We start from the raw sequence: 288,358 nt of genomic DNA, 5'->3' as shown, positions 1-288,358 counted from the left end.
ACCGACTGTTAACTTTTCTTGAAATCTAAGGTGTTTCAAGTGTTAGTATTACACGGAAGACACAGAGCTGAATTTACTCGCAGCCTAGAGGGTCGTACCGCAAAAATTTTGAAATAGAGAAGGTCTTTCTCTTAATGACATCACGAATACGGTCTTATAAACTTAGAAGATGTAGACATCATTATTTCGTACGAATTTATTCGACTGTTTCAGTAGACAGCTAACTATGAATTAAGCCAGCATTTACCGTTCCCTCACGTCAAAATGCCGATGGATCCCGGTGAGACAAGTGACAGTACCGTTAAGAGATTTAAAGGACCGATGAACAGAGATTTTGGTAGCGTGAAATGAGTTCGCAGAAAGCCGTTTTCTTGCAAACCCACTTTACCCACAACATTCTTTACTTTTTGTAGCCCAGTACGAATTCTTGGCCTTTGAAGCTGAGGAAAGCCAGTTTGGGATTACTTTATTCGTTAATGAGATATTCTGACAAATATCCGAGATGCCTTAAGATCCGTAGCGTCTGACAATGACTCAGTGTTTCATAACGTCAAAGCAGAGTTTCCCGAGCACTGTGACCTTTTTGCGGGAAATGTAAAATTCAGACAAACAAATTCGTTGAAAAAATTGTATTTTCTTAAACTTGGTTTTCATAGTAATCGTTATCATACAACTAATTTGAAACAGCCCCAAATATCTGTCAACATACCTAAAACAGCATTATGATGGCTGTACCCGTCACAGTAGAGCAATACCAACCCAAATGCTGTGCCACCAAGGCAGATCATTGCAGGTGACTGACAACTAGGTAACATAACATAAGAGCTGTTACGATAATACAGGGTGTTTCAAAAATGACCGGTATATTTGAAACGGCAATAAAAACTAAACGAGCAGCGATAGAAATACACCGTTTGTTGCAATATGCTTGGGACAACAGTACATTTTCAGGCGGACAAACTTTCGAAATTACAGTAGTTACAATTTTCAACAACAGATGGCGCTGCAAGTGATGTGAAAGATATAGAAGACAACGCAGTCTGTGGGTGCGCCATTCTGTACGTCGTCTTTCTGCTGTAAGCGTGTGCTGTTCACAACGTGCAAGTGTGCTGTAGACAACATGGTTTATTCCTTAGAACAGAGGATTTTTCTGGTGTTGGAATTCCACCGCATAGAACACAGTGTTGTTGCAACAAGACGAAGTTTTCAACGGAGGTTTAATGTAACCAAAGGACCGAAAAGCGATACAATAAAGGATCGGTTTGAAAAATTTCAACGGACTGGGAACGTGACGGATGAACGTGCTGGAAAGGTAGGGCAACCGCGTACGGCAACCACAGAGGGCAACGCGCAGCTAGTGCAGCAGGTGATCCAACAGCGGCCTCGGGTTTCCGTTCGCCGTGTTGCAGCTGCGTTCCAAATGACGCCAACGTCCACGTATCGTCTCATGCGCCAGAGTTTACACCTCTATCCATACAAAATTCAAACGCGGCAACCCCTCAGCGCCGCTACCATTGCTGCACGAGAGACATTCGCTAACGATATAGTGCACAGGATTGATGACGGCGATATGCATGTGGGCGGCATTTGGTTTACTGACGAAGCTTATTTTTACCTGGACGGCTTCGTCAATAAACAGAACTGGCGCATATGGGGAACCGAAAAGCCCCATGTTGCAGTCCCATCGTCCCTGCATCCTCAAAAAGTACTGGTCTCGGCCGCCATGTCTTCCAAAGGAATCATTGGCCCATTTTTCAGATCCGAAACGATTACTGCATCACGCTATCTGGACATTCTTCGTGAATTTGTGGCGGTACAAACTGCCTTAGACGACACTGCGAACACCTCGTGGTTTATGCAAGATGGTGCCCGGCCACATCGCACGGCCGACGTCTTTAATTTCCTGAATGAATATTTCGATGATCGTGTGATTGCTTTGGGCTATCCGAAACATACAGGAGGCGGCGTGGATTGGCCTCCCTATTCGCCAGACATGAACCCCTGTGACTTCTTTCTGTGGGGACACTTGAAAGACCAGGTGTACCGCCAGAATCCAGAAACAATTGAACAGCTGAAGCAGTACATCTCATCTGCATGTGAAGCCATTCCGCCAGACACGTTGTCAAAGGTTTCGGGTAATTTCATTCAGAGACTACGCCATATTATTGCTACGCATGGTGGATATGTGGAAAATATCGTACTATAGAGTTTCCCAGACCGCAGCGCCATCTGTTGTTGAAAATTGTAACTACTGTAATTTCGAAAGTTTGTCCGCCTGAAAATGTACTGTTGTCCCAAGCATATTGCAACAAACGGTGTATTTCTATCGCTGCTCGTTTAGTTTTTATTACCGTTTCAAATATACCGGTCATTTTTGAAACACCTTGTAAAACGCTTTTTTATATTTCTTCGTATAATGCAAATGGTTGAAAGAATCACCCAACTCCTTTTGCAGGTTGCGTATCTAAAGGTTTCCAAGGACAACAACAATTTGATATTCAGTATTTCATGTAATTATAGACAGACATTAAAAACTTAACATGATGTCGTAATCTGCTCAGTAAGACGTATATTCTTACTTTTAAGCTCCAACACAACAAGTCAGATATTGAAGTTCGAGGCTATGCATATATCTTTAGCAGCGTAATGCGCGTCGCACATATTACTCAGACATTATTCATCCGGTAGTTGTCAACGAGAATATTTAGCGATTTTCAATACATTTGCGCGTAATTTCAAACCTTATCTTCTTTTTCCCCTCATAGCTGAAGTACAAATAATCGTAGGTAAACTTCACAGTGCATAGCAAATGCAATTTACAACTTCTAAGAAACTTCCTGGCAGATTAAAACTTTGTGCCCGACCGAGACTCGAACTCGGGACCTTTGCCTTTCGCGGGCAAGTGCTCTACCATCTGAGCTACCGAAGCACGACTCACGCCCGGCCTCACAGCTTTACTTCTGCCAGTATCTCGTCTCCTACCTTCCAAATTTTACAGAAGCTCTCCTGCGAACCTTGCAGAACTCGCACTCCTGAAAGAAAGGATATTGCGGAGACATGGCTTAGCCACAGCCTGGGGGATGTTTCACTGTGGAAACTTCTAAGAGTTCACTAAACTACGTTCCTTGTCTAAGTCAGCCCTGGACGAGGATCTATAACCAAGTGGGTGAGAGCTGCTCTTGTATCTTCCGAGCAGGCGTGTGTCCGTTGTCGTCCGGTCATTGGCGGACTGTACTCTGCCACGAATTGGCCGAGTCGAGGTAGATATCTCCATCCTCAGCGCCGCCCCTGGCGTTGGTGGAACTCGCGCAAGTGGCGAGTTTCTATGGTACAGGCACCAGTTTCCGTCTTTGGGCATTTGGTGCTTTTTTCCCTGGCTGTGTCTTACTCAGATGACAAAACACTTAGTTAGCAGCAACCAGTCGGTTCCCGATGTTCCCTCATGAGACAGCAAGTGCAGAATTTACGTGAATTTCGTCCTTGGATGATGTCTGCTCCTCCATCGCAACTCGCAAAATACGTCGATCGTGACTTGTGTGTATACAGCACAGATGGTGAGAATATTGCGTACAGCTGTGGGAATTTTCCACAGACCACTATTGAAAGTGGTAACACAACCCTGATACGTCCATCCAACTTACCGCACGCCCACAATGCGCCCTCGATCAAATGGCTGTAGCTGTTTAACAGTCATATTCACTCATCAGCGGGGCTCAGTTGTACCCTACAATGGACGTTGTAAACACTGTTCGCTTCTAAATTCAAACAATTATTGCCCGGAGTGTCAAAAGAGCGCAGAGCTCGTGATCGATGTTTAACGTAACAGATGAATCACTAGCACTACAACCCCTCAGTATAATCACATTGTATCATGGTGCCACTCAACACAGTCTTGGAGGGTGTTCCATTGTTTTTCGGCAGTGTACATCAGAAATGCCAGTATACCACGACATTCGAGAAATTCTTTCACACTTAAACTTCATCTCATCCAAAAGATCCTGAGACGACTAATTGATAGGCTACATAGAAGAGTGCCGAACTGACTATGACGCAGATTTATCCTAACTAAGTTTCGACTCCAGAGACTGCACACACAAAACAAGGACTATGTTACGCTTCCACCTGACTTCATACAAATAGTTCCCATGTGAACATCCATTCACCAAACATGAATGTAAGCAGGCATACGGCTCCAGTCAACAGCTCGTACCTCAACACAATCGTCAAACAATATTGGGGCAGTGTCTCAACGAGTGTCTCGCCTCTCAACCTCAGTCGCCTCAAGCAACACCCAAATCAGACGTTATACAAGTGATGGTGGTCGTCGAACACTGGATGTAAGAGTTCCCCAGTATTTGAAGTCGGTTCGACTCAATCGAACATTAAACTCTTCTACTAGGCACAATCTTTATACTCCAGTTAAGGTTTTAAAACTTCTATCAATAAATCATTCTAAATTGTTGCTAACATAAGTTGCCATCTATTTTTGCCAATGCCATTGCCTAAGGCTATTCAGCTCTATGGCTAATCGGTATATTTGCTGGGTTCAAACAAGCCTTCTGATAAGAGCAGCTGCTTCGAGGATAGGAGGTTCCCTTCCTGCCAGATTCGTGTTTGACTCCAAGTGCATTTCGTAAATATAACACTAACTGGGACAATAATTCACATGATAATGTTCACTGCACAAAATTTGACGCACTCACATTTTATTAATGCTACGGACAAACTGCAATTAATACAAATCTTTAGCCTAACGCCCACACAGCACGAACAACAATGATGAACCACGAGACACTGGGTTGGTCAAAGACTACATTTTACGACTAGCCACTGTCTAAACACCTTTTGCAGCATGACTATCAACCCATCACACATCGTTATGCAGCTACAGAAAGGAATGACTTAGAAAAAAGTAGTCCAAAAACCATTAAATACCTGTGACGTGTGAGTACATAGTATCCTTTCCTTGGACCATCTTCAGCTCGTTACCCTTAATTTATTCACTCGGATCCCAAGGAAATAGTACACTATTAAAATACTAGTTGACAAACCTGGCAGTGCCCGGGTATTCATTTGGCAATTTTCTATCAGAAACGAAAAAAAATGAAATGCGTTTGTAGAGAAGAAACGAAAAGACATTTATCTTCCACGTAGTTGCAAAAACACTTTTGAAATTGTGTCGTTCAAGAAAACATGCATAATGTACCACTGTTTAAGTACGGATGCAAGACAGTTTCTTACGCTACATGCAGCTGATTCGCCTCTCAAAGCGATTTTGTAAGCGATCTATGTCAACACCTCTTCATAGTTCTATAGCGGCTATAGTTTTCGTCTACGGCAGTTTGCACTTCTGAATTAAAAGCTGTTAAATGCGCTGCCAAGTGTCACAGATTTCCGCAAGTTGACTAAAATCTAGGCATGTCTTAATAGTAAAAAAATAAATGTGTTAAACCTTCATACATGATGCGGCATTTTTTCAGATATCCTATTGTTTATGACCCCATACCTCTTTAACTATATGTGACGTACAGGGATATATTTGTGTAGATACATTCAGCGGCATATATGGGTACTGCCAGCGAAATATGTTACAAAATTAGTTAGTACAAGGAAATAACAAATTTAATCGTCATGCACAATGCGCAGGTTTTTCGTGCAACTCAATGTTTATGATTTATCTAATGAACTATGATAGGTAAGTGTTCACATCTCACAGCGAATTTTGCCTGACAGTAAAGGATATCTGCACCACGTTTGGCAGAAATCGGTGTAACGGTTTAGCAGGAGATATGGAACATACATACACACACACATATATAGGGGCCGTTCGAAAAGAAACGAGCCGGATGCATAATTACAGTACCTGTAAGAAGTACTGACCCTGACTGTTGAGAGACTTGTCCCACTGTGACACAAGGCGGTGAATGGCTGTCTCATAAAATTCCCGGGGCTGCGATGTTAACCAGCTCCGCACGTACAGCTGGACGTTGTCGTCCGAGGTGAATCGTTTGCCCCTCAGAGCCTTTTTAATGGGACCAAAAATGCCGTAATCACAGGGACATCAGTCAATGCCCAGAATTACACGCAAACCTTGACCACCCTTCGCCAAGCGATCAAACCAAAACGACCAGGCAATCACACCCGTGGAGTCATTGTGCTCCACGACAATGCAAAGCCTCATACGGCCACGACAGTCGCGGCACTCCTGCAGAAATTCAAAGGGGAGGTTCTCGGGCACCCTCCATACAGTCCAGACCTGCCTCCCTGTGATTACGGCATTTTTGGTCCCCTTGCAAAGGCTCTGAGGGTCAAACGATTCACCTCGGACGACGACGTCCAGCTGTACGTGCGGAACTGGTTCACATCGGAGCCCCAGGAATTTTATGAGAGAGCCATTCACCGCCTTGTGTCGCAGTGGGACAAGTGTCTCAACAGCCAGGCGCTGGTTTCTGTAACTATGCCTCTGGATTGTTTCTTTTTTGAACGCCCTATACACATACATCGAATTTTGTAATATGTATGTATTACGAAGGTAAGACCTACTTTATAGTCTCACTTCATCCTATTGACGAAATCGGAGCAACTGATTTACGAACACTATTCGCATAACCGAAAAAATACAGGGTATTCAGATATTCCCGTTACAGATTTCTAGAACTTTGGGAGGGGACTCAGCACAAGATATTCTGAACAGGAACGCATGGTCGGAAACATATCGTGTCTGTGCTACAGCCGTCTGGAAACATGTTTGCTAGGTAGTTATGCAATAGAACAGTCATGGGGGGAGGGGGTTGCTTCGGATCGGCTAATATCATTTGGCGTCTGTCCTGCCTCTCTGGCCTGGTTCTAGCCTCATTCACGTGCCTGTGAGTGTTAGAGCAACGTGGTTGAGCACAATTTTACAGGATATACCAACGTGATCCTTCCGAACGACAAAGCTGACGGTAATCGAGGAGCTGCTCGTCGCCTCTATCAAGATCGTTCGCCACAACATCCGACTCCATCGCATACATTTTTCGCTACAATTACGCAACAACTTCGAGAAAGGGAACCTTCACCGTCAGCAGGCGTTACTGTGGTGCTCCATGGAGACGTCGCGCTCCAGTATCGGAAGAGGCCGTACTGCATCAAGTTGAAGAGAGCTCGCCAACGAGTACACTAGCAGTTTCTTTGGCTATTAATGAATGGAACTGCAGAACAAGCGATGTGCTGGATCATGCATAATCAATTACCAACGTGAATGAGATTTTCACTCTGCAGCGGAGTGTGCGCTGATATGAAACTTTCCTGGCAGATTAAAACTGTGTGCCCGACCGAGACTCGAACTCGGGACCTTTGCCTTTCGCGGGCAAGTGCTCTACCAACTGAGCTACCGAAGCACGACTCACGCCCGGTACTCACAGCTTTACTTCTGCCAGTACCTCGTCTCCCACCTTCCAAACTTTACAGAAGCTCTCCTGCGAAACTTGCAGAACTAGCACTCCTGAAAGAAAGGATATTGCGGAGACATGGCTTAGCCACAGCCTGGGGGATGTTTCCAGAATGAGATTTTCACTCTGCAGCGGAGTGTGCGCTGATATGAAACTTTCCTGGCAGATTAAAACTGTGTGCCCGACCGAGACTCGAACTCGGGACCTTTGCCTTTCGCGGGCAAGTGCTCTACCAACTGAGCTACCGAAGCACGACTCACGCCCGGTACTCACAGCTTTACTTCTGCCAGTACCTCGTCTCCCACCTTCCAAACTTTACAGAAGCTCTCCTGCGAAACTTGCAGAACTAGCACTCCTGAAAGAAAGGATATTGCGGAGACATGGCTTAGCCACAGCCTGGGGGATGTTTCCAGAATGAGATTTTCACTCTGCAGCGGAGTGTGCGCTGATATGAAACTTTCCTGGCAGATTAAAACTGTGTGCCCGACCGAGACTCGAACTCGGGACCTTTGCCTTTCGCGGGCAAGTGCTCTACCAACTGAGCTACCGAAGCACGACTCACGCTGTGAGTACCGGGCGTGAGTCGTGCTTCGGTAGCTCAGTTGGTAGAGCACTTGCCCGCGAAAGGCAAAGGTCCCGAGTTCGAGTCTCGGTCGGGCACACAGTTTTAATCTGCCAGGAAAGTTTCATATCAGCGCACACTCCGCTGCAGAGTGAAAATCTCATTCTGGAAACATCCCCCAGGCTGTGGCTAAGCCATGTCTCCGCAATATCCTTTCTTTCAGGAGTGCTAGTTCTGCATGGTTCGCAGGAGAGCTTCTGCAAAGTTTGGAAGGTAGGAGACGAGGTACTGGCAGAAGTAAAGCTGTGAGTACCGGGCGTGAGTCGTGCTTCGGTAGCTCAGTTGGTAGAGCACTTGCCCGCGAAAGGCAAAGGTCCCGAGTTCGAGTCTCGGTCGGGCACACAGTTTTAATCTGCCAGGAAAGTTTCATATCAGCGCACACTCCGCTGCAGAGTGAAAATCTCATTCTGGAAACATCCCCCAGGCTGTGGCTAAGCCATGTCTCCGCAATATCCTTTCTTTCAGGAGTGCTAGTTCTGCATGGTTCGCAGGAGAGCTTCTGCAAAGTTTGGAAGGTAGGAGACGAGGTACTGGCAGAAGTAAAGCTGTGAGTACCGGGCGTGAGTCGTGCTTCGGTAGCTCAGTTGGTAGAGCACTTGCCCGCGAAAGGCAAAGGTCCCGAGTTCGAGTCTCGGTCGGGCACACAGTTTTAATCTGCCAGGAAAGTTTCATATCAGCGCACACTCCGCTGCAGAGTGAAAATCTCATTCTGGAAACATCCCCCAGGCTGTGGCTAAGCCATGTCTCCGCAATATCCTTTCTTTCAGGAGTGCTAGTTCTGCATGGTTCGCAGGAGAGCTTCTGCAAAGTTTGGAAGGTAGGAGACGAGGTACTGGCAGAAGTAAAGCTGTGAGTACCGGGCGTGAGTCGTGCTTCGGTAGCTCAGTTGGTAGAGCACTTGCCCGCGAAAGGCAAAGGTCCCGAGTTCGAGTCTCGGTCGGGCACACAGTTTTAATCTGCCAGGAAAGTTTCATATCAGCGCACACTCCGCTGCAGAGTGAAAATCTCATTCTGGAAACATCCCCCAGGCTGTGGCTAAGCCATGTCTCCGCAATATCCTTTCTTTCAGGAGTGCTAGTTCTGCATGGTTCGCAGGAGAGCTTCTGCAAAGTTTGGAAGGTAGGAGACGAGGTACTGGCAGAAGTAAAGCTGTGAGTACCGGGCGTGAGTCGTGCTTCGGTAGCTCAGTTGGTAGAGCACTTGCCCGCGAAAGGCAAAGGTCCCGAGTTCGAGTCTCGGTCGGGCACACAGTTTTAATCTGCCAGGAAAGTTTCATATCAGCGCACACTCCGCTGCAGAGTGAAAATCTCATTCTGGAAACATCCCCCAGGCTGTGGCTAAGCCATGTCTCCGCAATATCCTTTCTTTCAGGAGTGCTAGTTCTGCATGGTTCGCAGGAGAGCTTCTGCAAAGTTTGGAAGGTAGGAGACGAGGTACTGGCAGAAGTAAAGCTGTGAGTACCGGGCGTGAGTCGTGCTTCGGTAGCTCAGTTGGTAGAGCACTTGCCCGCGAAAGGCAAAGGTCCCGAGTTCGAGTCTCGGTCGGGCACACAGTTTTAATCTGCCAGGAAAGTTTCATATCAGCGCACACTCCGCTGCAGAGTGAAAATCTCATTCTGGAAACATCCCCCAGGCTGTGGCTAAGCCATGTCTCCGCAATATCCTTTCTTTCAGGAGTGCTAGTTCTGCATGGTTCGCAGGAGAGCTTCTGCAAAGTTTGGAAGGTAGGAGACGAGGTACTGGCAGAAGTAAAGCTGTGAGTACCGGGCGTGAGTCGTGCTTCGGTAGCTCAGTTGGTAGAGCACTTGCCCGCGAAAGGCAAAGGTCCCGAGTTCGAGTCTCGGTCGGGCACACAGTTTTAATCTGCCAGGAAAGTTTCATATCAGCGCACACTCCGCTGCAGAGTGAAAATCTCATTCTGGAAACATCCCCCAGGCTGTGGCTAAGCCATGTCTCCGCAATATCCTTTCTTTCAGGAGTGCTAGTTCTGCATGGTTCGCAGGAGAGCTTCTGCAAAGTTTGGAAGGTAGGAGACGAGGTACTGGCAGAAGTAAAGCTGTGAGTACCGGGCGTGAGTCGTGCTTCGGTAGCTCAGTTGGTAGAGCACTTGCCCGCGAAAGGCAAAGGTCCCGAGTTCGAGTCTCGGTCGGGCACACAGTTTTAATCTGCCAGGAAAGTTTCATATCAGCGCACACTCCGCTGCAGAGTGAAAATCTCATTCTGGAAACATCCCCCAGGCTGTGGCTAAGCCATGTCTCCGCAATATCCTTTCTTTCAGGAGTGCTAGTTCTGCATGGTTCGCAGGAGAGCTTCTGCAAAGTTTGGAAGGTAGGAGACGAGGTACTGGCAGAAGTAAAGCTGTGAGTACCGGGCGTGAGTCGTGCTTCGGTAGCTCAGTTGGTAGAGCACTTGCCCGCGAAAGGCAAAGGTCCCGAGTTCGAGTCTCGGTCGGGCACACAGTTTTAATCTGCCAGGAAAGTTTCATATCAGCGCACACTCCGCTGCAGAGTGAAAATCTCATTCTGGAAACATCCCCCAGGCTGTGGCTAAGCCATGTCTCCGCAATATCCTTTCTTTCAGGAGTGCTAGTTCTGCATGGTTCGCAGGAGAGCTTCTGCAAAGTTTGGAAGGTAGGAGACGAGGTACTGGCAGAAGTAAAGCTGTGAGTACCGGGCGTGAGTCGTGCTTCGGTAGCTCAGTTGGTAGAGCACTTGCCCGCGAAAGGCAAAGGTCCCGAGTTCGAGTCTCGGTCGGGCACACAGTTTTAATCTGCCAGGAAAGTTTCATATCAGCGCACACTCCGCTGCAGAGTGAAAATCTCATTCTGGAAACATCCCCCAGGCTGTGGCTAAGCCATGTCTCCGCAATATCCTTTCTTTCAGGAGTGCTAGTTCTGCATGGTTCGCAGGAGAGCTTCTGCAAAGTTTGGAAGGTAGGAGACGAGGTACTGGCAGAAGTAAAGCTGTGAGTACCGGGCGTGAGTCGTGCTTCGGTAGCTCAGTTGGTAGAGCACTTGCCCGCGAAAGGCAAAGGTCCCGAGTTCGAGTCTCGGTCGGGCACACAGTTTTAATCTGCCAGGAAAGTTTCATATCAGCGCACACTCCGCTGCAGAGTGAAAATCTCATTCTGGAAACATCCCCCAGGCTGTGGCTAAGCCATGTCTCCGCAATATCCTTTCTTTCAGGAGTGCTAGTTCTGCATGGTTCGCAGGAGAGCTTCTGCAAAGTTTGGAAGGTAGGAGACGAGGTACTGGCAGAAGTAAAGCTGTGAGTACCGGGCGTGAGTCGTGCTTCGGTAGCTCAGTTGGTAGAGCACTTGCCCGCGAAAGGCAAAGGTCCCGAGTTCGAGTCTCGGTCGGGCACACAGTTTTAATCTGCCAGGAAAGTTTCATATCAGCGCACACTCCGCTGCAGAGTGAAAATCTCATTCTGGAAACATCCCCCAGGCTGTGGCTAAGCCATGTCTCCGCAATATCCTTTCTTTCAGGAGTGCTAGTTCTGCATGGTTCGCAGGAGAGCTTCTGCAAAGTTTGGAAGGTAGGAGACGAGGTACTGGCAGAAGTAAAGCTGTGAGTACCGGGCGTGAGTCGTGCTTCGGTAGCTCAGTTGGTAGAGCACTTGCCCGCGAAAGGCAAAGGTCCCGAGTTCGAGTCTCGGTCGGGCACACAGTTTTAATCTGCCAGGAAAGTTTCATATCAGCGCACACTCCGCTGCAGAGTGAAAATCTCATTCTGGAAACATCCCCCAGGCTGTGGCTAAGCCATGTCTCCGCAATATCCTTTCTTTCAGGAGTGCTAGTTCTGCATGGTTCGCAGGAGAGCTTCTGCAAAGTTTGGAAGGTAGGAGACGAGGTACTGGCAGAAGTAAAGCTGTGAGTACCGGGCGTGAGTCGTGCTTCGGTAGCTCAGTTGGTAGAGCACTTGCCCGCGAAAGGCAAAGGTCCCGAGTTCGAGTCTCGGTCGGGCACACAGTTTTAATCTGCCAGGAAAGTTTCATATCAGCGCACACTCCGCTGCAGAGTGAAAATCTCATTCTGGAAACATCCCCCAGGCTGTGGCTAAGCCATGTCTCCGCAATATCCTTTCTTTCAGGAGTGCTAGTTCTGCATGGTTCGCAGGAGAGCTTCTGCAAAGTTTGGAAGGTAGGAGACGAGGTACTGGCAGAAGTAAAGCTGTGAGTACCGGGCGTGAGTCGTGCTTCGGTAGCTCAGTTGGTAGAGCACTTGCCCGCGAAAGGCAAAGGTCCCGAGTTCGAGTCTCGGTCGGGCACACAGTTTTAATCTGCCAGGAAAGTTTCATATCAGCGCACACTCCGCTGCAGAGTGAAAATCTCATTCTGGAAACATCCCCCAGGCTGTGGCTAAGCCATGTCTCCGCAATATCCTTTCTTTCAGGAGTGCTAGTTCTGCAAGTTTCGCAGGAGAGCTTCTGTAAAGTTTGGAAGGTGGGAGACGAGGTACTGGCAGAAGTAAAGCTGTGAGTACCGGGCGTGAGTCGTGCTTCGGTAGCTCAGTTGGTAGAGCACTTGCCCGCGAAAGGCAAAGGTCCCGAGTTCGAGTCTCGGTCGGGCACACAGTTTTAATCTGCCAGGAAAGTTTCATATCAGCGCACACTCCGCTGCAGAGTGAAAATCTCATTCTGGAAACATCCCCCAGGCTGTGGCTAAGCCATGTCTCCGCAATATCCTTTCTTTCAGGAGTGCTAGTTCTGCAAGTTTCGCAGGAGAGCTTCTGTAAAGTTTGGAAGGTGGGAGACGAGGTACTGGCAGAAGTAAAGCTGTGAGTACCGGGCGTGAGTCGTGCTTCGGTAGCTCAGTTGGTAGAGCACTTGCCCGCGAAAGGCAAAGGTCCCGAGTTCGAGTCTCGGTCGGGCACACAGTTTTAATCTGCCAGGAAAGTTTCATATCAGCGCACACTCCGCTGCAGAGTGAAAATCTCATTCTGGAAACATCCCCCAGGCTGTGGCTAAGCCATGTCTCCGCAATATCCTTTCTTTCAGGAGTGCTAGTTCTGCAAGTTTCGCAGGAGAGCTTCTGTAAAGTTTGGAAGGTGGGAGACGAGGTACTGGCAGAAGTAAAGCTGTGAGTACCGGGCGTGAGTCGTGCTTCGGTAGCTCAGTTGGTAGAGCACTTGCCCGCGAAAGGCAAAGGTCCCGAGTTCGAGTCTCGGTCGGGCACACAGTTTTAATCTGCCAGGAAAGTTTCATATCAGCGCACACTCCGCTGCAGAGTGAAAATCTCATTCTGGAAACATCCCCCAGGCTGTGGCTAAGCCATGTCTCCGCAATATCCTTTCTTTCAGGAGTGCTAGTTCTGCAAGTTTCGCAGGAGAGCTTCTGTAAAGTTTGGAAGGTGGGAGACGAGGTACTGGCAGAAGTAAAGCTGTGAGTACCGGGCGTGAGTCGTGCTTCGGTAGCTCAGTTGGTAGAGCACTTGCCCGCGAAAGGCAAAGGTCCCGAGTTCGAGTCTCGGTCGGGCACACAGTTTTAATCTGCCAGGAAAGTTTCTTAATTACCAACGTGTTTTCAAATGGCTGTAGCACGGAAACGGTACGTTTCTGGACATCGGTTCCAATTCAGACAATTCAGGGTATCACCTACTCACTCCCCTCTACAAGCCCTGGAAGATTGTAACGGGAATCTCCGAACACCCTGTACATGTCTGGTCGTGCTGACAAAATCGTTTCAGATGTGACAAGCAAACACGGCAACGAAAATCAGCTTCAAAGTCTAATTTTTATCTTCCAGAAGTTGTGTGTCTTGCAGACCTAGTGCACAAGACTCTCGAGCATGCCGCCTAACATTGGCAATGGCCTCACGCGACAGGTTTGCTGTTGGTACTGCACGAATAATCATGACGCATCCGCTTTTTCACTCCAGTTGGGATATAAGAAAAACTTCGACATTCTAATCATCGAAGAAATTGATGTTGCTCAGTTACAATTTATTGGAACATCGATGAAGGGACATGTACAGCATCCATACTGAGTAGGTGTTGCAAGAGCAGCTTGTAGATACTATGACTTTTGTTATTTGTGGGCGGTGGTAAGATTGATGAATTATTGAAGTTGTCTGCCCCCTGACTGCCAGTTAACTGGAACACTTTGTCTCACCCGCTAATATCCCATTTTCGTGACCGTGGATGTCAAATGAGTCCGTTTCATATACCTGGGGCTCCTCGTAGCAAAAAACATTTGTAGGAGACAAAAGCATTATACAGAACAGAAGACTGACCGATCTCGTAAAAATTTAAACACATTGGAATGTGAGGTAGCATGTCACAGTATATACTCTAAGACAAAAAAAAAGCGACGCCCCACAAAGGAATTTGTGCTGATATAAGCGGTAGCCTGCACACAGGTCGGGAAATGGCTCTGAGCACTATGGGACTTAACATCTGTGGTCATCAGTCCCCTAGAACTTAGAACTACTTAAACCTAACTAACCTAAGGACATCACACACATCCATGCCCGAGGCAGGATGCGAACCTGCGACCGTAACAATCGTGCGGTTCCGGACTGAGCGCCTAGAACCGCTAGACCACCGCGGCCGGCCAGGTCGGGAAAGGTGTAGCACGAAGGTCGATAGTAAACGCCGGATCAAGCGCACCCATCATGACAGAGGGCAGGCCGGCCGGAGTGGCCGAGCGGTTCTAGGCGCTTCAGTCTGGAACCGCGCGACCGCTTTACGGTCGAAGGTTCGAATCCTGCCTCGGGCATGGATGTGTGTGATGTCCTTAGGTTAGATAGGTTTAAGTAGTTCTAAGTTCTAGGGGACTGATGACCTCAGATGTTAGGTCCCATTGTGCTGAGAGCCATTTGAACCATCTGAATAGAGGGCAGAGATGCACCGACAAGCAACACGCTGCCAACACCCTCTCGACAACATGTATTTAGGCCACCGCCGCTACCAGCGGCTGACACTGACTCACTCATCCAATTGGCGTCTCTCAGTTTAGTCGTAGCATTGATGCTAAAGTTTGTAGTTACAAGATTACAAATATTGTCTGCAAGAGGACTATTAGTGATGAGCTTGTACCACAACTCATGGACTCTATTCGAGTTAAGTAGAAGTTCATGTAAATAAAGAACCGTATTAATCTACGTGTGCATTTGACTTGTAGAAAGAGGATAGCGGCTACACATAACATCCTCTCCCTTGCTTCCTCTACAGAATTATCCGAGTGGGACGGAAATCAGTAAATGTGACGTGCATGTGCATGTTCGTAGAAACAAATGATTACAAATTCATACAGATTAATGATTTATCCAAATGAAAGGGTTTCGCAAATTTAGCAAGTCAGTAACACGATGGTGCTCCCTTTGGCCCTTATGCAAGCGGGTATTCGGCTTAGCATTGACTGGTGGATTTATTGGCTGTCTTCCTGAGGCATATCGTGCCAATTTCTGTGCAATTGACATGTTTGATCGTCAAAATCCTGGTGTGATTGGAGGTCACTGCACATAATGCTTCAAACGTTTTCAACGGGAGAGATCCAATAACTTTACTGGCGAAGACAGGTGTTGGCAAGCACGAAGAAAGACAGTAGAAAGCCTCGCCGTGTGCGGTCGGATATTATCTTGCTGAAAGGTAAGCCCAGGATGGCTTGGTATCAAGGCCAACAAAACGGGGTGTAGAATATCGTAGACGCATCGCTATTCTTCAAGGGCGCCGCAGAAAAGAAATGGCACACAAGAGCATCACCCCTGGCTGTCAGGCAGTATGGTGGGTGACAGTCGTTTTGGTTCCCCAGTGCTGTCCGAAGCGCCTCCAGACACGACTTTGGCCTGGATTCTCATTGACTGAAGTAGAATCGTCTCTGTGGCGAGTCCCGCTTCGAACCGAGATCCAATGACGAGCGCAGACGGGTGTGGATGCGCCCCAGACAGTGGTCGGGACTGTCGTCCAACATACGGTCCGACGAGCATGGGTGGTGGTCTGGGATGCCGTTTCTTTTCATGGCAAGACCCCTTTGGTTGTCAGCGGCACCATATTTACCACACATCGTATGTCGGTATATTCTACGCCCCGTTTTCTTCCTCTTTGCGGTAAGCCATTCTAGGATTACATACCAGCAAGATAATGCACGCCGGCTGGCATATGGAGAGAGTTTCTATTGTTTGACTATATGCTTTCAAAACCTACCTCGGCCAGCAAGACTGCCAGCTCCGTCCCCATCTGAGAACGTTTGGAGCATTACGAAAATTCAAATGGCTCTGAGCACTATGGGACTCAACTGCTGAGGTCATAAGTCCCCTAGAACTTAGAACTACTTAAACCTAACTTACCTAAGGACAACACACACACCCATGCCCGAGGCAGGATTCGAACCTGCGACCGTAGCGGTCGCGCGGTTCTAGACTGTAGCGCCAGAACCGCTCGGCCACCAGCGGCCGGCTTGGAGCATTACGGGCAGGATCCTCCAAGCAGCTCGGAATTTTGACGATCTAACGCGCCAGTTGGGCAGATTGGGCACGATATCACTCAGGAGAGCATCCAACAACGCTGTCAGTCAGTGTCGAGCAAAATAACTACCTTCATGATGTCAGAGGTGGACCAATACGTTATTTACTTGCTCTATTTGTGAAGGTCTCTCCTTGAATAAATCATCATGTTTTTTTGAGCTGTAATCATTTGTTTATCTATTTATGCATATGACATCCGTCGATTTATACCCCATTCGGATAATTTTTCGTGGTTTGTCTTTTCTTTTCTTTCCTTAGAATGTAACATCAGCTACAAATGTGTTGCTGCAGATAAGACAAACGAAGTAAGCAACAGGAAAATAAACAAGCGTCTGTATAATATCTCCAACCGCTGTTTAAAGAGTACGTGGAAAGTTACTGAGCCGTGGCTGGCTCATGCTATGTGTTGGACTAAATCTTGGTTGCCATTCTGTGTTTAGTCTCCCACAGTTATTGCGATTAAGCTGTTATCCTCTCTTTCCGCGGGTGGCAACAGTGGTGTGTCTCGATATTCGCACCTTCGACTATCTTTGGCCTGACGCTTATAGTTTCTGGCTGGGCTGTGTGCGGGCAGTTGGTCGGTTGGCGTGGAGCAGCGAGGAAATCTCCGTGTCACGTGGTTTGGCCGGGCCTGCTGGCGGTCTCTATGCAGTGTAGGAGGGTGTGCTGCTGTTCCCATTGCTACGAGGTTCGTGGCTCAACGATCCTGGCCATGAAAGTTGAGTTTTCACTTAATCTACCAGCAAGTCACGACTGCTCACATTGTGTCGTTTGGAGTTCGTTGTCGGCTGTTGGGATATTCCCACAAACAACTACGTGTGTTTTGAAATTGGTAAATTTTAGCCACCCTCCGGTGGAGTTTAACTGTACTTGATAATTTGAAGTGCACCAGCAGAATCTTCTGCCTTGTGGCCCTTAACGTTCCGGTTACTTGCCCTGGCCGTTGACGTAAATTCAGGCAGTGTATTTTCCTCATCGTGTTGTCGCTGTCCAGTATGGTGTGTAGTTTGACAGCTCAATGTATAATTGGTTGTGGGCGCAAATACCTTCTACGTTGTTCCATTGAACTCCCAGTTGTGAGCGGATTGGGTGAAGTGGAGGTTATCTTGTCGGTGGGGCTGTTGACTGTCTATCGGTTGGGTTGTCGTCGGATCGACGATGGTTGGACTGCCTGGCTGTCTCACCTAAGCGGGCGATAGTGTTTGAATTCCAGGCCGACTCTCGGAACTTCTGAGCGCCTTTGGGTGTACTGCCTTTTCTTGTCTGTACTTGTATGGCTTCTAGACGATTGTTAGATTAAGCATGTTTTTCCCTTAAGGCGTCAGATGGTTTGGGCCTTCAGCCTAATTCCAGTATTGTTTTATGTAAAGCGTTTGGCATTTTTAAAATTAATGTTATTGAGTATTAAGTGTTGGACCTTCATCCGATTTTGAATTTAAGTGGTTTGCTCTTAAAGTGCCAGATTCTTTGGGCCTTCGGCCTAGTTAAGGACTTGTTTTAAGAGAAGGCTTTGCCTTTTAAATTGCTGATTTTGGTTGAGCTTTAAGTTATTGGCTTTCAGCCGTTTTTAAATTAAAGTGGTCTTGCCCTTAAGGCATGCGATTGTACGGTGCATTGAGCCGCTAATTAAGTTCCAAAATTAAAGCTGTGATTTTTTTTTAATTTTCTTGGATCTTGTAATGTTTGATCAAATAAAAGGTTGTATGTTCGAGTGTAACTGACGGCTGCTTATTTTGGCCCTTTCCACAACTTAAACTAGCTGTCCTGTCCTGCGGGTTTAGCAGGGCTTCTCAGTTACGTTAAAATGATTAGAAGTCAATAGAAATGAGATGACTGAAGTCCAGGCAGGGAGAGAACAAATTTAGCTGTAGCGAAAGCATCCCTAGTTTTATCACGCTTACCGGTAGGGATGTTAACGTCTGCATCAGTACCAAATGGCAACCATAATACTCGCGGCTGTATTACTGATCAAAGCTGCCGTAACACGAGCTGTGCGATCCACGGCTGCTACCAAGAAACATGACGCGTGCATATTCAGAAGAAAATGGCGGCAGCAGCCGCTGCGGTGAGGAGAACGAGCTGCTGCAGCCAACAACCCTGACTGACAGACTTGGCGAGCGCTTCCCGCGTCAGTTTTGTCAACGTGGATTCTCCACCGTAGTATGCGCGCATCAGCCGGAGGAGGAAACTCTGGTTATCCCAACCAGTGTGGCAGCCACGATTTCTTCCGGCCAGCGAAGTCACGCCTTGTGGCCCAGAGATGTGGGCACTGCAGGGGCGGCAGTTCTGCGAAGGCGTTGGCGGGCTGCCCGCCGCTTAGCCGTAATGTGGCTTCTAAAACTGAAGGTCCGGGCAGCGTTTGCATATCCCCGACATCTTGAAAACTCAGCAGTTTGTGATTGTGGGTACGCCTTGATGGGAAACACTTTTATTTTCTGTCCCAAACTAGTCTGAACCTTCATCAGCGGCTTTTTCTTTATACTAAAATATGCTAAGTTAGCATCATTATAAACACTGAATACGTTATGACGTGTGTATTTGGTTCCAGATACGGTACTGAACGAATACTTTTCCGAGGTGGTAAAAGAAAAGAATATAAAAGAAGAGGAGTAACATTGTCGTGGGCAGAGCTTGTGCAGTAAGCATTTATGTCGCTAGGCGTCATCTGCAGTCATAGTAGTTTTGCTAGCGCTGTTTTGTTCTGGTTTCGTTTTATATGATGGTTAGTTTAAGTGAACAAAGTGCAGCTGTGAAATTTTCTTTTATAAGCCTTAAAAATGCTGCTGAAACTGTATTATGTCGGAAACAGCTCACCAAGATGAAGCCATGTAAAAAACTCCAGTGTACAAGTGGATTGGTTTGATCGATTTAAAAATGGCAACATGTCGCTTGATGACAAACCTCGTTCTGGACGTCCATCAATTGCCAGAATCGACGAAAATACGGAAAAATTTGAGAGATTGTGCTCACACACAGTTCTAAGACGTTTCAAGAAGACTGCGCAAGAGTGATCATCAAAAAAGACCAATTTCTGGCAGACAGAAGACTGGTCCTTGCTCCATGACAACGCACACACAGCAATCTCTGTCAGACACTTTTAGGCTAAAAGCGAAACGGTTCCGCTGCCCCACGCACGTTGCTCGCCTGACGTGGCTCCGTGCGACTATTTCTTATTTCCACACCGATGTGGCAATACTGAAGTCATGAAGAAAGCGATGGAGAAGCTGTCGACCATTTCTGTAGAAGACTACAAAAATATTTCAAACAGTGGAAACATCGGTGGGACAAATGTATTAGTTGTAATGGACAGTCTTTGAAGGGAATAAAGTTGTGTTGTAAACAATTTGAAAAAAAAAATTTGATTTTAAAAAGTAATTCCAGTTTGCGTACCCTCTTGTATAATACACTACTGCCCATTAAAATTGCTACACCTAGAAGAAATGCAGATGATAAACGGGTATTCATTGGACAAATATATTATACTAGAACTAACATAAGATTGCGTTTTCACGCAATTTCGGTGCATAGATCCTGAGAAATCAGTACCCAGAACAACCATCTCTAGCCGTAATAACGGCCTTCATACGCCTGAGTCAAACAGAACTTGTATGGCGTGTACAGGTACTGCTGCTCATGCAGCTTCAACACGATACCACAGTTCATCAAGAGTAGTGACTGGCGTAGTGTGACGAGCCAGATGATCGGCCACCATTGACCAGACGTTATCAATTGGTGAGAGATCTGGAGAATGTGAATGTGCTGGCCAGGGCACCAGTCGAACATTTTCGGTCTCCAGAAAGGCCCGTACAGGACCTGCAACATGCGCTCGTCCGTTATCCTGCTGAAATGTAGGGTTTCGCAGGGATCGAATGAGGGGTAGCGACACGTGTCGTAACACATCTGAAATGAACGTTCAGCGTTCAAAGTGCCGTCAATGCGAACAAGAGGTGACCGAGACGTGTAACCAATGGCACCCCATACCATGACGCCGGGTGATACGCCAGTATGGCGATGACGAATACACGCTTACAATGTGCGTTCACCGCGATGACGCCAAACACGGATGCGACCATCATGATGCTGTAAACAGAACCTAGATTCATACGAAAAAATGACGTTTTGCCATTTATGCACCCAGGTTCGTCGTTGAGTACACCATCGCAGGCGCTCCTGTCTGTGATGCAGCGTCAAGGGTAACCGCAGCCATGGTCTCCGAGCTGATAATCCATGCTGCTGCAAACGTCGTCGAACTGTTCGTGCAGATGGTTGTTGTCTTGCCAACATCCACTGTGGTGTCACCGCTAGACACCACACTTGCTAGGTGGTAACTTAAATCGGCCGCGGTCCTGTAGTACATGTCGGACCCGCGTGTCGCCACTGTGTAATCGCAAACCTAGCGCCACCACATGGCAGGTCACAAGACACGGACTAGACCTCGCCCCAGTTGTACGGACGACATAGCTTGCGACCAGACGTACGAAGCTTTCCTCTCATTTGCCGAGAGACAGATTGAATAGCCTTCAGCTTAGTCCATAGCTACTACCTAGCAAGGCGCCATTTGTATCAGTGCTTATAGCTAACGAATATTCAAGAGAGATGTATTCCAAGGATTCATTAAAGTTAAGTATATGAGAAGCTCTATTCTTTTCTTTATAGTTTTCATCCAGTATCCTGTTTCAGACTTCACGCCCGTCTGCGTTAGTTTAGCGTGCACCTAGCTACCTCATTGTGTCTATGCTGTAGGAGCTAGACACAACATCCACATCTGTTGACTCAGCGATCGATACGTGGCTGCACGATCCGTTACAGCCAAGTAGATAAGATGCCTGTCATCTCGACTGCTATTGATACGAGGCCGTTTGGATCCAGCACAGCGTTCCGTATTATCCTCCTGAACCCACCGATTCCATATTCTGCTAACAGTCAATGGATCTCGACCAACGCGATCAGCAATGTCACGATACAATAAACTGGAAGTGTGATAGACTACAATCCGACCCTTATCAGAGTCGGAAACGTGATGGTAGGCATTTCTCCTCCTTACACGAGGCATCATAACAACGTTTCACCAGGCAAAGCCGGTCAACTGCTGTTGGTGTATGAGAAACCGGTTGGAAACTTTCCTCATCTGAGCACGTTGTAGGTGTCGCCACCGGCGCCAACCTTGTGTGAATGCTCTGAAAAGCTAATTATTTGCATATCACAGCATATTCTTCCCGTCCGCTAAATTTCTCGTCTGTAGCACGTCATCTTCGTGGTGTAGCAATTTTGATGGCCAGCAGTGTAGGTTACTTACTTTAAGTTACGGCACAGAGTCTACTTTCGTTGCCGTTATTTCCGATATATTTGCTTTGTTTTGTTACCGTTTCTTCTTCTAACAGCGTGTCATCTGCAACTGTATTAACAGTTCTATTAACAAATATGAAAATGTGAACTCAGATACGTCATTGTTAAACTACTGGCAGCTGCGGTAGCGTCGTGGACACCATTTTCGTCCGCAATAGATCGTTACCTAATCTGTCATGTACTCACATTCGTTGGTCGGCTTGCGGCTTCTTTGAAACACAGAAAAACCGAAACTTTTACACCCTTAAAAAAGAGTGATACAATGTTTTGTGTTTCCATTTGTTGCGTTTTTGTCTTCTAGCATAGCCTTTTATATGTAATAATTTTCTTCTACTGGAAGCCGACCAACGAATTTGAGTACGTGACAATACTTAACAACCGAGTGCACACCAAAATTTTACCCACAACGTTACCGGAATTCCCGGCACTATGACAGTGATGTACATAAGCTCACTTATACATGAAATGTAGTCCCAGGTGCAAATACGCACAGCCATCATTTGTATAAGGGAATGACGGCAATGAAAATTTGTGCCGAACCATGACTCGAATCCTATTCTCTCGCTTTACGCGAACGGTCGCCTTAATCGTTTTGGCTACCAGTGTACGACTCGCGGCCAGACTCAAATTTCGAAATGTCGTCGTTCCTGTTTGACAGCCTGTACTCTTAAACACGATATGTACCTAATTCCCGTACAGGGGACGACGTTTAAGTTGAAAGTCGCTGTGTGATGTCCTTGGACAGATACGGTGTTGCAGTGCCAGAAGTGTTCAGAAGAGTGATGCAATGTTCTTCGGACATGCAGGCATTTCAGAAGAAGCGTTGCATGTTTCTTCTAAACAGTATTGGCACTGAAACATCGTATAAGTGACATGCTGAACGCCGGGAAAAAAGTAACACAATAGAAAATATGGCGGAAATAATGGCGATAGTCGTAGAAAAGCACGCTGTGACCTAAAGTAAGTAACATATTACGGTATCTGGAATAGTACACGTGTAATAACCTTTTGTGATGATTGTAGTGATTTTAATCCTATATGTCCTAGAATAAAGAAAAACCGACGATGGCGATATATTCGCTGTAACTAATTTGAGAAAGAAAATAAAATACGTATTTTACATCAAGGGAACCCACAATCCCATATTATTGTTTTTTACTCAAACACAAGCATCATGGAAAACATCAGGAATAATTAATCCGGGTTTTGGAAAATTTTACGCACCCACACCGTAGGCTTCCTGAATCATTTAGTTTGTCTCTGTAAAGGTTTTCTTGAGTTTCACGAAGCATTTCATGCAGACGCGTTGCTCCTCTAACTCCGCCATCTCTAAATTTGCCAAATGCGATAACGCTCTACTCAATACAGTACCGAACAATAACTAACAAACGTACGACAATGATATTTGTGGAAATTATTCATTAAGCAGTGGCATGGACAGGGATGTCAACGACATTTTGCTCCCACACGCCATTCCAGAAACTTTTGAACGGACCACGTATGCCACTTATAGTGAGACATCCAGGGAGGCGAATATGGCGTCGTCACCGTCCCCTACTAAATTCAGATCCGTTCCCTCTGCAGGCAAGGTGATATTCGACGTCCGTGGTCCACTACTCATGCAAATTCCTCGAGCACGGGAAAACCATTAACAGTGACGTGTAGACTGTGTGACACTCCGGAGCCTAACCAAGTTCGTCAACAGCAAATGGCCCACTCATCTCCAAGGTCATACAAAGTGTGATGGCCAAGTTCAAGTGGGAGCAGCTTGAGCATTTGCCCCACAGCCCGTGCATGTCCACCATCAATTTCGTGGGCTACGGTGGCCGAGCGGATATAGGCGCTTCAGTCCGGAACCGCGCAAATGTTACGGTCGCAGGTTCGAATCCTGCTTTGATCATGGATGTGTGTGATGTCCTTAGGTTAGTTAGGTTTAAGTATTTCTAAGTTCTAGGGGACTGATGACCTCAGATGTTAAGTCCCATAGTGCTCAGAGCCATTTTAACGTTTTTTTTTTTTTTTTGAACCAGCGATTTCCAAGCGCTCCAACTCGGTCGACGAACTGAAGGACACAGTGGAGGACTGGCTCCTGTTACATACACAGGAGATTGGGGAACAGGCGTCTGGTAATTACTTTTCCATAGATTCAGTTATTATCCATAGTGTTATTTCGTACATTTTCTTTTAAACACCTCTCATTCATCAACTGGGAAAGTGCTTGCTCTCTCTCTCTCTCTCTCTCTCTCTCTCTCTCTCTCTCTCTCTACCAATGCTACCAATGTCCCCCTCAATTCGTTACCAAGCACACTTGATGCTTCAGGTTGTGTCCTGTCATCCTATTCCTTTCAGGCAACTTCTGCCTCTAGCTACATACCTCCCCAGTTCGATTCAGAAGTCTTCATTTGTTATCCGATGTACCCGTACAATCTTCAACATCATTCTGTAGTACCACAACTTGAAATCTTCTCTTCTCTTTCTGTCTCTTTTGCTTATACGCGAAATGTATCGCAGTTGCATACATGAAATATCTTCGCAGCTTCCATGGAATTATAACAATCGAAATATGTGCTGTACGGGCACTCGAATCCAGATTTCCCGGTGTCCGTGTACGACTCACGTCTAGACCCAAACTTAGTACTTGAATAACGAAATAACCTACAGTTGTATTTGAACCTAACGTCGTTTATTCTTTTCAAAGCATGCTACCAGTTTCGACTACACGCGGTGTCATTTTCAGGTCCCGAACGTAACCTGCCATCCACAACCGTTTTCATTTGCAGTGAACAGAATCGTATGCAGCGGGCCAAAATTAACTGCATTCCGTAACTTCCGTGGCAATAACAAGGGTCAGACGGAAACTCACAGTAACTGATCCTTCGGAAATGCATGCATGCCCGAAGTACTATTACACAGTACTTATTACCAATACTGGCACTGCAGTATCGTATATTCTTTTTATCGTCCATGTTTCAGTTTAGTATAAGAGAAATACTTTCATTCAAAATTTTCTAACATATAAATTTATATTCGTTGGTAAAGTTATTCCCGTTTTTGTTGAGAAAGGCTTTTCTTGTTACTGTCATTCTGTACTCTGGACTGCAAGAGATCGAAACTTCTATATGGCGTCGTGCATACGTCACAACGTGCGCTCTTACTCATTCTAATTCCTGGTAAGACAATTAACACAAAGTCGCTGTCTGCTGTCGGCGGACAAATACGATACTGCAGTGCCTGGGTTGTTCAGAGGTCCAAAGAAACATCGTACAGTACTCGGTAAGAACACATTCACTGCAGCGTCGTATTTATGCGCTGATGGCAGGCAACGATTTTCAGTTAAATTGTCCTCCTCCTGTACGGGAATTACACAATGTGTACGAAAGCAGGTTGCGACGGATTAAGGACGACATACGGAACTTTGGATTCGACTGAGGACAGCCGAAGCCGTTGAGGCGACCGCTCGCGATAAGCGGGAAATCCGGATACGAGTCCCCGTCCGGGACAAATTTTCGCTGTCGTCAATCCATTACATGGTTGCCCGTATTTGCAACTGCGAATACATTTCACGTATTGTATGACGGCTGCAGTCATCGCATTGCCTGATCCTCCACACATGCATGTATGTTCGAAGGAAGATTGCACAGTACTTGTCACCAGCACTGTCACTGCAAAATATCTCGTGTTCATCGTCCGCGTTTCAGTTTCGTGTAAGAGAAATACAGTATTTGAGGCACAATTTCCTAACATCTAAATTTATGTTCAAATAACTTACGGGTTTGCTGCCGGGTGACGTCGTCGACCACCGCCAATATTTTGACTGGAGCACACCCTTCCATTCTCAAGGCACAACTGCATCGAGAAAGCAATGTGCAAGGGAATTTAATACATCAATTCACAGAGGAAAAACAAGGAAGATACCACACCCATAACAAGTAACTGCAGAGTCAACACACAATCAAAGACAACCAACATCAGAAATATCGAAAGTGACTATTAATCAGCAGGTGAGGTAGCACTAATTCTGTCCCTCGGTTTTTTTATGAGAGATAGAGCCAGATTCCAAGCAGCATTTAGACAGAATAAGGTTGATAGTTTGATCCCAATAGCTGGACGTGCAAGCCAGAATCTCCGTGTTGTATTCCGTAGGATGACCGGTGTCAAGGCAATGCTCCGCAACAGCGGACTTGCTCGGCTGTTGTAAGCGTGTGTGACGCTTATCTTCAACACACCGGTCTTCCACAGTCCTGATTGTCTGACCAATATATGACATGCCACAACTGCAAGGAATACGATAGACACCAGCCTTACGCAAACCAAGATCATCTTTTACGGACGCCAACAGGGCCTTAATCTTAGAAGGTGGTCGAAAAACACATTTCACATCGATATTTCTGATATTGGTTATCTTGATTGTGTGTCGCCTCTGCGGTTACTTGTTCTGTATGTGGGATCTTCCTTGTTTCTCATCTGTGAACCGAGGTGTTAAATTCCCTTGCACATGGCTTCCTCCTTGCAGTTGTGCCTTGAGAACGGCAGGGTGTGCTCCTGACGAAATATCGGCGGTGGTCGACGACGTCACCCGGCAGCAAACCCGTAAGTTATCTGAACATTCAATAGGCCGGGAAAAGTTAAGGTCTCACATATAAATTTATGTGTGATACTAAAAATTTTCCCCTTTTTCAGAATGGCTTTCCTTGTTATTGCCATTCTGCTTTTTCTATCCCCTCTACGTCGGCGATCGTCAGTTATTTTGCTGACCAAATAGCTAAACTGATCCACTGCTTTATTGCCTCATTTCCTAACCTATTAGCATCGCCAGATCTCATTAAACTACACCCCAGTAGCCTTCCTTCAACCTCGCTGATTTTCACGTTATGACATTTTATCTAGACATTCCGTCAAATTACTCTTCCTATTGCTCTGCCGTCTCTGAATGAATAAAAACGTCATCGGTAAATCTTTAAAAGAATCTTGTCCCTGAGCTTTAATTACTTTTCGAAATTTGTCTATAGCTCCCATTGCCAGAATGAATAACATCGGGAACCGGTTGCGAGTCTGGCCCCTTTGACCTGTAAGAACCGGCATTTGAAGCTGATTGCCGAACGATTCTACTGCCACCAACATACATTGCGCGTAAGGACCACGAAGATATACGGGAAATTAGGGCTCATACGGTGACACACGGACAGTCGTTTTCCTCTACCTCTATCTGTGAGTGTAACGGGAAAGAAAATGGCAAGTAGTGGTACAAAGTACCCTCCGCCACGCACCATACGGTGACTTGCGGAGAATCTACAAGGTGTACGACTTTGCTTCCGCCGTTTGTCGGTAGGTGGCGACAACGGTAAGTAGCGAACGCGCACTGCCTGCTCCCAGCACGTTAAATTTCGACGCCGCTACGCGACTATCGTCCGCCCCTCGTGGTCTCGCGGTAGCGTTCTCGCTTCCCGAGCACAGGGTCGCGGGTTCGATTCCCGGTGGGGTCACGGATTTTTCCTGCCTCGAGATGACTCGGTGTTGTTGTGTCGTCTTCATCATTATCATTCATCCCCATTACGGTCGGAGGAAGGCAACGGCAAACCACCTCCATTAGGACCGTGCCTAGGAAGGCGGTGCGGGTCTCCCGCATCGTTCCCCTACGCTCTGTAAAGAAGCATGGGACCTCATTTCATTTTCATTTCACGCGACTATCATCAGTCGTGCCTTGCAGCAGTGACAGCGGCAGCTACCACCACCTGATGATGTCGAGCAGCTGCATCGATGTAATATTGTGCGAGTTACACAATGCCACCCGCCGGCAAACCCGAAAAGCGTATCTGCAATCGGACGATTGTTAGAACGTTCCGCCTGTCAAATTGAGACTCTGTGACTAATCTGAAAAATAGTTTTCATGTGTCTGTGTCACTTTTACGTGTTGTGTAGAATTCGATAAATGTTTTTTGCCTTGCCATAATATTGTGTAGTTTACCCCCTCCCACCAGCATGTTATCCCTTCAAACAGTGTATTCCAGTCTGCTTCGGCAAAATCTTTCTCTACATCTTCAAATACTGCAGACACAGGTTTGCTTTTCCTCACTCTATCTTCTGAGATAATTCATAAGATCAGTATTGCTTCGCGTCTTCCTACATTTCTATGGAGGCAAAACTGACGATGCTCAAAGACGGCTTCTGCCGGTCTTTTCATTATCTGTAAAGTATCTACCTGATTTGGAATTGTGACCATTACTTTCCTCTGTCTGAGGGTATTTTTAGGATTCCGTACCTCAATCAGTAAAAACGGAACTCTTATAGGATCTCTTTGTTGTCTATCTCCGTGTCCGACTGTTTAGACACCTTTTTCTCGGGAAAGGGGGAACGTATCAAGTTTTAATGTATGTCACATCCTGAGGTTTACAGTCTCTCTGCGGTGTACAAAATTCAAGCTTCTAAAAAAATTGGATCAAAAGATAGAGCTATTCATGTCACATATTTTAATACTAGAAAAACCATTCGCGTTGATATACAATCATGAAATTTGGCAAGAATCAAGGTTTTAAAATAAAAGTAAAGGAAAAAACAAAATATGTTAATTTTTTGTTATATCACACTAAGAAATGTTTTTTGCGTCTGCGCGTATCTTAAACTCCCTTTCTCTCAGGAATGCATAGTAGTATCAAGTTCAAATTTAGTCCACATACTACAGTTTACGGTCCCTTAGCGCTGTAAAAAATTTAAGCTTCTACATCTACATCGATACACAGCAAGTCAGCGTATGGTGCCTGGCAGAGGGTACCCTTCACCATTACTTCTCATTACTTTTCCTGTTCCACTCGCAAGCACAGCCAGGGAGACACGACTACCAATATGTCTCCGTATGAGCCCTAGCCTTATCTTCGTGGTCCTTGTGCGTCGTGTATCTTGGCTGCAGCAGAATCATTCGTCAATCAGCATCAAATGCCGATTCCCTAAATTTTCTCACTAGTGTTTCTCGAAAAAAAAAAAAAGAAACGTTGCCTTCGCTCCACCCTCCAGATATTCCCATTTGAGTTCCCTAATCATCTCCCTAACACTTAAGGTTTGTTCGAACCTACCGGCAAAAATCTAACAATCCGCCTCTCAATTGCTTCGGTGTCTTCCTTCAATCCGACACTCGAGCAGTACTCTGGAACAGGTCGCACCAGCGTCCTGTATGAGGCCTTCTTTACGGGTGAGCCACTCTTTCCTAAAATTCTCCCAAGAAATTGAAGTCGACCATTCGCGTTCCGTACCACAGTTCTCACATACTAGCTCCGTCTTACACTGTTTTGCAAATTTACACCCAGATATTTAAACTAATAGAAAACAAAGGGTGTCATTACGTAACACTTCAGCAGTTGGCAATCAGACATCATCTGACTGGGAAGAAATTACATGTGTTGCTCCCAAGCTTCCATACTAGGTCCACTACTGTTTCTTGTGTATATTAATGACCTGTCATCTGTTACGTTACCAGATGCCAAGTTTGTCTTATTTGCAGATGATACAAACATTGCAATAAATAGTAAATCAAAGAAAGGGCAGCTAATCAAATTTTACTGACATTAATAAGTGGTTCATAGCCAATTCACTGTCATTAAACTTTCAAAAGACCCACTATATGCAGTTCAGAACTTCCAAGAGATTTCCTTCTGGTGTGTGTATAAAATATGATGACATGGAAATGGAGAAGTTGAGAGTGTAAAATTTTTGGGATAACAACTTGATAATAAATTCATTTGAGAGCAACATACTAACGAACTGCTAAAGCGCCTAAACAAGTCGGTGTTTGCAATGCGAATGATGTCAGACATAGGAGATATAATTACAAAAAAACTGGCATATTTTGCTTATTTTCACTCCATTGTGTCATATGGTATTTGGGGTAACTCCACTAACAGAGAAAAATTTTTAGAGGACAGAAGCTTGTAATAAGAGTAAAGAGTAATGTAAATCCAAGAACATCATGTCGAAACCCATTCAAAGACTTGGGAATATTAACCACAGCTTCTCAGTATATTTATTCCTTAATGAAGTTTCTTATAAATAATACATCTCTTTTTCCAACTAACTGCTTAGTACACAGTATCCATACTAGGAATAAGAACGATATACATAAAGATTTAAAATCACTTACTCTTCCCCAGAAAGGAGTCCAGTATTCAGCAGCGCATGTTTTCAATAAGTTACCAGCAACCATTAAGAGTTTAATTTCAGACAAGGCATAATTTAAACATAATTTAAAAGAATTATTGGTGGCCAACTCCTTCCATTCTATCCATGAGTTTCTCAACCAGTGCAGTAGACCATTTTAATGAAAATTTATGATACTTTAATTTTTGACAATACTTGATTGTAACAGCCAAGTAACTTACCTACTGCGTGAATGGTGGATGTATGGAAAGCAGATGTAAGTCTTAAGTCCGTAAATAGTGGAAGTTTAATTTTAAATCTTGTGCATAATCTGACTGTTTTTAACTGAGGATCACTGAAATGAATAATTTACTTAAATTTTTGACAATACTTGGTTGTAATAGCCAAGAAACTAGCAAATGACTGAATGATGGATTTAATGAAAGCAGATGTAAGTATTAAACCTATAAATATTAGAAGTTTAAATTTAATTCATGTACATAATTTTACTTTTTATTGACTGAGGATCATTAAAATTAATGAAACTCAAGTTTTTCTAATTACATTTTTTGATGTGTTTATCTGTCATGTTCCACACCTAGGAGGATTCCCTCTTTTATGGGTCTAGGGAATGAATAATTAATCTAATCTAATATAATCTAATAACTGTGTCAAGCAGGACACTAGTGTTGCTGTATCTGAACATTACAGGTTTGATCTTTCTACGCATCCACATCAACTTCGATTTTTCCAAGTTTAGGGCTAGCCGCCATTCATCACAACACTATCTTCCTACAGCTTCTAACTGACTGCAATCAAACGATGTGGCCGTTTATGTCACATATTTTATATTCACAGATTTGTTCATGAAAACTTATATGGTTTGCAAGAAGCAGTGTTTCACAGCACAGTTAAGGGAAAAAATTCGAAAATTATCTTGGAATTGGTCTCTAAAGTTTGGAATTCTCGTGATCAGTATCGATGTCTATGACAAGCAAGAAAGATGAACTGTCTACATACATAACTAAGCTTGTACGCCATACGGCAGCATCGGTGTGCGAGTCCTGCTCGCAGTCACCAGACTTTTTTCCGTGTCGTGTGTCTCACACAGGCAGCTAGGCAACCCCTTGCCGCATCGCCACTTTTCTCTCTGTTTCTGTCCCACATCGCACGCTCCAGGTGTTCTCACATTTACATGAAGCCCTAGTACTATGACTTCTTGATGTTATATGTGTCGTGTTTCCATTGTATCACCTATAATAAACATTACTTGCCAAAATAGCCGTACCCGTGCATACATTAATATGGCGGTGAAAACGATGTCCCAGTAGACCACACTACATATAGATGATCCAAAATAACCCCTCATGTGTCCCGTGGTGCACTACCGCTCTCTACAGAATATCGCTACATCACTTGCCCTGTGACTAGCCCGCCACTCTGGTACAGCGTACACAAAATAAAAATGGGTCAAAATACTTGATGCACCTTAAAATAGGCAACCCATCTTACATTATCTGCGGATCATATGAGTTTGTCTGCGTATCTTACGCAGCATGAAGTATTTTCTCAGCTGGTTTTATTTTGCTCGCCATTTTTGCACACGTTGAAGCTCAAAGCTAGGAGTTGACCGTGACCCAAAGACGGTTTCACCTATAATGGGCCCCTGCCAACAGCGAGAACCACGTATACCGGTGTTACTTTTATTCACTCTGAAAAACACCATACTGTAGAATGTCCCTCAACCCTTCAAAACTAACTTTGGACAGGCCACCTCTTTAGGAACTAAATTTTTGTGCACAAAGTCAAATGGATAACATGAAAATAAAGGCCCTAGGCAAAGCTCTTATAGTAGGTAATTTGCACAGAACGCAGGTAGCGACTGGAAGGCCGTAGGGACGAGGAGGAAGAGGGACAAAGATGGAAGGAGGGTGTGAGGTGGTGGTTGGGTAGAAGGTAGGTCTGCACAGATTTCACCACTGGTGCGAGAGAAGCTGGATAAGGGATGAAGATCCATAGAATGCGAAGCAGTTTATTTAGACTTATGATTAGTGGATGAGGTACTGGATGCCGAGACTCGGTTTTGCGATTAATGTATTGGATATGAAGGTGTGTTAGGAAGAGAAGATGGTGTAGGAAGTGGATTAGTTTTTATATGATGCGAGTTATGAAGATAGACAGATGCCGTAGGCAAAGCGGAGAGCAGAATTTCAAAGAGCTTGCAGATTCTAGGAGAGGTGATCCTGGCAATGCTGGTGTAGGTGAAGAAGGGATGTATCAGAGGTTTACAGCTCAGTATAATGCTGGAAGGAGCAGACCACGTTTGGGCTGTTAGTAGTTCTCGTGATTCTAGTCGTTTTCGGGGTTTATGACGGATGGTAAGGAGGTATGCAACTAGTGGGCCTGTAACATTACTGGAACAGTCTGCACTGTTTTCTGATTTCCAAAGACATCATTGACGAGTCAAGCAACGTTGCCAGATTTCCTCAATCCCGTGCCACTTCACCCCCCCCCTCCCGCCCCCTCCTGACATCGTTGGTCATTTTCGATATGTATTAAATTGCGGGAAATTCAAAACTGGCGATGGTGGTACAGGGTTACCCCCCACTCCTAAGACATCACAGCTAACTTGCGCTAAAAGCTCAATTTTCGTAAGTGTCAATTAGCACAAAATTTAAAAAAATCGAAAATTGACTATTTTCCTGTAGGTGGAAACCCAAGATGGCGGGAATACGTTACTTGTGCGAAGTGCAGAATCCAAGATGGCTGACCTGAACAAACTGGTCACAGCAGAATGAATTTCAGATTTCTGGGGGTTTCCCCAGCCTTATGCTGTCAGAATTCGAGATCGCTGACCTGGGGATATTGGCCCAGCTTTCATGGTTCCCACGTCCGTTGCTCTAAGTTTTGAGTCGGATGGCAGATCTGGAGATAGTGGTCGAGCCAGATTTCGTGTGTTTTAAGTCTAGAATCATACCCTAAGCACAAAATGGCAGGACACTCGAAACTCCACTCACCCTAAGTTCAAAACTCAAACCGCTTGCATGTTTCGACAGTTTCTTCCACCCCTGTGACGTCAGTTAGTTGGCAGAATGTGTGTGTTTAAACAGTTTCCCCTACACATTTGCCAATCCACTTGCGCTGTTTCCTCCACCACTGGGCCACCACTTGGCCGAAGTTGGTTGCCCAGACGACAAGCAACTGCTGACCAGGCTCCCTCGTCATTCCATGCCATGCCAAGCAAAATCCATTGACTGTCTGGCCACAAGTGTGGGTAGTGCAACAATCTCCTACAACACCACAGAACACATCTTATTTAAAAATTACGAGAATTGAGGTCTCAAGATAGAAGTTCCGATTTCCACCACTAATACGTTGTCTGGGATGGCACTGAAATTGCCCCAAAATCCCTCTGACTTCACAGTAAACATGACGAATTAAAATAGCTGCGAAGTCTGGTTGGTTGGTTGGTTTAAAAGAGGGGGGAAGGGACCAAACTGTTAGGTCATCGGTCCTTTGTTCCGAATAAAACAATGCCACAAGGGTGAGAATTAAACAAGCAAGACTGACAAGAACGACGGAAGGGCAACAAACACTTAAATGGAAAAAGGGAAGAAGAGAACCATAGAAACGCAAGAAACAGGTAGAAGAGATTAAAGTGACAAAACAGGTTACCATGGCTGGCTGACCATGAGAATAAAAACGCGAAGTCTGAAAATGCAGGAACCACACTTAGGTTTTAGCCCATACTGATAAATCGTGCGGAATTCGAAATAAAATTATGTCAATAGTACAAAAGTCCACACATCTATTTCGTAGGGAAATCCGAAAATCATTAGATACACACTCATCTGTTGCTGAGAACTTGTGTTATGAAATATTCAGGTAATATATATTTAAAACTCACCGTAAAAATTAATTTATGAGATGAGTGGCAGGTGTTACTTAGTTACATGTTCCATGACCATTTGGAACATCCTTTTATCGAAACGATGTGGAACAACTCTGTTTACACACATACATGATTAGTGGTAACATAAACAAAGACATAACGTTTTAGTCCTACTCATCCCATTGCACTAAAGAAGTAGTTCTTTTCTTATAACACAAAAGTAGAAAAAAGCTGTAACCCACCTTGTTCATGGCTACACTGCACTCGTGTCAAAGATGCATCAGTCTTTTAATATGCATCAAGCATATTCTCCCAGCAATTGAGAATGAAACATTTATACAAAGAGATAAGTTGAGTTGTCAATATCAGAAACTGTAAAAATACACGCCATGAATAAAACAACATATTATGAGAGCAGCAGTCAGTAACCTCACTGCATTATGCGATACATTTCAAGACGGAAACACGGTCAACAGTGACAGACGCTCCATCATAGCGCATTGTACAGCTGGGACCCGGGAACAGTTGCGGAAGAGATATACTGACAGGTAATGGGGGATGATGTGCGTCGCTCTAAATGAGTCATAGGTATAGGCTTGCAAGAGAACTCAAGACTCCATGCGGCCAGAGTCCATCTCTGGTCCTGCCGCCCAGCGATGTGACTCAACAGCCATGGGATTGCTCTAAGACACAGAGCTGCCCACTATCACATTATGGGGGCTAACGGCACTGCAACATGAATCGAGGGCTGTAGCCGAAGCCTCTGTCTTAACTAGCAAGGTGCTAGGCAGCCAGCCACTGCTCATGTGCAGTAGCAACTGCTCGTGTGCACCTGAGCACATGGTCGTATGACATTCAACAAAAGGTTTCATGAGCTTCATCTGCATTCAGTAGGTGTATCGTCTAAGGATACGTGGTTCCGTTTTGAAGACAGGCAAGTATTATGAAAATAAATCGGATAGCTCTTGGCATTGATCAGATGTTTAACATGCTGCCTCTTGTACCTTATCCTCCACAGTTGTTCGCAAGGGTTCGGTGTTAGTACCAGAAGTAGGCTGTGATTCTTCTACAACTTTAGCTTTATGATCTCTTAAGAAATCCATACTTTTCACACAGATAATTATCAGCTTATAAACTACTAGGAATGGGTACCTTATTGACACTTCCCTGAAAATAATGGGGATCAAGCTTGTGTCTTGATTCATTGTTCCGCATCGCGCTCAAAATATGACAGTTTTCCTCAGGGAAAATGAGTATAGGGTTATCTTTCTTTATTTCATTAGAGAATTCCATAGACATTACACATGTCTTTACTCCTATATCTAAATATATTAGCATCGGTGCATTACATATTACAGATCTTTGTACTACTTGAACTACCTCCTCGTGTTCCTCATGTTTACCACCCATATCGTCCTTGCATGTCCGTCTTACTTTGATCTTAATGTTACCTGACAAGTCTGACAATGTGACATACTTCACTAGGCTCCCCATCTACGGCTTGGGAGCACAGCCCGACCTGATTGAGTTTTCTGACTGGGAGCAGAGTGGGAGCACTGCTGCCACTGACTTACGGCTCGCACCGCAACCCCGCCCCCCCCCCCCACCTGCCCCCTCCCAACGCGCCAGTTAGCACCTCTGCGCCGGGGTGATTCCTGGCTAACACTGCCTCCCTGGTCACCGCACTTAGGCAGTGCATTCCCATATCGAGAATTGTTTGTGTTTGGGTTATTCTACCAGCAACCGCCTGGTCCACCTGGCCAACCGCTGCCACCTCTATCCCCATTCCAACTCTGTGTCCTATTTTGATAGCCTGTGTTGTACCGTTGTCCTCTTTTTGTCTAAACCCATTTCAGCTACTATGGTAATTTCCACTCCGCGTGAGTTACCATTATTTTCGTTATTCGGAGGGGGTGAATACCACCCGTTAAAATTTCTATGACTATGATGAGCATTGTCATTACCCGTCGTTCCTAATTTTCCGTGTACGTCTCCATTCTTCTCTGGTACTTTTGGCTCCTCATGCGTAAGATCGACAAATGATAATCCACACAGTCACAAGTTCATCTCGTACATTTAGCGGTAATTTACTGACCTGAATCCTAAACATACCTGCATAGGGCATCAGTTCATCCCAGTAACGCGCCTTTTTGGTTTATTTCTCACAATGCTTTCTCAACACACCTAGATAAAATTTACTAACAAAAGCCTGCTCAACATGTGCGTATGTTGCACATTTTCCTGTTACATCTGCAACCCAAATTAAAGATTTACATTGAAAGAAACCAAAACATAATTTATCTTTTGTGTTTCTGTCCAGCTTTGTGGCAACACATTCCCGAAGGATCTTATAAACACAAATGGATGTACGTTTTCCGTCTCGTCTGGAAACAGTTGGACTTTTCGGTGTTTTAGAATACTCTCATCCAACAACGTGGTTGAAAGTGTAGGCACTACCTGCTGCATTGGCACAAATGTTACAGTCTTGTTTACTTAATCATTTATGTGATGCTTATTCTTGTTTAAGAAATGCATTTTCAGTTCGTATCCGCCCCCATACTAAGCTGCCCGCCAGGGGACAGATGCTCCGTCGTACCTACTACAGGTGGCGCTACACGAAACGCACTTCGACTCTCCGCAGCGCTCGCCTTCGCGCTTCGCGTGGTTTCCTGTACCCGGTGTCAACTCAAATGGTTCAAATGGCTCTGAGTACTATGGGACTTAACGTCTGAGGTCACCAGTCCCCTAGAACGTAGAACTAGTTAAACCTAACTAACATATGGACATCACACACATCCATGCCCGAGGCAAGATTCGACCTGCCACCGTAGCGGTCGCGCGGTTCCAGACTGTAGCGCCTAGAACCGCTCGGCCACTCAGGCCGGCGGTGTCAACTCAGTTCTCATTTTCCCCACAATAGTTTTAATATTCTCATCTACCCTCGTGATAATTTCGTTTCCTTTCTCAGTAGCAAGCATCTCAGCCGCCCATACTCGTGTACCACTTTTTGTGCTACGGTCGTATTTTGCTACGGTCGTATTTCTGTCAAAGTCACCATTGTCCGCACGTTTCTGCAACGTCTCTATATTAGCATATGCACACTGTTTATGTAACTTTTGCCGATCTTTAACCTGTTCTGGTATTACCTTACACTTCTCCACAAAATTCACTACCGCAGCTACCGAGCGAGGTGGCACAGTGGTTAGCACACTGGACTCGCATTCGGGAGGACGACGGTTCAATCCCGCGTCCGGCCATCCTGATTTAGGTTTTCCGTGATTTCCCTAAATCGCTTCAGGCAAATGCCGGGATGGTTCCTTAGAAAGGGCACGGCCGATTTCCTTCCCCATCCTTTCCTAATCCGAGCTTGTGCTCCGTCTCTAATGACCTCGTTGTCGACGGGACGTTAAACAGTAATCTCCTCCTCCATAACCGCAGATACATCTTTTTGTAGTTCGACGTGTGCTGCATTTAAGGTTTCTTGCGGTGAAGACAATTGATCCAACCTTCTTGTAGCTTTCTTCTGCTCATCAAGCACCTTGGTAAAATCATTACGCATTTTTGTGAAATCATTTTTAAAATGATCACGCAATTTTTTGTTGCTAGGCATACAGTTGAGCTTTTCATCTATACCACTGTCCATTTTTGTAATTTTATCATTCATTTGCTTCATATTATCACCCAAGAGGACATGTAGTTGTCGGACTAATGTATCATTGCTCCTGCTATCTAGCATGGTTCGCACTTTCGGCGTTTATTGTGCTCCCACTTGGGATTTTAGGACATGGACGATTCCTCCAGCATATTCTCTAAGCAAGATTGGGAATGTAACACATCATATCGTGGTGTCTGTGGTGTCACCGCCAGACACCACACTTGCTAGGTGGTAGCCTTTAAATCGGCCGCGGTCCGTTGGTATACGTCGGACCCGCGTGTCGCCACTATCAGTGATAGCAGACCGAGCGCCGCCACACCGCAGGTCTAGAGAGACTTCCTAGCACTCGCCCCAGTTGTACAACCGACTTTGCTAGCGATGGTTGAATGACAAAATACGCTTTCATTTGCCGAAACGATAGTTAGCATAGCCTTCAGCTACGTCAATTGCTACGACCTAGCAAGGCGCCATTATCAGTTGCTATTGATCTTGTTAATCATGTACCGTTAGACCGACGTTCACCTTTAACGAATTAAAGTTAAGTATTCCACCACCTACGTCCGTTTTTCTAAAGTCTAATTTCCTTTTCCTGTTCCAGACCTCACGCCAGCGCGTGAGCTGAAACGCGTGCCTTTCGGATTTCTCTAATATTCCTGGGTTGGCTCTCCTGCCAATCCACAACATTTGGCGACGAGGCCAAACCGCGTTCTTATCGATATTGCCCTGATTTACTTGTGTAATGGCTTCGCCACAATCTCCAGATGTACTGTCCGAATTTTATCGCTTACAGATTCAGCAGACGCAGGCCTTACTGGATGCCCTTGGACAGCTCGTCTAGGGTCAACGTTCAATGCAAAACGATGTGGCAGCCGCCGCTCCATCGCTACCGCAGCCACAACACAATGTTGCACCAACTTTTCGACCTTTTGATGGTGCACTGGAAAGCTGGACGGAGTGGTCACGCCAATTTGGATTCCATCTCGCCGCCTACAGAATTCAAGGTAATGAGCGGCAGCCTTTTCTCCTTTCCTCCGTAGGGGTGACCACGTACCGTGTGATAGTCAAATTATTTCCCCGACGCGACGTAGCAACTGTGTCTTACGACGAAATTTTGTCTGCATTAGATGCATATTTCAAAGAATCAGTCAATGTAGTTGCGAAAAGGTATATCTTCTTTCGTACAAAACGTACAGCAGGTCAGACTAATCGGGAGTGGGTTTCAACCTTGCAAGGCCTTACTAGGTATTGTGCTTTTGAGTGTCAATGTGGACTACCTTATTCTGATACTATGGTACGTGATGCAATTGCACAGAACGTTTCTGATGTTCGTATAAGGGAACAGATTTTGAAACTAGTCAATCCCTCCCCCCAACAAGTGATGGACATATTGGATCGGCAGGACACACTTGACTTTGCTCAGGAATCATTTGAAATTTCGCACCCGTGTGTCAGGTTAACCGGCCTGCCAGGAGCGCTGCACGGAACAGTAAACAGTCCTCGCGCCCGCCAAGCACTCAGCCACGTGTGCCGCGCAGGCAAGCAAATGCTGTCCTAAAATCATGCCCGCGGTGTGCTACTAGACATTCGCGTGAGAATTGCCCGTCATGCCAGGCTATTTGCTTTTTCTGTAATAAAAAAGGACACGTTCAGAGTGTTTGCCAAAAAAAGCTCAAATGGGACACTCACAACGATTCCAGGCCCTTTGCTTCGCGCCGAATTCGAACCAAGGATACTCAGGCTCGTCAAACTTCGCCCATGGAAATTCATGTAGTTCATTCCACTCCGCTCAGTGCTAATCTCACTAACAGTGACTGTGTTCGTCCCACGAAAAGTGTGCATCGACATCGCCAGAAATCCCGTCAAGTCGCAAGTGATTCTGTACCAGTGTCAGTTCACGTTGCATGAGGCAGTCGCTCTTGTCGTCAGCAGGACAATAAACTTTTTGTAGATTTGGACATTAACGGCAAAGTGATACCATTCCAGCTCGATACTGGAGCTTCAGTTTCACTCATCAATCAAGACACGTACAAACAGATGGGCACACCTCCGTTGCGTGCTGCAAATGTTAAGCTATCTGAATATTCAGGTCACGGGCTCCCTGTGTTAGGGCAGTGCAGCCTTCTTGCAACATACAAAGGACAAACAAAACTTGTGTCATTGTACGTCCTTCGTTCTTCTTCTGCAGTGAACTTGTTTGGTTTCGATTTATTTCAGTTGTTTAGCTTGTGTATAGTAAATCAGGTTCTATCAGTAAACCAGACTGTGCCTTCAGACAGTGTTTCTCGTCTCTGTGAGGAATTTGCAGACATTTTTGCACCGGGCCTTGGTTGCGCTAAGAACTATAGAGCACATTTGGAACTGAAAGTAAACGCGTAACCGAAATTTTTCAGAGCGCGCAATGTCCCCCACGCATTGCGTGATGAGGTCGCAAGAACATTACACGATTTGGAATCACAAGGTGTGATTGAACGTGCGCCACCACACGGCAGGTCTAGACACTTCCTAGCACTCGCCCCAGTTGCACAACCGACTTTGCTAGCGATGGTTCACTGACAAAATACGCTCTCATTTGCCGAAACGATAGTTAGCATAGCCTTCAGCTACGTCAATTGCTACGACCTAGCAAGGCGCCATTATCAGTTGCTACTGATCTTGTTAATCATGTACCGTCAGACCGACGTTCACCTTTAACGGATTAAAGTTAAGTATTCCACCAGCTACGTCCGTTTTTCTGAATTTCCTTGTCCTGTTCCAGACCTCACGCCAGCGCGTGAGCTAAAACGCGTGCCTTTCGGCTTCCTCTAATATTCCTGGGTTGGCTCTCCTGCCAGCCCACAACAGCGTCAGTGCCACATCCTCGCTTCTTGGTGACGTCACCCGGGCCCCTTCTGGCTCCCGTGATGTCACTCTCCCGTCATCCGGAACACGTATAAATTCTACGCGAGTAGTATCGGTTGTTTATGCTCAGTTATTTCACAGATTACCGAATGCGGTACCGGTTTTATGTGTTCATTAACTTCCCACTGATACACAACATTTAAATTTTTAATTGTTATTCTCGCCATTTTGATGTCTCTAATAGTGAATTTAAACAACTTGCCCAGTTGCATCTAACACAAAATAAAATATCCATTATTGTTTTTGGATTGCAATAAGATGTTTCTAACTACTTTCAACAATAGGCAAAGCACACTACACAGCGCTACTATTGCCCAAATACAATAAATTTTGAAATGTACCACAACAACGCCGGATGAGTAAAGTAAATTTTGCGGTCTTTTCCTACCTTATACGTCGTTACGCCATTCCTTACGTCCAATCATCTTAATTATTTCATGCATTCTCTGTTAATATCTCTTTGTTGCCTTATGTGACGAATGAAAAGAAAAAGAAAGACACATATTAGCACAGTGAATCCCAACAGAGCTACAGATCCTGACACTGGTAACCAGTGCAGCAAGATCCAATAAAAATGTAGTTATAAATACGAGTAATAAAGAGATAATTATGTAAATTGCAGTATGTGTTAAAATGGAAGTAGTGACACCTGTGGATACAGTCCTACGTGCCATTATTTAGTTCCCAATTGCAGAGTGATTAAACTGGATTCCTACAGCGTACTTTTTTTTTTTTTATACAGTACGGTTCTCTAGTGTTATAAGTTTAGCCAATTAGTTCTGACAGTACCCTGTGAGCCGTGCGTGGCACGTGTTCTCAACCATAATGTATTTTACACCCAGTTTTTAACGTACTGCCACCTCGTTACGTTAATTTAAATTACTAATGTCAATGAGTTGCTGTTTGCCCTGACCGTGAGCGGCGTTAGCAGCGCGTATCGATATATCCCCTCTCGTAGTGTCTTTGCTCGACTGCTGTTACTTCCCGGTCGTTGTCTGTCGTAAGCCACTTCGGGTAGTGAGTTCGGGTCTGCCAGTCAGTTGGAACGCGTCTGGAGCGCAGTCAGGACCTGCCAGTCGGGGAGTTGCAATGCGGCACTAGTGCAAGCGGGTTGGAGCAGCAGTGAGGTCTGCGTCGATATGGCTCACCCGACCATTGCCGCCACGCATCACTTGAGCCGGGCCACGGTCTTGGTGGATCGCCGGTCGGTCATCCTACCGGACGACGCGTTGGGTCGCGCCGATATGGCTCGCCCGACCATTGCCGCCACGCATCACTTGAGCCGGGCCACGGTCTTGGTGGATCGCCGGTCGGTCATCCTACCGGACGACGCGTTGGGTCGCCACTCGTTCATGAGTCGGCTCTGTGTGTGTGTGCGCATCGACTCCCGATGTTTCATCGTGTGTGCTTAGTTACTGTTGGGTATCGTTCAGGTCTTCGTGCAGTGTTTGTCAGTTTGTGTGTGTAGCTGCCGTTGTTTCTTTTGTGACGGCCTTCGTAGCGACAACACTTCACTGTAGAAACGGCCTACGAAGTCACCGCCACACTTTTAATAGCGGGCCGACCGGTCCGCTGGAACAGTGAACAGAAAGATGAAAACCCAAACACTCGAATTAAATGAAAGTCGGTACTTATCTTTATTAACGACGATACAGAACACAGTGGTGAACATGGTCTACAGAAATCTGTCTATTTCGAGTCGGAGCGGCTTGGTCAGCGTCGGCTGACGACAAACTACAACTCTGCTGCGATGAACACACAACTGTCTAGCAGGCACACAATTCGGTGGCGAGTATACAACTGAGCGGCGAATCCAGAACTGTCCTAGCGCTCGCGACTCCAGCGCTTAAGAAGCCAGAAGCCAGCGGTGGCGCGCGCAGACTTGCGGCGATTTCCTGTATCGCTGGCGCTGCTTATGCGGACGGCGTCCGGACTTTGATGCTACCAACCTTTTTGGCAGCGGGCTCGGTTGGCATTACTGGCTAGGATATAACACTCCTCCCCCCCAAATCGCCGCACCGTCGTTGAATAATGACGTGGCGAGCGTCGACGGCGGGGGAGGGGTCTGGCCGCAGACGTAGCAGAAGAGACCGGGGCGGAGACTGTTGTCGGTGGCAGTCCCCGGTCCGCACCCCAGCATTGGCTGTGCGGGGCCTCGGGAAACACCGACTGAAAACCGAGGTCAGGGTGCACGCCTGTGACCACGGGCGCAGCTTCTGGTACTGGACGCGACGGGGCGTTGGGACCCACGAAGAGAGGCAGCGTCTCCTGACGCTGCGTCGACGGCTGCCGAGTGGGCGCCGGACAAGGCGCTGCGGTGTCAGACTCCTTGGGGGTGCCCAAGGAAAGCGGCTGCAGGACAGGCTGCACAGCCACCGCTTGGGAAGGCGGCCCGGCTGAGGGGTCGACGTCCATTAGCTCCGAAGGCGGTGGCGACTGAAGAGGGACCGCAGGCGCCGGAGCGACCACCCGGGGCGCTCCCGTATGAAGCTGCGCGGGAGGCATCAACGGGACGGGCTGTCGGCGTGGTAGCGGCGACGGCTGCTGCTGCTGCCCTGGGGGCGGCAGCGAAGTCAGAAGGCGCGGCTGGAACCCGCCGCGGACCAAATCTGTGGACAAAGAACGAGCGGCAGAATCCGGGCGGCCAGCGCGGCGCAACTGGTTCTGATGCCTCCTGTGCACCCCAGTAGCACCTTGAACAGTATAAAAACCGCGACCCTGGACACTTATCACGGTACCACGTTCCCAACGACGGCGACCGTGATAAACTCTGAAAAAAACGGCGTCGTTGCGCTGAAAACGCGTGCGATGCTCAGAAGCGGCGGGTCGATCCGGGGGGTGCAACAACCGTAGTAGGGTGCGATGACGACGGCCGTGGAGAAGCTCCGCAGGCGAAGGGCCGTCGCGTGGCGTGGTCCGGTACGACGACAGGAACGTGATGAGGGCCTGCTGACGAGAATGCGTAGCACGAAGGCGGTCCATATGATCCTTGAATGTGCGTACAAAACGTTCCGCTGCACCATTCGATTGAGGGTGGAACGGCGGAGTAAGAACATGGCGAATGCCATTGGCAGAACAAAAACTTTCGAATTCAGCAGAGGTAAATTGTGGACCATTGTCAGACACTAAAACTTCTGGAAGACCCTCAATACAAAAAATTGAAGTCAACGCCTGTATAGTTTGTGCAGACGTTGTAGACTGCATGGGCACAACAAACGGAAAATTACTAAATGCATCTATCACGATGAGCCAACGAGAATTCCAATATGGACCAGCGAAATCAATATGTACTCGCTGCCAGGGACCGGCAGGGCGTGCCCACTCAAAATAGCGTTGAGGCGGAGCAGCTTGGTGTTCGGCACACGTCGAACAATCGGTAGACATCTGCGTAATCTGCTTATCAATGCCGATCCATGTACAATGACGGCGGGCAAGCTGCTTGGTGCGGACCACTCCCCAATGACCTTGATGCAACAAGTCGAGGACCTTGGATTGGAGCACTTGGGGAACCACTACACGAAGCTGGTCATTCTCGGTGCGTAACAGCAAAACTCCGTGCGAAACAGACAACAGATGACGTTGCGGATAATAGCGACGAACCACAGGATCCGATATGTCCTTTGCCTTGGACGGCCAACCACGTTGAACAAAACGTAATAGTAAACTCAGATGAGGATCCATAGCTGTCTCACGTGCCACCTGACGATAATCAATCGGAAAATCCCGGAGGGATTGATGCTCATCGGCGTCTATCTGATGGCAAGAGTCGTCAGAGGAATCGAAGACATCAGCCGCAGCAATCGGCAATCTAGAAAGCGCGTCAGCGTTTGCATGCTGAGCTGTAGGGCGATACAGTATCTCATACTGGTATTGTGATAACAAAAGAGCCCAACGTTGTAGTCTCTGAGCTGTCCGCTGAGGAACTGGTTTAGACGGATGAAACAGCGACGTCAGGGGCTTGTGATCTGTGACTAAATAGAATGGTCTACCATAGAAGTAGTGATGGAATTTTGTGACACCGAACACAATAGCCAACGCTTCCTTGTCCAATTGGCTATAATTACACTGAGCTTTGTTTAGCAATTTAGATGCGAACGCAATAGGACGTTCGGTGTTACCGACTCGGTGAGACAACACAGCACCGAGGCCGAAAGAAGAGGCATCACAAGCTAACACCAGAGGCTTGTTAGGGTCGTAATAGACCAGACAACGATCATTCAATAAAGCCTCTTTAAGCTGCTGAAAGGCTGATTGGCAATCAGCTGACCACACAAACGGAACATTCTGACGGCGGAGACGATGCAACGGTGCAGCAATCTGTGATGCATTAGGTATAAACCTAATATAATACGTCAATTTTCCAAGAACTGCTTGCAATTCATGCAGATTGCGAGGGGCGGGCAAATCACGAATAGCTGCTAAATGTGACTGGGAGGGATGAATGCCTTGAGCATTAATAACATGTCCCAGATACTCCATCTCCGTAAGGAAAAATGAACATTTATCGATGTTGCAACGTAGGCCTGCCTGAGACAACACTGTAAACAAACACTCCAAATTACGGAAATGTTCAGCAGGCGTCCGACCGGACACAACAATATCGTCTAAATAGTTGCAACACGATGGCACATTAGCCAAAAGTTGTGACAAAAAACGCTGAAAAACAGCTGGAGCTGACGCACAACCAAACGGCAAACGCAGAAAACGGAACAACCCCAACGACGTGTTTATGACAAAATACTGTTCTGATTGCTCGTCGAGGGGCAATTGCAAATATGCTTCACGGAGATCAATTTTGGAAAAGAAAAGAGCTTCCCCTAACTTATCCATCAGCTCGTCCGGTCTAGGCAAAGGAAAAGAATCAATGACAGTCTGAGGATTAACTGTCGACTTAAAATCAGCACACAAACGTAACTTGCCAGACGGTTTCTTTATAATAACTAAGGGAGAAGCCCACTGGCTCGCTGATACGGGTTGAATAACACCGTTGTTTTGCCAACGACGAAGTTCATCTTCTACAGGTGCCCGGAGGGCGTGAGGCACTGGACGAGCACGAAAAAATCGAGGCTGAGCATTATCCTTTAACGTAATATGAGCGGCAAAGTTCGCAGCACAACCGAGTTCGTCTTTAAATATGTCACTGTATCGTTTACACAAATCGGTTATGCTGTCTTGAGGAACAACAACAGAATTAAGTTGCAACACATTGTCTTCGATAGACAGGCGAAACAAGTCAAAACAGTCTAATCCGAAAATGTTTACACTGTCTGTAGCGCGGAGCACTGTAAAGGAAACTGTTTTTGTGTTGCCCCGGAATTTGGCTGGCACGCTACATACACCTAACACAGGAATGTGTTCGCCACTATAAGTAGCCAAAGAATGTTTTGCCGCTGAAAGTTTAGGGCGGCCGATAGCCGCATACGTAGCACTATTTATGAGAGTCACAGACGCACCAGTGTCTAATTGAAAATTGAAGGTCTTATCCTGGATGCGTAGCTTCACAAATAGTTTATTACACTGTCTCTGGATCGGTGCAGCGGAGGCGGAAGACACAAAATCAGCGCGTTTAGCGCGTGGTCGCTGCTTACGACAACTCGTGGGTTGGGCGGGTGGAACAACAACTCCCGCTTCACTTGCAGTCTGTACATTACTTGTTACAGCGTTTGAATTACGCTTGGGCCGCGTAGCAGAGGGCTGGGCGGGTGGCTTATTGCGAACAAGTTTATTACCCACACGAACCGTGGAAGAGTCTTTAAACGCGACCTTCTGGGCGGGCTGGCTTTGAAGAACATGAACATCCATGGGCTGGGCAGCACTAGAATTGTTCTTGCGTTTACGCAAACAAACAGACTGGATGTGTCCTTTCCTTTGACAAAAGTGACAAACCGCGTTTCTTAACGGGCAACGTTCACGAGGATGAGCAAGAACACACTTAGGGCAAGACTTAAGTCTATCATTTTGCACACGCGGCTGACGAATGTGTTTAACATGACGCGGCCGGCTAGTGTTTACAGTCTGACTCTGCCGGTGGGGCCGCGGGCGTGACATAACTTGCTTAGCACAGGCAATTTGAGAAATACACGGCTGATCTAACTCACACTCAGCATAGTCAAAAGTATCTTGGGCTTCAATAATGTTCATCACAGTCTCTAAGGACGGGTCAGGCAACTTTAAGATAGCAGCACGAATACGAGAATCTGCAATGTTTTGAGTAATAGCGTCTCGTAACATGACATCACTGTAGGAAGCTCCACACACACAATTAAACCGGCACTGACGGGTGAGGCCCCGTAAATCTGTTAACCACTGTTTATTAGATTGATGTGGCAGTTTCTTTAATCTGAAGAACTTGAATCTGGCTGCTGCCACATGAACTCGCGACTCGAAATACTCAGCAAGCTTGGTAACAACAACGTTATAGTCTAAAGCTTCTGGCTTGGATTCCGGGAACAACTTACAAAGTAGTCTATAGACTTCCACGCCTGCAGTGGAAATTAAATAAAGCTGCCGCTCATTACCTGTGATTTTGTAGACTGACATGTGCGCCTGCAACTGCGCGAAATATTCTTGCCATTCTTCTCGTGATGCCTCAAAAGCACGAAAAGGCGGTGCTGCCTGTGCTTGTTCCTTGTGTGGTGGTGGATTAGCCGCTTGTTTGGCGATTGCTTCCACCAGGCTTTGTATTTGCTGACTCTGTAACAAGATCAACTGTTGTAAATCGGCAGACATAGTGAACACAAATTAAAGCAGCCCCCAAAATTCTATCTCAAGAAACAAGTTGAACCAGCCCTGCACACGAGTTCGGAAGTCCTCGTCGCCAGTTTTGTGACGGCCTTCGTAGCGACAACACTTCACTGTAGAAACGTCCTACGAAGTCACCGCCACACTTTTAATAGCGGGCCGACCGGTCCGCTGGAACAGTGAACAGAAAGATGAAAACCCAAACACTCGGATTAAATGAAAGTCGGTACTTATCTTTATTAACGACGATACAGAACACAGTGGTGAACATGGTCTACAGAAATCTGTCTATTTCGAGTCGGAGCGGCTTGGTCAGCGTCGGCTGACGACAAACTACAACTCTGCTGCGATGAACACACAACTGCCTAGCAGGCACACAATTCGGTGGCGAGTATACAACTGAGCGGCGAATCCAGAACTGTCCTAGCGCTCGCGACTCCAGCGCTTAAGAAGCCAGAAGCCAGCGGTGGCGCGCGCAGACTTGCGGCGATTTCCTGTATCGCTGGCGCTGCTTATGCGGACGGCGTCCGGACTTTGATGCTGCCAACCTTTTTGGCAGCGGGCTCGGTTGGCATTACTGGCTAGGATATAACAGTTTCCACTGACGATTATTTTAGATGTTGTCGGCAATCTGAGGCAGCGGTCGGTTGCTGCGGACCAGGGAAGATATCTCTGCACGGTGCAGTTGGATGGGTCCGCTGGCGGTCCCTGCGAGTGTCTGAGCGTGTGTGGAGCTGTCCGATAGCTACGAGCTCCGTGGTTTACCGATCCAGGAAATGAGAGTTGAGTAGTGGTTTCAAGTACCCAAGCCCCGTCCATTCATGTTGTGTGGGTCGTTTCGGTAGTTGGCTGTTGGGGAGGTTTTCCTGTGAGCAACACCGGGTGTTTGTATTGCTGAAATTTAGCCGCCATGCGGTGGAACTAACTATATTGGTAGACTACAATTCAAGTGTATCAGCGGAATTTTCTGCCTTGTGGCCGGTTACTTGCCGTGGCTACTAACGTAATTTAAGGCAGTGTCCTTTCCTCACCTGTTGTCGCTGTCCAACACGGTGTGTAATTTTGACAGCTTAATACATATACATATTTGATTGTGGATAATCACACCCGTAACATTTGGTGCTTGAATTCTCATGTACTGATTGGTGGCAAGCAAGTCGTTTGTCGGTCGGTCCGTGGCTGTCCCTTGGTTGGGTTCCGAGGGATCAAGTGTAGTTGGGCTTACCACCTGTCTTGCCTAAGTGAACGAGGGCAGACCGACCCCCTGGAGGCTTCTGAGTGCTGATCTTTTTAGTGTCTTTCTCATCGGTGTTTAATTGTCTGTTTGTAATCTATCATAGCCAATGATAAAAAATTCTTGGTTTTACTGTTTTATGTAAGTTTGAATTCCGGCAAGTGGATATTTGCTGATAGGCTATTACCGTTGTGCTGTCTTTTCTTTTATTCAGGTTTCAGCAACTTAAAACTTAAGGCTTATGGCTATATTTTTTTAAAATTTTGGAAAATTAATTGTGGGCCTTCAGCTTTGGAACCTTATTCTTAAAATTACCTTTGAAGCTCAACATTGCGGCCTTCTACCTTTGAAAGGTTATGGTAATTTACTTTAAAATATTGAAAATTTGATTGTGAGCCTTCAGCCGTTTGTATTTCATCTTATATATATATATATATATATATATATATATATATATATATATATATATATGTGTGTGTGTGTGTGTGTGTGTGTGTGTGTGTGGATTTTTAAAATTTCTTGTTTTGAGGCCTTCAGCCGTGACAGATTTGGAGTTTGATGTGTTAATAAATTATGATAAATTACAATTTTATGGTGCAACTGACCCCAACCTTGTTTGACCCTTTCCACAATCTTAATCACTTGTTCTGCCCAGTGGGTTTAGGGAGCGTCCCACCCTGTATCTCTTATTTTGTCCAAGAGGCGATGACGTATGAATTGCTCGTCGGATCCTATGTAGAAGTACAGTCTCCGTGCACTTATGTGGACTTCATTTCGTTGTTGCAGAATTCTTTTTTTTTTTTTTTTGTAAGATTCTTTTGGGACACAGCTGGAAACAGTTTCTAATACGCATTTTCCTCGTATTTAATTCACTTATTTCACGCCGTTGACTTCAGAACAGGACGCACAATAGCAATTATGCATAACACGTGTCGACCTTGCCTCCCATCTCCATACTGCCCCGCAAACTGCCAACTGCCGGTTGACAGGCCGAGACGTCTGCCTGGGCTCAACAACAACAAGAGCTCATCTCAGAGACATTCGTACAACTATCTTATTCAAAGACTACTCGTAACTCTTTCTTAATCCGTGACAGCACGGTTTTCTCTCGCGTCACCACGTTCCAGTGGAATATATCTATACACTACTTCGGATTATTTTAATTACATTTCATTGAGAAAATAAAAGTAGTCTAAGCAAGAACTGCGTGGATAATTTATCATTCAGGTCAAGATAATTATTTCGATAGAGAAAAAATCGACGTAATTAAATGACGTCCCCTAAATCACACGCCGGCCGAAGTGGCCGTGCGGTTAAAGGCGCTGCAGTCTGGAACCGCAAGACCGCTACGGTCGCAGGTTCGAATCCTGCCTCGGGCATGGATGTTTGTGATGTCCTTAGGTTAGTTAGGTTTAACTAGTTCTAAGTTCTAGGGGACTAATGACCTCAGCAGTTGAGTCCCATAGTGCTCAGAGCCATTTGAGCCAGCCCTAAATCACACATTCGAGCACTCGCCATCAAAATATGCCTGCCAGTGTACTGTTTCTCTCGAAGTAAGACAAATTATAAAACCAGTTAAGTGTGTCTGAGGGGTTTTAATTAGTGCAGCGGGCATATTACAATATTCTTAACATTTATTGATAGTGAAGGAAAAATATTAATTGCTTTTTAATATTCTTCTGTACGTGGTAAGTGAAGTCAATAGCCATGGTCAAAGCACAACATTCTACCAATGCTCTATTGACTCTGAGTAATAACAATTTAAAAGCCCGAGAAATGACATTATGTGATTATCATTAATATAGTGGGCGTATTCTTAGTATCAATAAATGTGTTCAGCGTAAGTTCATTCATTAGATTCAGCTTTCGATTTTATTAAAAAAAATTGCAACGCTACATGACTGGTGCCCATCATAAGACATAACTTAATAATCAATCTGCTCCATAGCTACACAGCAAAATCAGCAGAGGGTTGCACCAAGGAGACACCCTTCACGCCAGATGCTGCTTAGCTCCTTCCTGTCACCACTTAGATGGCGCTCACAAACTAGAACCGTCTTATGCTGCCACCACGGGTTCTTCAGAGCGTTGGGTCTATCCGCCACTAGTGGAGGAGGAGGAAGAGGAGGAGATTAGTATTTAACGTCCCGTCGAGAACGAGGTCATTAGAGACGGAGCACAAGTTCCGATTAGGAAAAGGTGGAGAACGAAAGCGGCCACGTCCTTTCAAAGGAAAACATGGAAACCCTAAATAAGGGTGGGTGACGCAGACTCGAACCCTCGACCTCCCGAATACCAGTCCAGTGTGCTAACCAGTGCGCGATCCAGCTACGGTCACTGCTAGTGATGTCAGCCACCGAGGAGACCGCTGGTAAGGGGAACTACGCTGCGCAGTACTACTGACGGATCACGTTTTCCGACAACTTAATTGTCTCCTACTGCGACTCAGAAGTCTGAGGTTTGGGTCAAAGGTGCCCCCAATCTTCCTCTTTTGGCACCCTGCGATGTCACCTTCAGGCTGGCGATGCCTCATACAGCAAGATGCCTACAGATGCAAATAAAATATCAGAAGTTCCTGTGAGCTATAAGGTGGGTACTGGTTCCAAATTCCATCTCAGTTCTGTCTAAATCCTTGTGGATGTGTTACACCAGCACATCCCCTCTTGCCCTCGTTTCGCTCCTCCTTCCGACGTCCCTACACCAGAGTTCAGAGCCGCGACGCCCATCGTTGAACTCACGCGGGTCTCTTGCGGGTGACCGAGGAAACATCGCCGCTCAGAACTGTCACCTAAAGGGCTCAGTAGGTGGTATAAAGGTCTATATTTGAACCACCCCTTTAGTAGGTGCGTTAATTTCCTCATATTTCGTGCTCGAAAGCGACAGCATGTAGTGGCACGACGTTCTGGACACATTTTTGCAAAACTGACGTCCCTGAATGATTGAACGCTATTCTAAGGACATCGCGTGGCTGCAAACCCATCCAGTGTGATCTCATCCCTTTGGAATGAGGCGTGACCACAAGATTTGCGTTGCTATATTAAGTGGAACCACTAACGACCATTCAAAACTATTTGACGGAATTTGAACATGGTCCAAGTAGAAAAAGCTGTTATAACACCCCCCTGCTTCCTGGGATTTGCGAAATTACAAGTTGACAATGACCGTGAATTATGAATTTTGACCCGAGTCGGGATAAGGCATCCGAATACGAAGTAAATAATGATTATTCAGCGGGGAACAGGAGACGTTATAACTTGATCGTTACTGAATGAGTAATTTCATTCAATAACGATCGGTGAATGAAATAATGGAAATAATTTGGAAATAAATTTTGCCAGTGGAAATTTTGCCGAAAGAAATGATTAAGTTGTAAAAGCAATTAAAAAATCGGTCGCCAGCTCAACTGATGAGCGACAGTACTGTTAAGTACGTGAATAATTGTGTCAAAAATAAAGTTTACCTGTTTGTAGCGCAGCAGGTGGAACGGGAACTTTTACGTAAGTGCTGTGTCAGGCTCAGTAGTCATATAAAACAATGTCATAACAATCTAACTACACTTATTTTGCTCATAATTTGTCAGCTAAGTGAAATGCTGACAACACAGATAAAAATCTATCGAGATTTTGAATAATGGACTGTCATTCTGTCTTTAAAATAGGTACTTTGCACAGTTTAATCTACTGATAATGAAATATATTGCCAATAATTGATTAACTATGTTTTGACTGACAATAATTCATTAATTGGGGGATTGTCAGGTGGAATAAGCTTTATAGTTTCATGAAATATCCTTGAATTAACTTCAGCTGAATATGCATTAAAATAAATCTTAATAATGAAATTTATTACATCAGTCTATTATTAAGTTACTACGGTTGGCGTGAGCTTATTAAGTGCAACAATTAACTACGATAACCAGTCTGAAATTTCTTCATCACCGTCTATGCAAATAATTTGATAATTAACATATTTTCTGTTGATAATGGCGTGACACACTCGGTTCAATAAGGTAAGGATTGGAAGGAACCTACTTGGTGTTATTGACGGGTGAAATGTAACTGCAACACTTCGATTATAAAGTGCTTGTTAGTAATTGTTCAACTCCAGAGAAAAGCACTGTCACTGCCAAGCCTTCTACAATTTTATCCTACGAAAATTACGTAGATCTTACTTCCCTCGTTGTCGGTGGATCGACGGAAGTCCACGGCAGCGACACAATGTGGCATCGGGCTTTTACTGTAGCGATTTGGGCCCACAGTGGGCTTCACATATAAGTCCTCGTCGCTTCAGCACTATGCCCATTAATCCATAATAACTTGCCCGGCCCATGCTTCCAGATATGCCGACCATTACTTTCCCGTCGTACTTAGAACCACACACTAGCCGTTAGATGTAACACAGCTAGGACTAGCAACAGAGTGACTGTACTTCTTACTGCGAGCACTGCGTTACTGCTACTACTACCCGCTGGCGCGCTCCCGCGGCCAGAGGCGCGACAAAACAATCTCTCTGACTTCAACGTTAACTAAATATGCCCTGAATTGCCAGTGTTAAATATTACATAATTTAAACATAGTATTTACAATACATATTTACACTAGACATATCGTATACAAACAGTTTCATGTGTCAAGTAAGCGAAAAAATTCATAGCTAGGACTGCGTTGTAGCGTCACACTGTGTATGCTTTTCCGTTCCTAGTTTTAAGCGCCCTCGAGTGACGCGTACGTAAAAAGGTGCGGCATTGATACGCACGTGAATCAAATGACATAGGGTGTCTCTAAGCCTCCCCATTTCGGCAACATGTTTGGTGCCACACGAGCAATTTTGTTGGGCACTTTACAGATGTCCCTCTACAAAGATGCTCATTACCCGATCCCTACCCACAGGCGGAAGAAGCAAAGTGCTCTAAACAACTACCAGCTGGCCGGCGGGTAGAAATTGGTAGATGTGTCTCTCTCTACAGAGACGCTTCTAAAGTTTTGCATGCGACGCTAATGGTGTTGCTAAACTCCTAGAGAAAGAGGGACCCTTTCCCGTTTTATTCAAATACGTTTCAATGTCTCATATACTAAACCGTTACCTCTGTACTTGAGATTTAATATTAGATCCCTGTTGTGAACAATCACCTAGGTCAAATATCTTAATAATTGCAGAGGCGCTCAGTATCGAAAGTGTGTGAAGGGATAGGCAATTTTGAGAAATTTTCGAACACAAAAACCCACCCTTACGATTGTAAACGCGCCACACGCTGTATAGCAACGGTTATTCTGTGTTAGCAGGATCCCTTCCTGCCATCTTGCAGGTTGGGCGCAAGAGGCTTTAGTAAATATAACACAGTCCATCACCACACACACACACACATTGTATACTAAAACCGTTTAGCATTTAGTCGTTTGTTCGTGGTGTTGATTAGTAAATGCTAATGAATGGGTATGAAGCAGTGAAAACTGTTTGATGGCATGTGTCCCTCTTGCTAAGAAACCAACTTTCAGATTGGTGAGGAGGTATTCTCTTGTGTGGAACGTTTGGATGTTTATATGAGGTGACGACAGGCCTCGACATTGTCTCTCTCCACCGAACGATGCAGAAATCTTCTGTCGGACTTGTGCCATCTTTTGTTCACCTAAGCAACGCCATATGTAGTAGTAGTAGCGAAACAAGTCGGCCATTATGCTATAAATATGAAACAGATCAACGTCATTCGATAACTAAGTAGCATTTCTTGGACTCTAATGCATATTCCGCGTTCTTCTTCCTTCATTAACAGGCTAATCGTACTTGAAATCCTCTCTTAATTATCTTCGTAAATACAAAAGAATTTTCAAAGGAACTGAGCAGAGTATGTTTGGTTTGTTGTTTGCACACACGAGTCTTTGGGCAGAGAAGTTTGCGAGACGTCATTCGCTCGGCACTGGCAGTGAATGTAACTGTGGAACTCTCTCGACGGCAACCGACAAGGAGACATAGCGGCCTGCAACAGGTCGAGGGATGTACTACTTTTTTTTTTGTGAGGGAGCGCGGACGCAGTCGACACTGGCGCACCTGCTCTGATCCGTGAGAAGTTGGCAAATCTTTTGCGGGTGTCTCGCGATGTTGTCTAAATGCTTCTGTGGCACTTGGTTTCACGCGTTACAGAAGAGAATTGTAGAGTCAATTCTTCCATTTTCTTTTACTTTATTTATGTACTGACCCACCTCCTCATAGGTGAGTTAGATATGCCACAACCCGAGTAAGAATTTTCGTAGTGCTTTTGTCTCTATAAAATGCTGTACAAGCGTCTTGAACACTAATTTGTTCCAAACTGTCCGTTCAACTTTTCGTTTTCATGAAAATTTATTTCTGCATTCAACTATGCAATCGATGATCAATTACACTAGTGGTCATTAAAATTGCTACACGGAGAAGAAATGCAGATGATAAACGGGTATTCATAGGACAAATATACTAGAACTGACATGTGATTACATTTTCACGCAATTTGAGTGTATAGATCCTGAGAAATCAGTACCCAGAACAACCACTTCTGGCCGTAATAACGGCCTTGATACGCCTGGGCATTGAGTCAAACAGAGCTTGGATCGCGTGTACAGGTACAGCTGCCCATGCAGCTTCAACACGATACCACGGTTCATCAAGAGTAGTGACTGGCGTATTGTGACGAGCCAGTTGCTCGGCCACCATTGGCCACACGTTTTCAAGTGGTGAGAGATGTGGAGAATGTGCTGGCCGGGGCAGCAGTCGAACATTTTCTGTATCCAGAAAGGCCCGTACAGGACCTGCAAGATGCGGTCGTGCATTATCCTGCTGAAATGTAGGGTTTCGCAGGGATCGAATGAAGGGTAGAGCCACAGGTCAAAACACATCTGAAATGTAACGTCCACAGTTCAAAGTGCCGTCACTGCGAACAAGAGGTGACCGACACGTGTAACCAATGGCACCCCATGCCATCACGCTGGGTGATACGCCAGTATGACGATGCCGAATACGCGCTTCCAATGTGCGTTCACCGCGATGTCGCCAAACACGGATGCGACTGTCATGATGCTGTAAACACAACCTGGATTCATCAGAAAAAATTCCCTTTTGCCATTCGTGCACCCAGGTTCGTCGTGGAGTACACTATCGCAGGCGCTCCTGTATGTGCTGTATGTGCTGAAGCACCAAGATAACCGCAGCCATGGTCTCCGAGCTGCTGCAAACGTCGTCGAACTACTCCTGCAGATCGTTGTTGTCTTGCAAACGTCCCAAACTGTTGTCTCAGGGATCGAGACGTGGCTGCATGATCCGTTACAGTCATGCGATAAGATGCCTGTCATCTCGACTGCTAATGATACGAGGGCGTTGGAATCCAGCACGGCGTTCCGTATTACCCTCCTGAACCAACCGATTCCATATTCTGCTAACAGTCATTCGATCTCGTCCAACGCGAGCAGCAATGTAGCGTTACGATAAACCCCAATAGCGATAGGCTGCAATCCGACCTTTATAAAAGTCGGAAACGTGATGGTACGCATTTCTCCTCCTTACACGAGGCATCACAACAACGTTTCACCAGGCAACGCCGGTCAACTGCTGTTTGTGTATGAGAAATCGATTGGAAACTTTTCTCATGTGCTACCGGTGCGACGTGCGACCTTACGTCCCGCCTCCTATGCGCTGCTTTCGGTGTTTGCGCTTTGGGCACATGTCGTCACGGTGTGAGGCTGAGCCCCTTTGTAGCGATTGTGGACGTCCTCTTCGGAACATACGTGCACCCCACCACCACGGTGCGTCAATTGTCCTGGCATCCACTCGCCTAGATCTTTAGACTGCCCTGCGTATCAGATGGAGAAGAAGATTCAAGAATTAAAAACTTTGGATCGCCTCTCTTATTCTGAGGCCAGTAAGAAGTATGACTGCCTCCATCCCGTGACGTTGACAACTTCGTTTGCCTCAGTCGTGTCCACTCCTTCCACAGTATCCTCACCCCTATCCTGTCCCCCCTCCACCTCCTCACCCCATCCGGGGTCTATGCCTCCGCCTCCCAAATCCCTCCCTTCCAAATCCTCCTCCCTCGCGGCCCCTGCCCCCTCTGCCCCAGGGGCCACCCTTCCTCCTCCTCCCCCTCCACCGCCTGAGAGGCGATCCTCTTCTCAGGCGTCCATCGGGAAAGCGTTCCGGACCCCGGCTTCCGAGGTCCGGCGTTCCTAAACGGACCCCGCGCGTGAGGACCTTCTTCGGGTCCAGCCCACCATCCCTGTGCCTCATCGGACTTTCCAGAAGGCCTCCAAGAAGAAGTCTTTATCCCCCTCTCCACCCCGGCGCGTTTCGTCTGACGCTCCATCCGTGAGTCGCTGCTCCCGGCCGTCCTCAGTTTCGCCGGGACGCTCTGCTGCCAGGCGCTCAGCTGGCCTCTCGTCGGCGAATGATGCTGCCCCTCCTACGCAACCCGGGAAAGCGGCCGCAGCTGGCGACGACTCGATGGAACAGGATCCGCCTCCCGCCGGTTGTAGCGTTGTTCCCTCGAAACCTGGCCCTCCGCGGCCGTCGAGGTGACCCGCTCTTCACCCGTTTCGTTCCCCCTTTTTTCTGGCTAGCGATGGCTTTGTTACGTTGGAACATAAGAGGTATTCGATCTAATCGGTAGGAATTACAACTGCTCCTCCGCCTGCACTGTCCGCTCGTCCTTGGTCTCCAGGAAACCAAGTTGCGCCCAACTGACCGTATTGCTTTTACCCACTATACCTCGGAGCGGTCTGACCTCACCCCTGTGGACGGTATTCCAGCTCATGGTGGGGTCATGTTGCTCGTTCGGGACGATGTCTATTACCATCCCATCCCATTGGCCACCCCACTCCAAGCAATAGCTGTCCGTATTACTCTTTCTGCCTTTACTTTTTCAGTTTGTACCGTCTACACTCCATCGTCATCCGCAGTTAGTCGGGCTGACATGATGCAACTGATTGTTCAGCTTCCTCCGCCGTTTTTATTGTTTGGCGACTTCAATGCCCATCATCCCTTTGGGGCTCTCCTGCATCCTGTCAAAGAGGCTCCCTCTTGGCGGATGTCTTCAACCATCTCAATCTTGTCTGCCTCAATACTGGCGCCCCGACTTTCCTCTCGCACTCTGCTTGCCCGAATCTCGTGGTCGTGCGGTAGCGTTCTCGCTTCCCACGCCCGGGTTCCCGGGTTAGATTCCCGGCGGGGTCAGGGATTTTCTCTGCCTCGTGATGGCTGGGTGTTGTGTGATGTCCTTAGGTTAGTTAGGTTTAAGTAGTTCTAAGTTCTAGGGGACTGATAACCATAGATGTTAAGTCCCATAGTGCTCAGAGCCATTTGAGCCATTTGAGCACTCTGCTCATACCTACTCCCACTTGGACCTCTCGATCTGTTCTACCACTCTTGCCCGTAGGTTCGAGTGGTATGTCCTTTCTGACACCTATTCGAGCGACCACTTCCCCTGTGTCGTTCGTCTCCTGCACCACACCCCATCCCCACGTCCTTCGATCTGGAACATACCGAAAGCTGACTGGGGACTTTACTCCTCCCTGGCGATTTTTCCGGACCACGATTTTCTCAGTTGTGACAGTCAGGTCGAATACCTCACGGCTGTTATCATCAATGCTGCCGAACGTTCCATTCCTCGTACTACCTCTTCTTCACGTCGCGTTTCCGTCCCCTGGTGGAATGAGGCTTGTAGAGACGCTATCCGTGCTCGACGACGTGCTTTACGCACCTTTCGCCGCCATCCTACGTTGGCGAATTGTATTGGATACAAACGACTCCGAGCGCAATGCCGTAGAGTCATCAAAGACAGCAAAAAAGCTTGTTGGGCCTCTTTCACCAGCTCCTTTAACAGTTTTACTCCCTCTTCTGTCGTCTGGGGTGGCCTGCTCCGGCTGTCGGGCATTAAGGCCCACTCTTCGGTACCTAGCCTGACTTCAGGTAATGAGGTCCTTGTTGATCCTGTGGATGTCTCCAACGCCTTCGGCCGCTTTTTCGCGGAGGTTTCAAGCTCCGCCCATTACCACCCTGCCTTCCTTCCCAGGAAAGAGGCAGAAGAGGCTCGGCGACCTTCCTTCCACTCGCTTCCTTCCCCTTTACTATGCGGGAACTCGAACGTGCACTTGCACTGTCCCGGTCCTCTGCTCCGGGGCCAGATGCCATTCACGTTCAGATGCTGGCCCACCTTTCTCCGGCAGGCAAAAGCTTCCTTCTTCGTACCTACAATTGCGTCTGGACCGAAGGTCAAGTCCCAATGCGTTGGCGTGACGCCGTCGTTGTTGCTATACCCAAACCCGGGAAGGATAGACACCTTCCTTCTAGTTACCGCCCCATTTCTCTTACAAGCTGTGTCTGTAAGGTGATGGAGCGCATGGTTAACGCTCGGTTAGTTTGGATTCTTGAATCTCGACGGCTACTTACCAATGTTCAATGCGGCTTTCGTCGCCGCCGCTCCGCTGTTGACCACCTTGTGACCTTGTCGACATTCATCATGAACAACTTCTTGCGAAAGCGCCAAACGGTAGCCGTGTTCTTCGATTTGGAGAAGGCTTATGATACCTGTTGGAGAGGAGGTATCCTCCGCACTATGCGCAGGTGGGGTCTACGCGGTCGCCTGCCCCTTTTTATTGACTCCTTTTTAACAGATCGAAAGTTTAGGGTACGTGTGGGTTCCGTATTGTCCGACGTCTTTCTCCAGGAGAACGGAGTGCCTCAGGGCTCCGTTTTGAGCGTAGCCCTTTTTGCCATCGCGATCAATCCAATTATGGATTGCATTCCACCTAATGTCTCAGGCTCTCTCTTTGTCGATGACTTCGCGATCTACTGCAGTGCCCAGAGAACATGCCTCCTGGAGCGCTGCCTTCAGCGTTGTCTAGACAGTCTATACTCATGGAGTGTGGCAACTGGCTTCCGGTTCTCTGAAGAGAAGACGGTTTGCATCAACTTTTGGCGATATAAAGTGTTCCTTCCGCCATCCTTACATCTCGGTCCCGTTGTTCTCCCATTCGTGGAAACAACTAAATTTCTAGGGCTCACACTGGACAGGAGACTTTGTTGGTCTCCGCACGTCTCTTATTTGGCTGCCCGTTGTACACGTTCCCGTAATGTCCTCAGAGTTCTTAGTGGTTCATCTTTGGGAGCGGATCGCACTGTCCTGCTTCGCTTGTATCGGTCCATAGTCCGATCAAAGCTGGATTATGGGAGCCTCGTCTACTCGTCTGCTCGGCCATCCCTCTTACGCCATCTCACCTCCATCCACCATTGGGGGTTACGTCTTGCGACCGGAGCATTCTACACTAGTCCCGTCGAGAGTCTTTATACTGCAGCTGCCGAATTACCATTGACCTACCGGCGCGACGTACTGCTTTGTCGGTATGCCTGCCGGCTGTTGCCAATGCCCGACCACCCCTCTTATCAGTCCTTCTTCACCGATTCTCTCGACCGTCAGTATGGGTTGTATGTGTCTGCCCTGCTGCCCCCTGGAGTCCGCTTTCGTCGCCTGCTTCGACAATTGGATTTTGCCCTCCCTACCACCTTCAGAGAGGGTGAGAGCCCGACACCACCGTGGCTCCAGGCTCCGGTTCATATTTATGTCGACCTCCGCTCGCTCCCGAAGGAGGGTACTCCGGCTGCAGTGTATTGCTCACGCTTTGTCGAACTTCGTGCGCGACTTGCCGGTCACACCTTTATTTACACTGATGGCTCCAAAACTGACGATGGCGTCGGCTGTGCCTTTGTCGTCGGGGCCGCCACCTTTAAATACCGGCTCCTCGACCAATGTTCCAGCTTTACGGCCGAGCTTTTTGCTCCCCTACAGGCCGTTCAGTATGCCCGCCGCCACCGCCATTTATCGTATGTACTCTGCTCTGATTCACTCAGTGCTCTTCAGAGCCTTGGAGCTCCATATCCGGTCCATCCCTTGGTGCAACGGATCCAGCAGTCCCTCCATTCTTCTGCTGCTGATGGCTCTCCTGTCAGCTTTCTGTGGGTTCCCGGCCATGTAGGAGTGCCTGGGAATGAGGCTGCTGATGCTGCAGCCAAGGCTGCAGTCCACCTGCCTCGGCCAGCCTCCCATTGTGTCCCGTCATCTGACATTAGTGGGGTTGTTTGTAAGAGGCTTGTGTCTTAGTGGTGGGATACTTCAAGGAAACTAGCTCCGGGCAGTAAAACCGTTCCCAACTGCTTGGACAACCTCCTCCCGTCCATCTCGGCGAGAGGAGGTCCTTCTGACCAGGTTGCGGATTGGGCATTGCCGGTTTAGCCACCGCTACCTGCTTTCCGGTGGCCCAGCCCAGCCCAGCCCCGCAGTGCCCTTGTGGTCATGCATTAACAGTGCGCCATGTTTTATTGTCGTGTCCCAGTTTTAGTCACTCTCGTGTTGTCCTGTCTCTGCCATCTACTTTACAGGATATTTTAGCTGATGACGCTCGAGCAGCTCATTACTTTGACTGGCTTGTCCAAAGACATCTAACTCCTTCACTTATTTTATCTGCATCTTTGTAAGAACTTTCTGGTGTCCCCCCCCCCCCCTTGAGTTTTACTAGATTCTATGTGCTCTAACAATTGTGACTGGGCGCTAATAACCTCAGTAGTTGAGCGCCCTTAAACCCCAAACAAAAAAAAGTTATATCTACATCTACGTGGATACCCTGCAAATCAAACTTAAGATCCTACTACCACTTAAGTGCCCAGTGTCCATCGAACCACCTTCACAATAAATCTGTTATTCCACTATCGAACAGCGAACAGAAAAAATGTACCCCCATATCTCTCCGTGCGAGCTCTGATTTATCTTATTGTATTATGATGATCTTTTTTTTCTGTGTAGATCGGCGTCAGCAAAATATTTTCGCATGCGAGGGATTGGAGATTGAAATTTCGTCAGAAGATCCCGCCGCAACGAGAAACGCCTCTGTTTCAATGACGTTCACTCCAAATCCTATACCATATCCGTGACACTCTCTCCCCAATTTCTCACATTACGAAACGTGCTGCCCTTCTTTGAGCTTTCTCGATGTACTCCTATAACCCTGCCCGGTAAGGAACCCATATCGCGCAGCGGTACTCCAAAAAAGGACGGATAAGCGTAGAGTAGGCAGTCTTTTTGGTACATTTGTTGCATCTTCTAAGTGTTGTGCCAATAAAACGAAGTCTATTGTTCGCCTTCCCCATAACATTTTCTATGTGCTCTTTCCAAATTAATTGTCGTAATTGTAATTCCAATGTATTTATTTGCGGTGTGGAACGGACCGTTAAACACGCCTTAGTGTGTTCTGGTTTCGCCAGAGTGAGGGCCACAGCTTACACAAGTCGACGCCGATCCGGCCGTGAGCAAGGACAACCGAGGCAAACGGCTCACCGAATCAAGAATCAAAATGAATTAAAACTATACTTTGGAGGTGTCTCTCAAATATTTGTTTTTATCCCATGCATAGGTGGTTCATCAACTATGTTGTGAATTGGCAGGAGCCAATTCACGGGGTTTTGAGGAAGCCGAAAGGCACGCGTTTAAGCTCACGCAGGCTGGCGTGAGGTCTGGAACAGGTAAAGTAATTATACTATCAAGAAAAGTACGTAGCTGCTGGAATACTTAACTTTAATCCATAATTTGTGAACTTCGGTCTGACTGTACATGCATCCCAAAATAAATAACAAATGATAATGGCGCCTTGCTAGGTCGTAGCAAATGACGTAGCTGAAGGCTATGCTAACTATCGTCTCGGCAAATGAGAGCGTAATTTGTCAGTGAACCATCGCTAGCAAAGTCGGCTGTACAACTGGGACGAGTGCTAGGACGTCTCTCCACACCTGCCGTGTGGCGGCGCTCGGTCTGCAATCACTGATAGTGGCGACACGCGGGTCCGACGTATACTAACGGACCGCGGCCGATTTAAAGGCTACCACCTAGCAAGTGTGGTGTCTGGCGGTGACACCACATTCCTCCCCCGCAAATCGGCGGACGGTTGTGGTATAAGGCTTCCGCCCGCCGTGGAGAGGACCCCATGTTGGCTTATGCGACGAGGTGGGGAGCCTAACAACAGGCGAGGCTGTGCCACCCGCACCCTGCCATTCGGTACGAGGGGAGCTAGGAAACTCCTGAAAACCTACTCCAGGGTGCACGCCAACATGCGGGGTATGCGCCCTTAGAGAGACAGGAGGGGCCGAAGGGTCGACCTCCATCGAGCCGGGGCACTCGACGGGCGAAGACGACATATGGTCCGAAGCAGGCAAGAATTCCATGGCGGAGGACAAATGGTCACGGGAAGCGATCGGCGGCGCGTGACCCAGCGAGGTGCCCGGCGGTTGCAGCGACGCGCCCACTGCGGGCGTCGCCGGCGGGAGAACAGGCGGCGGCGGCGGCGGCGGCGGCGGCGGCGGCGCGTCGCCATGGGGCAAAATGGAAGGCAGCGTCGGTAACACCCGGGGCTGAGGCGAGCCAGTAGATGGGTCCCCAGGGTGCTGACCGGACGGCACCGTCGCTGAAAGCAGACGGGGAGCGGCAGATCCCGTGAGACGACAGAGGCGCAGCTGATTGAGATGCCGACGCACCTCACCAGACGCCCCCAAAACCAGATACATAGCGCGGCCGAGGCAGCGAAGAATGCGCCCTGCGAGCCAACGCCGTGAACCTCGATAGTTGCGGTAGTATACAACGTAGCCTAGGGCAAAAGCAGGTGGCTCCGCTGCACAGGAACCTGATGCGGCGGATGGAGCAAAGACATCAAGGTGCGATGAGGGCGACCGTGCAGCAACTCAGCCGGCGAGCGACCATGTCGGGGCTGAGAGCGATACGAGGACAAAAAGAGCAATAACGCGTCCTCCCGAGAATGCGACTCTTTCAACTTCAACGTCTGTGACTTGAAAGTCCTAACCAATCGTTCAGCGGCAGCGTTTGACTGTGGCGAAATCGGCGCGGATGTCAGATGTTGAATACCATTGGCCTTCCAGAATGACTGAAATTCTGCAGACATGACTTGTGGGCCATTGTCGGAAACAATAGTCTGCGGAAGACCTTCAATGCAAAAGATAGCAGATCACGCTTGGACGGTGGCAGATGACGTCGTTGAAGACATCCGGACAACAAAAGGAAAATTCATAATGAATCGACAACAACCAACCATCGCGCATTCCAGAACGGACCACCAAAATCTATGCGTAAGCGTTGCCAAAGGGAAGTGGCTTTTGGCCATGCAAAGAATTTCCGCAATGGTGCGGATTGTTGTTCAGCACACGCCATGCAAGAAGAGCACATATGCGTAATCGCAGCATCGATTCCGAACCAAGTACAGAGTTGACGAGCAAGTTGTTTCGTTCTCACTATACCCCAACGTCCTTGGTGGAGAAGCCGTAAGACAGAGGATTGTAACGAACGTGGGACCACGACCCTGGACTGATCATTATCAGAACGCAACAGCAAAACACCACGTCGAACAAAAAGTCTCTCCTTGTGAGCAAAAAATCGGCATGTCATCGACCGTTTCTGTCTCTCTGTATCTCCTCCATGTATGAACCATATCGTTTTGGCGGACTCCGAGACGCCTGACAGTTCCCTTGTTGAGGGCTCTTCCTGGCACAAAGCAACAATGAGGACGCGATCGAACCGCGGTGTTGCCCGTCTATGCATGGTTGAATTACAGACAACACGAGCCGCGTACCTCCTTCCTGGTGGAATGACTGAAACTGATCGGTTGTGGGAGCCCCTCCGTCTAATAGGCGCTGCTGTGATATAACATCCACAGTCAACTACTATCTTCAGGTGTTTGGGAACTGGGGTGATGCAAAACTTTTTTGATGTGTGTAGATGGCCGTATGAAGATTTGAAACGGCTTTCTCCCGCATGCTGTTACACCTTCAGTGTATGGATGAGTAAATATACTCAGGCTTAGTCAGTAAATAAGGAAAATAGCGCGGAGAATAATCTATTGGTTGATATTAATAAACATGTCACTTTTTCCCTAATGCCTGTATGTCACACCAAATTTTATCAGACGTAAGTGGCGGCACTGAATTGCTCGAAAGCTGAAATCAGAATGGCGGTGTCAGCTGCAAACTCTCCAGGTGTGTAAGACATGAGTAGTCGAGCTGGGTGGTTTCTGGGACAGCTTGCATTGTAACCATATTCATCCAAGATAGCGGATCCAAGATGGCAGTCGTAGATGTGACAATGTCACACCGATGTCATAGCGGGAGACTCAAATTTGGCAGGAAATAGAGCAATTGAGGTACCTCCACTAACCTAACTCCACCAGCCCCTTCCCCTACTCCTATGACATCACCCATTCCCCCACCACAACCCCACACCAAGGAGTGGCTGGCATCAGTCAGTCCTTGCCGGAGAGGAAGGTTAGGTCAGTACAATTTATTTATTTTTTACGGGAAAAGTGTTCTTGGTGGTATATCCTGATGGAGTTCCTACATACTCCATCAACCCCCGTATCCACATTTCGCAGCCCCCCCCACCCCCACTTAACCTGGAAGTTTGAAGATGGGCTGCCTTAATCCACAATACCGCAACCAGAAGTGTGCTCAGCACTATACTACATACATCCCCCACCTTCCGCCATCCCCACCCACCCACTTTTCGAGTTTCATTTGCTTGTTTGGAGGCACTGTCAGAGAGAAAAATTGTCTGGGTCCTACGGCTAACGTGGTGTTCATCATTTTTCTGAAACGACGAGTGAGTTGAATTTATTTTCGCTGCTTGAATCAAGGACTTTAAGGCACTAACTTTTTAGTTTCCTCACTTTTTAAAGCACAGTTCTGGAATGGGGAGCCCACACTGGTATCCAAGCACATATGGCAAAATGAGAACAATTACGTATCTAAAAGTTCATTTCATATTTCTAAACCAACAACAGATCGTGAAAGAAAAAACAGACTCACAGCGGATCTGATATCTAAAAAATTCTCTTAGAATTCGAAGCACTGTCCTACAGACGAGGAAAATGGCTGGAATTGTCGGTGAATTTTCGATGTTCTACAACTGATGGTCTCGAGATGCTCGAAAGTAAGAGTGGAGAGTGGGGCACAGAATTCCACCCGTCCAAACCAAAAGAGGCTGGCCTGCCTGGACTTGTCTCTCAACACTTGGTCGGTCATCCACCGTGTCCAACGGTCACGAGGCAACTGCCCCCCGCACGCACTGGCCTGATGTGTGGTCGCGGAGCCCTTTCGCCAGCCGGGTGCCCCGAGTCTCGGAAGGAGTACACGTTGCACCGTAAGGCCACCTGCTTCAAAAGACAGTGAAAGTTGCAGCACAGTCCCACAGACTGGAAACCAACGAAAGAAAACAGGACGGCGTCCTACTCTCGAAAAAAAGAAAAAAAAGAAACGTATAGTGATAATCATGGAAGATACCTCACTATCCAGGAGAAGCTTCGACTACTGCGTCCCGCCGCCGTGGGTGCTCTTATGAAGTGGAATGGCACCGCTGTGCACTGTGTGAGCGGTCGTCGGCGCTGTCCGCTGCTGGATAGCATACCTCGTAACAGACCACGAGTCCAACACAAAGACCTGCTGGATGGTGAGAGAGAGACACTCTGACAATCAGGTGTGACATCACGAATCACACGACCTTGCATTCGAACAAGGTATTTTACATGCCAGAAAACTACATTTGCTTCGTCAATCGCGAATTAATTTATCTATATCAGCTGCACTTACCGATTTTACACGCCAAAAATGACAATATTTTTGACACTTTTAACATGAAATCGTCGAGTAGAATACGGAAATTCTTGAAATTTCTTGTATTTTCACTATTTGCCGAATATCATATCACTTACGCAACTGTTCTTGATGTCAAACATATAGCAGTGTGCTACATGTCACCTGCTCAGTATAATTTAGAAAATAAAGTGCGGGACTTATATCCCCAGAGAGCTAAAATTTATCTCCTCTGTGAAAATTTTTACGTGAAAATTCGAACATAGAGGAAACTGGTAGTTCCACTCCTATTTTTTAATGAATACCGATATCAATGATATAACAGATTCCAGATCATCCAAATACCTTACACAGTCATCTAAGGTTTTAATACTCGTGATCGCGTGTGTTTCTTATGTCTAGATTCTAGAGAAACAGAAAATGTCTCTTCCATCTGTGTTTCACCAGCTCGATACAAACAACGGCTCAAAGTCTATGTTCTCTCAACCAAATAAAGACGGGAAATGTGTAGACCACAAGCATACCTCACAGTCGAACAAGAGACCCCTAGAACTCTCGGACATTCCGGATCAACAACACAAAGAGAGAGAGAGAGAGATGGAACGGTCTGTGTGGTGTGCGTACTTATTAAAACCTTCAGTACACAGACCATCAGATTATTTGACTTGTCGCTCTAACGAAGTAGGCGAGTGCCACCAGTATGTCTCGTGGTCTTATAGTGGCGTGTTTATCTTCTGCCGTTACGTCAGATGATAGAAATGCCACTTGCACGCTTAGAGTAGCAGATTGACGCTGACCAACTTTAAATAGAACTTGATTAATTTTCACACACATTTATTAAAATAATAACAAGCACAAAAATAACTTAACTTGGTTCTGCATGTTATTTAAAATTGACAATCTCAAGTTCCTTTGGTATTGGTATGTTAATCTTATTCTCACATATCTCTGATACTTGACAATGTGTCTACACATTTCTCTTCATGGCTGTATACAAGAATATGATAATCTTATTAGGCGCAGACTGAAACTTGACTATAGACTAATGCAGACTGATGCAGACTAATCGGAGGTCTGTACACTCTTTATAATACCTCGAGCGTTCAGGTATCACTGCGCGAGTGTGATCCGCGAGGAGAAGAGGTTCTACGTTAGCAGCAACCTCATTGGCTGCGTTACATATTAATATACGGATCGGCGGAAGCAGAATTTGGTCCGTCTTTATGACAGCGCCATCTGGTAGTGCGGAGACGGACGAGCGCTGCGCCTGCGCTGTTGTGCTTAGCGGGGCGCGCTCTGGTGGGAAAGTTGTGTACGCGCTGACCACGCGAAACTATGTACACAACAGTTTGTCAAATAAGTACGAAACTAGGTTGTAGAAAGCAGGTCAAGCCACGTTCTGTATCTATATGACATTCGAAATATCTCTTCGTGACAACTGTAGCTCTGGAACTATCAATTTCCCATGTAAACTTATATCCTCCTCATGACTGGATATAATTTTTTCCACGTAAAATCTTTCGTACATATACGGCTGGACATGCCTTGAAATAGCAGTTCAAATGGTTCAAATGGCTCTGAGCATTATGGGACTTAACTTGTCAGGTCATCAGTCCCCTAGAATTTAGAACTACTTAAACCTAACTAACCTAAGGACAATACACACATCGATGCCCACGGCAGGATTCGAACCTGCGACCGTAGCGGTCGCGCGGTTCCAGACTGTAGCGCCTAGAACCACTCGGCCACTCCGGCCGACCGAAATAGCAGTTTTCCACACCAAATCTACCGGGTGAGTCACTAACTACTGCCACCTAGAATAACTCGGAAAGTATGATGCTAGCTGAAACGTTTGTGGGACAAATGTTGCATGGGACAACAGGGGCCATAATACGACGTTGGTTTTCTGTTATTGGGTGGGGTTGCGTCACAGATATGAAGGTCAACTTTTTTTAATGAGATGCTATAGTTTGGTAGTATTATAGCGGCTATCGAGACGAATCCAATGGCGTGTAACAATAAGGTCTTTGAAGATCAACGAAAGTCACAAAGGTGGCATGAACGTCCGTTTACAGAAGGTGTTCGAAGTGATGACCATTGGTATCAATGCAGTGCTACAATCATGGATTGAGTGGTATTGCTTATGACTGTGTCACTTATCGAAGCACATGCTCTGACAATCGTCTCTCGTATATAGTGCAAATATTAAATATTCGCCGATTACGGCGTATCCATCTAACGTGCCATTGACAGGTAAACACCATTCGACGGTTTCCAATACAACACCAATAGGAACAGTAAGATTAGTAACGTCGAATCAAGCGAGTGTGGATGGTGTATTCCTTCGAAGTACAAGTCGATATGCTTTTCATTGACGCTGAATGCCAACGAAATTCAGTGAGAGCTAGAGACTTATATACTGAAAAATATACACAATGTACTCGCTCTACGTGTCGTACATTTAAATATGCGTATGATAAATTGAGAACAACTGGATGTTTAACGCATCGGAAACATATCCGGCAAAGGAAAGCTACTAACGAGGAAACGTTCGCGTCAAATCGCAAGAAAATCTGGCATCAGCGAGAGTAGTGTTGTTCGTGTTTCGCATCGCCATAAATATCATCCTTACCATATCAGTCTCCACCAAGAATTAACTGGTACGGATTGTGTACGTCGCATTGAATTCTGCCAGTGGGCTCAACTTCAGATTCAGAGGAATGACTCATTTATTAATTTGATTTTGTTTACTGACGAGGCTACATTCACGAAGCATGCAAATGTTAATTTGCGTAACATGCATTACTGCGCGACTGAAGATCCATGTTGAGTGCGGCAAGTGGCATACCAAAAACCGTAGTCGATGAACGTATGATGTAGGATTCTGAAGGACAGAATTATAGGCCACTATTTCATTGAAGGAAATCTTAATGGTAGGAAGTACACCACATTCCTGCAAGAAACATTAGATCTATTATTGGAAGAAATACCTTTAGGAACAAGGAAGAGAATGTGGTATCAACACGATGGGTGTCCGGCTCATTTTTCACTGATGGCTAGAAATGAGTTGCAGAGGCAATTACCAAATCGTTGGACTGTACGCGGATGAGATGTGTCGTGGCCGACTCGTTAGCCAGACTTGACGCCTCTGGATTTTTTCTTGTCGGGATTCATAAAAGTCATTGTTTATAAAGACGATCCAACTACACCTGAAGATATGCGAGAGAATTGTTAAGGCATGTGCTTCGATAAGTGCTACATTCATAATGAATACAACTCAATCCATGATAATAAGATTGCAGCACTGTATTGGTACCAATGGTCATCACTTCGAACACCTTCTGTAAATTGACGTTCAGGCCACCTTTGTGACCTTCGTTGACCTTCGAAGACCTTACTGTTACACATCATTGGATTCGTCTCGATAGCTGCTATCAGAAAATAAATACCAAACTATAGCATCCAATTTTTTAAAAAAAGTTGACCATCATATCTCTGAAGCGACCCCACCAAGCAACAAAAAACCAACCTCATATTATGGCCCTCGTTGTGCAATGCAACTTTGCCCCACAAACGTTTCAGCTCCTGTCATACTTTCGGATTTATTCTTGGTGGCAATAGTTAGTGGCTACCCTGTATATCTCCCTTACGACCAGAAGTAGTCTGTTCACTTCCTATCCATAGCATTTTCTTTGCACATGTCGGAACACAGACCATAATAACTTTACACTTCAACACAAACGCATCTGAGACAATCAATTTAATTATCTTTTATACTTGTATAGCGTCTGAAAAAAATTTGTTATGTCCACACTCACACCGGCTACGTGCCTCGAGTCTGCTCTGTTCTAGGAAATTATTTGACATTTAGGTCTTTCAACAATCAGAATCGAGAACAACCGTTCAGGAACGTGCCACATCCCGCCAAGACTCTCTCAAGCAAGTGTTGAAAAGCACTGGCTTTCGGCACTTTGTGATAATGGACAGCGCTCCCGCGGACGTCAGGTTTGTAAAGAAATTGCCGATATGAGCTAGCGTACTGCCATGAACGTTGCAGTCGACATTCCGACAAAGAGCATATGAGGTTCTGCTTAGGAAATCCGATTAGAGAACGTTCTGTGTGTCTATAATGTTACAGCCGTATTGCCTGCCCTGTTTGTACACTGTAGCAGATCCGGTTGAACCCCTGTTGCATTGGTATATTATACACATTTTTATGAAATGAATATATCTCCCATTACGGTCAAATATACACGTCAATGCGTTGAAATCCCAATTCCCTGCAGCAAATCTATCCTCCCCATATGGTTAGACATACACAATTTTTTACAGAAATCGTAATCTGATCACTTCCCACACACATCTGATGGTATATCGGAAGACTAACCACAGTAACTTTACGTTCCAACAGCATAACATTTCCGACAAGCGTGATTATCATTTATATGTGTAAGGGCGTCCAAAAATTTATGGTATGTCCACACTCACATCAGCTGAGTGCCATTTCGCACGGCATACCATAGTTTCCCAGTAGAAAAACCGTCCCGCCACATCGTCATCACATACTTGTCGAGGAATAAAGCAAGTAATTACAATTAAAAAGCCCTCGCGTCTTTTATTTATGTTACGTACGTTCTTGCACGATAGTCAGCGTATGCCTGAGCAGGAAGAACTGACATACTTAACGTAGGAAGTGTAACTTAGAAGGGTAGAGTCCTCCTCCCCTAACCCTAATTCTGGTTTCTCCGATGACGTCGTCCATTCTGCAGGATCAAAACACACAAATATGCACTTAACCTCACGTTTGTGTTTGTCAGTAGTGGTTTACCTTGTAGTGAAGTTGAAGTAGATACTCCATGCGAATTGGTATGGGTGGAGGCTATACTTAACAGCCGAACTAAGTTAACAATTGGCTCCTTCTACCGACCCCCAGACTCCGATGATATAGTTGCTGAACAGTTCAGAGAAAATTTGAGTCTCGTAACAAATAAATACTCCACTCATACTGTTATAGTTGGTGGGGACTTCAACCTTCCCTCGATATGTTGGCAAAAATACTTGTTCAAAACCGGTGGTAGGCAGAAAACATTTTCCGACATTGTCCTAAATGCTTTCCCCGAAAATTATTTCGAGCTGTTAGTCCACGAAACCACGCGAATTGTAAATGGTTGCGAAAACACACTTGACCTCTTAGCCACAAACAATCCAGAGGTAATAGAGAGCATCATGACTGATACAGGGATTAGTGATCACAAGGTCGTTGTAGCTAGTCTCAATACCGTTTCTTCCAAATCCACTCCAGAAACAAACGCAAAATAATTTTATTCAAAAAAGCGGATAAAGTGTCACTAGAAGCCTTCCTAAGAGACAATCTCCATTCCTTCCGAACTGACTATGCAAATGTAGACGAGATGTGGCTCAAATTCAAAGATATAGTAGGAACAGCAAATGAGAGATTCATACCTCAATGGTAAGAGATGGAACTGATCCCCCATGGTACACAAAACAGGTCCGAACGCTGTTGCAGAGGCAACGGAAAAGGCATGCGAAATTCAGAAGAACGCGAAATCCCGAAGATTGGCTAAAATTTACAGACACGCGAAATTTGGCCCGGACTTCAATGCGAGATGCCCTTAATAGGTTCCACAACGAAAAATTGTCTCGAAATTTGGTAGAAAATCCGAAGAAATTCTGGTCGTATGTAAAGTACACAAGCGGCAAGACGCAGTCAATATCTTCGCTGCACAGTGCCGATGGTACTGTTACCGACGACTGTGCCGCTAAAGCGGAGTTATTGAACGCAGTTTTCCGAAATTCCTTCACCAGGGAAGACGAATGGAATATTCCAGAATTTGAAACACGAACAGCTGCTAGCACGAGTTTCTTACAAGGGAACCTCCCCATCGCACCCCCCTCAGATTCAGTTATAAGTTAGCACAGTGGATAGTCCTTGAAAAACTGAACACAGATCAATCGAGAAAACAGGAAGAAGTTGTGTGGAACTATGAAAAAACTAAGCAAAATATACAAACTGAGTAGTCCATGTGCAAGATATGCAACATCAAGGAGAGTGTGAACTAATGGAGCCGTGGTCCCGTGGTTAGCGTGAGTAACTGTGGAACAAGAGGTGCTTGGTTCAAATCTTCCCTAGAGTGAAAAATTTACTGTCTTTACTTTTGCAAAGTTATGATCTGTCCGTTCGTTCATTGTCGTCTCTGTTCAGTGTAATAAGTTTAGTGTCTGTGTTTTTCGACCGCACCGCAAAACCGTGCGATTAGTAGCCCAAAGGACGTGCCTGTCCAATGGAAACCGAAAACATTTGATTGCAAGGTCATAGGTCAACCGATTCCTCCACAGGAAAACACGTCTGATATATTCTCTACGACACTGGCGACGGCATGTGCGTCACATGACAGGAATATGTTGTCGACCCAACTAACTTGTACACTTGATGAATGGGTAAAAAGATTCTTCTACCTTGCCCAATTTAGGTTTTCTTGTGAATGTGATAATCACTCCAAAAAAAGTGTGATAACATAAGAATTTGTCACATAAACTGCAACAAATGAATGCAACAGTTTCACAGTCGCACAGTTTTGTCTGTGCTCTGTCAAAACATATGTTTTTAAAGTTTTCAAATTTTTCCGTGTGTAGACCGTCAAATCCTGCATATGTCCAAGCAAAACTGAATATGTCCTGGAATTTTGGAGAGCGAAGTTGATAATATGTGAGTGCCTGAACTTTGATAATTGTCTGAAAATAAAAAATTAAAATTTTCCCCCTACGTAAGACTTGAACCGAGGACCTATCGTTCCGCAGCTGCACACGCTAACCACGGGACCACGGCGCTCATGGGTTTACACACACCTGTTTGTCACCTATCTTTCACATGGACTACTCAGTTTGTATATTTTGCTTATTTTTTCATAGTTCCACACAACTTCTTCCTGTTTTTTCAATTGATCTGTGTTCAGTTTTTCAAGGCCTATCCACTGTACCAACTTATAACTAATTCTGAGGGGGGTGCGATGGGGAGGTTCCCTTGTTAGCAGTAGACACCTTAGCGGTCGCGAAGCAACTCAAATCGTTTGATACGGGCAAGTCTCCAGGTCCACCGATTAGGTTCCTATCAGGTTACGCTGATAAAATAGCTCCCTACTTAGCAATCATATACAACGGCTCGCTCACCGATAGATCTGTACCTACAGATTGGAAAATTGCGCAGGTCGCACCAGTGTTTACGAAAGGTAGTAGGAGTAATCCACCGAACTACAGACCTATATCATTGACGTCGGTTTGCAGTATGGTTTTGGAGCATATACTATATTCAAACATTATGAATCACCTCGAAGGGAACGATCTATTGATATGTAATCAGCATGGTTTCAGAAAACATCGTTCTTGTGCAACGCAGCTAGCTCTTTATTTGCACGAAGTAATGCCGCTATCGACAGGGGATCTCAATTTGTTTCCGTATTTCTAGATTTCCGGAAAGCTTTTGACACCGTTCCTCACAAGCGACTTCTAATCAAGCTGCGGGCCTATGGGGTATCGTCTCAGTTGTGCGACTGGATTCGTGATTTCCTGTCAGGATGGTCGCAGTTCGTAGCAATAGACGGCAAATCATCGAGTAAAACTGAAGTGATATCAGGTGTTCCCCAGGGAAGCGTCCTGGGACCTCTGCTGTTCCTGATCTATATAAATGACCTGGGTGACAATCTGAGCAATTATCTTAGGTTGTTCGCAGATGATGCTGTAATTTACCGTCTAGTAAGGTCATCCGAAGACCAGTATCAGTTGCAAAGCGATTTAGTAAAGATTGCTGTATGGTGTGGCAGGTGCCAGTTGACGTTAAATAACGAAAAGTGTGAGGTGATCCACATGAGTTCGAAAAGAAATCCGTTGGAATTCGATTACTCGATAAATAGTACAATTCTCAAGGCTGTCAATTCAACTAAGTACCTGGGTGTTAAAATCACGAACAACTTCAGTTGGAAAGACCACATAGATAATATTGTGGGGAAGGCGAGCCAAAGGTTGCGTTTCATTGGCAGGACACTTAGAAGATGCAACAAGTCTACTAAAGAGACAGCTACACTACACTCGTTCGTCCTCTGAAATTTCGTAAATAGATCTCGCCGCGACGAAAAAGTCTTTGTTTTAATGACTTCCATCCCAACTCGCGTATCGTATCTGCCACACTCTCTCCCCTATTACGTGATAGTACAAAACGAGCTGCCCTTTTTTGCGCCCTTTCGATGTCCTCAGTCAATCCCACCTGGTAAGGATCCCACACCGCGCAGCAATATTCTAACAGTCACCAACTTTCTCTTCCGAATGCGAAAATATTTTGTTGAGCCCAACCTACATAGGTAGGAATGATCATCAAAATAAAATAAGAGAAATCAGAGCTCGAACAGAAAGGTTTAGGTGTTCGTTTTTCCCGCGCGCTGTTCGGGAGTGGAATGGTAGGGAGATAGTGTGATTGTGGTTCTATGAACTCTCTGCCAGGCACTTAAATGTGGATTGCAGAGTAATCATGTAGATGTAGATGTAGATATATAGGTGGAAGAAAGAAAACACAAGCCACCGCTGCTCTATTTCTACCTCTGTGTGTGTGTGTGTGTGTGTGTGTGTGTGTGTGTGTGTGTGTGTGCGTGCGTGCGTGCGTGCATCTGTGGTACGAGGATTGTAGCAACAAACAGTTATTCGTAGGCAAAATTCCTGTCTAGACTATCTCATGTAAGCTTTCTTGCTTGAACGAAATTCCTGAGCGCTCAGGGGAAATGCTTTCTGCAAACGGAATGTGGGAAACAACGAAAAAGGCCGCCTTTCAGTAGTGTCCCATGTTCTGGAGTTGTGTGGTTGAATCTCGAGTGTTTGTACAACGGTTTTAAAAAGAGTAAGGGTGATTGTTTGCTTTTAAACGCCCTTTCATTTATTAAGTATGGCATAGAAGCTGGAAATCGAGCAGCTAGGCGCACACCGACCAAAAAATTTCTTGTTGTCTCAACTCGACGGAAATAAGAAGAGAACTTTCTGAAACATATGATTCTGGAAAAGTTTTGGCTAACAGCGAGTGAAAACAAACAAAAATTATTTAGTTTCTATTGTGTGTTATTTAAGAAACATGAGGAAAGTGGGCTAAATTTAGAAAACGCTTCTAAATACTAAATGTTTGGCACAATTAACATTTTGCCCAGATTGATTCGGCGCATAAAATGTCAATTCAAAAACATAATCAAATAGCTATGAAGAAAAGACATATACTGTTCAAATGTTTGTGAAATCTTATGGGACTTAACTGCTAAGGTCATCAGTCCCTAAACTTACATACTACCTAACCTAAATTATCCTAAGGACAAACACACACACCCATGCTCGAGGGCGGACTTGAACCTCCGCTGGGACCAGCCGAAAGAGACTTATTGACCAGAATAACAGAGTGCTTAATGTTTTGCAGAACTCATGATTTAGTACTAAGGTCTCACAATGAAAAACGGGAGTCAGCAATCGGTGCCAACTTCTTAGATTTGTTATCTCCTCCAGGAAATCTTAACAGTCTGTTAGAAGGCCACTTAAGCAGTTCTGTTACTTCCGTACGTGAATGTGCGTCACAGATGATACAACATGAACTTTTAGGCTGTATATATAAAGCTAACATTGAAGAACTGATTAGAGACACTAATGCTGACACTTTTGTTTCTCTGCAGTCAGATGAAAAAACAAATATTACGCGCAGAAGTCAATTTGTCATCACAGTGCGGTATTTAAGGGGAAGAAACCTGTTGAAAGATAATTTTCTTTGAATATATTAAGGATAGCTTAGGGAGGTTCTAAGAAGGAGCGTGGAACGTTTCAATGTTCAAGAAAAACTGCATGCTCACGTATGCGATGGTGTCCCAGTAACGAGCGTCAGTCATGGTTGTGTAGAGACTCTAAAGCAGAGTACAGTACTGTCCCATTACGAAATAAGTCCACTGTTATGCACAACAAACGAATTTGGTTATTCAGAATGCTTGCAGTAAAAACAAAGTGTTGCGTTGTTCTTCGCAAATATTTCTTGATGTACAACATTTTGCTCTTCACTGCCTAAGCTAAGTAAAAATGGAAATGAGCGTTTGGCGTCATTGGCCCGGAGGCCCCTTACGGGGCAGGTCCGGCCGCCTTAGTGCAGGTCTTATTACATTCGACGCCACATTGGGCAACCTGAGCGCCGGATGGGGATGAAATGATGATGGAGACAACACAACACCCAGTCCCTGAGCGGAGAAAATCTCCGACCCAGCTGCGAATCGAAACCGGTCCTGTAGCACGGCAATCCGTCATGCTGACCACTCGGCTATCGGGGTGGACACCTAAGCTAAGTGATTTGTTACAGACACTCTGCAACAAGAGAATTCCTTCACTCTCTTCGACTAGATGGTACTTCCAGTCTTCCATAGTAACTGATGTGTCGGCAGCTGGGCCAACACCTTGTAAATAGAGGTGGCTTAAAGGGCACGCGAGACTAATGCAGACGGGCGTGAAGTACTGGAACAGGATACGTAATTAATGCTATGAAGAAAAGAACGGAGCTTCTCATATACTTATCTTTAATGTCTTCTTGTACATCTCTATGGTGAACACAAGTGAGACTCTAATTACAATCACTGTAAGGCTAATGGCGCCTTGCTAGTTCGTAGCCATTAACTTAGCTGAAGGCTATTCTGTCTCTCGGCTAATGAGAGAGAAAGGCTTCGTACGTCTAGTCGCTAGCTCTGTCGTCCGTGCAACTGGGCTGAGTTCGAGTCAGTCTCTCGAGACCTGCCTTGTGGTGGCGCTAGGTTTGCGATCACACAGTGGCGACACGCGGGTCCGACATGTACTACAGGACCGCGGCCGATTTAAGCTACCACCTAGCAAGTGTGGTGTCTGGCTGTGACACCACAGTAACTAATGTTCAAAAGAAATAAATGACACTTGTTGGAATGTTTTGATCAGACTGAAGAAGAAGATTCTTGTGATGATATTACAATAAAAGAAGCATCACCTTTAAGAAATTTACTTCACAATCCAGACTTTTTGTTCTTTCTAATTCTTTTCTTCTAGATTATGAAACAAGTGGTATTTTGTATAACACGGATCAGCTGCAGGGTGCAAATTCCATTACTACATCCAATGTACTAAGTCATTCTGAGTCAGCCGTTTCTGAAATACCAGAGTGTATCGAAAGGTATCGAGTTTCTGAAGATGAATGTCTTACTCCTACAAGAAAACGTTCCAAATATAGCACTCAACCTAATCTGACAGCAGATGCCAAAGAAGTGTGACATAGAGATCAGCAAACTGAAAGAAAGATTCCAAAACTCTAATGTATGCAGTAGCTTCGAAATTATTGGTCCAAAAAGCTTGCGTCTTTCAAAGAACATTGCCCAGCCGCTTTATTCAATACTTTTCCATTCAGTTACAGTCCCTTTACTTGTCAGGATAAGTTGAAAAATGAACTTCCAGTTATTTATCGCACTGGTACGTTTAAAGGCATTACATCGGCTTTTGAGCTGTTGTGAAACGTTTCTTTGAAGACTCATTCACTGAAGTGCGCAAAATATTGCAGATTGAATTAACTTCATGTGTTTCAATGGAAGAAGCAGAGCGCAGTTTCAGCTCTTAAAAAATTATTAAAATATTCCTCAGGAACAGTATGGGTCAGGAGAGGCTGAACTCACTGGCTGTTTGTTCTATTCATAAGCACGTAATCAGTGAAATTCCAAACTTCAACAACAGAGTAATTAATATGTTTGCCAGTCAGAAGTATAGACGTCCACTGCTACTGTTTAAGGACACTCTCAGGATAGATACGTCATTAGTTAACGTGGAGATTGGTAAAATACGCGTGAAACCACTCCTAACCATGGTTCCTCCCACAGTTTTGCAGGAGGGTCCTTATATTTGCTCCCTAGTGCATTTCCAATAGAAAGACGGTATGTGCTTTCTCCCACAGCTACACCATTTTCTTCTTTCACCACAATCAGACTGCAGAAACACAACTAGAACAAGTGTGAACACCAGCAAAAGGTGAGCTGGCGAACTTGAGTTTGAACAAACAGCTCCAAACCCCTACAATTATTCAATAAAATGTGTCACCACAGCATTGCTCCACACACCTATAAAAGCACACTGAAAAGCAGTGAAGCCGGTGGACCAGACCAACAACAATGTTACACACACACACACACACACACACACACACATGGCGAGTTCAGAGCTGTATTTATAATATTAATAACTACTGTATTTCGTGGATTGTGTTTATAATTGTATGTAACGTATTTACTGTCTTTAGAATAGAATTTTTAAGCAGTATGAGACAAATGAAGGTAATATAATGAACACTTCAGAACAATTCCGTTGTAAAGTTTAATAACTTTTGTCTGGGCCTCACCAACGAAAGTGAGCACGAGTCGCCACTGAATCCATATCTGTTTCTCTTTCGCTTTCTCTCTCCTGCCATCACCGTCTCCTCTCTCTTCCACCATCACTGTCTCTCTCCTAATCTCTTCCAGCACAAAAATGCGCGAATTTGTTCGCCTCCCAAAGTTATTAATGAGGAAGGCGAGATTACGATATGGGCAGCCGGTTCCACACTTTTCTGCTACAGTCTTTTGTAGAGGAGCGTATTTGCCTTTTTGTGCTCCTACAGGAGCAGTTTTCAGCTGGTTCCCTTCTATTCCCCGTGGCAGCAGGCTGTGCTGCTAGTATAAAACTAATTCTTTAGATCAGTACACTTATAGTTGTTTATTTATATACTTCGACAAATTCACGTGCTTTGATACGTATAAACAACAAATAAGTACGCACGGTAAAATGATTCAAATGGCTCTGAGCACTATCCAACTTAACTTCTGAGGTCATCAGTCCCTTAGAACTTAGAACTACTTAAACCTAACTAACCTAAGGACATCACACACATCCATGCCCGAGGCAGGATTCGAACCTGCGACCGTAGCGGTCGCGCGGTTCCAGACTGTAGCGCCTAGAACCGCTCGGCCACTTCGGCCGGCTACGCAAGGTATAAAGTTAACACAAAACCGTCTCCTATCCAACGCAAGTTCGCTTTACCCTACTTTGCATAACATTTTTAGGCTACACCTACGGTATACCAAAAGATTCGGTGTTTGATTTGCAAGTATAAAGAATTTTGTATCACAAAATAATTTTTTTGTAATATGCTCATGCCTCTACGTGACACCATCGAATAATTTCGAAGTCAGGGCAGCCTGAATAGATTTGATGTACCGATTGCAGAGACAGCTCGTCATAATGTTTTATTGTTTAAAAATGGCAACTAAAACATATTTTGGTGACCTCAGAATCCTTGCGATGACCGCAGAACCGTTTCCAAGTCTTCACTACGTGAGTTAAAACTACATTTGCCCCTCAGACCGGACATTACGAGCATATTCCACGGGCGTAGAAGTTATATAAGTGGCCATCCCTAAAACTGGGACTTTTGTTACCCAATAGTCGTGGTTTTTCGGGATTTTCTCAGGCCCCGCCCTCGAACAACTATTACTTTTATAAGCCGTCTAAGGCCCACCACAGACCACACCTAACGAAAAAGATACAGCCAATTTGTTCAGTTTTAGTGTGGAGGAGAAACTGTGTATTGATCAAATTTTGACAACCGAGCGAGGTGTCGCAGTGGTTAGCACACTAGTCTCGTATTCGGGGGACGACGGTTCAAATCTGCGTCCCGCCATCCAGATTTAGGTTTTCCGTGATTTCCCTAAGTCGCTCCAGGCTAATTCTGGGATGGTTCGTTTGAAAGGGCACTGCCGATTTCTTTCCCCATCCTTGGCACTTGCGTGCTTGTGCTCCGTTTCTAATGACCTCGATGTTGACAGGACGTTAAACCCTATCTTCCTTCCCTTCCTTCAAACTCTTACAGAGCGCTATAGGATATCTACAGTATGCTCGTTCTTCCGATGGGTATACAAATGGTCGCTATGCCAAGGGTCATCCAGAACACTTGATTATTTATCTCTGTGATCAACAGAACCCTAGAAATGACCGCTTGAAAAGTCGCTTTTTCGCGCGCGGCTTTTTGGAACACTTTCGTGCACAGACTGACAGAAAATTTCAGAAGATGAAATAAGTAAATTTGTAAAAATTTTCAAACGGGTGGTTGTTCATTTTAAATAAAATAGTGTTATATTTCAAAATAACAAATAACTTTTATAAATAAATTGAGCTCTTCACTGCACTGATTTGTAGGAATTTAGCTGCGAGCTGTTCATGAGAGTGTTTAGGAAAGAATGTGGGATGGAAGAGACAGGGAGAAGGGCCATACACTAAGCTTTTGGAAAGAAAGGAAGGAAGCTGGACGGAAAAGAAGCTTCGACATTGAGAGGAAGTGGAATAGGCTGCAAAAGCTGGAAGGACGGGTCGATCTGGGTGCGTTGGGTGGTGAGGTAGGAGTGTCAAGTTCCTTTGAAACAGAATGAGCAGAGGGTATAGATGTGTTGGAACAAGAGTGGCAGTGTAACTGGGTCGACAACCAGGGATGAATCGGAACGTTGTCATGTCTGCAGGTAATGCAGTAAACATGAAGGTGATCAGTGTTGGAAGCGAGAGGGTCTGGGTGGGGGTGGGTGGAGGGAATTAACAGCTCCATACTAGTTTGAAGTGTAGGAGGGCAAGTAGGTAGGGAACACGAGTCAGGGTTCATCGTGTTAGAGGATTTGGAGCGAGTAGTATGGATTTTCTAGTACAAAATCTGTATTAGGGCATTAATTTTTACGAGAACATTTACAACGCATAATCTGCGGCGAGAGCCATTGTGGTTATTGTATACCACATAAAACAACACAGGAGGTACATACAAAACTGAAACGAGTTTTCTATTCTTCCGCGGTTTCCCTGAATTCCACAGACAAATGCCGGAATGGTTCTATCGAACAGGTAATGGCGTGTTTTTTTCGCCGTCCCAGTTCTACTGTTTTACTTTGTCTTTAATAAAATCTCCGTTGACGTGAAAAGGAGTTCACGTATAAGTGCAACGAATACTGAAGTAATAGAGACACTGTTCATAAATAACGTAACTTCTGAGTCGTTGCATAATTTGATGAACAGACGTTTCTTTTATTTTGTCTGCTCACCGGTGATATTCTGGAGTTGCTTGCTGCCGAATACCGTTTGATATTCAGTTTGGACAAATACCGTTGAGAAGACTCCCACGCGTTTGCAACAGAGTTAAGCTGACTCTGCACTTTCGGCAGCAGCCCGTGATTACGGAGCCCAGAGAGGTTTCCCCAATTACTGGAGCGGAGGAGCGGCTGCCGCAGGATTCGGTCGAAGCATCGACCGCCTATCTTCATATCGGACCTTCCTACTCAGTCACCACCTGTGTGTCGTTATAAATATCTATTACATGTGCCCCATCTGCCAACAATATTGCTAGTACGTACTCACCAATTTGCATCCTTAGTCTATCGATGCTCTGCTTGCTTTTCCCACCTCACTGAGCTAACTTTTAGGGAATAAGAAAACGAGGGTTGGTGTGGTGTGTAGTGTACAAACCGGGGACCTTGAAACGACGGAGAGGCTTCGTCCCGCCGAAGCCCTCAGGGATTCACAACCCCACAACAGGCCTCAGAAGTCCACCCACCCACCCCACCGCCGCCCCACACCAAACACAACGTTATTGTGCGGTTCTGCCCCCAGTGGACCCCCCCCCCCTCCCCCCATCCTCTCTGTCTCCCGGGAATGTCTCATACCAGATAAGCGTAACTCCAAATATCCGCGTGGCAGAGTAAATACGGTGTACACGTACGTCGAGACAGTGTTTGCGCAGCAATCGCCGACATAGTGTAACTGAGGCAGAATGAGGGGAACCAGCCGGCATTCGCCGAGGCAGATGAAAAACCGGCTTAAAAACCATCCAAAGGCTGACCGGCGCACCGGACCTCGACACTAATCCGCCGGACGGATTCGTGCCGGGGACTGTCCCGCCTTCCCACTCGGGAAGCAGCGCGTTAGACCGCACGGCTAGCCGGGCCGGCTCACATGTCATTAGGCACGAAACACAAGACCCGGGAGGGGATGCGTGAAAGGTTACGATGTCTCGTGATACAAGTTCGAATAAATTTTGAACAAGTTTCATCCTGAACTTTATATCATTTTACAAATATGGAAGACTGGATAACACAATATGATGCGTAAAACTTATGCGCGATGCAGCCTTCGCTAGCACATCGGTGTTGTTTCTTGTAGGCCATTTGTAACCAGCGCAGATTGAATATTATCCATATTCGCTCACTAAACAAAGACCACATAAGTAATGGAACATGGCTTACAGGCACGATTCGTGCTGGGCAAATGTGCTTGCCATGCGTTGTACATACCACATCAAAATTACTAAATAGTGAGTTGTGATTGACCTGAAGTACTGTTGCTCCAGTCTGTGATACGGTGTCCTTAGCTTACTGCTGAAACATCTTACGATAGATAGAAGCTGTGTGCATTGCAAAACGAGTACATTCATTGGTAAAAAAAAATTCACAGGAAAATAGAGTTAGATGCCATGAGACCACCTCGTATCAGTTTGAGTGTACAATGTCCGGTGGCTACATGGGAGGACGAAGAAAAACCCTCTATTTCAATAAATATGTGTACGAAAATATGAGAAAATGAATGTTATGATGTTTGATAATAAATAGTACTGAAAAGATTGTCTCCCATAGGCAGTATAGACCACCAGTATATACTGATGCTTCAGTTCACAAGTCACTTAATCTGTCACAAAATCCACTGAAAAAAGTTATAAAATGTTTACAATTCCTTTCGCGAGGCAGCCAAATCGTAAGCCAGTTCTGCTCATAGCTAGCAAAGAAATAACACAGTCCCATAGCAAATCGTCAAACACGTGGTTCGAGGAATTCCTATGAACGAACGTTGTTCGCAACATACGTTTGAAACACTAGAACCGTAAATGGATATCGAATGAGTTGCATAGCTACTCTCTGCAACAAGCAGCATTTTACCCAGTTGTGCCAAACAGCGTACTGAAGCAATGAAACGCCACCACCTCCTGCCAGAACGTCTAAACAACACCGAAGCAGACCCAGGGGCAAAAGTTTAACTTCTCCCTTACAGAGTGTGCCGGTACATATAAATTTTGCTGCCTGCTTCTCATTGGGTTTTTGTTGGCCAAAATACCTGAGCTGCTTAAGATATGGCACGCCACACAGCGCTGAAATCTTTGTCACTTGCCTATCGATAACTTCACACACAAGTAACTCACACAGTTCGAAGCGCATGCTGCCACGACGTCCATCTAAACGACCTTGTGTCCTAGTTTCGACTAACACCTGCCTGGCAATTAACATGTAACCCCACCTACTGACTATTCAACAGAGCCCAAATTATTAGCCAGAAGAACGTGGAAATTTCATCACTCCACTACCCTCCAAGCCTAAAACTCTTGTTCCATTCTAGTGTCTATTATACCACTGCTGTCTGGACACCGGCTGTACCCTAGTTCTACCAACCCCTAGAAACTCGGGCTGAGATCCGCGCAGTTGAGCGCCCCTCAAACCAAACATCAAACCCTAGAAACTCCTTGACCCTATGTCCTTAGTATCTGTTTACCAAGCCCCTCTCCCCTGCCCCTCACCACCAAGTTTCTTTTACTATCTCATCAAAAAATTCCTACTACTTCACATTCACACTGAACATTTCTGATTGTCCTATGCTAACCACAAACTCGACTCGGCAACCTTATTTTTCCGTCTCTGCACTTTGACACATTCCATAGCGTATCCCAATGAAACTTGATGTCTCCCTCCCCCAGTGAATGAAATCCGTCACAATGTTTGTCCATCCTTCCGACTGCAACGTTCGCCATTCTATTCCACTTCACTTGAGGCATTCCCCTCCAATTTTATCTAACTCTTTCCTCTTCATACGACAGGCTGCTTTACATCCCATTCCCTTATTGTTTCTCTGTTTCCTATCATCCTTTCCTATAACAACTCAAACGTTTATCTCCACAGCTGCAACCCACGAGTCCTCTTTGTTTATATCTACAACAATGACATTACAGAATTATCATTTTTTGGCCGAAACTCTACTCTTTTCCGTGTTTGCTTCCTAATATGTTGAAACGTCCCCTTTTAAACAATTTTACAAGACTGTCCTTAAACTGACACACAATATTTTGTTAGCGCAACGCAATCTGACTTTCAATAATCCCTACAAAAGAATGGCCCTGACTAACATTAAACTATACCTTTCACAAATGACTTACCTCACAAAAATCTTCGCTACTCAAGCTACTGCAATACAGCGAGCGCCACTACTGCCAGCTAAATAAAAGATTCAAACTATGGAAGGCACTAACTACTGATAGGGATAGTTAGCAAATGAAAGATATTAATAGAGAACAAACAATGTATTTACCTTGATATCGTCATATATAAATATAGCAGTTCATGACAAATTTCAAAACTCCGCCATCTCTCTCCCCACATCCACCACTGCTGGCGGCTCACCCCCAACTGCGCAACGCTACGTGCTGTTCACAGCCAGCTGCCTAACACTACAATGGCGAGTATTACAACAATGCAAAGCAGCCACAGAATGCACACAGCACAGCCAGTGATTTTCATACAGAGGTGGCGTTACCAATAAAAAGACCTAAACAGCCTAAAAAAAACCTAAACAGCCTACTTACAATGTAATAAGGAAGTGTGATTCTCCCTGTTGAGTGAATACAGAGCACTATACAATCAAATCCTATTCTCAGCTCTAAAGGAAGAATCAAAAGACCAAGACACATAATACACACACACACACACACACACACACACACACACACAGAGAGAGAGAGAGAGAGAGAGAGAGAGAGAGAGACATATACAGCATACAGAAACAGCCGGCCGCTGTGTCTTAGCGGTACTAGGCACTTCAGTCCTGAACTGTGGTGTTGCTACGGTCGCAGATTGAAGATCCTGCCTCGGGCATGGGTGTGTGTGCTGTCCTTAGGTTAGTTAAGTTTAAGTAGTTCTACCTCTAGGGGACTGATGACCTCAGATGTTAAGGCCCCGTAGTGCTCAGAGCCATTTGAACATACAGACACACACAACCAAACAAGCAATAACATACACACGCAAACACACACAAACAAAAACACACCACCACAGCCTAATGTCGCTCCAAAATTCAAAATTCCCGTCTGAAAAATGTGAACACCACACAAACAGTGAAGCAGTGCGCATTAGGAATCTCCGTTCAAACATCCTGTACAAGCACGAGAGCGCAAGATGTACAAAAAGTAAGTACACACTTCTACATGCATAATCTGCTCCCCCTCCCCAATTAACATTCCACAAAGCCTTATCACAATCATCATACATTTCAACACATTTTTCGAAGAAATTGTAGTGTAAACTAGAAACCGCTATCCAAAGAGTATAACAGAGAATCCTTAATTACAAAAAAACATAAGCTAATGAAATTAGAGCAATAGAAAAAATATCGATAAAACCATATTAGGCCTAAAATTTGAGAAATTATATGATGAAACATTGATTGGCTGGTTGGTTGATTTGGGGGAGGGGACAAGACAGCGAGGTTCAAAAACGGTTCAAATGGCTCTGAGCACTATTGCACTTAACATCTGAGGTCATCAGTCCCCTAGAACTACTTAAACCTAACTAACCTAAGGACATCACAAACACCCATGCTCGAGGCGGGATTCGAACCTGCGACCGTAGCGGTTGCGCAGTTCCAGACTGAAGCGCCTAGAACAGCTCGGCCACAGCGGCCGGCAAACAGCGAGGTCATCGGTCCCAGCGGATGACGGTGTCAGTGTTGAGACAGGAATTAGTGGTCATGAAATTGTCATTACGACTATGGTTACGAAAGTTAAAAAGTTGGTGAAGAAGGCTAGAAAGAGCAGATAAGCAGTTGTTAGCATCTCACTTAGTAAATGAATCGACTTCATTTACTTTTGGTACGATGGACGTGGAAGGAATGCTCAGGAAGCAAAGGCAGATGCACTCGAGGTACAAGAAAGATCGGAAGAATGAGGACAGACAAAAGTTAGTAGAGATTCGTGCTGCTGTAAAAAGAGCGAAGCGCGAAGCGTTCAACCACTACCACCGTCATACCTTAGCAAAAGATCTTGTTGAAAACCCAAGGAAATTCTAAAATGGTTCAAATGGCTCTGAGCTCTATGGGACTTAACATCTTAGGTCATCAGTCCCCTAGAACTTAGAACTACTTAAACCTAACCAACCTAAGGACATCACACACATCTATGCCCGAGGCAGGATTCGAACCTGCGACCGTAGCAGCCCCGCGTTTCCGGACTGCAGCGCTAGAACCGCACGGCCACCGCGGCCGGCAAGGAAATTCTGGTCTAACGTAAAATTGGTAAGCGGTTCGAAGGCTTCCATCCAGTCACTCACTGATCAGTCTGGCCTCGCAACGGAAGAGAGCAAAACGAAAGCTGAAATTTTAAATTTAGCATTTGAGAAATCTTTTAAGCAGGACGATCGTACGAACATACCGCCGTTTGAGTCTCGTACAGATTCCCGTATGGAGACATCCCTGGGGTTGTGAAGCTGCTGAATGGGTTGAAAATATATAAATCGCCAGGTCCTGATGGGATTCCAATTCAGTTTTACAGAGAGTACTCTACTACATTGGCTCCTTACTTAGCTTGCATTTATCGCGAATCGCTTGCCCAACGTAAAGTCCCGAGCGACTGAAAAAAATCGCAGGTGACGCCTGTATATAAGAAGGGTAGAAGGACGGATCCTCAAAATTACAGACCATTATCCTTAACATCGGTTTGTTGCAGGATTCTCGAACATATTCTCAGTTCGAATATAATGAATTTCCTTGAGACAGAGAAGTTGCGGTCCATCCATCAGCACGGCTTTAGAAAGCATCTCCTGCGAACGCAACTCGTCCTATTTTCACATGATATCTTGCGAACCATGGATGAAGGGTATCAGACCGATGCCATATTACTTGACGTCCGGAAAGCGTTTGACTCGGTACCCCACTGCAGACTCATAACTAAGGTACGAGCATATGAGATTGGTTCCCAAGTATGTGAGTGGCTCGAAGACTTCTTAAGTAATAGAAGCCAGTACGTTGTCCTCGATGGTGAGTGTTCATCGGAGGTGAGAGTATCATCGGGAGTGCCCCAGGGAAGTGTGGTAGGTCCGCTGTTGGTTTCTATCTGCATAAATGATCTTTTGGATAGGGTGGGTAGCAATGTGCGGCTGTTTGCTGATGATGCTGTGGTGTACGGGAAGGTGGCGTCGTTGAGTGACTGTAGGAGGATACCAGATGACTTGGACAGGATTTCTGATTGGTGTAAAGAATGGCAGCTAATTCTAAATATAGATAAATGTAAATTAATGCAGATGAATAGGAAAAAGAATGCTGTAATATTTGAATACTCCATTAGTAGTGTAGCGCTTGACACAGTCACGTCGATTAAATATTTGGGCGTAACATTGCAGAGCGATATGAAGTGGGAAAATCATGTAATGTCAGTTGTGGGGAAGGCGAATAGTCGTCTTCGATTCATTGGTAGAATTTTCGGAAGATGTGGTTCATCTGTAAAGGAGACCGCTTATAAAACACTAATACGACCTATTCTTGAGTACTGCTCGAGCGTTTGGGATCCCTATCAGGTCGGATTGAGGGAGGACATAGAAGCAATTCAGAGGCGGGCTACTAGACTTGTTACTGGTAGGTTTTATCATCACGCGAGTGTTACGGAAATGCTTCAGGAACTCGCGTGGGAGTCCCTAGAGGAAAGGAGGCGTTCTTTTCGTGAATCGCTACTGAGAAAAATTAGAGAAACCAGCATTTGAGGCTGACTGCAGTACAATTTTACTGCCGCCAACTTACATTTTGCGGAAAGACCACAGAGATAAGATAAGAGAGGGTAGGGATCGTACAGAGGCATATAGGCAGTCATTTTTCCCTCGTTCTGTTTGGGAGTGGAACAGGGAGAGAACATGCTAGTTGTGGTACGAGGTACCCCCCGCCACGCACCGTATGGTGGATTGCGGAGTATGTATGTAGATGTAGATGTAGAATGACGCAGAAGTAAGTCGATCGTGTCCTTTCAAAGGAAACACCGAGGCATTAGCCGGACGCAGGTTTCAACAGTCGTCGTCCCAAATGCGAGTCGAGTGTGCTAACCACCACGCCACCTCACTCGGTGACAAAACACTGATAAACTCTTATTAACTGTAGATGAAATGCGGGGAGGCAATAAGTATAGCTGTGCTACAAATACCAAACAGACTTGTGAAACTCAATATGAAATACACTGAAAAGGAAATGATTGTATGGCGTCAGTGTCCGGGAGTTCCCAGACGCGAAGGTCGGCCTGAGAGTGACGCCACACTGGGCGCCTTGCGCGTCGGCAGCACAACATCCAGTCCCTGAGGGGAGAAAATCTCCCGCCCCAGCCGGGAATCTAACCCGGGCCCTCGTGCATGGCATTCCAACGCGCTGACCATTCAGCTAATACATTGAAATACATTTATTCTTCATATTAGTATTTCCGTCAATACTTATTGAAATGTAAATCCTAGGATACCAAAACTGGTGAATAACATAATTAACAAATTATTTGTATATTGTTCAACAGATAATAAATAAAACCCACTGGAGATGGAGAACCTTCTCCGCAACATTTCCGGGTAGTAAAAGAAGTACAATTGTGTCTGCTCAAGACAGAACAATATATCCTCATTGGACATTACAGAAGCCTAGCGTTCCCTCTCTTAACTATCAGCTTCCAGTAAAGGCTCTTCAACTTTACTGAACATGCAGTACTTCATCTGAACATTTTCTTTTTTATCTGACTGAAAACGGAGAGAGATAGAACTTTTTTAATTCTAACACCAAAAATCATATTTTTAGGAATTTTATTAATATATGATACGAGATGGCTTTATAATTATAGAGACTGGACATCTATGGTCGGAGGCGGAATTGGATTGGCAGAGGTCAAGAGGCCAGTAGTCAACCATCCTGGGCGGCACAGCAGTGGAGTGGTGAATGGACACATGGCAGTGACTGCTAAGACATTGATTAACTACAGCTACCATGATGACACTCAGAGAACCAAGTCCCCTAAACGTAAGCAGTAGAAGGCCTGCAGAGAGGAGCAGCCGTCAGCAGCGTCTTGCGGGTGATGGCAGTAGCTCGGAAAACATGCACCTCACACCAGCCGGCGGCGGCCCGCAGTGCTGACTATACGCTGCCCAGCAGCACAGGACGGGACACGCCGAGGCGTGCAGTACCACACAGTGCACCCAGCGTGGACTGAATGACTCACAGCATCAGTGTCTGTCCACACGCGCGGATGCAGGGAGCAAAGAGCTTGTCCAAACAATGCGAAGGCAGCTCAGATACTTCACGGCCCTGGACTCGAGCTGCACGCCACGCGTAGGCAGTCATACGAGTATGTAGCCCTTCAGACCAGGTGCCTGGTAGACTGCAATTCATCTTACTAAAAATGAGGAGTATTCAGATGGACTTGGACTGTCTCTGAGATGTGCTAAAGCATCAGATTCTGCCACTTGGGCCACAACAGAATCATGTCTCAGGCATGAAGTTATCATATCTCCCAGGCCGAAGTACTTCTGACTTTCTGCTGAGTCTGTTCTGTTGTGTGTCTGGTCCCTCCACTTGGCCGTAGCATGCATCTCGACACCTTGGGGACAGTAGCTGTTGTATCAAGAGGTAGCCCCTGATATAATTTCGCCTGGCCATCCCAAACCTGACCCGCTTCCGTGGCCACTTTCATTAGCCATGGAAAGTCTCTCAGTTTTACTTAGGTGTCCCCAGCTGGGACATAACATGGATCTTGTCGAGGTGGGGTGATTGGTGTCTTAGTGAAAAAGGAACCCGTATCATAGGCACAACCACAATGGAAGCGTATCTGTGCAGATGCCAGACAAACACATGGTGTCTGAGGACAGCTGTAGCCTTTTCAGTACTTTCAAGAGCAACAGTCTCCACGACACTGATCTATCCTTCTAGTAACAGCCAACATGGCCTTACTGTGCTGATATGGCAGAAAGGTGAAAGCAAGTGGAAACTAGAGCTGTGATTCATTTTTCCCTAGGTCATGCTGCTCTACTTATGATGATATCAGCCTCTTGGGTAAAGAACTCCAGAGGTTAAATAGACCTCTATTTCGATCTCTGGGTGGGGGCTGCTCAGGAGGAATTCGGCATAATGAAAATAAAAATGGTTCCAAGGGACAGAGGGTAGAATGTTAGATTCTTTAATTGGGTAGGTAGTTTAGAGAATCTGAAAAGGAAAATTGGTAGACTAAATTCAGATACAGTGAGAATTAGTGAAGTGTGGTGGCAAGAAGAGCGAGATTTTTGGTCAGGTCAGTACAAAGTTATCAACACAAAATTAGATAGGGATAACGCAGTATTAGGACTGATAACGAATACGAAAACAGGAATGCAGGTAAATTACTATGAATTCATTATTGTAGCCAAGACAGATAAGATACAGAACTCTGCAGAGATTGAAAGAATGTATGATGAAATGAAGGAACTTATACAGATTGTTAAAGGAGACAGAAATTAAATTGAAATGGGTGTCTGAAACTCGTTAGTGGAAAAAGGAAGAGAAGGAAAAATAGTAGAATAACATGGACAGAGAGAAAGAAATGAAACAGGAAATTTTGCACAGATCATCATTTAATCATCGTAATATTTGGTTTAAGAATGATGAAGAATATTTTACACATTGAAGAGACCTGGGGGCTCACGGAAAACCAGACTGATTATGCAGATTAGTCAGAAACAGACTGAAAAGTTTGTGTGTTGCAGGGGATGTTGTGTTGCAAATAATTGTTAAGAAAATATTCGATACATTGCACCGTTTCTGGGTTATCTGGCAGTAAAGTTAGCAAATTATACTGTCACATACGTACATTCAAGCAGCCTGCCAATATATCCTTCCACATTTTATGTGTATGCATGGTGTCTGTTCTTTCGGACAAGCGAGACTGGCCAATGACCCATTCAGTGGAGTAGCACACCACGCTTGAACTCTTACGGGAATCGCCGGCCGTAGTGGCCGTGCGGTTCTAGGCGCTACAGTCTGGAGCTGAGCGACCGCTACGGTCGCAAGATCGAATCCTGCCTCGGGCATGGATGTGTGTGATGTCCTTAGGTTAGTTAGGTATAATTAGTTCTAAGTTCTAGGTGACTGATGACCTCAGAAGTTAAGTCGCCTCAGAGCCATTTGGACCATCTTACGGGAATCGAGAAATGTCGCAAATAATGAGAATAATGGGCAGGGGCACTACGTCAGTAGTGTGCGGATAACTTGAGAATTTGGGTGTGACGAGTGGCGTGATCAGGTAACCCGCGCAGCTGCGATAGCCACCGTACCTGATTGGCCCAGTGGTCAGAGCATCTCCCTAGTCAGCAGAAGACCTGGGTGCAAACCCCGGTCTAGCGCAAATTTGCAGCTATCCTCACTGATGTAAATCAACGTCCACTAGCAGCTACATGTCGTTATTGCTTTGTGTGTTGACACATCTCGCGAAACGCTGCAGAGCGTGGAGCTCGCTGACAGTGGGGCGCGTCGCTGGCCGTGTGTCGCTGTAGCTTGTGAGTACAACACAGCCATACAACTATGGAAGCTCTGATTCGGAAGTCTACGTTAAGGTTTTCGTTCCCGTTCGGATGTGACAGACTGAATTTGTTTGAACTCGACGATCGTTTGTTGGAAAGGAGACGTTTAAAAGATGATAACGTTCACGGATGTCCACCTCCATAGCTGTCAGCGCTGCAGAATTCCATGCGAGGGGCCTGGGTTCCATTCCCGACCGTGTGGGAGATTTTCTCCTTTCGTGAACAGGATATTTTGTTGTCTCAATCAACTACACACAAGTTACCGAAATGGCGTCAACTAAATGGACTTGCACCAGGCAAACGGCCTACCCGACGGGAGGCCCCAGTCACGCGCATGTTCACTGATTGGCATATGATTTCCTTGTTAATGCAGTTATGTTAATGTCCGAGACGTTGAAACATGTATCCAGATTATGACAAAAACAGGCGGTTTCTCGAACTTTCTGTATTCTAATGTAGTTCAACTGCGATTAGCTTTGCTGGTTTGTGGTTGCGACCTGTGTGCATATTCAACCTTCCTTTTTATCTAGGCTCCGATTTCATCGAACAAGCGTTAACGCTTTCTGGCACGGTTTTGCATGTTGCTGGGGAGAAATGGACAGGTAAAAACCATTTCAATGTTGACAGTTGTGTGCGAAATGATTGAATTGACCTTCATAAGCATATTTCGTCGTATATTATGGTTCAAGCCTTCAAAGCCTTTGTTGTTTACGATGAGAAACAAAGAATCTGTGTGGATGCGCGGATAATCTTAAGGCTCTCTGCACCGGTGTAAAATCCTTACAAAGGGAAAACTACACACTCACCTCCACAGACGACGTGCGACATCAACAAAGACTGACATACGTGCAGACTTGTCGCCCCATTACAGCAAACGGGGCATTGTCAATGCCCTGACATATCACGTCGGGGAATCAGGATTCAACTGCACATAGCGTGCTGACGAACGAACAAAGTCCAACGATTACCCTGCCGAAATGTTCAAACAGGTCTCTCCAGGGAAGATTAATCCCCAGACCTTAAATAGTAGCAAGACACCTAGGAAAAAAATACTATGGTTCTTAAACATTGCGATGAAGCACAAGGCTGCAATCAAAATGATGTTCCAGTGCTAACAGTAGGCAGCGACATGCTAGTTGACAAGGACACAAACCACAACAACCGAACATTCAACGGCCGATCCTATCATCCAATATCAAATAAGGACAATTCAAAAAAAGTCATCTAAACAAAAGAAATGGCCCCCTAGAATACAAACTCAGGAATTAGAAAGTAAAAGGACATACACCAGAGAAATCCCTAAGAAATTTCAGACAGGAGAAATGGCAGTGGCTGATGCAAAGAGAATAATGGGTCCCATTCAGAATCGGAAATTTCAACAATGGTGACATTGTCGATGCGCTCACTTATTGCCCCATCGCGCCAGCTGCTGCGCAGACGGGAGTTTGTTGGGTGGGTCTTGCAGCAAGCGACACGTGCCCGTAGCGATTGTTGCCTTTCTTGAATTATTAAGCAGTGATCTCTGTCCATCACCGCGAAAGTGTAGCGTTTTGTCGCCTAATGGTTCAAATGGCTCTGAGCACTATGGGACTTAACTTCTAAGTTCATCAGTCCCCTAGAACTTAGAACTACTTAAACCTAACTAACCTAAGGACATCACACACATCCATGCCCAAGGCAGGATTCGAACCTGCGACCGTAGCGGTCGCGCGGTTCCAGACTGTAGCGCCTTTAACCGCTTGGCCACCACGGCCGGCTTTTCTCGCCTACTTTGTGTTGCTGTGTAATACTACTACATTGTATAGTGTTTTTTAGCCAACAGTTTTGTGGCGTAGCGTTAGTTAATAGTGCGATATGAAACCAAAAACAAGTCTTACTTGGAATTATTTCGCTGATATTAATGATTTGAGATCCAAATTCAAAATCTATGACATCATATATTCGCGAAAGGAGCGCACGACCATCCCATTGAAGAGTCATCTCAAATCATTACATGTCGAGAAATTCGCAGAGTTTGAGAAGTTAAATGAAACTATCAAGCTTTCAGAGGAGGCGAAAAAACAAAAGGTTAGTCAATATTTATATAATAATTTAGTTGATACTAATAATATAGTTCGATCGTTATAGGCCGATCTCTTTCCACTGCTGGTGCAAAGCTGTTTTATCTGAGTGATTTGCAATACGATAACATATTAAAGGGCTCACCCCAACTTTAGATCTGGTCGGGCCGTGTTGGTAGAAGTCGATAGATAATGTGCCTCTCTCGTTGCTGCCAGTACTGAATGATATAAGCATATAACAATCTGTGGACTGGAATAAATACACCATGTAGTACGTGAACTGTACACGAGTGTGTGTTGGCACTGCATGAAATTTAAACTGGTATTACGTCCTGCCCCTCATCCAATCTGAGTTGACCACTTAAAAAGTTATCGCACTCTGTATAAAAACGTTTCTAAGAATCTTATCTTCCATTTATCTATAGAAAAGTGATGGTATGCACGTAACTGTTTATAATACGAACCAATACCAATCACGTTGCATTTCCTCAGTAGAATGTAAATTTATTCATTGCATTTTATTCTCCATATTGTATATAAGGTGTCAATAGCTTCTTTACCATCATCAGGTCTGAAATAAACACTGGAGATGGCAAACAAGTTAACCAAACCTAGTATGCAATATGAAGAATAAAATCCAATATTTACAAATTAACGCCCTACTCAGAAACTGCAGCGTCACTTATAAATTGGTCCAGAAACTTTTCTGTAACAACTGTCGCTTCAGCTGGGCACACTGCGAATTATTGACGTGCTCTACTTAACAATTTGGAATTTCATTTTTATATTACATTTTATGTATTTCATTTCTTGATGTACACTCCTGGAAATTGAAATAAGAACACCGTGAATTCATAGTCCCAGGAAGGGGAAACTTTATTGACACATTCCTGGGGTCAGATACATCACATGATCACACTGACATAACCACAGGCACATAGACACAGGCAACAGAGCATGCACAATGTCGGCACTAGTACAGTGTATATCCACCTTTCGCAGCAATGCAGGCTGCTATTCTCCCATGGAGACGATCGTAGAGATGCTGGATGTAGTCCTGTGGAACGGCTTGCCATGCCATTTCCACCTGGCGCCTCAGTTGGACCAGCGTTCGTGCTGGACGTGCAGACCGCGTGAGACGACGCTTCATCCAGTCCCAAACATGCTCAATGGGGGACAGATCCGGAGATCTTGCTGGCCAGGGTAGTTGACTTACACCTTCTAGAGCACGTTGGGTGGCACGGGATACATGCGGACGTGCATTGTCCTGTTGGAACAGCAAGTTCCCTTGCCGGTCTAGGAATGGTAGAACGATGGGTTCGATGACGGTTTGGATGTACCGTGCACTATTCAGTGTCCCCTCGACGATCACCAGTGGTGTACGGCCAGTGTAGGTGATCGCTCCCCACACCATGATGCCGGGTGTTGGCCCTGTGTGCCTCGGTCGTATGCAGTCCTGATTGTGGCGCTCACCTGCACGGCGCCAAACACGCATACGACCATCAGTGGCACCAAGGCAGAAGCGACTCTCATCGCTGAAGACGACACGTCTCCATTCGTCCCTCCATTCACGCCTGTCGCGACACCACTGGAGGCGGGCTGCACGATGTTGGGGCGTGAGCGGAAGACGGCCTAACGGTGTGCGGGACCGTAGCCCAGCTTCATGGAGACGGTTGCGAATGGTCTCGCCGATACCCCAGGAGCAACAGTGTCCCTAATTTGCTGGGAAGTGGCGGTGCGGTCCCCTACGGCACTGCGTAGGATCCTACGGTCTTGGAGTGCATCCGTGCGTCGCTGCGGTCCGGTCCCAGGTCGACGGGCACGTGCACCTTCCGCCGACCACTGGCGACAACATCGATGTACTGTGGAGACCTCACGCCCCACGTGTTGAGCAATTCGGCGGTACGTCCACCCGGCCTCCCGCATGCCCACTATACGCCCTCGCTCAAAGTCCGTCAACTGCACATACGGTTCACGTCCACGCTGTCGCGGCATGCTACCAGTGTTAAAGACTGAGATGGAGCTCCGTATGCCACGGCAAACTGGCTGACACTGACGGCGGCGGTCCAAAAATGCTGCGCAGCTAGCGCCATTCGACGGCCAACACCGCGGTTCCTGGTGTGTCCGCTGTGCCGTGCGTGTGATCATTGCTTGTACAGCCCTCTCGCAGTGTCCGGAGCAAGTATGGTGGGTCTGACACACCGGTGTCAATGTGTTCTTTTTTCCATTTCCAGGAGTGTATTTCACTATTTTTGTCTTCTTATTTTTATAGGCTTCTTTTACTCCGCCCAAAGACGCTAAAAATAACTTACAAGCTACAAAGTCTGTAAGTAAATAATTACTGGGATTCCTCACACCTAAAGTGTCAACAAATGGACCGTGTGATTGCTGGAATGATTGCCCTCCAGAACTTACGTAATTTTGTCGAGGGTACCGGCTTTTGCAGAGTAATATATGCTGTTCTTCCAAAGTATAAGTTAAAAGGTCGTGACTTTTCTTATTTTGTATTTGTGTGATAAATTGTACAACAATCTAGCAAGAAAAATCAATAACTTACTTGAAGAATTTGGAAAAAATATCTTTCACAACTGATTCAATGTTTAATGTACATTGTGAAACTCCATTACTTAGTTTGACTTCTAATGGTATTTCAAAGAATTTTTACATGATGTCTATAATTCTGAAATGTGAAGTCATGATTGGGTGTCATGGAGGTGAGATAAGACCGAGCAAACTTGAAACGATACTTCAAGAGTGGGGCACAAATCACCAAGTTGTACGTAGTATTGTTCGTGATCGTATATGTAATGTGATTAAAGTGTTGCAATTGTCTGTCTTTGATGATCTAAATTGTGCAATACATCAGGTACAACTTTCTACTCGCGTTGCTGTGGAATCACAGGAGTGGCACCTACAACCTACTGCTACATTGAAAAAATGGCACTTATTTCAATCATTCCTTAGTCGCACAAATCGATCTGGCAAAAATTTAAAGGGAACGTCTTAATCTACCTGCTTTGTCTGTCATTCAGGAATGCCCAACACGATAAATATTGTCAAATATACATAAATGGGTATGGATTTGATGGTATTATTTAGTGTGAGTAGTGTATGCGTTTTATGAAAATCATATCTTTTAATGCAATTTATTTTATTTCCAGCTGGAACACGGCGTTGTATGTGATGGGACGATTTTCAAAGCTCAAGGATTCGCCAACTTTGTACTTACGTTCAAATCCAATCACGATGATCTCTACTGAGGACTGGAAAAATGTCCAAAAATTTGTAGGGGTAATTAAACAATTCGAAGAAATTGCTAGAAAATTTGGCAGTTCTCAAGCGAGCATTTCATCAGTCATACCGCTAAATCAAGTTCTTGTGAGCACTTTACAACAAGAAGAAAGAAAGACAGATACTTCAGAAGAATTCCAAAATTTAGCAAGAAAATTACTTGATGAAATAAATTCAGGCACGAGATTTGGAGAACTGAGCAAAATCGATAAGTACACAATCGCGACGTACTTAGATCCGCGATAAAAGTCAAAATTTTTCAGTACATCATCACAGAGCAAGTTGAGTCCCGAAAACTTAATTTGATGGTGATGAAAGCCAGAGATCCCAACTCATCTCAAGATGACTGCATACCTAATAGCTCTAAAAGGTGCCGATCTGAACTTGAAAATGAGCCTTCAAGAAGTTTGGCTAAGTAGCAGAATTCTCTAAAAGATGATGTGGTGGAAATCAAATGGACACAAGTACCACCGCCGCGCGTGGTAGCCGAGCGGTCCCAGGCGGGTTGCAACGGTTCGCTCGGCTTTCCCTGTAGGAGGTTTGAGTACTCCCTTGGGCATGGGTGTGTATGTTGTCCTTAGTGTAAGTTAGTTTAAGTTCGATTAAGTAGTGCGTAAGCCTAGGGACCGATTACCTCAGCAGTTTGGTCCCACAGAACTTACCACAAATTTCATTTCAAGTACCACCTGCCGCTAGCTCGCCAGCGTCTATCAGCTCCTCCCAGTAGCGTATCCAGTGAACAATTACTCGATGGAGCTGACCCCATATACGAAGAACATGGAAATAGGTTGTAGGGTGAAAAAGAGGCAAAATTACTTTTTGTTAAATATAATCTGCCATTGATAAATTTTGAGTATTGACATAATAAAAAATAGTGTCTGATAAAGAACTGTTACTTTTTTCTTGATATACACACTTCCACTTCGGCATCTGCTTCTGCTTCTATTATCACACTTCGGTCGCATCACAAGCACCATCTTCCCTGTCTGTTCCAGATCCGAGCGTGCTTTGGTCGGAAGATACTGAGCAGTAGTAAACATTTATACGAAGACTTACAAGGCGGATACAGTCAATGTCTCCCGGATAAGTTTGGCGGTAAAATTACCATGTTTGAACGATTATCTGTACGCCGCTGACATAGATGCTACTATGTTACAAGATAATAACAACGACAATAGCGCACATAATAGGTTATGGAGCCATCGTCAACACCGTAAATGAAGGAGAACCAGCAGTTTTGTTCAAAGAAGGCATCGCATGTCGAAATGAAGATATTTTAGAGACAGGCAGTGGTATAATTATCCAACTTCATTATCTCATTGTAACTAACGTATACGCGTCGTCTGGGACTAATGAGAGACGGCAGAGAAGTGACTTTTATCGGAATGGGTAATTCAACTGTTAAAGAAGGTTGGGGCGTCTGCCATACTTGCCGGAGATTTTACCATGCAGACCAGACCCCTAATTTTAATTCCTGTCGAGCGCTACAAACGTTGGTCAATGAATTCCAACAGCAAGACACGTGGACTTACTTTAATCCCCACCTTACCGGCTACACTTATGTCAGTAGCCCGTAAGGAGGCAGGACAGACAGAAGCTATGTTACCAAAGAATTTATGTGGAATATCTATGACTGTGAGATATGGCCTACAAACGTGTATGACCGTTATGCATACCACGTTTCATTCCGGTACACCCAACAAAAAACTTTTCGTGGGCGTGGGATATGGTAACTTAAAGTCGCACTATTACAGGAAGCTGAACTGAGGCAACAGATAAGACAAACTTGGCACAAATGCTTAGGCTCCGAAACTAAGTATCTGGGGCGAATAATTTGATGTATCAAACATAAAAAAACCTTCAATTCATAAGTGCATTATACAATATGCACAGGCTGAAGCATATTAGCGTAAACAAACGGCGGAATATTAATTCCCCTGTTTGTGAGACCTTTAAAAACAACCAAATGGCCTTTCGACTGACATAATAAAGCTGCGTACTTCGTTATACCACGTAATAATGGAGACACGCGGAGGAAACAGAGAATAATAACCGCGCTTGCGCACCATGAAGGAGGAGCACACAGTACTCAGACCGCCATAAAACAATATGTGGCGAGGTACTATAGGGATCTCTACGCTGAATCGGAAATGGGTAGATTGGACGGTGAAGAACTTTTAGCACACGTTACGAGAGAAAAACGAGAGAGGGACAGTGTCAGTCTAATCAAAAATATAACTCCGGAAAAAAAATTTAACGACGCTACGAGGAAGAAGTCATCTGGTCCCGATGGCTCCAGGTCGAATTTTATGTATGTTTGTGGGGCATAATAGAGAATAAACTCACGGAGATGTATGAGTTATTAGCTAACCAGACGTTATCTCCTACATTTACGGAGGGAATTATTGTACTCAGCTCCAAAACACCGAGCAGCAAGAGGCTTCATGATTAAACCCTCTCACTTTACTCAACGCTAACTTTAAAATTCTCACCCGTATTCTGAATACATGGATGAACCCACTCCTTAAAAATGTCATAGGTCCTTACCAGGCGAGTACGATAGAGAGAAGGTCAATGCTAGACACCTTATGTGAGTACAGGAACATCATTAACCTCATTTGGATAAGTGACGGTAATCTTTCCTTGTTGGTTTTAGACTTTAATAAATCCTTTGATAGGATCAATCAAGGCTTCTTACTCAGCATCATGCACAAAATGGGTTTCAACGATCACTTTATACCTCTCATACGTAAATGTATCTGTGGTGTTTTTTCAAGGATTAAAATCAATAGTAAACTGACTGAAGCGTTTCCAGTTCAACAATCATACGTCAAGATATCAGCTGGGATGCTGGTTATCTTACTCGCTATGCTCGTCTTCAACATCTACTTTGCATCCAGCATTCTCACCCATAGGAACAATAACTACTTCCATAATGTCTGGTGTAACTGGTTGTAGGTCTTTCCCAGCAGCGATTCTCAAATCGCCGTTAATTCGAACTACGAGGTCATGTTCTTCAAAGAGGGTCTCAGTATCCCTTTAATGCGTCGATATTCGCGAAGAGAAGCAGCGCTGTTGCTGTTGTTTTGATAGAAGAGCTTTACGAGTAAAGCCCTGCTCGCCCTGTCCAGCAGAGCCGTGTGTTGATTGCCTACCACTGCAGTGGCCACTGATGCTTGTGTTTCAGCCCAGCGTTGCAGTACCAGCACAGGCGTCTGCCTCCCAAGTCGTGACACTTAACAGTACAGACAACGCAAATCCTGCAGCGCACAGCCTGAACCAAATTCCTATCTAGTTTAGTACCCATACACTACTGGCTCAAGTAGCGAAAGTTTAATCAAAAGCTCCCTGTACTCTGCTGGGGATTAATGGGTGATCAGTGTTTCCAGAATGAGATTTTCACTCTGCAGCGGAGTTTGCGCTGATATGAAACTTCCTGGCACATTAAGACTGTGTGCCGCACCGAGACTCGAACTCGGGCCCTTTACCTTTCGCGGGCAAGTGCTCTACCAACTGACGATCAGTGTAGTCGTACGGTAGGGGCCTGTCTAGGAACTGTAGCAGGACATGCCAAAGGAATGTTTTGTGCACAACTACGTTTAGTTTATTGGGAAGTACGTAACTTGAAATGACAATACCATCCCATATATTCACAAAGAAATTTCATTTATAGGGTGAGTACGGGTTTTCGTTATCGCATAGAAAGCTATTCTCTCTGTTGAACAAGCCCTGTCTTGTAAAAAACGTGGCCTCATCTATAAACAACACGGTAGCAGAACAGTAGTGGTATTCTGCATATTGCTGGAGGAACCAACTTTAAAACTTAGTTTAACGTGGGACGTCCGCTAGTTGCATTGACTGTAGCTTCTGTTGTTTGATATCCACGCATACATTGCTCATGTACGAATCGGAAAACAATTATTTGGCCCGTGTTCAGAGCTCGTGCAATTCGCTGACTACTGGGGGCCACGGTTGTCACCAATAGCGTGTAATACATTCTCTTCCGTACCTGTTGTTTTGGCATACCTCGCATGGCCAATATCTTCCATTCTGACAATGAAGGATCCAGTTTCTCATAGGCACATATGTGCAGATGCAAACGTACCGTGACGTCGTTGCTGTCGCTGCATGAACAGGACAATATAGCTTCGTTGTGCCGTTATTCGAATGCATACAGTGACCTTATACGTAACTTGCATCTGGAAACCTATCCCAACTGCTGCGTATCGCTATTAATGTGCAGCACTACCCAAAACAGACCACAGACAGAACCGAGCAGCACTAGATTCAAATGGTTCAAATGGCTCTGAGCACTATGGGACTTAACTTCTGAGGTCATCAGTCCCCTAGAACTTAGAACTACTTAAACCTAACTAGCCTAAGGACATCACACACAACCATGCCCGCGGCAGGATTCGGACCTGCGACCGTAGCAGCAGCGCGGTTCCGAACTGAAGCGCCTAGAACCGCTCGGCCACTCCGGCCGGCCAGCACTAGATGACAGCTTCAGGGAGCACAGTAAAGCTGACGTCTCTCTTGTAAACACCAAGCACAGTGAGTGAAGGGAAAATGTTTGATTCGAAACGAGACACGTAAAACATACCGTCGGCAGCTGCGTTGTATGTAGATACTTCCGGTGCACGAAACGAAGATTTCCAAATCACTTACTTTTTGTGCGAGTTGTGAGAGACAGGATGCAAAATGACATGTAAAAGGAGCAGGTTGGTGTGACAGCTACGACGTCATATCTCCTAAACTATGGTAGGCAGGTGGTTCCTGCTCTCACAGCGATAGTTGCATCACAGTAAGTGATACGTGAACCAAATTTGGCTGACATCGGTCCATTGGTTTACACACATGACATCCATTTTTAAAATTATCTTGATTGCAGCCAATGAAAACCTCGTACTCCATCTGCCTATGAAAAACTTGATAATTCCGATAATCAGTAAATCCATTATCAAAGACAGATTTGAAAGTGCAAGGACTTCTCTCACCTGTTAATAACTGGTCTTCTACTTGATAGTTACATATGTAGCAAATTTATCTGTATCACTTTATACTGTTTTTTAAGAGGCATTTTTTTCTTCTCCTGTAAAATTTAACAGAATTTATTTACGAAGTTTTCATTGCCTACAAAATATTAAGAATTTAGTTTCGATTGATGTTATCTGTAGGCCTCTGGACAGTTACAGCTCTCTTTGAATTAAGTCCATAATCTTGCGCCTTCCAAGGGTAACGCTAGTAGCCAGCCCTGATACGACGGCAGGGCAGACGTTCTGTGTCTTTCAGCCAGAGCGCGAGGGAGGTATCGGAGTCGCTGAGCTTTGACGCAACAGCTGGTGGGCCCCGGCGCAGGGGGTCCATTTGTCTGTTGCAGATCAAATCAGATGGCATCAGGCGGCCGCCTCCTGTGTGGACGCGCCTAACTCGATCTGAGTCGTCGCCGCGGCCGGCTGGGGCTAATCGAATGACGCCCCAGAAAGTACTGTGCGGTGGCCCCCCACCCCGGTGCAGGCGCCCCCTGGCCGCAGTGACGCGGACGCCTCACTACAAGAACTGCCGAGACGCAGAAGAGGATTTCAAAATGTGACACCAGTACAGCCATATTACAGAGCTAATTAAGCCGCTGAGGCGGCAATAAAGTCACCTTTCCGCTGCCACAACAAAACTTTCACGGAGGATGTGTCGTATTGAACAGCGAAGACTGACACCTGTGCAAGTATGTGAGAACCAACGGCGACTGCTGTGTAAGAGCACAAGAGCACGTGAACAACCTAACTTTTGACCCCTTGCGAATTTATTGGTTATTTTTCTTTCTATGCTGCTGAACGTAACGTATATACGGCAATCGGAAATACACAGCACTAAATCCACCCCGCTGTGCTACATTGCTCCTCCAGACTCGGTGAAACTTGGCGTCAGGGTCGCGAGCACACTTCCAGTTGTGCACGTTTTTGGAGCTTTTGCTCATGTACAACTGGCGTGACGTAATTGCCTTACGGACCAGATGCATGCGGATTTGATAAACAACGTGCACGTGCACAGCTGGCCCACACCACTCAACTACGAGTTTACGTCAGCGCCACTAAGAAAAAAATGTTCAAAATTGTGTGAAATCTTATGGGACTGAACTGCTAAGGTCATCAGTCCCTAAGATTGAACACTACTCAACCTAAATTATACTAACGACAAACACACACACCCATGCCCGTGGGAGGACTCGAACTTCCGCCGGGACCAGCCGCGCAGTCCACGACTGCAGCGCCTGAGACCGCTCGGCTAATCCCGCGCGTCTGCGCCAGTAAGTGGTAGCACGCTGCAGCAGACTTTTATCCCCGCTCGCTTGGCCCAAGTCCCGCAAAACAGTAGCACATTCCTCGGATGTGCCAATTCTCTCATCATATAGTAAAATTAGATCGGACATCAGTATATGTTATAGTTATACTGATAGAAAGACCTATTTTGTGGAGTTCAGAATGGGATACAACACGGGCTGTATCAAAAAGAATCATCCCATTTGGCACCATTTAAATTAATAAGCATATACAATGAATTTTATTTTACGATGAACGGGACACTCAAAAAGCTTTTTCATTCCTTTTCATAGTTGCTCAGTATGCCCTCCTTGTAGTGCACGGCATATTTCAATGCTATATTCAGACTGTTCCCACACTGCAGCGAGCACGTCTTGAGTTACAGCTCCCACAACTGCTGTTACGCGATGTCTCAGTTCATTCATTGTTGTTGGCAACGAAGGCACATAAACAGAGTCCCTTATAAACTCCCACAATACATAATCAGTCATGTCCGCTGACGTAGGAGGCCACTAATGTAAGAGTTAATCATTTGGTTCACTGCGACTGATCCATCGTTCAGTAACGCCTTGATTTTGAAAATTACCGCACTTCCAGGTGCACTGTGGCACTGCCCCCTCCAACTGGTAAATGAAGTGGTTCGAATCAGTCTCCAACTGTGGGAAAACAAGGTTTTCATGCTTCCTGTAACAGTGTTCTCGCCAAAGAAAAATGGACCATACGCCTTTTCCCATGAAACTGCACAAAACACTTTAAATTTTGGAGAGACCCTCTCATGTTGTACAACTTGATGTGGTTGTTCTGTATCCCATATTCTCACATTATGACGGTTCACCTTTCCATTTAAATGGAATGTTGACTCATCACTAAACACTAAGCATGGAAGAAAACTGTTATCCTCCATCTTACCAAGAACGAAATTACAGAACTCCACACGTCGTTGTTTGTTACCTTCACGAAGATTTTGCAGTAGCTGAATTTTTTATGGTTTCATGTGTAAACGTCGACGCAATACACGCCAGACGGACATCGGGGGCATGTTGAGCTGTCTGTCTGCACTGCGAACGGATTTTTGCAGACTCCTTGTGAAACTACGCGGATGCGTTCGACGTCTGTGTCAGACATTCAGTGACGGCCCGGCGATTTGCGTTTACACAAACAACATGTTTCTCGAAATTGTTTATGCCATCGTATAATGCTCTGTTCAAAATGGTTCAAATGGCTCTGAGCACTATGGGACTCAACTGCTGAGGTCATTAGTCCCCTAGAACTTAGAACTAGTTAAACCTAACTAACCTAAGGACATCACAAACATCCATGCCCGAGGCAGGATTCGAACCTGCGACCGTAGCGGCCCTGCGGTTCCAGACTGCAGCGCCTTTAACCGCACGGCCACTTCGGCCGGCTTATAATGCTCTGTGCTGTAGGAGGATCAACGCCATACCAAGTACGAAAGTAAGACTGAACAGTTATTACTGACCCACACTGCACAAAACGTAGAACACAAAACGCGTTCTCTTGTCCCGACATCATTTTTAATAGAACGGAAGTGGGCGCACACTGCTGCTACCTAGCGGGAACCATGTAAAACTCTAGAGCTTGCTCTTTCCAACAGTATGTTGTTCACGCACATATCTCAAATAACATAATAGTTATGATTTTTTAAATCGGATAATTCTTCTTTATAAGCCCTGTATATTAAGTTTGGGATTTTGTCATACAATAATCCATTTGAGGGACCGAGAACCATAAAGCACATCACTTTCGATTGTGAAACTGTACCATTTTTTCACGCTTCTGACATCTGTTGATCTTATACTGGCTCTAGTTTATGTCTACTGTACTCTCACATGGTACGTATATCTGAACGTTCACGAAAAGCTGTCTCACTGGTTTCTCTGATATTCACTTAAGTGTGGGGTCGAAGAGGTGTGCTCTTGGCTCTTATGGCTCTCAGCGCCTCATTTGTATTCTAGTCAAGTGACCTTGTTGGTAGTGAGAACTATTGGGATTCAATCATTTCCGCAACCGGCAGTTTGAGTTTGGAGTTGGTTGTTTACTGTGCAGGAATCGGGTTTCCTGTGAAGTGTCGACCTGAACCCTGTTGAGTCTATTTTAAGTGCTTGCAGGAAATAAAATTACCAGGAAAAGTCAGCCGCAAAGGAATCAGGGCCACCCAAACCAGACCCGTTGTCTGAGAAAGTGACGAAATCGAATAAGCATGACTACAAGGGAACACTTAACAAAGAAGTCTAGAATAAGCCTATGTTGTTGTTTGAGTGCAACGTAAGAATGCCTGATTTTCAGCCCGGAAGTTAATTCGTTAACTTATACATGTATTAATGATCTTGTACATTTGTCCGACAAAACAAAAAGCACGAAAACGCCCACTCACACAAAAATGCGAAACGGAGAGTAGCGAAAGCTTAAACATTATTTTGTTCTTACCATAAACTGTACTTAATTATAGTCAAAACAACAAAATGCCTCACCGAGCGAGGTGGCGCAGTGGTTAGCACACTGGACTCGCATTCGGGAGGACGACGGTTCAATCCCGTCTCCGGCCATCCTGATTTAGGTTTTCCGTGATTTCCCTAAATCGTTTCAGGCAAATGCCGGGATGGTTCCTTTGAAAGGGCACGGCCGATTTCCTTCCCAATCCTTCCCTAACCCGAGCTTGCGCTCCGTCTCTAATGGCCTCGTTGTCGACGGGACGTTAAACACTAATCACCACCACCACCACCACAAAATGCCTCAAAAACTACAATTTTTTTCTTCGTATAAGTTATGCATATTATTATTATGCTTATTACTGTTATTCTACATCTACATCTACATCTGCATGGTTACTCCACAATTCACACTTAAGTGCCTGGCAGAGGGTTTAACTAACCATTGTCATACTACTTCTCTACTGTTTCGAATGGCGCGTGGGAAAAAGGAACACCTACACCTTTCCTTCGAGCTCTGATTTCTCTTATTTTATTATGATTATCATTTCTCCCTACGTAGGTGGGTATCAACAAAATATTTTCGCATTCGGAAGAGAAAGTTGGTGACTGAAATTTCTTAAATAGATCTCGCCGCAAAGAAAACCGCCTTTGTCTCAGTGACTGCCACCCCAACTCGCGTATCATATCAGTGACACTCTCACACCTGTTGCACGATAACACGAAACGAGCTGCCCTTCTTTGCACTTTTCCGATGTCCTCTGTCAATCCTACCTGGTAAGGATTCCGCACCGCACAGCAATATTCCAGCAGAGGACGGACAAGTGTAATGTGGGCTGTCTCTTTAGTGGGCTTGTCGCATCTTCCAAGTGTTCTGCCAACGAAGCGCAGTCTTTGTTTCGCCTTCCCCCACTATTTTATCTATGTGGTCTTTCCAATTGAAGTTGCTCGTAATTGTAATTCCTAGGTGTTTAGTCGAATTGACAGCCCTTAGATTTCTACGATTTATCGTATACCCAAAATTTATCGGATTTCTTTCAGTACCGATGTGGATGACCGCGCACTTTTCTTTGTTTATTGCCAATTGCCACTTTTCGCACCATACAGATATGCTCTCTAGATAATTTTGTAATTGGAATGATCGTCTGATGATTTTACTAGACGGTAAATTACAGCGTCATCTGGAAACAATCTAAGGAGGCTGCTCGTATTATCACCTAGATCATTTATGTAAATCAGGAACAGCAGAGGGCGTACGGCACTACCTAGCTGAACGCCAGATGTTCTACTCGATGATTTACCGTCTATCACTACGAACTGTGACCTGTCTGACAGGAAATCACGAATTGAGTCACACAACTGAGACAATACTCCATATGCAATCGGTTTGATTAATAGTCGCTTGTCAGGAACGGTATCAACAGCCTTCTGGAAATCTAGGAATATGGAATCGATCTGAGATCGACAGCACTCATTATTTCATGGGAATAAAGAGCTATCTGTGTTGCACAAGAACGATATTTTCTGAATCCGTGTTGGTTGTGTATCAATAAGTCATTTTCTTCAAGGTGATTCATAATGTTCGAGTACAGTATATGCTCCAAAATGCCACTGCAAATTGAGGTCAGTGATATGGGTCTGTAATAATAATGAGCGTATGGCATTGGTGGCCGGGAGACCCCTCGCGGGGCTTTTCGGCCGCCGCTCCAGAAGTTATTTAAAGACTTGCGAGTGAATGAGGATGAAATGATAATGAAATTCAATTCTGTAATTCAATGGGTTACTCCTATTTCCTTTCTTGAATACTGGTGTGACCTGTGCTACTTTCCAGTCTTTAGGAACAGACCTTTCGTCAAGTGAGCGGTTGTATTGATTTCTTCGAAAGGCGCTTTGTGTCTACATACCCTGAAAGAAACCTGATTGGTATATCATCTGAACCGGAAGACATTCCTTTCTTAAGTGATGTGAGTAGTCTCGCAACACCTAAGATATCTACTTTTATGTCACTCATGCTAACAGATGTTCTGGTCTCGAATTCTGGAATATTTACTTTGTCTTGTTTGGTTGGTTGTATTGGGGAAGGAGACCAGACAGCGAGGTCATCGGTCTCATCGGATTAGTGAAGGACAGGGAAGGAAGTCGGCCGTGGCCTTTGAAAGGAACCATCCCGGCATTTGCCTGGAGCGATTTAGGAAAATCACGGAAAACCTAAATCAGGATGGCCGGACGCGGGATTGAACCGTCGTCCTCCCGAATGCGAGTCCAGTGTCTAACCACTGCGCCACCTCGCTCGGTTTGTCTTGTTTCGTGAAGGAATTACGGAAAACTTAATTTAGTAACTCCGCTTTAGTGGCACCATCATCGGTAACATTTCCATCGCTATCGCGCAGTGACGGTATTGACTGTTTTTTGCCACTGGTGTGCTTTACATACGACCAGAATCTCTTTGGGTTTTCTTACATATTTTGAGACAATGTTTCATTGTGGAAACTATTTGAGCCTCGCTACAATAACCTTGTGTTCACTAATCCCAGGATCCGTCATGACGCTCTCTTGCGGCTAAGAGGTCAAGTGTGTTTTCACAACCATTTACAATTATTGTCGGCTCATGAACTAATTGTTCAAAGTAATTTCAGAGAAAGCATTCAGTACAATTTCGGAAGATGTTTTCTGTCCACCAAATTTTCGCCAACAAATCGAGAGTAGTTGAAGTCTCCACCAATTATAACTGTATGAGTGGGGTACTTACTTGTAATGAGATTCAAGTTTTCTTTGAACAGTTCAGCTAATATATCATCTGATCCGGGGGGTCGGTAGAAGGAACGAATTATTATTTTGGTACGGCTGTTGAGTATAACCTCTACCCATAGTAAATCGCAGGAACTATCTATTTCAACTTCACTACAAGATAAGCTATTACCAACAGACACAAACACACCACCACCTACTTTATTTAATCTATCCTTTCTGAACACGGTTTGCGCCTCTGTAAAATTTTCGGCATAATTTTATTATTATTATTATTATTGACATCAGCTGAATTTGTGTAAATATGTTGATAAGCATAACTGTTATACAGCAGATGCTATTAATTTCACACTCCCGTATTTCTCTGTATTTAAAAATTTCTGAATACGTAGAATGTATACTTACGAACAGTCACTGACGATAACTTAAATAAAAACGTGATCTCTCAAGTTTTATTGGTGCAATCGGTTAATAATGTGTTTCCGGTGTCCTGACGAGTTGTTCTCTCCATTTTCTGCACGCTATTTCGACGACTGTCCCAGTGGTCTTCATGCGCTGCGACTTTTGCTTTTACGTCTGCTCGCTGCCTGAACTCCAACCGGAATGTGTTCTGTCGTTGGTCTGAAGCCGCTGTTTTGTAGCCGTTCGATCCCAACGTCCACCACTCCATCTCATACTCTTGAAAAAGAGGGCGAACTGCCTATACTCGAAGTGTTACTTAAGAGAAGCCTGTAAGGACCCCTGGTTTACAATGTAAATAGAAAAACTACGCACATTGATACCCATATCCACGCCTCGAACCATCGCCATCTGCCAAACAGAAACTCGATCTTAAAAAACTTGGTCTACAAAGATCGAACGAGGAGACACTCGCCAAAGTACGGTAACACATAGAAATAGTGTTGAGAAGGAATGGGTACTGGGATCACATAACTGAACAGAAGAAGCAATCAAATTCAAGAACCCGTGAGAAAAAGTTTGAGAATGAGATCGAGGAAGAGAAGCCAAAAATCGCTTATCTACATTACGCCAAATATCCGGAAATATCTGTAGACTTCTTGGGAAACATTGCATCCATTGTATTTCGCTCCCTTCAACTACGATAAGAAAAAGTATTCTTCATAACGTCAAAGCCGTTCTACCGGATTCCATGTGAACGTGGCAAGTCTTTCAGAACAGTCGAGGAAAGATTCAAGGGAACATCTACAACAGACCAGACTATAACAACCGAGCAAATCAGCTGAAGCCGAGCACTGCCTGGAATATAACCGTGCGATGACAGCAGTACCATGCTGCAAACGCCACGTTTCTGCGACGGCGTAATTAAGGAGCCTGTCGAAACAAAAGAGACAGGAAATGTATCAAACAGGGAAGGGGATTTCAATTTAAATAACGCTTGGTGTCCAGTGGACAAGTTATTAAAACCCTTTCGACCACCACGTTCATCAGAGTTGGAACACGCTGAGAGAACTTGCGTTTTACGCAGAATCAGATGTAGCTCTCAAAAACAAAAGAGCGTCAAAGGACATAGTGGACGTCGGGAATCGAACTCAGTTACATAAATACCGGCGACAAACTCACAGCAGTTCGCAGTCTGACTGCAGTCTAGGTAGCAAAACGCGCAGCACCTGAAGACGATGGTTGGGTTCGTCTCCAAAATAGTGTGCAAAAAAATAATTCAAATGGCTCTGAGCACTATGGGACTTAACTTCTAAGGTCATCAGTCCCCTAGAACTTAGAACTACTTAAACCTAACTAAGCTAAGGACATCACACACATCCATGCCCGAGGCAGGATTGGAACCTGCGACTGTAGCGGTCGCGCAGTTCCAGACTGTAGCGCCTAGAACCGCTCGGCCATTCCGGCCGGCAAATATTGCGCAGAAAATGGAAACAACAACTCGGCACACCCGGGAGCAGACTATTAAGACACGTGTTCGAGTATACATAGCTCCGCCAACGAGCGGTTTCCGAGATAACTTCCAATGTTGCGCTTACTAGCCGCCACTACCTTAGGTATGAAGTATTCTCCTGCTTAATACAGATGGTCTTCAAACGTTAACTTTTGTATTAAGTCCATCTCTAACTGGGCTCAATTTTTCAGCCGAGGGTAATGTGACACGTGGATGATGAGAAACAGCCAAAGTTTGCTGCAGAAGTAAGACAGCATCCAACGCGCCATCACGTCCACGTTTGACAGGACCTGTACCATACCCTCCTAGATCAGTTGATCAAAACCTTCTAGATTTTTCTGTCTGGGGTCATCTCAAAAGTGAAGTGTGCACGATTCCCGTTGTTTAGGTTTAAGAAACGGAGCAACTACTTATACTCTCTTGCAAGATTCACAACGTCATTTACATCCACACTTACATGACTACCCCGCAATTCACGCTTGAGTGGCTGGCGGAAGTTTCACCGAACCACCTCCAGATTATTTCTCGTCTATTCCACTTTCGAACAGCGTCCGAAAAAAGTCGAACACTTAAATCTTTTACGTGAGAACTTTCATTTCTCTCATTCTACTATCTATGTAAACTGACGTCAACAAAATACTTTTGCATTCGGAGGAGAAAACTGGTGATTAAAATTTCGTGATTAGGTCTAGCCGCAACGAAAGACGCCTTTTTTACGTCTGCTACCTCACCTTGCGTATCATATACATGACACTCTCGCCCCTGTTTCACGATAATACAAATCAAGCTGCTATTCTTTGAGGTTTTACGATGTCCTCCGTCTATCTTGTCCGGTAACGATCCCATGCTGCACAACAATGCTCTAGCAGAGGACGGACAAGCGAAGTGCAGGCGGTCTCTTTAGAACACCTGTTGCATCTTCTGAGTGTTCTGAAAATAAAACGAAATTCACCTTCGTCACAACATGATCCATGAAATAGTTCCAACGGAAGTTGATAGTAATTGTTATACCAAGGTATTTAGTTGAACCGACAGCATTTAGATTTGTGTGATTTATCAACGGATTCCTTTTAGTACTCATGTGGATGACTTCACACTTCTCATTACTTAGCTTCAATTGATACTTTTGACACCATACAGGTGTCATGCCTAAACATTTTGCAATTGTTTTTGACCTTCTGATGACTTTACTACACGATAAATGACAGCATCATCTGCAAACAACCTAAGAGGGCTGCTAAGATTCTCCCCTACACCGTAGATATACATTAGGAACAGCAGAGGGCCTTGAAGAACGCCAGACATCACTTCTGTTTTACTCTGTGATTTCCCGTCAGTTGGTACTTACTGTGACCTTTCTCACAGCTAATCACGAATCCAATCACACAACTGAGATGATATTCCATAGGCATGCAATTTGATAGAAGTCGCTTGTGAGGTACGATGTCAAAAGCCTTCTGAAAATTAAGGAACACAGAATAAACTTGAGATTCCCTTTCGATATTTTCTGAATCTCTGCGCACTATCAATCAGTAGACTGTTTTCTTCGGGGTAATTCAAATATTCGAACCCAGTGTACGTTCCAAAAGCCTACTGAAAAAAGAGGTCAGTGATATGTGCCTGTAATTCAGCGCATTACTCCTGTTTCCAACAATAGGAAGATGTGCGGAGCATCTCCATTAACACACTCTTGTATTGTATCTTATAACATGTAACGTTCGTAAGTAGCATTGTATTTCTTGTTAAGGTAGACCACAGGGGAAAACTGAGCACAGCTAGATGTAGATAGCCGGCCGAAGTGGCCGTGCGGTTAAAGGCGCTGCGGCCGGCCGAAGTGGCCGTGCGGTTAAAGGCGCTGCAGTCTGGAACCGCAAGACCGCTACGGTCGCAGGTTCGAATCCTGCCTCGGGCATGGATGTTTGTGATGTCCTTAGGTTAGTTAGGTTTAACTAGTTCTAAGTTCTAGGGGACTAATAACCTCAGCAGTTGAGTCCCATAGTGCTCAGAGCCATTTGAACCATTTTTAAAGGCGCTGCAGTCTGGAACCGCAGGACCGCTACGGTCGCAGGTTCGAATCCTGCCTCGGGCATGGATGTTTGTGATGTCCTTAGGTTAGTTAGGTTTAACTAGTTCTAAGTTCTAGGGGACTAATGACCTCAGCAGTTGAGTCCCATAGTGCTCAGAGCCATTTGAACCATTTAGATGTAGATATCATCGAAAAGTTTACGTCTACAATACATTTTCACTAATTAGAGTTACAATTGATATTCAAGTGAATGATACTCCGTAACCACACATTCGCACATACCTCACAATCAGTTCGTTTGCAGACCAATGTTCGCGGGACAGTTTCTGCTTTATTATTCTACACTTCCACCTGTGACAATTTTTTTGTTATTTCAGACAGATCGTGTATAGTTAGCACTTGCGGCAATTTTCCTCAGCTGATGTTTCCGTTATAGCTGTAGTTATCATGTAGATAATGCCGATGACATTGTAATTCTGTCAGAGACAGCAAAGGACTTGGAAGAGCAGTTGAACGGAATGGATAGTGTCTTGAAAGGAGGATATAAGATGAACATCAACAAAAGCAAAACGAGGATAATGGAATGTAGTCAAATTAAATCGGGTGATGCTGAGGGGATTAGACTAGGAAATGAGACACTTAAAGTAGTAAAGGAGTTTTGCTATTTAGGGAGTAAAATAACTGCAAGCAGTAAAGGAAACAAAAGAAAAATTCGGAGTAGGTATTAAAATTCATGGAGAAGAAGTAAAAACTTTGAGGTTCGCCGATGACATTGTAATTCTGTCAGAGACAGCAAAGGACTTGGAAGAGCAGTTGAACGGAATGGACAGTGTCTTAAAAGAAGGATATAAGATGAACATCAACAAAAGCAAAACGAGGATAATGGAATGTAGTCAAATTAAATCGGGTGATGCTGAGGGGATTAGATTAGGAAATGAGACACTTAAAGTAGTAAAGGAGTTTTGCTATTTAGGGAGTAAAATAACTCATGATGGTCGAAGTAGAGAGGGTATAAAATGTAGACTTGCAATGGCAAGGAAATCGTTTCTGAAGAAGAGAAATTTGTTAACATCGAGTATAGATTTAAGTGTCAGGAAGTTGTTTCTGAAAGTATTTGTATGGAGTGTAGCCATGTATGGAAGTGAAACGTGGACGGTAACCAGTTTGGACAAGAAGAGAATAGAAGCTTTCGAAATGTGGTGCTACAGAAAAATGCTGAAGATAAGGTGGGTAGATCACGTAACTAATGAGGAGGTATTGAATAGGATTGGGGAGAAGAGAAGTTTGTGGCACAACTTGACTAGAAGAAGGGATCGGTTGGTAGGACATGTTTTGAGGCATCAAGGGATCACAAATTTAGCATTGGAGGGCAGCGTGGAGGGTAAAAATCGTAGAGGGAGACCAAGAGATGAATACACTAAGCAGATTGAGAAGGATGTAGGTTGCAGTAGGTACTGGGAGATGAAGAAGCATGCACAGGATAGAGTAGCATGGAGAGCTGCATCAAACCAGTCTCAGGACTGAAGACCACAACAACAACAACAACAACATCATGTAGATATGAGGAAATACACTAGTGTCCAAAATTAAAGCAAAAAACGAAAATTTGGCAAGGTTGCGTTTCTTTTGCCACAAAACAGCATAAAAAGGTAGCAGTAAAATAGAAACAGTGGCACTCACCTGAGGATGGCCAGAAGACTCTGCGCCAAAATATCGTGGCAAGCCGTTACTGATATCCGGCAGCTCTCCCGTGTTTGTATGGAACAATCAGTACGCCAGGAAAGCTTTAAACACAGAACGTAAACAACTGCAATATGCGTAACGGTAGACAAAAATGTTCTTTGTTTCTTTTCCAACTTAACGGATTTGCTCACTCATTGTGACTGCTCGTTAATGTGCTCAGTGTGAGGTGTGACCACCTCTGGTACCTATACAGGGCTGACAGCAACGGGGGATGCTGTGAATGGCTTCATCAGCCTCATGTTGAGGCAATAGCACCCATTCTTCTGTAGAGCTGAGAGTGATTGATGAATTCTGACGATGTAACCCGCCTCCCTAGGGCGTCCCAGACATGCTCTATGGGGTTCAAATCAGGAGAGTGAGCAGGCCACGTCATGCGTACAAATCTTCCGTCTCCTAAAAAACGTCAATCCCCCGTGCTCTTTGAGGCCGAGTATTTTCGTCCATCAGTTCGAAGTCTGGGCCCACAGCAACTCGCAACAACAGCGCACGAGATCTCAAGATCTTCTCACGATTCCTGACAGCAGTTAAATCTTGCTGATTCATCCGGACAGTTTCATGAAATGGTGTTCGAGTGGTCAACATAATCCCCGTCCACGCCATTAGGGATCCTCCTCGATATCAGTCACTTTCCACTATTTTTAGGGTCCCGAAATCGTGTTCCACGTGCCCTCCAGATATGAATCCGTCGACAATCATTCCCCAGACCAAATGGGGACTCATCTGTGAAAAGAACACTGGCCCATCGTTCGACACTGCGGGTGGCATATTGACGGCTCCACTCTAGACTTTAGCCGGCCGGTGTGGCAAAGCGGTTCTAGGCGCTTCAGTCTGGAACCCCACCATCGCTGCGGTCGCTGGTTCGAATCCTACCTCGGGCATGGATGTGTGAGATGTCCTTAGGTTAGTTAGGTTTAAGTAGTTCTAAGTTCTGGGGGACTGATGACCTCAGATGTTAAGTCCCATAGTGCTCAGAGCCATTTGAACCACTCTAGACAGCCAGAGGTAAACAGGTAGCAGGTCTCCAACAATAAATGCCACTGTGATGAAGCCTTCTGTACACCGTTTGCCTCTATACACCACGCCCAGCGCACGTTGCGAGGTCAGATGCCAGCTGCAGTGCAGTACTGAGGCGGTACCGTCGTGCAATTACAGCCAAACAACGGCCCACTCTGGCTGATGTCACACGTGGTCGGCCCTGTCCTGGTCTCCGGGATACAGCTTCGGTCTCTATAAACTCTCACCTCATACGAAAAACAACAGAACGATTCACATTAGGCCATCGGGCCCCACCAGTTTGCAACTCTCCCGCTTCCACTCTTCCTATGGCCCTCCACAACATAGAGTCTGTAGGAATCTTCTTTTTGCCATACTGCACAATCTGTCACTGTGTACACAGCGACTTTGGATGTGGGACTACCTTCGAAAGACCACCTCGCTTGATAGATGCCCTGATGTCATTGCTGGCGTGGTTCTCCGTTGATCAGAATGCTGACAGTTTTTATGATTGTATCGTGAATTAGACACAGGACTACGAAATAACAGTTTGTTGCTTTAATTTGGACACCTGTGTATTTACTGTCTGTTACAACTGAATTTCTATTAATAGTCAGTAAAGCTGTCTAGATCGCAACAGAAGTTTATTTTGGTTGGCAGCCGATTTCGGTCTATAATTTAGTTTACACCATCTTCAAGCCGAAATCATCACGATTGGTTGTGGAGGGAGAAAGTTCCGTAACAGCACGAACGTCAACTGCAGTTGGGTGTCCAAGTGGCAATGCACACACATCAGTCGGCAGCTGATCTACACAGCAGCTCACTACAGCCCTTGCTGAACAGATTTAAGATAAATTTTTGACATTCATTTTGTTGCAAGTACTAGGCAGAATGGATGGGGACGAACTAAGTTTACTCAACGCTTCGTAAACTGTTTTTAGAGAACTGTATGAAAAATCAGACTCTTACAGTAGAGACTTAAGGTCACAAATGACAGCTATGCATAAAGAATTAAATGTAGATTTCAAATCACGACACGATAAATTATGTGACAGCACAGTCTCATTACATAGTGAATTAAGAACTGATAAAAGAAATGAATTTGACAAGTGAAAGAAACATAGAAATCTGAATGTAGTCAAAAAGAGAAGTTTAAATGATGAAGTTAGTCTACTGATAAAGAATATTCAGGATACTAGAGAAGAGACGGTAGAAAAATGTCAAGTAAGTTTAAGGAGTGGGTGCCTGTAGCTCAAACAGTAGTACCTGAACATGCAACTAAAACTTTAGCTAGCAATTTAGGCCAAGTGAAGTTTTTAGAAACAATGGCTGAGGAAGCGTTATTGAGAAATGATGAATTAGCGTTACATTGGTTCGTTGCATAATGATGATAAAACACGCAATAAACACCCAGCTGCATTTTTAAAAGCATTTGGGGGAATATTTGCTGAAGTTTGGACAGATATTTGAGAATAAGGGCTATTGTCGGTAGTTTAAAAGGTGAATCTGCTGAATGACGTTTTAAATACCAAGAAAACTTTTAAAAATTGCATAAGTATCAAGCAGTATTTCAGAAAGAGCTCCTGTGTAGCAGAGTATATGAGTATAACGATCGTAAACCTAATTTTGGGAAATATTTAAACTATAATGGATACTCACAAGATGATTCGAACTTTGCAATCTTTGCTTGTAAGGGAAGTCAGATACTAGTGGAGATGCTAAGATGCACATTCGTTTTAGAGTTTATTGTAATAATTGTTTGAATATTAATGGTTACTTGAGTGTAGCATTAGGCAATGAATACATTTTAAGTAATGTATTATTTCGGTTACTGTCTGTTGAAAGAGTAAAGGCTGTTAGTAGTAGACAGTATTTTGCATCAGGCACTCTATGTTATGTAGATACACTGTATTTACTAGAAGAAGCTGTGTTATTTAAACGAAAGTTGTAAGGTAGAGACACTTAAGGTGAATTTATTGCCAAGATCCTGACGCGGGCAATGTTATTTCGTGTTAAGGGAGGTAGGACGTCAAACGGGCCGACTTCTTGGAGCAGGAGAGTCACCATAGGACATTTTAATTTCCACCGTCTATACTTTTACAAATAAATTCATAAAACTTTGTCATCTTGACCAGGAAGGATTAAGGACTCACACTCATCGCAGTGGAAGTTCAAAAACGTAGCAAAATACCTCTTTTTACATGTGAAATTTCATCATTTCTTCACTTATTACTGGCTGCATTTGTTACTATAGGTACACTTTTTTTCCGAAGTAAGAGAGATTCTTCGATGAATTTTTCATAGCATACAAAAATTACTTACAGGTGTATGAAACTCTAGAAAATTAACTATAAAACTTGAATTTTTTGTAAACATGAAGTTTAAAATGTAACAGTCCATTCATTTTTTCATAAATTAAATAACTTCTAGAGTGGTTTTTATGCTTTGCAAAAATCATCGAAGAATCTCTCTTACTTAGGAAGAAAAGTGTACCTATAGCAACAGATGTAGCCAGTAGTAAGTGAGAAAATGATGAAATTCCACATGTAAAAAAAGCGTATTTTGTTACGTTTTTGAGCTTCTACTGCTATGAGTATGAATCCTGGTCATGCTGTTAAAGTTTTATGAATTTATTTGTAAAAGTATAGACAGTGGAAATTAAAATGTCCTGTGGCGCATTTCCTGCTCCAAGTCGGCCCGTCTGACGTCCTAGCCCCCTTAAGAACATCATAAATCATTAAAAATATCCTGTTCCTTACGTCTACTAGTGACAGAACTGGAAAAAGACTTTTATGTAGTTCAAAAAGATTTAGTAAATGTTGTACACATTGTTGATAACAAAGTCATAGGACAGTGGTACGCACATATACAGATGGCGGTAGTATCATGTACACAAGGTGTTAAAGGTGATTTCATTGGCGGAACTGCCAGGTGACTCGTGTGAAAAGGTTTCCGACGTTATCATGGCCGCACGACTGCAATTAACAGACTTTAAATGCGAAACGATACTTGGGGCTAGGCACATGGGACATTCCATCCCGCAAATCGTTACGGAATTCATTATTCCGATATCCACAGTGGCAAGGGTGTCCGAGAATACCAAATTGCAGGCATTATCTCTCACCACGGACAACGCAGTGGCCGCTGACGTTCACTTAATGACCATGAGCAGCGGCGTTTGCTTAAAGCTGTCAGTGCTAACAGACAGGCAACACCATGTGAAATAACAGCAGAATTCGCAGTGGGGCGTACGACGAACTTATCCGTTAGGACAGTAAAACGAAATGTGGCGTTAATAGGCTGTGGCAGCACGACGTCGCCTGCAGCATCTTTCCTGAGTTGGTAAACATATCGGCTGGGGCCCAGAAGACTGGAAAACCATGGCCTGGTCAGGGGAGTTCAGCTGGTAAGAGCTGATGGTAGTGTTAGAGGGTGACGCCGACCCCCTGAAGCCACGGACTCGAGTTGTTAACAAGGCGCTGTACAAGCTGGTGATGGCTCACTAATAGTGTGTTCTGTGTTTACATGAATCGTTGATGAGAAATGGTTACGTTCAGCTACTTCGATGGCACTTGCAACGATCCATGGACTTCATGTTCCCAAACAACGATGGAATTTTTATGCACCATGTCACCTGGCCATAGTGGCTCGCGATCGATTTGAAAAACATTATCGACAATTTGAGCTAATGATTTGACCACACAGATCGCCCGACATGAATCCCATCGAATATTTATGTGAGGCAATCGAGAGTTAAATTCGTGCACAAAACCCTGCACCGGCCACACTTCGCAGGTATGGACGGTAGCTTGGCTCAATATAAAGAAGTCAAGTGGGTTTATTTTATTTGCATATAAGACGAAGAATTAATTGGAATTGTTATACATTATGTAAATGAACGTAAGAGGTGTGTGAAGTGAGGATTATGGTGAGGATGCAGATTTATATAAAACATTATTCAGTTAGTTTTGTGGAGCTGTGAAACAGACAGGGCAGTTACTGGGTAAGTCTGCTTAAAATAAGTTTTGCAGTCTTGGTGGTAGAGCTGCCATACTGAATATTGCAGTGACCAGGTGCAGCTGTTAAGCTATATTGTAGTCAAGTAAACCCGTTGGGAAAAAGTTGCATTCACTATTGTGGACTTTTAATGAGGAATGATGTCTTTATTTACTTATTTAAAGTAGAGTGCAAATGAAAGTGTAGTGAAAATGAGAGAATTTTTTTACAGAATGAAGTATTTGAGACTGTAATTACAATTTATTACTAAGAGTAATTTATGGTGATAAAAGGTATTACAAAATCATAAATAGTAAGACACATTTTAAAGAATAATTACACTCACGTATGGGCTTAAGGAGAATTTGTTGGGATGTATATGGGTAATAATGTTGAGAACGTACAGCATTTATACGCTCAAAACTGTGGCCCACAGGTATCTGATTCTAAAATTACAATACTGTAAAAATGCTGTTATTGCTATAATATCTTCTCTTTCTAATGACTAATTTATAACTGACCCACTTTGGGCTTATTTAGTGGACTCACCAGTGTAGACAGTATTTCTTTGTATTAGAGGCGACGTATGTAACAATTCGCCTACATCTACCGTTAGTGCGCCAGCTTTACTCCTCAAATTAATAAGAAAGTTTCGAGAATGTATTGAAAAATATTGCTGACCGATAAGATGAAGTCACAACCAGAACATTTACCACGCCCCAGTTTTTGTTAAAATCTGTTGTAGACAGGAACTAGGGCGTCTTCATGCAGCATCTACTAACTCTGGAGGAGAGAAAAACTTGGCGACATCCGCGTCTGCCATGACAGCCAGTCGACAATACTCCAGCTACCATTGAGCGTCGGGACGCCAACGATACTCTCAGGAAATTAAAAAAAAAAATACACCAGTCAGTCATTGCTCTGTATAATTCACTGATTAGCGGAACACTACTATGTTGCAACACGCCGAACGATATACAGAATTTAATGTCTGAAATTAATCGGTATTTAAAGATAGGGAGAATACGCAGCGTGTACCAATTCCATTAAGAACTGTGGGCATGAAAAATGAACATCATGGATTAGAGGACGAGGAATTCCGCCTTATGTAAGACATCTTTTCAGTTTAGTTTTACCCAGAGATGTTTCATCACTTTTTGTGCTATCTTCAGTTCTGAATACTGAACTATTCAGATTGCATATAGAACTAGAAAATCACATAAAGTATCCGCCAGTTTTTGGTGAATTTTTGTACAGGGTTAGAATATACACAGATACCATAATAGACAGAAAACATAGAATCCAACAAAATGAACTCACCAAAATGGTAAACCACACAAACACCTACCAATCTCATCACCGATACAACAAACAAACCTTTCACAAAAGAGTGATTAATCTAACAGATATAAGATTATCTGAACAAGAAAGCAGCCTACTTGAAAAGATTCCCAAACATAACATAAACACAATAGTGTCACACAGGACAATAGAAATTATAACAGAAACTGAACCCATCATAAAGCAACAAGAAAAACTAAACACACCTGAATTCAATGCAAATCTCACAAGAGAACTAGTTGCTGACGAAATAAGAAAAATAACCAAAGAGAACAAAACCACCATAAAAGAAACCACAAGGCCTACTGAAGAAGAAACCTACAGAAAACTACAGAACAAATTAACACAAGAAAACGTCATTATCACAAAATCCGACAAGGGTAATACGATCGTTGTTATAAACAAACAGATACATTGACAAAGCATTAAAATTAATCCCTAAGCACCAACATCACAGAATTAAGAAATGATCCAATAAACTGATGCCAAAGTAACTTACAGAAAACACAGAAACAATTTCTACAGAAACACAGATTAAAAGAATGATACATAAAAATCACAAGCCTCCAACCCTAAAACCATTGTCTAAAGTTCACAAACATGGAATACCTATACGCCCAATGATAAACTTTACCAAAGCACCAATGTGCTACTTTACCAAACACACACACACACACACACACACACACACACACACACACACACTGCTACAGACAAAATACTGATAAGGGAAGTATAAGGAACTTAAGTGACTTAATAGAAAAAATAAGAAATGAAAACATACTAAACACAACAAAATTAATTTACTTTGACATAATTTCCATGTACACACACATCCCAACAGGAAAAGCCATGAGCATCATAGAAAGATCCCTCCAACTACAAGGAAACATACCCACAACAAACAGACAAGAAATATCAGCCATACTCAGACTCATCACAGAGAAAAATTACTTCACATTCAACAACAGATTTTACTCTCAACAAGATGGACTACCCATAAGATCCCCAATCAGCTGACATTTTCCTCAGTCAGATATAAAAACAAATCTTAGAAAAAATAGTAATACCAAAAGAGCACATAATAATATATTGGTGCAGATATGTAGATGATTTAATTTGCTTAATAGATGAACCACAGCCTCAAATGAAAGAACTTCATGACAAAATAAACTCCTTCCACCCACAAATACAGTTCACCACTGAAACACAAACAGAGGGATAACTTAATTTCTTAGATGTGACCACACACAAGAGAAACAACAAACATGAACTCACAATCTACAGGAAACAACAATCACCAGCACCATTTTCGTAACCAATCCATTCACCCCATAACTCACAAAGAATCCAGCTTCAGATATTTATTACAGACTGAACAAAACACTCATGAACAAAAATGATTACACTAAAGAACTTAACACAATAAAACTAATTGCTCAGTATAATGGATATGATGCAAAGAAAGTACATAAAATAAACCACAAAATTAAAAAAAACTAATAATCAATCAGCAGACAGTAAGCAACAAATGGCACATAATGACTTACAGCAACAGTCACACACAGGGTGGGTAATACACTAAAAAAAGGAACTCAGCATAGCATACAGAACCAACAACGCATTACAAAGCAGACTTGGAAAAAAATACCTCCAACAGTGGCAAATATAGTCAGTCCGTTATACGAGTACACCAGCTTAACTTGCAACTGCTGTCAATCACCACCCAACAAACATTGAAACTGACTTACAGATCCTTATAACTAGTAGCTCATACCAAAAATTAACTATAGAAGAAAACTATCACATCCAAAAATCAACAGCCCAATGAAAGAAAGTACTAAATGAATAAACGTCAGTGTGCACTAAAAATCTCTTTGTCACCACTGAAGAACTATACAAATAACAGCCATATCACAACTACTCTCCCTGTCTCCCAGTCCTGAAAACACACACACACAAAACCAAACACCATAACGCCAAATGCACATCAAATGACAAACACGCCACGAAACAAATGAATACCAAACAGCTACAACAACACGTAATGGCGGCGAAAACTGTGCCAATGTTTGAAAATTAGTAGAAAGTGCGTTGTCAAACCACCATAAGTCTCAAAATCAACGTATTCACATCGCCAAAACATACGAGAAAACACTAAAACATCAAAGCCATAAGTTACACACAAAAAAACCTGATATGTACACATTTCCCTTCGTAAATGCATAATAAACAGAAAAATAAAACTTAGGTTTTGCTGTTTTCAGATGAGTCTGTGGCATTCTGAGCATAAAATATACAACTGGGAAGCAGTTCGGAATCTATGAACTGAAACCGCAGGTTTATTGGAAACCACAAGTGGGCAAAACCTTCATCAGAAATTTTAGGTGTGCCTTATAACGTGGAAAAATATTTTGTTCAAGTGACAAGTATGGCTTACCCTTTGCTTAAAGCTACTGTTGTGGATCTTTTTGGGTTGTGGTAGGTGGACATCAGCTGTCTACAAATTGTTGTTACTGCTTACTGGCATTTTTCTTATGGCTGTAGGGTGGTAAGTCTGTTACGTGAAGTCGTTTGCAAATGTGATGTAGCCTACGTTTGGGTTTCACTTTTCTACATATCTTTTTATAAGTGATATCATATCATTTCTCTATAACTAATAATTAGACCTATACCACATTCTGAAAAGTACAGTTCCATAGTTTTTGTGTGATATGTTAGGTGTTATTTACTATGCTCTACATACTAATTTAAACTCTAATATTTTGCATAAATACAAATTTTTCAGTTCCTAGTGCTGTTTAATGTGGCAATTATAAGAAAAGAAACGGCACAAAAATGGAACAGAAACATAATATGTAGAAAATCGTAGACGAAACCTGCCATTGAAGATGCCATTGCAGAGAATAAAGGCGAAACGCGTATAGCACGAAAATTGTGTCTCATTCAGTTGTAGACGGCCCGAAAAGTAAAAATCATGAACACACCGTAATATTACACGCAGCTGAGGAAGAGATGACTACAGAAGTTGAAGGGACCACAAAGCCGTAACGCAACAAGGAGAAGATACTGACGACACTCACATTCGAAATTCATAAGCTTAGAAGCTAGAGAATTATAATGGGACTCTCATGTAAAAACTTGAAAATAAATGTGGCATACAACATTCGTTCGTCGGCAATTTCTCTAACCTACGCACAATGATCAAATTTTGGAATCTGATTCAGTGAAACTGAAATTAAAAGTGTTGTTACATGACGTTTAATAATACGGGGCAACTCCACACTCGTAGCCTAATTCCAAATTCTTTGCTGTACCAGCAACACGAGGCCAGATACCAGATTCAGCAGTTTCATCACGAAAGTAATGAAACGATGGAATTGTTTGTAAGAAAAATATTCGAAAAATTAGTCGTTATAAATCTTAATTGGCTGCAAATATTGCTTTATCGTATATTAAATTCCTTCCTGGTGACACACGATTGCAAAAGTTAATTGTCCCCCCTCATATTAAAAATACCTGCGAAACAATTAACGTGATCAAATTTTCAGGCAGAGAGAAACGGTTTTTTTGGACACGATACAAACACACTGCTACGTTCTGCAGAATTCTGCGATGATAGGAATAATAATGTCACTATGAGCCAAAATCGCAAGCGATGTGGGCGCCAGGTCTGTTTCCCAGCTGCGCAGTGGGAATCAGCTCGCATCCCACCGGAAATCTCTTCTTCGATGCATCAGGTTTCTCACAGTTATCTACCTATAATAGTAACCAGAAGTTAATCACAAAGTAAAAGGGAAAAGAGGAAACAGAAAAGACTCAGTATGAGCAAGCGTTACAAATCACCATCAAAACGGAAGTGAGGTATATCTATAGGAATGGCGACTTTTTCAACCCTGTATGACATATTTTTAGGTTTCCGCGTTTCAGTCGGTAAAAACGAAACTCTTATAGGATCACTTTCTAGTGTGTCTGTCTGTCTGGCCCACTATTAATACTCCATTTTCTCATGAACCCGTTGACGTGTCACGTTGAAATTAGTCGTTTGCTAAGGTATGCAGTCCCATGGCGATGTAGAAAAACTGGAGCTTCATAGCCAATGAAATCAAAAGAACATATTTTGATACAAACTCATTCATCAAACCCTGTAGGGTGCTTCCTGTTGACCTAGAATCATAAAATTTGGCGAAAAGCAAGATTTCATAGTGAAAGTAAACGAAACAACCAGAAACTGTTAATTTTTAATTATATCAAAGAAAAAAATATTCCTTTTGTGATTTGTTATCCAAATTCAAACTTAAAACATTATAAAAAGTCTTGAAATTTCCGCACACCGATACCTTACGGTTATCAGTGTCGATAACAGGCAAACACTGGAGAGATTCTCGATGGGTTAGCTGTGTGTATACGTATTTACGTTTGTATGGAAACTTCAGCGTGAGTTCTACTCGCATTGTTGCACCACTGTGTTCTTCAACTACAGGTTCTACAAATTCACCTAAAGGAATTTTGTGAGACCTACGTATGTCGCTGTCAGGTCTTCCCATTACATCTCTTTGAGCATTTCTATGACATTGTCACAAGGACTATACCGACCTGTTACAATCGGGTCTCTGATTTGTTTCCTGTCTGTTGTGATGGCTGCTTGATAAGGACACCAAATGCTTAGAATTGCAGTTTTGTATACGGTTTTCTTCACAGGTGCACCGTACTTCTCCAGAACCTTCCCAACACACCGTAGCTGTCTATCCCCCTCCACAATAATGACTTTACCTGATCGTCCTTCTTCTTATCGCTTCTTAGCATAGCCAATAAATACATACACACTATGTGATTAAAAGTATCTGGACACCTGGTTGAAAACGACTAACAAGTTCGTGGCGCCCTGCATTGGTAATGCTGGAATTCAATATGTTGGCCCACCCTTAGCCTTGATGACAGCTTCCACTCTTGCAGGCTCTCAATCAGGTGCTGGAAGGTTTCTTGGGGAATGGCAGTCCATTCTTCATGGAGCGCTGCATTCAGGAGAGGTATCGATGTCGGTCGGTGAGGGCTGGTACGGCGTTCCAAAAGGTGTTCAGTAGGTTTCAGGTCAGGACTCTGTGCAGGCCAATCCATTACAGGGATGTTATTGTCATGTAACCACTCCGCCCCGGTTGTGCATTATGAACAAATGCTCGATCGTGTTGAAAGATGCAATCACCATCCCCGAAGTGCTCTTTAACAGTGGGAAGGAAGAAGGTGCTTAAAATATCAATGTAGGCCTGTGCTGTGATAGTGCCACGCAAGAAAACAAGGAGTGCAAGCCCCCTCTACGAAAACCACGACGACACCATAACAGCACCACATCCCAATTTTACTGTTGGCACTACATACGCTGGCAGATGACGTTCACCGGGCATTCGCCATACCCACACCCTCCCATCGGATCGCGACATTGTGTACCGTCATTCGTCACTCCACACAACGTTTTTCCACTGTTCAATTGACGAAGGTTTCCGCTCCTTACAACAAGCGAGGCGTCGTTTGGCCTTTACCGGCGTGATGGGTGGCTTATGAGCAGCCACTCGACCATGAAATCCGATTTTCCCTCCTCCCGCGTAAATGTCATAGTACTTTCAGTGGATCCTGATGCAGTCTGGAATTCCTGTGTAACGGTCTGGATAAATGTCTTCCTATTACAGTTTACGACCCACTTCAAACTTTGCTGTCTCTGTCAGTCAACAGACGAGGTCGGCCTGTAAGCTTTTGTGCTGTTCGTGTCCCTTCACGTTTCCACTTCACTATCACATCGGAAACAGTGGACCTAGGGATGTTAAGGAGGGCGGAAATCTCGCGTACTGACATATGACACAAGTGACACTCAATCAGCTGACCACGTTCGAAGTCCGCGAGCTCCGTAGAGGGCCGCATTCTGCTCTCTCACGATGTCTTATGACTACTGAGGTCGCTTGTATGGAGTACCTGGCAGTAGGTGGCAGCACAATGCACCTAATATGAAAAACGTATGGTTTTGGGGGTGTCCGCATACTTTTGATCACATAGTGTGTGGTATCGACAGTTCCAATGCCACAGCGTAAGTTGGCACTACGAGAGCGGAAGATCTTCGCCGACGACAGCGTCCTCTAGCCGACGCTGTGCAGCTCCACTTTTGCCCCAGTTCATGAAGAGCAGACGGCCGAGGACCATCGCTTTAGCTTAGATTTCTATCGAGGCTTTCTTATCTGGACTTTGGCTGCACACCTACATGCTCATCACCTAAAGTTATGTAATATGTTTGCATATGTTTATACTATAGTAAAACCACTTTTACTTTACTTGCAGTACCGACGTGCTTTACCTCACCTCCTCCCACTCGCTTCCTTTCACTTCGTCTCTTGTCACATTTCAGGAGCAGGCCCACGCGCCGCTTTCCAGGCAGGATACAAAATAGTGTACACTGTCCAGTCACATTGTTGTGACCACCTGTCACAAACCTGAATAATCAACTCCTACAGCCCAGACTGCTGCGAAAGGTGCAGGGAGGAAGGTAGTCACGTTCTGGAAGGCACTGACGGGGATGTGGAGCCAGACAGTGCCGTCGCCCGCTGTTTAGCAACTATGCCGCGAACAGACCGATAGAGTTGGTCCCGTAGCTTCTCGACTCGGCATAAATCCGGTGCGTTTGGCACCCAGGGCAGTATGGTAACGTCATCAATGTACTTTTCGAACCAAACACGTACACTGTGAGCTGTGTGACTGGTTGCATGGTCGTACTGGTAGACACCATCGTGCTGAGGAGAAACAAACTGCTTGTAGGGGTGGATGTGGTCCCCAATGATAGATGCATACATAGCAGGTGTACAAGAATGAAACCGGAATTTGGCTGCAGTAATTACACATCTGTTATTTAAAACTGTTAAACAATATTTTATTCAAAATTATCTCCACTGTTATTTATACGTTCCTGCCACCTCTCCGGCAGGCAATGAATGTCACGCCGAAAAACAGATCTACTTTGGAAGTGAACCAGTCAGCCAGCCATTTTCGTACGTTTTCAAACGACTTGAAGCGTTTTTCAGGGAGAATGTGTCCCATCGACGCAAACCGGTGATAATCGGACGAAGACAAGTCTGGAGAATAAGCCGCATACTCTAGCATTTCCGAACTGAACGCCTCGATCGTTTCCCTGGCCCCGTTGTTATGTGTGTGATGGCGTGTTATCATAGAGCAATACGACTGTGTGTTGCCTTTTCCCATTTTCCGCTCGTTTCTCGCGTAATTCTCAATTTAATTCCATCTTTTGCTGTTGGTAACGATCAGTATTAACGGGTTCACCAGGTTTTAGCAGCTCATAATGGATGACACCCTTCCAATCCCACCAAACACAGAGCATAGTCTTCTTTCCAAAGCGATTTGGTCTTGCCTGGATTCACCCATGATTTACGACGCTTAAGGTTCTCAAAACATATCCGTTTTTCATCACCTGTCACTATTAGATAGAGAAACGACTTTCTTTTGTATCTGGAGAGCAGCATTTCATAAGTGGTCTTTCGACCTGCTTGCTGTCCTTCATTCAGTTCACGCGGAACCCATTTTACCACTTTCTGCGCCTTCCCCATGGTTTTCAACCGAAGAGAAACGGCTTTCTGTGTCACATTGAATTTTTCCGCGAGTTCCTGTTTATTTTGAGTATCATCTTCACCCAATAAGGCTTGCAATTCGTTTTCATCGAACTTTTTCGGTGGTTTCCCGCGCTCGTTTCTCACGTCAAAGTCACCAGTTTTGGATTTTTTGAACCACTCGAAACACTGTGTTTCCTCAAGCGTATATTTGTCGAAAGCATCGATAAGCATCCGATGCGATTCTGCAGCAGTTTTCTTTAAATAATAACAGAAAACCAGTGCTGTCCGGAAATCGTAGTTCGTAGACACGAAACTCGACATGTGTGTGTGTGTGTGTGAAATCTTATGGGACTTAACTGCTAAGGTCATGTCCCTAAGCTTACACACTACTTAACCTAAATTATCCTAAGGACAAACACACACACCCATGCCCAAGGGAGGACTCGAACCTCCCCCGGGACCAGTAGCACAGTCTATGACTCCAGCGCCCTAGACCGCTCGGCTAATCCCGCGCGGCAATCTCGTCATGTCTACGGGTTTGAAACAGATACTGATGTATGGAACTTGCATTGCTGTGTATTGAGATTCGTCGTCAGCCGACACAGGAAGCAGATGCCGCTGCAGACACGGCCTCATGTGCCATATACTGACGGCTAGCACCCTCTATAGGGAAATTCCGGTTTCATACTTCTACATCTGGTATGTTAATCCATTGTGACATACAGAATAACGAAAGAACCCAGGGAATGCCAAGAAATTCCCCAGACCATTAAGTTCCCTACTCCGGCTAGATCTTTCCGAAAACTGTTGCGGGTATCCTCTTTCAAACGTTTCACGCCATACGCGCAAACTACCAACTGTCAGATGGAACACGCAACGTGGAAACTCCAGCTGTCGCAACTCGGTAGACGTCCAGTTGCGCTACTGACGTGCAGGTTCCAGCCTTCGTCGTCAGTGAACAGCAGTCAACACAGGTGCACGAAACAGGCTCCTGTGCGGAGGCCCTTACAGAAAAACGTTCGCTCGACGTGCGTTGAGGCGACACTGCTAGTGGGCCCTTTGGTTCACCTGGGTGGCCAGTTGCTCAACAGTTGCACATTTATTCGCCCGGGCACATCTTCGCAGCAGTCTTTCACCCCTGTTGTCTATGGTCCGTGGTGCACTAGTTGTCTCAACTTGCGTCATGAATGGAGTTATTTTGCCATGCAATGTATAATTTAACAATAATGGCACGCGAGCAGTTTGCAGACTTAGCCGTTTTAGAAATGCTTCCATCCTTAGTCGAAAGCCAATGATCATCCCCTTTTGGATGTCAGCTGAGTCGTTTTGTTTCTGCATCACGACGACAGCTGCACTGTTTCCCGCGTTCCCCGACACCCTGTATACCCTCCACTGGCACTACTGCCGCCTGTTACCTGTGAGTGGTTATTTCACGTTGACACCGAACATGGGACATGTCACATTAATGTGAGTGAGCCGGGTACAACGTTATGTGCTCAAAACGTTCATCACTTATCTCGTAACTGTATACTACAGCGTTCTTTATCTTACATTTATGCAAATTTAAAGAGAGCCCTCATTCAGTACAGCACTGCAGTTCTTAATGATCTTCCAACGACGGTAGTTTCATGTACACAACGTCATCATCAGCGACCCACAGAGCTCCTGTTCATATTTGGTCAGTCATTTATTTATGCTGAGTACACTACAGCTACTACTGCGGTTTCTTGTGGCACCTCCGACGTTCGTTTCTGTAGGATACTCGCTGTCCACTACAAACTACTGAATTGTGTTAGTCAAATACTCATCGAGTCAATCATATACACTGTAGAGCCAAACAAACTGGTACGACTGCTTAGCATGGTGTAGGGTTCCCGCGAGCACTCACAAGTACCACAACACAAAGTGTCATGCTAGAGGGGTGCTGGAGCGAAGAAACACCATGAATCCTGCAGGCCTGTCCATAAATCCGTAAAAGTACGAGGGGGTGGAGATCTGTTCTGAACAACACATTGCTAGATATGCCAGATATGCCAAATAATGTGTATGTGTGGGAATTTTGGCGGCCAGCGGAAGTGCTTAAACTCAGAAGAGTGTTCCTGGAGCCATTCAGTAGCAATTCTGAACGTGCGGGTTGCCGCATTGTCCTGCTGGAATTTCCCAAGTCCTTCGGAATGCAGAATGGACACGAATGGATTAAGTTGATCAGACAGGATGCTTACATACGTGTTACCTGTCAGAGTCGTATCTAGACGTATCAGGGGTTTCATATCACTCCAACTGCATACGCCCCACACCATTACAGAGCTTTTTAACTTTCTTGCTCTTTTACCCACCCCTGCTCATCCTGTATGAATGAACAGTTTACACTTCATGTATCTGGTCATTTCTTTCATTTGATATTCCTCTCCCAACTATCTGTACTATTCCTCTATTTTAGCAAAGACATTCTGTCGTGGATTCCTCGCAGAGTCTCCAAAACACACCCTCTTCACAGGCGGAGCGGTAGTCCCATATTTGTTCTCCTTTTCTTCTATTGGCTTTGTTTTGCATGGGCTGCTCATCTGCTCACACGCTCCTAGGCTAAGTCTCGAAATTTTCCTTAGCTTTCATCATTCCCCTCGAACTCAGCCATATATCTTGGACAAGCATTTTCACCCCACTTTTTGCCTGTATAATTTCTCCTGCATTGGAAGAATGGGTTAATCCGTTTCGTTCTGAAAAGTCGAATCAAGGTTTGTTACAAATTGTTCAAATGGCTCTGAGCACTATGGGACTTAACTGCTCAGGTTATCAGTCCCCTAGAAGTTAGAACTACTTAAACCTAACTAACCTAAGTACAGCACACATATCCATGCCCGAGGCAGGATTCGAACCTGCGACCGTAGCGGTCGTGCGGTTCCAGACTGTAGCGCCTGGAACCGCTCGGCCACCCCGGCCGGCAAGGTTTGTTACATCCGACAACTTAAAGCAAATATCGTTTCCCCAAATGTAAGAATATGCTCTTCTAATTCGTTTTAAACTTGGTTTCCAAAACATTTTACCGCGATTAAAAGCTCTTATATGTCAATTTCTATTTTTGTTTTCACTTTCAGCAATTCACTAAATTGTTGCCTTACGCACTTTCATTCAATCGAGGATCCACATGTAATAATTATGCTTTTCTAACTAAATGCAACTCATCTGTGCTTCACTTTTGGTAACGCCTTTCTGTTGCCACAGTCTAATAAAAATGATTGTTTAATATACGACTTAGGACAAAGGACCCATTGCAAAGTTTATCACATAATTTCTAAACATTAGGTTGCACTAACAATGTTAAACAGCACCGGTGCTATATCGAAAACTTACACTGAGGTGATTAAACACACAGACCGCGGTAGTAACGCGTACACAAAGTATAAAAGAAAGTTCATTGGTGGAGCTGTCATTTCTACTCAAGCGATTCATATGAAAAGGTTTCCGACGTGATTAGGACAGCAAACAAGTATACAATTTTTATGAGCTACACTGCACCACATCACCGTGTCACAACGTGATTGGTTTGAAGAAGTTCTCGACTGTTACAGCGAGTGACTTGGCCACCCAGATTGCCTGACATATATCAGATCAAATATTTATGAGACATTATCTTGAGGTCAATTCGATCAAATAATCCTACACTGACAAGGCTTTCGCAATTATCAGACAGGATAATATAGAGGCAGCATGGCTCAATATTCCTGTAAAGGACTTCCAACGACTTTTTGAGTCCACGCCACGTCGAGTCTCTGCACTACGCCGGGCAAAACGAGGTCCGACGCGATATTGGGGGAGGAGGGGGGGGGGGTATCCCATCGTCTCAGTGTATAGCGGTACATTACAGGCAACGACGCCATTTTCTCTTTATCAGTTTCCTACGAGCAAACCACAACGAATGCAGACTCACGATTGTCTTAAAATTAAGATTACTTCATATATATTTGACAATAAATCAAAACATTATGATGCCACTTATGATGTAACAGTAATTGTCTTCGCCTTGTACACAAAAGTTAGAAGAAAACTAACAAAACGAACGGTGTCGTTAGACAATCTGCTCCCCAACACTTCAGCTTATGATTGACACTAGGGCTCCCGGAAGCACATACTTCACGCTGACCTCACTAAATATCACATGGTAGAACAGGTGTTAATTTCATAGTGGTAGTACAGATTGGAAGATGGTGCAATGCGGAAAACTCTCCTTTGATTGTTTTATGGTCTGCAAGAGGTGTAGGAATAAAGTACACTTTGTTGCTCAGCAACGATTTTTCGTGAATCTGTGCTGAATCATGTAGAAATGCTTGTTTTTCTCCATCGACATCATAATGTTTGAACTCGGAAAATGCTCTAGGGTCCTCCAGCGGATGGACTTCAACAACATCGGTCTGTAATTCTAATTCTGTATGTCTAAAGTTTCAAGTTGCCTGGAATCACCTACGTTATTTTCCGCTGATGCCGGCCTCTTCACTCGGCAAAAGGCTTCCGATAAGTATTATACCGCAGTGTATTCAATGTAAAATCTAACTGGGATTCAGGCAGGAGCTGGCATGTCTGTAAATGTGGGCGCTAGTAGTAATCCTTGCATTAGCAATGCCAACGCGTATCTCTGTACGTGCACCGAATACGATATTCCCCACACCACCACCCTACGGCCGTATTGGTCTATTTTCACTCAAATGGCACTACATCCTCTGTCACAGAATATACGACCAAAATAATTCGTCGAATTGAAGCGTAATTTGTTCGGGAAGTGCACATTGATTTACCCATTCATGGCCTAACCTCAGTGTCACTGACGTAACAAAAACTGTATTGTCTGGCCAGTGCTGTGGGCGGGGCGTATGACATACAGATCAAGTATGTTTTTCTTTATTAGGGCATGAAACAATAGTGAAGAAGGGAATGTTATTCAGTCTCTACACTGAGCAAGTAGTAAAGGAAACAAAGAAAAAATTGGAAAGGAAATTAAAGTTCAGGGAGAAGAATTAAAAAATTGGAGGTTTACTGACGGTATTGAAATTTTGTCAGATACGCAAAGGAACTGCAAGAGCAGATGAACAGAATAGATGGTGTCTTGGAAAGAGAGTATATGATGAATATCAACAACTATAAAACAAGTATAAAGAAATATAATAGAATTAAATCATATGATACTTACAGAATTCGATTAGGAAGTGAGATAATAAAATTGGTCAGTTTGTTGCTATTTGGACACTGAGTTAACTGCCAATGGCCGAAGTAGAGAGGGTTCAAATGCGGACTGGCAACGGCAACAAAAGCGTTTCTGGAAGAGAGAAATTTGCTAAAAGTGAACATAAATGTGTTAGAAAGTGTTTTCTGAAGGTCCTCGTATTGAGTGCATCCTTGTGCAGAATCCAGAACCAAGCTTTTGGAAAGGAGCGAAGAGACGAAAATGAAGTAGGAGAGAGAGAATGGGGGTATTCAGTTAGAGCTGGCACAGCGAGTAGATCTGTGGACGGATTTCATTGCCAGTTTGGGCGATGCGGTTGAAGTTTAGTTGGTACATGGCGTATGGTGTTTGTGTGTATAAATGAATTTGGGGGTCCATGTTGGTACAGGGCGGCGGAGTGTGAGGGTTGATGATCAGGAATGAAACGATAGGGTGGTTGATGTCAGGTTCTGGAGAACTGTAAGAATTCCAAACGTGTATAATGTGGTAGCAGAAAGGGAATATGTTGATAAGTCCTTACAGGATTCCAGTAGTGATGGGGTTTTCGAATATAGAAGGTGAGTGACGCTGCGTGGCATTCGACGATTTGGAGGATGTCACAATGTTTTGATGAAGCGGAAATCTAGGCGACGTTGTCTTAACTGAGAACTGATCAGATTACGGCTTTTTAAGTGTGGAGTATGGAGGCAGGACGCAGCCTCCAAGGTCAGACGGTTATAGATGGTCACTGACAGGTAGTACATACGTTTAATAATCATTTCTTAAATGTAGTAGAAAATACAGGGACAAACAATTCAAGAGACAAATTAAAAGAGTATGTCGAACAGTCAACTGGCACAAAATCCAATCATGTGAGTGTCTCACCCAATTTTCCTTCTTAAATCAAGAAAGTTATTTGTTGTCTTAAAAAAGTAAGCACATCAGGATTTGATGGGGTTTCCAACGAAATATTAACGACGTGTTCCCATGCAATAAGCAATGGGTTTTCTATAGTATGTAACCATCACTAACTGAGGGAATTTTTCCATAGAGATTGAAATACGCCATTTCTAAACACCTCTGTAAGAAAGGTGAAGAGGGAGATGTCAATAACTATCGATCCAATTCATTAATAACGTAATTTTCCAAAATTTTTGAGAAGGTCATCTTATCTAAACTAAGATACCACCTGAGCAATAATAATATCCCCAGTAAATCACAGTTCTGATTTCAGAAGGATTGCCCAATTCAGAATACCGTTTACACATTCAATCGCCAAATTTTACAACCACTAAATAACAAAATAACACCAGATAGTGATTTCTGTGACCTATTTAAGGCATTTGATTGTAACACTGTAGTCTCCTAGATAAACTGAAGTTTTCTGAAACTGGTGGCAAAGCAAACCAGTGGATAATGAGACACCTGACTAAAAGAATGCACAAATTTTTAGTTAATATTCAACCAACGTAATCAGAGAAGATTCTTCTGACTGGGGAGAAAGCTTGGTTCGCACGCTGACAGTTAGTGATGGCCCAGCAGCAATTTGAGGAAGGGTTGCACTTCTGTCACGTTGAACGATTCTCTTCAGTCGTCGTTGCTTCCGTTCTTGCAAGATCTTTTTCCGGCCGCAGTGATGTCGGAGTCCTAACATTCACGGTACACTCGTGAAATGGTCGTACGGGAGAATTCCAACTTCATCGCTACCTTTGAGGTGGTGTGTCCCACTGCTCGTGCGTCGACTATAACACCGCGTTCAAACTCACTTAAATCTTGATAACCTCCCATTGTAGCAGCAGTAACCGATCTAACAACTGCGACTGGCGCTTCTTGTCTTATATAGGAGTCGCCGGCTTCAGCACCGTATTCTGCCTGTTTTAACATCTCTGTATTTGAATACGCATGCATATACAAGTTACCTTGGCACTTCAGTGTATAACGCGTTCCAACCAAAGTATGAATCATCTGTGCCCTGAAATCAAGACAGAATACTCTCAGTCCAACCCTAACTCTAACTAAGTCTAACGCTAACTCGGTACAACATTATGGACACAATGATTTGGCCTTTAAATAATAGTTGCATCTTTCAGATTTATACTACTTTCATTTGGCTGTCGACCATGTAATTGAAAAAGGTGCATAGCAAATTAAAAGTTTAACGTTTCGCCTAAAAATTCGACGGGAAAGATCGTTTCTCCACCCGTAAATGCCTCACGAGTCATGTAGACCACAAAGGAATGTGCTGCTGTTCGTTCCGACCGACATTTAGCGCGTCCATCCTGTCATTCTGCCTTGAGAGCTAACGGTCTCTCCCTGAACTTTGTCCCAACACACAGCTAAATTTACATTATCCGTTTACTTGTTGTTGTTGTGGTCTTCAGTCCTGAGACTGGTTTGATGCAGCTCTCCACGCTACTCTATCCTGTGCAAGCTTCTTCATCTCCCAGGACCTACTGCAACCCACATCCTTCTGAATCTGCTTAGTGTATTCATCTCTTGGTCTCCCCCTACGATTTTTACCCTCCACGATGCCCTCCAATACTAAATTGGTGATCCCTTGATGCCTCAGAACATGTCCTACCAACCGATCCCTTCTTCTGGTCAAGTTGTGCCACAAACTCCTCTTCTCACCAATCCTATTCAGTACCTCCTCATTAGTTATGTGATCTACCCATCTAATCTTCAGCATTCTTCTGTAGCACCACATTTCGAAAGCTTCTATTCTCTTCTTGTCCAAACTATTTACCGTCCATGTTTCACTTCCATACATGGCTACACTCCATGCAAATACTTTCAGAAATGACTTCGTGACACTTAAATCTATACTCGATGTTAACAAATTTCTCTTCTTCAGAAACGCTTTCCTTGCCATTGCCAGTCTACATTTTATATCCTCTCTACTTCGACCATCATCGGTTATTTTGCTCCCCAAATAGCAAAACTCTTTTACTACTTTATGTGTCTCATTTCCTAATCTAATACCCTCAACATCACCCGACTTAATTCGACTACAGTCCATTATCCTCGTTTTGCTTTTGTTGATGTTCATCTTATATCCTCCCTTCAAGACACCATCCATTCCGTTCAACTGCTCTTCCAAGTCCTTTGCTGTCTCTGACAGAATTACAATGTCATCGGCGAACCTCAAAGTTTTTATTTCTTCTCCATGGATTTTAATACCTACTCCGAATTTTTCTTTTGTTTCCTTTACTGCTTGCTCAATATACAGATTGAATAACATCGGGGAGAGGTTACAACCCTGTCTTACTCCCTTCCCAACCGCTGCTTCCCTTTCATGTCCCTCGACTCTTATAAGTGCCATCTGGTTTCTGTACAAATTGTAAATAGCCTTTCGCTCCCTGTATTTTACCCCTGCCACCTTTAGAATTTGAAAGAGAGTATTCCAGTCAACATTGTCAAAAGCTTTCTCTAAGTCTACAAATGCTAGAAACGTAGGTCTACCTTTCCTTAATCTTTCTTCTAAGGTAAGTCGTAAGGTCAGTATTGCCTCACGTGTTCCAGTATTTCTACGGAATCCAAACTGATCTTCCCCGAGACCGGCTTCTACTAGTTTTTCCATTCGTCTGTAAAGAATTCGTGTTAGTATTTTGCAGTTGTGGCTTATTAAACTGATTGTCCGGTAATTTTCACATCTGTCAACACCTGCTTTCTTTGGGATTGAAATTATTATATTCTTCTTGAATTCTGAGGGTATTTCACCTGTTTCATACATCTTGCTCACCAGATGGTAGAGTTTTTTCAGGACTGGCTCTCCCAAGGCCGTCAGTAGTTCCAATGGAATGTTGTCTACTCCGGGGGCCTTGTTTCGACTCAGGTCTTTCAGTGCTCTGTCAAACTCTTCACGCAGTATCGTATCTCCCATTTCATCTTCATCTACATCCTCTTCCATTTCCATAATATTGTCCTCAAGTACATCGCCCTTGTATAGACCCTCTATATACTCCTTCCACCTTTCTGCTTTCCCTTCTTGGCTTAGAACTGGGTTTCCATCTGAGCTCTTGATGTTCATACAAGTGGTTCTCTTATCTCCAAAGGTCTCTTTAATTTTCCTGTAGGCAGTATCTATCTTACCCCTTGTGAGAAAAGCCTCTACATCCTTACATTTGTCCTCTAGCCATCCCTGCTTAGCCATTTTGCACTTCCTGTCGATCTCATTTTTGAGACGTTTGTATTCCTTTTTGCCTGCTTCATTTACTGTATTTTTATATTTTCTTCTTTCATCAATTAAATTCAATATTTCTTCTGTTGCCCAAGGATTTCTACTAGCCCTCGTCTTTTTACCTATTTGATCCTCTGCTGCCTTCACTACTTCATCCCTCAAAGCTACCCATTCCTCTTCTACTGTATTTCTTTCTCCCATTCCTGTCAATTGTTCCCTTATGCTCTCCCTGAAACTCTGTACAACCTCTGGTTCTTTCAGTTTATCCAGGTCCCATCTCCTTAAATTCCCACCTTTTTGTAGTTTATTCAGTTTTAATCTACAGGTCATAACCAATAGATTGTGGTCAGAGTCCACATCTGCCCCTGGAAACGTCTTACAATTTAAAACCTGGTTCCTAAATCTCTGCCTTACCATTATATAATCTATCTGATACCTTTTAGTATCTCCAGGGTGCTTCCATGTATACAACCTTCTATCATGATTCTTAAACCAAGTGTTAGCTATGATTTAGTTGTGCTCTGCGCAAAATTCTACCAGACGGCTTCCTCTTTCATTTCTTAGCCCCAATCCATATTCACCTACTACGTTTACTTCTCTCCCTTTTCCTAAACTCGAATTCCAGTCACCCATGACTATTAAATTTTCGTCTCCCTTCACTATCTGAATAATTTCTTTTATTTCATCATACATTTCTTCAATTTCTTCGTCATCTGCAGAGCTAGTTGGCATATAAACTTGTACTACTGTAGTAGGTGTGGGCTTCGTATCTATCTTGGCCACAATAATGCGTTCACTATGCTGTTTGTAGTAGCTTACCCGCATTCCTATTTTCCTATTGTAGCGTTGCTCTTGGGCGACGAAAAGGAAAAGAATTGTTATTTTATTTTTTTGAAAAATGTCGAAAAAATAAATATTTTTTGGTGGGCCACTTGGCAACAGAATCAGGGATTCATTACGCTATTATAATAACATGCGTTGACCATTAAATACCTGAATAAGAGCAGCATATTGATATGTATATATATATATATGAGATCGTTCGGAAGAAACATTATCATTTCTGTGCATTTTTATAGTCGCGATGTAGTCATACCCGGATCAACACTAAGGGACCAGAAGATTTATAGACTTTAAAAGAAATGCAACACTACACAATTAAAAAAAAAGTTGGTTCAGAAATAATAGGAAAACGATAATGTTCCTTCTGCCTCATGCTGCGTTCGGCCCATCAGCGTGATCGTAATTTCTGGTGATGAAGTAACACAAAATGATTAATATTCAACTTAATAAGGAGATGGAATTATCAAGGTTAATTTACGAAAATAAGCACACTTATCTTTAACACACGTTTTTTAATGCTACGTACCTTTTCATATTAAATTACAATAGATGACCATTGTGGTTAAATACTTTATACATAACAGTCTAAATGTCCTCTTGACGCTGTCTGTTCGATATCAGTTACAAGAAACTACATGTTTTCTGATTGGAGAAAATAACAATTAGCATATTCACTCAATATTTTCACATAAAATATAAAATACAGTTGTGGAACGCAGCAAGTCCGAGTCCGCCTTTCATAGAAGACAAACAGTAAAAGGTGAGGCGCCAAAAGCCTCATTTGTCTTCAAACAACAGAATTCTTTTTTATACCCTTAATCGATACATGTACATAGAGATTTACAGGCACCGCGCAAGAACGGCAAAGATAAAGAATAATAGATTCTGTCGCTGCTATGCGATGGTTCATCTCTTTTACTTTACAATTGTTCGATAACTTTAGGCCATCAGGCGTTTACTATTTTGCGTATATTAATGTTTGTCAGGCGAAAATTACTAATATTACACTGCCTCCCATGAGGAGGGAAGGAATACCGAAGGTATTACTTTCATCCTCATGCCCATTGGAATTTTTGTAATTTTCGGGTGTAACATACAGGTAATTAAAAGTTTCATTTCATATTCATTCTATAATAAAAGAATTAACGTTTCAATTTGTAATTACTGACGGTGGATCATTGTGAATTTGTTCTGTTTTTCTGTCAGTGTTTGCATGGATTAAGTCTTTTTTGATGATTCTTAAAATTAAGGCTATAAGTACACATATTTACAAAATTTATAAGGAAATAGAGTCACACTTCATTTTTCATCGTTGGAAAAGTAATTTGACTATCACCACTGGTACACAACTTTATGTTTTGACTGTATTCATTATATTGTCATCGTCTTGTCGATTGATTGCCTTGTCCGTTGTCGCACTTAATTATACATTTATTTTCGTCGCACATACACTATTTATGATAGACTTGGATTGTAGAGCGGCCACTGGTGATGGCTTCGACAAGGAAGTCCATATCTTTCACTTTCAGGGCTCGAGTGTGGCTCTCCGAATTATTTCACATATGAAACAGATAAAATATCTTATATTAGAATAGCTTACAAAACTAATTTTATATACATGTGGGATGGGATATAGGAAGGATCGGATCCTTTGACGTATTTTCGTGTGCTTATTTTCATTCGTATCGTGACCTATCGTTAAAGTTTACATTTCAACTATTCAGAGGTGACCTTGTGACTTGTCTCTGTGTACAATCAGTCATTATAATAATTACGTTAACTTCTCTATCTTAGAGTCTCTCGGAAGGTTTATGATCCATACAAAATGTTTTCAGTACTGGGTGTGAATGTTTTTGCTACAGAATGTAGCGCACAGCAACTACTGTTGGCGGTTGAACGTTTACATTATTTCGTCACGTGGTGGCTGTCCGCCTCCACTGTTGCGAGCAATCTTGAAATTCAGTCTGTGCGCGCGCACGTGACCGGAGCTTTCTTGCAGAGCGTTGATTTTGCGCTTGAGGTGCCGTGCGTCGCTTTTGTTCGGTGGATCGTGGCTTTGTGCTTTTTAGATTGCTGGAGGGAGCTTCTGCCACCGAAACTGCCTCACATCACTTCCTGTCCACTATCCAGTTACGGATTCACAGGTAAGTGGTAGCTACCGCTGCAACTGCATGTGTGGAATGACACTGATTATTACACACTGCACACATCAACGAAATTTTCACACACATATGGTGCAGTAGAATACTGCCACTGAAAATCGTCGAACTTTAAAACTTCACTTTCACTGTGGTGAGCGTCTGCGTGAACCATGTGTTAAAAGAAATTCTCGCTTCATAACATCAGACGGTGTTTACAATTTGATTTACATACTAATATTTACAAGCGTTCATTTAAATCGTGAAATAATCTAATTGACCACTTTGAATCAAAACAATTGTTTCTTAATTAGTCTTTTTTTTATTTATGCCTACGGTCACAGGTAGGCTATTATAAGTCCTTTTTCTTTGACCAAATTCATTCCAATCTCCTTTACAAATTAATTTCATTCATAGTAATCTTTATCACGCTTGCTTATTCTTTTTGTAGGCCCAATACATTTTTTTTAGTGCTCGTCTTATTTAGTGACTAGTGAGGGGAGCTTCATTTATGTCAAAAGATTTTTTTTCGTATGTGCTTGTCTTTAAAGAAAGTTCGAGGACAGATTTGAAAATAGCAATTCCGCCTCTGAATTTCGTGTAAAAATACAAACAGTCGAAAAAAGAAAAGTAGGAAAAACGGGCCTACTCGCGGATCGTCGACAGAATTTAAATTACTCCTCAACCAGGTCGAAAATTTAATTTACATTGCGCATTACAAAAGCAATATGCGCGTCGCGAACCTACTCATTTTTATATGTAGTGCCTCACTTCCTAAGCACACGTGCATCTTTACAAGTTGATCCTGAGGAGTGGATAGGATCAAGGATCTTAAAGGATTTGCACTTAGGAAAGGGATTCAATAATCACATAATCACAGAGAAAACAATAAATATTGCAGTGCGCACTTAAAATAAAATCTATCACTTCTAGCATTTATATCTAATATGTATCTTGCTGCAGCTTGCTTACTACTCTTAGCTCATTTCTTAGACTAAGTCAAGTTTATGCATTACGCATTTGGGTATTAATTATCATTTGTATATACACTCCTGGAAATTGAAATAAGAACACCGTGAATTCATTGTCCCAGGAAGGGGCAACTTTATTGACACATTCCTGGGGTCAGATACATCACATGATCACACTAACAGAACCACAGGCACATAGACACAGGCAACAGAGCATGCACAATGTCGGCACTAGTACAGTGTATATCCACCTTTCGCAGCAATGCTGGAACTTACAAGTTAAATCTACCGATTGTTTTGCGCTAACAGGTGGTGCCTTATTTACGTCACATTTGAAAATAGGGAATAACCTCATGGAATCGAATCTTTTCACACAACTTTCCTCTTTTGTCTGGACGTTTATTTCCTTTTAAAACAGGTCATTAATTTGTCCTCGATTAAATTTCACTTACTAATACTAAGCACATATAATCATCATTTTCATATTACTATTTAGTGAGAGAAGTGCATTATTCGCTCCTTCCTGTTCATTCTCAAATTACTATTTAGCGAGAGAAGTGCATTATTCGCTCCTTCCTCTTTCCTCATTTTAGTGCCTCGGGGCTAATTAATACCTCTCGAGTACATCATTTTTCTTACATACTAACTTATAACTAAAATTGAAAATCGCCTCTAGGACATGTCCTCCTGTTTGCATAAAGATTATTCATGTAAATACTTGTCTACAACTTATTCTGTATTTTATTTTCCAGACGCGTTGTTTTAATACATAGGTTCCCTTTTAGCACCGGTTAACGTCAGTAGTCAGTTCAGTTCCGTTCTTGTTACTCATTGGTTAATCCTGATCTCCAATACCTTAGAATTTTCTTACAGCTTAAATTAACTTAATTCCTGGCGTTATAAAATTTTCTTAAATCATGATGGTGGAACAATCCTTTGATTTTATTCGTGGCAGGGTCAGATAACAAATAGCTACCAATGTGTGGTTTCCTCATTATCACAAAGGGACCTTCATAAACGTGTTGCCACTTACGATTCTTCTTTAACAACAGGGATGGTTTAAAGTGAGTCTTGACTAATACCTTTTCTCCTTCTTTGAAATCTATAACTCTGTTTACCTTCTTATCAAATGCCTTTTTTCGGAGGTTAGCATCCGTTGTCAATGATATGAGAGCTTGCCTGATTTTTGCTTCTAGGTCCAATTCGTTGTCTTGTAACTTTGGAAGGGGGTCTATCCATTCAAACCTGCAGCATCCTCTAGGAGGCTCAAAGGTGCTGCTTTTAATTTTCTGCTCGACGCTTACTTTCCTGCTGATTTATATTTCTTAAAGTTTCTTCCGTCTGGAACTGGTGTTGGTTTTGTGGTACGAACTCGGTTGGAAATGGATCTTGTTGTCCTGGCGTATTCGCTTGCGCATAATAAATTTGCGTATTATGCGGGCGTTTAGGCTTCAGACTTCCCAAAGGTCCGTTGGCTTGTTGCCTGAAGTGTATTTTTTGTGGCTGAAAGATATTTTGCTGTGGCTTGTGTTGATTGTAACCGTTACTGAAAGGTGTACATTGGTCTCCACCTTGATTATGCCATTTATTTCTTTTCCACTGACGATTTGAATCGTAAGACTGATCGTTTTGATAATTACCGTTGATCGGTTGCGTGTTTCCATATTGCTGGGGCTGTGTGTTATAATGTGCATTTTCGTACTGAGGTGGTGGCGAATTATATATTGGATTGTATCTCTGACTGTTATTGTACTTATTTTTGTATTTGCTGTTGGAGTACGTATTGTGTTTATTTTTGAAACCGTTGTGGGGTTGGTACTGGCTGTCGCTGTGACGCGCTTTCGCTCGGCCACCATTGTAGCCTCCATATTCTGTATTGTGCTGGCCGCCTGCACTGAAGTGAGCGTTGCCAACATCAACTCTAGCGTCCTCGTAAATCAGATCTAACGAGTCTAACACAGATAGGAATGTGTCCGTATCGTCCTCAGACACATTTACTAACTTTTCTCTGATCGCAATCGGTAGCTTAGTTTTCAGAATCATAATAACGTCTTTGGCGGTGATTGGCGAATCCCAGAACTTGATTTTCGCTAAATACTTTTCAAAATATCTTCTCAAACTACCGCACTTACTGTTAAACACTTCGGCGTTGTAAACCTCTTTTCTCAGGCGCTGCTGCACACCAGAACTCCAGAATTTAACTAAAAACATCTGTTCAAACTCTTTGTAACTCTTACAAGAGTCTACCATTTCGGTTCCCCATAAGGCAGCATCGCCTACGATGAATCCACTAACGAATTGAATTCGCTGGCGGTCACTCCAGCTATTCGGGAAAATTCCTGAAAAATTTCGGAGGAACACTATAGGATGAATTTCTCTTTTCTGTGGGTGAAAGGTCGGAAAAACACGATGTTTGATCACGCTTTCCTCCTGCATCAAACTGACAAAGGTGGGTGGGCTGGTACTCTGGTTAAATTGTGCTTCTATAGAACTATGAGCTTGAGCATTATCAAATGGTGAACGGTAATGTACCTGCTGTTGTTCATTACATCGTGGTGAATTATTCCACTCTCCTGACACGGAAGGTGGGGAATTTTCAACTTGACATTTTAGTTTACGAACTTCATCAACTATCTGTTGACGCCATTCAGGTAAATCTTGAGCTAACGTTCGTCTTATCTGGCCTAATTCTGACATGACCGTGTCTCCTGTTTTTCCAGGGCTGCCAATATTTCAAAGGTCACGTTTTTGACCGTTTCCCTGAGTTCGTTCTTGACCTTGTTTTCTATGAATCCGTCTTTGTTTTTAATCCACTCTTGGTAGTGGTCGGACAATGCTTCAGCATGTGCCTTAACAGTATTCTTTATTCGATCCTCTACATTAAGAGTCTCAATCTGTTTGGAAAGATCATCAACAACATTCTCGATCGTGTCTACTGCGGTTTTAACTCCTTTGACCTCATCAGAGATTGCAGTATAATCTTCTTTTAAGGTCGCAGCTTGTTTTTGATATTCCATCACTTTTGAAATTATCTGTCCCTTGGCTGCTTCTATTTTTTCATCTAACCGTTTTGAAATATCCTCTATTTTTGACTCTACTTGTGTGTCAATTTCTAGCCTCATGGTCGTGATCTGACTACTGATTTGGCTTTGGGCATTACCCAACAGGGTATTTAAATCAGCTGTTATGTCTGCCTTTAGTTCGGCCTTTACCGAATTTAGCCGTGTATTTAGGTCATTTATCTCCGTTTGCAGATCTGTTTTTACTAAATTAATGTCTGCTTTCACTGAGTTGCACAGATTTGTAAGGACCTGATTTTTATTATGCCGTCTTTCGGCCTTCTCTTTTTCTTCGAGGGCCTTTTCATCTAATCTTTCCTGTTTTTGGCTTTCGAACTTGCGTTCCATTATTGCTTCGATCATTGCAGCCAAGTCATTTTTTTCAAAAGCGGGAATAGTTTGCACACTAGGACCGGCTTCTAAAACTTCGGTCGAGGCTGTTTCTGCCTCCGCTCGTGTACCTATCGCGCGTGATCGTAATGGATAGTGAGGTCCATTCGCATCACCGCTGTCGTCTGGTTTTGTTTGTGTCCGCTGTTTACCGTCAGCCATGTTCATGAATTATTTGTCAAACGTCAAAATGCTACAGATATTGTTTGTCACAGCCGTCAGTCGTTTGTCTGTGACGTAGTGCTATGGCTTACTGGGACCTAAGATGAAATTTAAACTCTGGGTAACAACTGACGTTCATGTACGCCAAGAAGACAAGATGGTTCCTCCTAATTACAAACAAATGAAATATCACACGTTTTACCAGTTTTGAGCGTAGTTATCCGCCATATCGTATTTTTTTTTAATGCACTGACAACAATGGTACACTTTCACTGAATTTAACTACATAAGAATGGACTATGGACAAATTGAAATAAAGCTGTTTCAAGGCAAGGAAAGACAGGTTTACGTTCTGATCAACTCGAAAGATGCTACGTCACTACGAAAGCTTGGCTACTGCGTATAAAAATTTGACTTACTATGGCTGTCTTGATGATACGGCTGGATACTCGCGTTTTTTGGTAATTTCATCAATCGTTCTCCTGGATTAATTAAAAGGCTTTCCCACTTCTCTTTCTCGGTTGAATTGCATCGACATGAAAAAAATAAAACAATTACTAGAACAAGCACTGAAAAATTTTTAGAACACATACATGAAATGATTTTTGATCAAGTCCCTGTTCGGGCGCCAAGTGTAGCGTTGCTCTTGGGGGACGAAAAGAATTGTTATTTTATTTTTTTTGAAAAATGTCGAAAAAATAAATAATTTTTGGTGGGCCACTTGGCAACAGAATCAGGGATTTATTACGCTATTATAATAACATGCGTTGACCATTAAATACCTGAATAAGAGCAGCATATTGATATGTATATATATATATATGAGATCGTTCGGAAGAAACATTATCATTTCTGTGCATTTTTATAGTCGCGATGTAGTCATACCCGGATCAACACTAAGGGACCAGAAGATTTATAGACTTTAAAAGAAATGCAACACTACACAATTAAAAAAAAAGTTGGTTCAGAAATAATAGGAAAACGATAATGTTCCTTCTGCCTCATGCTGCGTTCGGCCCATCAGCGTGATCGTAATTTCTGGTGATGAAGTAACACAAAATGATTAATATTCAACTTAATAAGGAGATGGAATTATCAAGGTTAATTTACGAAAATAAGCACACTTATCTTTAACACACGTTTTTTAATGCTACGTACCTTTTCATATTAAATTACAATAGATGACCATTGTGGTTAAATACTTTATACATAACAGTCTAAATGTCCTCTTGACGCTGTCTGTTCGATATCAGTTACAAGAAACTACATGTTTTCTGATTGGAAAAAATAACAATTAGCATATTCACTCAATATTTTCACATAAAATATAAAATACAGTTGTGGAACGCAGCAAGTCCGAGTCCGCCTTTCATAGAAGACAAACCGTAAAAGGTGAGGCGCCAAAAGCCTCATTTGTCTTCAAACAACAGAATTCTTTTTTATACCATTAATCGATACATGTACATAGAGATTTACAGGCACCGCGCAAGAACGACAAAGATAAAGAATTATAGATTCTGTCGCTGCTATGCGATGGTTCATCTCTTTTACTTTACAATTGTTCGATAACTTTAGGCCATCAGGCGTTTACTATTGTGCGTATATTAATGTTTGTCGGGCGAAAATTACTAATATTACACTATTCATTATTAAACCTACTCCTGCATTAGTAGTCACCTGACCAGAAGTCTTGTTCCTCCTGCCACCGAACTTCACTAATTCCCACTATATCTAACTTTAACCTATCCATTTCCCTTTCTAAATTTTCTAAGCTACCTGCCCGATTAAGGGATCTGACATTCCACGCTCCGATCCGTAGAACGCCAGTTTTCTTTCTCCTGATAACGACATCCTCTTGAGTAGTCCCTGCCCGGAGATCCGAATGGGGGACTATTTTACCTCCGGAATATTTTACCCAAGAGGACGCCATCATCATTTAATCATACAGTAAAGCTGCATGCCCTCGGGAAAAATTACGGCCATAGTTTCCCCTTGCTTTCAGCCGTTCGCAGTACCAGTACAGCAAGGCCGTTTTGGTTATTGTTACAAGGCCAGATCAGTCAATCATCCAGACTGTTGCCCTTGCAACTACTGAAAAGGCTGCTGCCCCTCTTCAGGAACCACACGTTTGTCTGGCCTCTCAACAGATACCCCTCCGTTGAGGTTGTACCTACGGTACGGCTATCTGTATCGCTGAGGCACGCAAGCCTCTCCAACAACGGCAAGGTCCATGGTTCGTGGGGGGGCCGTTTACTTATAAAACAGTAAATGAGCACAAAGTGGAGACTGCTGAACATAAAATGCGCTTAAAAATAAAGCAAAACATTGGTTACAAGGACACTTCTTCCGAGCATCGCTATTCTCCACCGGATTAGAAACATACAAAAAATTGTATGCTACCTACACAATTTAATGAGTTATAAATTTAATGAAAGAGGTACTAGAATCACCGTAAGTCTTTCATAAACATCTTGCTCAGACCATATTAATGTAGGGACTCATATTTTTCATAAAAGGATGAGGGACAAGGAAATTTAGGCTCAGGAGGCATCGGAACGTCGTCACGTAAGTAATGGCAATGGATGGGACACTAGCTCCAAACTAAGGAATCTTAACACCCCAACCGATCTACAAAATATACTGCTAAGTGTCTGTAAAACCGTTGTCAGCATAAGTATGTTGTAATTGTCACATGACTGCTCAGGAACACGGATGACATCATTTCAATGACTCTAATGCAAAATTGCTCTGTCGTTTAAGAGGCTTCAAATATCATCCAAATAGACTACCAGTAACATAATATGGGTATAATAAGAGAGTATTAGTGAAGGCAAAGACATGATTCAGAACCAACATCCAGAGACAATTCAATGAATAATTTCAGTGAATTTTCCAACTAACACTATTACATATGGTAAAGGATACATTTAAACTTGGGTGTCATTCTGTATTAATATAATCAGAACATGTCATTAGTAAAGATTAAGTTGTAACCTACATTTACAACAAAGAGTGAAAATAGTGTGTAAAAAGTGAACTTAATAATACCAGATGATCACAATAGCTGTAAATTGCATTGCATAAGAATTCATTCCATTGTATGTGTAGTTAAACTTTACCGAAACAAATGTAGTAATACCATAGTGTAGACAGTGTAAACAGAGATGAAATGATCACAAATGAATATTCATAAACAAAAGAGTAACTTACAACACTTAATGATGTATAACACTACTTACTAAGTCAAATAAATAAAAGTAACATATAGTGTAGACAGTGCAAAAATAAAATTAAAATGAATCTATGTAGAATGTCACAATAAAGATACTGTACAACAGTACTCCAGGTCGTGTAGCAACACACCTATTATCAAGGATCGAGCTTAATCACAAGAGTACGAGTTACATGAAACAGCACATGTATGTTTACATTAAATTAACTGCTAAGACATGAGGAAAATATACAGAGAAAGAGACAGACACACATATGAAGTGATGAAGAATACATATCGAGAGACATACAACTAAAGACAAGTCGACTGGAACAGTACACTTGAAAAGTATACAAAACAACTCCAATAAAAATAAAAGTATGTACTCACTAAGAAAATAATCATGACATCATAGGCAAATCAAACATGTATACCCAAAGCAAAAGAACCACTGTTACCTGGATTCACTTTCACATGACAAAACCACTAAAGCGCAGAGCTGGTTCAGGTAACACCTTTATCGTAGTACTACTCTATCGACTCCTACCACACGATATTAGTCAATGCCTTGGTGAGGTACTCGTGTGATGCCACTGTTCCAAGAACATGTCCTTTTGGGCAATCCTGGAGTACGTAGTCATTCATATGACCTCTGTTCGACAGCAAAGTGTTCAAAAATCCAACTGTTCATCAACACTTAAGGATTCAAAAATGTCCCTTGATTACAGACTCTATGCCATTTTTCCATGCGACTACAAATAAACGTACTGGCACTAAAGTTTAATAAGTATCTATGCCTGTACCAAATTTTATAAGTCCAACCATTTTCATTCAAAAATCTTGAGACGTACTACTTTATATGTAGGGCAACCACAACCAAAACAATCCATGATTTGAATAAACAAGAACGCTACTACTGTTGGAATTCTTTATTGGAGAAAACGACTGGTTTCGCAAATTAAGATGCAATTTAATTTGCGAAGCCAGTCATGTTCTCCAATAAAGAACTGCAACAGTCTTGTTTATTCAAATCAATCGTAAGGGTGTCCTTTGACCTAAATGTCTACGGAATGAAGACCACCCACACCCATGCACTAGGGAGTAAACTAAACTGGTGGAAAATGCAGTCTATTTTAACATCACCCCACCTGTTCTTATCACAAAGCCTGCTCTTAACACTTAACGGTGGTAATTGAATCAAATGCTCCTGTTGCAAATCGTTTATGATACTCTACATAACACTGTTCTAAGTAAGTAATTGTTCACTGTGTGCAAGCACTAAGTTCAAGATTAGATAAGTTCATATACACTCCTGCAAATGGAAAAAAGAACACATTGACACCGGTGTGTCAGACCCACCATACTTGCTCCGGACACTGCGAGAGGGCTGTACAAGCAATGATCACACGCACGGCACAGCGGACACACCAGGAACCGCGGTGTTGGCCGTCGAATGGCGCTAGCTGCGCAGCATTTGTGCACCGCCGCCGTCAGTGTCAGCCAGTTTGCCGTGGCATACGGAGCTCCATCGCAGTCTTTAACACTGGTAGCATGCCGCGACAGCGTGGACGTGAACCGTATGTGCAGTTGACGGACTTTGAGCGAGGGCGTATAGTGGGCATGCGCGAGGCCGGGTGGACGTACCGCCGAATTGCTCAACACGTGGGGCGTGAGGTCTCCACAGTACATCGATGTTGTCGCCAGTGGTCGGCGGAAGGTGCACGTGCCCGTCGACCTGGGACCGGACCGCAGCGACGCACGGATGCACGCCAAGACCGTAGGATCCTACGCAGTGCCGTAGGGGACCGCACCGCCACTTCCCAGCAAATTAGGGACACTGTTGCTCCTGGGGTATCGCCGAGGACCATTCGCAACCGTCTCCATGAAGCTGGGCTACGGTCCCGCACACCGTTAGGCCGTCTGCCACTCACGCCCCAACATCGTGCAGCCCGCCTCCAGTGGTGTCGCGACAGGCGTGAATGGAGGGACGAATGGAGACGTGTCGTCTTCAGCGATGAGAGTCGCTTCTGCCTTGGTGCCAATGATGGTCGTATGCGTGTTTGGCGCCGTGCAGGTGAGCGCCACAATCAGGACTGCATACGACCGAGGCACACAGGGCCAACACCCGGCATCATGGTGTGGGGAGCGATCTCCTACACTGGCCGTACACCACTGGTGATCGTCGAGGGGACACTGAATAGTGCACGGTACATCCAAACCGTCAACGAACCCATCGTTCTACCATTCCTAGACCGGCAAGGGAACTTGCTGTTCCAACAGGACAATGCACGTCCGCATGTATCCCGTGCCACCCAACGTGCTCTAGAAGGTGTAAGTCAACTACCCTGGCCAGCAAGATCTCCGGATCTGTCCCCCATTGAGCATGTTGGGGGCTGGATGAAGCGTCGTCTCACGCGGTCTGCACGTCCAGCACGAACGCTGGTCCAACTGAGGCGCCAGGTGGAAATGGCATGGCAAGCCGTTCCACAGGACTACATCCAGCATCTCTACGATCATCTCCATGGGAGAATAGCAGCCTGCATTGCTGCGAAAGGTGGATATACACTGTACTAATGCCGACATTGTGCATGCTCTGTTGCCTGTGTCTATGTGCCTGTGGTTCTGTTAGTGTGATCATGTGATGTATCTGACCCCAGGAATGTGTCAATAAAGTTTCCCCTTCCTGGGACAATGAATTCACGGTGTTCTTATTTCAATTTCCAGGAGTGTATTACGTTTACTACTGATCAAAGAAATGGAATAATCACTGTCACCATTTAACATCCATATTGTAGCATTGTAATATCTCGTGACACACCAGCTGCTCATTCAGATACAAGTTACATAAACCTGTACACCTTTTTAATTCAGTCTGTGTGTGTTACAATTACCATCATTAGTTACAGCTGCCAAACGTCTATTACTGGTCAAGTAAACGGCCTCTAAGACACTGATTCTGTCCCACTGACAACCAGTGTCCCTTGAGCTGTAGCACTCTTGCTTTTGTCATGAGATGACAAAGGGGTGGAGTCAGCTGGACCTTCTGAAGAATAACCACTCAGTTGGCCTAAAGGGCGGCCCATCACGTGGCAGTGGCTTTATAGCAGCATGCCCGGGCCACTCTCAGGAGTGGATTGCCTCAAGGTGAGCTTGGCTGCCCGTAGGTCGTGTTCACCTCGGCTGTGGGCGCCGGTGGAGGGGGGGAGGCGGTGACCACTGACGCCACGCTGTTGCCTGAGCAGTAATGTTGGGATGTCCTTGCATTCTCCACAGCAGTGCCACTACCCTAACATCTCCCAGACAGCGATTCAGATCTCGCAGTTCCAGACGTTCATCTCATGTACTGAGCTTACATGATATGAAATATGGCTACAACAGAAACAACAACATCTCTAAACACCTCATCGGTTACAAATTATGGTAGTTAAAAGGGGGCAAATATAAGCACAATTTATTGTAAAATTTAGAAAATAAATGTGAATTATGATCATGCAACAACAATGCTCATTCTGTACATATAACCATATGTTAAACAGAGTATGCTTTACAAGCTATGTTGCCCTTCTCATTTACAGAACAAAAGTTATTATGATAGATAATTTTGATCTTGTTATATCCTCAACAACAGAAGGTGTCAGCTGGAAGTGTAACCTATAGTAACCAGTCTCATAGCACAGATAAAAATTTACATTGTTTCTTAGATTTATCAATTCTGTTGAAGGGTTAACTAGTTGTGTTATGGAAGAGGGTGTTAATTCCAACTACTGCCTTGTAACATGTCATTAATGGGCAATAAATTTGTGTATACCACCTATCAATACAGTAACTCATGATACACTATCCGCAACCTATTAGTCCCACCGTATTATGGTTAAATTATTCACTCATTTGTGAAATTGGAGACCAGTCCATCTACAAAGTCCTTAAGAACATGCTCCCAAAATATAGGTAACATGGGCACCTGTATATTACTGTGTCTGCCATCACTAATTCTCACTAAGATTTGTTGAAGTCTATCATTGTTACTGACACCAAGTCATTCTGTATGCTAAGTGCACATCTGAAACTTTCGTCAGCGTCCCAAGAAGCGCAACACCTTGCATACATGTCAAACACATTTTTTTACCAGTCAAGCTGTAAATTATCAGATAAAAAAAACTGGGGGTTCAGCTAAACTTTAGTATTGGTTAGTTTAAAGTTGTCAAATACACTCAATTCGTTTTTTAGGCTCCCCTTCCTGTCTGTTTGCATCGCTAGTATAATAAAGCGAGGCGCTTCTATCAGAATAGAAGTCTTAATTGTGCAAGCTTGGCGAGATTACTGTAGAAGGATTGGATTATCAAACAGCTCCCATGAATGGAAAGTTAGCACAGCTGAAGTCCTAAGTTCAGTAAACGTAAAAGTTTCTGAGTATCTTTGTCTGATAGAGATATGTACTGTTTTTTCTGTACAAGATTATCCAGCACAATTTTATGCTCTTCTTCTCTGTCTCCTAGAACGTGCAAGCTCAGTAGCACTTCAAAGTAGAATCAGCTCCTGTTTAGTATTCAAAATATCATGATTATTGTCTTCTAAGAAGCCCATTAACACATTTGAGTGGAATGCACACACTAAAGGAGTTACCTATCCATCCATCTACGAATCATCCAGCGTTGTGGGGGCCTTCAGACGCGATGTTGAAGCAGAGACATACGTTGTGAGAGTCGATGTGATACCAACTTTTCTGGAGTGTTTGATGCCATTAAGTTCGTATCATATTCCTCAAAACACAGAAGTGAGTGGATTATGTGTAAGGTGTGATGTTACAGTTGCTGCTGAAGTCTTAATCTGTAGGTGTAAATACTTCTTCCAAATATAGGAAGCTCTTTCTTGGAAGTGTCAGTCCATTATGATGTTGGACAATAATTCGGCTCTGACCATTATTATTAAACGTTGCTGTGTCAAACGGTTTGTGAGAAAAGTATTTCTTACTAACGATACTCACGTAATATTGAATTGGAGTTGTTACGTCGAGTGATGTCATTGTGAGGGTTAAATCTTATGGATTAACAAACTTGTAACCCTCTTGTGCTACCCTCTGCTACTCTCTGCTTTCACTGCAAAGTGGTCTTCTGAGGGGTGGGTATGCCTTATTTATAATTAATACTCTTAATGCTGCTTGAGAGTGTCCTGACATGGTATTCAGTTCGAGATGGTCTATTATATAAACAGTCACAGGGAGGTATATTGGGTTACTCGAAACCTCTACAATTTTACGACCTACATCCACTGTAGGAAAAAGCTGTATCTGTAGTATGGACTAATCAGTCGTTGAGGTATGAACTCGTCACAACATTTCACTCAGCGTGAATCGTACTGACTGATATTGTGTCCTCCAGCTGATGCTACTTGCAAATTTTATCAGTATTATGCTGCAGCAATTGACCCCTTAAGGAAGTAGCGATTCTATTGAGCCTTCGTGGCCAAAGCTCATGGTCTCTACTGCTGTTTTTATCTCTGTTTCACTTGTATTAATGTTTGCATGTAACTTAGATCCTTTTGCAGTTCGTTTTCTACACACATTTTAAACACCAATGTCACAATGGCCTGGAGGTATTACCATAACTTACCCACTTCCTAGATGCAGTTTTTTATTTGCCTCGTTGACATTAACTATGCTATTTTATGTTTCAAGCCTGATCAATGCACTACTGCACTCCACCTTGCTTAGATCTATTGGAGGAAAGTAGTCGCTTTTAATGAAGAATGTTCCTTTAATGTTAGAGTGGACGGTATCTCATCTAGACCTCAAATGATACACTGATGTGTATAGAACTTATTTTTGTGCAATTTTCTGGGCAAACATTAGACCCATATGTCCACAGAGATATGAATTCAAGACTTGATGGCGGCGAAAATTGTAGAACACCTGGTTCTTGTCGGTGAAGTAATTACACAATTCTTCTTGTGGTTCCAAATCGCCATACGAATCAAAGTAGTGGATGGTATTTCGTTTTTTTAACATGCACAACCCATTGAGTTCCATATCTCTTCACAGTATTAAAATTGAGAATTCGACATCCCTTAAATTTCCACATCATCTCTGGTAATGTATCCATCATAAACATGCAGAAAAATCTTGGGATTTTTAGTTTTCTGAAGAGTTTAAATATTTCTATGTTTGTAAGCAGTCTGTCCACGAGTATGGCATGAGGTTTTTTCATGTACAACCCAAGCCCTTTCTTTCATGGTTTTATAGTCCTTTAGTGATAGTGACGGCCTTTATTGCCACACTATGTATTTTAGCCTCCTGTAGTTGCTTCTCTGTGTTTCATGCGTTACTGCTTGAGTCACGGCAGCAGCTCACCTGGCTAGCGAACCAATGGCTGGCTGACAGCCCAGTAAATGCGAGGATTACAAATGGAATTATTCTACCAGATCTGTTTGGTATTGGAAGAACCCTGGGCATTGTAACACGTCTTTTTCTTCCTCCTTTCTGCCTCAAAGCACATTTCGCCGCTGCCACCAGCGACGATTCAATTTTTTATAAACATCCCGTAGTTGTTTTCTTCTTCTTTAGTGTACGACATGCTGCATTCAGAATTTGCTTGAAGGTTATTCCATCACCCAATTTAAGTTTAGTACACATTCCCGATCGACGTTTTCTTTCTTCGACATATCTGTCCAGCTTAATCAGTTAATATTTGGTCCAGAATTGACGATCTTTATTTGTGGTGTAAGCGATATGCTCCTCGACATTTCTAGCCAACACCGCTATAAGACTTTCAATTTCCATTAGTTTAGCATTGACTGCTTCGAGTTTTCTGTCAAAGTATAGATGCACCTGCTTTTTACCCTCTGAACGAGTGTGCAGCGCATGTGCATATTTGTCCATAATCTACAATATAGTGATACAGTTGCGTTTTGATTGACAGCCTTTTACACGTAATCTCTTCGAAGATTCGTCTATATCAGCCATCATTCAATTTCCTAGTTTTATTTATAACCAGAAAGTCATGCTGTGAGTTACTCCATCAACCACCGCATGTGGTAAGGAATTCACTGAATGACTTGCCAGTTCGTACATGTGCTTGGTAAATATTCTTTAAATTCTGATCGTCCTGTTTGAAAGTGATAATATGTTCACATTATCCTGGACCAATTGCTGTGGGATCCTTGAGTATGTCCGGCTCAAATAAAATATACTGTTTAGCGTATGATGGCCAAAGTTGAAATATCTCTGGATCTATCCTGATTTTCCACTGCGAGGATATAAAATATGAATTCACTGTTTCACCACAATGGAATATCGCTGTTTTCGTTCAACATCTGGAATGTTACTTCCTCAGTACTATGCAAAATCTCCTGCAATAGCTGATATTTTGTCTGAAAAAGGGCTTTTGAAATATTTATGCATGCTCGAAGTGGACTCCCTCAGGATGGTGTTAAGAGTGTTACAACAAGATTTGTCTCCTCATAAATTGAAATTCCAATACTCAGAGCAGTTACTGGGAAGTAAATGATCGATTCAACTTTTTTTTCCACTTTCCAACATGATCATACTGCACGGCCAGTCTCTTACAATAAAACCTTGTTGTGAGGTTGTTTCATCCACTCAGTCATGGTGGTAATTATTCGTTTTGAAACGGAACTTGTTGTACCGTTCCAATGTTTTATTAAATTGCTAGCACGCAGAAATTATTAGCAAGAGTTTCTTCTCTTGCAGGTAATACCTCAGATGGAGTCCAAAAGGAGAGAATGGACTAAACAGTGTTATTTATTGAATTTTTTTCTGTTTTGTACCACTTTTCCCATTTTTAGTTTCCTTTGTGCGGCCTGGACGGTATAAATGAGTGAGTGTGTGAAGTATCAGAAAGCTTTAGGCAGAGATTGTAACACTGCATGAATGGTCGTTCTGTGGTAGGGTAGTAGCAACCCCCAAGCGTGAACAGGTTTAGCAGAGACCCAGTTTGCTGGTCAGGGCAAAGATGACACGTAGGCACGTGAATTGGCTCTGTCAGGTTGGCGCGCCACCCCCAGCACGTTTGTAAGCGGTACGGCTAGGAGAATTCGGTTGGAAGAGCTCTTGTTCCGGGCAGCGGCGCGGTACAGACGCAGAAGTTGGAGTTCTGCACTTTACGGTAGTATGATGTAAGGTATTGGAATGTTTCGAAACTGCTGCTGATTAAGGTCAGAATAGTGGAAGCAGGTGTAACATTACCGGCGAACCCCCATAAGGGAATTTATTTTCGCTATTTGATTTAAATTTCCGTAAGAACTTTGGGTTTGTGCCTTGCACAAGCATGGACCATGGGCCCTAAGCTCACGGTCGTATTTTGGGTCTAAGTGAGAAGATAGTTATTTCTTTTCATGCCATTTTGTGTGCTCTCTTCTGTATGGTAAAGTTTTGTGGGATTTTTATGATTTTTTCGATGTTTTCTTTGTGTACAGTTTCCCACCATGTGGCCAGTTGGAATAACTGTCATGGCATTAAAGTATACATCGGTTATCGCTTAGATGTTCAATTAGCTTCAGTACAGTATCGCTAGTAAATTACTTCCGTGATTATAAATACGTGCCTAAAATTAAATTTGATGTTAGGAAATGTGCGCGGGCTCATTTTGGCGCGAAACGGGATCAACGGCCATTCATAAGAAAACAGGTCAGATTTATCAATATGAGTGCCAAATGAATAATTAAACAGTACTGCACGACTGCACTAAACGGTCGAGTTAACCTGGTGTGTCAGGATTTCGTGAATTGTCCGTACTTTGAACTACTCCAACTTAGCCACGTGTGCGAGCTGCGACCAATGTTAGTTGGCAGATGTGCGTGTGTCCTCCTCTTTAAACATTTTGCCTTGCTAAGAATTAAGTGTACTGGGTAACTTGTGGAGTACAGTATTGTTTAACTGGTAATGAGCTCCGATTTTGCCGGCATTAATACTCGTGTGATTTTGGCACCACGCGGTAATAGGTAGATGTTCCTGAGTTCCTTTAATCACTTTGCCTTACAATAATGGAGCTTGCCGCGAAATGTTTAGTGCGCGATACAGTTTATTAGAGAAATTTCCGTTTTTCGGAAATTGTGCTGCTATCAAGACTTGCATAACTCTCCCCGCCACGTGGTACGAGGTAAACGTTATTGAGCTCCCCCAATCACTTTGCTTTAGAATAAAGGTGGCTGCCACGCAACCTTCAGTGAACGATTCCGTTTATTAGAGAGATTTCCGATTTGTTTAGATAATTCTGCTATCATTAACATTTGCATAACTGTACCGACACGTGGTTCTAGATAAGCGTTCTCCCGCCACTTTACCTTTTGCATTATAATGATGTTTACCCTGAAACATGAACAGTAAGGTACTATTTATTTGAACGAGCCCAGATTTTATGCATAGTTTTGATGGCCCTGATAGTTGCATCACTTCCCAGCCACTTGGTACTTAGTAAATGTACGTGTGTGCCCCATTTTATCTATGTGTGAACAGTAAATGTGTGTGAAAATTATTTGCACCAATTTACGGGTTACAATCAAGCAAGCTATGCTTAACAGGGAATGCTGGGTCCTGGAATGTGACAGTGTATCTGTGTAGTCTCAACACATAAATAAATCCGAATTGCCAAACAAAATATAAGCAGACAACTTGCTATATCCTTATGAAACACATGTTAGCGTATCGTGCATCCTGTTGGTACTGACCAGTATACTTGAGTTCTCGATAGCTGGACTTGCTCTGCGTTTCAGTTGTAGTACTTAGTAATAATACCAAACAAAGCATGGGTCTAGGCATAACTGTATGGTTGAAGAAGTACTTACATTGAAGCCAGGTCAGCACTCCATTCCCCCCCTTCCCACAATTGCGTGCTAATAACCATAGGCTTACTTTGTTAGAGAGACCTTCTTTGAGAGTAAATAGGGCTGATGCCCCTTGCAGTTGTATGACTTTGGTTCTTGCTTAGTACTAATGTGTTAACAATTGTTTTGGTATCATTTAGACAATAAATTCCAACCAGTATAGAACTGCCAAAAGTTTTTTCCTCAAACCTGTCATCAATAATTTAAAGCCATATTTAAATTTCAAATAGCTCAAATGCGCCAGTACAGAAAATTAGAAATTAATTAATCTTCCCTAAGAGGTGAGAGACACAAATAAATGCCATTAGCTAGTCACATGCTTGATCTAATCAACAGATATTGAAAGATCAGATGCCCCCAAATAAGCTCTGTTTAGGTGCTTTCTGTAGCGGCTTTTATAGATGCGTTATCCGCTCCGTTTATAATTTGGTGGGTTAATTAAACCACCTTGCTGAAGCATTAACGCCCCAGTATCAAGTCTCGGGCCTATGGTTTCGTGAACCACACGAATTTTGAGCCAAAGCTACAGAGTGCAACTTGCATAAGCTCCGGACTCGTTAAGTAACGGTAATCCTCCCAGGGGGTAGAGCTCTACTGATACTTAACCCAAACACACACCCTGAGGGTTTCGTTGCAGTTTACATCGGGATGCAGGTAGTTTTATAGGGACGTAAAATAACACACGTTTGGCTCTCACACTTTATAAGCTCTTACAAATAGCTAGGTATAGATACAAACCAAAATAATGTAATTCTCTGTTCACATCTAACAAAATTGAATCATGTATTTCTACCTCCATCGATACACAGCGTGCATCGTCGGATTTGAGATATGGTTTCTCCGATGGGCGGAGTTTGGCGAGCTAACTCCAGTAGATTGCTCTATAATGTCTCATTGAATCGGTAGACATATGACTGCCACTTTTGTCGACACTCTAGCTCAGGGGCGGCCAAGATTTCTGTGGTGTCACCGCCAGACACCACACTTGCTGGGTGGTAGCCTTTAAATCGGCCGCGGTCCATTAGTATATGTCGGACCCGCGTGTCGCCACTGTCAGTAATTGCAGACCGAGCGCCACCACACGGCAGGTCTAGAGAGACGTCCTAGCACTCGCCCCAGTGTACAGCCGACGTTGATAGCCATGGTTCACTGACAACTACGCTCTCATTTGCCGAGACGATAGTTAGCATAGCCTTCAGCTACATTGGCTACGACCTAGCAAGGCGCCATTACCAGTATATAAAAATGGAGATTATATCTGTACAAGAGCGATGTACACCGATTATGGATTAAAGTTAAGTATTACAAGATTTTCGTACTTTATTGCAATTCTCAAGACATTGTCCTGTTCCAGACCTCACGCGTGCATTTCGGCCTCCTGTAGCGACACGGTGTTGGCTCTTGAGCCAACACTACAATTTCAGCTCGCGGGCCGCACCCTGTCATGAGTGCCACACCGCTCAGCTACGCTGCATATTTCCTCCACTTCCACACCACACTGTCTGAGCACGAGGAGGGAGGAGAGGAGAGGAGAAACTGCGAACTCGCAGCATTTAGTGGTAGCACAGCTGCGCTGCATATGACTTGGTTTTATATTCTACATATTTTACCAACAGCATGGATCACAAACAAAATCAATTTTTTTAGTATTATTTAATTATTTTCGGCGCACTGAAGACACAGTACAAACTGTTGGAATACGGACAAATGTAGATAATTTCACAGATTTTCGCACTCAGTTTGCCACGTCGTCACTTGCTTAGTTTCATAAGTGAAAAACGATCTTTCACACAAATACGTCGATCGAAATATTGCAGGCCTTTTGCAACCTTATTATGGAGACATGGAAACTCTACGTGAGGAAATCAACATTTTTAACGTGAAAGGACTTGCCATTGAAATGGGAACACCTTGCAGGTCAACCAATTACATCTGCACATGCACAGGGCCGCTTTCAATTGAAATGTCAAACAGTCTCGAAAATAGCTCGAAAACAGGTGTGAGACTGACAGTACCTTCAAAACAATCTTTGTAATTCTTTCAGGACCACCATGAATTCCTCAAACGTCGCTCTTTCAACAACAGCAAGTTGCTTCAGTCACATCCTGAGCACTGCAAACAGATATTGCCTACATGCCGTCGTCAACACTCCCTTCACGTCGTGCTGTGCAAAAAAATACAGAAAACTGAATGCTTAGCAGCGTGATGTCAGAATGGTGGACCTTTTTCTTCTTCAAATACTTACACCCGACTTTTTCAACAATCGACAACATTGTCAAGACGCAGATGCAGCGATAGAGCGTTCTGCATTCATATATATATAACCTACAATTCGCTGCTGTTTAGAACATTTCCACTAGCGACGTAATAGTAACAAGAAATACGTCCTAAGTATAACATCATGCAAACATATACTAAGAATAATAATTGTAGATAGATGAATACTTACTGAAAATCTTACGGTTCTTGCATAGTTTGGGACTGGATAGGCATTTTAAGAATGGTATACAATCACAAGCACGGTGTGTTGGTCGACCCAGTCATGTAATGCATCTTCTTTAGATTCTGATCCACAGCAGTTATTTGTTGAACAATATTCCTCCTGCCTACAGGGTTTCGCCCAACCGTTATAAAGCCCTTCCATTCTTGATCTAGAAAGCTGTGAGTACATGTCTGTGATGGATGTTTACAACAAATTGGCTTCTCAAATTCTTATTCATTCAATGCAACCATCTCGTCAATTGAACACATGACACACAGACAGCGATAAAATGACGGTGTTATGTGTGTGATGTTATCGGACGTTCGGAAAAATTAATTCATATTAATTATAATATTGTGTTGTCACAGATTCTTTACACTTAGCTACTGAGCACGGATGCAGCAGTGGGATACTATGTGGTATGTGCAGACACATGCGTGGGGCATTGGATTATTAATACTCAGCAGTATTAGCGTGCATGCGTCATGCAAACTACAGTCGCCGCTTGCTCCCACGAAAAGCGCAAGTGCAGCAGTGCATGCAGACGTGTGCTGCACATACGAGTATCACTCCCGCGAAATGCGTGAATGCAGCAACTATCACAACGCTGCACTTCAAGCACTCCAGCAAATTAAAAAAAAAAAAAAATGGCACGCCATTAGCTAGCAAACTGGCACAAGCCGGGGGTGGGGGTAGGCTAGAGGTCTGTCGGGAATCGGGTGGGGTGGGGATCGGGTGGGAGCGAGGTGGTCCTCCCCCTCCCCCCCCCCCCCCATGGCCTTGGCAAGTGGCCCGATGCAGTTCCTGGTATGGTCTTGTAATGTGCATTACAGATAAGAAAGAAAATTCATGTCCATATCTGCAGTGTTTCACTACTAACGAATATGTAAAATCACTATTAGGGAAGCCGAAATTAATACTTTGATTTTTTGGAAGGGCACAAGGAAGGTACAGTGAATCTACAAAGAAAATGGCATACAAGACCAAGAACAAGCAATTCAGATAACTGTTCCATTGTACGAAGTCTGTGTCATGTAAACCCAATAGCTAGGGTCGTAAAAGGTAGGCATGGCCCACACGAAAGTGAGTTTTGGGAATGTAAATAGGATCTATGGACGAAGGCTACGTTGTTTCCACGACCAGGTTGGTATCTCACCACTGTCTGGGGCGTCTCCAGTCTTTGATGGCCGTCAGGGGTCAGTTGGAAGCAGGGACGATCACTGAAGACAGTTCTACTTCCGCCAATGAGACTCCAGGCCGAAGACGTGTCTGGAGACACCACAGACAACGGCTGGATAAAGCCCGACTGTCGCTCGCAATACAGCTCGACAACGAGGAATCGTGGTCAGCGGTGCCATTTCTTTCCGTAGCAGCAGTCCTTTAGTTGTCAGTGGCAGGACCCTTACAGCACAGCGGCACGTCGACTCGACGACATTTTATACCTCATTTTGTTGGCCTTGACGGCAAGCCATCCTGAGCTTACATTTCAGGAAGACAATGCCCACCCGCACGGGCAGTAGTTTGTACTGCTCGTCTCCGTGCTTACCGCACTCTACCTTGGACAGAAAAATCGTCAGATGTGTTCCCAGTTCAGAATGTTCCCAATTCCAGCCACCTCGGAAATTTGACGATGTAAAGCGCCAATTGGACAGGTTATGGCGCGATATTTATCAGGAGGACATCAAGTAACTCTGTCAATCCATTCCAAGCCGAACATCTGTTTGCATAAGGGACGTATATGGACCAACAGGTTATTGACTTGCTCAATTTTTGAAAATCTTCCTCTTGAATAAATCAACCATTCTTTTCTGAAATTGTAATCATTTGTTTGTCGGTAGATGTACATCACATTTACGGATTTCCGTCCTATTAGGATAATTCCTTCGTGATGTGTCGTTCTTTTTCTTGTGGTAGTTCCCTTTTCGTGTAACGTGCCCGCAACGCCACCAGAGGGTATTTGATCTCGCGGTGGGCAGTGGTCATTATCTTTTGCTTCATCAGATGTCATAGGGTTTGGGTTCACCATTCTGTATCTTGTAATGTAGCGTCGTTCTCGGTAGAAACAGAGCGGAATCATTTAAGCGACGAATATTACAGGTACACGTGATACGCCCACTAAACCCGCTGGGCAGAACAGGTAATAGGATTGTGGAAAGGGCCAAAGGTTGAGGTCAGTTTCTCCTTCTAATTTTTATTTATTGTAATTTAATAACCTTTACAACCAAAGCGGTACATAACCGGACCTTTACCGAATGCAACTCTTTCACGGCTGAAGGCCTCCAAACAAGAAATCTTAACAAATCAGCAAGATAAAAAATCCAATTAAGATAGCAATAAAATAATTTTAAAAAAACAGCAAACATATGCAAAGTGCAATACAAATGGCTGATGGCCACAATTAAATTTCAAAATTTTAGAATATATTACCATAGACTTTTAAAGACAGAAGGCCAGAATGTTTCACAACAAGAAATCTTAAAAATCAACAAGATTAAAATGCAGTTAAAGAGCTAAATGAAATAAATAAATAAAAGTATCACGGCTACGTGGAAAGCCTTAAGGCTAAGAAGAGAGAACATATATATATATGCAAGGTACAATACCAATGGCTCAAGGCCACAATTAAGTTTCAAAATTTTAAAATATATTACCATAATCTTTTAAAGGCACAAGGCTGCATTGTTTAGGCTTGAAAGATAAATTAAAAAATTTATTATGCAAAATTTTTAAGAAAATATAAAAATAACCATAAGTCTTGAATTTAAAGTACCTGACAGCAGATAATTAAACACCGGTGGCACTCAGAAGCCTCCAGGGAGGTCGGTCTGCCCTCGTTCACTTAGGTGAGACAGGTGGTGAGCCCAACTACACTTGATCCGTCGCAACCCAACCAGAGGACAGCCACGGACCGACCGACACAATGACTTGCTTCCCGTCAATCAGTTCATGAGAACTCAAACCAGAAAGGTTACAAACGTCATAATCCACAATGTAGTCTGTATTAGCTGTCAAAATTACACACCATGCTGGACAGCTACAACACATGAGGAAAGGACGCTGCCTGAAATTACGTTAGTCGCCAGGGCAGGTAACCGGAACACTAACGGCCACTAGGCAGAAAATTCCGCTGGTACACTTGAATTTGAAACACGGTAATATAGTTAACTTCACTCCAAAGAACACTGCCTTAATTTACGTCAGTGTCCAGGGCAGGTAACCAGAGCACTAACGGCCACAAGATAGAAAATTCCACTGGTGCACACAAATTGCAGTCGACCAAAATAGTTAATTTCACCGCATGGCGGCTAAATTTCAGCATTAGAAACACTCGGTGTTGCTCACAGGAAAACCTGCCCAACAGCAAACCGCCGAAACGAACCACCACAACATGAATGGACGTGGCTTGGGTACTTGAAACCACTACTCAACTTTGACGTCCTGGGTCGGTGAACCACGAAGCTTGTAGCGATCGGACAGCTCCACACACATTCCGACACTGCGAAGGGGCTGCCACGGCCCCAGCCGCTGAGATAACTTCCCACGTCCGCAACAACCGACCGACTGCCTCCAGACCCCCAACCGGAAACAATATGCACCAAACCAAAGATGGTACACGGCGCAAATATCGATACACATCACTGCTGCCACACGTAGAAAGAAGAAGCACCACGACGTAACCGCAACAAGGGCGGGAAACCAAACACAGATAGACAGCGAAGTTCACGAAAACGCATAGTTGGGAGTGAGCACGGCTCAACAAGTTTCTTTAATATTTAGATTTGCCTCCTAAGGACCACATGAAATGATTGTCTGGCATGTATTCTTTCTTTCCTCCTTTCTTTCTTTCCAGTTATTTTTCGTTCTTTCCCTATATTTTTCTCTTATTTCTTCTGTCCATAGTGCACCTGTCTTTTTTCTTTGTTTCGTACTGAAAGCCCTTAACTCTTTTACTTTTTCATTGAACCTTTCTGTTTCGCCTATTTCTTCTTCCATTATTTCCATTTTCCTCAGGTCTACTTTAACTTCTTTTATCCACGCCTTTTTGTTATCCTGTTTTCATCCGCTCTTTTTAGGTGCCCATAGAATGCAACTTCTCTTCCTCATCGTGTCTGATAGTCGCTCTATTTTTTTTTTTGTAAACTTATTTATTACTTCTTAATTTCCATTTCCCATTCTCATATTTTGGTCCTAAGATTTTCATGATTATTTTCCTTTCCTTCTTTTTTATTTCGCCTGATTGTTTGGCTGTATTTAACGAAAAGCCTTCTGATGCATAAAGGCATTCTCGTTTAATGACAGTATTGTAGTGCCAGAGTTTTGCATTTATGGAAATAGACTTCTTCTTATAAAAGTTGAAAACCACCTTCATTTTCCTTGCTCTTGCTAGGTAAGTTTCTTTGTCTGAATCATTTGTATTATTTCACCTAGATATTTAAATTTTGTAGCCTTTTTTATTCTGTCATAATGAGTTTACGTATATTTCTGTGTCTCCCCCACATCTGTCATGTGCTCTTTTTTTTCAAACATATATGTAAGCCTATTTTTGTAGCTATCCCAAGTAGGAGATTTATTTTCATTGTTGCATGTACTACAGGTTCAGCAAAGAAGGCAAGATCATCTGCAAAAGCCAGACAATCAAAACACAGATTATCCCCTCTTCTCCCAGTTGTGTTTCTTCTAATTCTATCTTCTGTTCTTTTCCTCAATTCCTTGATCACCTTTTCTAGCACACACTTGAACAACAGTGGGGACTGTCCCATCCAGGGACACATTAGTGTTCTACATTCTTTAATATTTGCTCAGTAAAAAGAATTTCAAGATTGTACTGTGTGTGAAATTCAGTGCGAAATGCCTTACTGAATTACGCTCGAGTGTGACGGCCGACCGACCAGAGTGTGAAGGACGTTTGTAGCGAGAGTCGGTCAGCGACCGTGGTTAGCCTCGTAGCGGCTGCCCGTCTTTCTCATTCCACGGCACGGAATCAACCGCTGTGTATCGACCGGTTACATAAGAAAGCAGCACGTGTCCCCGTCCTGGAGGAATTCCCTCCACCTCACATCCCGGGCCACCTGCTGTCGGTCAGAGCACTCTCGGGCAGTGACCCCCGCTGGAACTTGGACGATTCGTAGGGGGCGCACCAGCCATTTTCTGCCTCCTACGCTGTTATATCGACGCGGTATGTGTCATAACTGTTTGGTCATGGGACGAATCACTGCACACGTAGTTACCAGAATGTAAGTGGAATAGGAACAGTCGTTGGAAGAGCATGTTCGAGGTTTGAATTTATTGGTAGCATGCTGTGAAAATTGGTACCATACTGAAAAAAATACAGTCAACCTACATAGGAGATTGCTTACAAAACATTAGTATGGTCCAGTCTAGAATACCGCACAGGCGTGAGCCACAGGGACTGCATGGGAGCAACTGGGCATGTTGAATGTACAGGGTGTTTCAAAAATGACCGGTATATTTGAAACGGCAATAAAAACTAAACGAGCAGCGATAGAAATACACCGTTTGTTGCAATATGCTTGGGACAACAATACATTTTCGGGCAGACAAACTTTCGAAATTACAGTAGTTACAATTTTCAACAACAGATGGCGCTGCGGTCTGGGAAACTCTATAGTACGATATTTTCCACATATCCACCATGCGTAGCAGTAATATGGCGTAGTCTCTGAATGAAATTACCCGAAACCTTTGACAACGTGTCTGGCGGAATGGCTTCACATGCAGATGAGATGTACTGCTTCAGCTGTTCAATTGTTTCTGGATTCTGGCGGTACACCTGGTCTTTCAAGTGTCCCCACAGAAAGAAGTCACAGGGGTTCATGTCTGGCGAATAGGGAGGCCAATCCACGCCGCCTCCTGTATGTTTCGGATAGCCCAAAGCAATCACACGATCATCGAAATATTCATTCAGGAAATTAAAGACGTCGGCCGTGCGATGTGGCCGGGCACCATCTTGCATAAACCACGAGGTGTTCGCAGTGTCGTCTAAGGCAGTTTGTACCGCCACAAATTCACGAAGAATGTCCAGATAGCGTGATGCAGTAATCGTTTCGGATCTGAAAAATGGGCCAATGATTCCTTTGGACGAAATGGCGGCCCAGACCAGTACTTTTTGAGGATGCAGGGACGATGGGACTGCAACATGGGGCTTTTCGGTTCCCCATATGCGCCAGTTCTGTATATTGACGAAGCCGACCAGGTAAAAATAAGCTTCGTCAGTAAACCAAATGCTGCCCACATGCATATCGCCGTCATCAATCCTGTGCACTATATCGTTAGCGAATGTCTCTCGTGCAGCAATGGTAGCGGCGCTGAGGGGTTGCCGCGTTTGAATTTTTTATGGATAGAGGTGTAAACTCTGGCGCATGAGACGATACGTGGACGTTGGCGTCATTTGGACCGCAGCTGCAACACGGCGAACGGAAACCCGAGGCCGCTGTCGGATCACCTGCTGCACTAGCTGCGCGTTGCCCTCTGTGGTTGCCGTACGCGGTCGCCCTACCTTTCCAGCACGTTCATCCGTCACGTTCCCAGTCCGTTGAAATTTTTCAAACAGATCCTTTATTGTATCGCTTTTCGGTCCTTTGATTACATTAAACCTCCGTTGAAAACTTCGTCTTGTTGCAACAACACTGTGTTCTAGGCGGTGGAATTCCAACACCAGAAAAATCCTCTGTTCTAAGGAATAAACCATGTTGTCTACAGCACACTTGCACGTTGTGAACAGCACACGCTTACAGCAGAAAGACGACGTACAGAATGGCGCACCCACAGACTGCGTTGTCTTCTATATCTTTCACATCACTTGCAGCGCCATCTGTTGTTGAAAATTGTAACTACTGTAATTTCGAAAGTTTGTCCGCCTGAAAATGTACTGTTGTCCCAAGCATATTGCAACAAACGGTGTATTTCTATCGCTGCTCGTTTAGTTTTTATTGCCGTTTCAAATATACCGGTCATTTTTGAAACACCCTGTATACATACACAGTCTGTCCAACACGAAAGATTGCTGGTTTTCTATTCGCGTAACTTCTAACGTCATATGTGAACGGATGCATGAATTAACTAGCGTAGTATTTCGACTATCTTCTGTTTCAAATTTAACAGCGCTGGCATCACACTCTGGTCTAATAAGTTTTGTTTTCTGTTGGATTAAAGTACCCGAAACACTGCCGAAATGATACAGACTCTTTATAGTTGCGAATCAATGAGTCGTGAAAACGTTATTAAGTGGTATGCAAGATTTCGTGACGGTACAGGGAGAACAAAGAAGATGATGATCCACGTCCAGTTGGAGTGTAAGCAAATGTTCAGAAAGTGGCTAAAATTCTTCGAAATGATCGTTGTGCTGCTGAAAGGTCAATTGGGGATCTCACTAGTTTCCTAAAACAACTGTTCATAGCATTCTAGCTGAAAATTTGGGCACAAGGAATATCTACTGTCGCTCTGTCACTCACTGACGAGCGAAAAGATTGCAGAGTGTAACACCGAGGAGACATGAAAAGATCGGCCGCTAGGGACTCAGACTTCACGTCTAGCATCGTAACAGGTGATAAAACACGGTATTAACAGTACGAGCCACTAAAAAGTTCCAAAGCAAAACGTCCAGAATCTCTGAGACCGAGAAATGTGCATATGCACAAGAGCTGTGTCAAGACACCACACACTGTTTTCCTTCCGGAAGGTTAAATACTGAATCTAGATTACTTTTAAATCGTTTATGAGTAAGCGATTGTTCGGGTTCTACCTGAATAGCGGAATCAAGCAACATGGTGTTGCATAACAATGTACCTGTGCCCAGAAGCAAGATCCTAACCGAGTTCTAGACTCAAACATGTGTCGTGGTGCTTCTATACCCTCTTCACTCGCATAATTTCTCTTCTTGTGACTTCCGGTTGTTTACAAAACTGAAAATGGATATGAAAGGAAAGTATTTTGACACGATTACAGATATCCAAGAGGTTACGACCATGGTACTAGAGGCCATTTCGAAGGTCGACTACAAGAATCGTTTCGAAAAGTTTTCCAACGCTTCCACATGTATAATGACCCACAGGGAGCCTGTTTTGAATGAGAAGTCACGCAAACTAAAAATAAACAACGTCCTGTATTGTATTTCACTTCAGTCACCTTTCTGTGGGACAGTCAGAGTGAAGACCAGCACGAATGGTCAAGGGTTTATTTTCCTCGTGAAAGAGCGTAACGGAAACGCTCAGAGACAGACGCTTGGAGACAGACAGTAACTATCCAGCGATGTGAGTATGCAGTGAACTAAAAATCCGTCGTAAACTGTGACTCGAACACGGCTTTGCTGCCTACTATGAGCAGTCACAGTAAAAATCAGTCTTAACATACCTGCAAGCCTCGCCCAAATCTTCGTTGTGACTGGTTTCCACTTGTCACTACCGAATACTTCCACAGACGTTCTTCGATGAGATTCAAGGGCAGAGCACCACAGGCACAGGTAGCTGGGGTGGGGGATGGGGACATTGGCTTACCCTGCCATAAATTCTTATAACATATCGTTTTCTTGCCGCCCATGTATTCTATCCCTGTTAACAATTTTAGTCACCTCGGCGAGTTTATGGCTGCAGGGTGAAGGGGGTTTTCTTCAGACCGGAGGAGCTTATCGGTCTTACCCTAATCCTCCTAAATGGGTTGTGAATGGGACTTACATGGCTGGTTTATAGGGAGAGTAATTTCCTTTCATAGCGCTCTTTCCAAAAGCCGTTGCAAGAAAATTATTTAAAGTCCTACCACAAGGCAGAAACATACACAAGCAATGTAAACAGGAGCAGGAAATGACCAACGAGAATGCCTAAATTCTGATGCTGACCCGCACTCGCTGGAGCACTTACACGCAAAATGATTTCGTGGAATGTTTTCGGGGTTCAGATATTCTCCATTCAGACAACAGGGAGTTCTCTAACAGCCCTTGTGACGTGGAGAAGTCATGAGTGCTCTGAGGCAGAGCTAGAGGTTTTATTCCGAGTATTGGAATTTGGAAGCAGATGATTATTTATGGTCAACCAAATTACTGAGTGCAGTAGGAGAGAGTTTTGTACCTAGAGGATAGTTTAGCAACGAACACACGATGTTATTTGGTCGGTACTTCAGTCTATTGACTGTTTTCAAAACGCTATCAAGAAAAGCTCGCAAGAGACCTCCATAAGCCGTTTTCGAAATTTTCTACCGTTTTTGTTGTTAGACATTAGGTTCTGTTTTGTGCAGCATTTGTAAATAGTTCGCGTTCCACACATTTAAGTGCTTTGAATATATTGAAGTTATTTGGAATATATTTCTGTAATTCTTCAGATACAGAGTTTTATGGTGAGTAAAATTTTTAGAAGTAATTATAAGGGTGTCCGTGAAGTAAGGAAGAATTTGAATTTTGCGTCATTTCGTCATATGACAGTTGGCGACAGCGGTTTGTTTCCTGTTTGTTATCTGCGATCCTTCGCATTGTAACCTGATAGCTTTTGTTTCTTGAGCATTGTTGCTTGATGTTTATTTTCGCCATGGAGTAGATGACAACTGAGTAACCTATCCAAGCGATAAAAAGTTATTACAAAAACAGCGAAAGTCCCACGGTAAGCGTTCGTAAATTGTGTGCGACACTTGGACGTAATGCTACTCCAACGGAATCGTCAGTTCGAAAGTTGATCCGGAAGTTTGAGACCACGGGTTCTGTTTCGAACGTTAAGAGAATAGGACGACCGCGTTCTGTTCGAACACGAGAAAACATTGCGGTCGTGCATGACAATGTGACCAAAAGCCCCAGAAGATCGGTTTGCTGGAGAGATGAACAATTGAATTTATCACCAATTTCATTGCATGGAATCTTTTCAAAAGTTCTGAAAATGCATGCGTACAAGATTCAACGAATACAAGAGTTCAAGCCTGCAGATCACGGAAAGAGACATCGATCTGCTCAATGGGTCTTGGTTCGACAAGCGGAGAACGAGAATTTCACAAAGAATAATTTTCCCAGATGATATACACTTCCCTGAGATGGGTACGTCGATAAGCAGAACTGCAGAATTTGGGATAACGAAAATCCGCGAGTGACTGTGGAAGATGAGATGCATCCAGAAATGTGGGTTCTGGCCAGGAGGAGTGATCGGCCCTTACTTTTTTGGAAGTGATAAGGGACTTGTCGTCACTGTGAATCGCGGCCATTGCCGAAACATGCTTACTGATAGGCTTTTCCCTCTTATTGATGAAGATGACGATTTTTGGTTTCAACAAGATGGTGAGACATGTCACACATCCCGTGAAATGATTGCTCTGCTGATGAAAAGTTCCCTCAAAAAATTATCTCTTTGCGTGGCAACCAGGAATGGCCAGCCAGATGATGCGATTTGTCGGGATTTGTGAAATCAAAAGTGTACGTCAACAAACCACAAATAATACACGAATTGAAGGATGAAATTAAAAGGATTATTAACGGCCTCCCACCAGTATATATGTAGATGTTTGTGAACGTGTCATTGAGAACTTCAATGAACAAGTTGCGCGTTGCCGCGCGATCTTGGATGGTCATATAGAGGATATAATTTTTCATACGTAAATGGGATAAGTTACTTAACGTGTCTGCAGAGAAAGCAGTCCATTTTCAGTCAATTTTGTACGTTCTATAGAACTTAAATATTCGTGCCTACTTCCCGGATACCCTCTACAACATGTGGATAGTTAAACTGTACTTGCAAATGGTGCAAATGGCTCTGAGCACTATGGGACTCAACTGCTGTGGTCATAAGTCCCCTAGAACTTAGAACTACTTAAACCTAACTAACCTAAGGACAGCACACAACACCCAGCCATCACGAGGCAGAGAAAATCCCTGACCCCGCCGGGAATCGAACCCGGGAACCCGGGCGTGGGAAGCGAGAACGCTACCGCACGACCACGAGATGCGGGCTAAACTGTACTTCGCCGGTAATGCCTCATTGTACCGTGAAACAAGAAAAGGTCACTTACCGTGTAACCTGTGATACTTGCAAATAAAATGAATTTTTTTCATTGTCTTAACATAAATTTCTGTGCTGTAAATGGAAATGTGTGTTAGTTTCCAACAATTTACTTTCAAAAAGCATTTAACTTGTGTCTGCTTTTTGATAATATTTCTGCTTAATTATATTTCACCTACTGATTATTGGTGTGTAAGGTAAACGTAGAGTTCTGCATTCTAGCCCTAGAGGGGTCAGTCGGGCCAGACCGACCGCCGTGTCATCCTCTGGCAAAGGCGTATCGGATGTGGTACGGAGCGGCAGCTGGTCAGCACGTCGCTACCGCTGTCGTCGCCGTGACTTTTGACCTCGGAACCGCTACTAATCGGCGGAGCAGATCCTCAGCTGGCATCACGAGGCTGAGTTCAGCACGTGCCACACCTCCCGCCATGGAAAAATCCCTAGCACTACAGGACCCTCCCCATCGTATTCAGCCGCACTGACTACTCGGCTGTGCAGGCATGCAGGCAGATATTATTGGTGTGTAGGAAAAAACTTTCTCCTAGTAATTTTTGTAATTTCAGAAAAATCGTACAGCACATAAAAAGCGAATGCCATCGCTTAAAAAACGGAATAAGAAAATACGTTAAACTTCCATTACACGAATGGCTAGAGACGAAAATGCATCGAGTACAAGCCTGAGAAAATCCGAAGAGCACTCCTGGGCGTGGAATTCTACTCAGCATTTTCCTGTTGTCTTCGGTGAATGATTGCGGATTAGTGAACATGCACCCGTTCAGTAAAGAGAGAGATCCCAAAGCAGAGCGTTGAGACATTAGCTAGCGGAGGTCTTGGCTAGTTTTATTTTTTACTGTAAGGAAAATTTGAGAGCGATTTTGTGTATGTGTGTGTGTGTGTGTGTGTGTGAGAGAGAGAGAGAGAGAGAGAGAGAGAGAGAGAGAGAGAGAGAGAGAGAGTCTTCCTCTGGTGACTTTGATCAGTACTTCTGTGGCTTCGATGGCGTCGCACGAAGTCACATTCGCGGTGGCGGTCATAATTCGTGCACTCGTAATAGCGATGTGCGGCGCGCGAGGCAAAGTGCGTGACGTATTGCTCCGCGGATTTCGTGGGAGGCGTTCATTGGCGGACCCACATTAATTGTCTGCACTGCTACACCTATGAAATCAATGAAAATTGTTCGCCAGCGATCCTTCTCCCTACGCCAGCGACAATATTAAAGCCTTGTACAGTGTGCTGACAAAAATTTGAAAATAGCAAACCCACAACACATTAACGTGTCTAGTAAGGTCTTCGAAAACCACTGTGATTCACAACAGCTTCCAGTCCTCTAGAAATGAATAAATACTTTTCCTGTATGGTTTTCAAGGGAATCTCGTTCCATTGTTCCTGCAAAATAGTGGCAAGTTTGGATAAGCTCAATGACAGTAAGGTCTGTTGACTGTGGTGGCCAGGGCAGGTGCCATAATTCACCCTCAGCTGAGTAAACGGAGGCCCTGCCGTCTTGTAACACCGCATCACCATTCAGGAACAAACATTGTACCACGGGATCGACATGATGAGCGAAAATCCTCACATAATACCTGGCAGTAATGCAGCCTTACTCTAACACTTCTGATACTAAATGTAACTGGGTTTCCTCTTTTGTTGCTAGTCAGTTGTCAGGATGAGCATTACTGCAAAGGGCATTTGATTCTAAAGCATTATGTCAGGGTGAAAATATTAAATAAATTAATTTTTCTCACTTAACAACATGTGGGTAGGGTGGGTTCTTCCTTGGCTCGGGTATGAGGCAGAATGAAACAGCATTTTTACATAAGATAACTTTTATTGAAAGTTTTGTACAACTGTTTCCTTACTGGATGTTCTGGCTCGGAGAGCGGCATCTGTGTCGTTTGTGAAGCCTTCTGCTGCGGCAGCGGCGGCGTCTGATTACGCGTGGCGGTGTGTATCTCGTGTCGCTGTCTCGCCCAGTTGACTGGAGACGCGCATCGTGCTGTGGCCCGTTTAATTATTGACAACGAAGTCGTGAATCGGATTGTGATACCTTGGATGTGGCGTCCCAGTGTTTCTCTTCTGTAAGCGGCCGCGTGTGTCAGTGTTGTGCGTCGGCCAGCGGAGCGGCGCGGCGCGGCGGGGGAAGGCCAGTGTCCCGGACTCGAACAACGGACTCCCGCTTGCCAGTCTTCGGCTGTCAGATCTTCATCCCAGTTCACACGTGCCTGCTGATGTGAGGCCGTCTCCTTCCCGTCCTCACGAGTCACCCGGGTACGTAAAAATCAGACTTCAAATACCTTTTACCTTCAGTCTTCTGGCGCCGAGGCTGCTGCTTACTATTCCATTACAGTGGCGGACGTGGTGCTTCTGTGCACGATGTAGTCTCTTCCTGCATGGCGGTCTTTAGCTCCGAAACTGAACTGAAAACTACTCTTCCTCTTGGGCCCACTGCGATTGGCGTACGTATTTATTCAGTTCACTGGAGGTGAACGACTTCACAGTCATTGCCTCTTCTGTCACGTTGAAAAGCTTCTCGAAGAATCTTCTTAACGTCGGTCATTGGCTCTTGGAATGTAGGCGAGGGCCTTTGATCACATGTGACAATTAAGAAACACGTGAGCCGGTCGGGCGATGCCCTGACGGCTGAACCGACAGCTCTTGGAATGTAGGCGAGGGCCTTTGATCACATGTGACAATTGAGAAACACGTGAGCCGGTCGGGCGATGCCCTGGCGGCAGAATCGACAGCTCTTGGAATGTAGGCGAGGGCCTTTGATCACATGTGACAGTTGAAAAACACGTGAGCCGGTCGGGCAATGCCCGGACGGCTGAATCGAAAGCTCTTGGAATGTAGGCGAGGGCCTTTGGTCACATGTGACAATTGAGAAACACGTGAGCCGGTCGGGCGATGCCCTGACGGCTGAATCGACAGCGTCCGCTTATGTGGGGAGAACGTGCTGACTTCCAAGCGCCGGACGTTGCCACTACTGCTCTGTCCGCTGTTTGCCAGTGTGTAATTCTTCTAAACTAGACTAAGTTTTTCATTTATTTTCTAATTTTTACTTCACATTGCTCTCACTAATTTATCTACCTATCTTAAGTACCACTCAACATCACAGAATAGCGTTGGGGCGAATGGAGTACAACGACACAGCGGCCAAAATCGTCAACCAACACCGTAACAAGTACCACTATTGGGACATAAACACAGCCAGGACGTGGAAACAGTGTGAAACACGACTCAACCGACCAGTGAAATTTTTCCATTGCTCCACACAACAGGTTTCGTGGCTTTGGCGTCCCGTTCTCCTGCTACGGCCATCTGTACCACTGATGAGTGCTTCTGGAGTCCCAACTCGCCCTGCAAGTCCTTCCTTCTGGACCTCCACTCATCTCGCTTTGGTGTTGACAGGGTTCTGCAATTCTTCCCGTAAAATACGCTCCAAAGTCATAATAGAATATTAATTGTCCTGACATGGGGCATATCAAAAAGGCTACAATGGGGGTAACAGTGCTCATATTTAACTTAAAGTTAATGACAGATAATAAAACTTACCACTTATATGCAATATGTGCTCTGTTTCGTTACATTTTTCCGTTCTGATAAAACAAGGAGCACAAGCCGCTGTAGAGGAGCGATAGGTTTGGTGACGGTTGACCGTGTTAAAATGTAACACAGTGTGATGAAATACGTCACATAGACTACATCTTCAGACAGAGATGATGCAAGGTGACGGTTGACCGTGTTAAAATGTAACGCAGTGTGATGAAATACGTCACATAGACTGCATCTTCAGACAGAGATGATGCAAGGTGACGGTTGACCGTGTTATAATGTAACACAGTGTGATGAAATACGTCACATAGACTGCATCTTCAGGCAGAGAGGATGCAAATATACCTCTGATAACTCGCGGAAAGTGCCTAATCTTCACATCACCAAACTTTAGCTTCCCAGTTGTAATGGTACTCGAATTACGTAACCATTACGGTATCTCACCTCAACCTCTCGATACCAGCAATATTCTACTGTGTTTCTGTGAAGTAGTTAACATATTTCTGAGACAACATTCAGATTTGATTTCATTAATGTAGAGGTACTTTGATACATCGATATGTTTATGTTACAATGATATTATTCTTATGTGTATTCTTTCTTTTGTCGCTATGATCTTTGTCGGACTTGTAACTCTGATTTTTGGGCGCGTAAGCAGTGATTAGAGAGTCAAGTCTTGGACGTCATGTTGAAAAGACGCAAACTGTAGTCAGTTTATAAAATGTGAACTTTAACAGTGGGTAAGATGTTTTCAAGTATGTTTTGTATTGTGAAGTGATGTTTTAGAATTACTTGCGTGATATTGCAACAACAGCAATAAAAAAGAAGTGTAACTTAAATTCGGAGTGCTGATTACTTTTTTTACATCACCCTTGTCCTAACTTTCAAAGGTTTAATATAGAACTTAGAACTAGTTAAACCTAACTAACCTAAGGACATCACAAACATCCATGCCCGAGGCAGGATTCGAACCTGCGACCGTAGCGGTCTTGCGATTCCAGACTGCAGCGCCTTTAACCGCACGGCCACTTCGGCCGGCTCTTTGCATCCGAGCTTGGAATCATCACTACCTAGATATCCGATGATAGAGCCATGAATTCATAACGAGACCAACATGGGAAACACGGAAAGATGAGTGCCTAGTTTATCCATTATTTCATGAAATGACTTATTTAACTGTGCTCTAATGACACCAGCCACATAATTTAACTTTGTTGTTGCCCGAAAATGCAGTATTTAGCAGCGTGAGCAACACCACAATCATAATTAATTTTTGACCTTTGTTGTGGTAGGTTTGTTAGACAGTGGAACTTGTCGGCTGAAACAGGTAAAAAGGCTGAACAGACAATTAGTGACATTAAGGAATGTATTCAATGAATTATAAGTCATTTAACTCATCACAAAATTCATTATTCCCAGTTAACTTAAAATTACAAATATGTCTTCCTTACGACAACGGAACGGACGGTGTCTTGAAAGGAGGCTATAAGAATTGGAAATTTGTGATGAGGTCTTATGAGACCAAACTGCTGAGATCATCGGTCACTAAGCCTACACACTACTTAGTCTAACTTAAACTAACTTACGCTATGGACAACACACACACACACACACACACACACACACACACACACACGCCCGAGGGGGGACTCGAACTTCCGACGGGGGGAGCCGCACGGACCGTGACAAAGCGCCTAAGACCGCGCGGCAGGATATAAGACGAATATCAACAAAAGAAAAACTAAAATAATGGAACGTAGTCGAATTAAATCAGGTGATACTGAGGGAATTAGGTTAGGAAATGAGACACTTAAAGTATCAGATAAACTTTGTTATTTGGGGAACAAAATAACTGATCATGGTCGCAGTAGATAGGTTATAAAATGTAGGCTTGCAACGGCAGTGAAAACGTTTCTGAAAAACATAAATTTGTTAACATCGAGTATAGATTTTATTCTCTGGAAGTCTTTTTTGAAACTATTTGTGTGGAGTGTAGCCATGTATGGAAATGAAACATGGATGATAAATAGTTTAGACAGGAGGAGAATAGAAGCTTTCCAAATGTGGTGCTACAGAAGAATGCTGAAGATTAGATGGGTAGATCACGTAACTAATGAGGAGACACTGAATATAATTGGGCAGAAGAGAAAATTTAGGCGCAATCTGACTAAAAAAGGGGGTCGATCGGTAGGACACGTTCTGAGGCATCAAGAGATCACCAATTTAGTACTGGATGGCAGCGTGGAGGGTGAAAACCGTAGAGAGACACCAAGAGATGAATACACCAAGCAGATTCAGAAGGATGCAGATTGCAGTAGTTACTCGGAGATGAAGAGGCTTGCACAGGATAGAGTAGTATGGAGAGCTGCATCAAACCAGTCTCAGGACTGAAGACCACAACAACGTGCATCTAGACTGCAGAAGCAGAAGAAATCAAGTGAAGTGCGAGAAGAACTCTTAGTGGGCCTCCCTTGTTTTGTGCAAAAGAATATCAAAAATACTAACATTTCGAGTCAGAAGATATACATACTTTTTTATTCAATTATTCAAATAAACGATATAATTTAATTACAGAGCTCGTATGAGTGGCTACGACAAAAATTTAGAAAATAGGACCAAACTATTCAACCATGTTATCATGGGATTAGGCAAACACAGAATTTTTGCATATTATTTACAATCTTATCGTTATAATTGAACTGCGTTCTTCATAAATAGTTTCCTGACGGATAGTTACCGCTTCAAGTAATCGAAGTTCACAGTGTCATTTTATACCGTAATCAGTTAACTAAAAGAAATCTACTACATTTGGTTTAACCGTCTTCCAGGCAAGACGTCTGCATACCGTAAGTGTATAAAAAATTGTGTGAGTAATCAGAGTTGGTGTTTGTAAACATTTATAATAAACATCGTAGGTTTAAGTCCTAACCATCGTTTCACAATGCGTGGGAGTTTCATGTCTCTTTGTTGTATTGACCGCGGGGATTGAGTTTATCAGCTGCAGTATTCCAGGCCTGATATATGTTGCGACAGGTGATGATGACCAGGAGTGTTTCATCCAAAGGAATGGCATAGGGGATGTTATGTGCCTGCGCTAGGATCCAAACTGGTACTCAGCCTCTTGATATAAGGCCAAACAGCCGGAACAACAGGCAGAAAACATCCGTCCAGTTTGACAGGAGCCTCAAATTTGCCTCAGTCAGTCCAGCGATTCAGTATGCATGAAAAATCGTACAGTATAATTACCGGCACGTAGCGTGTGACCCGTGCAGGTCGTGCTAAAGAGAGTCATTGTTGGTACACAAATGAGATTACATACACGGGAAAATGATACACATATGCATATACAGTCTGACAATCATTGAACTATATGAAAAAACGTAAAGTAGTTACAAACTATGGCGTGTTCACGCTTTTTTCAACATGCAAACGTCAGTACAGATATTCGGATTTAGGTTTGACATGTTCTAGATGCCTGCGACCATTGGCGATGATGTGACACATACGAATAGGGAAATTGTGCACGACCCCCTGAAGTGTCGGAACATCGATGCTGTCGATGATCTCCTGAATGACTGTTTTCAGCCCAGCAACGGTTTTGGGATTATTGTCTTTAGTATAGCCCTATAAAAAGGAGACGAATGTGCTCAGATCATGAGAATATGGCGGCCAATCGAAGCTCATGCCAGTGGCCTCTGGGTACCCAGGAGCCAGAAAGCTGTTCCCAAAGTGCTCCTCCATGATATCAAACACTCTACTGCTTCGATGCGGTCGAGATTCGTCTTGCATGAACCATATCTTGTCGAAATGAGAGTCACTTTGAATAATGGAGATGAAATCATCTTCCAAAACCTTCACATACCGTTCGGCAGTCACCGTGCCATCAAGGAATGTCACACCGATTATTCCGTGACTGGACATTGCACACCACACAGTCAGCCATTGAGGGTAAAACGACTTTTCGATCGCGAAACACGGATTCTCAGTCCCCCAGATGCGCCAATTTTGCTTATTGACGAACCCATCCAAAAGAAAGTGGGCTACGTCACTACACCAAACAATACGGCGCGTATTAATTCCCGTCATGCCTCGCGGGCAACCGTGCAGTGTGAAGGTCCTAACGCAAACTGTTCAAAAGTTATGAGGATTTTATTTCATGTAGTTCAATAACTGTAACCCTGTACATTTATTAGATTAAATGGATCCGTTGTTAGGGTGGGTAATATTTGAATTTCTGCGGTTCGAGCATCACTCAATTATATTGTATTGTCAGAGCTGGTAATAACCGAGTTCATCCACTCAGGATCATATTTTCCATTAATGCCTTAGCGTGTGCAATACGAGTGTCTGTTCTACACCATGCACAAGATTATATTCGTAATTAAAGTCAAAAATGAGTCGGCACCAAGCAGAGCCACCGACAGTAAGAACTGACGACACACATCGCAGGGCGGTCACCTCAAGCCCAGTACACAGTTGCCTCTCGCTCGACGGCCGTGCAGAGTTATTAAGTGAGTGCTTGCGACACGTATCAAAGGAGCCGCAGCCCCGGTTCCACTATTCTCCACGACACCACAAGTAATTAGCAATTGGCTAAGTACGTCTCAAGCTAAATACATAACCAGCGCAGAGCATACGTCAAGATTTCAGTTTGTCGTCCATAATAACACTCTCAGACTCTGTACTACTTTAATTTTATCGTCGAATGTTCGCACGGTACGAGTCCAGCATTGTCCTGTCTGTTATGGTATTTAGTGTCACATTACGCAAATGAAGCCGTGTTTCACCGTAACACTGTTTATCATTATTTATAGTCGACGTTCTTGCGATTTACCACACTGATTCCAAGATTTTCAGCAGAACATAATTTGTTATCAAGATAAATATATACATACATCTCGTTTTAGGAACTTTGCTTATTAACTTTTACATAGATATATTTACATTCATTTATTAACTTCCTATCCGTGGTCCTGGCCTGATTCATCAGCTATTGTTTCAGGAAGGTAACATAATTACATAGGTTAGGACAACATTGTATATTACCGGATAAAATTCATCTTCTGTACAGAATGTCGGACCAAACCAGAAGCAAACTTCGAAGAAAGCAAGAAATAGAAAGAAGCAAACGCACGAAGCTGAGCATAATATATACTCATACTTACCATCTGAGGAAGCTCAAAGTACAGTACTCATTCAATCTCGCTTATTCTCTTGTCCTAAAATCTACATAGTTTGATATGAGTAATACTAGTCACATTTTCCATGTATAAATTTGTGCTTAGTGCACCCCTCTTATTTCGCGTTTAAAATAGCCACCTCATAAGAGAAATTCCTTCTAACTACTGCTCATATACACATAAAGTGAAGAAAAAGTGTCACATTTGGTAGTCGGCATATCATTCCTCGTTCCAATTCAAGACAAAAGTGTATCTAGCAAAACCTAGTCCTACCAGCGGGTTTAATAGGAATTCCATTTAAAAAACAAGGCTCTGGCAACGCCGTAACTGCGTGCAGTGTGGCCAAGAACAGGCAGTACGAACTCAGGGCTGTCTGCGAGCTGTCCCATTAGCTCAGTGAGACGACGTATGGTGCGGAGAACGGATATGCAGACTTGCCGATGTTCGAGTCGCATTTGCGTCGAACTTCTTTTTTTTCAGTTAAAGCATCAAACTGTATCCAATTTATACATCTACAATGCGATATCTTCTGTAATTCTTTGCCTAAACATTAAGACATAATATGCATTTATTACAAACGTAAATTACCACATTATTTCGTCCAAAGCTAATGGAAAATAATAGTCGATACAGTAATATCGTCTGTATACAACGAAGTACAAAAAAATAGGTAGGATACACTAACACAATAATTCAATTCTATACGTTTGACGTCCAGGATCATACTTTGATGGACCCTACGCAAGACACCTGCATCCACCATTGCTGAAGCGGCATGCACGCGATCTATTAGGTCGTGTATATCCATTGGTGGCGTACTATAAACTTATTTCTTTAAGTGCTCCCACAAATAAAAATCTAGTTAGTTAAAGTCCTTGGAACGTGGAGGCCAGGACACTGGACCTCCACGGCCAACTCACTTTCCTGCAAACGCTTCATTTAAATGGTTACGCACATTCATTCCAAAGTGTGGCAGTGCACTCTCAAGCTGAAACCATAACTGTCAGCGAACACAAAGTGGAACGTTTTGTAATGCGTCAGACGAAGCATTGCAGAGAAACGTACGCTAAAGGGGCGCATTTAACTTGCCTGCCTGCTTTGTGCCAAAGCATGCCTGAAACCCATGTTTCCGAGTGACATGCGGGTTGTGTTCTGATCCATAACAGCTGTTGTGGAGGTTCAAAACCACTTCACAAGTGAAGCTAGATTCGTCAATGCACATCACGTTATTTATAAAATGTTCATAATCATTTACTTGCCGAACCGTGATACTACCCAATTCTCTAGAAAATCAAAATTACAATCTCACCACAGTTATTTAAAGTAAATAGGAAGCCCGGGACCATTGGTGATGGACAAGCCTGTGATTGTTTTACAATTTTAATTTCAAAACAGACTTTATTATAAACTTCAATTCGGACATTTGCTCTATTACTGATGCAATATACAAATCTTCACTTTTATTGAATTACGTAAACACGAATGAGAATCATATTATTTTGCGTCCGAAACCAAAATCATTGATAGTGGGCACGGTGAATAATCAGTCACAAACAATCATTCTTGTTTAACCATGTCTCAAGAGACAAATAACACTATACACTTCCAACCAAAAAAGTTACACAGCCCCATAATAAAACTTCATAAAGAGCAAAGAGATATTAAAGCTTAATAAAACTGAACTGCCTACATAACGGTCCACAGTGAAACATGCTTATACTAAGAATACAAAGTGGGCCAACCAAGGTCGCAAACTTGTACACAGGAATAATAACAAGTTGCACGTTCATTAAAGATACACAAACTATTAACATAAATGTTAAATAAGAAGTGCTAGTAATAATCAAGCAATAAAATAACTTACAGAAACGCCAATATTAACAGTTTGGCCCCACTTAAGTAACGGGAATAATGACTCAGAATGATTCCCAAATTGCACTTAACTGTAGAGAACAGCGTTAAGGCCCACAGCAGTGTTTGGAAGCAATAACGCTACGGCCGGCAGGCAGTACGAGCGTTCACTCCCCACGGCTTTTGCACAGGGTCACATAGCAGGCGGTATATGTTATATATAGTCCGACCGACCCCACAATGAGTGGTCCTGACAAGAATCCACAACCGGCCGAAGCCAGGGAACGAGCAGTCTTAACAAATGGCTGCAGCACAGATGGCTGGCTGGCTGGCTCTGAGCACTATGGGACTTAACATCTATGGTCATCAGTCCCCTAGAACTTAGAACTACTTAAACCTAACTAACCTAAGGACAGCACACAACACCCAGCCATCACGAGGCAGAGAAAATCCCTGACCCCGCCGGGAATCGAACCCGGGAACCCGGGCGTGGGAAGCGAGAACGCTACCGCACGACCACGAGATGCGGGCCAGCACAGATATATTGCAATGAAAACAAGGAATATATAATAAGCACGCCCCTAAATTCTTAATGAGCAATACTCTAACATTAGCAGGAAACTTAGAGATCACTTCCAGTTGCCTTAAGGCACTTTCAACATTAAATAAACATACCAAATACTGCCATGACGAATGATTACACCATTAACTCTACGGCTGCCGGCCACGTACACAACCGCATCCAGCCCCAAAGCGGACAATATGTCCAAAAACAAGTTAAAATTTGCATGAAAACCACTTGAAACACACACTCCACGGTAGATCAAAAACGGAATGAGGAACACAGCGTCCTTAAAACAGCCACTGTGGAACCAAGTTCAGAATCATCTCCGGCAGCTACTCATGCCACAATAAGTTTCACCAGTCTTCTCAGTTAAACACAGAATAAAAGTCATACGTAACTTGGAGCTTGAAAATTCCGAGCTGGAAGCTGTTCAGCCAATGATCGGCACCGTACATCCGGCGCGCGCCAAAAGACAAGGGCGGCGAGCACGGCGGGGTCCATGCACCACGGTTACGGACGCGGGCTTGTTTTAAACAGGCACCGTACATCCGGCGCGCGCCAAAAGACAAGGGCGGCGAGCACGGCGGGGTCCATGCACCACGGTTAGGGACGCGGGCTTGTTTTAAACACAAGTTGGCTCGTTGAACACCGACCGAGACTCACCCGTCACACGTTCACCCGGAAAACCCGCCTGGGGAGCAGTCAAAGATAGCAGGACAGGCGAATATCGACACCAACGATGCAAGCCGAACACCCTAGCGCCAGCCGCCATGGCTCACTTGACACAAACGCCATTCACAACACTGTAATTGTCGAATCTGGTCTTCTGGATACTGGTGTAGAGTTAACGTGTAATGAGATGGATGCAGTTCTTCATCGTGCAATTCTAGAGCAGTCTTCGACATCTCTGGAACTGCCTTGCAATATCGTGTGTACCTCGCCATGGTGACTGGTGAACGGTTTCAAGCATCAAGTCCACCATCTGTGGAATATGTCCATTACTTGTGAACGAAGTATACCGGTTTCTGGAACGCGTTGCTCCAAGGCGTTTCTCTGGGCTGAGAATAACATTCTAATTAGGATGGCGCCTTTGAGGGCACCGAGCAGCATATCCATGAGCATCAGCAGTAGCCAGTCATCAGATGCACCCAGCCCCAAAAGCATATCGACTTATTCATCGTTAGTGTACATTATCTGGAAACCACCCTACACGAACTTCAGAGGACCAGTTACGGTTGTGCACTGGATGATTACTAGACACATGCATGCAGTTTAATAGATCCCACTGTCACGTGATAGGCTAAGGTTTTATGACTAGGATTCGAATCATAGCTCGATGGTGGATATGGGTTTGATCTCCCAGCAGTCTACGCAGTGAGCTACGACAGCTGGTGTGGTAGTATGGAATAATACATGCTCCTCTGTACATTCTGATGCGCAGCAAATATGACAGTGTTGCCAGTCCCTCGTTTTCGTACAAGGGTTTTCAAAGTGCTCCCTCTCGGACTTTGCTGGATATACTTTTGTTTCGAATCTGGGTGAGGAATCGCAAGCCGATCTCCAAGTGCAGCATTTTTTCTTCATCCTGTATATACAGTACATAGACTGGCAAGCATTCAAATGGTAAGGCAGCATTGTGGCTAGCAAATGATTCCTCTTCCAGTTCAGTAGATAGGAAGTAAGAACTACATTCACCTAAACACTTATTCTTAGACATCCTCCTCTTACAAGTGTGTAAATACTCGCATGAGACTCCTTCACTTAATAGTGTCTTTCCTTAACGTCGTTAAGGTATGTTTATTTTCTGTTTGATTCATGACTCTTATGGACATTGCATGTTAATCAGTTATACATAACCTTCAAAAAATACACTTAAAATAGATATTAGATTATTTTATTCACAGCGGTAATTTTCAGCAAATGTAGTATTATTTTTTCAGGATAAAATTCAGTTATCAGTTGCAAATGCACTTTTATTTGTTCTACCGGTTTCGACAAATTAACTTATCATCTTTAGAAGCCTACAAAATAAGTGATATTATAAATCTTTAGACCTTGTCTCTATGTTTATGTGAAGCATAAAAAGTATATGACAGAAACATACTTAATACTGGTTTAACTGATGTCAGTATCTTCTTCATAGAAGCATAATGACATATGTCCAGAAATGTACATATAATATGTGATTATTTTAAATACTGATCGACAATCTACAGTAACTGAATCACATCCATGTATCTGATGTGCTAACTGCAAAGAACAGATATAACAGCATATATAAAAAAAATACAACTAAGGTATGTAAAATATTATACATAATACATTTGAAAAAATATGAGACATAGTTCTAATACATTCTTATGAGAAATGATAGGTAATCAAAATAGTGTCCCTTTTTAACCCAAGTTGATCATTCAGCAACTCTTTTCATTTTGGTGGGAATTTTTATAAATTTCAAATTATTGTAAAGACCGTGTCAGCTATATATAAAATGTCCATGTTAAGCAAGGATGGAGGAGGAAGCGTGTGTATCTCTGTTTTGAGATGTTCTGCAAAATTTAACTGGTATGAATTCTCGCTGTCTTTGTTGAACAAGTGTCCACGAAATCATTGCATTAAAAACACACTCTATTTTCATAGCATATTATCTCTATTAGACTTTGAAAATTAGCCCATTAGAACAATATGTCACATTTTTCAGATTTATTATGTATAACTTCTTCATACACCTTGTTCAAATCTCTTTATATACAGCATCACCCTGGTTCCCAAACCTCCTGAAGATATGCTTTTATATTTGTACCTTTTTTACATGTCCCTTGTTTAATGACATGTTCATACGGAAATGTTTTCCAGATTTGAAAAATTAAGTTACATGCATTGTCAGATAGCGGTGTGGCAGGTTTCCCAACTGTTGGGGTGTGATGGTTGACTATTCTCTTGATGACTGGAGCAGCTACTGTCGACTCTGTAGTGTATAACGTAACTTACCTGGTGAATACATCCTATGAGGCTACAACATTTTTGACTCCACCCACTGCAGAGGGGAGAAGTCCAGCAACATGTCTGCAGAGTATTTGGTTGCATTGGTACAACAGGATTTAATGCAGCAAGGTGTGAGTTGCTGGTGGGCTAGGTTGTGGTTGTTGTGTTCGTTTTCTCATGTTTGGAAAGTAACACTATAAGCAAATTTTCTGTACACACTTAGATATTCCTTATGCATGTACCTGATTAATGCATCTTCGTAGGCAATAGGAATTCAAAAATACCAAATACTGGAATTTCGATTTTTTCTATAGAATATGACATCATTCTGTATCTTGTAGTGCTGGTTCAGTTTGTGTAACGTATTTGTAAGTAATGTTTTTATCTTCTGCCAACGACTGCCTGCATTTTGTAAATCAACCATGTTCCTACGTATGTCTAAGTCATAAAGACGCTAATAACAATATTGCATTAGCGGTTCACGTTAGTCAGTTGTTTCCTCAGTTATTTCAGTATATTTGAACGAGCGTTGTGGTAATCGTGATAGTGCACCTGGTATCATGTTGTCTCTTTGGGATATCGGAATGACTGCAGAATTGTACTCCTGAAGAAACAAAAACCATCACAGTAAGTGAGGGGTGCAGTAACTAACATAACATGAGGTAGCTCAACATCTGATGGCCACAATAGATTTTAATTTTCTTTCCATAGATGTAATAATTGGAATTTATAATCGCTCAAATCACTGCTAAAGTTGCTAGTCCAGTAGCAGAGAATGAGTGTTCACATTCAGATAAGGTGCGACTAGAAAACTTGTGCCTCCATCTCTCGTTTTCCCTCTTCCTCAGGTATCTGAAATACACAACTCCTAAGCCAGAAAATGATGCATCAGTAACTAAACCAAAATCTTTACTCATATTAGCATGTTGTAGAACGTCGGATTCACTGAAGCCTCCCTTACTGCATTAAAATCATTCTCTTAATCTCTTGACCAAATCCATGGTGCATTTTTCTTAAAGATTCTTAGCATTATTGAACTGTTTAGAAGCTGATTAGGTACAAATAGATGAAAAATGAGCATAAGCCATGAATGCTTTAAGTTATTCCTTAATGCATGGGTATGGGAATTTTTGATGGCACTAGTATCACTGGGCTCTGGTGTCTTTCCAGTAGACATGATACTGTCACCAAGAAATTTAGACTTTTGCGTTATCACTGTCACTCCGGCCTCAGAGGATCTGTGTTTATTTTCCAGTAGTTCTACGTGTCTACATGTTTATCAACATACAGGCAGTTCAGGTCCTAGGACCGTAACTAGGGTGATGATAAACATTCGTGAACTCACATTTAACCCAAATGGTAGTACACAGACCTGATAGCTTCTTCCACTGAAAATAAAGGCAATGTATTTCTTAGATACTTTCGTAAGTTTTACTTCATAAACTGATACTAGTGGGGAATTCAACTTCAAGATATTTCTGTAACTATTCTTCCACACTCTCCACACTAGTTCATATCGGGGCAATAATCTTGTTTATTTCCCTCACATCCGAAACCAAACGAACATCGCCGCCGGGTTTATAGCAGCTGTTTTAATTATAAACATTATCACCTGTAACTTTCGTCAATCACTGGTTCGACACTTTCCCCAATTCTTTGAATTTCAGAATGAGTCTTTCTTTCCTGTCTGCAAACTGAGTTTAAACTACAGTAACCTCGTTTGTTACCGCATCTATCGATTCAGTAAGTTTTGCAGCACGCTGGATATGAGCCAAATTCGCTTTTATTTTCTCAGTAAGATTTGCACCTACATTAAATATTATAAATGCCAGTCTAGTTTTAAGATTTGTGTTGTTCGTTTACAGCTTAGTGGCTGGGTTTGTATTCATTGTAGACGTATCAGAATTCATGAACACCGTTAACGCAACGTTTTTTTAAAAAAATCCATTCCATAAAAAATGAAAGACTGATGTCAAGCCTCCATTGTTTGATTCACTTCTTTGAATTTCACTGACGTTCATTGTGGTTCTTTCTTGATTCTAATCAGAATGGATTTACTCAACGGATTTGACCAAAAGTTTGCATCTTCCCTAGCCTCTGTTACTAATTCCTGCTGAAGCGTGCTGGAGCTATCTCCGCTCACGTATCCGCTATCTTACAAATGTGTCGTCATTGCTCACTTTGTTGGCATCCATCTCGGATTCAACTGGTCCGATACAGTTTGACTACAAGCCATCTTCCTTGGTTCCCTTTCGTGTCTAATTAATATTCTAATACAGTCAAATATAAACTGCTGTGCCGTTCTGACCGTTTTTATGCCTAGTGTTATGTAAGCTGTTGTCATAACCTTACCAATTTTGGTATCTCTTTGTAATGCGATTTTTACGAAACTGAAGGTTACGTAAATCATATATTGTGATGAAACACAAATCTGAGATGTCCTGTCACGTGAAAATCACATAAAACAGAACCCGTCATTCCTTTATAAAAAACAGCCATTAATTATTTCGCTGTTGGGAATTTAAATTTAACTACGAAATATTAATCTTTTGCTTTCAACCACGTTTGAACACAGTATAGAACTGAGATGCAGCGCGTCTAGAAATCACAGCTCAGGGGCATAATATACACGTAAAATCGGCTACAGTCTCGTCCATTTTTCGTTAGTAACGGCACCACAAAAACAGCCGTTAACCACACATATTGGCTTTGTTCACTACAGCTTCTCGTCTCACTCAATGGAGTATTGGCGTAACATTATGCACCGTACAAATATTTTACGTTTACAAAAATTAACTTTTAACCACCTTTGAATTAATTTCTGAAATAACTTTTGACTCATGTGACGTAACGAAGTTTATATTTAACTAAGACAATCAAAAATGACTTGAACTTCTAAACAAATCATGAAGATGATTGCGGGTCCGATTTATAGTCATGGTAGACACTTAAATACACTTCGTTGTTTTTATCACTGTCTCCCTTAGTCTTAGTTTTTACAACTGGTTCCAGTAAGTGTCGCAGCAGTAAGTAGACTCGAAAAAAAACTTATTTCAACTTGCCTTATGTCTGTCCCTCTGACATTGAGTTACATTTCTACGAAGATTCGGCCACTAGCTTTGAAAGAGCAAATGAATTTAATGATTCTGAAGCAAATGTCAGTTTATTTTGAACAGAATAATAGTTGTGTTAAGGACTTTTTCTTATAAACAAGATAGATCAATGCTGATCAATAAACTACGTAACACTGTAATACCATTTTGCGTTTGAAGTCATGAGCAAGATCTTCAGGTATTTAGAAGTTACCGATTCTGCTTTACAAATGAAATGATGCACAAAGAAATCAACGAAGAACAGGGCGACCGTTATTAGGAATTAAAATAAAATTAGCCCTGGAGAAGCAAATATCTAATTATTAACCATTTAACAGTGATAAGCGCTGTCATAACAATTACCATTTAGAAAACTTTTACAAAACGATTAGAAAAATATTATGACCAGGAAACAGGCTGTGAAATGAATCTTGGGAGAATGATGTTAAGAAACTGAATACAGTGTATCTATTCTGACAATGGCTACACCATTTGAATCAATATTTTTGACTGTAGGTCGTCAGTTATTATTTGCTTACGATTGCATAATGAGCCCAAGCTAAATTATTCACTTTACCTTGGAGTATAAAAAGATTATTACCTTATGCAGATAAACCTAGCTAGTACTGGTTATCAGTAGAAACAACATAGTTCTACAGTATGTTATTCAATCAAAGCACCGTTTTAACTTCATAATTCAACACAGATTGTCGGTAATCATCGATGGTTACTTCTGTAACAGAAGACTGTTCCACACCATTTACTATGCGTACTACGCTTCTTAGTTCAGTCTGGATTTGATACATTTTAGCTCATGGACTGAAAAATTAAGTAATAGGTTGACCATTCAATTCGTATTTCATTTTATCAACCTCCTTTATATTTATAAGTTGAATGTTGTGTCGGTTACTTACAGGAAAACCTGAAGAATCAATCCATATATGTGCATCAGTCCTGATAACCTCATAAATATGCGTACGTAATTCTGCATGCTTTGCTAGAAAGTTGTTTTATACATATCTATAATAATTATATTATTGTTTTCGTATCCAGGACAGTACAACACAGTTACTTACAAATTAAAAACCTATCTAATGTACAAACGTAAGGCTTTGTACATGCCAAATTGATTCTGAGGTCGGAAATTCAGCAGTTGACTGCTGGAACATTTGCTGAAACCAGATCCTCCAGTGTGCAGGCTTCGGGCACCTTTGGGCAGATTAAGAGGTAATCAGGATATTTAAGATCTCTACTTTCACTGGTAGCATCTCCGGCAATTTAGCCACATCATATCAAATTTTGTTTGCTCCGCGTCATCCCAATCCACAGACTGTTCAAAGTTTTCCTCGTCTGGCTCGATAGCTGGAAACAAGCAGTGGGCTCTTCCTTTAGGTTTTGGATATTACCTCTAGTTGCCTTGTTTAGTCACAGTTCTATGCAGTGAGTGAAAGGTGATAATTTAATTGCTCTAGTTGGTCGAAGAAAGTTCTTTCTCGACTTCAGCGGTAATATCCGGAGTTGCTATGGCTATAAGATTAGTTTTTGTCAACTGAAGTTGGTCGTAGGCAAGCAGTTATAATGCGGCCTGTCTCATTAAGAGCGATGTGAACGTGCCTGTTGTGGACAGAGTTCTGCCAGAGTGGTGTAGCACATTCTGCCGTAGATAAACACAGAGCTGGAGCAGACGTATGTAGAGCCCGTCATATGCTGTTAGTGAGCTTGCGTATAATATTATTTCGACTGCAAACTTCATGGTCTCAAAATTATTGTTAAAAGTAACTGCGCGGGCGACCTTTACTCCGACGTACATATTGGTGTTCCAGTGTTGTAATTGCTTTCCCTTTCAAGCTGCTTCCAGTCTATAAGGCGGCTCTTTGAAATATGCACAATAGTCGTTGGCTGTTATTGCCTTATCACACGCTGCAGTAAGACTGTTTAATTCAATATCTCATATATTTTCATTAAAAATAACGCTCCCATGAAAATTAGGATTCGCAATCAGTGCAGCAGCTCCATATCTACATTTCCAGGCTGTCATTAATTTTAAGGGTCTCATTTGTTGTGCATGTTCACAAAATTACATAAAGTCTATTGTCACATCCATATTAATTACGAAGATACCGCTGCAAGCATCATCTTTGCAAATAGTGTTACAGTAATTCCTGCTGCTGTTGCATTAAGAGAGGGAAAAAGTCAACGTTGTATTTTCACTATAGATTTAATTCATTATATTATCTACTGTCAAAGTGTCAATAACTGCGAGTACGTGAGCTTTTGTGTTTGTGTTTGTGTGTGTGTGTGTGACAGAGAGAGAGTGAGAGAGAAATGTTTGTGATGGAGAAAGAGGTTAGGTACAAACAAGTTAACAAAAGCAGAGATTTTGCCTGAGTAAAAATGTACAAATGTTTCGACCAGATAGTATCACCTGCTTACGTTTAAGCGAGTCTGTTCCTTTCTTTTACGTTATGTGAACGGCAAATGGCTTTACCTGAATTAAATACAAGCTTTATCGTGTATTTAGAAAAACAATCGTGACCAGCCGTTTGTTCCACAAAATATTTCATTATTCCTTCTTTTATTTTGGTGACAAACTGTTGTTCTATGTAATACCCCTTGCTAAATAATTTATCTTCCGTTTGTGTGCATCAGTATGTAAGAGGTCCGAGCAGATGTAATTTCGATGTATTGCTCATGCGTTGCCTGCGATATGCAAGATCTCTGACCAGAGAGCAGTGTTGACTGCAGTAGGAACTGTGTAGCTGTAGCAGTAAGCTGTTGCTAATCTGGAGTCTGCTCTGGTCTGGTGTGGTGTATCGTGTTGGCTGGCCCCGTCGCGGTGCAGCGATGCCGGAGCCTGAATATTATTGTATAAGGTAAAAAGCAGCCTCGCGCATATGTAGTAATGTTATCTCAAGTCCCATGTAAATGTTTTTAAAAAAAATCTCGTAATAATAATCTTCTTCATAAAAAGTAACTTTTAACAACCATTCATTTCAATTTAAAGAATTTACTAATTTCTCCCATCAATGATCATCCCGATTGTTGCAAAAAAAAATAAATAAATCAGTTGCTTCCTTTCATAAATGACAGATATATCGGCCAGCATTGCACAGAGCTGTGCCGGGAAAATTTATTGTAAGACCAGATATATCCGGCGATTTCATTGAGGTAAGAATTTTTCCTTTTTTTATTCAGAATGATCTTTCAGGGCCATGACGCAGCACTGCTGTCGTCCAAAATTTACCAGGTTAAATTCACAGTGAATTATTGAAAAGTCATAAGTGAGCGACAATTTAATTGAGAGGTTAGTTACATTGTTTTATTACCAGGTTACTGAACTTTTTTTTTATTGGGACGTTACACTGAATGTGAACGACATAATTATAATTTTTACTGTTGAGAGGTAACCTCCCCACAAAATTTATTATTCACATTAACCTCCACACAAAATTCGTTCTGATTTAATCTAAGCTCAAAATTCATTCACATTTAGCGTAACCTCAAAACAGAAAAATTCCTAAACCTCTAAACAGTAAAAATTATAATTATGTCGTTCACATTCAGTGTAACGTCCCAATAAAAAAAATCAGTAACCTGGTAATAAAACAATGTAAGTAACCTCTCAATTAAATTGTCGCTCACTTATGACTTTTCAATAATTCACTGTGAATTTAGCCTGGTAAATTTTGGACGACAGCAGTGCTGCGTCATGGCCCTGAAAGATCATTCTGTATAAGAAGGGAAAATTCTTACCTCAATGAAATCGCCGGATATATTTGCTCTTACAATAAATTTTCCCGGCACAGCTCTATGCAATGCTGGCCGATATATCTGTCATTTATGAAAGGAAGCAACTGATTTATTTATTTTTTTTGCAACAATCGGGATGATCATTGATGGGAGAAATTAGTAAATTCTTTAAATTGAAATGAATGGTTGTTAAAAGTTATTTTTTATGAAGAAGATTATTATTACGAGATTTTTTTAAAAACATTTACATGGGACTTGAGATAACATTACTACATATGCGCGAGGCTGCTTTTTACCTTATACAATAATATTCAGGCTCCGGCATCGCTGCACCGCGACGGGGCCAGCCAACACGATACACCACACCAGACCATAGCAGACTCCAGATTAGCAACAACTTACTGCTACAGCTACACAGTTCCTACTGCAGTCAACACTGCTCTCTGGTCAGAGATCTTGCATATCGCAGGCAACGCATGAGCAATACATCGAAATTACATCTGCTCGGACCTCTTAATGAGCAATACATCGAAATTACATCTGCTCGGACCTCTTAATGAGCATTACATCGAAATTACCTCTGCTCGAACCTCTTACAAGTATTTGTACCGATATAATGTCGACGATTTTATATGTAAATGCTTGAGTAGTAAAAGAAGGCACAGCCTTCAAATTTGAGAGCCGCTAGCAGAAGTCTGGCACTTACCTTTCTGCTTTCAGCTATCTCATTGTACGCATCGTGAACTGTAGCTGGAAATGATTTCATAATATATCAACTTATTTTGAGTTACTTAAGTGTTGCTTTCTTATCAGTCTACCAGCTCATATGTTTATTTCATTACTTATTGTATTACGAGTTTTGTTTTTCATAATTTCTAGCAGGGAAGACTCAAGAATTCGATGTGCCACCGATTCGCCATTGGCGTGATTTTATTACTAATTTGCAATGTCCATTTTTAATTATTATGTGCGCGGAACCTGTAGTCACTCAGAAATGAAGTCAGAATTTTTTCAAATCACTCATAAGCAAAGTACGATTATCAAATGACAATGTGCAGATTGCATTTTCTAACATTCAGTGGGTCCGCATCCTCTGTTGCGCCGCTTCCAACACCGATCTGAGATATTTACTATCCTCATTCTGGTGAAAAAATAATTTCAGATATTTCAGTTGGCGGAGGTGGAAACCAACTCACATCTACCAACATGATCAATTACCTCCGTTACTGGACCGTACTTCACGCAGTTACAGCTTCCGACAGATAGGACGCTTTCACATTTTTTTCTCTTTCATTAGTCCTCATGGGACTTACACAAAGATTAGTTTTGCGAGATGTAGTCTTTATGCATTGCTGCTGTTGAAAATTGTAATATAACGAAATCAAACAGCCAGGAAAGCAGAAACTGTAAACCACTTTGATCGTGATACAGAGTAAGTTCATTTTGTTTTCAATGCAATACCAACGTTTCACTTTGTTGAACCCATCAGACACAGCAGGAATAGAAAAGTATAACCAGCAGTTCCACTGACAGCAACAAATACGAAACTTCGACGTTATGTACGTGTTTCGTTTCTCGAGATTGGTGATGGCGTCAGATGGAATACTTTCAGCCCCACTAAGTTTCACAATTAAAGGAGGTTTTGGAACAATAGAATACTGGCAAATATTATAACACCCCATGACCCCTGTACTGGCACGTAACCTCTTGCTGCTTTTGATGTGATCGCTAATTCAGGTCGTGTGTTTTGTTTTCCCCTCTTCATGAACATATTAAACAGAAAATTTGACGTCTCCAGGTTGCGTCACAGAAATACCGCCTCAGGACTTGATAGTGCACTCAATTCGGCGAGCAGTAGGGTGTAAAGTGGTAAGTTCCTATGGGACCAAATTGCTAAGGTCTTCTGTGAGGGTGTAAAGGTTCCTTCAGAAGCCACTCATTCATATTACCGTGGTCGAAATTTTTAATTGCCTTAGTAACAGGTCGAAGAAACAATGCAGTAAACCGAAAGCTATTTTCGTTGACATTGAATGTAGAGTACTTTGGCAATAGTACAGTGCAGAGATGATTACCCAGAAAATCACATCGGCGATATCAAATCAGACTGATGAATCACCACTCAGAAAAAAACTACTCACATTTAGGAAATCATACAGAAACACGTGATTACCCATTTAGCCGAATGTATTGCAGGATAGAGCGGATACCATGTCGGCGAGAACTTGCTTTCAGGAGTAACTTATACGACGGAGCTGTGCCAATTATACCTGCGAGGCTAACGAACCCCGTGTAATGAGTATAACGTGTCGTTATGTAAAGCACGGATTTTGCAGGGAGCGATAGTTGCATTCCACGTGCGAAACAGCATCCATGCGAACACTGTAGTGCACGGGTACAATGTCGAATTACAGCCTGGCAAGCAAAACAGCGAATGTGGTTGAGGACAATTGAAACAAGCCACTTTCTCGCGCTGCACCGTCGTTTCATATCTGTGTAAATAAGTCTGCCAGTGCCCTAGTGCACTGCCGACGTAAAAACTGTTCCTTTTTGGGACCACAAGAGCTTTCAGGCGACTGATCGCTTCAAGAAGGTTTCTGCAGTTAATATTAAGCACAAAGAAAGGAATTTAGGCGAAGAATGGATCGGAGCCATTGGGAGAAACCTTGTCTCCGGTTTTGTTCGCCGTCAAGATTCTCTGTCATGGTTATGGAGCGTCTTTCTTCATCATGCAGAACTTTTGAACTAATTGCCTGTTGCATTCTAGTGCGTGCAAGTTTAATCAAATGAATGTGATACACCTCTTCTACTGCAAAAAATATTTATCTAGCTCTACACGTGTGTCAGCACATCAATAACTTGAGTGATAAAAAAAAGAGGCCATATACCGTCCCATAGTATTATTTTTTTGTTTTTATATGGAGTTTCTGAGTCTCGTTTGTTTAACATAAATAATATCTCTAATTCAGCTGTTATCAACATGATTAAATGAGGCCATCAATACTTTCATAATATTTACAAGTTTTAATGAAGAGAGAGTACCATTTGTTTATGGCTGTAAGCAAACTCATAAGGAGAGGGAGGAGACTGTGCAATAAGAGATGTTTAACAGTTTTATCCACGACAGTTAACGAAGTCGCCTAGCTGACATGAGTTGCGAATAAGTGCAAAGTGATTGTTCGTGAAAGGATGTTGTAAACCAACATTTAGGAACTTCAGAATGGCAGAAAGACGTCCGAATGAGTAAAGACATATTGCTCACCTGCACATCCATCTGTGACTACATTTACAAAGATATAGTTCGTGTATGGAAAGTAGGTCGCTGATTCAAGCCCCAGTTTGGATGTAACCTGAATAATCCACAGCAGGAGTAGTTTTCCACTCTCATGAATGCCTGTAGCAGTACGGTATATAATTTTGTTCCAAAAATAAGATTATTCGACACCTCTTGCTTCTTTTTAAACTTTTTTGCCAGCTTAACAATATCGAACTTTTAACTCCTGTAATAGAAGAAACTGATATTTAGTCTTAGAACTTTAACTACCATTGCTAGCCGTCCCAAGCTGCATGTTTTCACAGTTTTGATGAGATATACTGACGCTACAGTCTTCTTCTTTGGCACGCTGGAGTCAAATATATAATGAAACAAGATAAGTTATAAAGCCGTGCATTTCACACATTTATGTGCTTATTTTTGCATGTATAAACCGATATCCAGTGTTTACTTTGTGTCCAAGTAAAATCTATGTCAGATAAATTCGCCTCCAAATCAGAGTTCCAAAAATACCATGTAAGATTTCAACGTGTTTTTGTGTTGATTGTATCAGAAATCGTGCGTTTGTATGCTATACTGTTTGTTTTGTACGATGGGTGCCACGAGAAACGTATTTTTTGCTATTGCATCAGTTCTTGTAATCAGAATTTGCGCTTTATCAATTTCCGATGTGGTATCCTCGTTCAAAGAACCATTCACTCCGAATTTCAGTGTATATAAACGTGAATAAAGGTATGTTTTTGAGAACCTCCGGAAGATAGGAGTGTTGTGCATGATATATTTCGCAGTAAATTGGCGATTGTCATTTACATTCTATGTATTGTCACTGACATATCGTGTTATATTTAGTTTTCTTTCCAACAAGAGTGTACTTTGTCTGTATTTATCGTAAATTAACGCTATTTTCGAGTTTATTACTGATTATAACCTCAACACGTTTTAGGAAACCAGTAACTTTTATCCCAGGTTTTTCTGTTGGCTTAACAGGAATCTAATTTTGCGTAATAGTAGCTTCAGCTCTTAAAAGTAATTAGTTATACTTTTAGCCGAAGAGATTCAGAAATGAAAAGGGAAGCAGCTAGCTTAAAGTTATCTGTTTACTGTTCAGTAAAAATTGCTCCGTCCACAATGCAGTTCCACTCTGAATGCCGTCCTTGAACACCGGATGAGTTGGTAGATGTTCGTATGCAGATTGAAATCTCCCTGACTACTGTCACATCATTGGCACAACTACCAATCGAAGCTACCTTAAGTACTATCCTCTCCCGTACACACCCAGGTGGCAGAAGTCATGGAATAGCGATATGCACATATACAGATGGCGGTATATCGCGTAAACAAAGTATGAAAGGGTAGTGCTTTGGCGGAGCTCTCATTTGTAATGAGGTAATTCATGTGAACAGCTTTCCGACGTGAGTATGGCCGTACAACGGGAATAACAGACTTTGAAGGCAGAATGGTAGTTGGAGCAACACTGATGGGGCATTCCATTTCGGGAATCGTTAGGGAATTCAATATACAAGATCCAAAGCGTCAAGAGTGTGCCGAGAACACCAAATTTCCAGGATTACCTCTCACCACGGATAACGCAGTGGCTGACGTCCTTCATCTATATCTACATGGCTACTCTACAAATTACATTTAAGTGTGCAGGAGAGGGTTCATCGAACCACCTTCAAAATCCTCTATTATTCCAATCTCGTTTAGCACCCGGAAAGAACGAACATCTATGTCTTTCCGTACGAGCTCTGATTTCCTTTATTTTATCGTGTTGATCGTTCCTCCCTATGTAGGTCGGCATCAACAAAACGTTTTCGTATTCGGAGGAGGAAGTTGGCGATTGGAATTTCGCGAGAAGATTGCTCCGCATCGTAAAACGCCTTTGTTTTATGATGTCCATCCCAAATCCTGTATCATTTCAGTGACACTCTCACGCCTATTTCGCGATAATACAAAACGTGCTGCTCTTCTTTGAACTTTTTCAATGTACTTCGTCAGTCGCATCTCGTAAGAATCCTACAGCACTATTATAAAAGAGAATGGACAAGCGTAGTGTAGGCAGTCTCCAAATAAGATCTGTTACATTTTCTAAGTATCTATGGTAAGACTTCGACACAACATTTTCTATGTCCCTTCCAATTTAAGTTGTTCGTAATTCTAATTCCTAATTATTTAGTTGAATTTACGGCCTTCAGATTTGACTGATTTATCGTGTAGCCGAAATTTAACGGTTTCCTTTTAGCAAGCGTGTGAATCACCTCACACATTTCGTTATTTAGGGTGAATTGTTCATTTTCGTACCATACCGATATCTTTTATAACTAGTTTTGCAATTTGGTTTGATCTTCTGATGACTTTACTAGTCGATAAAAGACAGCGCGTCTGCAAGCGACCTAAGACAGCTGCTCGGTTTGTCTCCCAAATCGTTTATATAGATAAGGAACAGGAAACGGCCTATATCACTACCTTGTGAAGAGCCAGTAATCGCTTCTATTTTACTCGATCACTTTCCGGCAGTTACTATGAACTGTGACCTCTCTGAAAGAAATCACGGATCCAGTCACAAAATTGAGACGATATTCTATGAGCACGCAGTTTCACTAAGCCGCTTGTGTGGTACAACGTCAAAAGCCCTCCGGAAATCCAGAAATACGTAATCAATTTGAAATCCATTGTCAATTGGACTCAACACTCCAGGCGAGTAAAGAGTTGTAAGAGCGATGTTTTGTAAATCCGTGTTGACTGTCTATCGCCGGCCGGAGTGGCCGAGCGGTTCTAGGCGCTACAGTCTGGAATCGCGCGACCACTACGGTGGCAGGTTCGAATCCTGCCTCGGGCATCGATGTGTGTGATTTCCTTAGGTTAGTTAGGTTTAAGTAGTTCTAAGTTCTAGGGGACTGATGACCTAAGATGTTAAGTCCCATAGTGCTCAGAGCCATTTGAACCATTTTTTTTTCATAATGTTCGAACACGATATTTGTTCCAAACTAATGCTGCATATCGACGTTAATGATCTGGGCCTGCAATTTAGTGGATTACTCCTACTACCCTTGTTGAATTTTGGTGTGACCTGTGCAACTTTCCAGTCTTTGGATACGGATCTTTCGAACAGCGAACGGTTGTTTATCATTGTTACGCATGGAGCCATTGCATTAGCATACTCTGAAAGGAACCTAATTGGTATACAGGCTGGACTTGCTTTTATTAAGTGATTTAAGTTGCTTCACTATTCCGAGGATATCTACTTGTACGTTACTAATGTTGGCAGCTGTTTTCGATTCGAATTCTGGAATATTTACTTCGTTTTCTTTTGTGAAGGCATTTCGGAAGGCTGTGTTTAGTAACTCTGCTTTGGAAGCACTGTCTTCGATAGTATTTCCATTGCTATCGAGCAGAGAAGGCATTTATTGTTTCTTACTGCTAACATACTTCACATACGACCAGAATCTCTTCGGATTTTCTGCCAGGTTTCGAGACAAAGTTTCCTTGTGGAAAGTATTATAAACATCTTGCATTGAAGTCTGAGCTAAATTTCGAGCTTCTGTAAAAGATCGCCAACTTGGAGATACTGCGTCTGTTTAGATTTGGCATGTTTTTCGTTGTTCCTGCAACAATGTTCTGATCCGTTTCGTGTACCAAGGAGGATCAGTTCCATCGTTTGTTAGTTTATTTTGTATAAATCTCTCAACTGCTGTCGATACTACTTCTTAGAATTCAAGCCACATCTGGTCTACACTTATATCGTTAATTTGGAAAAAGTGGAGATTGTCTCTGAGGAAGCCATCAAGTGAATTTTTATCTGCTTTTCGAATAGGTATACTTTTAAGTTAATTTTTGGAGGATTTGGTGGTTACAATATTCAATCTCGGTACGCTAATCCAATGTTCACTAATCTCTATATCAGTTTTGGTGCTCGTTATTAGGTGAGGAATATTTGTTGCTAAGAGGTCAAGTGTGCTTTCACAACCGTTTACTATTCGTGTGGGCTCATAAAGTAATTGCTCGAAATGATTTTCAGAGAATGCGTTTAGAACAATTTCGGATCATGTTTTATGCGTACCTCCACATTTAAACATGTACTTTCGCCAACATATCACGGCTAAATTAAAGTCACCACTAACTACAATCGTATGAGTCGGGTACGTGTTTGAAATCAAACTCAAGTTTTCTTTGAACTTTTCAGAAATTGTATTATCCGAATTGAGAAGTCGGTAAAAGGATCCAATTATTATTTTATTCCGGTTGCCAACAATGACCTCTGCCCATACTAACTCACAGAACTATCTACTTCAATTTCGGTACAAGATAAACTACTTCTAACAGCAACAAACACGCCACCGCCAACCGCATTTAGCCTATCCTTCCGAAACACCGTTAGGTTCTTAGCACAAATTTCTGCTGAGCTTATCTCCGGTTTTAGCCAGCTTTCAGCGCCCTTAACGGTTTGAGCATCAGTGCTTTCTGTTAGCGCTCGGAGCTTTGGTACATTCCCAACACAGCTACGACAATTTACAACAGTCCTCCACATAACGGCTGAGAGCAGCGGTGTTTGCATAAACTTGTTGACGATAACATACAAGTAACACCGCATGAAATAACCGCAGAAATCAATCCTGAACGTAGCGGTTAGCACTGTGTGACGAAATTTGGCGTTAACTGGCTGAACGACTTGTGTGAGTGCCTTTGCAAACTGCACGACGTCGCCTGCAGCGCCTGTGCTGGGCTCGTCACCATATCGGTTGGACCCTGGACGAATGGAAGACCGTGATCTGGTCAGACGAGTTCCGATTTCAGCTGGTAAGAGCTGATAACAGGGTTCGAGCGTGGCGCAGACCTCACAAAGGCATGGAGCCAGTTTGTCAACAAGGCGGTCTACAAGCTGGTGGCGCCTCCATAATGGTGTGGGCTGTGCTTACAAGTAATGGACGGGATCCTTATGTTCAGTTACTTGGAGACCATTTGCAGCCATTCATAGATTTCATGATCCCAAACAACGATGAAGTAGTTCTTCAAACCAGTTGTGAACAATTGTGGCCAGGTGACATTCTGTACAGTTCGAGCGAATGATTTGGCCATCCACGTCGCTCAACATGAATCGCATCGAAATTTATGGGTCGTAGTCGAGAGGTCAGGTGTGCACAACATTCTCCGTCAACACTGTCTCGATTATGAACGACTATACAGGCAGCATGGCTCAATATTTCTGTAGGGGACTTCCATCGACTGTTTGAGTCCATGCCACGTCGACTTGCTGCACTATGCCGAGCAAGAGGAGGTCGGACATGATAATTGTACGTATTCTATGATTTTTAGATTTTTATCACCTCAATGCATACTGCCTCCGCCACGTGGAGTACGGGATCTGTCACTACTCATCTGGCTTGACAGTGGGTGGGGTGCCAGTTGCTAAGGCTAAGCGACCTGATCAGGGCCGAAAGGGTTTTATGTCCCTACCCCTACACAAAAAGTGTGAGAGGGGTCTTCACTGAAATAGTAACTGAGTCAATGATACTCTATTCACATGGAAAATTTGCCGCGTCCTGTGTCAAGAGGAGGCAAACGCAAAATGGTAGGGGTCTATTAATCATTAGCATCTCAGACTTATGGCGAATGACGTGTGGCGAATAATGGTACCCCTCTGTGAAATGGCAGCAAGGTGTGGGAAGGAACACCAAGTATACTTTGTGTATGACTGGGGGCCTCATGCAAGAACAAAATTAGGAGGGTGCTACAGCAACAGGATACAAACAGCTGCAGAAACACAGTGCCTGTCGTCTGGGCTCCGAGTTCATCCTTGGATCATTCCTGCGACTAGCAGAGAAGGTTTAGAAGACCAGCCAAGTGTACACAGTTTCAACAAACTTCTCAATTTGCAGCATTTTCCCCGGAAGAGATCGTGCCTTCTGGTTTCTCAATCGAGTTTAAGGCTTTAACCAGAGACCATGGAGATTTTGTAACCAGCTCAGATGCTACTTCCGAAATTTCGCCAAGAGGGTGGAGAACTATAAGGTCGTCCTAAAAGGGTAAAGTGAGCAGTACACATTAGACTCTGCTACCTCAACAGCTGCCTCGATGTCGGGTGCACACGAAAGCTTTCTAGATTAGGCGACTCTCCATCTATTTTATGTAACGATATCTTCAGGGGAACCAGAAGTGTTAGTGAAAGACCCAAATAAATGTCCTCTACGGACGAGAGTATCAAAATCACGATGATTAACTGCCAAAACATTTACAACCAAGTGTCAGAGTTTGAAGAACTCCTAAAAAGTAGTGGAGCTCACAGAATATGAGGTACAGAAAGCTCGTTAAAACTTGAAATAGATAGCAGTAAGATTTTTGTGGTAACTCTAGGGGTACATCGAAAGATAGGCTAATGGCAAATGGAGATGATGTGTTTGTCGCAGTGTACAAGAGATTCAAATCCACTTAGATAGAAACTGAAATTGCATTCTAGATTGTTAGCCAAGACTCAGTATCACCGGAGTCTTCTGCCTACCAGCAGACTCACCTCCAGACTTAACCAGAAACTTTAGAGAAAACGTAAGGTCCCTTGTATGTAAGTTCTCCAATCATAATTTCTTCATCGGAAGGACTCTAATCATCCAGCAGTCAACTGTGAAAATTAAAATTTTGCAAGGGGTAAGCGTGACAAGACTGCCAGCGAAACATCACTTAATACTTTCTGTGCGATTGTCTGGAAGCCCACTCGTGATGGCAGTATTGTGGTTTTAACAGCAACAAACAGACCTTACCTCTCTGAGGCGGTACGCTTAGCAGCTGGTGTCAGTGGACATGGTGGATTGTGCCAGTGATGATTACCAAGGTGAAAAGGGCAACTTAAACGTGCACAAAGATTTATACTTTTGACATACTAGATAAAGCGACAGTAGTGTCATATCTCAGTAAGGAACTCATAACATTTAACTTCGGAAAGCAATATACTTAAGATGCTTCCCTATTGCTTATAACGCTATTTCTGCCTGTTAGAATTCTGGCACAGTGAGCCGAGAATAATGTGCCTGCTCCAGTGTCCTTTTATTTTTTTGAACCTTTTTAAGTGTTAATTATTAAATACTTCTTTGAGTAACGTGTTATTATATACAGTCAGTTCCACAAGAAAGTGTATGCCATAATACTAAATGCGACGTCCGCAGCGACGTCTCTGATAGGGGTCTCAAACTTGTAATCAATACTCTTTTGCACAGTGTATAGCTAAACAGGGTGGGAGTTGAATGTTTTGTTTAGTCGCTTGCAGTTTAAAATCAGTGCAAAATATCTGAATCATCACGAGGTACTGTTCCGTGTAAATCATCCAAACAGGCCAAAGTTTTTATATGGAGCTGCTGCTAAAATTCTTAGAAAGTCAAAGACATTCGTTCCGAAGTGGGTCAAATGATATTTAGAGGTTGGAAACGTGGATGATTTACCGTAGAGAGGGTTAAGGTGAAAAGCTGTAATCGATCATGGCTGCGATTGGATTGACTATTAGGTAATTGTGCAGTTTGTAATAACATGTATTTTCATGTAAACATACATCTATAATAATGTCTTTTATTTCATACAGATAACGGCATAAACTTTCTTGTGAAAGTGACTGTACGTTCATAGGCATACCATGGGTGCATTACGCCTCTCGCCGTATGAGCGTACGTAATGCACCCAGAAATATTGTCAAACATGATCGTTTTGGTGGTTCCGATGTTATAGTGTGGGGAAGCAGAATGTCGCATGAGCGTCCTAATCTCCAAATCTTTGATCACGGCGCACGGTCAACCTTATCACGATTGTACACCTCTTTTCAGTGGTGCATTCGATCCTGGCTTCACTTCTACGGACGGCAATGAGCGAGCTCGTCGAACAGCGCAGGAGTAGCTGTTGGAACGAGAGGATGTCCGGCGAATGGGCTGGCCCAATCGTACCCCCGACTTGAATACCGTCCAGCACGTGTGGGATGCGGTGGGAAGACGTACTGCAGTACGTCCAGGTATATCAAAAACCATCCAGCAGGTATCAACGGCGCTGGTGAAGGAATGGAACGTCCAACCACGAGAACTGCTTACCAACCTTATGCTCAGCATGGAAGCACGTTGGAGAAGAGCGTGCATTGCTGCCCATGGTGATCACACACCCTGTTAAGAATCAAATCCTCCCGTTTGTGATCACCAGGAGACCATCATAAATCGCGGTGAGTTCGGTGTAAGTTGTTGTTGTGGTCTTCAGTCCTGAGACTGGTTTGATGCAGCTCTCCATGCTACTGTATCCTGCGGAAGCCTCTTCATCTCCCAGTACCTACTGCAGCCTACATCCCTCTGAATCTGCTTAGTGTATTCAACTCTTGGTCTCCCTCTACGATTTCTACCCTCCACGCTGCCCTCCAGTACTAAATTGGTGATCTCTTGATGCCTCAGAACATGTCCTACCAACCGGTCCCTTCTTCTTATCAAGTTGTACCACAAACTCCTCCTCTCCCCAATTCTATTCAATACCTCCTCATTAGTTATGTGGTCTACCCATCTAATCTTCAGCATTCTTCTATAGTACCACATTTCGGAAGCTACTATTCTCTTCTTGTCTAAACTATTAAAAATATCGTCCATGTTTCACTTCCATACATGGCTACACTACATACAAATACTTTCAGAAACGACTTCCTGACACTTAAATCAATACTCGATCTTAACAAATTTCTCTTCTTCAGAAACGCTTTCCTTGCCATTGCCAGTCTACATTTTATATCCTCTCTACTTCGACCATCATCAGTTATTTTTCACCCCAAATAGCAAAACTCCTTTACTACTTTAAGTGTCTCATTTCCTAATCTAATTCCCGCAGCATCACCCAACTTAATTCGACTACATTCCATTATCCTCGTTTTGCTTTTGTTGCTGTAGTTTGCCCTTGCTTTCAGCCGTTCGCAGTACCAAAACAGCAAGGCCGTTTTGCTTAGTGTTACAGGGCCAGATCAGTCAATCATCCAGACTGCTGCCCCTGCAACTACTGAAAAGGCTGCTGCTCCTCTTCAGGAACCACATGGTCTGGCCTCTCAACAGACAGCCCTCCGTTGTGGTTGCACCTACGGTACGGCTATCTGTATCGTTGAGGCACGCAAGCCTCCCCACCAACGCCAAGGTCCATGGTTCATGGAAAGTGGGTGGGGGTCGGTGTAAGTATTGTCTTTGAATAACAGTGTCATTTCTATTCCTCCCATTGCATACTTCTTTCAGATATTTTCTGTATTGTGCTGTACTGTGCTGTACTACGATTGGTGTTCAGTACGCAATGCAACACATTTTTCTCGGTCAGTTTTGGTTGAGCCAGATGCGGTATTTGCTGTGAGACGTGGTGGAATACTCCAGCTGAAGGGCCGTATGGCAGTCAGGTCGGTATCCAACCGCTGTCCCGGCCGTCTTCAGACACGTCTTCGCTGCTCCTCGGGTCTTAGTTCGAAGAGGGACTCATTACTGAAGACAATTCTGAGAACAGATTCCAGGCTGAAAACGTGCGTGGAGACGTCCTGGGCTGCGGTGGGGTACGATCCCGATTGTCACTTGCCACCCAGCCCCGACAGTGAGTGATGGTCTACAGTGCCATTTCTTTTCATAGGACACCTTTGATTGTCAACCAGCGCAGCCTTACATCACAGCGTTACGTCAACGCCACGTTTTGTTGCCCTTCGTGCAAGCCTTCCTGCTATTACGTCTACGCAACATAATGCCCGACCACATACGGCGAGAGTTTGTACTGCTCCTCTTCGTTCTTGCCAAACCCTACCTTGACCAACAAGATCGCCGTATCTCTTCCCAACTGAGAACGTTTGTAGCATTATGGTCATGATCCTCTAAACAGCTCGGGGTCTTAATAGTCTCACGCACCAACTGAACAGAAATTGGCGAGGTATTCCTTAGAACGACATCCAAGAACTTTGGCCCTTATGCAAGCAGTTATTCGGTTTTCCAATGATTGACAAAGATGGACGGGGTATTAACTTGCTCAGTTTGTGGATGCTCGTTCTCTCAAATAAATCATCCAATTTATCTGAAATTGCAGTCACTTGCTTGCCTGTACACGTACACCACATCTAATGATTTCCGTTCCATTGGGATGCGTCTTATAATAATATAACATAATAATTCTCCTTCACTCTTGTCGCAGTCTCTTAAACTGACATACAACCTCGAAAAAAGAGTCAGCAGCGAAGTTGACTAGGCCCGGTACATAAATAACTGCAAAACCATATTCTTGAAGCAACAGTGCCCACGCAGAAAGACGACCATACGTTATCCCCGCAGTCACGAGAATATTTCTGACCCGAATTGACTTTGGCATGACGTCAGCAGGAATGCAAATACGACTTTGGACGAAATATAAACTTGAACTGCCTTCTCACCTACACGTAGGGATAGGGATGCGTCAAGGAGAGAACCAGCCATGGCAGAATGATGTAATCAGGCCCCACTCCTCCGCACTCTCTTACCCTTACCTCTCTCCTAAGCAACTCTTCTTTTTTTGTAAGTTAATGAGAGGCATTCTAAGACAACAAACGCATATTTTGCTTTCCCAATCACAGCCTCATATTTTGCCACCAAAAAAATGTTCAAATGTGTGTGAAATCGTATGGGGCTTCACTGCGAAGGTCATCAGTCCCCAAGCTTACACACTACTTAACCTAAATTATCCTAAAGGGAAACACACACACCCATGCCCGAGGGAGGACTCGAACCTCCCGCCGGGACCAGCCGCACAGTCCATGACTGTAGCGCCACAGACCGGTCGGTTAATCCCGCGCTTTTGCCACCACTAAAAATGAAACAGACAGTCAGTATGCATCCATAGAAATGGCCATCTTGTTCTGTGTATCCGACTTGGCGCCTAGACATGACTGTTGTTCAATCTTTGCACCCACTTAGTGCAGACAATTTAGAAATGGAACTAACATTGTGGCACTTCATTTGAGGGTTCATTTTCTCTGCACTATTTTCAGAAACACGTAAAGCTTTTGGCACTATCGGCGTATCTTACAGTTTAAGTTACACCCCACACCCGCATATGACTATCGTTCAATTTAACTTTGTGCATCAGATAAACCAATAAGAGAGATGTTAAGCCGACACACAGATATTTAAATCTCCTAATCACAACCCAGTATTTTACCGGTTACTGAAAGGAAACAAACAGTCAGATTGTACTCGAGAGCAACCATCTTGTTCCCCGTATCCAACTTAGCGCCCGAACACCACTGTTGTTCGATCTCTGTATATGGTGTTACAAAGTATAATGGGTCTTTAAATTAACTGACACAATGTTATTCCAATAAGTACATTGCTTGAATTATTGTTACATAAAAGTAAAAAATACATGTGGCTCATTTGTTGCCCTACTCGGGTGCCACGCACATGCCGATGTACAGTCGTGCTCAAAAGTATCCGAACAACCTGAATTACGTTTCGCCTATTCGCATGCAACCCACATAACGCAGCTGTCTAGCAGGTCATCAAATCGCTACTTGGTACAGTTGTTTGACTATTGAAAATGGCTCCAACAAGTCACCACTAGAAAACTCGGCTCTGTATCGCAATAACTCAAGATTTAAAGTAATACCACGATACTACAAATATCAGGGAACACCTTATCACAGATAAGACTGTCCTTCAGTCTTGTAAGCTCACATTTATTGCAATAAATGACATACCTAAAATGTTACCACTCTCATTATTACGTCAGATAGGTAATGCACGTAGTAAGTTCGTCGTATTCAGGATTTCCTCTTCAAAGTAACATACCGTAATAATTAATTAACACAAATTGACATTAAAAATTTTAATTATTCACGAGCAGCTAGTTGAGAATATGTATTAACTTCAAAGGCCACGACGAACCGTGTCGTTCTGCATTTGGATCCAAACCCATGTCATGAAGACTAAGATTTCCTGAATGAGGGAAACTAACAGTCATTCCTGACTAGGCATACAGAGAGTGATATACCTCGATTTTAGACAGCATCAGTTAGCAAATATCAACTTAAAAATACATAACGTAAACATTTATAATGGACGCGAATACTCAGTACCTATTGTCCCTGTTAACGAACTACGAGAGATGTTAAATATTGCTTCTTCACAAGTAACTTACTTGAAATGCCGTGATGTAAAGCTTTCTGTTGGACAGGGATTCGACCCCAGAACCTAATCGGATTGTTATCGAAGCACAATCAGTTGTGACATATCGGATTTTCGCTGCAGTAGCTAGATGTTTTAACTGAAATGACGAGACGAAGCATTAATTTTTTCCTTCCCAGGACTCCAACCCGGAACCTATCGCTGTTATATTCTAGAGAAAACGAACGTTAAATACGGGTTTGTTACATCAGCAGCGAGATGTGAGCATGTTTGAACTAGAAATAATATGACGAAGAGTTCAGTCGAACCCCACTCATACTGTTGCTGACTACACACAAGGAGACGTCAGCTACCGAATTTTTCTCCACCAGCAGCTCGGAATAACATCCTAGAACTTACAGTGATCTCTGAAATAGTTCTGTGTCTCACTGAGATTCAAAAACGTCAGATATCGTTAGGGTTGACAACGAATGAAAATGCATTAAAAACCAAAATTATTATACACCAGTAGATAGATATTCTCATGCTTGAGCCTGATAATACATAATGAAAACTTTAGTGCCGGGCCAGCATTCGAACCCATTCACGCGCAATATGTGGAGATGTTGAGGAATCTGCAGTTTTGAACAAACAACAAATTGTAGTCGGGCTGTGTTGTCACGAAGGGATCAAATTCCGCGTTAAGGGCGGTCTGAGTTGCATTCCAAGTTCAGAACCAATTTTATCGACATACAGAAGCTCAAATAAAAGATGGAATAGGGGTTCTGTGACCCCACATAGCGTTTGTTTTGTCACTAGAAATAAATAACTAGTATAAGGAAGGTTACTTGTGATAGAATTCCCACATTTCGCAACCCCTGATTTTATTGTGGTTCAACCTAACGTCTACTTGGTAGAGAAGGAATACCATGTTTAATGTGAATTTCAGACCACAATGCCATTATACCATCTTCACTTGGCGTAGCCAGAAGAGAATAGTATCTGTCTCTCCATATTAAAAATCATCAGCAGAAGTTGGAATCGAACACAGACCATCTGTACAGAAACCCATCATCAATCCAACAGACAACCAAATCATCTTCTGTATAACTCATATTTCTATCATAACAGCGTTGCGGCACACTTGATGAGAATTGTGACACACAGCCTCCCTGTAGTGGTTTGATGCATGTTCAGTGCATTCATTTACTTGGTTGACCGAATCGCCATGAACTAGCTGCCTCGACTATCCAGTGCATACATCCGACTCTATTTTGTAATCACCGAAATCAAATCATGTAACTGGCACCTACACAGAACTGCCAACAGTGTAGTATTTTCTACATTAGCTACCGTCTGGTGGTGGCATTTTATTTTTCTTCAAACCTCTTTTGACAGCTTTAACTCAGAACAAGTTTTCTACATGCATGTAATCAATAAACTGCATGTGCAATGTCAGACTGTTATAGATAACATCAGAGAATTAGCATATATCGTTGATTAATTTCTCTTTCATGTTTAGTATTGTTTTAACAACACTAAAAAAACCTTACGAAAATTGTGCACTGTATTATAAGAAATGAAATAAAACTACCCACGATAACCTTTTGACGAAAGTCTTTTTTGATAAAACTGAGTATCTGTGTACAAGTGTGTCTCTATCGGCACGAATTAGTAAAATACTACTCACGTAGATTTCTATTGGGTCTGTGTTTAATTGGTATGCTGTGTCATACTCAACAGGTATGCAAATGTGGCAATTCATAAATAAAGTTACGCATTCTTAGAGGCCCAAAATTTGCTTATCAGCAGTGGAACGAGGCGTTACCTGTTGTGCAGCAGTGTAAGATTTTCACTATTGTACTATGAACTGAAAGTATTTTCTTGCGATTTCCTTATCGATGTTTGATCTGATTGCTTGTAGCTCTTTCACAGAAGGGATAAAAACGTTACATTCAGCGAGAATGGAACCGCGAACCATAACAGACGCTTTTTCATAGGTCAGCACGTCGCCACAGAGCTAGCGAAGAGGTATGTGTTGTGCATTCCTCTTACGAAGCCAATAGTGGCTAGAACTAGTAAAACGCTATTTAAAGGACGAGTTTAGTTGCGATTTATACATGCAACGACTTTCCTGGGCTGAAAACCCTAAATTTACAACCTTTTGTTACACCTCAAACAATAACAACTCAGATTATTCAGTGGAAATGACAGGAAAATTCAAGTGAACTTTGTGATCGACGAGTTACTTCCTGGTGTGCACGGAATTAAGCCTCAGAGTTGCCAAATATACTTTGCCTTGTTGCCAAATCTCATTAACGTACTCGCAGGAAGAAGATGACCCGATGTGATCCTACAGTGGGCTAGGAAGTGACCATAGCTGGCCTCTCAAAGACGCGGCTGCTACGGCCTGGAATACGTAATGCGTCTGATTCGCATTTCTGTAACCAGGTTTATGGACTGGAGCGTAGTTACTAATAATACTCAGAACTGACTGCAAACTAAGCATCATAAATCAGTAACTCTCATAGCTGTTTTTATATTTCTTTTGTAACTGTACTCAAAACTAAGAAACTCATTCACGGACATTTTCGTGCCTCGCCAATAGTCGAGCACACCAAACAAATAAAAGTAAAAAAAGAATGTGTGTGTGTGGGTGAGAGAGAGAGGGAGAGAGAGAGAGAGAGAGAGAGAAAGAGAGAGAGAGAGAGAGAGAGAGACAGAGAGAGAAAAGAGAGAGATAGAAATAAAGGTAAAAAAGAATGAGAGAGAGGGAAAAAATTGTTGTAAAGTAAGTGAATACCGGTATGTAAAGAAATCGTAAATTAAAATAACACGTTCCACATCATTTCGAAGTGTCGTATTCATGATCTATATAACAAGTATTAATCCAATCTAATCTAATCATATCATATTGCTGACTAGTCGTGAAGAGTCATGACTTACCGAAATTTTCACCAATATCAGTAACCAAATCGAAACTCGAAAACAAAAGACAACAGTTTTTGTAATGAACCTGGGCTCCCATCAAGACCCTTTCATTCCTGTTAACTAACCACGAAAGATGTCTGATATACCTCTATTCAGGTATTCCCTCCGACCTCTGAGTTGACTTACCTAGGCAGTTAATCGGGGAACCTACAATTTAACGTCGCTTTCGGACCACAGTTCAACACGGCATTTTTCAAATCAAAAAACGCTGCCTGACGAAAAATGAGTGTAAAATGGCACATAAAAATCGTGGGATTGAACCTGAAGCCTTCGCATCCGTTCTCTTGCTCTTCATCACTTTGCCACTATGCAGCTACTACGGTGGTTTCTGCTTAGCATTAAAATTAAGGATCTCTCTTTTGCGCCCTGCATTGGCACATACGTGTCCCTTAGGAGACCTTACTTTTGGGATTACCCTCGTATACGTGTGTGTAAACACCTTCCGATGCCCACTCCAGGAACACAATCATACACAGTCTAGCTTCAGTATTATAAATACGCCTCAGTTTGTGGATGAACTCAGGTCGATAATCATTTTGAATATTCAGGAGTGCTCTACCCACTGGTGTTAAACTCTTTTTCAACCAATGATTCCCACAGCTACAGGAACACTACTTGTGATACCTCGTAGACAAAATTCTTACGCAGTGCTATCAGACGAAAAGATCAACCTGACACAAACTGTGGGAAGTTTGTTTTACAACCTTTGTACCTGGATAAAGAGCTTTTTCTATTTGATATATCTGTGAACGTTGCTGCATAAGACGATTTACGAAGAAACTAAATTCCTTCAGCTACGCCAATGTTTAAAGAAATCGTCTTAACGGCACTAAATCATGGTTTGTGAATCGTTTACCGGCCGTACTCTGCCGCATTTCGCTGGTTGGAAGGCAAAAAGCTTACTGACAAATTTCACACGAGGAAAAGGGGGACGAAATGTCTCCCACTGGAAGGTCATGTGTTTTTATTTAAATGATTACAAAATCAGGTAAAACGAACAGTGAGGTTGTCAGTATAAGCACATTACTGTTGTCAGTATGATGTTGCACCGCCCAGGGCCTGTAATTATAAAGGGCCCGTATAGGTCAGTCATATTGTATACAGAAGTGGAAGAGAGAGCACCACTGAATTCTACTATCCGTATGCATTGCATACACACAGAAATTACTGTTACAGTGTACTAATGGAGCCCAATGAGTGAATTGCATATTTTCCGATGAGATAGAGCACTGGGAAACAGTCTTCGCTACATTAGGTTACTTAAACTGGTGTCACTCTGAGCTAGAATGTATGGTCAGCGACTAAGTGTAAGGACAATGAGTAGGATGCGGGTTTTGCAACTGTGAAATACTTTCCTACATTATAAAAGCGAATATTAAATTTGAACTAATGTTCCGAAAATTTTGAACTTGGATGGCTTAGAATGAAAATCTTTCTGCTTATGGCAAAGGAAAACAATGGATTTTCTAAAACATTCTCTGTCATACACAACTTGAAACAGGTCACGTCGACCAAATCATATGGAAGAACTGTCAGCGACGTATTTCGGAAGGCAGTAAGATCACTTAGCTTTTGGTTTGGCAGTATTCGACAGCCATTTCTAGGCGCAAGTAAATGAAAGGCAGCGCGTTTTTTTTTTATCAAGTAACGTCTTCATCAATTACTTTAATTTTAATGCAATCTACGAGTAATTGCTGATGTTTGATATTAACATGAAAAGGATTCCGTAGACAGGATAGAACCTGTTCTTGGGCAACTACTTCTACAATTACCAAAAGGCTTAAATGATATTGAAGCATTTGTGCTACAGCAACGGTATGAAGAAAATGATGATAATAATGACGGTAATTATCGAATTATCCGGTAGCTTCACATTTTACAGTGGATTTTCTCGAACTAAGAAATTTCCTGAATTAGTGAAAATTTCAAAATGGCTTCATATCGAGGCCATGATGCCTAGAAGAGTCTTTACAGACTGCTGACGTGAGAATAGCATAATCTCCGATTGAGAAGCTTGCTTCTACTTAACCATTTAATAGACTCGAATTTTTTCCACAGTGACTAATTTTGCAAACTAAGCACATCATCCGTTACAGCACACTCCTGGGGCTGGGAAATGTAGCCACAAAGGTCTGGTGGAACAAACTATCACAAGTGCAATGCGTGGGTCCAGGCATTTACTTTTAAGGGACACAAACAGATTTACTTTACCTCTGGTAACCTCAAGAGAAAGACGTTATAATCCAGGATCCGCGTTAAACATCACGTTCCTCCATTCCCAAGTGGACAGAGCCGGTTTGCATGGCGCAATGACGTAGGCGGAGCCGGCCGCGGTGGTCTCGCGGTTCTAGGCGCGCAGTCCGGAACCGTGCGAATGCTACGGTCGCAGGTTCGAATCCTGCCTCGGGCATGGATGTTTGTGATGGCCTTAGGTTAGTTAGGTTTAAGTAGTTCTAAGTTCTAGGGGACTAATGACCACAGCAGTTGAGTCCCATAGTGCTCAGAGCCATTTTGACGTAGGCGGAGGTAATTGTAAACAGAAATACTGTCGCCAGTAAACTTACTTAGATTACAAAATTTTATTTTATTTGGTGAACCGATAGAAGAGGGCTCTTATTTTACTTGTACTCGATTGAACTAGAGACGTTGCAAAATTTGGTGCCAGACTATGAAAGAGGATCTGAATCTCTCGGTACAATATAGTTCAATCTTTTTGTTCCTTTTTCCAATACTGCAATCTTCTCTAGGTCTCCTCCGTAGGTATGTATGTGGGTCCGACTCCTGATCCAGTACAAAAATATTCATAATTTCATTTCAAGCACTATCACGTACACACCGGCCTGCTAGTGAAAATTAACATGTATTTTTAATGTCTGTTCATGTGTTGCCAAGAATTTCTGGTCAAACACGCACACATTTTAATGTTGGTGAATAAGCAGTTGATACTTACGCTATATTCGTGGACGATAAAGAAGAACGATAGGAGTGCGGTTCGATTGTGGCTCAGGCACAAAAATTAGAATCCTTACTTTTGATTCAAACACCTAGCAGCTGGTAAGAAAAACCAATACATTACATTTGATTTTACTTAGTTAACAATCCGATTTCGTGTTGGGTTCGTACCTCCGTCACAGAACTTCACATCATGCACTTCAACTTTAAATGCGTAGACACTTTGTTACTTCTGAATAGAGGTATATCAGACATCTTTCGTGGTTAGTTAATAGGAATGAAATGGTCTTGATTGGAGCCCGGTTCATTACAAAAACTGTTGTCATTTGTTTTCGAGTTAGATTTGGTTACGATATTGGTGAAAATTTTGGTAATTCATGAATCTTCACGGCTAGTCAGCAATGTGATATGATTAGATTAGACTGGATTAATACTTGTTATATAGATCATGAATACGACACTTCGTAATGATGTGCTATTTTAATGAAAGATTTCTTTGCATTTCGGTATTCAATTTCTTTACAACAATTTTTTCCCTCTCTCTCATTCTTTTTTACCTTTATTTAACTCTCTCTCTCTCTCTCTCTCTCTCTCTCCCTCTCTCTTACCCACACACACACATTCTTTTTTTACTTTTATTTGTTTGGTGTGCTCGACTATTGGCGAGGCACGAAAACGTCCGTGAATGAGTTTCTTAGTTTTGAGTACAGTTACAAAAGAAATATAAAAACAGCTATGAGAGTTACTGATTTATGATGCTTAGTTTGCAGTCAGTTCTGAGTATTATTAGTAACTACGCTCCAGTCCCTAAACCTGGTTGCAGAAATGCGAATCAGACGCATTACGTATTCCAGGCCATAGCAGCCGCGTCTTTGAGAGGCCAGCTATGGTCACTTCCTAGCCCACTGTAGGATCACATCGGGTCATCTTCTTCCTGCGAGTACGTTAATGAGATTTGGCAACAAGGCAAAGTATATTTGGCAACTCTGTGATCGACGAGTTACTTCCTGGTGTGCACGGAATTAAGCCTCAAAGTTCACTTGAATTTTCCTGTCATTTCCACTGAATAATCTGAGTTATTATTGCTTGAGGTGTAACAAAAGGTTGTAAATTTACGGTTTTCAGCCCAGGAAAGTCGTTGCATGTATAAATCGCAACTAAACTCGTCCTTTAAATAGCGTTTTACCAGTTCTAGCCACTATTGGCTTCGTAAGAGGAATGCACAACACATACCTCTTCGCTAGCTCTGTGGCGACGTGCTGACCTCTGAAAAAGCGTCTGTTATGGTTCGCGGTTCCATTCTCGCTGAATGTAACGTTTTTATCCCTTCTGTGAAAGAGCTACAAGCAATCAGATCAAACATCGATAAGGAAATCGCAAGAAAATACTTTCAGCTCATAGTACAATGGTGAAAATCTTACACTGCTGCACAACAGGTAACGCCTCGTTCTGCTGCTGACAAGCAAATTTTGGGTCTCTAAGAATACGTAACTTTATTTATGAATTGCCACATTTGCATATCTGTTGAGTATGACACAGCATACCAATTAAACACAGACTCAATAGAAATCTACGTGAGTAGTATTTTACTAATTCGTGCCGATAGAGGCACGCTTGTACACAGATACTCAGTTTTATCAAAAAAGACTCTCGTCATAAGGTTATCGTGGGTAGTTTTATTTCATTTCTTATAATACAGTGCACAATTTTCGTAAGGTTTCTTTTAGTGTTGTTAAAACAATACTAAACATGAAAGAGAAATTAATCAACGATATATGCTAATTCTCTGATGTTATCTATAACAGTCTGACATTGCACATGCAGTTTATTGATTACATGCATGTAGAAAACTTGTTTTGAGTTAAAGCTGTCAAAAGAGGTTTGAAGAAAAATAAAATGCCACCACCAGACGATAGCTAATGTAGAAAATACTTTTCTGACTATTTTGGCACGATGCGCTCTCCCCATACATAATACAAAAGCTTCGAGATGCATCTGCTGCCTGGCCATCTATTAAACATGAAAAGAACAAAATGTCGCAGAAGTTAGACCTTTTTCCACATGTGGGTACTTTGGGTTGAGAAGTGAAGGGAATTATGTTCAAAGTTCCATTAAATTGGTAACTTCAGCAGTCGACAGAATTGCGTTGTAAGAAATGTAGCAGCGAATGTAATAGAACTCGCGACGTCCTATCTACGGTAGGGGATACTTACCGTGATGCTACTAGCTGTCATCTACTTACAGCACCTCCAGAAGTCAACAACAGTTCCTACAGAACTTCCGCATTCCACAGTGCTCTGAGATAATTCATATGGCCGGATCTAGACTTCTGAGAGGCAGACAGTTAGAGATTTTCTTTTGCACTGCACGACAGTTTCAACAAACAGATAGCGCAATAGAGTAGCTCAAATGGAAAGGAACACTTCCTATTTAAATTTCTGCATCCTACACTGTTGGCAGTTCTGTGTAGGTGCCAGTTACATGATTTGATGTCGGTGATTACAAAATAGAGTCGGATGTATGCACTGGGTAGCCGAGGCTGCTAGTTCATGGCGATTCGGTCAACCAAGTAAATGAATGCACTGAACATGCATCAAACCACTACAGGGAGGCTGTGTGTCAGAATTATCATCAAGTTCACCAGTCCCGGTCAAGCAATCAGTGAGACAAGGCTGCCCCCTTTCTATGGCACTATACGCAATCGCCGTAGAACCGTTACTGTTAACCCTGCATCACATGTTACAAGGTCTACAGGTGTTGGGTACAAAAGCCGTGTGTTACTGTCACGCTTATGCTGATGACAACAGTGTAGTAGTTAACACGCACTCAGAAATAGTAGTCGTTCAACAAATAATCCACGCTTACGCCACTTCTTCCGGAGCCAAACTTAATGAACACAAATCGAAGATTTTACCTGTCGGACCCCATATGGAGACAATTCAAAGAACATGGCTACAAAGGGCAGAGAAGACGAACCACTTAGGTATGATCCTAATGGCCAACCCAAGAGAGATGACAGTAGCCAACTGGGACCATAAACTAAATATATTCAGGGCTACTCTCCGTGAACACAAAACCAGAACGCTCAATCGGATACACCGAGCTCTCTTGATTAACAGCTATGCGCTAAGCAAAGTATATCACATCGCAGCAGTGTTACCAGTACCCCAGGATGCAGCGCAAAAGCTTTTAGATGGAGCGTATTGGTTCATATGGAGCGGAAACATCTTTAAAGTCACCATGCCAACCATAGTGTTAACCCGCGCCGCTGGTGGTTTGGGCGTCAAAGACATCAATAAACAATGCACTGCCATATATATGGACCGAATCCGCAAAATACTGCAGACACCCCACCCGACAATTACGAAAAAGTTATTCAACAGGTTAGCCCCAACGAGCAAAAAGGCCCCAGTCGATGTTGGTCGCATCAGCGCTCAACTCGATCACGTCCGGACTTACTACCTGGAAATGAGCTATATTCAAGATACTTCACAGCTGCTTAACACCAGAAGGACCTATTACCACCTCACGAGACACCATAGGCAAAACCCAATGGAAGCGAAATATCCAGAGGTCAACTGGAGTAACCTCTGGAAAAACATTAACAATCCCATCCTCCACTCCAAAGTAGTGTCCACGTGGTATGACATTGTAAACGACAAGCCAAGGGCCAAGTAATTTCGGCAGAACCGTCTTCAGTCTACAGTTGATGAGTCGGGTGAAGATTTTATAGTCGGAATTGAGCAGTGTTAGTGGTCGAAAATCCTTCAGCGTAGTGCTACGTGGTTTTTTGGGAATCAGGACACTCAGTCCCTCGGTAAACTGAGATGGCATCTGCACGTCTCCCAATAATTCATTGCATATTTTGGTGAATTCCGGTCCTATGATGTGCCAAAAACAAGCATAAAATTCTGTGGGTAGGCCATATAAACAAGCAGATTTCTTTGTAGGCGAATGTTTGATTATGGCACATACTTCTTCCTCAGTTATGTGGGCTACAAGGTCGGCGTTGTCAGTCGGATGGACCGTGGATTGAATGGTGAATGAAAGCAGCTCACTTGCCGTCGCATCAGTCGCCGACGCGGCGTAAAAATCTGTATAATGTTGCACAACGTAGTTTTTCACTGTGACTTGTTGATCGTGTTCGTTCCCCTGTTCATCACTGAGAGTGAGGATTAACTTTTGTTTACTTTTCTTGGCTTCCCGTATCATGTGATGTACGGGCGTATTCTCCTGCGTCAGTTCAATCGGAGGACGTGATCGAACTTCTTTCCCCACTAGTGATTGTCGTTGTTGTTGTGGTCTTCAGTTCTGAGACTGGTTTGATGCAGCTCTCCATGCTACTCTATCCTGTGCAAGCTTCTTCATCTCCCAGTACCTACTGCAACCTACATCCTTCTGAATCTGATTAGTGTATTCATCTCTTGGTCTCCCCCTACGATTTTTACCCTCCACGCTGCCCTCCAATACTAAATTGGTGATCCCTTGATGCCTCACAACATGTCCTACCAACCAATCCCTTCTTCTGGTCAAGTTGTACCACAAACACCTCTTCTCCCCAATCCTCTTCAGTACCTCCTCATTAGTTATGTGATCTACCCATCTAATCTTCAGCATTCTTCTGTAGCACCACATTTCGAAAGCTTCTATTCTCTTCTTGTCCAAACTATTTACCGTCCATGTTTCACTTCCATACATGGCTACACTCCATACAAATACTTTCAGAAACGACTTCCTGACACTTAAATCTATACTCGATGTTAACAAATTTCTCTTCTTCAGAAACGATTTCCTTGCCATTGCCAGTCTACATTTTATATCCTCTCTACTTCGACCATCATCACTTATTTTGCTCCCCAAATAGCAAAACTCCCTTACTACTTCAAGTGTCTCATTTCCTAACCTAATACCCTCAGCATCTCCCGACTTAATTCGACTACATTCCATTATCCTCGTTTTGCTTTTGTTGATGTTCATCTTATATCCTCCCTTCAAGACACCATCCATTCCGTTCAACTGCTCTTCCAAGTCCTTTGCTGTCTCTGACAGAATTACAATGTCATCGGCGAACCGCAAAGTCTTTATTTCTTCTCCATGGATTTTAATATCTACTCCGAATTTTTCTTTTGTTTCCTTTACTGCTTGCTCAATACACAGATTGAATAACATCGGGGAGAGACTACAATCCTGTCTCACTCCCTTCCCAACCACTGCTTCCCTTTCATGCCCCTCGACTATTATAACTGCCATCTGGTTTCTGTACAAATTGTAAATAGCCTTTCGCTCCCTGTATTTTACCCCTGCGACCTTTAGAATTTGAAAGAGAGTATTCCAGTCAACATTGTCAAAAGCTTTCTCTAAGTCTACAAATGCTAGAAACGTAGGTTTGCCTTTCCTTAACCTTTCGTCTAAGATAAGTCTTAAGGTCAGTATTGCCTCACGTGTTCCAACATTTCTACGGAATCCAAACTGATCTTCCCCAAGGTCCGCTTCTACCAGTTTTTCCATTCGTCTGTAAAGAATTCGTGTTAGTATTTTGCAGCTGTGACTTATTAAACTGATTGTTCGGTAATTCTCACATCTGTCAACACCTGCTTTCTTTGGGATTGGAATTATTATATTCTTCTTGAAGTCTGAGGGTATTTCGCCTGTTTCATACATCTTGCTCACCAGATGGTAGAGTTTTGTTAGGACTGGCTCTCCCAAGGCCGTCAGTAGTTCCAATGGAATGTTGTCTACTCCGGGGGCCTTGTTTCGACTCAGGTCTTTCAGTGCTCTGTCAAACTCTTCACGCAGTATCGTATCTCCCATTTCATCTTCATCTACATCCTCTTCCATTTCCATAATATTGTCCTCAAGTACATCGCCCTTGTATAGACCCTCTATATACTCCTTCCACCTTTCTGCTTTCCCTTCTTTGCTTAGAACTGGGTTTCCATCTGAGCTCTTGATGTTCATACAAGTGGTTCTCTTATCTCCAAAGGTCTCTTTAATTTTCCTGTAGGCAGTATCTATCTTACCCCTAGTGAGATAAGCCTCTACATCCTTACATATGTCCTCTAGCCATCCCTGATTAGCCATTTTTGTCGTACCAACGCCGTTATTCTTGCCTTAGTGCGTTTTATTCTAGAGCTGTTTGCTACTAATCCCATGTGGTCATCATATAGTTCGCGGAGGAAAGGAAGTGATACTCCAAGGTGCGTTTTCGCCAGTACGCTTTCATGCGACCATATCGTGCGATGCATTTCTTTATCTGTGGTTTCGAAGACTCTAGCCACCACATGATGAGTGTTTGATATCTGGATTGCGTCCGAAGGCAACGCTGCCATGTATCATGGATCTCCTGTTTCAGTACTGCGTCCTCCAAAAGCGACACGTTTAGCTGCCATACGTCCCTTCCCAGGAATGTTTTTTGTTTAGTGTGCTGCGCGGTTATATGAAATGCGCAGTGATCCGAGAAGTTAAGAGGCCAAATTTCGCAGTCAGTTAAATTATGGATAAAAACTTTCGTTACATACATCCTGTCTAGTCTGCTTGCCGAAGTACTGGATACGTACGTGTATCCTGGGGTGTGCGGGCGAAGAGGGCACCAAGCATCTATCATATCTAGTCCGTTAATTAACATCAACAGCTCCTCACAAAAGTTGAAGTTCGGGACTTGATCTTCTGGACGCAATACGCAGTTAAAATCTCCACCCAATATTATGTGCAGTCGAGGAGCCGTTATTAATGCGACAATGTCGTCCCGGAACAGGTTGCCCCTTGCTCGTTTTCCGCTGGATCCAGAGGGAGCATATACAGGGTTAGTCACCTAACGTTACCGCTGGATATATTTCGTAAACCACATCAAATACTGACGAACCGATTCCACAGACCGAACGCGAGGAGAGGGGCTGGTGTAATTGTTTAATAGAAACCATACAAAAATGCACGGAAGTATGTTTTTTAACACAAACCTACGTTTTTTTTAAATGGAACCACGTTAGTTTTGTTAGCACATCTGAACATATAAACAAATACGTAATCAGTGCCGTTTGTTGCATTGTAAAATGTTAATTACATCCGGAGATATTGTAACCTAAAGTTGACGCTTGAAACCTCCGACGTTCAGTTGCGTGTTGTAACAAACACGGGCCACGGTCGGCGAGCAGCATCTGCAGGGACATGTTTACGATGACGACCGTGTTTACGAGTGTGGCTGTAGTGCACTGTTGTGGTTTGGTCTAGCTGTCGCAGTGTCCGCATGTAGCGCTTGCTGCTATTGTTATTCTGGATTCGTCTCCGCACGCAGACTAACTGTAGTACAACGTGTTACCAGACGTCTGCGATAGTGTAGTGTTGTAGGAAATGTGACCATGGTGTATTTGAACTCTGAAAAGGCGGAGATGATACTCATCTATGGCGAGTGTCGACGAAACGCAGCTGAAGCCTGCAGGGTGTATGCAGAACGGTACCCGGACAGAGAGCTTCCAACGTGCCACACATTGCAAAACATCTACCGCCAACTGTATGCAACAGTTATGGTCGTAGCACGCAAATGGGTCCGTAACAGGCCCGTCACAGGAGAAGCGGGTGCAGTTGGTCTGTTAGCTGCTGTTGCCATGAACCCACACATGAGTACACGGGACATTGCGAGAGCCGGTGGACTAGTCAAAGTAGTGTCATGCGCATACTGCATCGTCACCGCTTTCACACGTTTCATGTGTCGCTACATCAGCAATTACATGGTGATGACTTTAATCATCGAGTGCAATTCTGTCAATGGGCATTAACAGGAAATGCGTTGCACTTCTACCTGTTTACCGATGAAGCGGGTTTCACAAACCATGGGACAGTGAATCTACGGAACGTGCATTACTGGTCCGTGGACAATCCTCGCTGACTCAGACAGGGCCGGCTGAAGTGGCCGTGCGGTTAAAGGCGCTGCAGTCTGGAACCGCAAGACCGCTACGGTCGCAGGTTCGAATCCTGCCTCGGGCATGGATGTTTGTGATGTCCTTAGGTTAGTTAGGTTTAACTAGTTCTAAGTTCTAGGGGACTAATGACCTCAGCAGCTGAGTCCCATAGTGCTCAGAGCCATTTGACTCAGACAGGTAGAGCGACAGCGACCGTGGATTGTAAATGTATGGTGCGGAATCATTGGCGACCACCTCATTGATCCTCACTTCGTTGCAGGGGCCCAAACAGCTGCAACATACATCGCGTTTCTACAGAATGATCTGCCAACGTTGCTCGAAAATTTCCCACTGGAAACGCGTCGACGTATGTGGTATCAGCATGATGGTGCACCTGCACATTCCGCAATTAACACTAGGCTGACCCTTGACAAGATGTTCGACGGGCGTTTCATAGGACGTGGAGGACGCATAAATTGGCCAGCCCGTTCTCCTGATCTTACACCTTTCTGTGGGGTACGTTAAAGGAGAATGTGTACCGTGATGTGCCTACAACCCCAGACGATATGAAACAACGTATTGTGGCAGCCTGAGGCGACATTACACCAGATGTACTGCGGCGTGTACGACATTCATTACGCCAGAGACTGCAATTGTGTGCAGCAAATGATGGCCACCACATTGAACATCTATTGGCCCGACATGTCGGGACACACTCTATTACACTCCGTAATTGAAAACGGAAACCACGTGTGTACGTGTACCTCACCCCTCATGGTAATGTATATGTGCGTCAGTGAAAAAGACCAATAAAAAGGTGTTAGCATGTGGACGTAATGTGCTGTTCCAGTCTCTTCTGTACCTAAGGTCCATCACCGTTCCCTTTGGATCCCTACGTAATTCGGTGCTCTCCGATACACACGATCGAACAGCGGTGGAGTGGTACTCAAGCGTCAACTTTAGGTTACAATATCTCCGGATGTAATTAACATTTTACAATGCAACAAACGGCACTGATTACGTATTTGTTTATATGGTCAGATGTGATAACAAAACTAACGGGGTTCCATTTAAAAAAACGTAGGTTTGTGTTAAAAAACACACTTCCGTGCATTTTTTTATGGTTTGTATTAACCAATTACACTAGCCCCTCTCCTCACGTTCGGTCTGTGGAATCGATTCGTCAGTATTTGATGTGGTTTACAAAATATATCCAGCGGTAATGTTAGGTGACTCACCCTGTATATTAACAAGAAGCAGATCATATATTTGTGCAGTGATGCCTCATCCATATTCAAGTATTACTTTTGCTGTACATGGTATGCCGTGTTTGAACAATATTCCCGTTCCACATTCATTGACTATGTTTAAGATCGCCTCATATCCGTACACATCCGCTATTTTGGTCGTAACTACCTCTTGTAACATCGCTATGTCAATGTCGGCGGCATATAAGTAGACCTTCACAGATTGTAACTTTACTTCCGAAACTATTCTGCTTACATTGAGCGTAGGGATTTTATACGCCTGCGTCATTCGGTAGTCCAACTAAGCGCATTCAATGTCGTCAGACCATGCTGTCCTCGTATCAGGTCCACAGCCGTCAACAGTGTCCATTGGTTCTTCAATTGGAGGGGCGAGGTTCATCTGTACGTCTTCATTCGGGTTGGGGATGTCTGGTTTTCCGATGTCTGCCACGCCTTGCTTTCCGCTTCGATCTGTTTTAAGAATTTTTTGGTACGGGAGAGTTTTTCTCCAGTTCTTGAATCTCTTCAGGGCTCTGTTTTCGTGTTAGCCGTTTAGGTTTCACCGTCTGCTGTCTGATGTTGTCTTCCTCAGCATTCTTCACATCTTCTAAGCCGGTGGTTCAAAATGGTTCAAATGGCTCTGAGCACTATGGGACTCAACATCTTAGGTCATAAGTCCCCTAGAACTTAGAACTACTTAAACCTAACTAACCTAAGGACATCACACACACCCATGCCCGAGGCAGGATTCGAACCTGCGACCGTAGCAGTCCCGCGGTTCCGGACTGCAGCGCCAGAACCGCTAGACCACCGCTAAGCCGGTGGTGTTTCGAGCCAAATTGTCGGTTGTGCTCTTGGTGGATGATGGTGTCAATAGAGAAATCGGTTCACTATGAGGTTGCTCATTCCGGGATGGTTCTTGCATATCATTCTCAACGGCGGAGGATTCGGAGAATTTACTGTGGCTCCCAATATCTTTCGGCGTCTGTTGTGTTGAAACCGTTACAGCTGTCACGATTTCCTTAGGTTCGGGTGGTCTAGCTTCTGTTGTGTCAGTAGTGGCAATCTGGGCTTCTTCTCGGGGTGGATGGTTCTCCGTGTTCACATTAGGGCTTGGGGTCAGGACTTGGCCGCGGGCAGCCGTAGCGTAAGTCGCCGGCAGCGCAGTCATAGCAGGCGGTCGCGGCGCCTCGCCAGCCGGCAGCTGCGCCACTCGCCGCTGTAAACACTCCGCGCGGACGTGGCCGGGAGAGTTGCACGCCGCGCACGTTCTTGGCGGCCATCGTATATAACGATACCTCGGTATCCACAGACGCTGATGTATGACGGTACATGCTTGTGCAAATCGATCTTTAAATGTCTCACTCCGTTGAGAACTTGGAATTTGCGTGCGTTGAACCACCGTTTGGTAACATTGCTGAGAACTTTACCGTACGACGCTATCACTGCGTTTATTTGTTCCGCCGGTACTTCAAATGGTAGTTCGAATATCCTGATAGTTCGTATTCCAAACCCTGCATGTTTTACGGTGACTTCGCCTACGTTTCCATCACAATGTTTAAACTTCAACTATTTTCTCACATACAACGCTGCTCACTATCAAAAGATGCATTCCAATGACATCCTCTGAATTAACTTTCACTTCCTATTCCAACCGATCTTCGATTTTGTATAGTTTAGGTCGAGCGTAATTACGATCAAACGAGAATTTCAAAGTATCTTGTCTGTTCAAGTGGGCCATCACGAATTCATATTTCAAATTTCACAATGGGTAGAATTTCTGCAACGATGCAAGAAGCACTGCGACTTACCACGCCGAAGCACAGCAGACCGCGGCGCACGAAACTCAGCACACGTCCGCACAGCACGGCCGACGCGGAGAGACGTCATCTAGTTACAGCATCTCCAGAAGTCAACAACAGTTCCTACAGAACTTCCGCATTCCACAGTGCTCTGAGATAATTCATATGGCCGGATCTAGGCTTCTGAGAGGCAAACAGTCACAGATTTTCTTTTGCACTGCACGACGGTTTCAACAAACAGATATCGCAGTAGAGTAGCTCAAATGGAAAAGAACACTTCCGATTTAAATTTCTGCATCCTACACTGTTGGCAGTTCTGTGTAGGTGCCAGTTACATGATTTGATTTCGGTGATTACAAAATAGAGTCGGATGTATGCACTGGGTAGCCAAGGCAGCTAGTTCATGGCGATTCGGTCAACCAAGTAAATGAATGTACTGAACATGCATCAAACCACTACAGGGAGGCTGTGTGTCACAATTCTCATCAAGTGTGCCGCAACGCTGTTATGATAGAAATATGAGTGATACAGAAGATGATTTGGTTGTCTGTTGGATTGATGATGGGTTTCTGTACAGATGGTCTATGTTCGATTCGAACTTCTGCTGATGATTTTTAATATGGAGAGACAGATATTATTCTCTTCTGGCTACGCCAAGTGAAGAAGGTATAATGGCATTGTGGTCTGAAATTCACATTAAACGTGGTATTCCTTCTCTACCAAGTAGACGTTAGGTTGAACCACAATAAAATCAGGGGTTGCGAAATGTGGGAATTCTATCGCCAGTAACCTTCTTTATACTAGTTATTTATTTCAAGTGACAAAACAAACGCTATGTGGGGTCACAGAACCCCTATTCCATCTTTTATTTGAGCTTCTGTTATGTCGATAAAATTGGTTCTGAACTTGGAATGCAACTCAGACCGCCCTTAACGCGGAATTTGATCCCTTCGTAACAATACAGCTCGACTACAATTTGTTGTTTGTTCAAAACTGCAGATTCCTCAACATCTTCACATATTGCGCGTAAATGGGTTCGAATGCTGGTCCGGCACTAAAGTTTTCATTATGTATTATCAAGCTCTAGCATGAGAACATCTATCTGCTGGTGTATAATAATTTTGATTTTTAATGCATTTTCATTCGTTGTCAACACTCCCAGTGAGACACAGAACTATTTCAGACATCACTGTAAGTTCAAGGATGTTATTCCGAGCTGCTGGTGGAGAAAAATTCGGTAGCGACTTCTCCTTGTGTGTAGTCAACAACAGTATGTGTGGGGTTCGACTGAACTCTTCGTCATATTATTTCTAGTTCAAACATGCTAACATCTCGCTGCTGATGTAACAAACCCATATTTAACGTTCGTTTTCTCTAGAATATAACAGCGATAGGTTCCGGGTTGGAGTCCTGGGAAGGAAAAAATTAATCTTTCGTCTCGTCATTTCAGTTAAAACATACAGCTACTGCCGAGAAAACCAGATATGTCACAACTGATTGTGCTTCGATAACAATCCGATTAGGTTCTGGGTTCGAATCCCTGTCCAACACAAAGCCTTGCATCACGGCATTTCAAGTAAATTACTTGTGAAGAAGCAATATTTAATATCTCCCGTAGTTCGTTAACAGGGAGAATAGATGCTGGGTAGGAATTCGCGTCCGTTATAAATGTTTACGTTATGTACTTTAAAGTTGATATTTGCTAACTGATACTGTCTAAAATCGAGGTATATCACTCTCTGTATGCCTAGTCAGGAATGATTGTTAGTTTCCCTCAGTCACGAAATCTTAGTCTTCATGACCTGGGTTTGAATCCAAATGCAGAACGACACGGTTCGTCGTGTCATTTGAAGTTAATACATATTCTCAACTAGCTGCTCGTGAATAATTAAAATTTTTAATGTCAATTTGTGTTAATTAACTATTACGGTATGTTACTTTGAAGAGGAAATCATGAATACGACGAACTTACTACGTGCCTTATCTATCTGACGTAATAATGAGAGTGGTAACATTTTAGGTATGTCATTTATTGTAATAAATGTGAGCTTACAAGCCCTAAGGTCAGTCTTATCTGTGATAAGGTGTTCCCTGACATTTGTAGTATCGTGGTATTACTTTACATCTAGAGTTATTGCGATACAGAGCCGAGTTTCCTAGTGGTGACTTGTTGGAGCCATTTTCAATAGTCAAACGACTGTATCAAGGAGCGATTAGAGGACCTGCTAGACAGCTGCGTTATGCGGGTTGCATGCGAATAGGCGAAATGCAATTCAGGTCGTTCGGATACTTTTGAGCACGACTGTACATACAGGATAGTATGTAATGGTGTCTCGATTATGCAACACAATATACCGTATCATGCAGTGCGGAACTAGGGATTTCACTCAAACGGAAACAGATGGACCTGGGTATATTGATTGATACAGGGTGATTCAAAAAGACGGAAAATATTTTAATTGTTTAAGAGAAACTACAAAAGAAACACACTGTGCATGTCACTGGATAGAGGAAGGTTCAAATTTTTATGTTCGCACATGCACTCAACATGAGAAACAACGAAACGGCAGTCTATTTCATTCCAGTAACGAATCAACAGGTCACTGTTAATTGAATCTACATCTTCAAAAATTTGATTTCTCAGTTCTTAAAGTATAGTTCCCATAGGTGGGACGAAGACCTGTCTTTTATATACGACGCCAGGATTTTGTAACACGCAAATATTTATATAATGGTGGTTTACTTTACCCCATAGACGAATCGTCAATTCGTCCGAAAAGGTTTGTAGTTCGGGAAAGTGTCCTCTACCATATCGTGGACAGCAGAAATGCCAAATTTGTACCTTCTGTTGTGGTCGCTGGGACGCAGTTGCTGATGTAACTGCACCGTGTAAGGCTTCATATACCGGCATCGTTTCAGAGCACGCCACACCGTTATGTGAATAAGTTGAAGTTCTTGGTCTGCCCGTCTTGTGAACGCATCTCCGGTACGTTGGACACTTTCGTCACACTTGCACGGCCCACCGGTGCTCTTCCCCTTGCATACGCAACCAACTTCCAAGGTTTTGTATGCCAGTCGTAGATCTGCTTATTGCTGAATCGAAGGCAGAATGCACATTGCACTCAGACAATGTTCTGACTATGCGCAAATTCCAACACACAAAATGATTTCTCTTCCCGTGTAGTCGCCATGTTGCTACAAACAAACAACTGTGCAGCTGGATCAAAACTTTTAACCTTCCTCGACCCAGTGGCATGCGCAACGTATTTCTAATTCGTATAGTTCGTTTGTAATAAACAACTGAAACACGTTCTTTTTTTTTTCTTGAATCACGGGGTATTGCGTTTGGAAATATGACTACCTAATATCAAAGCGTGGCTTCTGTATGCAAGAAGACAACCAATGAAACAGAAATGTGCTTGTGAACAATAAGAAGACAGTTGTAATATGCAGTTTAACGTGGATGAGCTCAAGTTGTAAAGTGGCCATGTCATTCTGATTTTTGCATGTTATCGATGTGCACGTCAGAGAGAGTGCAAGTTAGGATACTCTTAAACAATCTTTGGTCTTGTTGTGGCACAGTCTTTCCTCTGTGCAGTCTGATGCATTCTTATTTGAAGTGTGGTAGGTGATGGATGTGATCAGTAGTGCTGTGTTCACTTGTGACTTTAACTGTTAGACGATGAAAGATTTATTGTAAAGGACAACAAGGATGAAGATGATGTATATATTGGAAATGGATGAGAATATAAATTTTGAATAATGTTATTATTTCTGAAGAGAAGAAGTCTGAGGTAAGACAGCAGCGCTGCGCAGCAAATTTTTTATAATAATTATTGTGAGCTAGTTAACTTACTCAGACCTGAGAGAAAGACTATCCCACTTCACCGAGTCTGCGTTAAGATATCAACTGATTAAGCTATTTGGATTTTTATAGAAATTTTCTGTTAACATCACTTTCTTAAGCATAGTATTGCTCACACCAATGTGTGAAGATCTACTCTGTCCTTTTGAATTTCTACGTCTACAACTACGTGATTACTCTGCTATTCACAATTAAGTGCCTGGCAGAGGGTTCAATGAACCACGTTCAAGCTGTCTCTCTATCGTTCTACTCTCGAACGGCGCGCGGAAAAACGAGCACTTAAATTTTTCTGTGCGAGCCCTGATTTCTCTTATTTTATCGTGATGATCACGACCTATGTAGGTGGGTGCCAACAGAATGTTCCCGCAATCGGAGGAGAAAACTGGTGATTGAAATTTCGTGAGAAGATCCCGTCGCAACGAAAAACGCCTTTGTTTTAATGATTGCCAGTGCAACTCACGTATCATGTCTGTGACACTATCTCTCCTATTTCGCGATAACGCAAAACGAGCAGCCCTTCTTTGAACTTTTTCGCTGTCATCCGTCAGGCCCACCTGATGCGGATCCCACACCGCACAGCAGTACTCCAGAATAGGGCGGGCAAGTATATTGTAAGCAGTCTCTTTAGTAGACCTGTTGCACCTTGTAACTGTAAGTGTTCTGCCAATGAATCGCAGTCTTTCATTTCCTCTGCTTAATTCTAAAATCGTTGTATTGAAATATCATTTCATATGAATAGCTACTCTCCCCACCCCACTGTTTATCATCACGCATTACCACATTGCACCATGTGGTATGCAACAGTTTGAATATTTATTTAGAAATAGATATCTAGCTTAGTGGCTACCTCATTGCTGTCTGATGTTGTGCTTTTGAGAAATTTGCAACAATGTTGTCAAGACGCAAGGAAACTGAAAATTCTGATTAAGGCCAGATAATTGTTTTACTTCAGTTGCGCATTTAATATAAAGACAAGTTGTATTCAGACCAGTTACAGTTCAGTTCAAATTATGTTCTGTTCAGTCAAAGGTTAGCATATGAGTTTAAGTTGGATAACAGTTTGCGAGTACACAATTTTGGTAATGCGTAGATCTTTTACAGAATGGGAGATAAAGATAGCCTAAATTTCATACGGAAACCTACAGTCGGTGTCTTGTCTGTATGTCGACCTTTCCTGCCAGGATAGTTCATTCACACGTAATCTGGTAGTACTGGAATTCTCGAAAGCAAGAAAAGCCACAGCGGTAATCTTACTATTGTTGTACTGCTTTTTCGGATATGTCATTTAGATTTTTAATTTGTGAAATTCTTGTGACGATTATGGATTACTTAATTATACAGGGTATTACAAAAAGGTACGGCCAAGCTTTCAGGAAACATTCCTCACATACAAAGAAAGAAAATATGTTATGTGGACATGTGTCCGGAAACGCTTACTTTGCATGTTAGAGCTCATTTTATTAATTCTCTTCAAATCACATTAATCATGGAATGGAAACACACAGCAACAGAACGCACCAGCGTGACTTCAAACACTTTGTTACAGGAAATGCATGTATCCTCCGTTACCGAGGATACATGCATCCACCCTCCGTCGTATGGAATCCCTGATGCGCTGATGCAGCCCTGGAGAATGGCGTATTGTATCACAGCCGTCCACAATACGAGCACGAAGAGTCTCTACATTTGGTACCGGGGTTGCGTAGACAAGAGCTTTCAAATGCCCCCATAAATGAAAGTCAAGAGGGTTGAGGACAGGAGAGCGTGGAGGCCATGGAATTGGTTCGCCTCTACCAATTCATCGGTCACCGAATCTGTTGTTGAGAAGCGTACGAACACTTCGACTGAAATGTGCAGGAGCTCCATTGTGCATGAACCACATGATGTGTCGTACTTGTAAAGGCACATGATCTAGCAGCACAGGTAGAGTATCCCGTATGAAATCATGATAACGTCCTTCATTGAGCGTAGGTGGAAGAACATGGGGCCCAATCAAGACATCACAAAGAAATGCCTGCCCAAACGTTCACAGAAAATCTGTGTTGATGACGTGATTGCACAATTGCGTGCGGATTCTCGTCAGCCCACACATGTTGATTGTGAAAATTTACAATTTGATCACGCTGGAATGAAGCCTCATCCGTGAAGAGAACATTTGCACTGAAATGAGGATTGACACATTGTTGGATGAACCGTTCGCAGAAGTGTACCCGTGAAGGCCAATCAGCTGCTGATAGTGCCTGCACACGCTGTACATGGTACGGAAACGACTGGTTCTCCCGTAGCACTCTCCATACAGTGACGTGGTCAACGTTACCTTGTACAGCAGCATCTTCTCTGACGCTGACATTAGAGTTATCGTCAACTGCACGAAGAACTTCCTCGTCCATTGCAGGTGTCCTCGTCGTTCTACGTCTTCCCCAGTCGCGAGCCATAGGCTGGAATGTTCCGTGCTCCCTAAGACGCCGATCAATTGCTTCGAACGTCTTCCTGTCGGGACACCTTCGTTCTGGAAATCTGTCTCGATACAAAAGTACCGCGCCACAGCTATTGCTAATCCATACATCAAATGGGCATCTGCCAACTCCGCATTTGTAAACATTGCACTGACTGCAAAACCACGTTCGTGATTAACACAAACCTGTTGATGCTACGTACTGATGTGCTTGATGCTAGTACGGTAGAGCAATGAGTCGCATGTCAACACAAGTACCGAAGTCAACATTGCCTTCCTTCAATTGGGCCAACTGGTGGTGAATCGAGGAAGTACAGTACATGAAACTCTGACAGATCAAAACTGTGTGCCGGACCGAGACTCGAGCTCGGGACCTTTGCCTTACGCGGGCAAGTGCTTCTGTAAAGTTTGGAAGGTAGGAGACGAGGTACTGGCAGAAGTAAAGCTGTGATGACGGGGCGTGAGTCGTGGTTGGGTAGCTCAGTTGGTAGAGCACTTGCCCGCAAAAGGCAAAGGTCCCGAGTTCGAGTTTCGGTCCGGCACACAGTTTTGATCTGTCAGGAAGTTTCATATCAGCGCACACTCCGCTGCAGAGTGAAAATCTCATTCTAAGTACAGTACATACTGACGAAACTAAAATGAGCTCTAACATGGAAATTAAGCGTTTCCGGACACATGTTCACATAACATCTTTTCTTTATTTGTGTGTGAGGAATGTTTCCTGAAAGTTTGGCCGTACCTTTTTGTAACACCCTGTATAAGCTGTTGGCATTGAAATACAGGTTCTGTGTGGATTTCATTCATTGTTGAGCATTTGTGTGCAGTTTTTGTTTTTGTTTGTTTGGTCATTGTAACAATTTTGTTTCTCCAAGAAATGTTTTCTCTTGTACCAAGCAAGAAGAAACTAATATGAAAATCCGTCATAGTACAGAACAAGAGAGGGTGTTACAAAATAACGATGCGGTACAGGATGAGGTAAAACACCTTGAGCAGTAAGCAGCTACCACTGCTTTATATGAGACTGCAGGAAACTACGCGGCTTCACGGTTATTAACCAATTTAGCGACCAATAATGAAACAGAGCAAACGATGTGTAATGAACAAGTGAATTCCGGAGTCGGTCGGCGATACGTCGCCACAGTCTATAGACAGCTTTCAGAGTCGCCACAGCCGTGCTAAAATTTACAACTGTCAACAGACAGATCAGAATAAGGTTTTATCTCAATATATTTTGAACGAACATAACACACATCATCTTCAGTGTATAATTATACAAAAAAATGTGTGTGAAATCTTATGGGACTCAACTGCTAAGGTCATCAGTCCCTAAGCTTACACACTACTTAACCTAAAGTATAATAAGGACAAACACACACACCCATGCCCGAGGGAGGTCTCGAACCTCCGCCGGGACCAGCCGCACAGTCCATGACTGCACCGCCTTAGACCGCTCGAATAATTATACAGAATCACGTTTTGTGAATCCGACAGATTTTCTAGAATTAATTCGTCAGGTGCTTAAAGAAACACTGAAAGAGAATACGAAATCATTGTAAGAAAATAGTAAATCGGTTAGGGAAGAGACAAAAAAATTACAGGAAGAAAATAGTGAATCACACAGGGAAGAAATAACAAGAAGAAAATAGTAAATCACTTAGGGACGAAATTAAAAGTTACCTTCAACCAGTAATTAACAGATTTGCAACTAGATTACGTGACCTTTAAAGAGAACGCGAAAACATGAAAACAAACGAGTGCAAAGACAAGGACGAAATGTTAGCTAAATTCAACGCTGTAGTTCCGAGTGCGATAGTTACACAGATAAAAGACCAGAACGAGCATCTTAACACAACGGTAAAGGAAATTAGCGGATAAATGGAAAGTATGAAGAACAAAGAGTAGAGTTAAGCATAATTAAAGAAAATTTGATGAGCTGATAATGAAAATGGCAAATTTTTCAGCCAGTACAGAAACAGATTCAAATACAACGCCAGTACAGTTTTCAGACACAGCAGAATTAATAGATTTTAAAGACAACCAGGAGAAAATTCATCGGGAAAATAAGAGTTATAGGAACACTATAACTGAAAAAGTCGAGCGTATTGTACATGGTGACAGACAGTCAAGAAATATTTTAGGGAATTGGTTTAAAAATTATATTTCAAAGGCCCCGTAACATTTTTACAAGTTTTCTCAAAAATGGTTCAAATGGCTCTGAGTTCTATGCGACTTAACTTCTGAGGTCATCAGTCGCCTAGAACTTAGAACTAATTAAACCTAACTAACCTAAGGACATCACACACATCCATGCCCGAGGCAGGATTCGAACCTGCGACCGGAGCGGTCGCTCGGCTCCAGACTGTAGCGCCTAGAACCGCATGGCCACTCCGGCCGGCCCAAGTTTTCTCCCAGAGTAACTTACGCTGTGCCTACGTGACACGAGTTGCCTGTCTCGCAAAACCGAAGCAGTACTGTCCAGTTAAAGCTGCTGACAAGAGAGGCCTTGAGCCCTCTGCTGAAACAGCTAGCGAATTCACGCCATTGTTTTTAGCCGATAGTATGCGTGGGATACAGGTCACGTGTGTGGACGCTGGAGTGTTCTGCGGGGCGCAACACAGTTGCCTCTCTCTCTTGAAATCCAGACCTCGAGCAGAACAGACGTGTTCTTGGGAGGCGGAGCCTCTGGCTCTGATTTTCACGACCGGCCACCAACGTAAGTTAACATGAACCGCTTCCCCTTCCGTTGCCCATTTCAATTAATTGTTCTACCTCCTAGACTGGCCTAAACCCGGTACCTTTCGACCCTAGGCGCGCCCCTTGTACATCGTACACTGAAATGTATCCTCTTTATTGTACCTAATTTTCTGTTTTGTCATTTAACGGCAGCGCTGGATGCCCACTCTCAAATCCTGACCACTCGACCTCCTGCACACTGTTGTCACGAGGCATATGTAACAACCTTCTGCCCCTTCCCTGCCCATATACATTAACAGTACTGAAAGAAAGCTTAAACGCGACGACGATAAGAAAGAAATTGACCGTTTACAATCATATTCACAAACCTTTGGCGACCATACAAATTTACGTTATTAGGTGATTTCCTGCGAGAACAGTACCACACATCCTGATACGACAATGGATCTCCGATGTGGTGCAATAGAGAACGGTCTGGTTCACGCACAAATGGTAACCTGGATTACAAACACTTTCTGACAGTACGTAGTTTCAAAGTCTAAAGGAACTATAGTAACGAAATTCACACCCAAGCTTGCACTGATCAGTTTCTATATTCTTTACCACCAAATTGGCCACATGAACACAGGTTAGAATTTATCTGCGGTTATTAGGAAAATGAACCTGCAGCTAGCGCAAACCACACAATATCGGGTAATACATGGCTTTACAATGTTACGAAACTTTGAAGAATCTGACTTCTCTAGAACAGAAAAATCTCTGAAGACAGGGAACGCAGAAATCAATACTTATCAAACCCAAACAGTCCGTCAAAGCTAATTCGCATTTGTTTAACAAAGTTACCTACACATTTGAGACATGTAATTTTGGACGGCAGATGTAAAGACGATTTAGAAGCATTTCAAACATTACTTCAGAAATTGGAATTGACAGTGACAACGGCTTAACGAAAAAACACAGTGGCAAATCACAACAGGAACTATGACACGGAAGACGCATTTGTATAACGTAAAAACAAAAATTATGAGAACTCGCATAACAAACACAACCCTGCAAACAATTACAGTCGGGATAAACGTATGACGCACAGTTCTCGCAACTGAATAGTAATTATTGTGATAGCAGTAATTTCCGGAGCTCTGACTGTAACAGAATAACAGACATCTCAGGAATTACGGTAATGGAAATCATCGTAATCACAATTACCCCAACAGTCAAAATAATCACAGACAATACTCTAACTCAGATGGTAATCATGCACGTGTTCATGGGTACAGTTCAGGTAGATAAAATCCGCAAAACATATGGCACAACCACAATTGTGCAAATAGGAACAAATATAGTCAAAACCAACACAGTCACAGTAATCAGCATCATAATTCACAGTGCCAAAATTATGAAAGGGCAAGTCCAGCGAGGCAGATAGAAATGACTAAAGTCAAATCACCAAATCCATAAGAGATTAAATGACAAGAAGCAAACGTCGAAACTAAAACTATTTGTAAACAAGGGACCTCATCATATTTCGCATATCAAGCCATATATAGAATAATTACATCGATTAAACTTGTCCCCAGACAGTTGACAGAACTGCATTTCACATATTTCTAAAATATTTATTGCAGCACAGCGCACATCAACAGTTAGCGATAAACAATGCTACTGCAGGTCATGCCAAAGCGACTTTTGACAACAATCGGGTTACTACCGTCGTGCAACAAACTTTATTTATCACGTAATGAATGGAGTGATTTGCTACGACGACGCGTACGCTAAACGAACTGGTACGAACTTCGGAATTTCATCTAGAATCCGAATAAGAACAAATAATTTCTTATAAAATGAACATCATCAAGATTTTTTAAAACAGTTCTGAGAGGACACACATGTTTTCAGCAATGTGTTGTTCCACTGAGTAAAATTTTTGGTTATACACAGTGATGATAATACAGAGACATATAACATTTTTTACCACTTCTGACGAGATATGCAGGCTGTTAGGATGGTAATTTTGTTGCCTGGGACGAAGAGTAATAGGTATTTTCAGGATCTGTTGAGAGGTAGTGAAGTTGTGTTTATTGAATTGTAGCTATGAAATATTGTCTATGTGGAAATAAGTGGCCGAAAACAGAGCAGGGAGTTGTTATATGAAGTGTGTATTGAGACGAAGAAGCGAATACGATTATTGATGTAATAGAATAACGAGATTTATGATGGTTAGGTACGTGAGATTGTAATTGTGAAATTTATGATGCATACTGTAACAGAACGAGGTAATGATTATGATGATTAATGTAGAGAAAGAGTGAGTGAGTAATGGTTAGGGTATATTGACCCTCTTTCTTGTTATAGTCAGTTATTATGTAGGTGCAGTTCTTGTTTATAAGCGTGAAAGGTAAGTTTTTGAAAAGATGTCGCTAGATAACAATAGTGAAGGCAAATAACCTGATTGGAGAGAATACAGTTACTTCTTTGATGTGTAGTTTATAACTATCTGATTCAAAATACTCAATCATTTTACTAACCATATATAAAGAAGTGTGTGTTTTTCTCTCCATTTCTGCATGAAAAATGTTTTACAAAGATTTTGCCTCAGTGAACTTTTTGTGACTTGTCTTTGGGGCAATATCTATTTTCTTGTTCATATTGATGTATGACATTTGTTATCTTTTTTTTCTTTTTTTTTTAGTTGTATATAAGTACAGGCACCCTAAAAATAAACTTCTGCTGAATTCTGCAGAACTAATCTGCCTTTTCTTTGTCTGTCAGGTGAATTTTACATAGGTATGAAACGATGTCATAACAATATTGTCCACCAGTCTAGGCGTTTGGAAAATTTAGAAATGACAATAAGAGAAGATGCAATAAGAGAAAGGTAGTTCTAGAGATATAAGGAATATTAATGAGCCAGCAGCTGCAGTAGTCTATCTTATAACCTAGTATACCAGTGCTCTCAATTGATTTAGCCATTAAAATTAAGCAAATCAGGGTTTATAATCAGAGTGTTTTTACCAAGCTGAGTTGTATGTGTCCTTCCACTAATTCTTACCATGCAGCATTCCAAAAACTAGTGCTATATTCTAGAGCATGCTATTAGAAGATATGTCATATTTTTTAAAGAACTCTGTATGCATCAACTTATACATATACGAGCCTTTTCGCTCATATATGGGCTTGAAAATTACATTGCAAACATCCCCTTTTCCCTCCATTCTTTGTCCATCTCCACCTCCCCCATCCCCACCTCCAATAAGCCTATCTACTCTTCTGTCTCTTTCTCTCACCATTTCCTCCTTCCTATATCCCTATCAATATCCTTCTCCTCTGTCTGACTCCTCCTTGCCTCCCTCTCTGCCCTTCCCCTCCTCCATTCATCACTGCCTGTCTCCTCATGGCCCTTCTCTCTGCTCATCTTTTTCTGACCTTCTCTCTGTCGACTCCCACCTCTCCCCTCTCTCTGTCTCTTCTTGCTTCCACTCTTTGTCAATCTACTCCTCCTCTCTTATTTCTCTCAGCCCATCTCCTCCTCTCTCTGTCCATCTTGTCCTCTCCCCTCTCTCTGCGTCCCTCCTGTGCTTCTCCCCATTCTCTTCATCCCCTCCTGCCCTATCTATCCTTACACATTATGCACAGAAAATGGGAGATTGGTAAGTTGCTCCACATAGCAGGCCAATAAGGCACCTGTTGTGCAGGGCAGCCTATATGCCAGGGGCTGGATAGCCATTTCTTGACCCTGACAAGTAGGCTGCCCTGCAAAGCAGGTCTATAAGGCAGGCTGACATTATTCCCATGCCTCTACTAGGAATGAACAGTTTCTTGAGAGTTTTCCACCAGGAACAGATCTGACTAACATGAAATTATTAGATCTGATAAAACAGAAAGCAATATTGTATTGGGGTGATGAGCAGAAGAACACTTTCAACAATACAAAACATTACTTATGTAATATGCCAAATCTACTTCAACCCTAATTTTGAGCAAGATTTCGTCTATGGATGTGCCAGGTTATGGAATGACAGGGATTTTACACTGTTCTATTGCTTTCGCGAGTTGATTTCTAAGTAAATATGAAAGAAACTATTATGGTGCAGAAAAAGAAGCACTTGCAGGGTTCAGTATTTTATACATTTTCAGCAACTGTATATATCTAAATCATCAGCAACCAGTTGCATTAAACGAATTTATTTTCTTAACCGGTTTCACGCACTTAGTACCCTTCTTCAGAAGGTTATAACTGTCACAATACTTGCGAGTGTCAACAATAACAAGCACCTTACTTTTGACGCGTGCAAATAATGCGATAGTTATAACCTTCTGAAGAAGGGCACTGAGTGTCTGAAACCAGTTAAGAAATTAAATTTCTTTTATGCATCTGGCTGCTGATTACTTCCAGGCGCATCTGTAGTAGTGAAGGGCTTTCAAAAATTTCGAGGTCTAAACTAAAAAGGAAAATAAAAAGTACTTAAACAGAGAGCAGTTAAGTAACCACTATAGAGAAAGCTTATATTGTTATAAGTCTGGAAAAGCAAAAGGGTATAGTAACAGTCTTAACGCCTCTCAAACTGAGCTAGTGATTGTCTTAATATTTGGTTACACTAGGTCCCCCAGTTACACCATGTCTCCTACCACTCAATCTGCAGGTAATAACGTATGTGCTTCACGTGTAGGACATTAAATACCTAGTAGGTTTATTATCAATGTTATTGTGTGGTTGTAAATTCTGAATTGTGTATTTAAATCGTTTTCTCGAATCTATTTCATGTCGATGGAGGGCGCCATACTACGACATTACTAGCATCTACAGCACTGTCGCCAGGCGGAAGTTGTCCTGTGTTATCCACCGGGCAAAGATCATTATGCGGAAGAAGGCTGTATCAGCGTTTTTTATCGCCTTCGGATTTCCGTAAGAAAATAATGGCTGTAAAAGACATATAAAGGGAGGATCAATGTTGTAAATGAAAATTGTTGCCGGCCGCGGTGGTCTCGCGGTTCTAGGCGCGCAGTCCGGAACCGTGCGACTGCTACGGTCGCAGGTTCGAATCCTGCCTCGGGCATGGATGTGTGTGATGTCCTTAGGTTAGTTAGATTTAAGTAGTTCTAAGTTCTAGGGGACTGATGACCGCAGCAGTTGAGTCCCATAGTGCTCAGAGCCATTTGAACCATTTTTTTTGAAAATTGTTAACGATGATTGGTTAAAACTTGTCTGAATCTCATACGACTGACATCTGTGGTGTCACTGCCAGACACCACACTTACTAGGTGGTAGCTTAAATCGGCCGCGGTCCATTAGTACATGTTGGACCCGCGTGTCGCCACTGTGTGATCGCAGACCGAGCGCCACCACACGGCAGGTCTCGAGAGACGTACGAGAACTCGCCCCAGTTGTACGACGACGTTGCTAGCGACTACACGGACGAAGCCTTTGCTCTCATTTGCCGAGAGACATTTAGAATAGCCTTCAGCTAAGTTAATGGCTACGACTTAGCAAGGCGCCATTAGCCTTAAATAGCTTGTATATAAAGAGTCACTTGTATCGCCACAATCTCCAGATGTCTCATCAAGAACGATGTATACAAGGATGTATTAAAAGTTAAGTATATTCCAAAGATACGTATTTTCTTTATCACATTCATTAAGTCTCCTGTTTCAGACCTCACTCCATCCTTCGTGAGTTAGCGCGTGCATCTTGGCCGCCTCTCAATTAGTGTGCGTAGTGTTGGCAAGTCTGCCGACACTACAATTTTGGCGACGAGCATAAAAACGGTCTTCGTTCTTCTTGCTTTGCTTACATTACTTGTGTCACGGCTTCGCCAGATGTACTGTCCGAATTTTATCGCTTGCAGAATCAGCAGACGCAGGCGTTATTGGATGCCCTTGGATAGCTCGTCCAGGGTCAACGTGCGCTGCACAACGATGCGGCCGCCGCCGCTTCATCGCTACCGCAGCCACAAAACGCCGTTGCACCATCCTTCCGTAATTTTGATTCAACGCAAGAAACGTGGCCAGAATGGTCATGCCAGTTTGGATTCCAACAAGCCGCCTACAGATTTCAAGGTAATGAGCGGCAGCCGTTTTTGCTTTCTTGTGTCGGTGTGTCCACCTACCGTGTGATAGTGAAATTGTTTCCCCCGATGAGACATAGCAACTCTGTCCTACGAAGAAATTTTGTCTGCTTTAGATGCCTATTTCAAAGAAACAGTTAATGTAGTTGCAAAAAGGTATACGTTCTTTCGTACCAAACGTACGGCCGGTCAGACTAATAGGGAGTGGGTTGCAACATTGCAAGGACTTACTAGGGATTGTGATTTTGCATGTGAATGTGGACTTCCGTATTCAGATACTATGGTGCGTGATGCAATTGCACAGAACGTTTCTGATGTTCGCATAAGGGAACAGATTTTGAAACTAGTAAATCCCTCCCTTCAACAAGTGATAGACATTTTAGATAGGCAAGACACACTTGACTTTGCTCAGGAATCATTTGAAACTTCGCCAGCAGTGTGTCACATTAACCGGCCCGCCGGGCGCGCAGCACGGGACGTTAAACGGCCCTCGCGCACGTCCGAGCAGCTGCAGACTAGCTCGCAAACACGTGTGCCGCGTAAGCAGGCAAATGCCGTGCTCAAATCATGCCCGCGGTGTGCAACTAGACATTCGCGTGACAATTGCCCGTCACGCCAAGCTATTTGCTTTTACTGTCATAAGAAAGGACATGTTCAAAGTGTTTGCCAGAAAAACCTAAGATCAGACAATCAAAACCATTCCAGGCCCTTTGCTTCGCGCCAGAATCGAACCAGGGACAATCAGGCTCGTGGACCTTCGCCCATGGACGTTCATGTCGTTAATTCCACCCCGTCTAGTGCCACTTTATCTACCAGTGACTGTGTTAGTCCCACAAAAAGTGTACGCCGACGTCGCCGGAAATCCCGTACAGTCGCCAGTGCTTCTGTACCTGTATCAGTTCAAATTGCACGTGAAAGTCGCTCTTGTCGTCAGCAGGACAATAAACTTTTTGTAGACTTAGACTTTGGAGGCAAAGTGATACCATTCCAGCTCGATACCGGAGCTGCAGTTTCATTGCTCAATCAAGACACGTACAAACAGCTGGGCAAGCCCCCGTTGCGTGCCGCAAATGTTCAGCTCAATAGTTATTTAGGACAGCAGATACCTGTGTTAGGACAGTGCAGCCTTCTTGCCACATACAAGGGACAAACAAAACTTGAATTTGCAGACATTTTTGCACCGGGACTTGGTTGCGCTAAGAACTATGAAGCACATTTGGAACTCAAAGTGGACGCGCAACCGAAAATTTTCAGAGCGCGCAATGTTCCCCACGCATTGCGTGATGAGGTCGCAAGAACATTAAACGATTTAGAATCTCAAGGTGTAATTGAACGTGTGCAGGCTTCTCTCTGGGCCTCACCCTTAGTAATTTTGCCAAAACCTTCCGGAAAATTGAGACTTTGCGTGGACTTCAAGGCAACTGTGAATCCACAACTTGTGACTGCTACTTTTCCTTTGCCACGCCCGGAAGATCTTTTTGACAAACTGTGCCTGGGAAAGTATTTTTCGAAATTGGACCTAGCAGATGCGTACTTGCAAATACTGGTGGACGCAGAATCCCAGCGCGTCTTGGTGGTTGACACGCATCTTGGATTGTACCGATTCAAAAGACTGCCATTCGGGTGTGCATCCACCCCTGCATTGTTTCAGCAATATTTACAAACTGTTTGTGCGTCGGTCCCTACTGCTGCGAACTATCTGGACGATATTGTGATCTCCGGAAAGACAGAAGCCGAACATTTAGCCAACATACGAACGTTATTTCAGGTCTTGCGACAAAATGGTCTTCGCTTGAGGAAGGACAAATGTGTGTTTTTTGCTCGTGACTTACCATATCTGGGCCATGTCATAAATGCACAAGGCATACATCCGAGTCCAGAGCACCTCCGTGCCATACAGGAGTTGCCTTCGCCACAGAACTTGAAACAGCCCCAGAGTGTGTTGGGAAAAATTAACTACTATGCCAGATTTGCGCCGCGCGCTTCTTCCATTTCAGCTCCGCTTCATCGCTTACGCCGTAAAGGTGTTCCGTTCGTCTGGACGACGGAATGCGAACGCGCCTTTCGCCAGTTGAAATCGGCGTTGCTTTCTAATACTTGCCTTACGCCGTTCGATCCCCAGAAACCACTTTTGTTGATGGTCGATGCATCGGATTTCGGGATCGGTGCTGTGCTTGCGCACAAAGATGGATCGCATGATCGCCCTATTGCCTTTGCTTCAAAATTGCTCTCGTCTGCGCAACGCAATTATTCCCAGATAGAGAAAGAAGCTTTAGCTCTCGTGTTTGGTGTTATTAAGTTCCATGATTTCTTGTATGGTCGTCACTTTACCATCATCACAGACCACAAACCTTTGATATCGCTTTTTCATCCGAACAAGCCTGTACCTCCACGTACAGCGCAGAAATTCATTGGCTGGTCTCTTTTCCTCTCGCAGTACCGCTACGATATCCACTGCTAAGCACGGAAACGCTGATGCGTTGTCCCGTTTGCCTGTTGCTGAGGATAAAGCATTCGATTCTTCCGAACTTGCTTGCATGTTCATTGGTTCGGAAACCGATGACGTGGTCGAATCGTTTCCAATTGATTTTCGTCGTGTCGCTACAGCCACAGCTGCTGACCCTGTCCTTGCTACTGTTTTGCGTTTTGTTGCTACTCAATGGCCCTTGTCAAAGTCACGGATCGAGGATCCGTTGGTTCGCCGATTTTTTGCTCACAAGGAGAGACTTTTTGTACGACGTGGTGTTTTGTTGTTGCGTTCGGATAATGATCAATCCAGAGTCGTGGTCCCACGTTCGTTACAGTCCTCTGTCTTACGGCTTCTTCACCAAGGACATTGGGGTATAGTGCGTACGAAACAACTTGCTCGTCGGCACTGTACTTGGTTCGGAGTCGATGCTGCGATTGCGACTATGTGCTCTTCTTGCGTGGCGTGTGCCGAACAACAATCCGCCCCGCCGCGGAAATTCTTTGCATGGCCGACAGCCACTTCCCCTTGGCAACGCTTGCACATCGATTTTGCTGGTCCATTCTGGAATGCTCGATGGTTGGTTGTGGTGGATAGTTCAGTAATTTTCCTTTTCTTGTCCGGATGTCTTCCACGACTTCATCTGCCACCATCCAAGCGTTGCCCGCTATTTTTTGCATTGAAGGTCTTCCCCAGACTATTGTTTCCGACAATGGCCCACAGTTCATGTCCGCAGAATTTCAGTCATTCTGCAAGGCCAATGGTATTCAACAAATGACATCCGCGCCGTTTTCGCCTAAGTCCAACGGTGCCGCTGAACGGTTGGTCCGGACTTTCAAGTCACAGATGTTGAAGTTGAAAGAGTCTCATTCTCGGGAGGACGCATTGTTGCTCTTTTTGTCTTCGTATCACTCTCAGCCCCGCGATGGTCGCTCGCCGGCTGAGTTGCTCCATGGTCGTCCTCATCGAACCTTGATGTCTTTGCTGCATCCGCCGCATCAGGTTCCAGTGCAGCGGCAGACTACTGCTTTTGCTCCTGGCGATGTTGTTTTCTATCGCAACTATCGTGGTTCACGGCGTTGGCTCGCAGGGCGCATTCTTCGCTGCCTCAGCCGCGCGATGTATTTGGTTTTGGGGGCTTCTGGTGAGGTGCGTCGGCATCTCAATCAGCTGCGCCTCTGTCGTCGCCTGGGTTCTGCCGCTCCCCGTCTGCTTTCAGCGACGGTGCCGTCCGGTCAGCGTCCTGGGGACCCATCTACTGGCTCGCCTCATCCCCAGGTATTACCGACGCTGCCTTCCATTTTGCCTCATGGCGACGCACCGCCGCCGCTGCCGCCGCCGCCGCCTCTTGCTCCCGCCGGCGCCGCCCGCAGTGGACGCGTCGCTGCAACCGCCTGGCCCCTCCCTGGGTCACGCGCCGCCGCTCGCTTCCCGTGACCGGCTGTCCTCCACCATGGAACTCTTGCCCGCTCCGGACCAGATGTCGTCTTCGCCCGTCGGGTGCCCCGGCCACATGGAGGTCGACCCTTCGGCCCCTCCTGTCTCTCTACGGGCGCATACACCGCATGTTGACGTGCACCCTGGACTAGGTTTTCAGGTGTTTCCTAGCTCCCCTCGGACCGAATGGCCGGGTGCGGGTGGCACGGCCTCGCCTGTTGTTAGGCTCCCCCCCTCATCGCATACGTCAACATGGGGTCCTCCCCACGGCGGGCGGAAGCCTTATAACACGACCGTTCGCCAATTTGCGGGGGAGGAATGTGGTGTCACTGCCAGACACCACACTTGCTAGGTGGTAGCTTAAATCGGCCGCGGTCCATTAGTACATGTCGGACCCGCGTGTCGCCACTGTGTGATCGCAGACCGAGCGCCACCACACGGCAGGTCTCGAGAGACGTACGAGAACTCGCCCCAGTTGTACGACGACGTTGCTAGCGACTACACGGACGAAGCCTTTGCTCTCATTTGCCGAGAGACATTTAGAATAGCCTTCAGCTAAGTTAATGGCTACGACTTAGCAAGGCGCCATTAGCCTTAAAGAGCTTGTATATAAAGACTCACTTGTATCGCCACAATCTCCAGATGTCTCATCAAGAACGATGTATACAAGGATGTATTAAAAGTTAAGTATATTCCAAAGATACGTATTTTCTTTATCACATTCATTAAGTCTCCTGTTTCAGACCTCACTCCATCCTTCGTGAGTTAGCGCGTGCATCTTGGCCGCCTCTTTCAATTAGTGTGCGTAGTGTTGGCAAGTCTGCCGACACTACAGACATCGATGTTAGCGTAAAACCCATGTTGTAATAAAATACATCGACGAAGGTGAGAAACTGCATATTTTCCATCACGATTTTTAAAGTGAATGCCTTTGTGGAAGTAGTAGATTGAATTTGAATCTGATTTCATTATGAGACTATTAATCTTTTTATGATCAAGTCTTGTGGTGAATTTTTGAGTTATTGAATTGAGTCGTCGATAGATAGATACAGAAGCCATGATAACATCCCAAATAGTTAATGTATGGAAATCCATGGAACTTCTGTGGATCTGGTGATACGCTAATGATTGACATATTTGTTCCTCTCTATTTCCAAGCTTGCAGAAACCTAATCTAATTAATTCACTGAAGTAATTCAAATTCGTTGTGGTATTCCCCTCTGGTGAAGTAGTCTCAAACGGTCCAGCTAAACTGCTACACCTAGCTGTTTTGTCAACTGGGTGTTAGGTAAGAGGTTTACTGATGTAATTTAAACAGTAAGACAAAATGGGCTGTGGTGCCGCACCGTGCTACGTAATTCATAGCGTTGACGTGCTACCAACTGAAAACAATCCATATGGAAGCAGTAAGAGCCGCGGCTCGCGCGAAGCCTCCAAAGTGCATTTAACTGTGGGTGAGAGGAACGCTAGAAAACATCCGAATGAGTAGTATCATTCACCCCACTTAAAAGGGCAATACATCAGTAATTATGTTTGTGGCTGACTACCATAGCATCATTAACGACTTATTAGATCCATGAACATATAAGAAGCTAAGTAAGGACCCAACCGAAAAAGTTGTTCGCATTAATGTATTTCGGACGTGCGCCTACGCACAGGCTACCTGCACATCTACATCTACATGACTACTCTGCAATTCACATTTAAGTGCTTGGCAGAGGGTTCGTCGAACCACAATCATACTATCTCTCTACCATTCCACTCCCGAACAGAGCGCGGGAAAAAAGAACACCTAAACCTTTCTGTTCGAGCTCTGATTTCTCTTATTTTATTTTGATGATCATTCCTACCTATGTAGGTTGGGCTCAACAAAATATTTTCGCATTCGGAAGAGAAAGTTGGTGACTGAAATTTCGTAAATAGATCTCGCCGCGACGAAAAGAGTCTTTGCTGTAATGACTTCCATCCAAATTCGAGTATCATATCTGCCACACTCTCTCCCCTACTACGTGATAATACAAAACGAGCTGTCCTTTTTTGCACCCTTTCGATGTCCTCCGTCAATCCCAACTGGTGAGGATCCCACACCGCGCAGCAATATTCTAACAGAGCACTAACGAGTGTAGTGTAAGCTGTCTCTTTAGTGGACTTGTTGCATCTTCTAAGTGTCCTGCCAATGAAACGCATCCTTTGGCTCTCCTTCCCCACAATATTATCTATGTGGTCTTTCCAACTGAAGTTGTTCGTAATTTTGACACCCAGGTACTTAGTTTAATTGACAGCCTTGAGAATTGTACTATTTATCGAGCAATCGAATTCTAACGGATTTCTTTTAGAACTCATGTGGATCACCTCACACTTTTCGTTATTTAGCGTCAACTGCCACCTGCCACACCATACAGCAATCTTTTCTAAATCGCTTTGCAACTGATACTGGTCTTCGGATGACCTTACTAGACGGTAAATTACAGCATCATCTGCGAACAACCTAAGAGAACTGCTCAGATTGTCACCCAGGTCGTTTATATAGATCAGGAACAGCAGAGGTCCCAGGACGCTTCCCTGGGGAACACCTGATATCACTTCAGCTTTACTCGATGATTTGCCGTCTATTACTACGAACTGCGACCTTCCTGACAGGAAATCACGAATCCAGTCGCACAACTGAGACGATACCCCATAGGCCCGCAGCTTGATTAGAAGTCGCTTGTGAGGAACGGTGTCAAAAGCTTTCCGGAAATCTAGAAATACGGAATCAACTTGGGATCCCCTGTCGAAGGCGGCCATTACATCGTGCGAATAAAGAGCTAGCTGCGCTGCACAAGAACGATGTTTTCTGAAACCATGCTGATTACGTATCAATAGATCGTTCCCTTCGAGGTGATTCATAATGTTTGAATACAGTATATGCTCCAAAACCCTACTGCAAACTGACGTAAATGATATAGGTCTGTAGTTCGATGGATTACTCCTACTACCCTTCTTAAACACTGGTGCGACCTGCGCAATTTTCCAATCTGCAGGTACAGATCTATCGGTGAGCGAGTGGTTGTATATGAGTGCTAAGTAGGGAGCTATTGTATCAGCGTAATCTGAAAGGAACCTAATCAGTATACAATCTGGACCTGAAGACTTGCCCGTATCAAGCGATTTGAGTTGCTTCGCAACCCCTAAGGTATCTACTTCTAAGAAACTCATGCTAGCAGCTGTTCGTGTTTCAAATTCTGGAGTATTCCATTCATCTTCCCTGGTGAAGGAATTTCGGAAAACTGCGTTCAATAACTCCGCTTTAGCGGCACAGTCGTCGGTAACAGTACCATCGGCACTGCGCAGCGAAGGTATTGACTGCGTCTTGCCGCTTGTGTACTTTACATACGACCAGAATTTCTTCAGATTTTCTACCAAATTTCGAGAAATGTTTCATTGCGGAACCTATTTTAGGCATCTCGCATTGAAGTCCGTGCCAAATTTCGCGCGTCTGTAAATTTTAGCCAATCTTCCGGATTTCCCGTTCTTCTGAACTTCGCATGCTTTTTCCGTTGCCTCTGCAACAGAGTTCGGACCTGTTTTGTGTACCACGGGGGATCAGTTCCATCTCTTACCAATTTATGTGGTATGAATCTCTCAATTGCTGTTGCTACTATATCTTTTAATTTGAGCCACATCTCGTCTACATTTGTATAGTCAGTTCGGAAGGAATGGAGTTTGTCTCTTAGGAAGGCTTCTAGTGACACTTTATCCGCTTTTTTAAGTAAAATTATTTTGCGTTTGTTTCTGGTGGATTTGGAAGAAACGGTATGGAGCCTAGCTACAACGACCTTGTGGTCACTAATCCCTGTATCAGTCATGATGCTCTCTATCAGCTCTGGATTGTTTGTGGCTAAGAGGTCAAGTGTGTTTTCGCAACCATTTATAACCATTTACATACGCTGCTCGAAATAATTTTCGGAGAAAGCATTTAGGACAATCTCGAAAGATGTTTTCTGCCTACCACCAGTTTTGAACAAGTATTTTTGCCAACATATCGAGGGAAGGTTGAAGTCCGCACCAACTATAACCGTATGAGTGGGGTATTTATTTGTTACGAGACTCAAATTTTCTCTGAACTGTTCCGCAACTATATCATCGGAGTCTGGGTGTCGATAGAAGGAGCCAATTATTAACTTAGTTCTGCTGTTAAGTATAACCTCCACCCATACCAATTCGCACAGAGTATCTACTTCGACTTCACTACAAGATAAACCACTACTGACAGACACAAACGCTCCACTACCAATTCTGCCTACTCTATCTTTCCTGAACACCGTCTGAGACTTCGTAAAACTTTCTGCAGAACTTATTTCAGGCTTTAGCCAGCTTTCTGTACCTATAAAGATTTCAGCTTCTGTGCTTGCTATTAGTGCTTGAAGCTCAGGGGCTTTCTCCGCACAACTACAACAATTTACAACTACAATTCCGACTGTTCCTTGATCCAAGCACGTCCTGTATTTGCCATGCACCCTTTGAGATTGCAGCCCACCCCGTACTTTCCCGAGGCCTTCTAACCTAAAAAACCGCCCAGTCCACGCCACACAGCCTCCGCTACCCGTCTAGCCGCCAGCTGAGTGTAGTGAACTGCTGACCTATTCAGCGGAACCCGAAACCCCACCACCCTATGGCGCAAGTCAAGGAATCTGCAGCCAACACAGTCGCAAAACCGTCTGAGCCTCAGATTCAGACCCTCCACCTGGCTCTGCACCAAAGGTCCGCAGTCGGTTCTGTCAACGATGCTGCAGATGGTGAGCTCTGCCTTCATCTCGTAAGCAAGACCGGTAGCCTTCACCAAATCAGATAGCCGCCGGAATCCAGAGAGAATTTCCTCAGATCCAAAGCGACACACGTCATTAGTGCCGACATGTGCCACCACCTGCAGCTGGCTGCACCCTGTGCTCTTCATGGCATCCGGAAGGACCCTTTCCACATCAGGAATGACTCCACCCGGAATGCACACGGAGTGCACACTGGATTTCTTCCCCTCCTTGGGCGGCATATCCCTAAGGGGCCCCATTACGCGCCTAACAGTGGAGCTCCCAACTACCAATAAGCCCAACCCTCTGTGATTGCCCGGACCTTGAAGACTGAGAATCATCCTCTGAAATAGGGCAGGCAGCTGCATCTGGCTCAACCAGAGACAGTGCCTGAAACCTGTTTGTCAGACGCACCAGGGAGGCTTTCTGATCAGCCTCCGGGGAGGCTTTCTGATCAGCCTCCGAGGACGTCTTTCGCTGCCTGCCACGCCTTGCAACCAACTCCCAATCAACCACAGGCGAGGGCTCAGCCCCACTGCGGGCACAACTGCACAACAGACAGTTAGGCGGGTCCCGGACCGAGTAGGCCAGACTTTCTGCCGTCAGACAGAAACCAGATGAAGCCGGCAGCCGCCAGGGTGCGTCAGATACGCTGCTATGGCTGCGGCGTACGCGAACTAGATTATTACACATAGAAATGTAGCTAAAAATTGTGCACGGAGTATTCCGCGTCGGGCAGCCAATTCAAGGCTGATCACTAACCACAGAAGGCAGTCTTCACCGAGTAAACCGCTGATCCAGGCGCCGAGAGCAACAGCTCTTACACAACCAGGGACTTCCTGCGGTGCAGCCATGAAGACACGTCACAGTCCACCGCCAGCTACGCCACCGGGTCGTCCTCCCAGAGGATCCGCATGGCTCCAGATCAACACCAGACCATGCGTGGCCCACCAGGCCGTATCAAAAGTCTGGACTTGCAGTTACTACTGACTGTCACTTTTGCTGCACTGAACTCTATATCCTGTATCCCATTGTGGACTACGTTCCAACGGCTCGACGAGGGCGCGGTCTTACGACGTCAGCAGCAAATTGTTATGATATAACACCATGAAGAAACATTCATTATCTCATATGCCTACAACAGTCATGAATTTGCATTTGCCAGCATATTTTATTACATTCATGTCAAGCCTGACTGTTAAAAGTAGGTGGAGTCCAGTGAACCCAATTGCGGGGTGGGGTGGGGGGGGGGTGAGAATAAGTTAATCCGAGAAGTATCCCCAGCAACTTCCGAGATAACACAGTAACTGAAGTCATTTAAAGTACTCTATTCAAGTATAATTTTATCATGTGTAAAACAACATTGAAACTGAACATTTGCATCTTGAGATTAGCAAACTACGTGGATTACGTAACTGATAAACAAAATATACAATAGATAAACTTTTTTTTTCTCAGCCCAAGGGGCAATGTAACATCCATGAGATAAATTTTAGCTACAGTGCGACGAGAGGAAATTATGCCTCTAACAGTTATAAACATTATTTATCCAACATGAAAAAAACAGTGAAATAAATATTAATTATTTATGTAATATTTTATGATGTAATTGGACATATCGATGTGTATCATACAAAGATAATGATAATTGTAAATTCCTTTTATGACCTGCGTTTGTCTTCCTTTTTTTTTCACCTTTTGTTGGTTGGCTTTTGCAGGTTGCGGACGCAAAACGCATATCAAAGTGAGGTCTACTAAGATATTGTAAGTATTTGTTAATTAATACTTGAGAATACAGTTCATTAGTATTATAAATATGAGTGAATAATTATTTGTAACTTTAATTCCTCTCTCAGTAAGCATTATCTGTGTTAATTATTTCTTTCCGCTGCAAGGAGCGCAGCCATTGACGATAGCGATTTGTATCGCGTTTTTATCTGTGTTTCTTAGAAAAAAATCAAAGGTTTGCTTGATGAAAATTAGTCTAAATAGTGCACAATATGAAAGTAAAGTTTAATAAGCATTTAGAGTACTTAACCTGTTAAAAAGAAAATTTCCTCTAACAATAGAAAGTCTCTACCAATTTTCTGCTTCCATCTTAACAATTATCTCAGCGGCAAATTCTAATTACCCAACTCTGCAGACATAAATGCCGACGAAGGTAATAAAAATGTGTAAAACTAAACGTGCACCGGTGGTGCCGAACTCATTTTAATGAAAATAGTTCGAATCAGATTGGTTCTTTAAAAACAGTGATGTATGGAGCCGAAATTAATTACGCACGAGTTGCCAAGAATATTGTTTCAGCTAATACGTCGGTGTTGTCCGCGGCCCATATTCGGTGGTTTTAATGATCATTTTGCTGAAGATAACTGTTTCCATCATAATCAATAGTTGTTTAGAATCTGTTGTATGAACTGTGATTTAGTGACACTTACACAGCTTACAGACAACACTTTAACACAACGTTAACAAGAATCATAAAAGAAGGTTGTATACATGGAAGAATCCCGGAGATACTAAAAGGTATCAGATAGATTATATAATGGTAAGACAGAGAGTTAGGAACCAGGTTTTAAATTGTAAGACATTTCCAGGGGCAGATGTGGACTCTGACCACAATCTATTGGTTATGAACTGCAGATTAAAATTGAAGAACCTGCAAAAAGGTGGGAATTTAAGGAGATGACCTGGATAAGCTGACTAAACCAGAGGTTGTACAGAGTTTCAGGGAAAGCATAAGGGAACAATTGACAGTAGTGGGGGAAAGAAGTACAGTAGAAGAAGATTGGGTAGCTCTGAGGGATGAAGTAGTGAAGGCAGCAGAGGATCATGTAGGTAAAAAGACGAGGGCTAGTAGAAATCCTTGGGTAACAGGAGAGATATTGAATTTAACTGATGAAAGGAGAAAATATAAAAATGCAGTAAATGAAGCAGGCAAAAACGAATACAAACGTCTCAAAAATGAGATAGACAGGAAGTGCAAAATGGCTAAGCAGGGATGGCTAGAGGACACATGTAAGAATGTAGAGGCTTGTCTCACTAGGAGTAAGATAGATACTGCCTACAGGAAAATTAAAGAGACCTTTGGAGAAAAGAGAACCACTTGTATGAATATCAAGAGCTCAGATGGAAACCCAGTTCTAACCAAAGAAGGGAAAGCAGAAAGATGGAAGGAGTATATAGAGGGTCTATACAAGGGCGATGTACTTGAGGACAATATTATAGAAAACCGAGCGAGGTGGCGCAGTGGTTAGGTACTGGACTCGCATTCGGGAGGACGACGGTTCAATCCCGCGTCCGGCCATCCTGATTTAGGTTTTCCGTGATTTCCCTAAATCGCTCCAGCCAAATGCCGGGATGGTTCCTTTCAAAGGGCACGGCCGACTTCCTTCCCCGTCCTTCCCTAATCCGATGAGACCGATGACCTCGCTATCTGGTCTCCTTCCCCAAACCAACCAACCAATATTATAGAAATGGAAGAGCATGTAAATGAAGATGAAATGGGAGATGCGATACTGCGTGAAGAGTTTGACAGAGCGTTGAAAGACCTGAGCCGAAACAAGGCCCCGGGAGTAGACAACATTCCACTAGAACTACTGACTGCCTTGGGAGAGCCAGTCCTGACAAAACTCTACCATCTGGTGAGCAAGATGTATGAGACAGGTGAAATATAATAATTCCAATCCCAAGGAAAGCAGGTGTTGACAGATGTGAAAATTACCAAACTATCACTTTAATAAGTCACAGCTGCAAGATGCTAACACGAATTCTTTACAGACGAATGGAAAAACTGGTAGAAGCGGATCTTGGGGAAGATCAGTTTGGATTCCGTAGAAATGTTGTAACACGTGAGGCAATACTGATCTTAAGACTTATCTTAGAAGAAAGGTTAAGGAAAGGCAAACCTACGTTTCTAGCATTTGTAGACTTAGAGAAAGCTTTTGACAATGTTGACTGGAATACTCTCTTTCAAATTCTAAAGGTGGCAGGGGTAAAATACAGGGAGCGAAAGGCTATTTACAATTTGTACAGAAACCAGATGGCAGTTATAAGAGTCGAGGGACATGAAAGGGAAGCAGTGGTTGGGAAGGGAGTAAGACAGGGTTGTAGCCTCTCCCCGGTGTTGTTAAATCTGTATATTGAGCAAGCAGAAAAGGAAACAAAAGAAAAATTCGGAGTAGGTATTAAAATCCATGGAGAAGAAATAAAAACTTTGCGGTTCGCCGATGACATTGTAATTCTGTAAGAGACAGAAAAGGACTTGGAAGAGCAGTTGAATGGAATAGACATTGTCTTGAAGGGAGAATATAAGATGAACATCAACAAAAGCAAAACTAGGATAATGTAATGTAGTCTAATTAAGTCGGGTGATGCTGAGGGAATTAGATTAGGAAATGAGACACTTAAAGCAGTAAAGGAGTTTTGCTATTTGGGGAGCAAAATAACTGATGATGGTCGAAGTAGAGAGGATATAAAATGTAGACTGGCAATGGCAAGGAATGCGTTTCTGAAGAAGAGAAATTTGTTAACATCGAGTATAGATTTAAGTGTCAGGAAGTCATTTTTAAAAGTATTTGTATGGAGTGTAGCCATGTATGGAAGTGAAACATGGACGACAAATAGTTTGGACAAGAAGAGAATAGAAGCTTTTGAAATGTGGTGCTGCAGAAGAATGCTGAAGATTAGATGGGTAGATCACATAACTAATGAGGAGGTATTGAATAGAATTGGGGAGAAGAGGAGTTTGTGGCACAACTTGACGAGAAGAAGGGATCGGTTGGTAGGACATGTTCTGAGGCATCAGGGGATCACAAATTTAGCATTGGAGGGCAGCGTGGAGGGTAAAAATCGTAGAGGGAGACCAAGAGATGAATACACTAAGCAGATTCAGAAGGATGTAGGTTGCAGTAGGTACTGGGAGATGAAGAAACTTGCACAGGATAGGGTAGCATGGAGAGCAGCATCAAACCAGTCTCAGGACTGAGGACCACCACAACAACAACAACACAACAACTTGGATTTCTTTAGAAACTTAACCAAGTCTTCAGCCGGGAGAAAAAATTATTTAGCAATCACTCAATGAAATAAGATTAACATTTTCATTTACAAATTCGTTAAATACCAAACCGCTGAATAACACAACGAACGCCACAGGGCCAGACTTTCGGCTGTCAGACAGAAACCAGGTGAAGCCGGCAGCCGCCAGGATGCGTCAGATACGCTGCTATGGTTGCGGCGTAAGCGAACTAGTTTATTACACATAGAAATGTAACTGGAAGTCGTGCACGGAGAAATCTGCGTCGGGCAGCGAATAAAGGTCGGATTGTAGCCTATCACGCTTGCAGTTTATTGTATCGTGACATTGCTGATCGCGTTGGTCGAGATCCATTGACTGTTAGTAGAATATGGAATCGGTGGGTTCAGGAGGATAATACGGAACGCTGTGCTGGATCTCAACGGCCTCGTATCAATAGCAGTCGAGATGACAAGCAGCTTATCTACCTGGCTGTAACGGATCGTGCAGCCACGTATCGATCGCTGAGTCAACAGATGGGGATGTTGGCAAGACAACAACCATCTGCACGAACAGTTCGACGACGTTTGCAGCAGCATGGGTTATCAGCTCGGAGACCATGGCTGCGGTTACCCTTGACGCTGCATCCCAGACAGGAGCGCCTGCGATGGTGTACTCATCGACGAACCTGGGTGCATAAATGGCAAAACGTCATTTTTTCGTATGAATCTAGGTTCTGTTTACAGCATCATGATGGTCGCATCCGTGTTTGGCGTCATCGCGGTGAACGCACATTGTAAGCGTGTATTCGTCATCGCCATACTGGCGTATCACCCGGCGTCATGGTATGGGGTGCCATTGGTTACACGTCTCGGTCACCTCTTGTTCGCATTGACGGCACTTTGAACGCTGAACGTTCATTTGAGATGTGTTACGACCCGTGGCTCTACCCATCAAAAATGGCGCTGAGCACTATGGGACTTAACATCTGTGGTCATCAGTCCCCTAGAACTTAGAACTACTTAGAACTACTTAAACCTAACTAACCTAAGGACAGCACACAACACCCAGTCATCACGAGGCAGAGAAAATCCCTGACCCCGCCGAGAATCGAACCCGGGAACCCGGGCGTGGGAAGCGAGAACGCTACCGCACGACCACGAGCTGCGGACAGGCTCTACCCTTCATTCGATCCCTGCTAAACCCTACATTTCAGCAGGATAATGCACGACCGCATGTTGCAGGCCCTGTACGGGCCTTTCTGGATACAGAAAATGTTCAGCTGCTGCCCTGGCCAGCACATTCTCCGGATCTCTCACCAATTGAAAACGTCTGGTCAATGGTGGCCGAGCAACTGGCTCGTCACAATACTCAAGTCACTACTCTTGATGAACTGTGGTATCGTGTTGAAGCTGCATGGCCAGCTGTACCTGTACACTCCATCCAAGCTCTGTTTGACTCAATGCCCAGGCGTATCAAGGTCGTTATTAAACGGCCAGAGGTGGTTGTTCTGGGTACTGATTTCTCAGGATCTACGCACCCAAATTGCGTGAAAATGTAATCACATTTCAGTTCTAGTATAATATATTTGTCCAGTGAATACCTATTTATCATCTGCATTTCTTCTTGGTGTAGCAATTCTAATGGCCAGTAGCGTATATTACTGCTGGTCACTTGGACGTGTGACAGCACAACTTAGCACTATGTTAGCTGATGCAATAATGAAGGAACAGGTGTAGAACTATACAAGACAGTGTTGTTTGTGGGTGGCTTACAAATTAATTTAAACACAGTGTACGGAAAAATCTGGATATCACTCGCAGGAATAGAAGATAGCACTTACTGTAAACTGGAATGAAAAGTGGGGATACATTAAAGTACTTGGAGAAAATGATGGATACATGAATGTTTTTCTATTAGAGGATACACAACGAATCTGTTGATAAACCTCCAACCACATTTAGGTCTGCTTGAAAAGATGGTTGTATTGTGTCTAAGTGTGGTGGTCTCAGTACAGTGCCTCTAGAAACAGAAAAGCCGTATAGATAGTTTAAAATCATAGAAGAAATATTTTAACATAATTCATTTGCTTATGTGGCAAACGTATAGTTCTATACGGAAATTCCGCTACACTATGGAGATGAGTTGACATCTTAAATCCGAGAGAATGTACAATGTATTACCAATGTTACTCTGCAAAATCTAAAAGGCCACATTGAAATACATAAATTCTTTCACCTAGAATAAGTGTTGGTTGTACTTTCTGTACGTAAGAGCTGTGTCCAGTATTGTGAATTGTGCAGATTCGAGTACGGGGGGACAGGCTCTGATCGCTGCATTCGCTGTGCCTTGATCATTGGACTCTGGAAGCAGTGAGCACTGTACACGGTGCACGCAGATATAGCGTCTAGCGTTGTCTCGATTCCAGTTCCAGGAAGGGAGGCTCCAATCGCTGCACATGCTGTGCCCTGATCATTTGATTCTGGAAGTTGATGTATCGGTATTAGCCGAACTAAGAAAAGTTTCTAACATGTAGTACAGACAATTCTGATGTGGAAATAAGATAATAATTTGAGGCTCCATTGCGCCTTGCAACAAGTGAAGTAAAGAGATCGAACAATAGTCGTCGCCAAGTGTAACTTAATATGTCAGGTACACCAGTAACTTCAGTAAGTAACCCACGTGTGTTTTCTGCTGTTATAGAACAATTAATAACACATTTTTTTGTGCTATCTTGCTTTGATGCAAAGATCAAAGAGTAATCAACCACAAGTGCACCTTCACCTCTAAATTAGCCCAGTGGTACCAATACTTTGTTACAGAATAATAATACAGACCATTTTGACGTGGGACTAACATTGTAGCACTTAATTTGAGGGTCCATTTTACCTTGAATCAAATGGGTGCCAAGATCGAACAACAGTCATCTTTCGGTACCAGCTGGTGTACTGAGAACCAGATGACCAACTCCAGGTTATATACTGATTGGTTGTTCATTTTTAATGACAGTGAAACACTGTATTTTGATTTGGAGGTCTAAATATTTGCGTGTAGGTTTAGAAGATCTCTGAATTACCTCTTCGGTGTGTAAAGGTCAAACAACATTCATATTTTGCCAAGTGTATCTTAACTTGTAATTTACCTCAATAATATCAATATCTTTATCCTCCTGAGACCCAGACAAATTTTTGTAGAAATTATAAGCGAAATTGTTATTTTTGTGTTCCTTTGTGCCAAAAAATATTTGGGAAAATGCTTAAAAAATTCTTTCACTGACAATTTTCATGAAATGGTGGGTGCAGTATAATGTATTTTGGGACTCTGTACGATGAAAGGTATGTATAAATTGACTAATGATATCCAAAGTAAACAATTGAAATATTATTCAAACATACTTCTTGAAAGTAATAAAATGGATTACAATGTACGTTGAAAAACACATTTTAGTGTAATTAAAAAAAGTAACATACCGGTACATAATAAATAAGATGTATGACACAGTAAGGGGAATTTATTTTTCATGAAACACTTTAAAACGGTTTCTGCTCACTGTAAAGCACAGGAAAATGTTACAAGTTGTACATTGTGTTCTTGTTCTTTCTCTGCAGCCTGGTCTTTTGCCATTCTTTAACATCAGAAAATGCTGGCATGTGTACAGATTTTCATTTTCTAACATTTTCGTGAGGTAGTAGAACAGGCACTTTTCTTCGTTTTGTACCTGGCTGTTTCTCTTCATCTTGTTCGCTGTCTTCTGCATTGTTTGTTACTTCTTCAATATCACTGTACTGAAGTGCTTCTCTCAGCATGAGTTTGTCCTTTCTAAATTGAGGAATATTTTTTTGAAGGTACCCTCTTTTGGATTTGGTGTGCATTGTATCCCAGAATTAACCACTGACATGTCAATCAAATGAAATATAGTTCTAATAGTCCATTTCTTTGTACTGGCTCTCATCGAACAGCATGAGAGCATTCTGTCAAAGAGGTTCACTACCCCATTTTAGCACTGTATGCTTGGATGGCCGTTGAACTGGTCACTTCAGTCTGATTCTTATCCTTCTCGCTGTACTGTAAGCACTTGTCTCTTGGGCCCCCACACCATGGGCAAAGACATCATTACTACACTCTTTCTATCCATCGATTTAATTAAACATATATTTCCATCATAATGGACAAGCATATCTGACAACCCTCTGCCTTCCTTAGTAAGCTACTTGTCAGTTTTCATTCGTGCCTCCTTGGGTATCCAGTTTTTCTGGATAGTGCCAATTGAAGTGAATCCTCTTTACAGAAGCTCACGTACCAGCTTCAGACTGGTGAAAACTCTGTCATGATAGATTGAATGTCCAGGCATAAGACTTTTACCCAACTGCATTACAGCTGATTCATCTAAGCCAAATCCTTGGTTAGTATAATCAGGGTATGTGGACTTTCCCAGATACAATGTAAAGCCTATCACAAATCCATTGGGATTTGCAAGAACAAACACTTTCAGACCAAAAGTATTTGACTTGTTTGGGCGGAACTGGTTCAGACTATTAGTACTCGAGAATGGTACCATCATCTCATCTACTGCCACATCTGCCTCTTTTTCTTGCCTCAGACACACTTCCCTAATTTTTGTGATGAGTGGGCGTAATTTCCCTAGCCTGTAATATTTTCTTTCTTTTTTTTTTTTGAAATCTTCATCAAACACAATTTTCAGACTGGTCCTAATTACGAAGAATCTATTCCTAGTCATGTTATCACTTATCACAGGTATTCTCCATCTGTTATCCCGATACATACGCATAATAGGATATTGTAAGCATCTCATGATCAGGCATGTGCCAATAAACATCTTCATTTTAGTCAAATCTCAACTTAAGGGCCTTCCATTGACTTTAGTGTAAGTTTGACAGGTTTTCTCAACAATCACCATATTTGTAGTTGTTAGTGTCTGTTGGAGGTAGTGTTGGTTGGAAAATTGTTACTGAAGCTGGGTTGAAAGATCTTCTTCACCAGTGGCACCTCGGTGCAATTGGAGGAGGAACCTACAATTTAATATAGATTAATTTAATTTATTTGAATACATGTATATTCTTTGTTATCTGTCCATACATTAGCACTTATTACAGAAAGGGGAAATTTTTGCAAATCTTTGCAAGGTTTTGGGACAGTAAAATTATTGGGGCAGTGAAATATGTTACCTCAGATTCCTCCTCTAATTCTTCACTGTCAGATCCGTCCTCATTTATACTCTGCAGCAGTCGTAGAGTCGCTATTGTGCTATTGTTACCATTTTCTGAAACATCACCACCATCAGAAATATCTCCTTCAGACTCATCACAGCGCTCTAGTAATTCCTCCAGGTATGGTAAAATTTCATCATCTGAAATAAAAGTAACTATTACTGCTATGTTTACATATTTTAATTTAATGGTAATTATCAAGATTATTAACAATATTAGTAACATATTATTAATTAATACTGAACGTCTCGATTGCGAATTTCATTACCACAAGTAAAACTGAACACCAAATTATTCTTTTCTTCTTCAAATAATCCTCAGACAATTATAAATAAGTCTTGCTTTCTTACATGTGCTAAAACTAAAGCGATAACTTGTAATTCACACTTACCTTGAAGGATGTTTCTTTCACGGCGCGAACTGGTTGTTGCCATTTTCTAAAATCATTATTTAGAGAGACACTGTGAGCAGAAGATCAGTTTCAAGTACTCAAAATGCTTCCTAGATGTCAGCAGCAACCGTTTAGCAACGAAAAAAGACTGTTGCATGCTGCAGTCTGCTGGTGAATTTTTTAAACTTGAAGTACAGTATACTGTACAAGGGGTCCCAGGAGGTTATATGTTTTGCTAAATAATACAAGTTAGACGCGGAAATAACATTGTGCTACATAATTTCAGGGTTCATTATACCTTCCATCAAGTAGGCACAAGCACTGAACATCAGTCGTATTCCCGCACCAAGTGGGGTACAGAGAAGAATATGGCCAGCTCTGGTCTACATATTGATTGGCTGTTTCAGATTAATCTCCAGTAAAATACTGGTTTGAGATTGGCTTAAATGCTGTCTATTGGCCTATCTGCAAGAAAGTGGCATGGTTTAAGAGAGGGGATGGGGAAGCGAGGTGGAGGGAAGGAGGGAAGAGGTAGGTGGAGCAGTGGAAGGTCAATACAAGCAAAAGCAATCTTCTTTTGTGTCGGTGTATCTGTAGATCCAGTTTGTTGTAGTATTTCCATGTACATCCCATTGTGGAAATTGTCAGTTGAGAAGCAAAAATTATAATGAAGATCTGAATGAGACTGTATAGAGGTTTTAAGAAGACTCTTCTTAATTACAATAAATTCCGTTTCCAGCATTCATCCAAAATCCACGGTGTCAGCTTACTGGTCAATGAACAAAGATTTGGTGCTGCCAAGAAATGTTCAAGAATAAATTTTCTAGAAAACTCAATTTCAAGAAACGCTTCTGTCTCTTTGTTGCTTCTTTGACATGGAAAATAGCTCTTTAGGTCAGGTCGAATAGTTACTATAACCACAAATTTTTGCCCAGTTCAGACTCCTTTGTGTTAACAGTTATTCCTGCCTTCTTATATCCTGCAAGCATCTTCAAGCAGCATAATATGCTCATTTCAGTTGAGAAAATCTATATTCAGAATTAATCTGATGCCAAGATCTTCATCCAATACAATATCCAGGAAATGAATAAATGGTGCTGCAGATCTATTAAGTCCAAAAGGCAGTTTATGAGACTGATAAGTAAATCCAAAATTAACAAAACTTGTATATTTCCTACAGCACTCGGAAATTAGGGGGTTGTCCGAAAAAAGCTATGACGCTGGCGGGTTGCAGTATGTCCATGCCGATCAGAGAGAAGAACTATTGCGCGTTTCAGAACTGGGAGACATTTGGACATGATCGTCGCTATGAATTCGGATTCATTTTCGTAACGTGAGGATGTTCCCCTGTGCTGTAGTTTATTGTGAAAGTATTCTAATTTGCCTTTTGCTCAGCAACTGGGAAGTTGTGGAACTGAGAACGCCTGGTGCAATGACGTTTTCAAAAGCTTTGGAATTTATAGTAAAAATTTTGATTTTCTCACGGTTGGCCAGAAGTTGCCGTAGCATACCACGTAGTCATATTTGAGAAACTTCTGACTATTTAATAGTGCTCAACTGTTTAGCATTGAGAGAGCATACTAAACTGATGAAAAGTTCTTTAGTTTCCCTCTGATTATTGACTGGTTGAAGCTGTGCATCTTTGGCTAGGAGGCGGCCAACTACTGGTGAGACACGCTGTAATGACGAAAGTCATCGGTTGCCGCCTAATATCGTGTGGGACCTCCTTTTTCCTGGTGTAGTGCAGCAGATGGACGTGGCATGGACTCAGCAAGTCGTTGGAAGTGCCCTACAGAAATATTGAGCTATGCTGCCTCAAAGCCGTGCATAATTGCGAAAGTGTTGCCGGTGCAGGATTTTGTGCACGAATTGACTTCTCGATTATGTCCCACGCCCGGTGGTATTCGTGTCGAGCGATCTGGATGGCAAACCATTCCATCAAATTCCCCAGAATGGTCTTCAAAGCAGTCGCATTGTCACCCATAAAAATTCCATCGTTGTTGGCTGCAAATGGTCTCCAAGTAGCCGAACATAACCATTTCCAGTCAAAAATTGGTTCAGTTGGACCAGAGGACCCAGACCAACCCATGTAAACACAGCCTAGACATTACGCAGCGACGACCAGCTTGCACAGTGGCTTCCTGAAGTCACCTTCACACTCAAGCCTTGCCATCAGCTGTTACCAACTGAAATCGAGATTCATACGACCAGGCCACTGTCTTCCCGTCGTCTAGCGTCGAATCGGTACGGTCACAAGCCCAGGAGAGGGCTGAGGGCGACATCGTGCTGTTACCGAAGGAACTCGCTTCGGTCGTCTGCTGGCATCGCTCATTAATGGCTGATTTCGGTGCACTGTCCCACTTGATTTCTGCTGTTTTGTCACTCAGTGCTGCTTGTCTATTAGCAATGACTACGCAATACCCGATGCTCTCGGTCTTTAAATGAAGGACGTCGGCCAATGCTTTGTCCGTGTTGAAAGCTAATACCTGAAATTTGGTATTCTCGGCACACCCGCGACACTGTGAATTTCAGAATATTGACTTTCCCAACGATTTCCGAAATGGAGCGTTTCAGGCGTGTAGCTCCAGCCACCATTCCACGTTCACAGTCTGTTAATTCCCGTCGCACGGAAGTTATCACGTTGGAAACCTTTCCACATGAATCACCTGAGTACAGACGACGGATTTGCCAGTTCACTGCCCTGTACACTATCGCCACCTGTATACGTGCACACCGCTATCCCATGACTATTTTCACCTAAGTGTAACATGTTTTATGAATGAATGGAAGAGTACAAACTACTTCGAATCAAGTATTTGCTTTTAAGGTTAGGTATTAGGTAGCAGCATGCATATTGCTAAGTCGATAATGAAGCAAAGGCATTTTACCGAAGAACTTTTTTTATTTAACAGCTTCTGTCGGACCAGGTAGAACGAATCACTTTTTCAGTTTACGAAACACTACAAGTTACGCACCATGCTGACAAGTATAGTGCAATCTAGCTTTCAAACAGCTCTTGCAGTCTCAACCACGGTACACATTGCTCCAGGACAGACAATGGTTATGAGGAGCTCGCTGATGTAAGATCGGAAACTGAACGAGACCGCGCAACCGCAAGCTAATGGTCGTTTGTATTCGTTCTGAGAACGGTTACATTTGCCTTGTAAGTAGTGATAAATCTGTGGATAAATTGCTGAGAAGCCTTCAACGTCTTTACATACATTTCAACATGTCTGAGAAAATTCTACTTGATGTGCAGATTGACAATTTTTGTATGTCTTTCTGACACTTAACACTGTACTTAATCTGCGCGCCTCGTTCTCTGCCATTTGCTTGGTATGCTCTCTTTCTCTTTTTTTCTGTTTTGCTTCTGTAATTTTTATAGAAGCTTTTGTCAGTTTTCTCGCTAGAAGACTATTCGTCCATAGTCGCAGTCATTATTTAATCCCACGTATACTTTTCCCACACTCCAGCTAGCGTCTTAGTCGAAGAATACGTTATCCAAGGTTTAAAATTTAGAGTCCTAATCTGTCCGAAAAAGTTACAGCATATATTTTCACTCGTGTGGTGGAAACGTATTTCAGGGTTCTCTTCCTGTACTTGGTCTACTAGCAACGGTTCTCTAATCTCAAGTTCTGAACGCTGTTAATTTTTTAATAAGAGCCAGTAAATTATCTTGGTTTACTGAAATTGGGTTCGTATTATGCTCTAGAAAGTCAATTAACAGCGGAAAGTTTTTGATGGAGCCGGTCTCCGGCACAAAGTTCGCAATAGTCTGCTATAGGTAGAATGAACAACACGATCTATAAGCAAGAGCAAGTTTGTGGGCCTGCTTTGTGGCTGGAACGCCTACTTTACTCAATGATCTGTCAAATGTGCCGTCGTTTTCGGATAATTTCCGTACTAGCTAGCTGCCAAGTGAATTTCGAATGATGACAGGAAAACTGTCAAACAGGTAACTGTGTTAACTCCATTAACAACAGTGAATCGATTTTTAAAGCCTACATATAATTATAAATCCAACCACTCAGCTAAATTTGATTGAGCTTAATTTTACAATAGGCCTACTTCCGCAAAAACGCCATCATTTTGTAAGTGGTTCATAATTATGGTACATTATTTATAATTATACAGTTAAGTATTAAATTGATGCCGGCCGTGGTGGTCTCGCGGTTCTAGGCGCTCAGTCCGGAATCGTGCGACTGCTACGGTCGCAGGTTCGAATCCTGCCTCGGGCATGGATGTGTGTGATGTCCTTAGGTTAGTTCGGTTTAAGTAGTTCTAAGTTCTAGGGGACTGATGACCACAGATGTTAAGTCCCATAGTGCTCAGAGCCATTTGAACCATTAAATTGATTTCCTTATTATACATTTTTACATACGTCTGATGATTTTGATATTCAGTGGTTGTGTCACTGTCTATTTGTTTCTCAGTCACGTTACTTTAGTGTTATTCGAGTAATAGTGGTTGGTTCCCACCTTAACTGATTTATTACCTCATGTAGTTGTCAGATCATGCTCTCATCAGTTTTTTCGTGACAGCTTGTTTCACAGGTAACCCAGCGATATTGTATGGTTACAGGCAGTTCTGTTTATCACTGCTGTCATGTAGATATTGATCTTTCTACTGTTATATTTTTTTGTGTCTATGTACTGTTCTTTCTTATAATCACACGTATTTTTCAGCTTTTCCTATTATTTACAGATTTAGATAGTCCTTTTCTCTTAATTATTACTTATTATTTGTATGTCCATTCTACATCGCTGAATACTGTCATTGTAATCTACATTGAAGAGCCAAAGAAACTGGTACACCTGCCTAATATCGTGTAGTCCCCCCCCCTCCCCCCCTCCGAGCACCTAGCAGTGCCGCAGAACGACGCGGAATGGACTCCACTAATGTGTGAAGTAGTGCTGGAGGAAATCGACACCATGTATGCTGCAGGGCTGTCCACAAATGCGTAAGAGTACGACGGGGTTGAGATGTCTTCTGAACAGCAATTTGCAAGACATCCCTGACGTGCTCAATAATGGTCATGTGTGGGCAGTCTGGTGACCATCGGAAGTGTTTAAACGCAGAACATTATTACGGAGTCACTTTGTAGCAATTCTGGACGTGTGGGGTCTCGCGTTGTCCTGCTGGAATTACCCAAATCCATCGGAATGCATAATGGACACGAATAGAAGCAGGTGATCAGACAGCATGGTTACGTAGGTGTCAGAGTCGTATCTAGACGTATCAGAGGTCCAACATCGTTCCATCTACACACGTCCCACGCTATTACAGCGCCTGCATGAGCTTGAACAATCCCCTGCTGACATACACGGTCCATGGATTCATAAGGTTGTCTCCATACCCGTAGACATCCATCCGCTGGATACAATTTGAAACGAGACTCGTCCAACTAGACAACAAGTTTCGAGTCAACAACAGTCGAATGTCGGCTTTGACTCGCCCAAGCGAGGCTAAAGCTTTGCGTCGTGCAGACATCAAGGGTACACGAGTAAGCCTTCGCCTCCGTATTGATGATGTTTCGTTGAATGGTTCGTACGCTGACACTTGTTGATGTCCCAGCACAGAAATATGCATCAGCTTGCGCAAAGATTGCACTTCTGTCCCGATGAACGATTTTTTTCACTCGTCGTTGGTCCCGTTTTTGCAGGATCTTTTCCGGCTGCAGCGATGTTGGAGATTTGATGTTTTACCGGGTTCCCGATATTCACGGTACACTCGTGAAATGGTCGTACGCGAAAATCCCCAACTTCTTCGCTAACTCGGAGATGCTGTGTCCCATCGCTCGTGCACCGACTATAACACCACGTTAAAACTTGCTTAAATCTTGATAACCTGCCATTGTTGCAGCAGTAACCGATGTAACAACTGCGCCAGACACTTGTTGTCTTATACACACGTTGCCGACCGCAGCGCCGTATACTGCCTGTTTATATATCTCTGTATTTAAATGCGCATGCCAATATTAGTTTCTCTGGCGCTTCAGTGTATTTTCATAGACGAATTTCGGTTTAGGCTGTGTTACAATATCGTCTGTTCGATTCTATATCTTCTTGTGAATTTAACTATAATGTAATATCTTGTTGGCTCCTATTGCTCGCTTTTTGCAACTGCACGTTGTGCTGAAGGATAACTTTTTCTATGTATTATTCATGCTTCAAGTCGACTTGCTCATTTAGTATTGTCTGCGGGTATCTGTGGGTATGTACATAGACTTCTATCTCTTCCAGAATGTGCATTAGTCGAAGCTTCGGTGCTATGTGAAAAACTTGGATAGCTTGATTTGTATTGTCTACTGCATGCCTTTTGGTCTTTAGGTGGTGGGAGAAAGTAGATGAATTGTTGTTGTAATTACTCAGCTGTATCCAAAATGGAAGATACGCACAAAGATATCTAACTAGAAAAGTAACTAAGTCGAAAACTTTATTATTTCGTACACAACAGATAACAAACATGGAGAAACTAGCTATTTAAGAATAAAACATTCTTAAAGTTCTCACTGCAAATTCATGCTCGTGTGTCTACTTCTCGATCTGTCGACTTGTGACGACGACCTATCATCACGGTAGACCCCCTCTTTGTGTGTGGATCGGCAGGCGGCCAGCTGTGCAGCGCTTCTACGAGCAGAGTGCAGCTGAAACGTTCCTTCTTCGAAACATGGTTGTAGGACGGTCCTCTGTAGTGATGGACAACGGTTTGTTCCCTCCAACCGGCGAGGCTGCTGCGAAAACCAGGGTACCGGGAACAGAAGGGAATTTCGATTGCATCCTCCATCCTGCTCGAGAGAACACATATTCGGAAGCTGCCGAGGTTTTAGATCAGGGCTTAACAACTGGCCCGTTTTGAGCGCGAGTACTCGCGTCTGCTCAGGCACGTGCTCGCGAGCAGGTGCAAGGTCGCGGAGTAGGGAGGGAGGGAGGGAAATGCGCGCGCACGTTTCAATAGGGCCGCTGCGTGCCTATTGAATTCGCGCCGACTGTGTAACGTTTAAAGTACTACGATCAGCTCTAACAGTCACTTCGCTGGTTAAGAATCATGTCAAGTCGCCGTTGTTTAACCCCAACCATGCTTTCACAGTTCAACCCCCATTGGGAGGAATTGTATCTGTTTACAGAAAAAGATGGTGTTGCAAAATGTTTAGTATGTCACAAAACGCTGAATTCTTTTACGAAATTTAATCTGCAGCGCCATTATATGTCGTACCACGCGAAAGACTATGGAAGTGGAAAATGTGATGGACCAGATCGTGCACAGGAAGTTATTAAATTTAAAAGGAAGCTATCGGAAGAAGATCTGGACGACGAAGAAAAATCAACTGAGGCAGCTCTCAGAGTGAGTTACAAAATTGCTTTGCTTTTAGCAAAATCCCTGTGCCCCTTCACTGATGGCAATTTAATAAAATAATGTTTGGTAGTTGCAGCGGAACATTTGTGTCCATCTCAAGTTGAACAGTTTCGGATTGTGCCATTATCTAACATGACCATTATGCGTCGCATACAGGACATGGCAGATGACGTCCAGAGCCAGCTTGCAAATATCTGTAAAGATTTTATGGCGTATCCTCTAGCTCTGGACGAAAGTGTTCATATCACTGGAACAGCGCAGCTTGCCATATTTATTAGAGGTGTTAATACAGATCTTCAGGTGAGGGAGGAGCTCCTCGATGTAGTAGCCATGAAGAACACTACAACCGGAGGTGATATTTTAAGTAGTGTTGAAGAAAGTGTTGAAAATACAGGATTGTGGAAGAATTCTTTAGTTTTTGTGTCTACAGATGGTAGAGGCATACACTAAGCTAATAAAATTATGTGGCACGTGTACATTCTCCTTTATTTGTTTCATTTGTCGCAGTAATAATTCGTGAGTGATATCTCTGCAGGTAGCCGCGGATTTACATTGACTGGCGGCAGCTGTTTTGTACGCCAAATGACTCTCCCCACTCTCCGCTCTGGTCCAGTAGTGGGGGTAGCGTGCTCGCGTTGCTCCGTGCTCGCGCCTTGCTGCTCACAGTTTGCTCCGCGAGCACGTATGTTGTGAAGCCCTGTTTTAGATGCAAGACGGTTTTGGAAGGCTATAGTAGAGGGCGATGGAACTGTAGCTGGGGAAGGCTGCGTTTGTGAAGGCTCCTCTGGTTGTGTTCTTCAGATATGTGTGCGTGCCGGTCTTAGAAGTGGTGCTCCCAGTATGTGTTGATTGTTTGACCCTCTGACGTGCGCAGGTGATAAAGCCTGCGGGAGCCAGGTCTTAGGATGTTGGTGAGCTGCGTCCTGCAGGAGCTGCTGCTGTGAAGGGATCATCAGTACCATGATACGGGGAAGCTTCGTACTCCTCCAAAGAGATTACCTTGAAAAGCTCGCCCGAGGTGAATCTGGAGGCACCTCATGTGCGCCATAAGCAGGCTTCTCCCTCTCAACTGAGACTACAATGGCCTTACCATCTTGCAAAGTAACAAAGGTGTGCAGGCCTCGTTACAGTATGTCATATGGTCCAATGTACGGAAGCAACAGTGGTGGCTTGACCGCATCTACCCATAAGCAGACGTGTGAACAACTTGGACGAAACTCGTGGCAAAATGTTCGCTTTACACTGTGACGAACTGGTGCTAATGGGATGAGTTTTCACATTGTCTTCCGCAGTGTTTATGCAAACTCTTGCATTATGTGTACCGGAGGTGGTGTAATGACCTCTCTCTCTATGAGATCTGTTGCCACATGTTGACCATTGACTAGCTGACTCAGAGACAGGTCGATGTCTGTTTTTATAACTGTTCTTGATCCAAGTACGACCACTGATAATGTGTCCCTTCAGGTATCTTCATCGCACATGAGAGCCGTTTTCATGGTTCTGTGTAGACGCTCTACCATCCTATTGCTCGAAGGGTGTGTAAGGTGGTACAATAAATGAAGGTCAATTTTGCACTTTACATAAAAGTTCTATACATCGTAACACGAAACTGATTATGACACTTAACTTACTTTGGTGGTAATGAGCAGATTTGCCTATAAGTATGTAATGCAAAATGGACGACACTCAATCGATGGTATTAACACACCGCTCCTATATAATGCATGTCAGTGAGCAGAAGGTGAAACAAGCAGACAGAGGAAAGGTTTTGTGTGGAAGCAGGCACAGGCAGAAGCAGAGGCTGCACAACGGACGGCACCACAAAAACACCTTGGGGGCGTCCCGCAGCAGGAGTCAGCGACCGGACAAGTGACACATACTGGAGAGCAAGAAACGGGACAACAGGACAGAAAGAAGCTTTAGAAAACTGTGTTTCAGAATTCCAAATGGATATGAACAATACCAGAGATGCATCTGATCATGTGAACAGTGAGTGGTACACATGTGATATATGCATGTAAGTTTTAAGCATCTGAAGCTTGCAAAAAAACGTTCGTTTGGCGGAAACGAACTAGAAAGGAGTAAAGTGCCGAGATTTCGATGCAGTTCAATGGTAGGGCACTTGCGATTGGAAGAGACAGTTTCCACAAAATAAGAGGAACACTCCTATTGGTCGAAAAATGCCGTGATGTGGAGTACGAAAGAACGCAGGTGGGGAGACAGTTCGGCTACGAGAAAGACAAGAGCGAAAATTTCGGGGACTCTTCTCTGAACTGGCATCAAGTGTATCCAGGCGCATAACGCTCTGTTCGGGACAGCCAGATTGGAAGGGGGTGGGTGTGAAAGAACCATTAAGAAGATTTTAAGTTCAAGTGGTTCAAATGGCTCTGAGCATTATAGGACTTAACATCTGAGGTCATCAGTCCCCTAGAACTTAGAAGTACTTAAACCTAACTAACCTAAGGACATCACACACATCCATGCCCGAGGCAGGATTCGAACCTGCGACCGTAGCAACAGCGCAGTTCCGGACTGTAGCGCCTAGAACCGCTCGGCCACTCCGGCCGGCAGATTTTAAGTAATAAGTGTTTTATTGGCCACTTTTGCCTTCTAAAGGGTCACATAGTCAGGCCTAGGGAGGCGAGAGTGAGCCATAGTTAATGAAAAGCGGTGTCTGGAAAGATAAAGTCTGCGGTGCCACAGCACCGGGAAGTGCAGGAGATGTTGACTGCTACAGGGTGCACGATCGAGAGAGAGAGGCTTGTGGGGGCGGCATGCAAATTTCCAGAGCACCTGTGATAAACCTTTTGCATTTCCTTTATGTTTTCGTCTTCTTTAAAGGCAAAGAGATAAGATGAAGCGGTAGCCCATCATAGAGCCTATGCCTACCGTCATGTATTTTTTGACTTTCAGTTGTTAAAAAAAAAGAGGATTTTTTTCTGGTACCAGTAGGAGGAAGGAAGGATTCGCGCTCAGCTAGTGAACGAGTGAGAAGCACGCCATTTTTAGCGAGTAATTGTAGACCGCCATTTTGGGGTCGCTATGAATAAGTGAGGAGTATGTATTTCATATGTGCACCGTTTAGAAAAATACAGTATTGTTTTATTAAGAGAAAGGTCGTGTGAGTTGTTATTTCAAATAGTACAATAATTACAAGAACTGAAGCCCACCTGTGTACTTTGGAAAATTACGAAGATCCGATAAGCTTAATGGGAACACAGTCAAGACTTCAAAGGTGAACACGGCGACCAAACGTAGCATTATAAAGAATGGTAAGCACAAATCTACAGCGGAGAAAGAAACTACTTCGCCCTGCAAAATAATATGAACTAATACGAATTTATTTCCAGGGATAGCTCAGCTTATTGTGCTTGTCATTCATGCCCAAAAATTAATCTCATTAATTCAATACATTTTAAAAAGCCACGCATTTCAACATTTTATTATCATCTATTCCATTATTTTATTATATTATAACGGCCTGCTCAGCATCGACGCCAGGGCGGCGTTACCTCGTCAGCACACGAGGGAGGCACACGATCAAGATGCTTGCTGACTTGCTGTTGCCAGACTATGGGACGGGAAAATTACAGACAGCCGATGCTGCCAGCTACGGCTTGAGAAGAGAGAGACTTTTTAAAGTGAATAAAATCCCCTACTATCGGGCTACGATCTGGCTCATCCTTACGCTCCTCCCCCTTCCGTGGGCGCAGAGAACGGATGTGATTTCTCTCTGTATGATGATCAATTTAGGCTCCCACAGAAGGCAGCAGGGGCCTTAACCTATGGGAGGGTGTAGAAACTTTAAAGACCTCCTAGGAGCGGCAAAGGGATTTACACACATCAACAGTATTATGTGCATACAAAAATAAACTTTACAAAAGATCAGAACAAAATTACATAAGTAAAACATGAAAATAATTTGGATTAGGCATATACGCCATGTGTCTCTGTTATTTTTTTTTTTTTTAAGAGTATACATATCACCACTGAAGTTGCATGCAGTACTGGGTGGCGAGAGGTGTCGTGTGGTGGTGTCCTCAGCAGGCAGTACATAGGCCGCCAGTGGGAAGCGGGCGTGTGGCCAGGCCCGTGCACTGGAACTCAGTGCAGTGGGGTGAGAGGGGAGATTCACACGTTTCATACACATTTAAAAAGGGAGTCAACGCTAGGGAAACACTTCACTATGCTGCACACGTTTCCACATTGATAGATAACACAGTTGCACTTTTAAACTAAGGGAGGGCACATGCCTGATAGGGCGAATAGCGTCCACGACTAGAAGAAAGAACCTGAGGCTGCGGTTATGGAACCTTTGGCGGGGACGGTCTTAACAGTTTGCAAAATCCCTTTTTTAACAATGTCCATATTAGTACAATACTAACAAGGGAACCTCCCCATCGCACCCCCCTCAGATTTAGTTATAAGTTGGCACAGTGGATAGGCCTTGATAAACTGAACACAGATCAATTGAGAAAACAGGAAGAAGTTGCGTGGAACTGTGAAAAAATAAGCAAAATATACAAACTGACTAGTCCATGGGCCACATAGGCAACATCATGGACAATGTGAGCTCAGGAGTGCCGTGGTCTCGTGGTAGCGTGAGCAGCTGCAGAACGAAAGGTCCTTGGTTCAAGTCTTCCCTCCAGTGAGAATTTTACTTTCTTTATTTTTACATCGTTATTATCTGTCCGTTCGTTCATTGACATCTCTGTTCACTGTAATAAATTTAGTGTCTGTGTCTTGCGACCGCATCGCAAAACCGTGCGATTAGTAGACGAAAGGACGTTCCTCTCCAATGGGAACCGAAAACATTTGATCGCAAGGTCATAGGTCAACCGATTCCTCCACAGGAAAACACATCTGATATATTCTATACGACACTGGTGACGGCATGTGCGTCACATGACAGGAATATGTTGTCGACCCACTTAACTTGTACACTTGGCGAATGGGTAAAAAGATTCTTTTACCTTGCCCGATTTAGGTTTTCTTGTGGATGTGATAATCACTCCCAAAAAAGTGATGAAAACACAATAGTTTGTCACATAAAGTGAAAATAAAAAAATTAAACTTTTCACTCGATGGAGGATTTGAACCAAGGACCTCTCGTTCCGCAGCTGCTCACGTTACCACGAGACCACGGCGCTCCTGTGTTCTTGGAGTCCTTGATGTCGCTTATCTTCCCATGAACTACTCAGTTTGTATATTTCGCTTATTTTTTCACAGTTCCACACAACTTCTTCCTGTTTTCTCAATTGATCTGTGTTCAGTTTTTCAAGGCCTATCCACTGTGCCAACTTATAACTAAATCTGAGGGGGGTGCGATGGGGAGGTTCCCTTGTAAGAATACCAGTGACTGAGGTTACTGTGGCCCTGGGTATAATAGTTGTATGTAGTTTAGTGGTTGTTTGCCAATCATTTAGGTGTGCTAACAGGCGATCATAAAATTTGTTCTCTCTCATGTTTTAAAAGGTCATCAGTTGACGTTAAAAGGTAATCAAAAATGGCCCTGAGCACTATGGGACTTAACATCTGATGTCATCAGTCTCTAGAACTTAGAACTACTTAAACCTAACTGACCTAAGGACATCACACACATCCATGTCTGAGGCAGGATTCGAGCCTGCGACCATAGCGTAAGACTTAATCATTTGATAGATAAAGCAGGCAAACCAGTTGAGAAGGGAATGACGAATGAACTTTCAGGTAGATAAAACGTAGGTAAATGGGCACACATACTAAATGAGTAAGCCATAGTGGCATGGAAGGTTATTAATGATGTGATAACATCACAATAAGAATGGTTTGTGAGAAATACACTGTTTGAGATTTCTATCTCATATGTCTGTGATTGGAAATTGCGTTCATAGCAATGAAGGTTTAATACTGCAGGTTGGTCTACGGCATATAGCAGGTTTGCGTTAACAGTCCTGAACCAGGCTTCCGTTAGGCGAACGATAGTTCGTGAGCAGGGTGGCGCTTGGCGCTTCCCCAGGGAAAGGCCTCGCTTCCGGTAGAATGGTTTTGGAGAGCGATTTCGTGGCACAGGAAAGTATGAACACGTTTGAATCCATGTAACTAAATGAATTTTCCTTTATGAAGGTATAGCGCACGGTGCATCGTTGACACGACGGTATCACCTACTCAACTGTGTATACGACAATGCTGCGATTCCAAGATAGCTGCTACATACTTCTCTTTAAAACTCGACATCTCTCACATAGAAAAAACTTTACTGTGCTACCAAATTCGCAGTCTCTATAACTCCTAGGTGCTGACCTCATCGGGCCCGGCTAGTTGCTTAAAACTCCATGTATCCTTCAGTATATCGCAGTGTCCTGGGACACATCATACCGCTAAATAATACTACTTCAGTAGTCAGAGATCCTCTGGAAAATACAATGGAGGAATAATGTCAAAGAAAGCTCAAGTTTTGAACTGAGATTTCCTTTTTACTGGCGGTTAGCTGCGGACTAGACACTGTTCGCGTCTGATAGTGCCTCATCAGCGGTCGTCAGAGAGTATGGAACACTGTTCTTGTGAACTCTTCTTCGACATGAAAGATTCAAGTCTAATTGTGTTAGTTCACCTGAACTGAATAGTTTTGTGTTGGAATACGCCCAGGTAATGAACTCCAAAAGGCGTTGTTCTGTTGAAAATTGAAAGGTGAATGTGGTTAGAATGGACTATGTCAGGAAACTGAAAAGTGAAGGTACAACATAGACAGCTAGGTGTCCACATGATTGCCAGTTGCGTCACGTCCGGTACGTGCTCTTGCGGGTGGTGCATGACTCATGTGCTGTTCTGTTGATAGTTGAAAGATGAAAGTGGTTAGAACGAACTATGTCGTGAAACTCAAAAGTGAAGGAACGACATAGACGGCAAGTGGTCCGCACGATTGCCGGTCGCGTCACGCCAGATGTGTGTCCTTGTGGGTTGTGGTTCTCTTGTTCATCCAACAGACTAGGTGTATGGCCAACGTTTGATCATCCTGTGGGCATTATTCGCTCCATTTGCGTTATCTGTCGTAGGGTTAGGCATGTGGCATGTCCCTCCGAACAAACATCCAAATACAAATAAAATAAAACATGGTTACATCTTAAATTACCCTTCCAAAATAGTTTCTTACCAAGAACATTATTAATAAACACTTAAGTAATGGGCAATACTCAGGAACTTACTCTGGCATACCTGGAATCCTACAAGTTAAATAATTATCCTCATCATTTTAGTAGCCGGCCGGAGTGGCCCAGCGGTTCTAGGCGCTACGGTCGCAGGTTCGAATCCTGCCTCGGGCATGGATGTGTGTGATGTCCTGGGGTTAGTTTGGTTTAAGTAGTTCTAAGTTATAGGGGACTGATGACCACAGCAGGTAAGTCCCATAGTGCTCAGAGCCATCATTTTAGTAATGCAGTGACACATGGAAACACTATGTTTATTGATACAATTACTCAATTTCTGGTGCTGGTAAAGTTCTAGCAAAACTCTCTAATAACTGGTAATGAAACATAGACAAAATGAACAATAGTAAAAATAATACATAGACATAAGTAATTGACAACCCATCATAGTGACACAAGCGGTAGCAAAACCACAGTAGAAGCAAAAGTACAAAATATTATTTCATTTACAAAAGACTCCCTTATTCTCCAGTGACATTTAGTAGCAAAATAAGTGTAAGTATTTTTCATTATTCCCTTATGCTCTCGTTTATATTTCCATACCGATTGACATGGCTTTGGTATATCTACCTACAAGAAAGCTGTCTTAAATTTTGTCAATGTTATGAGTAATGCTGTGGAATAGTGCAGTGTCTCGTTAATACTTCCTTTAGCAAGGTTTAAATTAGAGTAGTCTTACGTCTCCTTCAGTTATCAGATCAATAATTGCCATTAGCTTCTTTAATATTATTAAACATTTGGTATAATATTTCCTGCGTTGTTTTGTACTCCTTGACTCATACTACGTGAAGTTGATTGTTGGCAGACTTCTAGCCTTTTGTGCCGAAATTTGTTTGTTGTTCCTTTTGTTACTTTCTCACCTACCTGCTTCCTCATACTGGTACTGGTACTGGTTGCCTCTCGCTGGCGTCATTATAACTTACCGGTGGGCGCTTTTGTTTGTAATAAAATTAGAGTCCAATTGTCATGTGTAGAGTGTATAGGTAGGAAAGTAATTTCCTTAGTATTGCAAATGTGCTTAAAGTTATTCAAAGTATTCATCATATAGTCGTTGAGAGTTCTGTGTTGAGACTCAATGCTGCTTGGGGCGCCAAGACGCGACAGGCGTAGGACTGCAGGTTGCTAACAGTACAGCTGACAGCATGGCTGCGACCGGATTCAGCCGGCTGCAGCGGCAGTGCTGGCATTCACGCTGGGTCCGTCCTGATTAACACATACATAGAACACTCTCAGTGATGCTGTGGCAACAGATTAAAAATTAATTTCAGTAATATGGTGTTATCGAAGATAAAAATGGTCTCAGATAAAGTGTAGATGTTTCTGGTACTTTCTGCTTTTGCTAACGTTGTATACCGCACTAGACGACACAGCTCAGACACTGCCGGAATGCAGGGTGTGGTCTTTTTTCAATGGTCGTTTCTTTTGCCTGGGGCTAGATACAAAGCAGATGGCGGGGTCGGGTCCCAACAGGGGGTGGCGAGGGTGGAGAGCAGAATAAGAGCTTTTGTATGTGTGGAGGCCGGGTGGTATCAAGTTCCCCTAGGCGGTCACTAAGGCCTTAGCTTATGTTGTCCATGGCAGTTATTCGTGAAAGACCTTCTCTTGAAGGGACTCAGATAACTCGATCCTTTCAATTCGTGGATCTATCATGATTCTTTCACTGACTTAGATATTCTGTTCTTCTGAAATTTACGTAATTTTATGGATTTTTATACTTCTGCAGGGATTGTAATGACGACTTCACTCGCTCAGATATCATTTACTTCATAACTTCTGAACTGGACAATGATGTTAGGGCTGTTATTCAGAATTAACATTAACTTGGTTTTCACTTTTCTTTGCTGTATTATATGATGGCATCTCAAACCCTTCCCTTTTGGATGATGTGTATCCCACACAGGGCTCGCTTACAGAATAAAAATCACGGCAAGGGCCGACTTCATTGACGCCATATACATCTTTTTATTAACCGCGAGAATTGTAATACAACACAGTGGGTGACTGGTCTGAAATTCCAACGTCTCCTATTTTTGGCGGTATAAACAGTATTTACAAGGGAAAATTTCTTTTCTCTCTCAGTTTTGTTCTTTACTGAAAATTCAAGTAAAAGTCACAAATAGATTTCCATTACTGGGTAAGGCTAGCAAAATCTGAAGAGCAATGTTAAGCTGGAGGGTTTATTTTCGTAACTATCTTCATGGACTTCACTCTTAACATATGAATGTATGAAGGTGTAGACGTTGCCTTCGGCAGCTGGAAGCAGGGCGGCAGAGGGGCAACAGGTGTGGGGGTGTGGGGCTCCACAAGGCAGCAGACAGGGGCGAAATCCTAATGGCTGCTCACTTGACAGGTAGGCGGGAGGGAAGTAAAGAAGGTCGCTAAGTGTCAGGGTGGGGCAGAGCTTGCTGCCTGCAAATAGGTGTGGCCGGCAGGCTCTGCCTGGCAGTAATTTTCTCTTTAGCATTTAATACACAGAAACACATAGCATCATAAACACTTACCTTGTTGTCTCTTCGCCGGCCGAAGTGGCCGTGCGGTTAAAGGCGCTGCAGTCTGGAACCGCAAGACCGCTACGGTCGCAGGTTCGAATCCTGCCTCGGGCATGGATGTTTGTGATGTCCTTAGGTTAGTTAGGTTTAACTAGTTCTAAGTTCTAGGGGACTAATGACCTCAGCAGTTGAGTCCCATAGTGCTCAGAGCCATTTGAACCATTTGTTGTCTCTTCATCGGCGCATTATGAAAGCAATAAAATAGCACTTAAGAAAGACTCCTTTTACTTTTAAAGTAACTGATTTGTTGTTTAACTTGGATGTACATATTCTTGTTATTATAGGCGCATGAACATTCAGCATAAACATACATGTAATGGGGCATATTTCAAATGGCAGGTAGATGGCAATATGTTGTCACTCGTCTACTGGCAGTTACGAATGCGTGTTACTATCATGTTTTTATTGTAAAGCTTTAAATCAACAGGTGAAATGTGAATTCCTTTGACATATACAAGATTAACTGATTCTTAACTTTGTGCACTCTATTGGCAAGGACAACTTTCCCCTCAATTCCATTACCAATATGTATTTGTGTTTTCAATACTCGACTGCTATGGCAACATTACTGGAGACATTAAATAATACATGATAAAATGATTGCCGGCCGGCGTGGCTGAGCGGTTCTAGGCGCTACAGTCAGGAACAGCACGACCGCTACGGATGCAGGTTCGCATCCTGCCTTGGGCATGGGTGTGTGTGATGTCCTTAGAACTACTTAGACCTAACTAACCTAAGTTCTAGGGGACTGATGACCTCAGAAGTTATGTCCCATAGTACTCAGACCCATTTGTACCATTTTTTGATAAAATGATTACAAAAACTCCAACCACTTCCATTAAAATGTGACATCCTGGATCCTGTTACCAATGGTTGCCAATCCTTATGTCTACTTATAACTAACAGGAACAACTTAAATAACTATATAGCAATGATGTGAGTTTCCCTCAATTAATTCTCTTGCCTAACTCAGGACTTTTCTAGCTGATTAAATGTCATATTGGACCTAATCCCTGGAACGTAGCTCATAGGGGTGTTTTGATCTTAGAGCATATTTATGTGGCCGTCTAGGTGGTTGTATTACCTTCTTTCTTGTTTTTTTGGGTGGAAGTACTGGCGTAGCACACTCTGTTTCACTATCGAACGGGGATGGCTCGGAACCCTTGTACAACTTTAACCTGTCGAAATGAACGATCGCTGTACGTTCCACTAACAGAACTTCCGCATTTATCGGCGAATTAAGCCACGTGATACGGTATGGCCCTTCATACGTAGGTATGAACTTCTTTGTTCTCCCCTTTTTTACTACTGGATTGCGTAACATAACTAGATCTACCTTGTACTCGGGAATTTTTGCTTTCCCTCTTTAACTGTTGAGCTGTGGCTTTTGCGTTGTTCCCTCTCACTTTTTTCCAAATGGCTTTTAGACGTCATGCCAAACCTTTCACGTCTTTGAATTTAATTCCAGGGGGCAGTTTGTCAATCTCAAAAGGCGAATTCATAGGTCAGCCATATACCGCTTCATAACGGGAATATACTGTAACTTCATTGATCCAGCTATTATATACTGATGTGACGTATTGGACATACCTGTCCCAGTCAAATTGATATATGAGAACATGCGTGTATCGGTGCCGTGGACTCCCTCCTGGCGTCCGTTCGCTTTTGGATGAAACGGTGTCGTTCTCCACTTTTTGATTCGCAACAATCGACACACCCCTGTAAACAATGCGGATATAAAATTCGTGCCTTGATCTGTAAGTACAGCTTCATGACTTCCATAGGGTAACACCAAGAGGGTGACAAATGCACGAGTTACAGTTTCTGCGGACATATCTGGTATTGGAACCAACATTAAGAACCTGGAAAAATAATCTACGATGGACAATATACATCTGTTATTTTGTGGGCTCAAAGGGAAAGGATGAACGATATCTGCTGCTACCAAAGCTCAAGGATGAGTGGCTTCTGGCACTTGCTGTAAATATACCTTCGTTCAGGGTGGCAATGACCTGTTAACGCAGGGCAAGCAATATTGTATGTACTTTTGTACTTCTCTCCATCTGCCTTCCCAGAAATAGCGGGCGGCTATTTGACAATTAGTGGCATGAAGACCATTATGACATGCTTGCAGGCAATCATGATATTATGGTATTATCTTGGGACATAGTTCTTTCGGAATTACCACCCGTTTACCCAATGAGGTTCTTCGATACAAAATTCCATCTATGGCAGAAAATTCGGGCAAAATTTCATACCTCTGGCATTCAACATCTCTTTGCTACACTTCCCTCAATTTTTGAAGGGAAATATCATTGGCAACAATTACTCTAACCTTTCGGCTTAACGCATCGGCGTCTTGATAAAACTTGCCTGGTTTATGTTATACCTCATATTCAAACTCGCTCAGTTTTAAAGCCCGACGAGCCAACCTGCTACTAGGATCTTTTAAACTTAACAACCACTTTAATGCAGCATGATCAGTGAGGATAGTAAATTTTCTCCCGTACAAATAGCATCAAATACGTTACACCGAACATAAGCGCTAAGAGCTCCTTCTCAGTTGTACTGTAATTTAATTCTGCTTTGTTAAGCTGTCGAGATGCATAACCAATTGGTCGTTCTTTTCCATCAATTTCTTGTGACAGGATGGCTCCTACAGCATAATCGAAGGCGTCTACTGGGGAAATGAATGGTTTTTCAAAATCTGAGTATGCTAGTACACGGGCTCTAGTTAAAACATGTTGGATTTGTTGCATTGCTTCATCACATTCCTTGGTCCAGGTAAAACTAGCTCCTTTTTTCAATAATTTAGTCAGAGGCTTAGCAATGGTAGCATAATTGGTCACAAAACGTCTGTAATAATTAGCAAGGCCTAAAAATGGCTCTAATTCTTTGATATTTGCTGGTATTGTAAATTCCTTTACTGCTGTGGTCAAACGGGGATCCGGTTTTACAACTTCTTCACTTATCATCTGTCCCAAATATTGTACCTGCGATTCGGCAAAGGCACACATTTCCAGTTTCACACTCAAGTGAGCTCCCTCCAACCTTTCCAAAACATCCCTCAACCATTCTGCATGTTCTTTGATGGTCTTAGAAAAAATAATAATGTCATCTAGATATACAAAGCATGTTGTGGGTTTCAATCCGCACAACAAATCTGCAAATCTTTGACAAGTGGCGGGTGCATTCCTCAAACCAAAGGGCATTCTTACAAATTCGTATAATCCTGTAGGTACGACAAAAGCAGTTTTATGGGGGTCCTGGCGTGCAACAGGGATTTGATGATATCCAGAAATACTTGCCTAATCGGTCTAATGTTTCGTCAATGTGCGGTAACGGATACGTGTCTGGAGTAGTTATTCGATTCACTGCCCGCATATCGACACATAGACGATAGTCTTTCTCTCCATTTACTGACTTTTCAGTACGACGACCGCGGGGGACGCCCACGAACTTGAGGAGGGCTGAATGATTCCTGCAGCTAATTGCTGCTGAATCGTATCTTCGACTACAGATTGCAAATGATACGGTATACTATATGGGTTTTGCGCAATCGGCTGTGCTTCACCGGTCGGAATTTCGTGCTGAACCAAATCCGTGGCCGGTAGAAACTGCCCCTCTTCAAACAACCAAGAAAATTCCTCTAACACTGGCTGCAACACCTTTTTTTCCCTCAACATTTAAAAGATTCAGCTTCTCTGTCAACTGTTTCCTTAATGACGACGCGACATAACGCACTTCTCTGACTGGACACTTCATTCTCCTCCGTCCCTTCTCATCTTTACCATGTGGAATTTCAGCTCCTCCTACTTCTCCCAAGATCTCCTGTCCACTAGCAACAATAGTACCTTTCGGTATTACATCTTTCATACCAAAGTTATCTATGCTCACCGGTATTGCAAAGCCTTTCTGTTTTCTTTCCAGTCAACAAATACTTCTCTTAACACCACGATTCAAACACCACATGTAATTTCGAGCGAAAAAAATACACAGTACTTGTGGAATCAATGAATCTATGTCACATCGTATACAATAATGCCATTGATAAGTATCAGTGTATTATATCTGTCTTCAGGTACCTCAAGGAAAATTAGAGGCAAAAAAGAAAAAAATAATTTAGTAACAGAAATATTGTAATTGAAAAATTTTCAGTATTATTTCCAAGACGCCTTCTTACCAGTTGCAGAAAATAATACTTTGCTTTTGTTGAACTCTTGACCTGCAAATAACGACACCTCCGTCTTTAGAACGATTAAAAGTCTCTCAATATAATTCAGATTCCACCTCGAACTAATAGTTTCATTCAGCCTCTCTACAAGAAGTTTTTCAACGTTGTAACGCATTTTTCAGAAAATTCTCTCCAAGTGAAACCAGTAATTATTGTGAAGTGTCTGAATGACGAATTTTTTTTCATCACGTGTGCCTGCTGTAAGGAAAATGTTGGTTTTCGTAATTGCCTTTTTGTGACATCTACAGGAAATAAACAAACTCTTACATTATTGCTAAAATACACATGGTTCAAAAATTATCATAAGAACTGTACTAAGGGAATTGTCACAATACATTTAATGTCAACAAATTAATGTCTCAATTCATGGAAGCCGTCTGTAAAGAAACATCATACATTGCCTTGTTTTTCTTTACTCTGCTAGTCACTTGTGCAACAATTACACAGCAGCAGTTTAGCAGATGATATGAACTGAAAGTCCTTCAAAAAAAATAGTGATACTGTGGTGGGGCAGGGTCGTTCTGTCGTCCTTTCGTCTCCTTACTCTCTCTCAGTCATCTTCAACGGACACTTCACCTACCTCTATATTTCTTCCTTCCGAAGTCCCTCCACTCAGCAGTAGTAGATACACACTAGGCAGTGTAAAGCCGAGTTGATGAAACCACTATGTAATACCTACCGCACAGGACACGTAACTCGAGTTGCCAATCAGTTCCTGTAATTTCATTTTCACAAATTTCGGGTGGTAGGTAACTGCAGTTTAATTGCAGTTAGCATCTGAAAATTCTATTAACGTCTTATTATTGATAAGGAAGTACATGAAAGGGCTATCAAGTCCGTATTCAGTAATGCAAATGCTTTATCATTCCAAGTTCACTGTCTATCCAACGTATTTCCCATGCAAAAGCAACTAGAATTCCTGCAAGTCCAACCCTGTTAAATTTGCGATCTAACAGCCAATGACCCACCACTATTAGCGAGTTGAACATTCGGCCGTTTCAGTGGTCTTCTATGTCAGAAGTACTCACCAAAGTATTCCATCAAGTACACGGAATATGCCAAGCGGAATTGTCTATCGACCAAAAGATCACGCGCTTATAAAACTTCAACTGATTACTTCCGAAACATCACCCTTTCCTCAAAATGTTCCTAACTTAAACCGCTTTAGTCACGACACATTCTATCTGAAATGATCTCACTAGCTCTTCATTCTACATACTATTTTCGCGGAGACATCTAGCACGTTGTTACTCGTAAGCAGGTTATCGAGAGACTCTCTCAATCCTCCTCTCCCCTCTGCCTATCTAACTATATGCACGCGGGAAGTGCTTAATTCTGGTTGGCTGTTCATCTGACTGACGAATCAGAATGATCCTTCCAGATCATTCCTGCGGCAATACTTGCCTTAGCCAACCACTAATCAGATAGTCATTTACGTCATTATAATTTGAATTTCTACTGTATTGTTTACTAAAATAGAACGAAATGTGAAATATTCTTTAAATTAATATAGAAACTTTTCCCGCTTCAGATTTTTATTCTGGCTGCTCTCTTACAGAAGCAAGCACACACCGACATACGTCATCAGCATCGTGGTTGCAACACAATTTTCCCACAGTTCAATTTTATAAGGCTTTACATAAAATAACATTAAGTTTCAATGTATGACCCACATACACTCTCTCATTCATTCCCATGTTTTCACAAGACAAAATAATAAGCAAATAATTATTTTGAATGATTTTTATTCTACATAACGAAGAGTAATTTAAAGTTTTGAAAAGAAAATTTCAATTAAGTGAGTTTATATATTGTGAGCTTTGTTACGACTTCAGATAATAATAAGAGACATTTGGTTACTGTTCATAACTGAGTTTTGAAACATAACTGTCTGTTTTAGGATATTTAAGTAATTTTCTCAATCTCTATAACTACAATAGATAAGAATCTGAAATTTTGCAGAAGCCCTTCCTTAATAACAAAAGATTGCCTACGATGTTTGAACAAAGTCAGCTGATAATTACTATGGTTTATTTAGATTCGTAGGAGGTATGAATTTCCATGCCGACTGAAGTTACTTGAGACTGTTCTCGCGGCTGGTAACGTCAGCTGCACTGTGTGTCAGAGTGAAGAAATACATAGCCATCCTGAAGCCGTCGCGCTGCATGGCTGTGTGCTTTACTGCATCGAATGTTATTTCGTGATAACTTGCTACATTACAATATGACACATTGGTGTTATGATTAAAACTCTTAAAATCAGCGAGTGTGGACGTTGGAATGTTGACAGTGCATTTCTTTAAGTCTATTCTTGCTCTGTGAAAACTTTCAGGGTAGATTTCAATATGTCAGACTGGACCACTCCCTTGTTAGCTTTTATACGAGGATATCAGTAATAGGTAGGGCCCTGATTTTAATTACCTAAGAAGCAGTGATATGTGCAAGCACTTATGACCTAAAACTTACATAAATATGACCTTAAAAATTAAATATGACTTAATGGAAGTTTATTTAAAGCATTCTTGTTTGTATATTTAATTTTTTACTCACCATAAAGTAATACAAAATTCACTTCTCAAAATATTGGTAGTATAGTCCTTCTTTCTGTAGGGTTTGTGGTTAATATGCACCTATTAGTTGACTGTCTGAATGTTTTATTTTCTAAACACAAAGTATAGTGAAAAGATCATCTATCGAAACAGTAAAACAATGTTTTTATTTCTACATAGTATTTAAAGCCTTTCACGTTATTTAGTACCGTATGTCAATCTTCAACATCTGCAAAGTTGCACTGGATCACAAGGTGCATTTTCAGTTTTTCCATTGTCAAAGATTTACGGTTGTCGCTGAGGATAGTTTTGCACCAGGAAAAGCTCCTCTCCACTTCACAAGACGTCACTGGAGCGTATTTGAAGGCAGTAAGGTCACTGGAGTTCAGCTTTGTTTCAGTGTCTTCAAATGTTGCGGCATTTCCTGAAAGACTGCCACTAATTTTGCACAGTATAGAATATCCAGGATTCCGTTGGAGAACACTTTGCAATTTGGTTTTCACTTTGTCAGCCACATTACCACGAGCTCGACCCAACTCGCTCTGCACATGTTGCACAATACCCAGGACCTCACATAGCTGAGTGCCAACAGCTTCCAGTCGTTTGATGGCTTTTGATATCACTGAAAAATTGGCGTTGATGTATGACAAGTCTCGAGACAATATGTAAAAACTTCTTTCACGTTTTTGATAGCACTTGATTCATCGCTATCAAGCTCACAGAAGATGGTCTTTATTTGGGTGTAGTTGGTGCGGTAATACTCACCAGCATTAAACCAAGAACCCCCATCGTGTAAGAACAGGTTTAGGTGGGAGGGCGTTGAAGGTGCTTGTTCCTTGAATTTCTGCACCCGTAGCGGGGCCTTCACATAGATTTTCTTGCCACAGGAAATTAATTTTTCCACGTCAGGGTAATTTGATCGCACCTCTTCGGCAACTCTGTGCAACGCATGTGCAAGGCAAGTGGCGACACCATACTGGGGTAGAGAATCTGAAGCCCTTTGGCTGCTTTAGCCTTATATGAAGTACCATCTGTTGCAAGCAGCAAAACGTTGTCTCTTTTCACACCATCCGGCCGCAGTAGCTTCAGAGAGTTGTCAAACAAAATAGCAATCGTCGAATTGTTTACTCTATCGAGAGCTTCACACGTTAGTAGGAGCATATCTCCAGGACCATAAACTTTTAGAACACCAACAACATTTGCAATATGTCGCCCACCAATATCCGTAGTTTCATGTATCGACAGCCAGATCTTTTGCTCAGCAATAGTAATTCGTATGTAGTTGAGCGCATCATTGTAGCATACGGATAAATAGTTCTTTCTCAGTGTAGGTTCATCTGGAACTCCAAGAACCGTCTGAAGTGTGGATTCTTCAGCTTTTCCAATGGGATGTTGCAGGACACCATCATCTCACACAAATCCTTGCAGAATGATTGCACGGTTGACATTTGATCTGTCTGTTCAAATAACAGCGTTTGCCTGCTGTTATTTTCAGCACTTCGTTTCACACAGCTGCTGTATTTAGCGGTATTACAGTGTTGTTGCACATTACAGCGCTTTTCTGCACTAACTTTAACTTCACAGAGGTTACAAAATAATATTTTCCCATCAGTACTAAAGAACTTCTCTCCAAATTCTCGAACATATCCTCGCAACTTCACGCTGTCGGAGCACTTTGCTTTAGGCATGTTGAACAAGGCAAAGGCTGTATTCAAAATGGTTACTGGGAACACCTGTGCGACTGCGATGATTATTGCGGCAGAAGCCGCCTTTGTTGGCTCTGAGAGCGTATTGTCGACTCTGCGCAACAATGTTTTATGTTCGCGAAACGACATATGTGGTACACCGATTTTCTGCTACAGTCCTGAGAAATAAAGCTGTATACGAATTTATCTGTTTATCTTTCATAATAGCACGTTAAATATTGTCTCGTGAGCAACACATTCATTTTCTTCTTCGTGTGTCCCGTAAGATACGAGAAAAACGGTATATGCATTTTTGGCAAAAGTTGAGGGAAATATGACCTATTATATTAAAAGTTAGCAGCAGTACGACCTATTATTTAAATTTGTTGACATATGACTTTATATGAACAATCAAAATACATTTTTCGACACCAACATGCCTAGATTTGTGTATAAATTGATCTAAAATTCACCCTATAATTCAGAAAAAATATGTCATGTCATTAAAATCCGGGCCCTAGTAATAAAACAGCACGATGGTAATAGTCACTGTCTCTGTGTACAGACTTGGTCATTAGTGTGGAAATGCCTCAGTCAGGAAAGTTACTCTGTAAATGAGATGCGGAATAACACTTGGAAGTTCATTGTGTCTTCTTAGCTGCTTATTTTCCTCATTAGCTACCAATTCTATATGTCAGACAATCAAGTTCCCTCTCACTCTGATCACTTAGCTGAATTTAATTTAGCACAAACCACTGTCTCCCAGCCCCTTGCAAAAACTACACTCAGGACTTAACATAAATGAATTTCGTGACAGGCGTGAGTTTTGGGATTAAGAATTGATAGGCCTTGCTACAGTGCACACTCAGGACTCAACATAAATAAATTTCGTGCCAGATTTTGATGTGATTAAGAACTGACAGATCTTGCTATAGTGCAGACTCAGAACTCAACATGATTAAATTTTGTCGCAGAATTTTATGTGATTAAGAATTGACAGTTTTTGATACAGCGGCTATAGCACTGCAGGATGTTGTGACGACTCACAACTTTATGAACAGTACCCAGTAATTTGCAGCAAAAGTTGGTGTAACTAGGCATCATCCCAAGGAGGCAAACAAAACGTCTCCTGGCCAAAAAGACAGCCAAAACATCCCCTGCCCAGAAGAGCAGCGTGCTAATAGCGGACAGCAGTGGAAGAAGCACGCAGCGAGCATTGCTAGAGGCAGATGGACGTCCCAGGGTTCGAGGTCACGCTCGTTAACATGACAGTAGCGATAGCAAGTGATGGGCTGAATGCAGTCGAAGAGTATAGTGGATGAGACATCGCTGCATGGAGCAATGCAGCTCAACACAACAGAACAACTCATCCAAGCGCACCACAGCAAAAACGTACACTAAGAATTGTCATTTGTTAGAAAATTATGTCTGGTCAAAATGGCTCCTACTAGTGAGGTAAGCTCAAAAGGAAGTGTTAGAATTAGTGCTGGTGAACCACTGTGTATTACACAAAAAATATTTTGACTGTAATAACAGTGACCTGAGGGAATTTATCAAAAATTTAGATTCTGCATTTGACCTAGTGGGGCTGGAGGTACATGAAATTTTGTTTAAAGTCGCAAAGGCAAAACTACAAGAGAAGTGAGGTCAGGTTTACAACTGTAGGATAGAACAGGTTAAGTAAATTAAGCAAGTTAAGTAAGTTAAGTAAGTTAAGTAAGTTAAGCGAGTCCTCAAAGTGAACTATTCCAGTAAGTGAACTATTGATTATTATGCATATAGAATGTTCCAAGTCAGATAAGGGGAAGGGGAACTGGTTGCAATGTGGGCAAACAAGATCGGTGAAATGTAGAGAGATTTCAGGCAAGTGATCAATAGGGAAGTTTACAGGGAGCAATTTAATTAGTCGGCTCCCTAGGTGGGGCATGTCTCATATACAGGGTAGGTAACAAAAGAATATGAAGAATTGGGAGATCCTGGAGTGATGAAATGAGACTAACAGCTGCAGTAGAACTTGCGCTACAAGAAGAGAGTGTATTAGTCTCCATCGAAGACAGGGCAATAGTCTTGCAAACAAAATATGGGTGTGGAAACGAGCCAGTAAGACCATTCAGAGCAGTAAAACTTCTTAAGTGTTTCACATGAGGAATGAAGGATATTTTCTGGTAAATGTCGATGGAATAAGCCACAGGGAAGAGTCCAAATAATAACAGGCAGAATGTTTACAAATAATTGCATCAATGTCACAAGAAAGGTCAAACATATGGTACACGGAATGTAAAGCTCCATTAATGGAAGTGACTCGTATTAACCCAGTAAATTATAAGAGAACTCTAAAGAGACCAACAGATTACATATATAAAATACCGTCAGTCTTATCTGACAGATAACTGTAGGCTGAGTACGATAGAAAGAAAATTAGCTTGCTTTAGATGTAAGTGCATAGGGCAATATGCAAGGGACTGCAATGAAGATTCTTGGCATGCGCAGAGAAATCAGGGAAACTAAGATTTGACAAAGCCACAAGTCAGGAATTGTACACATTAAATTAGCCCACATTTCGTCTAATTGTGCCACAATGAAAGATATCTGAGTGTTGTACAGTTTAGACTGAGGGAAGAAATTTAAGCCATTGACAGTCCTGGGGTACAGTGGCACCTGTTAAAGAAAACAAATATTCCTGTTAATTGGAATGATATAATAAATGAAGCAGAAAGTTTTGCACTGAAAGGTGGCACCAGCGAATCAATAAGTATCCTAAGTGCAGTGGATATGCACCTAAGTGTGGAATATGCTGGAAAAATCAGGCACAAGTCTTACCTGTATAGATCGGGATAAGACATTCCACATGATGGGCTGATCGTTAAAGATTTTCTAATACAACATAAAGTTAAGTTAGATTATGTTGGGCAAGTGTTAGGAATACAAGGGCAAGATATAGCTATAATAGTACAAGGGCAAACTAAAGAATATGTGTTCATGCCCTCTTGCGGCCTGTATACACGATAGCGAGGATGACGTCATCCAAGATGGCGGCCTAAAGAGTTGCCAACAGCACATGACTTCATCTAAGATGGCGGTCGTGACATCATCAGAGATGGCAGATTTTGGCGGGAAGATAGGTCAATTGGGCTACCTCCACTAACCTAACCACTCTCCCCTCCCCTTCTCCACAAAATGGTGGGAAGTTTAAATTCCATCAGGTCAGTGCAACACACCACAGCTACCACTAATAACCTAAGAAAATGACGGGAAAATAGGTCATTTGCGCTACCTCCACTAACCTAAGTCATCCGACCGCCACCTCTTCCTAGGAAATGGTGGGAAGAAGACCCAGCCTGTGCTGGACAGAAGTCTTTATTTTGCATTCAGTGTTTATTTAAACAATTTGAGGCACTATCACTATCCAGTGTGTTTGCCACGAGGTTCGGAGTCCAGCTGACCAAGTACACAATACCACCACCAGAGAGTACTGTCACCCATTCCATGACATAATCCA

The sequence above is a fragment of the Schistocerca nitens genome, chromosome 4, assembly GCF_023898315.1.
Source record: "Schistocerca nitens isolate TAMUIC-IGC-003100 chromosome 4, iqSchNite1.1, whole genome shotgun sequence".
Classification (NCBI taxonomy): domain Eukaryota; kingdom Metazoa; phylum Arthropoda; class Insecta; order Orthoptera; family Acrididae; genus Schistocerca; species Schistocerca nitens.
This window is presented reverse-complemented; position numbering follows the sequence as displayed.